This window comes from Dendrobates tinctorius, unplaced genomic scaffold, assembly GCF_039654945.1.
Source record: "Dendrobates tinctorius isolate UK_male_01 unplaced genomic scaffold, ASM3965494v1 ptg000143l, whole genome shotgun sequence".
Taxonomy (NCBI): domain Eukaryota; kingdom Metazoa; phylum Chordata; class Amphibia; order Anura; family Dendrobatidae; genus Dendrobates; species Dendrobates tinctorius.
The window spans coordinates 47,808,093-48,042,797 of NW_027361810.1; the positions used below are offsets into that span (position 1 = coordinate 47,808,093).

Sequence of the window (234,705 nt, forward strand, 5' to 3'; positions counted from 1 at the left end):
TGGGAGCCTAGGAGACAGGCAAAACACGTGTTGGGGTGAGGGACACAGCCAGCACTTCTATCTCCTCTGGCCTTCATGTTTGTAACTTTATTGAAGCAACATTTGACTTTTTTATTTACTGAATACACATTATACCTAAGAGGCATTGATATGTTAGAAATGGCGGAACGCACTAAATAAAAATAATAATAAAGTGTGTTTGCTGCTCAGGGTCCACCGTGCAGAAGGTGATATAACCGCTGCTAAGCGGTGGCAGGAACAATATGGCTAGACCTACCGTGTGCGGATCGTTGCAACTGCGGACACAAAGGGGCTGCTACTGCAGCGCGGCGTGGACACTGCCACTAAGCGACAAGGCTAAGGCGCAAGCGCAATGTCGAATGCTAGCAGCTGTGGATGTTGCAGCAGAGGAGCGCTGGCGCTGATTATAAGGCAGTCCCTAACCACATACGTAATATCAAAGGGAAGGGGTTTTATAATGAGTCATTCACCAGAATCATACATCCGTCCTCATACACACAGCAGCAAGTAAGTCTATACTAGCGCATGACGGAACAGCCATGCATGCCTTTTATAGCAGCCGGGAGATTCAGCAAGCTTCCAGATCTCTGAGAAGGCCCAATGAGATCTGGAGCGGGACCTGAGCACATGACTCCCGATCTCCAATGGGAGATCGTCCCATGAGCATGCTCAGTAGGAGGACAGAAGGACTTAGCCTCAGGAGAGATTTGCTGCAAGGCAATCTCCTCTGCAGTAGATAAACAGCAGGAGACTGCAGAATGTGAGGGTCTGGATCCCTGCGGAGTAAACGCAGAAATCCGACGCCTAACATTATCCCCCCTCCTAGGGCCCCCTCCTCCCTGGGCCTTCTGATCCACCAACTTGTGCCCATCAGAGATATAGGCCTCAGACTCGTCCGAAGGCAAGTCTAATGTCCCAGTAGGTGACAGGAAGACCCGGGACAAATGGAAGGCATCAGGGGCGGCAAGATTGCCAGGTTTGAGAAGGGACCCATGGGAGACAACAGGAGCAGAAGTTAAAATGGAACGCCATCGTGTGTCGGCAGGCGTCTCCACCCTTCGTTTAAGGAGGCTATTCCGAGCACAAAAGGCGCAGGCCTGAATATATTTTTTAACATCCCGAGCCCTGTGCGGCCACCAGTAAGACCCTGCCAGGAGTTTTGTAGTCTGCATATAGCCACAGTGACCACCCCTCCTGGACGCGTGTGCTCACGCGAGAACCTTCGGCCGAAGGCGGGGAGGAACAAGGGTTTTGCCCGGCGGCACAGAATTTGGCCGTTGTGGGCCACAGCGTGTTGACAAATATAACCGCAACTGGAGTCTTGTGGGGGACGCGCCTGGAGAACGGCGCGAGACACCTCCATGGGCTCTGGGGGTGGAACCTCTGGCTCGGGTAGTTCCAGAGGCTCAAAAAAATTGGGAGCCGAGGTAACCTTCCGTTTGTATTGAGCACGCTCCATACCGCGCTCCGAAAATTGGAGGTCAATGCGGGTGGAAATGGCAATCAGCTCTTCCAAACTTGCAGGAACCTCTCTGGTAGAGAGAGCATCTTTAACATGCTCCACCAAACCTCTCCAAAACACAGGGATGAGGGCTTTATCGGACCACTCCAGCTCGGAAGCCAGTGTCTGAAAACAGACGGCATACTGACTAACCGAGAGAGAACCCTGAGTCAAAGCAAGAAGCTGAAGAGAGGTGTCGTGCGTGACCCGTGGACCGAGGAAGACCTGCTTAATAGCTGTTAGAAACTGAGCAGCAGTCCGAACCTCTGGGTCACCACGCTCCCATAATGGCGTAGCCCACTCCAACGCCTTGCCCGACAAAAGGGAAACAATAAACTCCACCTTGGCCCGCTCCGTAGGGAATCGCGCAGCCAGTAGCTCCAGCTGAATAGAGCACTGGGTGATGAAACCCCTACAGGAGGCGCCATCGCCAGAAAATTTATGGGGAGGTGGGTAACTGTCGGCACGAGGGAGGACGTGGACATACAGGAAACGTCTGTGATTGCCTTTACAGCAGCTTCGGTGGATTGTGCAGCTGAGAGAGCCCTCTCAAGAGTGGCCAACCAACCCTCAAGCTGCCGAATACACTGTAACAGTTGCTGCTGTTCTGCCATCACTAGCCAGACCCTGGCGCTAGTATAATGTTAGGAACGGCGGAACGCACTAAATAAAAATAATAATAAAGTTTGTTCGCCGGTTGGGGTCCACCGTGCAGTAGATTATATAACCGCTGCTAAGTGGTGGCAGGAGCAATATGGCAGAAATGCGCACAGGAATAAACTTTACCCAGGAGCGCAGAGCAATCTCAGTTAATTCACAGCGATGCCAAATAAGTACAAACAAAAGACTGAGCCTGTTGTGGTCACAGTACTCAGTAAAAACGCACACACGGTATCAGGTCACAGGAGTAGCCCAAGACGGCGGCACTACGTCCGTCTAGACCTACCGTGTGCGGAGTGTCGCAACTGCGGACGCAAAGGGGCTGCTACTGCAGCGTGGCATGGACACTGCCGCTAAACGACAAGGCTAAGGCACAAGCGCAATGTTGGACGCTAGCAGCTGTGGATGTTGCAGCAGAGGAGCGCTGGCGCTGATTCTAACTCAGTCCCTAACCACATACGTAATATCAGAGGGAAGGGTTTTATAATGAGTCATTCACGAGAATCATACATCCGTCCTCATGCACACAGCAGCAAGTAAGTCTATACTAGCGCATGGCGGAACAGCCATGCGTGCCTTTTATAGCAGCCGGGACCTTCCGCAAGCTTCCAGATCTCTGAGATGGACCAATGAGATCTGGAGCGGGACCTGAGCACATGACTCCCGATCTCCAATGGGAGATCGTCCCATGAGCATGCTCAGTAGGTGGACAGAAGGACTTAGCCTCAGGAGAGATTTGCTACAAGGCAATCTCCTCTGCAGTAGATAAACAGCTGGAGACTGCAAAATGTGAGGGTCTGGATCCCTGTGTAGTAAACGCAGAAATCCGACGCCTAACATTGATATATAATTTAGCACTATTCACTTTGTGATTTAATTGTTTTGTTTGTTTTGTTCATGCACTGTAAGATACCGTACCATATTATATATGATTACTTAATCTGATACGCCCCGGGCGCAGCCGGCAGGAGGGCACAGTCGGGCCGCCTAATGCGGCGGTCCGCATTGTGTCCCCTGGCGGCAGCATTCTGCCGCCCCCCGGACTGGGAGTCAGCTGTTCTCTGTGTCGGCTGTCAAGCTGACAGCTAGCTCCCAGGGATCAATTGTACTGGCGTCTATACAGACGCCAGTACAGTCATGGCCAAAAGTTTTGAGAATGACACAAATATTATATTTTCACATGATCTGCTGGCCTCTGGTTTTTATGTGTGTTTGTCAGATGTTTTTATCACATACAGAAATATAATTGCAATCATATTATGAGTAACAAAAGGTTATATTGACAGTTAGAATGAGTTAATGCAGCAAGTCAATATTTGCAGTGTTGACCCTTCTTCTTCAGGACCTCTGCAATTCTCCATGGCTCTCAATCAACTTCTGGATCAAATCCTGACTGATAGCAGTCCATTCTTGCAAAATCAATGCTTTTATTTTGTCTGAATTTGAAGGTTTTTGTTTGTCCACCCGTCTCTTGATGATTGACCACAAGTTCTCAATGGGATTAAGATCTGGGGAGTTTCCAGGCCATGGTCCCAAAATCTCTATGTTTTGTTCCCTGAGCCATTTAGTTATCACCTTTGCTTTATGGCAAGGTGCTCCATCATGTTGTAAAAGGCATTGTTGATCGCCAAACTGCTCTTGGACGGTTGGGAGAAGTTGCTCTTGGAGGACATTCTGGTACCATTCTTTATTCATGGCTGTGTTTTTAGGCAAGACTGAGAGAGAGCCCATTCCCTTGGCTGAGAAGCAACCCCACACATGAATGGTTTCAGGATGCTTGACAGTTGGCATGAGACAAGACTGGTGGTAGCGCTCACCTGGTCTTCTCCGAATGAGCCGTTTTCCAGATGTCCCAAACAATCGAAAAGGGGATTCATCAGATAAAATGACTTTACCCCAGTCCTCAGCAGTCCACTCCCTGTACCTCTTGCAGAATATCAGTCTGTCCATGATGTTTTTTCTGGAGAGAAGTGGCTTCTTTGCTGCCCTCCTTGAGACCAGGCCTTGCTCCAAGAGTCTCCGCCTCACAGTGCGTGCAGATGCACTCACACCTGCCTGCTGCCATTCCTGAGCAAGCTCTGCACTGCTGGTAGCCCGATCCCGCAGCTGAAACACTTTTAAGAGACGGTCCTGGCGCTTGCTGGTCTTTCTTGGGCGCACTGGAGCCTTTTTTGGCAACAAGGGAACCTCTCTCCTTGAAGTTCTTGATGATGCGATAGATTGTTGACTGAGGTGCAATCTTTCTAGCTGCGATACTCTTCCCTGTTAGGCCATTTTTGTGCAGTGCAATGATGACTGCACGTGTTTCTTTAGAGATAACCATGGTTAACAGAAGAGAAACAATGATGCCAAGCACCAGCCTCCTTTTAAAGTGTCCAGTGGTGTCATTCTTACTTAATCATGACAGATTGATCTCCAGCCCTGTCCTCATCAACACCCACACCTGTGTTAATGGAGCAATCACTGAAACGATGTTAGCTGGTCCTTTTAAGGCAGGGCTGCAATGATGTTGAAATGTGTTTTGGGGGATAAAGTTCATTTTCTAGGCAAATATTGACTTTGCAAGTAATTGCTGTTAAGCTGATCACTCTTTATAACATTCTGGAGTATATGAAAATTGCCATTAGAAAAAATGAAGCAGTAGACTTTGTAAAAATTAATATTTGTCATTCTCAAAACTTTTGGCCATGACTGTACAATTGAAGCTCTGACCGCCGAGTCACAGAGATGCCAGCAGCGTGATCAGGTCATGTGATCACGCTGCTGACGTCACTCGCTGGCGCCCAGAAGGGGGAACACTGGTGGTAAGTGTGCTCCACTATGGAGCTGAAGAAACCACTGAAGATGGGAGATGGGGGGCTATTTAATGTGGAGGGAGGAGGGAGGGGAATAGTGTGAGGTGACAGTATATTGCAGATATTTTTATTTAGGAGCATTATAATGTCACATCTATCTTTAAGGGCATCGTGTGGAGATTTGCTGCAGAAGACCGGTGAAGATGGAAGTCTGCAGACACGAGATGTGGATGAGAAAACTCATCATGGGGTCTGGACAAGAAGAAAAAAAGGAGAACAATTCCAGAGACGGCGTCATCTATAAGGTACCTGGATGTAAATGTTATTTGTGATACAGACTTATTCTCATGTATTTATTTGTTAGGAGCATTAAAGGGGTTGTCCAGGTTTGTGCTGCGTCTGCAGTCATCCTATGTGACTGCAGACATCTTAATTCTCACAGTGCTCACTGAACGCTGTTAGGATTCTCTCGTGCCAGTAATTTACATACATGCGGTCACATGCTGACTAGACGTGTGTGGCCTCACTCCATGAAAATGAACAGAGCGAGGCCGGGCACGTCTAGTCGGAATGTGGCCAGAAGTATATAAATCACATGCTTGTGCTGACATGACCGTCCACTCTTTCCCCCGGTACGGGAGAACTCTAAAAGTGTGCAGTGCATTCGTTGCGAGAATTCAGAAGCCTGCAATGTTCTGCAGGATTCAGCTCTGCAGGTTCCAGTAGTCAGCACATGAAAACTTCACTCATGCGATTTTCATACTTATGGTCCTGTGACAACGAGCTTCTCTTCCTGCTTCTCTCAGTTTTCCACTCAGCATTGAGAGCATTAGGAAGAGCAGCTCATTGGAACATGACGAAATGGGCAAATCTCATGTGTGCTTGGGGGGGGAGAACCAAATTCTTGCTCCGGGTGCTAGAAAGCCTAGATACACCTCTGTAGTGATATATAACCCTTTAGGTCTTGGTGTGTTCTCATTGTAGATATCGCACAGTGTTTGCTGATTCTTGAATAATTGTGGGAATACCACATACACTATTGATTCAATGGTAACTATACAAGTATTCTTATATTGACAGCACTAATGTCATGATCCAGGCCGGGTTTTGAGTTCTGACTGCCATTTTCCCGGGCTGATCATGTCAAGGGTTAACTTTGTCTGGCCTCATTTTGGATTCAGGTTTGCTATTTCATCCTGCTGCGTCCTGCAGGCCATGTCAGTTATAGTTCTGAGTAACTGACTCTGTTAGACCCTGATTTGTCCAGCTGTTATTCCTGACTCGACCCATGTCTGTGTTATTCCCTTCTCCCTGTTCCGACTCTGTGTGTCCCCTTTGTGTTTGGACTTCTTGGTACTTGAACTCGGCTTTGGACTCTGACCTGCTTTTGTCTCTTGTCTTTGGCATATCCGCTCCTGACCATTACTGATCCCCCTGGCTTGTCTCTGACCCTGAGATTGCTTATTCCTTTGGTACTGCGCTACAGTCTAGGGTTCGACCCGGCTTGTTTGACTTCTCTGCTGCTATCTGGTAGTAGCTTCGCTGCTGCACGGCAGGGCTGCTTCATTTGTGTGCATGACTTCTCTCCACTCTATCGCCACCTAGTAGAGCTAGCTTCTATCTGCATTGCAGCAGCGTGATAACTAAGCACTTTTTTGAACTTGCTGACAGTAAATTCTCCCACATTTACCCATCTATCAGAAAAGCATTGACATAATGAATATTTAATCGTATAATAAAAATAATATGGATTTGTGTATTAGATCTAACCATATGAATAATTAATCTATGTATGATTTGAATCTGTAATTCATATATACTGCTGTGTCCTTTTTTGACATGAGGCAGAAAGTTTATTTATTTTTATCATTTACAATAATTAATACATAATTGGTTGTAATATAATTCTTGTTTGTGATTCTTGACTATGGGTCCTAATCCAGAGTCTGTATTTCTTTATAGTATAAGAACACTGCCATCACTTAATAATATTCTATATATTAGCACATTTATTCTATTCTAGGTTGAAATTTTGATTTGTTGCACATGATCCTAATGGCAATTCAAAAGTACTGGCATTAGAACGGTTCTGTATCATTATTATTACAGTACTGTATATCAGTTTATTTTTACTACTAGATAGCAGTCACGCATGCAATTTAAGAACATAATTTCCCTGATGTGTTTCGCCTTCTGGCGTCTTCAGGAGACTGTGGCTATAAAGAGCAGAGAGCAAATGGAAGGGATTTTTCAAGCCTCTGTTTGTGACCTCACTGATAAGTTTGGCCAATAAATAATGGCATTACTATAGTCACCAATCAACTATAGCCTAATCTAAAATTATCATGGCCATTATCTAAGCCAATCATTGTTTTGTGTTCATAATTGTCCACCGCCATGAATCTTAAATGTCAGACGTGTTTCTGCATGTCATGACACGCTGTCTATTTCCTTGCACATGTCAAAAGATTTAGAAACAGGAGAAATCATGAGCGCTGTCACGCATGTCATAGGCAAATGATAATGATTATATATATATCTCTGAGTGTATAGCCCAGCCCCATCCACATAGCCACACTCACTCTAATATCCCACATCATTCTGTCAGAGCCACCGGACTACTACCCCTAATATCCCACATCATCCCGTCGGCCAGAGCCACCGGACTACTACCCCTAATATCCCACATCATCCCGTCGGCCAGACTGGGAGTCGGCTGTTCTCTATGTCTGCTGTCAAGCAGACAGCCGGCTCCCAGGGATCAATTGTTCTGGCTTCTATACAGACGCCAGTACAATTGAAGCTCTGACCGCCGGATCAGAGAGATGCCAGCAGCGTGATCAGGTCATGTGATTACACTGCTGACGTCACTCACTGGCGCCCAAAAGGGGGAACACTGGTGGTAAGTGTGCTCCACTGTGGAGCTGAAGAAACCACCGAAGATGGGAGATGGGGGGTTATTTAATGTGTGGGAGATTTGGAGTGTGGATGGGGGGTTATTTAATGTGTGTGGATGGATTTGGAGTTGGGATGGGGGAGACTTTATGTGTGAGGGGATTTGGAGTTAGGATGAGGGATACTTTATGTGTGTGAGGGATTTGGAGTGGGGATAGGGGATACTTTATGTGTGGGGGGATTTGGAGTAGCCACCGGACTACTACCCTTAATATCCGACATTATCCCGTCAGAAAGAGCCACCGGACTACTACTCTTAATATCTCACATCATCCCATCAGAGCCACCAAACTACTACCCCTAATATCCCACATCATCCCGTCAGAGCCAACATTGTCAGGTTGGCGCTGTTACACCGATTAAAATGATACTTGGGTTGGAGAAATCTGTCTTGTGTTTCTTTTTTTAAACTGTGTTTGAATTTTTAAGTTAATGAGGATGCTTCATGCCAGGCAAAGAGAAGTTCCTGTTTCTGGGCTCCCCCTGCAATCTGTGTCAGAGGGTGGTCTGTGTCGGCACGGTAGTAAATGGTGTTATTTCCAACTTTACAGAACAACAATAACACCATAGAAATGATAAGAATAATAGGCCTCAGATACCAAAACTGTCCAACAGGAAAACTGTTGCTCATAGCAACCAATCACAGCTCAGCTTTCATCTTTTAAACAGCTATGGTGAAATGAAAGATGCTTAGTGATTGGTTGCTATGGGCAACACAGGCTGTGTAACCTGTTGTGGTCAAGAAGATGTGCCTATGAAATATACAGCTCTGACAAAAATTAAGAGACCACTGCAAAATGTTCAGTTTGATTTTTCTCTCTATAGGTATATTTTTTAGTAAAATGTAAATTGCTCTTTTATTGTATAAACTATTGACAACATGTCTCCGTATTTCCAAGCACTAAATTTTCAGAAAATGAGAAATGGTCAAAATAACGAAAAAAAAATGCAGTGCATGCAGACCTCAATTAATGCTAAGACAACAAGTTCATAATCATTTAGAAACAACATTACTAATGTTTTAACTCAGGAAGAGTTCAGAAATCAATATTTTGTGGAATAACCATGATTTTTAATCACAGCTTTCATGCGTCTTGGCATGCTTTCCACCAGTCTGTCACACTGCTTTTGGGTGACCTTATGCCACTCCTGGTACAAAAAGTTAAGCAGTTCTTCTTTGCTTGATGGCTTGTGACTATCCATCATCCTCTTAATTACATTCCAGAGGTTTTCAATGGGGTTCAGGTCTGGAGATTGGGCTGGCCATGACAGGGATTTGATGTGGTGGTCCTTCATCCACATATTGATTGACCTAGCTGTGTGGCCTGGCGCATTGTCCTGCTGGAAAAACCAGTCCTCAGAGTTGGGGAACATTGCCTGAGCAGAAGGAATCAGCTGTTTTTCCAGTATAACCTTGTATGTGGCTTGATTCATACGTCCTTCGCAAAGATTAACCTGCCCAATTCCAGCCTTGCTGAAGCATCCCCAGTAATATTCGAATCATTTTTCTAATATATTTAAATTACAAAATTCCTTATCATTCACCCTCTACTCTAACTTATTTTCGGCTTTTTTTATTTTTAATTAAACATATTAGAAACCTGATTGGATAATTAAGCTTAAATATAAAGACACTTATGCTAATTTAGCAAGCCGTGAGTCCATGGTGCATATTTTCTATGCACCATAAAGACACTTAATATGAAAATCATCTTTTTTTATGGTCCAACCCTTTAACTATCCCTGACAACTCTTCAGCTACTAGTAAATACGATTTGCCTGGGATGGTGGATACTATGTGGTTTGTTCCTGCTTTTTTATGTAATTTCAGTCTTTGCTCCTATAAAATAATAAAAGGGGTAGTTTGGTAAATAAATATATTGTATCAAGTGTCCTGTACTAACCACTTCTCATGTGGGGGTGGGCACTCCTGCACAAAGGGCCAAAGGAGAATCACTTGTTTCTGTCATGATCCAGTGTTGGATCTGGCGGTATTAAAAGCACAAAGTGAACTTTTTTTACTTTGGTTAAGTTCATAGGTGTTTTGGCTGTCCCCGGTGGTGGTTAGTGGTATTGCACCTTGGGTTAGGTTGCACTTAATTATGGTTCAGGTGTGGGGCTCTATAAATGGGTCTCAGGGTGTTCACTCACTGCTGGTGATATTTCTTGCTGAGTTGTTGGAGAGCCTGGTGGAATGATGGAGCTGGATAGGAGTCCTGCGCAGTCAGCCAGAGAGAACGAGTGCCAGCTAATGGTGTCTGCAGGAAGGACTGGCATGGCCTGGTGGAGTCGCAGTTTATGGTGTCGGCGGGAAGTGCGGGCATGGCTTAGAGGAGTGGCGACTTGGAAGAGAGTTGCACTCAGCATGTTCGACTTGGTTGCTGAGAACTGGACTCGAGCATGCTTGGATTCTTGGCAGAGGCTGGACTCATCTTGGGACTCTGTGTACTGGACTGCTGCAAGTGGTGATGGACTCTGCTCCCAGGCTGCACGATGGTGACGGATCCAGTTATGGTGATGGATCAGGGTGGAGGAGAAGATGCACACAGGTGGTGGGCTCTGTTGCTAGGAGCGTACGCAACAGAGCAAAGCTAAGCAGTGTTTCCAGAAATGTATATGTTAACGTGTAATTCCTAAATTCGCCAGGTGGTGGCGGCGTATCCACCTGCATGTGCTATTATTTAAATTCGCCCCACTGGAGGCGGTGTATCCAGGGTCACGTGTGTTGTGGGTTCGCCTTGCGGTATCATCTGCGTCCTGACACATGTGACCGTGACATTATCACCAGCCCTTACTTTTTTTTCTGGTGAGCTTTGGCCATGTGGAGACCTGTGGTAATTGCTGCCGGGCCTCACTGAGGTGCAGTGGGGAGCGGCAAGGTGTGTTTAAGCCACTGCAGCAGCAGTTATCAGGGTCTGGGGCCTCTGCTCAGATAACCAGAGAAACAAACATGGCGGCTGCAGTCTGGCAAAAGCCCCTAGAGTCGCTGCTGGGGAGCGGGACTTGCTCTTACAGGGGATGCACCTAGGCAGGTGGGAGGAATGGTGCCCCACGGAGCTGCCTGGTATTCCCCGAGGTGAAGGGGTACGTCCCTGTAGTGAGCAGATTGGTGAATAGTCCGCGGGGCTCATGCCAAATCTTCGATGCCGCCCCTCCTGGTCGTGTGGAGGCGACCAGCGAGTATATATATTTTCCTCCATATTCCTGCGGCTATGGTACTAAAACCCCCTAGAGTCGCTGCTGGGGAGCAGGACTGGTTCATGCAGGCGGGCGCACCCAGGCAGGTGGGAGGAATGGTGCCCCACGGAGCTGCCTGGTATTCCCCGAGGTGAAGGGGTACGCCCCTGTGGTGAGCTGACGGGTGTGATAGTCCGCGGGGTTTTACGCCAAATCTTCATACCATCGAAGAAGCCGCCCTCCTGGTCGTGTGGAGACGACCAGCGAGAGTATATTTCCTCCATTTCCCGGTCCCCTTCTCCTCCTGGTGTGTGCAGCTGGTGTGCTGCGGGGGAGTAGGGACAAATCTCTACCCTCGCCATTAACCAACCCTAGGAGGCGCAGTCCTCATGGTGAAAGGGTTGGAGGGTGGTGTCCCTTGGTGAATAGCGGGGGTGTGAGTGTGGTGACACAGCTGAACCCCTCTGTTGTCAAGTCCAGAGTGAGTTCACCAAAAAATGACAAATGTATGTGTGCAATAAACGTTCAGGTCCGGACCTGTGTGTGAACGAGCATGTATGGGTGTCACCAAAAAACATCTTGTGGAAATGTGTTGTGGAGTCTGATCAGCTCTGAGCAAACATACACATACATTAACTCGTTCCCCAGGTCGGTGCTCTGGAGATGAGTGGTGCCTCCAAAAGGAACTTTATTGCCAATATCAGCGGTGTTTGTCATAAACCTGAAGTGTCAGGTAGTGGTGGGGTGAACTCAGGGTCTGGGCGTCCCCGCTGTAGGTGTTTCCCTAATGAGGGGTGGTCTTGAGGGTCCAGAGGCCCCTCATTAAGGAGGGGGTACTGTCATGATCCAGTGTTGGATCTGGCGGTATTAAAAGCACAAAGTGAACTTTTTTTACTTTGGTTAAGTTCATAGGTGTTTTGGCAGTCCCCGGTGGTGGTTAGTGGTATTGCACCTTGGGTTAGGTTGCACTTAATTATGGTTCAGGTGTGGGGCTCTATAAATGGGTCTCAGGGTGTTCACTCACTGCTGGTGATATTTCTTGCTGAGTTGTTGGAGAGCCTGGTGGAATGATGGAGCTGGATAGGAGTCCTGCGCAGTCAGCCAGAGAGAACGAGTGCCAGCTAATGGTGTCTGCAGGAAGGACTGGCATGGCCTGGTGGAGTCGCAGTTTATGGTGTCGGCGGGAAGTGCGGGCATGGCTTAGAGGAGTGGCGACTTGGAAGAGAGTTGCACTCAGCATGTTCGACTTGGTTGCTGAGAACTGGACTCGAGCATGCTTGGATTCTTGGCAGAGGCTGGACTCATCTTGGGACTCTGTGTACTGGACTGCTGCAAGTGGTGATGGACTCTGCTCCCAGGCTGCACGATGGTGACGGATCCAGTTATGGTGATGGATCAGGGTGGAGGAGAAGATGCACACAGGTGGTGGGCTCTGTTGCTAGGAGCGTACGCAACAGAGTAAAGCTAAGCAGTGTTTCCAGAAATGTATATGTTAACGTGTAATTCCTAAATTCGCCAGGTGGTGGCGGCGTATCCACCTGCACGTGCTATTATTTAAATTCGCCCCACTTGAGGCGGTGTATCCAGGGTCACGTGTGTTGTGGGTTCGCCTTGCGGTATCATCTGCGTCCTGACACACGTGACCGTGACAATTTCTCTTGGGCTAGTGTGGGACTGCACTGTGATAATAAAGGCATCACGCATACGTGAAAAAGCTGTCTACTCCGAGCCAGATTTCAGATCCCTCCAGGGTTACTCTTATTTAAAAGGGTTTTCCCACAAACCAAGTTCATTTTAACCCCTTCACTACCAAGGGTGGTTTGCACGTTAACTCCCGGGCCAATTTTTACAATTCTGACCACTGTCCCTTTATGAGGTAATAACTCCGAAACGCTTCCATGGATCTCGGTGATTCTGACATAGTTTTCTCGTGACATATTGTACTTCATGTCAGTGGTAAAATTTCATTCAAATAACTTCTGTTTATTGGTGAAAAAAACAGAAATTTAGCGAACATTTTGAAAATTTCGCAATTTTCCCTTCACCCATGACAGCACCACATGAGAGAGGGATCCGCCCCGCCAGGACAGGAACCTACTGAAACATAAGGGGCGGCACCTCTCCCCCGCTTCAGTTGGGTTCCTGTCCTGGAAAGGAATCCCTCTGACAGCGGCGGTGCCTGTCAGGATGAAGACCCAGGGCCGTCCCGGCGGGTAAAAATTGCAGGGCGAGCTTACCTGCGACGCCGGCCGTCGGCAGCTGGTAGCGCAGTCCCCGGGGCTTTGCCTGTTTCGAGCCCCGGGTTCGTGCGGGCACGTCCCGATGTCCTCCCTTCGGAGGTCCTCCCGTGCCGCCCTCCCCCTGCGCGCGCGCCCGTCCTTCGCCTGCATCCAGGGGAAGCCGGGGGCGGAGACCGGCGTCTGACGTCAGCGGCGCAGAGGATTCTGGGAGCGCGACCGCTGACGTCATCAGGACGCGACGGTCATGGCGCCAGGCACGACGCCGGCCAGGAGAAGCGGCTGGCGGTCGCGGGGGGGAGGGGTAATGAGGGCTCACTGATAAAAGAAGGAGCAGAAGCGGCTGCAGGGGTGACAATGGCGTCTCAGGAGGATCGCTCACCGTCCCCATTGTCCCTGCCCCCATCGCAAGCTTCTGGTCGCAAGAGCCGCTCGAGCGGCAAAAGCAGCAGCCGTCCAAGTCACCGATCGAGGGATTCCTCGAGGTCAAAAGAGCGCAGGGCGCACGCTCCTTCGCAGCCCCGGAGCCCGGTATCAGCCTTTCCTGGGTGGTGAGTGATCTCCGGGAAAGTCAGACAATATTATAATAGGCCTTCCTATGTCTTTTTTTTTTTTAGGGAGACAAAAAAGCCATAACTAAAAAGAAAAATAGAGAATGTGCCTTATGCCACAGCCCTTTAGCGAAAGACTACCCAAAGGACTTATGTGTCAGCTGTATCCAGCGGACTATGGCTGAAGAGGTGCCGAGCCTGGCAACAAACCTCAGATCGATAATAAAATCTGAGGTACAGGGCTCACTTAAAAAGCTATTAAAAAAGAAGAGTAAGAGTAGGAAAGCCTCCCCGAGTTCCTCGTCAGGCTCCTCCTCTTCGGAGTATCAGGTTGAGCACGGGTCATCTTCATCCTCAGACAGTGATACGGGGGGCAGGCCTTGCTTTCCCGTAGAAGATACGGACGCTCTCCTTAAAGCCATCAGGTCCACTATGGGCCTGCAGGAAGAGAAGGTAGAGAGATCACTGGAGGATGTAATGTTTGGCGGCCTGCAAGAAAGGAAAAAGCGTACCTTTCTGGTAAATGACAAGGTTCAGGCCCTAATCGAGAGAGAGTGGAAGAAACCGGAGAAGTCTGGTAGCCTTCCCTCCTCTTCAAAGCGAAGATACCCCTTTGAGGCTAAGGACACGGACGTCTGGGACAAGGTCCCAAAGATTGACGCAGCAGTGTCTAGGTCTTCCAAGAAGTCGGCCCTGCCCCTGGAGGATTCAGGGGTTTTGAGAGATCCCTTGGATAAAAAAGCGGACTCATACCTAAGGCACACTTGGGAGGCAGGGGGTCTGAAACCAGCAATAGCCGGCACCTGCACAGCCCGGTCGTTAATGGTCTGGTTGCAACAACTTGAAGAAAAATTAGTCTCCAAAGTACCAAGAGAGAAGATATTAGGAGAAATGTACCTGCTACACGGAGCTGCCGCCTTCTTGGCTGACACCTCCGCCGACTCGATGAGGTTAACGGCAAGAGCAGCGGGGCTATCGAACGCCGCAAGACGGGCGTTATGGCTCAAAGGCTGCCCTGGGGACATTCAATCTAAGGCGAAGTTATGCTCGTTACCATGTGATGGGCAGTTCCTGTTTGGAAAAAACCTGGATGACATCCTGGAAAAAGCCGGTGATAAAAAGAAGGGCTTCCCCAGATTCATGGGTGATCAGAGGAGACCGCCCTTTCGGAGGGGAAGGTTCAATCGAGGCCGTCCCCCGGGAGAGCGGAAAAGGTGGGACGACAAGAGGAAAAAAGAACCAGGGTTCATGTTTGGGGGAACTACCTCAACCGCCAAAAAATCCCCGCAATGACACCAGCCCTCCTGTGGGGGGAAGATTGAGGCTCTTTTCCCAAGAATGGGAGAAAATATTGGCCAACAATTGGATTCTGAACATTATAAAGAAAGGCCTAAAAATCCCCTTCTTCCAGCATCCAAGAGCTTCATTTGTGGTGACCCCCGTCAGAAAAGAACCAGGAGAGCAATCAGCCATAGAAACAGAAATCTTAGGACTGTTGGAGAAACAAGTTCTGATAGAGGTCCCAAGAGAGAAGGGGGTTCTATTCTCCCCTCTTCCTAATAAAAAAAACCCGACCTTTCCTTCAGAACGATAATAAATCTCAGGCGCCTCAATCAATGGATTATGAACCAAACATTCAAAATGGAATCAGTGACTTCGGCCATAAAGCTGTTACACCACAACTGCTTCATGCCTATTACCATATCCCGATGCACCAAGAATACCAGAAATACCTGAGAGTAGCCCTATACATCCAGGGCGACCTCAGGCATTTTCAATTTACAGCTCTTCCGTTTGGCATCTCCATAGCGCCAAGGATCTTTACAAAAGTAATAGCGGAAATGACAGCTTTCCTTCGAATCCACAATGTGATTATGGTGCCTTACTTGGACGATTTTTTGGTCATTGGCAATTCAGAACATCACTGCGCACATCAGGTAGAGAAAATAACAGAGACCCTGCAAAAACTGGGTTGGATGATAAACTTAAAAAAATCAAAACTTCAACCCCTAAAGAAACAAACATTTCTAGGTTTCGTTTTGGACTCCGACCGTCAAGTTTGTCTCTTGCCAGAGAAAAAACTAGAGAGGGTGAGAGAAATGACCCTTACGGCAATACAGCATCCTCACATGACCCTAAGAAGGGCAATGTCCCTGTTGGGCACGCTGACAGCCTGTATCCCAGCGGTCAACTGGGCACAGTTTCATACCCGACAACTACAGGCGGAAATCTTGTCAGCCCAGAGACGATTGAAAGGGCGTTTAGAAGGGAAGCTGGAACTTTCCGAAAGGGTGAAAAACTCTCTCACTTGGTGGCTAGACGACACAAATTTAGCAGGGGGAACTTTGCAGCACAGGCCCGTGTCCGATGTAATATTGACGGACGCAAGCTCCTCGGGATGGGGGGCACACCTGAGAGAACATATGGCCCAAGGGTCCTGGGGTCACATAGAGCAGAAGGCTTCCTCCAACTTAAGAGAGTTAAGAGCAATAAACAGAGCCCTGGAGGCATTCATCCCCATGTTACAGGGTCAAAACGTCCGAATTATGTCAGACAACAGGGTGGCAGTGGCGTATGTCAACCACCAGGGAGGGACAAGGTCAAACTCCCTAATGGACGAAGCCAAAATAATCTTCCTCAAAGCAGAACAACATCTAACCTCCCTAACAGCCCTACACATCAAAGGGACAGAAAATGTTCAAGCCGACTTTCTAAGCCGCAACAAATTAAAACAGGGAGAGTGGGCCTTAAATCATGTAATATTCCAGAGGATAGTACAGTTATGGGGGCAGCCAGTGATCGACCTCTTTGCCACCAAAAACAACCGGCAAGTAAGGAGGTTCTGCTCATTAAACCCAGGGAAAATCCCGTGGGCAGTAGACGCTCTACAAATCCCGTGGCGGTTCAAACTGAGCTATGCCTTTCCCCCAGTAGCATTAATCCCGGCAGTAGTAAAAAAGATAAGAGACGAGCAAGCCAGAGGAATCCTCATAGCCCCGTTCTGGCCAAAAAGACCGTGGTTTTCACTACTTCAAATGATGTCCCTCTCGGACCCGTGGGTACTGCCAGAAATTCCAGATTTATTAGCTCAGGGGCCGATATTCCACAAACAAGTCAATGGGCTCCATCTGATGGCGTGGAATTTGAGAGGGCACTTTTGAGAGATAAAGGGTTTTCCCCGGGGTTGGTGACTACTCTAATGAAAAGTAGAAAACCAATAACAACCAACATATATGGCAGGACGTGGAAGAAATTCCTTCAATTCCTGGGAAAACCGTTAGGTCAAGAACCCCCAATCGAGTCCATCTTGGAGTTCTTGCAGGCAGGCCTACAGCTAGGCCTAGCGGTTAATACCCTAAATGTACAGGTTTCAGCGCTGGGTGCATTATATAATTGCAATATAGCGGCAAACAGATGGGTAGCCAGGTTCATAAAATCTTGCCACAGATCTAGGCCAGTTTCCTTACCGAAAATAGCCCCATGGGATCTAAATCTGGTACTGGAATCCCTTACGAAGGAGCCGTTTGAACCCATACAGCAGATTTCAACTAAAAATCTCACCCTAAAAACCATTATTTTGGTAGCTCTAACGTCGGCACGTAGAGTTAGCGACTTACAGGCCCTTTCAGTCAACCCACCGTATACCCAGATATACCAGGATAGGGTGGTTATGAGAACAGACCCGGCTTACTTGCCGAAAGTAGTAACTAACTTTCACCGAAACCAAGAAATTGTCCTCCCTTCCTTTTGCGAGAATCCGAAAAACCCAGGGGAGGAGAAATTTCATAGCCTAGACGTCAAAAGAACCCTAGTGGAGTATATGTCTATAACCAGCCAGTGGAGGAGGTCCCAGTCCCTATTTGTAGCCTTCCAGGGTGCTAGGAAAGGTTATGGAGTGTCAAAGGGGACTATTGCCCGATGGATTAGGGAGGCCATTAGTGTAGCCTATTCAGCTAGTGGCGCCCCGGTTCCTGACGGCATCAAGGCTCATTCCACCAGAGCCGTGGCGACCTCCTGGGCTGAGAAAGCAGAGGTATCAATAGAGCAAATATGTAAGGCCGCTACCTGGGCCTCACCCTCAACTTTCTTTAGACACTATAGACTAAATCTATCCTCCTCTGCTGACTTGACCTTTGGTAGAAGGGTGCTGCAAGCGGTGGTCCTTCCCTAAGGTGTCGAAGTCTCCAGAATCTCTCATGTGGTGCTGTCATGGGTGAAGGGAAAACCACCATGGTTACTTACCGGTAGCCGGTTTTTCCGGAACCCATGACAGCACCCGTATATTTCCCCCCCTTTTTCACCGTTTGTGTGTGCACAATAGTTGGGTTTATTTGTGTGATGTGGTGTTGGATAAATATGTAACTAACCAGGAAGTCCTCTCAAGTGCTCTGTAATCCAACTGAAGCGGGGGAGAGGTGCCGCCCCTTATGTTTCAGTAGGTTCCTGTCCTGGCGGGGCGGATCCCTCTCTCATGTGGTGCTGTCATGGGTTCCGGAAAAACCGGCTACCGGTAAGTAACCATGGTGGTTTTCCAACTTTGAATTTTTATGCTCTTAAATCACAGAGATACGGCACACAAAAAAACTTAATAAGTAACATTTCCCACATGTTTACTTTACATCAGCACAATTTTGGAACCAAAATTTTTTTTGGTAGGAAGTTATAAGTGTTAAAAGTTGACCAGCAATTTCTCATTTTTGCAACACCATTTTATTTTTACGGACCACATCACATTTGAAGCCACTTTGAGGGGTCTATATGATAGAAAATACCCAAAAGTGACATCATTCTAAAAACTGCACCCCTTAAGGTGCTCAAAACCACATTCAAGAAGTTTATTAACCCTTCAGGTGCTTCACAGGAATTTTTTGAATATTTAAAAAAAAAAATGAACATTTAACTTTTTTTCACAAAAAAATTACTTCAGGTCCAATTTTTTTTATTTTACCAAGGGTAACAGGAGAAATTGTACTGCAAAAGTTATTGTGCAATTTGTCCTGAGTACGCTGATACCTGATGTGTGGGGGGGAACCACTGTTTCGGTGCATGGCAGAGCTCAGAAGGGAAGGAGCGCCATTTGACTTTTTCAATGCAAAATTGGCTTGAATTCAGATCGGACGCCATGTCACGTTTGGAGAGCCCCTGATGTACATAAACAGTGGAAACCCCCCACAAATGACACCATTTTGGAAACTAGACCCCCTAAGGAACTTATCTAGATGTGTGGTGATGACCACTTTGAACCCCCAAGGGCTTCACAGAAGTTTATAATGCCCGGGCGTGAAAATAAAAAAATCGTATTTTTTCCACAAACATGATCATTTAGTCCCCAATTTTTTTATTTTCCAAAGGGTACCAGGAGAAATTGGACCCCAAAAGTTGTTGTCCAATTTGTCCTGAGTACACTGATACCTCAATATGTGGGAGAAAACTACTGTATGGGCACACGTCGGGGCTCGGAAGGGAAGGAGTGATGTTTTGGAATGCAGACTTTGATGGAATGGTCTGCGGGAGTCATGTTGCCTTTGGAGAGCCCCTGATGTACCTAAACAGTGGAAACCCCCCACAAATGACCCCATTTTGGAAACTAGACCCCCACGAAACTTATTTAGATGTGTGGTGAGCACTTTGAACCCCCAAGTGCTTCACAGAAGTTTATAACGCCCGGGCGTGAAAATAAAAAAAAATCATTTTTTTCCGCTAAAATGATATTTTTGCCCCCAAGTTTTTATTTTCCTAAGGGCAACAGGAGAAATTGGACCCCAAAAGTTGTTTTGCAATTTGACCTGAGTAGGCTGATACCCTATATGTGGGGGTAAAACACTGTTTGGGCGCATGGCAGAGCTTGGAAGGGAAGGAGCACCATTTGACTTTTTCAACGCAGAATTGGCTGGAATTGAGATCAGATGCCATGTTGCGTTTGGAGAGCACCTGATGTGCCCAAACAGTGGAAACCCCCCAATTCTAACTCCAACTCCATTGTATTTTTCCCTAACTAAGGGGGTGATAACGGGGGGTTTGATTTACTATTTATGGCGGTTTTTATTTTTGGCAGCTGTCGCACGCTAAAAGACGCTTTTTATTGTAAAAATAGTTTTTGCATCACCACATATTAAGAGCTATAATTTTTCTATATTTTGACCCACCAAGTCATGTGAGGTCTTATTTTTTGCGGGATGAGTTGACGCTTTTATTGGTATCATTTTCGGGCATGTGACATTTTTTGATCGCTTTTTATTCCGATTTTTGGGACGCAGAATGAACAAAAACCAGCGTTTCATGAATTTCTTTTGGGGGGTGCGTTTACACCGTTCTGCGTGTGGTAAAATTGATAAAGCGGTTTTATTCTTTGGGTCAGTACGGTTACAGCGATACCTCACTTATGTCGTTTTTTTGTGTTTTAGCGCTTTTATGCAATGAAAACAATTTTATATAAAAAATAATTATTTTTGCATCGCTTTATTCTGCGAGCTATAACTTTTTTATTTTTTCGCTGATGATGCTGTGTGGCAGCTCGTTTTTTGCGGGACAAGATGACGTTTTCAGTGGTACCATGGATATTTATATGCGTCTTTTTGATCGCGCGTTGTTGCACTTTTTGTTTGGCAGTATGATAAAAAATCATTTTTTGCTTCGTTTTTTATTTTTATTTTTTAAGGGGTTTGCTAAAGGGGTTAATTAATGGGACAGTTTTATAGGGCGGGTCGTTACGGACGCGGCAATACCAAATATGTGTACTTTTATTGTTTGGTTTTTTTTATTTCCAGAAAATGAATTTATTAGGGAATTTTTTTTTTTATTATTTAATTTATTTAGCGATTTTTTTAAAATTATTTTTACACTTTTTTTTTTTTTTTTTTAACTTTATTAGGTTGTCCCAGGGGGGGACATCACTGTCACAGGCATAGACGCAGATCTGTCACAGGCATAGACGATCTGTCACAGGCATAGACGCAGACTTCCTCATGCCTGCACTTTGCAGGCACTGAGGAAGTCAGCTCCCTACAGGCCCCCGAAGGTCCCCGTCGCCATCTTGGATCCGGGGACCTGTAGGGAAAGAGACCCCCGCAGCAGCGCTGCACATTGCGCTGCTGTGGGGGGCACAGGGAAGCTCAGGGGAGCCCCCTCCCTGCCAATGCTTCCCTTTAACCCCCGGTACACCTCGATCGTGTTTGATCGTGGTGTGCAAGGAGTTAATGTGTCGGGGGGCGGTCCGTGGCTGCCCCTGACACATTGTGCCGGATGTCAGATGTGATAATCAGCTGACACCCGGCCGCGATCAGCGGCGCTCACCACGTGAGCGCCGCTGATCGCACTAGACGTACTATTCCATCCTTGGGACTTAGGTCCCAGGTCACATGGACGGAATAGTACGTCCATTGTAGGAAAGGGGTTAATCAATAGATCTTGGAATAATAATAAGTTCCACATTTGGATGTGTTAAAATAAAATGTTCCTGTGCTGAGATAATCTTATCAATGTGCCCCTGCTGTGTACTGTGTAATGGCTGTGTGTGACTATACAGGGACATGGTCTGATCATACCAAATCTACTGGGCAGGGGAGGAAGGAAAAGAGAGTATACAGACATTACAGCTTGCTGCCCTGTCTGTATACTCTCTTTTAGTTCCTCCCCTGCCCAGGAGCTGTGGTATGATCAGACCATGTTCCTGTACTGTCAGACACAGCCATTACACAGTACATAGCAGGGGCACATTTATAAGATTATCTCAGCACAGGAACATTTTTTTTAATCATATCCAGTTATGGAAATTATTTGTATTCCAATTTCTATTGTTTAAATAAGTATGGTAATTTGTTTGTGGGAAAACCCCTTTAAGTCAATTATTTTTATCTTGTGGAATTCATTAATGTTCTTAATCCCAAATTCGTCAAAATGGCACATACTGTATGGTTCATGAATTTTTCACAGTCAAGCATTTTATTTATTTTTGTCTTCTAAATGGGTCATCAACTATTCAGAAAACACCTTCTCAATTGCTCTGTTCCCCCTTATAAAATAACCAATTTACATGCATCTCTGGAGCCGTTGCAGCAGTATCAGTGCTGGCAATCCCAGGGCTCGTATGAATTATGTCATGCAAGCACTGCAGCCAATAAGCTTTTTTTCACTGTCACTTCCTGCAGACAAAACTGACACCCAGAAGAAGTGAGAGTTTCTGCTGCCTCCAAATGTCACTTACGTCCCAATGGAGTGTGAAGCAGCCGCAATTTTCTTTTTTTTTTTCAACATTTTAGCTCAAAAAATCATATGCTTTGCTTTAATTTGCAGGCATACATCAAATCACTTCAGGGGAGGACTGGAGTGCATTTGCACAAAAATATAGCAAATTGATGAATCAGCTGAAAACCCCAAATCCCACCCACAATAATTAACAAAAAAAAAAGGCGAACACATAAAATAGACTTTGAAAAAGGTGCAAATGAAAAACAGGCTAAAACCACCAAAAATTAGACAAAAAAGCTGCAAATAGACCAAGGTTACTTACCGGTAGTCGGTTTTTCCGGAGCCCATGATGGCACACATGAGAGAGGGGATCCGCCCAGCCAGGACAGGAACCCTACTGAAGATAAAAGGGGCGGTACCTCTCCCTGCTTCAGTTGGTTTACAGAGCATGAGAGGCCCCCCCGGGTTAGTACACATGGTAAAACTATCACCACATTATATCTAACTAAAAAACACCCAAACTATAGTGCACACCAAAGGAGTAAAAAAAGGGGGGGAATATACAGGTGCCGTCATGGGCTCCGGGAAAACCGGCTACCGGTAAGTAACCTTGGTGTTTTCCCGTCTCCCATGATGGCACACATGATGAATCCAAAGGGAGTTCGTAGCTATATTCCGCGCTGCCGCTTTAGACAAATTCCAGGAGAATGCTGTATGATTGCAGTGGTTTTATTCTACGCGTTTCAGGGGTCTCATGCCCCCTTCATCAGGAAATACCACAAATACATACAGGTATCACAGACATAAATAGGTTTGAAAGGATGCTGGATTTCAAAAAAATGAGTGCCAGCAAGTCAGATGGTGCAGTGTCAAAGTTCAATGACATCACATGATTAACAGTTAACCTAAGATATATTACAAAAGAATACGTATTTTAAAAGATTTTTTGATTAAATTTTCGTTTACAAAACAGATAATAAAGTCAAATTTACAATTTAAACAAAAAAAAAAAAAAGGGGAAGGGGGGAGTTTATTCCTGTTTAGAGGTGGATACCTTACAAGTGGACTATCGTATGGAAACAGCAAACCGCTTTTTTTTCATTGAAAGCATTGCAATATTTATACAAAAAGGGGAAAAAAGTAAAAACATAATTTTAATTCTTTACCAATAAAAAATATATAATTTTAGTTAAATTCTAAAAAATTAAATATAAAATTATTTTTTAGTATAGAGGAAATGGGTTAAAAAATAATAAAGGATGCTAAAAGCAGCAACACACGAGAAGCTGCACAGCAGTCAGCGCTGCTCAGAATGAGAACACAAACAGCATGGATTCATTACTTCACCGATACAAAGATCATGGGCAAATTTTAGATTTAACATGAAGCACATAAAAAAAGGGGGTTAATATCAGATGCAGCAACACACAGGACGCTGTGCAGGAGCCAACTACTGCTCAAAGAAAAAACGCAGGATAAAGAGGCAGAGTGAATGGGTGGCTTCATTAATAGATAAGATCGCAGGCAGTTTTTGTGTTCAACAGTGACACATAAGTCTTTTCACTGTGAAGGAGTGGCAGTAACATTCTTGCACTGTTCACTAATCTCTATGACTAGGCAATATATGCATGGGAGCTGAGTTAAAGGAGAAATAAGATACTATTATCAGCCGGGGTCATTCTTTCATGTCAGACTAGTAGAATTAGTAGCGCTTACCCGGGCTTAATTAAAGAAGAAAAAAAAAAAAAAAAAAAACTCTTCAAAAAATTCTTCAAAAAATGCAACTAACAGAGATAATGTTTAAGACAGAGGTATGAAAGTGATTGCTCCCAAGGGCAAAAGGAGCTAAACCTGATAGGAGGCTATACAGGATTTTCATATATATAACACTCTTTTAGAGCTAACGCACAAGCAATGTTTAAGCAAATACATAAATAATTTTTTTTTTTTTTTTCATTAGACCAAGGAGGCACAGTATTGTAAAATTAATTATAAATATAAATATAAACTCCCCCCTTCCCCTTTTTTTTTTGTTTAAATCGTAAATTTGACTTTATTATCTGTTTTGTAAACGAAAATTTAATCAAAAAATCTTTTAAAATACGTATTCTTTTGTAATATATCTTAGGTTAACTGTTAATCATGTGATGTCATTGAACTTTGACACTGCACCATCTGACTTGTTGGCACTCATTTTTTTGAAATCCAGCATCCTTTCAAACCTATTTATGTCTGTGATACCTGTATGTATTTGTGGTATTTCCTGATGAAGGGGGCATGAGACCCCTGAAACGCGTAGAATAAAACCACTGCAATCATACAGCATTCTCCTGGAATTTGTCTAAAGCGGCAGCGCGGAATATAGCTACGAACTCCCTTTGGATTCATCATTTCTTTGGTCACTGAAGACCTGTGGATCTGCAGCAGCCGCTACCTACACGCTCTTATCTCATCCTAACCAGGTGAGCATATTTCATGATATACTGTCTTTTGTAACGTGGATAAGACCCTATTGCGCTTTTTTGTCTCCCCCTTTTTTTGCAATAATGATGGCACACATGAGAGACTTTTGTAGAATAAGACACCTTAGGGAGGGCCCACCGCTTGCAGCACCCTTCTACCAAAGGTTAGGTCAGTAGAGGAAGACAGATCAAGTCGGTAGTGCTTAAAAAAGGTGGAAGGTGAGGACCAAGTAGCGGCTTTACAAATTTGTTCAATCGATAGCTCAGCCTTCTCTGCCCAGGAACGAAGAAAAGACATTACTTCGGCCATCACTTTGGCTAGTCTACAGCCCCCAGAGTGTTCACCAAACGGAAGGGCTGCGTATTGGTAGTGTTTCACTGGACATAGAGCGCTACTCTCAAGTATTTTTGATACTCCCAATGAATTGGGATGTGATAGTAGGCATCTTTTAAGTCTATCACTGCCATGAGGCAGTGCCGGAATAGGATTTTTGTGGCCGTATTGATTGACTCCATTTTGAAGGAGCAATTGTCTACCCACTGACTGATTCTCCTCAGGTTGACTATGGTTCTCCAAGAGCCATCTGGTTTTTGTATTAAGAAGAGGGGGGAGTAGAATCCCCTTCTTCTTGCACTGGGACTTCCTGTAGGACTTGTTTTTGCACTAGACCCAAGACTTCTGTCTCCAGGGCCAGCTGTTGCTCTTGGGCTCTCCTTCGGTGTGTCATTATAAAGGTATGCCTGGGCTGACGGATGAATTTTATTTTTAACCCGTCCTTGATTATGTTTAGGACCCATGTACTCGGGGAGATATTTGCCCAGGTGGAAAGGAAGAGAGAAAGCCTTCCCCCTACCTCCGGGCTAATGTCATTGGGGAGATTTTTTGGAGGAAGTGGAAGGCCTTTTAACCCCTTCATGACCAAGCCTATTTTGACCTTAATGACCAGGCCATTTTTTGCAATTCTGACCAGTGTCCCTTTATGAGGTAATAACTCAGGAACGCTTCAACGGATCCTAACAATTCTGTGAATGTTTCTTCATGACATATTGGGCTTCATGTTAATGTTAAATTTAGGTTGATAATTTTTGCGTTTATTTGTGAAAAAAAATGGAAATTTGGCGAAAATTTAGAAAATTTCGCAATTTTCAAATTTTGAATTTTTATTCTGTTAAACCAGAGAGGTATGTGACACAAAATAGTTACTAAATAACATTTCCCACATGTCTACTTTACATCAGCACAATTTTGGAAACAACATTTTTTTTTTGTTAGGGAGTTATAAGGGTTAAAAGTTGACCAGCGATTTCTCATTTTTACAACAAAATTTACAAAACCGTTTTTTTTTAGGGACCACCTCACATTTGAAGTCACTTTGAGGGGTCTATATGGCAGAAAATATCCAAAAGTGACACCATTCTAAAAACTGCACCCCTCAAGCTACTCAAAACTACATTAAAGAAGATTATTAACCCTTCAGGTGCTTCACAGGAACTAAAGCAACATGGAAGGAAAAAAATGGACATTTTAATTTTTCCAACAAAAATTTTCTTTTAGCATCAATTTTTTCATTTTTACATGGGTAACAGGATAAAGTGGATCATAACATTTGTTGGGCAATTTCTCCTGAGTACATCGATACCTCATATATGGTCATAAACCACTGTTTGGGCGCACGGCAGGGCTCAGAAGGGAAGGAGCGCCATTTGACTTTTTGAATGGAAAATATGCTGGAATATTTAGTGTTTGCCATATCGCGTTTGGAGAGCCCCTGTGCGTCTAAACATTGGAGACCCCCACAAGTGACCCCATTTTGGAAACTAGACCCTCCACGGAACTTATCTAGATGCATAATGAGCAATTTGAACCCCCAGGTGCTTCACAAATTGATCCGTAAAAAAAAAAGTACTTTTTTTTCACAAAAATTTTCTTTTAACCTCAGGTTTTTCATTTTCACATGGGCAACAGGATAAAATGGATCCTAAAATTTGTTGGGCAATTTCTCCTGAGTGCACCGATGCCTCATATGTGGTCATAAACTACTGTTTGGACGCACGGCAGTGCTCAGAAGGGAAGGAGCGCCATTTGACTTTTTGAATGTAAAATATGCTGGAATATTTAGCGGTTGCCATGTCACGTTTGGAGAGCCCCTGTGTGCCTAAACATTGGAGCTCCCCTACAAATGACCCCATTTTGGAAACTAGACCCTCCAAGGAACTTATCTAGATGCATAATGAGCAATTTGAACCCCCAGGTGCTTCAGAAATTGATCCGTAAAAAAAAGTACTTTTTTTCACAAAAATGTTCTTTTAGCCTCAGTTTTTTCATTTTCACATGGGCAACAGGATAAAATGGATCATAAAATTTGTTGGTCAATTTCTCCTGGGTACACTGATACCTCATATGTGGGAGGGAACCACTGTTTGGGCGCACGGCAGGGACCAGAAGGGAAGGAGCGCCATTTGACTTTTTGAATGGAAAATTAGCTTCAATCGTTAGCGGACACCATGTCGTGTTTGGAGAGCCTCTGTGTGCCTAAACATTGGAGCTCCCCCACAAGTGACCCCATTTTGGAAACTAGAGCCCCTAAGGAGCTTATCTAGATGTGTGATGAGCACTCTGAACCCCCAAGTGCTTCACAGAAGTTTATAACGCAGAACCGTGAAAATAAAAAATATTTTTTTCCCCTCAAAAAATGATTTTTAGCCCACTATTTTTTATTTTCACAAGGGTAATAAGATAAATTGGACCCCAAAAACTGTTGTCCAGTTTGTCTGGAGTACGCTGGTACCCCATATGTGGGGGGGACCACTGTTTGGGCACACGTTGGGGCTCGGAAGGGAAGTAGTGACGTTTTGAAGTGTCGACTTGATGGAATGGTCTGCGAGCGTCATGTTACGTTTGCAGAGCCCCTGATGTACCGAAACAGTGGAAACACCCCACAAATGACCCCATTTTGGAAACTAGACCCCCTAAGGAGCTTATCTAGATGTGTGGTGAGCACTCTGAATCCCCAAGTGCTTCACAGAAGTTTATAACGCAGAACCGTGAAAATAAAAAATATATTCTTTTCCTCAAAAAAATATTTTTAGCCCACTATTTTTTATTTTCACAAGGGTAATAAGATAAATTGGACCCCAAAAGTTGTTGTCCAGTTAGTCCTGAGTACGCTGGTACCCCATAAGTGGGGGGGACCACTGTTTGGGCACACGTTGGGGCTCGGAAGGGAAGTAGTGACGTTTTGAAATGTCGACTTGATGGAATGGTCTGCAGGCGTCATGTTACGTTTGCAGAGCTCCTGATGTACCGAAACAGTGGAAACCCCCCACAAATGACCCCATTGGAAACTAGACCCCCTAAGGAGCTTATCTAGATGTGTGGTGAGCACGTTGAACCCCAAGTGCTTCACAGAAGTGTATAACGCTGAACCGTAAAAATAAAAAAAAATTTTTTTTCCCTCAAAAAATGATTTTTAGCCCACTATTTTTTATTTTTACAAGGGTAATAAGATAAATTGGACCCCAAAAGTTGTTGTCCAGTTTGTCCTGAGTACGCTGGTACCCCATAAGTGGGGGGGACCACTGTTTGGGCACACGTTGGGGATCGGAAGGGAAGTAGTGACGTTTTGAAATGTCGACTTGATGGAATGGTCTGCGGGTGTCGTTATTTTACCAAGGGTAACAGGAGAAATTGTACTGCAAAAGTTATTGTGCAATTTGTCCTGAGTATACTGATACCTGATGTGTGGGGGGGGAACCACTGTTTCGGTGCATGGCAGAGCTCAGAAGGGAAGGAGCGCCATTTGACTTTTTCAATGCAAAATTGGCTTGAATTCAGATCGGACGCCATGTCACGTTTGGAGAGCCCCTGATGTACCTAAACAGTGGAATCCCCCCACAAGTGACCCCATTTTGGAAACTAGACCACCCAAGGAACTAATCTAGATGCGTGGTGAGCATGTTAAACCCCCAAGCGCTTCACAGAAGTTTATAATGCAGAGCCGTGAAAATAAAAAATTATTTTTTCTCCACAAAAATTATTTTTTTAGCCCCCAATTTTTAATTTTCCCAAGGGTAACAGGAGAAATTAGACCCCCCATAGTTCTTGTGCAATTTTTCCTGAGTACACTGATACCCCATATGTGGGGGTAAACCACTGTTTGGGCACACGTCGGGGCTCGGAGTGAAGGCAGCACTGTTCAACTTTTTGAACGCAAAATTGGCTGGCGCCATGTCATGTTTGGAGACCCCCTGATGTGCCTAAACAGTGGAAACCCCTCAATTCTATCTCCAACCCTAACCCCAACACACCCCTAACCCTAATACCAACTCTAACCCTAATCACAAACCTAACCCTAATCCCAACCCACCCCTAACCCTATTTCTAACCCTAACCCTATTTCTAACCCTAATTGAAAAATAAAAATATTTTATTATTTGTCCCTATGGGGGGTGATAAGGGGGGCGGTGATTTACTTTTTTTTTATTTTGATCACTGTGAGAGTTTATCACAGTGATCAAAATAAAAAAAATGAATCTGCCGCCGGGAAATGCCGGCGGGTGCACTGCGCATGCGCCCGCCATTTTCCAAGATGGCGGCGCCCATGAACCGGGACGGCTGGACGGCGGGACACTGGGACGGCCAGGGGGGTTAGTGAGTATCGTGGGGGGGATTGGAAGGTGGGGGGAGCGGAGGGGAGGGGGGTAGATTGTGACAGCGGCGGCCGATCGGCGCAGTCAGTCGGCAGGGGGGGTTAACTTAGTGTCTCCAGCCATGTCCGATGCTACTTAAGCATCGGCCATGGCTGGATTGTAATATTTCATCAATTTTCATTGATGAAATATTACTATCGCTCTGATTGGCTGTTTCACTTTTACCTGCCAATCAGAGCGATCGTAGCCACGTGGGGGCGAAGCCACGCCCCCTGTGGTGAAGAACAAAGCCCCCTGTATCTGTGGGTTGGGTGACCTTTCAGTGACCCCGGTCACCTGACCCGCAGGGGGGGCTTTAAAGTCATGACGCCACATAGGCGTCACTGGTCAGATTGGCACCAGTTTTCATGACGCCTATGTGGCGTCAATGGTCGGGAAGGGGTTAAACATATAGCCCGATCCTCTCCTTTCTTTAAAGTCCCAGTTTTTTCTATCTCCCGGGGGACGACCCCTGTTAAATCTCCTCCTCCGATAGGGCTGCTTTTTAGGCTCTCCCGGAAATCGGGGAAAGCCTTTCTTCCTATCCCCTGCATGTTCCAGAATTTCTTCTAGTTTTTTTCCGAAGAGGAATTGGCCTTCACATGGAATGGAACATAACCTATGTTTTGATGGCAAATCTCCTGGACACCCTTTAAGCCACAGGGCTCGTCTTGCCGCATTCGACAGGTTTGCTGCTCTAGCTGTCAATCTTGCGGAATCTGCAGAGGAATCCACTAGGAAAGCCGCTGCTCCGTGTACCAGTGTCAGATTAGACAGAATTTCATCCCTAGGAACTCTATCCTTGATCTGGTCCTCTATTTGTTGTAGCCAGACCATGAGGGCACGAACGGTACAAGTACCAGCTATCGCTGGTTTTAATCCACCTGCCGAACCTTCCCAGATATGCTTAAGGAAACCGTCTGCTTTTTTATCAAGCGGGTCTTTCAGCACGCCAGAGTTCTCTAATGGTAGAGATACCTTTTTTGAGGATTTGGCTACGGCACCATAAATTTTTGGGAATTTTTCCCAGGTTTCTGAATGCTTTTGCTCAAATGGGTACCTCCTTTTTGATGTAGAAGGTAAGCCCCCTGACTTCTCAGGTTTTTTCCATTCCCTGTCAATTAGGGCCCTTATTTACAGGGAAGGTACGTTTTTTCCTTTCCTCCAGTCCTCCAAACATCACATCCTCCAATGATTTAGGAGTCTTTTCCTCCTTAAGGCCCATTGTAGACCTGACCGCTTTGACCAGTTTTTCCACGTCCTCTGTTGGGAAACACGGACGGCCGCCTATATCGCTGTCCAAGGAGGATTCTTTTTTTTTTTTCTCAATTATTTTTATTAAGGTTGAACAAGAAAACAAGTCAAAACAATGACAGAGGATTCTGAGGACTGAGTAGAGGAAGAGGAGGTGGAGGGGGACAAGGATCTTTCCCGCCCCTTCTGTCCTGGCGAGGCCTCTGAATCAGAATCCCTTCTACGGCTTCTTTTATCTTTCTTTTTAAGGGTTGCCTTTAGGGAACCTTTTACCTCCTCTTGTATTATGGCCTTAAGGCTAGTCACCAAATCAGGGGTTTCCTCCTGTATAGTTTTATTTATACCGTCAGCGCAGAGGTCTTTCTGCCACTGATCTGCCAGCGGGTGTTTGCATAGGGCGCATTCTCTATTCTTTGTTTTGCTGCTAGCCTTCCTCGACCCCTAGTGATCAAACAGAGAAAATGGAACCCCGTTATCATAAGGGTGACATTCACGTAGATCACTCACCACCACAGTCAATCAGGGGTACCGATCTCGGAGGCTCCTCAGATACACTCGTGACGTTTCTTCTGGACGTCTCAGAGTCATGCCGGTCGCGTCTATGACTGCCGCTCCCACCACTTGAGTGGCTGCTCCTGGTGTGCTGGCGGCCCGACCTGGCATCTGGCAAGAGCTCTTCCTGCTGCTGCTGTCGCTGCTGCTGCCGCTCCTCTTGCCCCACTTCCATTGTAAAGCTTTGGGCATGAGTGCGTCTTCTGTGGTCATCCCCCTTATATAAGGGGGATCCACTGCACTCTCCGCCTCCTCCGGTTCCTGTCCTGGCTGGGCGGATCCCCTCTCTCAGGTGTGCCGTCATGGTAGACAGGAAAACATTAATTAATTTGATCTTATGGCTCTGATTCATCATTTGCAGGTTTTTTTTTTGTCATTTTCTTTTTTTGTCATGTGGTATTAGTAGCGGTTTCAGACACCAAATTAATCAAAAAGGCACACTAGATTCACGATTTTGGCGCAGAGTCGTAAAAGGTCTTTTTTTTTCCCTGTCCTGATTTTTTCTTTTTTTTTTCCCAAAAGTCGAAAAAATTGTATATTTGAAAATACACCTGGGAGGACTGGAGGAAAAATTGCACAAGTTTTTTTGACTTTTTAAAAAGTCACAATTGATGAATCAGCTGAAAACATCTGAAATTGCCAAACTTCACCCAGAAAGCAGGAAAAACAAACAAGCGAGTACATATGAAATAGACTTCAAAAAACGTGCAAATAGAATAATGAATTATTTGTAAACAAAAAAGAGGCGGATAACAAGACAAAAAAACAGGCTTAAAGGCAATTTACATTGATTACATGTAATTTTAGCTATTTAGGGCGCTTTATTCTCCTTCACTGTGTATTTTGTACACACAAAAAATAGAATAAAAAATGCATAATACTTTATTAAAACAAATAATAATAATCTCCAGACTACGGGTAATATGCATCAAGAATATGACATTTTTACACAATAAGAAACAATTGTGTCGACTGGAGTTTAATCACAACTGTAATAAAATGCAAACTACTCAATGAAACGAGAACGGGCAATTATTATTTGCTTTGAGGGTATCAAAAGAGGAATAAAACATTTTTCTAATCAGATTTTATTTTTTGTTTCGTGAAAAATCACAAATAAATCTCTAATAATTGATACGGGCAGCGACCTTAATATTTACAGAGAGTTTCCTTGTACATCGCTTATCGTGATGATGATTATACGTCTTCATCCAGGTCCAGAGCTTCATGGCTTCATAAGATCAACTTATAGCAACCTAGCCCTGCATATGTAGCTCAATGAGCCGTCCAGCAAAAATAGCCCCTGTCCCAATTATACAGACTAACATGAAGACTGCTAGAAGAATGTGATCAATCACCATTGCAGAGAATATCCATTCTTCTGAAGCCTGTAGGTACAATAAAAAATTATTGTAGACTTTGGTCAGTGCAGTAGCCCAGCTACCAGGGAAGGAAGCCAACATGGGACCACATGGATCCCCTAGGTGAGCATACATCCACATTACACCGATACAGTTAAATCCTATGGTATTGCATGGAGGCCACTTTAGGGACTCTTGACATTGGGGGATACTCTGGCTATTATTATTTATCTAGGAGACACTCTGATTACAGTTATAACCTTTTCCAAAGTGATAGATCTCAATTACTTTGTTTCTCATTTGTTCCAGAATTTCTTAGGATAGCGGCATGATGTCTAGCTTTTAAGGATCTTTTGGTCTACTTCACTTTGTCAGGCAGATCCTATTTAAGTGATTACTTGATTGAGATCAGGTGTGGCAGAAATCAGGCCTGGGTGTGGCTAAGGAATCTGAACTCAGCTTCACAAAGACGTGATAAACCACATGTAATTTAAGTTTTAAGGAGGGGGCAGGGCCCACATTAGGGGCAGGAAGACCAGGCAACTGCATAGGGGCTCCGCTCCTCCAGGGGCCTCGAGCCAGTGGCGTGCTGATAATAGCGGTACACCATGCAGCCACTATAGGGCCCATAAGAGTGGCCCGACGCCGCTACCCCTCCCCGCAACGCACATTCAACTTATCGGTATCATAGATAGATGCCAATACAGTTTAAAGCAGTGATGGAGGAGAGAGCATCAGATGATGCTCCCTCTCCCATCACTCCCCCTCTGCCTCTAACTCAGCAGTGTGTGCCAGCAGTGGAGCTGATGAGACTCGCTGCAGAAGTCAAAGCAGTGGCGAATGTGGAGGGGCGGTAAGTATTGTGTGTGTGTGGGGATGCTGCACTATACTGTGTGTGGGGGGCTGTATTATATTGTGTGTGTGGAGATGCATTATACTGTGTGTGGAGGGGGACTGCATTATACTGTGTGGGGGGCTGCATTATATCATTATATAATGTTTGTGTATCTGTGGGGGCTGAATAATACTGTGTGGGTGGGGGGCTGCATTGTACTCTGAGGGGGCTGCATTATACTGTGTATGTGGGGGGCTGCATTATACTATAAGGGGGCTGCATTATGCTCTATGAAGGACCATGGTCAATGCATTCTACTATATGTACTATATGGAACCTGCATTACAATGTGTTGAGGACTGTCTGTCCCCATCATTCTTCCTCAGCCAGAGTAAAGAGGTCGGGAAACAAGCGTTGAACGACTTCAATATTGTCCATCACTTTCGTTTAACGCCCTGAACCCAGTGCATGTAAATACAACATAAATGTTTCTGTATGATGGTGCAATATGTGAGCATTTGTTGCCCCACTTTAAACTTTTTTGCAGGGCCCCACTTTGTCTAAAACCGGCACTGGATGGGGGGAATCACTTTTTCACACGGGGCCCGGTAGGTTTGGATTTCTTTTTCGCTTAATAATAAATACCTTCATTTAAAAAGTGCATTTCGTGTTTACTTGTGTTATCTTTGTCTGATATTTAAATTTGTTTGGTGATCTGAAACATTTAAGTGTGACAAACATTCCAAAGAATAGGAAATCTGGAAGGGGGCAACACTTTTGCACACAACTGTAGATACCCCTTAGTGAATAATAATGCTCAAATTGCATAGGAATATGAACACTAGAGGGAGCTCACTACATACTTGAGCTCAGTAATACAGCAGTATGCAGACATGGTAACAATTAAGTCTTTATACAGAGGATTTATTGGTTTTCATCATAAAAAGAAGCCCCAAATGCAATGAAGATATATTGAAAAAAAATTAATAATTAGCACATGAATACAAATGATTTTTTTGTTTAAATGGATATATCATGGATTTGAGCTTTTACCTTATTGGATTCTTGGTCTGAATTAATAGATTCTGCAATATATTTAACCCCTTCTATGGCGTTCTTCACATCAGGGTTCTTTAAGATTGGAGACTTGTAGGTGTCAGCGACAGGACCCAACTTTCCTGAGATATCCGAAATATCAATGTCTTCAGTGAAAATCTTATTTCCTTTTTTGCCTTGTGAAGGTCGTTTCATTGTTGAAAAGAACATCATGTTGGGAATAGTTTCAATGAAAACCTGATGAAGAGAACATATGACAGTGTGTCATGAATGTGTGCGCGTGGGTGTCCTTTAATTAACGGAGTGTACATTCAGGACTAGAAGGAACTTACAATATAAAAAGATAATGTCGATGCTGACACATTAATTCCAGAAAAAAATATGACCGGTTAAAATGATATTAACCATTAATCATACGTACCTGTGACATGTTGTTTTTGGATGGCTTTTAAGGAGGTTTAGGTGACCATTAAAAATTATGAGGATTTAGGCTGGGATCATTCATGCTGGACATGGGAGCTTAACAATGAAAAGCAGTTGGTCGGCACAAAATGACTGTTGAAACTTGATGCAACCTTATCGTAGCTGAACGGTTCAGTGCACCATCCCATACCTTTAATACTGTAGTAGTGCTTATACTATTCCTTAGGATTCATATGTGCTGTAGGACCAGAAATATTAATTCCCCCTTACCTAAAATCATTTATATGACAGAACTGGGAGCCTTTTAAAAGATAAGACAGTCACTCCCTTTACGATTCCCAAGTCCTGCTCCAGAAGCTGAGGTATTGCCTTTTAAATTTGTCTGGAAGTGCATTGGGGCGTGATGTTCCACTTACAGCTCCTCAGCTTCATGCTGCCTTTTCTGCTAATAATTTTGGCATGAAGCTGTATTACTTAGTAACACCCCTCCTTAGCTGATTGATAAGTTACTTTCCCTAGTACACAGCTACTAAACTATCAATCAGACAGGGGAGAGAGCTGCAATGTAGAGGTAATGGGCATGTTATATTATGTACTCGCTGTGTAGTGGTGATGGTAGTGGGCATTGTGTAGCAGTATTATTTTGGCCTTTTATAATAGTAATTTTGATAATATTGGTCTTTGCATAATGTATTTTAGGTTAGCAACAGTGGTATGCTGTAATTATATATGTACATATATTCTTTTGAATCTCGGGGGGATGCGTATGATGAGGCATGCACTTAGGGTCGTAAAAGATCAGGCGCCTAAGCCCCAATCAATTCCCCTGTGATATAGAAGAATCATGCATGCTTGACTTTCACTCCATTCAGATGTGGATCTGCGGAGCCATGATTTCAGGATAATTATAAGTCCAAGCGTTTGCACACTGATCAAAACATAAGGTATCTCCGACTCATGGACTGGGGATAGCTTACAAATCTAGTAGAACCCCTTTAAAGGTGATTTTCTGTTCGGTAATAATTATGATGTTTTGCAACTCACCTTCCTCATCCACTCAGGCATAATATGAGTACTTGGGGTTCGGAAATGTAAATTGATTACAATCACTGTGATGACAATGGAAGCGATGACAAACAGCATGGTGAATAACATGTATTTTCCGATCAGTGGCACGGCGCTAGAAGTTGACGGGATCAATTCAACAATAACCAGAAGAAACACGGTGAGTGACAGCAGGACAGAGACACTCAGCGTTATCTTCTCACCTGTCAATGAAGAACAGAGTTAAGAAGTAACTTATAAAAATTGGATATGGAGTAATTCTAGAATTAAAGGTGGATTTCATACAGAAGACATCTTTCGTACTACATATGTCATAATTAGAGATGAGCACATTCATTCACAGGACCATCAGTATTCGTTGGCCACTGGACACGAGCCCAGTGAGTCATCTTCTACTTGCCGGCATCCTTGGCCTCTCTTTTGCTTGTGACTTGTTATCATGCCATCATTTTGGTGTGACGGGCACACTAAGGTCTAGGATACCACCAGGAAGAAAGCAGTTCGCAGAGGTCTTTTCTGGTGGCCATGGACAACTGATGTGGTTGCTGGACCAAGGTCCTGGAAAACCATTTGCTCATCTCTAGTCATAACATCTGACAGATTGTGATGACACCTCTGAGACCCACACATATTAGGAGAATGGGGGATCCTATCAAGAGTCTTGCCTAGTGACATCAAGTCATTATCTACTACGTACATGAGCCCGTCGGCAAATAAAACACTAAACCGGTCAGAAAGGAGAAGAGCAGGCATGGAATGATGACATTGACGATGAAGTAAAGTGGAAGGCGCTGCAAAAGGAAATGATAAGTGATGTCCAGATATGGTTTATCAGGGCAACAATCGTACAACACGAAATGCTTCCAGCACTGGTAATCCTTCATGAACCATTCTCCGCTCTCCATGAAGCTGCTCAAATCAGGACGGTTGCTCTCCTAAAAGAGGCAATGGTAGATACGATGCATTCAATAAATTTCAAAAACATTATTTAAAATTAACAACTTTACATGAATAAGAAGCTCACTGTTGCATGGCCATATATATATATTATACATACTATATCAAGCCTCTTCTGCAATTAACATGAGCACAAAAACTATGCACCAGAGCTTCATGGCATGGGTGCCCATGGCTGAGCAGCTGCGTGCAAGCCTTTCATCACCAAGCACATTGACTAGACTCAGACAGAGTAGGTAAAAGCACTCTGTCACTGAACTCTGGAGCAGTGGTAACATGTCCTGTCTGGCATCTGTTGGACAAGTCTAGGTTTGGGGAACGTCAAGAGAAAGTTACCCACCTGACTGCATTGTGCCAACTGTAAAGTTTGGTGGAGGAGGAATAATACTATGGGCTTGTTTTTCGGAAGGCAATCTCGGACACTTAGTTCCAGTGAAATGAAATCTTAATGATTCAGTATACAAGACATTTTGGACTTTTGTAGCTTTCAACTTTACAAACATTTTGGAGAAGACCTTTTCAGTTTCCTTTGAACATTTTGGAGAAGACCTTTTCAGTTTCCTTTGACTGTGCCAAGTGCACAAAGGTAGGTCCAAAGTCATGGTTGGGGGTCTTGCATGGGGTTGAGGTCAGGACTCTGTATGGCCGGTCAAGCTCTTTCACACCAAAGCAACATATGATGCACTAGAATGGAGGTTAACATCCATGTCTGATCTCACAAATGCTCTTTTGAATAAATATGCTAAAATTCCCACAAACACCTCCAAAAACTTATATAAAAAGCCTTCCCAGAATTGTGGAAGCACTTATAGCAGCAAAGTGGGAACCTATTCCATATTATAGATGTACAATGGGAGATCACAAAAGCTCCTGTAGGTGTATATACTGTATGTATTTCTGTACACAATGATGTACTGATTACGATTGCAGAGGTCGCAAAAGAGGAGGAAGGGGGTCGCAACGCCAGAGTATAATTCAGCTGGTTGTTCGTGCGAGAATGCACATTCAATTGAAGTGTATTGAGGTTCCGTGGCCTGACGGGCCAATCGGAGGCCAGCATCTAACGTCAGCAAGTCAAACACAGGCTGCACATGTCAGTGACATCATGCACTGCCTGTCGTTTGCACACAGAAGTCAGCTGCCTGCTTCACAAGAGGACACTGCATGGCCGGTGAGTGGAGGATAGATTATTTATTTATATGTTAAAGAACAGCGGCAGACATATACCAGGATCGGTGACATATATACCACAATGGGAGACATATATACCACGATGGGAGACATTCGTACAAGGATTGGGGGTATATATACCAGGATAGGCCCAGATGTGGGACATACAGTGGGGAAAATAAGCATTTGATTCACTGCCGATCTTCCAAGTTTTCCCACCTACAAAGAATGGAGAGGTATGTAATTTCTATAGTAGTTACACTTCACCTGTGAGAGACAGAATCTAAAAATAAAATAAAAAAACCAAAACAGAAAATCACATTGTATGAATTTTAAATAATTAAATAGCATTTTTTTTGCCTGAAAAAAGTATTTGATCACTGACCAACGAGCAAGAATTCTAGCTCTCACAGACCTGTTAGTTTTTCTTTAAGAAGCCCTTCTACGCTGCACTCATTACCTGTATTACTACACCTGTTTGAACTCATTACCTGTATAAAAGACACCTGTCCACACACTCAATCAATCACACTCTAAGTTCTTCACCATGACTAAGACCAAAGAGCTGTCTAAGGACACCAGGGACAAAATTGTAGACCTGCACAAGGCTGAGATGGGCTACAGGACAATAGGCAAGCAGCTTGGTGAGAAGGCAACAACTGTTTGCACAATTATTAGAAAATGGAAGACACGCAAGATGACTATCAATCTTCCTCTGTATCGAGTTCCATGCAAGATTCCGCCTCGTGGGGTAAGAATGATTCTGAGAATGGTCCGGAATAAGCCCAGAACTACAGGGAAAGACCGGGTCAATGACCTAAAGAGAGCTGGGACCACAGTCTCATACATTACTTTAACACACTACACCGTCCATTTGAAGTTTGCCAATGACCATCTGGATAATTCAGAAGAGGCATGGGAGAAGGTCATGTGGTCAGATGAGACCAAAGTAGAACTTTTTGGTATCAACTCCACTCGTCATGCTTGGAAGAAGAAGAAAGATGAGTACATCGTCCCAACCGTGAAGCCTGGGTGGGGGAAACATCATACTTTGGGGTGCTTTTCTGCAAAGGGCACAGGGCGACTGCACCATATTGAAGGGAGGATGGATGGAGTCATATATCACAAGATTTTGGTTAACAACCTCCTTCCCTCAGTAAGAGCATTGAAGATGGGTCGTGGCTGGGTCTTCCAGCATGACAATGACCTGAAACTCACAGCCGGAACAACTAAGGAATGGCTCTGTAAGAAGCATTTCAAGGTTCTGAAGTGGCCTAGCCAGTCTCCAGACCTGAACCCAATAAAAAATCTTTGGAGGGAACTGAATCTCAATGTTGCCCAGCGACAGCCCTGAAACCTGAAAGATCTGGAGAAGATCTGTATGGAGGAGTGGGCCAAAATCCCTGCTGCAGTGTGTGTAAACCTGGTCAAGAACTACAGGAAACGTCTGACCTCTGTAATTGCAAACAAAGGTTTCTCTATCAAATATTAAGTTCTGTTTTTCTATTGTATCAAATACTTGTTTCATGCAATAAAATGCAAATTACTTATGTAAAATTCATACAATGTGATTTTCTGGTTCTTATTTTTGGATTCTGCCTCTCACAGTTGACGTGTACCCCCCTCTATGATGTAACCGGGTAAAGGCCCTGTCACACTAAGCGATGCACCAGCGATCCCGACAACGATATGACCCGGTCAGGATCGCTGGTGCATCGCTAAGTGGTCGCTAGTGAGCTGCCAAACAGGCAGATCTCACCAGCGACATAACAGCGGTCGTTACTTACCTGTCAGACAAGGCGATCCTGACGTCCTCCCGCCCGCGTCCACGCGTCGCTCGTCGGCGCCAGCAGGAAGCGATCGACGAGAAACGGCCCAGGACGTTCTCGCGCGATCAGCGATAGCCAGCGGGGGAGCCGGTTGGAGGTAAGTATCACACATAGCAATATCGCTGCTGCGTCACAAAATCAGTGATGCTTTAGCGATATTGCTAGCGATATCGCTTAGTGTGACGGGGCCTTTACTCTCGTTCTCCAGGATCCAACAGGTCTTATACAACCTTAGGCTATGTGCACACGCTGCGGATTGACCTGCAAATTTTTCCGCACGGATTTGCAGGTAAATCCGCAGGTAAAATGACCTGCGTTTTACCTGCGGATTTGCCTGCGGTTTTCCCCTGCGTTTTGACACCTGTACAATGGAACAGGTGGCAAAACGCTGCGGAATCCACAGAAAGATTTGACATGCTGCGGATTTAAAACCACGGAACAATCTGCAACATTTGTACAATGTTTTTTGTTTTGCATTGGTTACAGTGGTACTGTACAACGCAGCAGAAACTGCTGTGGATCCGCAGGGCCAAAACCGCTGCAGATCCGCAGCAGAATCCGCAATGTGTCCACACACTCTCGCTGTGGATTCTGCTGTTGCGGATCCGCAGCGGATTTGGCCCTGCAGTTTCTGCTGCGGTTTACAGTACCATTATTCCCTATGGGAAATGGAGACCGCAGTGCAGATGCTGCTGAATTTTCCACGCGGATTTTGCTGCGGTTTCTAAACTGCAGAAAGAATTGCATGTCAATGCAATTGTGGAGATGATAAACCACAGGGCAAAACCACAGGCTAATCCGCAGATAAACCGCAGGTCTTTTGACCTGCGGATTTACCTGCGGATTTTGCAAAATCCGCGCGGATCAATCCGCAGCAGATTCCACAGCGTGTGCACACACCGTAACTCTCTCTTCTCCTGCCTTTAACCCTCTGATTATTTCCCAGAGGGTCATTTATCTTTTTTGACCATCTTTCAGGATTACTGAACTGCTTTTATGGGGGTTATAAGCTTTATTTACTTAATCATTATTAGTATTTTGCTACATTTTGTGAGTCTGCAGGCGTCATCCTGTTGAATTATTTTTGTCTTTGGTAACCACGATTGTATTTTGTCATCACATTTGCTGCTATCTGTTAATTTGTCTCTATTGTACCTACGATCAAAATTACAGACCTCTCCATTCTTTGTAGATGGGAAATCTTGCAAAATTGGCAGTGTATCAAATACTTATTTTCCCCACTGTATATGCCAGGATGGGATCAGATAAGGGATGTACATACCAGTATGGGCCCCTATAGGAGACATATATACCAGGTTTATTCACAGATGGGGGACATACAGTGCCTTGCGAAAGTATTCGGCCCCCTGGAGCTTTTCAACCTTTTCCCACATATCATGCTTCAAACATAAAGATAACAAATGTAAATTTTTGGTGAAGAATCAACAAGTGGGACACAATTGTGAAGTTGAACAAAATTTATTGGTTATTTAAAATTTTTGTGGAAATTCAAAAACTGAAAAGTGGGGCGTGCAATATTATTCGGCCCCTTTACTTCCAGTGCAGCAAACTCACTCCAGAAGTTGATTGTGGATCTCTAAATGATCCAATGTTGTCCTAAATGACTAATGATGATAAATATAATCCACCTGTGTGTAATCAAGTCTCCGTATAAATCCACCTGCTCTGTGATAGTCTCAGGGTTCTGGTTGAAGCACAGAGAGCATCATAAAGACCAAGGAACACAACAGGCAGGTCCGTGATACTGTGGTGGTGAAGTTTAAAGCCGGATTTGGATACAACATGATTTCCAAAACTTTAAACATCCCAAGGAGCACTGTGCAAGCGATCATATTGAAATGGAAGGAGTATCATACCACTGCAAATCTACCAAGACCCCGCCGTCCCTCTAAACTTTCATCTCAAACAAGGAGAAGACTGATCAGAGATGCAGCCAAGAGGCCCATGATCACTCTGATGAACTGCAGAGAACTACAGCTGAGGTGGGACAGTCTGTCCATAGGACAACAATCAGTCGTACACTGCACAAATCTGGCCTCTATGCAATAGTGGCAAGAAGAAAGCCTTTTCTCATAGATATCCAAAAAAAGTGTTGTTTAAAGTTTGCAACAAGCCACCTGGGAGACACACCAAACATGTGGAAGAAGGTTCTCTGGTCAGATGAAACCAAAATCAAACTTTTTGGCAACAATGCAAAACTATATGTTTGGCGTAAAGGCAACACAGCTCATCACCCTGAACACACCATCCCCACTGTCAAACATGGCGGTGGCAGCATCATGGTTTGGGCCTGCTTTTCTTTAGCAGGGACATTGCAGATGGTTAAAATTGATGGGAAGATGGATGGAGCCAAATACAGGACCATTCTTGAAGAAAACCTGTTGGAGTCTGCAAAAGATCTGAGACTGGGATGGAGATTTGTCTTCAAACAAGACAATGATCCCAAACATAAAGATAAATCTACAATGGAATGGTTCACAAATAAACGTATCCAGGTGTTAGAATGGCCAAGTCAAAGTCCAGACCTGAATCCAATCGAGAATCTGTGGAAAGAGCTGAAAACTGCTGTTCACACACGATCTCCATCAAACCTCACTGAGCTCGAGCTGTTTGCCAAGGAAGAATGGGCAAGAATTTCAGTCTCTCGATGTACAAAACTGATAGAGACATACTCCAAGTGACTTGCAGCTGTACTCGCAGCAAAAGGTGGCGCAACAAAGTATTAAGTTAAAGGGGCCGAATAATATTGCCCGCCCCACTTTTCAGTTTTTGAGTTTCCACAAAAATTTAAAATAAGCAATACATTTTGTTCAACTTCACAGCTGTGTCCCACTTGTTGTTGATTCTTCACCAAAAGTTTACATTCGGTATCTTTATGTTTGAAGCATGATATGTGGGAAAAGGCTGAAAAGTTCCAGGGGGCCGAATACTTTCATAAGGCACTGAATATATTAGGAAGGAGCCCAGGAAAAGGGACATATATACCAGTATGGGGGACATATATAACACGATGGCAAATATATAAACCTGGAAGGCAGTAACATAGCCACTGGGGGTAGGAGCAGAGGGGGTGGTCGCCCAGTGCCCCGCGCTCTGAGGCGGCCCACCAGGAGTTACGCTACTGTAACTGTATTGGCGTGCACATCACGCTGATACAGATACATTCTGCGGCAGAGCAGGGAGTATCGATCTCCCTGTTCTGCCATCCGGCCGCTATGGGGCCCCTGAGCAACCGTGGGGGGCCTGGTGCCAGCAGTGGGCCCCCTGCCTGTCATCGCATGGTCAACTGTATTGGCATCTAGCTGATACAGCTGACCGCAATGATGAGAGAAGGAGCGTTAAGCTCCCTCTCCCATCATCCCCCTCTCAGCATCTGACATCACTGATGCCAACACTAACAGCAAGTGTAATGACGTCACTACCCGGCGCCCGCGGTCTGGAGATGAGCGGTAGCTCGGAGCAGCAGAGGAACGAGGAAGGGAGGTATATATATATTTTTTTTGTTTAATGGGGATACATTATAATACAGAGGCTGCCTATGGGGGTTTATTATAATATACAGTCTGCTTATCAGGAGTGCATTGTACTATACTGAGGACTATGGGGAGTGCATTATACTATATTGAGGACTATCTGATGTATTATGCTATATGGAGGCTATCTAGGAGCCTATCTAGGGGGCCATCATACAGTGTGGAGATTATAGTGACGGGGCCATCATACAGTGTTGGAGCCATTAAATAGTTTTTGGGATATTAAAGGGTCAGTATATATACAGTGAGGGGGCATTAGACTGTGTATAAGAGAGCATCATACTGTGTATAAGGGAGCTGTACGGGAGGGAGACTCGGGACATTATTAAATGTAAAGTGGGCACTTACTGTTATAGGGAAATTCAGGTTGCTGTGACTGTCAAAGAGGCACACACAGGGCATTATTACTTTTTAGGGGACAAAATGTGGGCACTGTTTTCTAAGGCACTCGCACCCAGCATCACTATTTTCTAGATGGTTGCTTAGCACTTAGAGGGCACAGAGAACCACACAGCAGGTGCAGTAATAGGGACACATACAGCAGCAGCGGATCAGCATTGGGGTATCAGCAGGATGAGGAGTTTGTGCAGGTTGGGGATAGTCCCATTGGTGACAGTGCTGAAAATGTGAGAAGTGAAATATGTCTTTGTTGTAATCTCTGCAGCCGAGTCCTGGCTGGAAGTTGTCATGTCGGTCTGGGCTAGATGGAAAAGATGTGAAAAGTGAATGACTCCATCGGAAAGAATGTCAGCGGTAAGTCACCAACTATAACTGTGAAGTAATCACTTATATGTTCTGTAGGACTGGTAATTAGCACTGACCATATGGCGGTAATATCAATGCTGGTCTTTATATAGAGATTATTTTCAGCAATAGCGTGGTCATCTGCTGAGGTTCTACTCCACTAAAATGGTGCGTCACCCAGTTGTAATCAAGGTTACTAGGTTAGGGGCCCACTCAGAAGTTTCACCTCCCCCCTGAACCACAAGCCTAGCTACACTTCTGCTGGAAGGAGCCCAGGAAGGGGGACATTAGTAGAGATGGGGAACACTACTACATAATGAGGGAGAGGGGATAACATGTATATCCTTATAGGATTTAGAGTGCTTCAAGGGTCCATACAAGTGACCAACATGAGGAGAGGGTGGGAGCTCAGGTCTAAATTTTTTCACCGGGACCCATTGAACTCTACTTACGCCACTAATATACAGCTAGAATAAAGCACGTGGACTGCAAAGTCTTCCCCGCTTTAGCATTACAAACTGATGAACTTTTACTCCTTACCGGGTTTATAACAACCACTGACCCATCATAAGTCCAAGTCCCCAGCTTCATGCTGCAGTTCTGCTGATCAAAGGGAAAATATGTGACTATCATTTCACAGTAACTCTTGAAGATGGCTGGTGGATTCCATACTATTTTTCCATTGTAATCCACAAGGGCCTTTGTTTCTTGAACAATTGCAAAGTCACCGTTTGCACTGTAAAAGAGATAACACCATGTCAGGGCCGGAGACAAAGACAGGCAAGAACACGTTATGGGCCTTTTACAGTTAAATAGCTCATCATAATGTTCCTCTTTATGTGTCTGTGATAGAAGCTACTTGCTGTTTTGGAGGTGGTAATGGCCCCCTTACTTCTTAGGTGCACAGATTGCCCTCATGGCATGTACGCCCCTGCACCACATTCTTATACTTGCTCTATCAGAGCATTTGGACGTCATATGAATTCCTTGATCAGGGTCTCTTTCCATAAACCAGAGCAGAGAACACTGACAAGCAGATCTAGAAGACTCGAGCCATGGGCCATTGATGATCATTCCCGTTATTGACTGCCATATAATAATGTATTCTCCTACATTAGTATCTGCAGGGACAATGCATGGCCATATGAACGCCCCCCATGACTGGGTTGCAGGCTCGCTCCACTCTACTTTTATTTCTTTATATATATATATATACTGAACATGCAAAAGATACAAGAAAAACGTACTTGTTGTACAGGACTAAATCAGGCCGCCAAATACCTCCAGAGGGAATGCGGATTTTCTCTATTCCTCCATAACTCGATGGGTCCCATTTTAAATTAACGTCTGTCCATTGCTAAGAGAAACAAAGAGTAGGATTATGCGGACCACGAAAACATGTAAAATCATAAAACCAATTTACAGGCAGGTTTATTTATGTTTCACAAATATATATATTTTGTCTTGGCACCAGAATTACCACCCATTTGTGTTTCTAATAAGTTGGATGTTGAATATTAAGTTTGACTTATTTGCTCTGAGTCTGAGATCACAATAATTTTCTACCATCTTGCTTCTGTAGATTGTCTGTAAAAAAATTTTTATCTAGTTGAGTGAGCTGCAAAAAAAGATAATAATCTGGCAAAGTTCCTACTCCTGCTGACTTTCTTTTCTCCCATGTCTTTTCTCAGTGTTAGAGATCACAGAAGGGAGGATTTTGTACACACATTGTACAGTAGCGAGAGGTTGAAGTAGCTTACATTTTCTGGAAAGTAGAGAAAACGGGCTGTGGAAAAAGAGGAAAACATATAGAGAAGAGACAAAAACAGTATTTATACCTGTGCTGATATATGAAAGCGAGTGAAAATAACAGCACTCTGAATATAAACAAAGCTCGTATCCAGCCTGCATTACTGAGAGGGACAATCCCTCTAGAAAAAGATTTGAAACATGGATCAAGCTGCAAAATGCACATCAGGGCATCTGAAAATGATTGAAGCCACTAATATATGTAAAAAAAATTCCATGTGAAAGGTGTCCATAGTCTTTAAAATTATTTAGTTTCTGCTAAATACAAGTTGCAAAGTAGTTGGTTTCTTTCTTTCGGAGAAAAATGTTAATTTGTATATATTTTTTTTTTTTTTATAAATCTTGCTCAAAATTTAATGTGTCAGCAAGATTTGTGTGCGCAGCTCTTTCAAAGACAAGACCAGCAATACCAATACATGGACAGTCTGTTTCTACATTACAGAAAAATCAGAACTTCAATTGATATGCAAATTAAGCTGAAGAGCTATTGCAGATCTGAAGCCTCTGTCACTGCAGCTCTATTCCCCACCCAGCACTACCTAATTCTGCTTGACGGACATCCTTTATACTATATAACTTCAGGCAAAGGAGTCGTCAGTTATGCAGGAGGTGGCAGGGTTGAGTGGGGAATAGAGCTGGAGTGACAGAGGCTTCAGATCTGCAATAGCTCTTTAGCCTAATTTTGCATACTGATTTCTCAGTAATGGAGGAACAGACTGGTCATGTAAAGTTATTACTGGACTTGAAAACAGCCATCTTGTACTAGGAGACGTAAGGCCTATTATTTTATGCAAAATTTTAAATATTTTCGAATGTAAAAGATATTAAAAAAGTTAAACCTGTTTGAGGCGAACATTTGTGGTCACAATTTGATTGACTTCATCCTTGAAATAAGAAAAAAAGAAAATTAAACATAAAACGAACATAAAACATTGATTCCATTCATTCCTTTATATGCAGTAATAGCTTGGAGGTTTACCACAATAATATCCTCTGGGGACGGGGGCAAAACTGAAGGTGGGGCAGATTGCTTTCTCACCCTGGCGCCCAAGAAGGCCCATCTGTCATGTAAGCAACAGCTGGAGTATAGTTTTTGTATACAGCACAAAAGCTTAGAGGAGTTGTCCACCTTCAGGAAAAATTTTCTTTTCTTACTTATATTCATGTATTTTGTGCTAAAAATCATTTTTTGCTGTTGATTTTCATTTGTTTGCCTTCTATAGCCTCTTTATGTCGCTGATTATTGATGGCTGCAGAATGCGTTAACTGAGAATCCGTCTGTCACAGCTATGACATTGTGATGTGGAGTTTGTAAGGGTGAGTTTCCACGTGGCGTATTAGATACGGATTACCTGCGGGTTGAACGCTGTGTCCAGATGTTACAGCATATTGGAGGGGATTTTATTAAATCCCATCTCCACTATCCGCCCTAATATGCGGGTGACACACCCGCGGAACCGGACATGCGGCGCATCTTTTCAGAACGCCGCATGTCTGTCTAAATAGCCTACTCTATGTATATGATGCGGCGATTCCGGATGTGTTCAATGAGCACATCCGGAATCACCGCGCGTACAGAAGGGGGCGGGGCTTTGGGCAGAGTGGGGTTCCCGCTCCGTCCAAAGCGCAAGGAATGCGCATAGTGGAAACTCACCCTGACTCTTTTCCGTCTTTTTTTTACTGAGCTTCTTTTAGCTGATTTATGACCACAGACCACATCACATTAGACTATTCAGGAAAAAGAAGCCTGTGAATTCTAATTAATGCAACATTTTTAATTAAACCCAAATGAGTTTTAACTCCCAATACATGCATGTAAGTAAAAAAAAAAAACGTCCTCAGAGACAGCCAACTTATATTCTTCTGTGTCATTTGCCACTGACTTATCGTTTTTACCCAATGTATTTTTAAAGAAATATTCATACCACATCAATCAGCTGAATGAGTTGGAGACCGACAGTCACCACAACGGCATCCTTAAACTTCTTAACAGGACGGACAACGCTGTTGTAGTCTTGAAATAAGTCCTTAATGAGGCGAGATTCATCTTCTGAAGAGAGAACGGTTCCAGCTACACAGAAGTAAAGTTATAGCAATTTTAAAGGACGATATTTTTTTTTTTTTACTACGTGCCTAAGAACTACCTGGCAGGTAGTTAGTTCCCTAACTACCTTCCTGTTGTGCCCGGCACCGATCTCTGTCGGCACAGAGAGGTCACAGACGGTTCCTGTCGGACACTCGGAAGCTTCCACTGACATCACGTCAACAGAACAGCGGCTTCTCTTCCACTCTGCTCTGTTGGTGGGGCAGGACTTCCGATGCTGTGAATCAGCATAATGTCAGCAGGCATGTGCTGTCAACAGAGGAGCCTGGAAGAAGATCTGCTCTGTTGACGTGGGGCAGCTGAATCACTGGGCCGGCCCCTGGTAGAACAGGTAGGTAGATGCCCCTGTAACTACCTGCCTGTACAATAAAAAAAATAGTCATGGCCTTTAATTTTATATTTACACCTTTTGTAGTAGAGCGATCGTATCTTTCAGCCAGAAGTTTCATGCAATTAAAAGCAAAAAAAATCAGTCCAAAACTCCAATATAATGTGCAAAAAAAAACAGAAGCTAAAAACGGAAAACAATTAAGATCAGAAATGTTAATTTTCAACAGGGAGAGTGGGAAAAGCCATTCTAGATCGAACTGGCGACAGCTTATCTTCCTCAAAAACAAAAGGACTGGAAATTAAGATTCCAAGTGACTGCTCCTTCTCTGCTCTGACGTCATCTGTCGGGAGGAGAGTGGTGAGGACCCCATATACATGGCATGGTCGGCCTGTCCTGCCAAAATTAGCAGGTTTGACAGACGTTAATCTTTTTTTGTATGGGGACTTTAAAGCAACGTAGGATTGAATCTGTAGCAGAACAGTTACCAGCGATGCCGGACAAACCCCACTAACTACAAAATGAGGTTTATCAGATTCTGCATTTATTGGAAACATCTGCAACCAAGGCCAATTATAGAGCACCCAATGCAAATGTGAAGGTGGGATTAGCTGCGCTATGGAGGAGATGCTGATCATCAGAGATCGTCTATACAAAGAGCAACTATGGAGCCATCTGCAGATTAACTTTTCTTAGGAAAGGAGATTGTTCCCCCTTTTTATTCTATACGGGAAAACACGAGATTCTTCTCAGGGTAGGTTTCCATGCTGCGTAATAGCAGCGCTTTGAACCCAGCAGAAAGCCCGCTCCACCCAAAGCACTGCCCCCTTTTTTATGCATGGCGATACCGCATGTGCTCATTGAACACAAGTGGAAATCACCGCATCCTATCCATAGACTGGGTTATTTATCTTGCATCTCCAGAAGATAAATAGACATGCTGCGGTCTATAAAGATGCTCCACATGTCTGGTTTTGTGGGTGTGTCACCCAGGTCTTTGTACGCATAGTGGAGACGGGATTTCATGAAATCCCCTCCACTATGCTGTAACATTTGGACGCTGCGGATTAAACGCTGCAGCTGTATGCAGCGTGCAATCCGTAGCAAATCCTGATGTATTACGCCACGTGGAAACATAACCTTAATGTGACCCGTTGAAGCGCTTGAACAGCGCGAAACGGCCGTTGTCAGCCTTTTCTGCACTCTGTATGTTACTCCCCCGGCTTGACATGTATTTTATGTGTCAATAAACCTGTGAGATATTTCTTCATCCCGAAGAGTGCGACCTTTTCTTCTGTGTGGATAACCTTAATGTGACCAAACTTGTAACATTGCACAAGTTGGAGATCGGCACTCTGACTGTCACATTACTGAAGGTTTCCCAATCATATAGCAGAAAGAGCCAAAGACTCAAGTTTCAAAGTGAGGACGGATAACTAAACTATCCCGAGCACTCACCTGCAGCTGCCAGTCAAGTGGTTTTTTGTACGCTCCACACAACACAATCCTGGCATCCAGATAGATTTGTAAAAAGTGACAAAAAGTCACCATTGTGTATCAGCCAACACATCCCTTTCCACTAACCTCTTCATGGCGATTTTCCATTTTTCCGCTTTCGTTTTTTTCCCTCATCTTCCAGGAGCCATAACTTTTTTTAATTTTTCTGTCAATACAGCTGTATAAGGGCTTGTTTTTTATGCAGGATGAGTTGCACTTTTGAATAACACCACATAGGGTACTGGAAAATGGGAAAATAAATCCAAGTGCGTTGAAATTGCAAAAAGAAGAGCGCAATTCCACAATTTTTTAAAGTTTTTTATTTACCATGTTCATTATATGGTAAAACTGACCTGGAAATACGATTTCCCAGGTCAGTATGACTACGCAAGATATTAAACATGTATAGTTTTTTTTTTTATTTCAGTGATGAAAAAAAATTGGGGTTTTGTCGCCAGTTATGGAGTCCAGTGATGTTTTACATTTTTCAGGATATGGGGTTGTGTGAGGGCTCATTTTTTGCGCCCTGATCTGACGTTTTTACTGATACCATTTTGAGGTAGATATGATGTTTCGACCACCTCTTATTGCATTATATTGCAATGCTGCAGGGGCCAAAAAAAATGTAAATTTTTGTCGTTTTTTTTTTTCTCAAAACAATATAAACACTGACCCCTGTAGATAGCAGAAATGAGAATAACGACCATAACCCACTCCGATGAATGAAAATAGTGGAAGCACAAGTAGGAGAGAGAACTGGAAAAACATACAACGCTAATTGTCACCAGTTTCAGATCTTTGACCTGATGATTCTGGTGTATTTACTTTAAAAAAAAAAAAGTCAAAATGGCAGTATCATTCATTTTAAATGTTTTTCATATAAAGCTGCTTTGTTTTTGATACGTCCTGATATTTGACTTTAACAAATAGCAATTCTATAGGGAAAATCCACACATAAATCTCAGCGTACCCGCAAGAGAAATTCACATGTTGTGGATCTGAAACGCACACCGCAGGTCAGTTCACGCTGCGTAAAAAAAATAAAAAAAACAGTGGGAGTGAGATTCTGAAAATCACATCCACTTTGCTGGAACTGTAAGATGCTGTGTTTTTGACACAGCAAAAATACCCAGCACCAAAAAGTCAACCTCAATGATCATTTTGTAAGTCGTGCTGTAGCTAGTCTAATAAAATACTTGTTTTCATAACCGGATTATACCGTCATCGCGCTTCTTACATCGTATACTCATTTTACGGTGAGGAGCAATGAGCCGAGCAAACACACTAAATACAATTTATCAAGATCTAGTAATAATTGATCAGGCTGATTGAAACAAGTATAAAGCATGTTGGTTTTTTCCACCATATCTGACTCTCTGATCTGCAGGGACATTACATATAATAAATTGGCCACATTCATTAAAACCTCAAATTATAGTGTAACTGGTAAACTCTCAGCGGAATGCTTTGACTCCAAATAAAAAATAAATAAATAAAACTTGAAAAATGTTACATAAATGCTCCGAATAATGAAACGTTTCAGTCGAATGATTTATAACCAACAACGCAATGATTATCCTTTATGTGCAGATAATCGTTAGCAATAATTATTACTTCTATAATTAACTTCAAGAATGAAGTAGTGTGAATTATGTGAAAAAACTGCAAAAAAAAAAAAGAAGAGCTTTAAAGAAATAACAATAATTGAGGTCTATATGTCAATATTTAAAGAAAGGACAGCAAAGAAAACAGAGAGGACATGCGACAGATACTTGGAAGCCTTGGCTATAGCGTTAATTGTATATAAGAGACATAATATTACTGTATCATAATGAAATGTGGAGATTTTGCAGTACCTGTAACGAGGAGAATAAATTGTATGATGGTGAAATCCATTTCCTTCCACTTCTTCCAGCCTCACTCCTCTCTGGTTACATGCCTGGAACTCTCATTCGGAGAGGCGGACTCTGCGCCTTCTCGTCCAACGATCAGGAATGATGTTACTCGGACTATTGTTACTTTACACCTGTTCAGAGACAGCTGAGGATTTCGGAAGCACTCCGCAGTATGTGACACGAGAGCCACTTTATGATTTAGGATGGAAATATTGCTAAACCACTTCATGCAAGTCATTAATTATCTGAAGTCTATTTTCATGTCTCTGACATTTTGGCAGAGTAGACCAGAGATGTAGACACATACAGTATATGTTCCTGCATATGCTAATGATATGATAATGTGTGCAAATTGTAAAGTGCTGCTGAATATGTTGGAGCTATATATATATATATGTAAAAAAAAATTTTATTATTATATTATTATGATACGCTAACTTCTGAGTTCAGTGGACTGAGGATGGGGAGGAGTAGGCACTGCTGAAAACTAGTTCCATTTGCTCAACACCACCGCACTTCTAATCACATTAAGTCCTGTTGCCCCCTTTTCAGATTCATGGCTTATATCTCACTTCCTTGCATGCTCATGTCATAGCTCCCATGAAAATATAATTACTGTGGAGGGCCACCCAATAATATAGCAACAAGATTACCCTGGATTGGGTTCCCTCCCAGTCATATGGTCTTAAGGTACTGTCACACTTAGCGATGCACCAGCGATCCCGACCAGCGATATGACGCGGTCAGGATCGCTGGTACATTGCTAAGTGGTCGCTAGTGAGCTGCCACACAGGCAGATCTCACCAGTGATATCGCTGGGGACGGGGATCGCTACTTACCTGTCACACCAGGCGATCCTGCGTCCTCCCGCCCGGCTCCACGCTTGTCTCTCCACAGGAAGCGCCGCAGGAACCTGACAACGAGAAACGGTCCAGCCTGTTCTCGCACGATCAGCGATAACCAGCGGGGGAGCGGGTCGGAGGTAAGTATCAGACACAGCGATGTCGCTAGCAGTATCGCTATAACGTCACAAGTTATAGCGATATAGTGTGACAGGCCCTTTATTGTGGAGCACATGTCCATCGTTGACGCAATCATTTGCTATATATAAATGTGAGTGATAAAGGGTTTTAGATAAAGGAGTTGTCTGGGACTTTCACATCAATGGCCTATCATTAGGAAAGGTAATCATTAATTGATCAGTGGGTGGTGCAATACCCAGTACCCCCACTGACCAGCTGTTCTGGATACCAGCTGCCGCCAGAAATGGTCAGTTGCAGATGCAATAGGCTGTATTCATGTACTGATACTGGTTCTGATGCTGCCTTCATGTGCAGATGATGGATCTCGCGCTGCATTCATGTACTGATGATTGTTCTGGTAATATATTCCTGAACAGATAATATTTCTGGTACTGTATTCATCTACCGATGGTGGTTCTGGCGTTGTATTCATGTGCTGATGCTGGAAATTTATTCATGCACTGATGGCTATTCTGGTATATTCACGTACTGATAGCGGTTCTGGTTCTGTATTCCTGTACTGGATGTGATTCTGGTGAGGTATAAATTTACTGATAATGGTTCTGAAGCAGTATTCATATGCTTATGTTGGCTTGTGTTGTATTCAAGTACTAATGGTGGTTTTAGTGTTTTTCTGTACTGATGATGGTTCTGGTGTTGTATTCATGAACGGATGCTGGTTCTAGTACTGTACTCATGTACTGTTTGAGGTTCTGTTGCTATATACATGTACTGATCTTGGTTCTGGTGCTGTACTTATGATGGCTCTGGTGCTGTAATTAGGTACTGATGATTTTGGTGCTGTATTCTTGTACTATTTGTGGTTCTGATCCAGTACAGTTATAGCAATCCACAACTTGTCATTTGATAGTTTACATGACTCTTTAAAAAGTTGTGTCCTGTCTAAGTGGAGGTCTAAATCCTAAAACCCCCATTGATCACTCAAATACATCTTCTTGAGAGGTGCGCAAAGCTTCTAGCCGTGTACAGAGATCGAAATATGGATGCAGCAACAAGCATAGCCTTTCTTTACTATCCATACCCTATTCACAGCCATATGACGACACTCGGAGCCCACAACCACCCCCTCAAAAGCCCCCACAAAATAAAATTGCATAACTTTTGGGACTCACTTTCGCATTATTGTCACACGGATTACCTTGCAGGTTCTCTAACTGTGGGGGTTTGTATTGAACAGCAAAATTAATACTTAGTTACTTTGAATGTTTTATCCTTGTCCCAGGATCATGTATGGCTAGAGATTCAGTCAATTCTGCTTATACTGAAGGTGGGACTTATATGGTATACAGTCTATCTAGAGTCTAACGCATGGGTATAATAAGACACATGAGACATAAGCTTCTTAAGCATTTCTTGTATTACTTCATACAAGTAGTGCAGTAGCAGGATAGTTGCAGAGTTAGGCAAACAACCAACGATATTCAGAGTCCATTACTTTCCTGTCAGAAGTAGCTGGCAAGCAGAAGGGTTCTGTGTCCACAAATGGTTCCAAGCAGAGGAGATCCAGGCTTCACAGACCAAGTCACAAACTGGGAATAGAGCTGATTCAGGAGCACAGGTGAATCAGCTGGAGCTGATTAAAAGGACAATTGGCAGGAAACAGGGCAGGGACATCATAGCTGAGTACTCCATGTTATTTGAGGGCAAAGTCACTGCACATGCCAGGAAACAAGATGGCCAACGACAAGCTGAGGACTCCATATTGGTTGAGGGCAAAAGTCAATGCACAGTCCAGGAAACAAGATGGCCGACACACTAAATGCGAAGATAACGGATCTAGCATAAAAGTCCGAAAACATTACATTACTCCCCCCTTAAGGACAGCCTCCGGATGGCCCCAGTCCAGGCTTTCCCGGGTACCTCTGATGGAACTGGCGGAGTAAACGAGGCGCATGGAGATTGGAGGCTGGTTCCCACGAGTTGTCCTCAGAAGAATAGCCTTGCCACTGTACCAGGTATTGCACCCCGTTTCTACGCAACCTGGAGTCCAGGATCCTTTCCACGACAAACTCCTCCTGGCCATCGATGAGGACCGGAGCAGGAGGGGAAGAAGAACGACCAGGGAAAGAATTGGGAGTTGCAGCCTTCAGTAGAGAAACATGAAACACAGGGTGAATCCTCATAGATCTCGGCAGTTGAAGGCGACAGGCAACGTTACTGACAAGCTTAGTAATCTTATAAGGCCCGATGTACTTATGACCCAATTTGGATGATGGTACTCTCATCTTAAGGTTCTTAGTTGACAGCCAAACCAAATCTCCTACCTTGAAGGTTGGTGCAGGTTTACGAAACCTATCTGCCGATTTTTTATACCTGTCCTGAGCGGATTCCAGATTCCTCTTAAGTAGATTAAGGTTCTGTTGTAGAGATGTGATTCTGTCGGCTACAGCTGGGAGAGGTGTGTCTATGGGAAATCGAGGAAGGATGTTAGGATGATAACCCAAATTGGCATAAAAGGGTGACAACTTAGTGGAAGCGCTCTGCGAATTGTTGTAAGAGAATTCAGCCAGTGGGAGCAAATCCACCCAGTCATCTTGTAGGTGGCAGATAAAACAGCGGAGATACTGTTCTAGGGTCTGGTTAGTCCGCTCAGTCTGTCCATTTGTCTGCGGATGAAAGGCAGAAGATAGATTAACTTTGATGTTTAACGCAGCACAGAAGTGCTGCCAAAACTTTGAAGTGAATTGCACCCCTCGATCAGATACAACCTCATCCGGTACGCCATGCAGACGAAACACATTTTGGATGATCAAGTCCGATGTGTGTTTCGCAGTGGGTAAACCCACACACGGAATAAAATGGGCTGCCTTTGTTAACCGATCCACCACCACTAGAACTGTGTTCTTCCCTTGAGAGGTTGGCAGCTCCACAATGAAGTCCATTGATATGGATCCCCATGGACGGGTGGGAATGGGTAGGGGTTGTAAAAGACCTGTAGGCGACGAACGTGGAGTCTTGCATCTAGCACAGACTTCACAAGAAGTGACATAATCCAGAACGTCTCTTCTGTACGTGGGCCACCAAAAGAAGCGAGACAGGAATTCTTGAGTCTTCAGAACTCCTCTATGCCCCGCTATTTTAGAATCGTGGACGAGTTGCAGTACTTTCCCTCTGGCCGCTTCAGGAATATACAGGCGTTGCCCCTGAATCCACACACCATTCTTATATACAAGACTTACTTCACAAGATGGTTGTGCCAACCAGGGATCCGTATGGTATGCTTCCTTGATATCGTTAAGCAAGTCTTGATTATGGATCACCCCCAGGAACCTGGAATCAGAGATAACAGTCTTATGAAACGTGAGTGGGATAGTTTCATCTGAGTAGAGTCTAGACAACGCATCGGCCTTTCCATTACGCGATCCTGGTCTATAAGAGATAACAAAACTGAATTGGTTTAAAAAAAGACTCCAACGAGCCTGGCGAGGAGTCAAACACTTAGCCGATCTGATAAACTCGAGATTGCGGTGGTCAGTCAAGACGATTATCTGCTGTGCAGCTCCCTGAAGGTGGTGTCTCCATTCTTTGAAGGCTGCGATGATGGCCAACAATTCTCTATTACCCACGTCATAGTTTCGTTCTGCAGGAGACAACCGCTGAGAAAAGAAAGCACAGGGATGTAAGACTTCTTTCTCGCCTGTCCTCTGGGAGAGGATAGCTCCAATGGCATTGTCTGAGGCATCCACCTCTATTATGAAGGCACGTTCAGGGTTAGGATGCACCAGAATAGGTGCCGTGGTGAATTTCTGTTTCAGGCGGGAAAATGCTTCTTGAGCCTGGGGGGTCCAGGTAAAAGCAGAGTTCTTGCGGGTAAGCTGTGTGATGGGAGACACTACCTCAGAAAAGTTCCTGATAAAACGCCTATAAAAATTAGCAAACCCTATAAAGCGCTGGACCTCCTTTACATTCTTGGGGACCGGCCAGTCTTTAATGGCTTGGATCTTACTCTCATCCATACTAATTCCTCGTGACGTCATTACATACCCCAGAAATTGGATCTCCGTCCGATGGAATTCGCACTTTTCTAGTTTGATATACAGATGGTTTTGTCGAAGGCGTTCTAAGACCATCTTCACATGTTTGTGATGTTCCTCTGTGGAGTTAGAAAAAATCAAGATATCATCCAAATAAATTACAATGAATGTATCCAGGAGATCTCTAAAAATGTCATTCACCAAATGTTGGAAAGTTGCTGGGGCATTACATAAACCGAATGGCATTACCAGGTATTCAAAGTGTCCGTAGCGTGACCTGAAAGCAGTCTTCCATTCATCCCCAGGTCTAATGCGGACCAAGTTATAGGCCCCACGGAGATCCAACTTAGTAAAGAGCTTTGCATGCCGTACTCTCTCCAATAATTCCGGAATCAAAGGTAGTGGGTAACGGTTTCTGATCGTGATCTTATTGAGCTCCCGATAATCTATGCAGGGCCTAAGAGATCCGTCTTTCTTCTTCACAAAGAAGATTGGTGCACCAGCGGGAGATGAAGAATGGCGTATGAAGCCCTTGGCTAGCTGTTCATCTATATAGTCCTTTAGCGCCTTTAGCTCTGGCCCTGCCAAAGGGTAAATCTTGCCAAACGGTATCCCTGCACCTGGTAATAGGTCTATTGGACAGTCATATGGACGGTGAGGGGGTAGTAGGTCTGCGTTCCTTTTGTCGCACACATCAGCATACTCACGGTATATTGCTGGTAGCTCTGAGACTGATGGTGGTCCCTTAGGGATGGAGCAGACTGAAGCTTCTGGACTTATCTGTGTCTTTGGAAAGTGCAGTTCTTTAGTCTCCCAATTAATCGTAGGATTCTGAGCCTGCAGCCAAGGCAGTCCTAGAATAATAGGGAAATGAGGAGAAGAGATGAGCATAAAGGACAGACTCTCTTGATGGTCATTACCCATGAGGACCTTCAGGGGTTCCGTCTCCTGGTCCACTGGTCCCGAGTTTAACAGTGAGCCATCCACGGTCTCCATCTGTACAGGAGTAGCCTTCTTTACTGAATGTACGTTATGTCTCTGGGCAAAGGAGATGTCCATAAAATTGCCGCTTGCCCCTGAATCAATCATAGCGGAGGTAGATACCCAAACGGAGTGAACCCTGAGTTTGAGGGGAATGAAGCAATGAGAATTGTTGTTCTTGCAGCTCAGCTGGGAAACCGCTGAGAGGACCGGAAAAACTGCTGCAGTAACACCTGCATCGGGCTCAGAGATAACAGAGTTCAAGTCCGAGTAATCAATGTCTGTATCTTCTACTCCCTCTGGGGTCTGTAGTGCGGACCTGACAGAACCCCTCTCACAGCACTCGCAGTGTATGATGGCTGCAGTTGTCTTACGAGAACGACTGGGGCAGTTGATGATGAAATGTCCTGACTTACCGCAATAGAAACACAGATTTTCCTTTAGTCGCTGTTCCTTACGTGCATCACTGACCCGTCTCTGTAAAGAGTCCACCTGCATAGGCTCGGGTTTTGGTTCTCGTATAATCCTGCTCAAGGACTCCTTGGCTGGAGAGGGAGAGAATAAATGATTAGAGTGCCTTAGCTCCGACCACCTCTCCTGTCTGCGTTCAGTAAGCCGAGCATCGATCCGAATACAGTAGTTGATAAAATCTCCTAATGCTGTAGGTGGGTCGACACGAGCAAGTTCGTCCTTAATTACAGAGGATAATCCTCTCCGAAAAACCGATCTTTTAGCGGAGCTATCCCAAGTGGTGTCGAGGGCCCATCTCCGGAAATCCAGAGCATATTCTGCTACTGAGCGCTTACCTTGGCTTAAAGTCAACATAGCTGATTCCGCTGTAGCACCGCGGTTCGGATCATCGAATGCCTTCCCCATAGCTGAAATGAAAGCATCAAGGTTATTTAGACAGTCGTCGTCAGTCTCAATTAGAGGGTTTGCCCATGCGAGAGCTTTGTTGGAGAGCAGCATAATTATTGTTAATACTTTAGATCGCTCAGTAAGGAACTGAGGCGCATGAGCCGCAAAGAACAGTTTGCATTGATTAATGAATCCTCTGAATCTTTCCAGTTCACCGCCAAAGCGGAATGGTGGTAGCTTGGGGATTCCCATTGCCGGGGTGGAAGTTTGGGTTTGGGCTTGTCGCTCCAGAACCTCAATCCGGGTTCGTAAGTCCTGAGTGGTCTGTCCGAACACCTGTAGATTATGATCACTCCGATCCCGCAGACTTGCAAAGCTGTCCTTTACTGCCTGTAGATCGGCAAGGATGGAATTGGTTACTTCGCACAGATGTTTAATAGAGTCCTCCATATTCCCCGAAGATGTATGGCAGAGAGGCTGGAAAGAAAGAAAAGGAGCACAATAGTGTTTACCTGTGGTAACACTCCTGACTTAAAAGAAGGGAATGTGCTCACCTGGAAAGGTTGTGAGAAGCCACAACCACTATCACATATATCGATATCTTGGATCCACAGCCTGCAGCGGCTCCCCAACGGCAAAGATCCAAAAAAAAAAAAAAAAAAAATCTCTATACAGGTTGCAGCGGTGTCTCAGACCCAGCAGACTCTATCATGGCTCCTGAATCTGTCATATGGTATACAGTCTATCTAGAGTCTAACGCATGGGTATAATAAGACACATGAGACATAAGCTTCTTAAGCATTTCTTGTATTACTTCATACAAGTAGTGCAGTAGCAGGATAGTTGCAGAGTTAGGCAAACAACCAACGATATTCAGAGTCCATTACTTTCCTGTCAGAAGTAGCTGGCAAGCAGAAGGGTTCTGTGTCCACAAATGGTTCCAAGCAGAGGAGATCCAGGCTTCACAGACCAAGTCACAAACTGGGAATAGAGCTGATTCAGGAGCACAGGTGAATCAGCTGGAGCTGATTAAAAGGACAATTGGCAGGAAACAGGGCAGGGACATCATAGCTGAGTACTCCATGTTATTTGAGGGCAAAGTCACTGCACATGCCAGGAAACAAGATGGCCAACGACAAGCTGAGGACTCCATATTGGTTGAGGGCAAAAGTCAATGCACAGTCCAGGAAACAAGATGGCCGACACACTAAATGCGAAGATAACGGATCTAGCATAAAAGTCCGAAAACATTACACTGATAAAACGAGACATAACAGCACCTGCTTTTCACTAGATCAGGAATGGGGAACCTTATTTCTGCCATGTGCTATTTGGATATTTATACCATCCTTCGAGGGCCATACAAAACCATCAACTTGAAATTTATGCTTGGCCAAACATTTAATTACTCACATATAATATGATGGCTGGAACTGCTTCTCTTTGGTCCGATGATTTTAGGTAGTATTGATGATGTTGCTACTCACAACTGCTTTTTCCCGATTTGCTTAAGCGTGGAGCGCAGTCAACTCTTTGCAATTATTTTTTTAAAGAACTCACAGCAGTAAGTTCTGAACACAGATATATATTTCACTGCAGGTTTTCTCACAGTGGGAAAATCATCACTGTTCATGTAACATTTATAGAACTCAAGCAGTGGGGGGTGTGCAGCATATACATCACATAGGAGATACAGAGTACTGCTCTATGTACATCACAAAGGAGACACAGACAACTGTATATACATTACACAGGAGATGCTGAGGCTACAGCAGATACATCACATAGGGGAGGCTGGGGCTGCAGCATATACAATTGTAAGATAACCTAAATCTAAATTTACCGTATTTCAGCTTATGCCAAATGCAGTCGTTCCTCCCCACTGCTTAAAGACCAAACCATGTAACAAACAGCATAAAATACATCCAGTCTGTTCCAACAAATTCCTTTATAGCTATATGTCAGTCTTTTTACCTGCTGCAGGTGCAGACCATGGAACATCAGACAGTGTCGCTGCCTCTAAATGCCTGCTTTTGTTTGGAGCATGTGGACTGTTTGCACCGGAGTCTGTATCTTTTATTCACTACGGTGATTATGATGATCATTGATTCTATCAATCGATTTTAATATGAATGTAAAGACTGGAATATAACTGTAAAGGAATTTGTTGGAACAGACTGGATGTATTTTATGCTGCAGCATATAGATCACACATGACACACTGGGACTGGCGCAAATACATTACACATGAGCTGTTGGGACTGAAGCATATACATCAAATAGGATATGCAGGGGCCAGGGCATATGCATCAGAGGAGACACTGAGGGCATATACATCACAGTAGACACCCGGGCACATACAAAACAGGAAACACCAGGGCTTACACATCACAGGAGATATAGGGGCACATACATCACAGGAGACACCGGGGCACATACAAAGCAGGAAACACCAGGGCATACACATCACAGGAGACGAGGGGGCATATACATCACAGGAGGGGCTGGGACTGATGTTGTCTCCGGTGGGACTGGAGTGCAGAACATGCTGTCCATGCCCATAAAGGAAGTCCTGACGTTGGTAAATGTCAGGAAGTTCATTGCATGCGCAGTAGTGTTCAGTAGTGAATGCTGCATGCATGTGCATGCACTGTCAGGAGCAATTAAAGGGCCGTCGGCCCAAGCACTGACTGCGGTTCCCGGGAATCTGCCCTTGGGCTGAACAAAAGGACATTTACTGCCTGCAGGCCTGTGGTTTCATACTTCTGCACTGGATAAAAGCCATTAAGGAATACAAATTACATTACATTTTTGAATTATGAGACCTCTCCGTTTGCTGGCAGTGAATGGAACAATGCTTGCTCACATTTAGAGGATGAAAATAGAAACTGTCAGTTGAAAAATCCTTATTTAAGACAATGCTTACTTTACTAGATGTAACATGCTGAGTGGTGAAGGTAGAGTGGAAGTGGAAAACTCACATTTTTACTGTGGTCATAATCAATGAGCATGTCATCTCTAATAGCTGCCCAGTCAGCACCTGATAGTATGGCCAATCTCAACATTCAGCTGAAGGAAGGAGATCTGCTCAATCACTGTCTTCACTTGGAACCATTACAATATGGATTATGTCCGCTCACCACAGGAACCAGATTGACCCCAAGTAAATATTAATGCAAGAATGGCAGCGCATCTTCTTGCGTTACGGGGGTTGGGTTATGGATAATGGGAAAAGACAATCGCATGTGGATGATCTTACTTTAAATACAACATGTAAGATGTACAATATATTTCATAATAAATTCTCTCTCCATCTATCTGGGAACCGACAGACAGACGAGGGCCCAAGTACAAGAACATCAGATGGGATCTTTGCAGTCCGTTAATGCGTCACTTTCTGTGTCTCTATTAGATTCTGCTTTGCTAGGTGCTAGTGATATATCTGCTGTTCTGTCAACCTTATGTCTATCTTCTAAAAACCCATATATTTATTTTATATTTATCATTCTTGTTTTCTTTACATGTTACACAGTGAACCAACTTTTTTGGAATTCGGTTGTATCTATCTATATCCATCTGTCGATGTTTATCCAGCGCTCAGAACTTGCTATCCTAAGTGATATGTAACAAGTCCACGCCTGCCCCCTACTGTTAGTTTTGTGTTACACATCGTAACCACGAGAGTAAGTCGCCTGGACTCTTCTCATGGGTTAGCCCAAAGCTCGTATAGGGCAAACAATCGTATCCCAGCTGTTATTTCTATACCGTTGGTTACAATATATATTGAGTGTGCACATTTCATGAAAATGGACAATAGTCTGATCGCACCTTAAATATTGGACACAATTAGTAAATCTGTCCCATTGTGGGGTAAGATAAAGTAATAAAAGACTCAGTGATAGAAGTGCTACCGCGCCTCAATTTGGGGAAAAAATTACTGTGAAAATCCCATTTTACACTCTAAAAAGAAAAAATAACAATAAGCAACAAATAAAGATTTTCCTGCAAAAATTATGTTAGTCTGCAGGTAAATATCATTTGAAACATATGTCTCCACCTAATTGGAAATTTAGCTGCAGGGAGAATATGAAGTTACATTCTCCCTGCAGCTGACCGCTTCCAGTCATCAGAACGGTGCTGGGGCTGTGTACAATCGGCACACAATGCACAGTGAACACGCTGCAATCATGACCAGCACAGCTTGAATAACATCCTGCTCAGCAGTGTGTGTGCGCAGAGCAGGATGTCACTCCAGAAACGGGTGGAAGGATTGCTGCGCGCTGTGTACAGGGCACTGACTACTCACAGCCTCCAGTGCTGCCCTAATCACTGGAAGCAAGTGGCTGCAGGGAGAACATCACTTCATTTTCTCCCTGCAGCTGCACATGTCCGAAATCGTATTTACCTGTAGATTAACACTATGGCCACAGGTAAATACCAACATATGACATTATATAATATAGAAGAACAGTGCACAGATTCAAATGTTCATGCAGAGTTCATACTGTCCCCGTTCTCCTATAGAAAAAAATTAGATCCCACTGCCAAAAATGTGGAACTAAACTAAACAAAAACCCCTAAAAATTACTAAACTAAAAATAACTAATGTATTAATAGAGAATGCATTTCACATCTCTTACCAGTCCGGTACCATTGTTACTGTAAAATCCAATATGTTCTATGCCCCCCTAGAGTAATAACCACTTTTTATCGATCTCCCATGTCCGTACATTCACAGGTTTATTCATCAGTTCAGGAAACACTTTGTACATTGTTCTAGTTCGTACATTTATAAATACACATCACCTTCATGAATTCCAGCAGGAACATGTTGATACTTTGGTGATTAGAGCTGATCTTACAACGCTTATATAACAAAATGTACCGCCATCTGCTTCCTTTACTTCTGGGCAATACAGTAAACAGGATGGCGATTTACAACATTGGTGCACGGGGTGATCTTGTAAGGATTTACATAATGTTATCTAGGATAGCACTGTGGCTGGCATGGAAGGCATAGTGGCAGTTATGGGGGTATCGTGGCTGCCATGGGAGCTTTACAAGTGTCATGGGAAAATTATGGTTCTCATGGAGGACTAGCTGGCATCACCGACAATTTCTGGGGGAAGTCTTGGCTTCATGGGAATTATGTGGTGTGAAGAGGAGGAGCCTGAACAAAAAACTCTGCCGAGGTGTCAGGACTGGAAAAATAAGCCAATGTGCTACTGTTTTTGTTTGGTTGTGATGAACGAGCATGCTCGCGTGCTAACCGAGTGTCTTCGGCATGCTTGAAAAATATGTTCCGAGTCCCCGCGGCTGCATGTTTCACGGCTGTTCAACAGCCACAACACATGCAGGGATTGCCTGTGTGTTAGGTAACCCCTGCATGTGTTGCGGCTGACAAATAGCCGGGAGACATGCCACCGCGGGGACTCAAATATATTATTTGAGCACGCTGAAGGCACTCTGTTAACACCCAAGCATGCTCAGATAACACCTTATCCCAGCACGTTTGCTCATCACTAGATGAGCGACTTTGCCTTTTTTAGGGTCGAGTCTCAAAAGTCGAGTCGAACGAAATCGGCCAACTATCGTGAAAAGTCGAAGGTCCGACTGAAACACGAAACCCAATGCAAGTCAATGGGGAAGCAAAGTCGGCAGGGAGTGGAGGACCATACACTACGTGCAGAATTATTAGGCAAGTTGTATTTGAGAGGATTCTTTTTATTATTGAACAACAACTATGTTCTCAATCAACCCAAAAGACTCAAATATCAAAGCTTAATATTTTTGGAAGTTGGAGTGTTTTTTTTTTTAGATTTGGCTATCTTAGGAGGATATCTGTTTTTTCAGGTAACTATTACTGTGCAGAATTATTAGGCAACTTAATTAAAACCAAATATATACCCATCTTATTTACTTATTTTCACCAGGTAAACCAATATAACACAAAATTTAGAAATAAACATTTCTGACATTCAAAAAAAAAAAAAAAAAAACAGTGACCAATATAGCCACCTTTCTTTACGATGGCACTCAAAAGCCTTCCATCCATAGATTCTGTCAGTTGCTTGATCTGTTTACGATCAACATTGCTTGCAGCAGTCACCACAGCCTCCCAGACACTGTTCCGAGAGGTGTACTGTTTTCCCACCCTGTAGATCTCACATTTTATGAGGGACCACAGGCTTTCTATGGGGTTCAGATCAGGTGAACAAGGGGGCCATGTCATTATTTTTTCTTCTTTTAGACCTTTACTGGCCAGCCACGCTGTGGAGTATTTGGATGCATGTGATGGAGCATTGTCCTGCATGAAAATCATATTTTCTTGAACGATACCGACTTCTTCCTGTACCACTGCTTGAAGAAGGTGTCTTCCAGAAACTACCAGTAGGTCTGGGAGTTGAGCTTCACTCCATCCTCAACCCGAACAGGTCCCACAAGTTCATCTTTGATGATACCAGCCCATACCAGTACCCCACCTCCACCTTGCTGGCGTCTGAGTCGGAGTGGAGCTCTCTGTCCTTTACTGATCCAGCCTCGGGCCCATCCATCTGGCCCATCAAGAGTCGCTCTCATTTCATCAGTCCATAAAACCTTAGAAAAATCAGTCTTAAGATATTTCTTGGCCCAATCTTGACGTTTTACCTTATGTTTCTTGCTCAAAGGTGGTCATTTTTCAGCCTTCTTTACCTTGGCCATGTCCCTGAGTATGGCACACCTTGTGCTTTTTGATACTCCAGTAACGTTGCAGCTCTGAAATATGGCAAAACTGGTGGCAAATGGCATCTTGGCAGTTTCACGCTTGATTTTCCTCAATTCATGGGCAGTTATTTTGCGCCTTTTTTTTATCAACACGCTTCTTGTGACCCTGTTGGCTATTTGCCGTGAAACGTGTGATTGTTCGGTGATCACGCTTCAAAAGTTTGGCAATTTCAAGACTGCTGCATCCCTCTGCAAGACATCTCATAATTTTTGACTTTTCAGAGTCCGTCAAATCTTTCTTCTGACCCATTTTGCCAAAGGAAAGGAAGTTGCCTAATAATTAAGCACTCCTTATATAGGGTGTTGATGTCATTAGACCACACTCTCCTAATTACAGAGATGCAAACCACCTGATTTACATAATTGGCAGTTGGATCAAGCCTATACAGATTGCAATAGGACAACATGTATAAAAAGGATGATGTGATCAAAATGCTAATTTGCCTAATAATTCTGCACACAGTGTAAACACACCTACATGACGGACCGCGCGAAAACTCTCTCTCTCATGTCATCTCGTTGCCCACAGTGTACGTCCTTGCTCAGTGGCTGAAAAAAGTCACGCGCAAGCATTCTGGGAAATCCGACTTTGGCGCTCGGGACGGCGACCGCATGGCCGACCTCACGCTATGGTCGGGTTTCGCTCGGCGAAACCCGACTTTACAGTAAGTCAGCGTCTTTTGAATTTGACCGACCCGTTTCGCTCAATTCTACTCATCACTACTGCTTGAGTCTTAAGAGATCAGGGGCACAAGCACTGATACCTTCCCTACAAAAAAAATATACCCAATATAAATAAAATGTTACCACCTTAACCCCTTCATGACCCAGCCTATTTTGACCTTAATGACCTGGCCATTTTTTGCAATTCTGACCAATGTCCCTTTATGAGGTAATAAATCAGGAACGCTTCAACGCATCCTAGCGATTCCGAGATTGTTTTTTCGTGACATATTGGGCTTCATGATAGTGGTAAATTTAGGTCGATAATTTTTGCGTTTATTTGTGAAAAAAATGGAAATTTGGCAAAAATTTTGAAACTTTTGCAATTTTCAAATTTTGAATTTTTATTCTGTTAAACCAGAGAGTTATGTGACACAAAATAGTTAATAAATAACATTTCCCACATGTCTACTTTACATCAGCACAATTTTGGAAACAACATTTTTTTTCGTTAGGAAGTTATAAGGGTTAAAAGTTGACCAGCAATTTCTCATTTTTACAACAAAATTTACAAAACCTTTTTTTTAGGGACCACCTCACATTTGAAGTCACTTTGAGGGGTCTAAATGGCAGAAAATACCCAAAAGTGTCACCATTCTAAAAACTGCACCCCTCAAGCTACTCAAAACTACATTCAAGAAGATTATTAACCCTTCAGGTGCTTCACAGGAACTAAAGCAACATGGAATGAAAAAATGGACATTTTAATTTTTCCAACCAAAATTTTATTTTAGCATCAGTTTTTTCATTTTCACATGGGTAACAGGATAAAATGTATCCTAAAACTTGTTGGGCAATTTCTCCTGAGTACACCGATACCTCATATGTGGTCATAAACCACTGTTTGGGCGCACGGCAGGGCTCAGAAGGCAAGGAGCGCCATTTTACTTTTTGAATGTAAAATATGCTTGAATGTTTAGCGGTTGCCATGTCTTGTTTTAAGAGTACCTGTGTGCCTAAACATTGGAGCTCCCCCACAAGTGAGCCCATTTTGGAAACTAGACCCTCCAAGGAACTTATCTAGATGCATAGTATGCACTTTGAACCCCCAGGTGCTTCACAAATTGATCTGTAAAAAAAAAAGTACTTTTTTTTTTTCACAAAAATTTTAATTGGCTTCAGTTTTTTCATTTTCACATGGGCAACAGGATAACATGGATCCTAAAATGTGTTGGGCAATTTCTCCTGAGTACATCAATATCTCATATGTGGTCATAAACCACTGTTTGGGCGCACCGCAAGGCCTGGAAGGGAAGGAGCGCCATGTGACTTTTTGATTGGAAAATTAGCTCCAATCGTTAGCGGACACCATGTCGCATTTGGAGAGCCCCTGTGTGCCTAAACATTGGAGCTCCCCCACAAGTGACCCCATTTTGGAAACTAGACCCCCTAAGGAACTTATCTAGATGCATAGTGAGCACTTTGAACCCCCAGGTGCTACACAGAAGTTTATAACGCAGAGCCGTTAAAATCAAAATATTTTTTTCCCTCAAAAAATAAATTTTTAGCCTGCTATTTTTTATTTTCACAAAGGTAACAGGATAAATTGGACCCCAAAAGTTGTTGTCCAGCTTGTCCTGAGTACGCTGGTACCACATATGTGGGGGGGACCACTGTTTGGGCACACGTTGGGGCTCAGAAGGGAAGTAGTGACGTTTTGAAATGCCGACTTGATGGAATGGTCTGTGGGCGTCATGTTATGTTTGCAGAGCCCCTGATGTACCTAAACAGTGGAAACCCCCAACAAATGACCCCATTTTGGAAACTAGATCACCCAAGAAACTAATATAGATGTGTGGTGAGCACTTTGAACCCCCAAGTGCTTCACAGAAGTTTATAACGCAGAGCCGTGAAAATAAAAAAATATTTTTTTTTTCCTCAAAAAATTATTTTTAGTCCACTATTTTTTATTTTCACAAGGGTAACAGGATAAATAGGACCCCAAAAGTTGTTGTCCAGTGTGTCCTGAGTACGCTGGTACCCCATAAGTGGGGGGGACCACTGTTTGGGCACACGCTGGGGCTCGGAAGGGAAGTAGTGACGCTTTGAAATGAAGACTTGATGGAATGGTCTGTGGGCGTCATGCTACATTTGCAGAGCCCCTGATGTACCTAAACAGTGGAAACTCCCCACAAGTGACCCCATTTTGGAAACTATATCACCTAAGGAACTAATCTAGATGTGAGGTCAGCACTTCGAACCCCCAAGAGCTTCACAGAAGTTTATAACGCAGAGCTGTGAAAATAAAAAAATATTTTTTTTTCCTCAAAAAGTGATTTTTAGCCCACTATTTTTTATTTTCACAAGGGTAACAAGATAAATCGGACCCCAAAAGTTGTTGTCCAGTTTGTCCTGAGTACGCTGGTACCACATATATGGGGGGGGGACCACTGTTTGGGCACACGTTGGGGCTCGGAAGGGAAGTAGTGACGCTTTGAAATGCCGACTTGATGGAATGGTCTGTGGGCGTCATGTTACGTTTGCAGAGCCCCTGATGTACCTAAACAGTGGAAACCCCCCACAAGTGACCCCATTTTGGAAACTAGACCCCCCAAGGAACTTATCTAGATGTGTGGTGAGCACGTTGAACCCCCAAGTGCTTCACAGAAGTTTATAACGCAGAGCTGTGAAAATAAAAAAATATTTTTTTTTCCTCAAAAAGTGATTTTTAGCCCACTATTTTTTATTTTCACAAGGGTAGCAGGATAAATTGGACCCCAAAAGTTGTTGTCCAGTGTGTCCTGAGTACGCTGGTACCCCATATATGGGGGGGACCACTGTTCGGGGACACGTTGGGGCTCGGAAAGGAAGTAGTGACGTTTTGAAATGCCGACTTGATGGAATGGTCTGTGGGAGTCATGTTACGTTTGCAGAGCCCCTGATGTACCTAAACAGTGGAAACCCCCCACAAGTGACCCCATTTTGGAAACTAGACCCCCCAAGGAACTTATCTAGATGTGTGGTGAGCACGTTGAACCCCCAAGTGCTTCACAGAAGTTTATAACGCAGAACCGTGAAAATAAAAAATCTTTTTTTTCCACAAAAATAATTATTCTAGCCCCCATTTTTTTATTTTCCCAAGGGTAACAGGAGAAATTAGACCCCCAAAGTTGTTGTGCAATTTTTCCTGAGTTCCCTGATACCCCATAAGTGGGGGTACACCACTGTTTGGGCACAGGTCGGGGCTCGAAATGGAGGGAGCACCGTTTGACTTTTTGAACGCAAAATTGGCTGGAATAAATGGTGGCTCCATGTCGCGTTTGGAGAGCCCCTGATGTGCCTAAACAGTGGAAACCCCTCAATTCTATCTCCAACCCTAACCCCAACACACCCCTAACCCTAATCCCAACCCTAATCATAACCCTAACCACAACCCTAATCCCAACACACCCCTAACGAAATCCCAACTCTAACCCTAACCACAAGCCTAACCGTAATCCCAACCCCAACCCAACCCTAATCCCAATTCCAACCCTAACCCTAAGTTCAACCCTAACCCTAAATTCAACCCTAACCCTAAGTTCAACCCTAACCCTTAGTCCAACCCTAACCCTTAGTCCAACCCTAACCCCTAGTCCAACCCTAACCCCTAGTCCAACCCTAACCCTTAGTCCAACCCTAACCCTAGCCCTAACCCTAGCCCTAACCCTAGCCCTGGACCTAACCCTAATGGAAAAAAAAAAATATATATTTTATTATTTGTCCCTACCTATGGGGGTGATAAGGGGGGCGGTGATTTACTTTTTATTTATTTTGATCACTATGAAAGTTTATCATAGTGATCAAAATAAATGAATGAATCTGCAGCGTTGCAAGATGGCGGCGCCCATGACGCTGGACGGCAGGACACCGGGACGGATAGCGGGAGGTCGGAGGCACAAAGGAGGGCGAGAGTGGGTGATCGGAGGGGCGATCGGAGGGCTGGGGGGGCAGAGGGAAGGCGGAGGGGCAGATCATGATGGCGGCTGCCGATCGGTGCCGTCAGACGGTGGCGGCAGCCGATCGGTGCCGTCAGTCGGTGTGGGGGGGGTCGGGTCTCGGTGTCCAGCCATGTCCGATGCTATTTCAGCATCGGCCATGGCTGGATTGTAATATTTCACCAATTTTCATTGGTGAAATATTACAATCGCTCTGATTGGCAGTTTCACTTTTAACAGCCAATCAGAGCGATCGTAGGCACGTGGGGGCTAAGCCACACCCCCAGGTGTTAACTCTGAAGGGTCCTTTGTGTGCGGGTCGGGTGACCTTTCAGTGACCCCGGTCACCCGACCCGCAGGGGGGCTATTTATAGCATGACGCCTACGTAGGCGTCATAGGTCGTTTGGGCACTGCTTTTCATGTCGCCTACGTAGGCGTCATAGGTCGTGAAGGGGTTAAGGAAGAACTCTAAATAAAAATTTGACTAAAGCTACAAAAAACGACACACATTGTGCCAGATTCATCGGCAATGTTCACACCGGTCTTGATGAAGGGAAATACTGGAGTCAGACGCTCCCGATTCTTGAAGAGGCAACACTTCTTCATTAGTCTGGAGCATCTGATGAGTCGCATGGACCACGGAAGAAATATCACTCTAGCACGGTACTGGAGTGAGATTTCTGGCATAGGGAACGTCACAGCTCATTAGATCAACTGTGGCTTCCCGCTCCCATTTTTCAGAGCTGAGAGAAACGAGTGTGAAAGCTCAAATATTTGCAAAATTTTGGTGCAACTCTGCAATGAGCCTAAATTTTGTGACTTTCTAAAGCTAAAATGCTAGAATTCTGCTTTGAAAGCTTTGATGAATCAGGCCCATAATCTCTAGTGCACATTTACAAAAGGTGAGCGAGTACCAGTTTTGTTAGGATTTCTTCTAAAAAAATTAATAAACAATACCGTCAAACAGTTACTGAACAATCATCAATATTAGGAATACTACCTCCAAATCATGACCACATAATACCACTACAATGGCTAAATAACATTAATAAACTTTTACTGAATTAAACCCACTAAATTAAGGTCCAATATTGCCATACAGTGACCACATAGTTCTACATAAGAGCTCCACAGTTAATACAGTACTGTAAAGTCAGTGTCTTAAAGGGGTTGTCCACCACTAGGACAACCCCTTCTTGCTCTGAATGTTTGCGCCGTTAAAATAAAAACACCTATACTCACCTACTGTGCCAGCGTCGTTCCAGTGGTGTCGCCACTCGCTTTCCCGGGGTTCTCGTGAGGTTGTCAAGTCTCGCGAGACCGGCGCCCAATCAGCGCTGGCGTCACTGTCCCCTCCTTCAGACATATAGGTAATCGTGAAGAAGTCAGAGCTGCCACTGGCCGTTCACTTAATCCGTGTTTTCTTATCTAATATATAAAGCTCAAAGTGTGTGTATGTGTGTGTGTGTGTGTGTGTGTATTTATGTATGTATGTATGTATGTATGTATATGTGTGTGTGTGTATGTATGTCCGGGATTGGCATCCGCACCGTCGCAGCTACAGCCACAAAATTTGGCACAGTCACACGTCTGGACTCCGAGAGCGTCCTAGGCTATGTTGTGAGGCGAAATTTAAACCCCGCGCGTTCCAATTCACCAAACAATTTTGCCCCTGTCTACATAATGGGGAAAAAGAGTGTGCGCATCAAGCCCCGCCCCTCATTATGTCATAATGCCCCTATCTACATAATGGGGAAAGTGTGTGCATATCAAGCCCCGCCCCTCATTATGATGTCACAATGGTTGCCATGGCGACGCTGATGTCATCAAGCCACGCCGCTCATTATGATGTCATAATGGTTGTCTATGGGATGGAGGTTGTGTGATGGGTATATGGGCACTGGACTGTGGGATGGAGGATATGTATGACGGGTATATGGGCACAGGCCTATGGGATGGCGGATATGTATGATGGGTATATGGGCACGGGACTATGGGATGGAGGATGTGTGATGGGTATATGGGCACGGGACTATGGGATGGAGGATATGTATGATAGGTATATGGGCATGGGACTATGAGATGGAGGATGTGTGATGGGTATATGGGCACTGGACTATGGGATGGAGGATATGTATGACGGGTATATGGGCACGGGACTATGGGATGGAGGATGTGTGATGGGTATATGGGCACTGGACTATGGGATGGAGGATATGTATGACGGGTATATTGGCACGGGTCTATGGGATGGCGGATATGTATGATGGGTATATGGGCACGGGACTATGGGATGGAGGATATGTATGATGGGTATATGGGCATGGGACTATGAGATAGAATCATAGAATCGTAGAGTTGGAAGGGACCTCCTGGGCCATCTGGTCCAACCCCCTGCTCAAAGCAGGATTCTCTAAATCATCCCAGTCAGATGTCTGTCCAGCCTCTGTTTGAAGACTTCCATTGAAGGAGAACTCACCACTTCTCGTGGCAGCCTGTTCCACTCATTGATCACTCTAACTGTCAAAAAGTTTTTTCTAATATCTAATCTGTGTCTCCTCCCATTCAGTTTCATCCCATTGCTTCTAGTCGTTCCTTGTGCAAATGAGAATAAAGTTGATCCTTCTACAATGTGACAGATGTGTGATGGGTATATGGGCACTCGACTATGGGATGGCGAATATGTATGATGGGTATATGGGCATGGGACTATGGGATGGAGAAATATGATGTCATTGGAAAAAGAAATATGATGTCATTGGAATCACTGAAACTTGGTGGGACAATACACATGATTGGAATACAAGACTAGAAGGATACAACTTATTTGCAAGAAACAGACTTGATAAACGAGGAGGGGGTGTCGCATTGTATGTTAGAAACGCGCATATCTGCACAGAGATTGAAGCTTCAGAGACTGGGAGTTCTGTGGAAACTGTTTGGGTAAGAATACAAGGACAGAACAATGGAAAGGACACCATTGTAGGCATTTACTACAGGCCGCCTGTGCAAGCTGAAGATATGGATGAACTCTTTATGCATCAAATGGCCAAGTTCTCCAAAAAATATGACATAGTTGTCATGGGAGATTTCAACTATCCAGACATTTGTTGGGAATCTCTCTCAGGCAAAACTAACAGGTCAAGGAAATTCTTATCCTCTCTTGCTGACAACTTTATCTTCCAAAAGGTAAGGGAGACAACAAGGGGAACTGCTACCTTGGATCTAATCCTTATAAACAGGGAGGAAATGGTTGAGGTGGTAAAAGTGGCTGGGACCCTAGGAGGTAGCGACCATGCTATTTTAGAGTTTTGGATAACTAGAGGCGGAAGACCTGTGAAGACTCAGACGTCAAGGTTAGATTTCAGAAAGGCAGATTTTAAGGGATTCAGAAAGAGAATTGGAGGGATCCAATGGCTGGATATCCTTAAAGACAAAAATGTCCAGGAAGGATGGGAAATCTTGAAAAATGAAATTCTCAAAGCACAGTTGTTAACAATTCCGAAAAGAGGGAAGAATAGGAAGCATTTAAGGAAACCAGGATGGATGAACACAGAACTTAAGCACATGCTAAAAAGGAAGAAAAAAATGTTTATGAAATGGAAAGAGGGAGGCATATCTAAAGAAGAATATAATGCTGTCTGCAGAACCTGCAGGGCACAAATCAGATTATCTAAAGCTGAAAATGAATTGAGGCTTGCAAGAGATGTCAAAAGCAATAATAAAGGATTTTGGGGATATGTCAAAAATAAAAGAAAAGTCAAAGATGCTATAGGATTTTTAGAGGATGAAAATGATGAAATGGTAAGACAGGATGTTGAGAAGGCTGAACTTTTAAATTCCTATTTTGCATCTGTTTTCTCTCAGAAAGGAAATGTAACATCAACTGTTATTCACTGTCCTATTAAGGGAATAGAAGAATCCAGGATATCTATAAACAGAAAGATAGTGAGGAAACACTTAGCTAACCTAAATGAATTCAAGTCTCCAGGTCCAGATGAATTACACCCCAGAGTACTGAAGGAGATAGCAGAATAAATTTTTGAACCCCTCTCCATAATCTTTGAAAATTCTTGGAGAACAGGAGAAGTGCCAGAAGACTGGAGAAGAGCAAATGTTGTTCCTATCTTCAAAAAGGGGAAGAAGGTGGACCCAGGCAACTATAGGCCGGTGAGTCTGACTTCTATACCAGGAAAGATCTTTGAACAAATTATTAAACAACATGTATGTCAATACCTGGATAAGAATGAAGTGATTAAACAGAGTCAGCATGGGTTTGTAACTAATAAGTCATGTCAGACTAACTTAATTTCCTTCTATGACGGTATCACTGATTGGGTGGATCAAGGAAATGCTGTAGATATAGTATATCTTGACTTCAGCAAAGCATTTGACAAAGTCTCTCATATAATCCTTATTGAAAAAATGACTAAGTATGGAATTGACAAGGCAACTGTCAGGTGGATTCATAACTGGCTTAGTGATCGGACCCAAAGAGTGGTCGTAAATGGCTGCACATCCAGTTGGAAGAATGTCTCAAGTGGGGTACCACAGGGCTCTGTCCTGGGCCCTGTATTGTTCAACATCTTTATCAATGATTTAGATGAAGGAATTGAGGGTAAACTGATTAAATTTGCTGATGACACAAAGCTAGGAGGGATAGCTAATACTAGAGAAGAGAGAGAGGATTCAAAAAGATTTAAATAAACTGGAGAAGTAGGCAGCAACTAACAGAATGGTTTTTAACAGGGAGAAATGCAAAGTACTACATCTGGGCAATAAAAATGAAAAAAGCATATATAGAATGGGAGGAATAGGGCTAAGTGACAGCACATGTGAAAAAGACTTGGGTATACTAATAGATCACAGACTGCATATGAGTCAACAGTGTGATGCAGCAGCAAAAAAGGCAAATGCAATTCTAGGATGTATTAACAGAAGCATAAAGTCTAGATCACGTGAAGTCATTATTTCCCTCTACTCCTCTTTGGTCAGACCTCATCTGGAATATTGTGTCCAGTTTTGGGCACCACATTTTAAAAAAGACATCAACAAACTGGAGCAAGTTCAGAAAAGAGCGACCAGAATGGTGACCGGTCTGCAAACCCTGTCTTATGAGGAAAGGTTGCAGGATTTGGGATTGTTTAGTTTGCAAAAGAGAAGACTGAGAGGAGACTTAATAGCTGTCTACAAATATCTAAAGGGCTGTCACATTGTAGAAGGATCAACTTTATTCTCATTTGCACAAGGAAAGACTAGAAGCAATGGGATGAAACTGAATGGGAGGAGACACAGATTAGATATTAGAAAAAACTTTTTGACAGTTAGAGTGATCAATGAGTGGAACAGGCTGCCACAAGAAGTGGTGAGTTCTCCTTCAATGGAAGTCTTCAAACAGAGGCTGGACAGACATCTGACTGGGATGATTTAGCGAATCCTGCTTTGAGCAGGGGGTTGGACCAGATGGCCCAGGAGGTCCCTTCCAACTCTACGATTCTATGTGTGATGGGTATATGGGCACTCGACTATGGGATGGAGGATATGTATGATGGGTATATGGGCACGGGACTATGGGATGGAGGATATGTATGATGGGTATATGCGCACGGGCCTATGGGATGGTGGATATGTATGATGGGTATATGGGCACGGGACTATGGAATGGAGGATAATTATAATTTGTTATAACTAACCACAGTTAGTTACTATGCTCGGGCAGCGCCGGGCTTTTCAGCTAGTTACTTATTCATCCGAAGGCGCATAATGCGCAATGTTGAACGACTGCCAACATTCTCGCCGATGGGAGGTTGTTTATCGGCCTGTTTATACAGTCAGACCCGGCTTCAGATGCGCACTGAACGATCAGAAGTAGATCGGTTAACACAGATAGGCTGCCATTGTTCCATTTACCCACAAGCACAAAACAAAATCATTTCACCCAGCGAACGAGCGGTTTATTTGTCGAATGGTCGGCAGCCCATTTATACTCCATAATTATAGTGAAACTAGGAACGCTCATTCACAATAAATGGACCTTTATAGGTGACTACCTGGAGTCATTCTCTTTCATATCTATCCCAGTTATATTTAGATAAACCTCATGAAATCCATGCGCCATTTTCATGAATCGGGCACAAAAAACAAAAAAAAACAAAAGTCAGCAAATAACACAAGATAAAAAAAGAAAAATGAATAAGTGCCCATGGCGCACAGTGTACACACTTATCCTACACAGCGCTGGGCCTAGATACACACATCTGCACTTTGTGATACCTGAATAAATCCTCTAATCCAAGCACCAAGCTGCCATCTGTCAGCTTTGTCCTTTGAGGGGAAAATTATTCATTTGCACATTCATTTCATTGCACAATTTAGCTTTAAACATTACATTTCGGTGAACGTTACAATATGTAATAGATGGTATTAGATAAACCATGTACAAACTGCTCTTAGAGCGTGTGGAACAGTCTGTGAGAACAACAGTTGATGCCCAAAAAAAAAAACCAGTAACTTTTTTTTTTTTTTTTTACCCCTTTAAGGTATGATTTCTGAAAAATAGCATGGACCACACCTCCAAAAATCATACATTGATCTAATGCTGCTAGGCAAAAATATATATAACTGAACATGAGGTCACTAGTTTAACATTCTTATCAGGCTGTATGAAGCCCACCGCCATGGCGAACCTCTCAGTGGGTCCCTATTGCCCTAATGGAGCGGAGTCGTGAGCTGACCAGCGCCGCAGCTACAATGCACCGGCAGGGCGGACGGCCTGGTGCCTCACAGCGCCCAGGCTGCAAAACTGAGTCCCCATGACTCCAGACCGCACCGCCCCACCAGCACAAAACCACAGAAACAATGGCTTCCACACCGCACCCACACCAAATGAAAGGAGCATTGAAACTCACCTTTCTCACGCTGTCCAGTGAGAGCAGAAATGGGCTAGACCCCTTTCTTTGCAGTCTCCTGCTAATTTGAATCTAAGAACCTCAAGTTCAGTTCTATATATTTTTTGCCTAGCGGCATTATATCAACATATGATTTTTGGAGGTGCTGTCCCTTCTCTTCTCCAGCATATTCAATGATCTGTCCTTTTTTCTTTTCAGATGTGCACTCCCTCCCATTTGGCACAGGTGATTTTTATTTACTTTTTTTTATTTTACTTTGAAAGAAAGTGTTAGAAAAAATGCCATATCCTGATTATTTTATTTTTCTTAAACGTCAGATTCATAGAGAAAATGCACCATGGTGAGGAAGTTGAGCAAAGTGGACGAATCATACGGAAATGGGCTGCGCCGTTGGTATAAGAATCTATTGTCCTGGTAGAACTGAAGGTTTATATTAACACCACGCGTTTTGATGCCGGAACAGCTTCTTTTTCAAGTGAAAAACCAACAATGTTCCATGTTAAGGAAGTTGTTGCACACTACACAGAGGCAAGATAATGGTGCAGAACTCACACCGGATGTTAGAATTACTAGATTCCCATACTGATCTGTAGTGATTAGTGATGGGCGGACATGCTCAGATAAGGTGCTATCCGAGCATGCTGGTGGGTTAACCGAGTGTCTTCAGCGTGCTCGAAACAGGGATTTTTGTGATAAACTCACCATAAAATCCTTTTCTCCGAGACGCTCATAGGGGGACACCGATACTGTGGGTGTATGCTTCTGCCGCTTGGAGGCTGACATAAGTGAAAAAAAGAGGCTAGCTCCTCCTTCGCCGTATACACCCTCACCCCTATTGCGGGCGGAACTCAGTTTATCACAAAAATCCCTGTTTCTCCTTCGCCTCATTGGGGGACACAGATACTGTGGGACGTCCTAAAGCAGTCCTTGGGTGGGAGATTGACTCACGATCCAAGCTACATGCATCTCTTGTTTAAAGGTGCGCCACCGCTGTTTGGAGAATCCTTCTACCCAGGCTCGCATCCGCCGAGGCCGGAGTATGGATATTATAATGTTTGACAAATGTGTGCAGGCTGGACCAGGTTGCTGCCTTGCAAACCTGTTCAGTCGAAGCCTGGTGCCGAAGCGCCCAAGAGGCGCCCACTGCCCGAGTAGAGTGCGCTCTGATCCCTGCTGGAATCGGTGTGCCTCTAATGCTGTAGGACTCCTGAATAGTCAAACGAATCCATCTGGATATGGTCAATTTCGAGGCAGCGAGTCCCTTCCTGCGCCCTTCGGGGAGCACGAACAGCGTATCCGACTGACGAAAGGGTGCCGTCCTCGACACGTACTTCTGGAGGGCTCTTACCAGGTCTAACCTGTGAAGAGCCTTTTCCACACGGTGCACCGATGCTGGACAAAATGAAGGCAAGACAACATCCTCATTAATGTGAAATGAGGACACGACTTTTGGCAGAAAAGGAGGGGCTAGTCTGAGCACCACCTTATCCTTATGGAAAGTGAGGAACGGAGCTCGGCAGGATAGGGCCACCAGCTCTGAAACCCGCCTGATAGAAGTGATGGCCACTAGGAACACCACTTTCCAGGAAACGTACCTCAAAGAGACATCCTGAAGTGGTTCAAATGGAGCTTCCTGCAGAACACTTAGGACCAGGTTAAGGTCCCAGGCGTCCATAGGCGCCCTATAGGGAGGTACCAAGTGGGAGACTCCCTGGATGAAAATCTTAACCTACAAATTGGTAGCAATTCTGCGCTGGAACAGGACGGATAAGGCCGATACTTGTCTCCTGAGGGAACTTGGGGCCAAAGCCCGAGTCTAGGCCCGACTGGAGAAAGGCCAAGATGTTGGGAATCGAGAATCACAGTGGAGAAACACTCCGGCCTTGACACCAATGAACACCTTCCAGGTGTGGTGGTAAATTCGTGCTGAAGCAGGCTTCCGGGCGCTAACCATTGTAGCGACCACCTTGCTCCCAAACCCTGCCTGGGTTAGAATCCAAGATTCAACGGCCATGCCGTCAAACACAGGGTACCCTGAGTTCGGGTGGCAAATCGGCCCTTGAGAAAGTAGATCTGGGCGCTCTGGCAGTCGCCAAGGAACGTCGGCGAGCAGCTGCATTAGATCTGTGCACCACGCTCGACGGGGCCAGTCCTGGGTCAGCAGAATTGCCGGAACCCCTTCCGTCTTGATCTTTTTGATGACTCTCGGGAGTAGTGGCAGTGGGGGAAATAGATATGGGAGGCGGAACTGGTTCCATGGCAGAACCAACGCATACACAGCGATTGCTTGCGGGTCCCTGGCCTGAGCGACATATGTGGGCACCATGGCGTTCACTCTGGACGCCATCAGGTCCACATCCGGAGTTCCCCACCGTTGACAAAACTGCTGGAAGACCTCGGGATGTAGTGACCACTCTCCGGACACAAGTCCCTGCCGCCTGAGAAAGTCTGCTGCCCAGTTTTCCATGCCCGGGATGTGGACTGCCGAAATCACTGAGTGGTTTGCTTTGGCCCACTGAAGAACGTGCCCCACCTCGCGCATGGTTGCTCTGCTGTGGGTGCCCCCTTGGTGATTTATGTAAGCCACCGCCGTGGCATTGTCTGATTGGATCCGGACGGGGCGGCCTGCTAAGAAGTGATGAAACTGCTGCAGAGCCAGCCGAATTGCTCGTATCTCCAATAAGTTGATCGGGAGGCGTGGCTCCTGTGGCGATCACCGTCCCTGGGTCGTGTGGTGGCGAAACAACGCTCCCCAGCCGAGGAGACTGGCGTCGGTTGTTATCACCAACCAATGGCCTGGGGGGGAAGGGTTTCCCCTGGGTCAGAGAGGAACTGGTTATCCACCATCCGAGCGACTGCCTGACTTGAGAGGACAGTCGGCACCACCGATCGAGCGTGAAAGGATTCTTGTCCCAGGCTGACAAGAGAGCGTGCTTCAGTGGCGAAAATGGAACTGGGCGAACGGTATTGCTTCCATTATTCTTCCTAGAATCCTCATCCAGAAACGAATAGTATGAGGGACTGGTTGACGAAGAGTCCGAACTCATTGCCGGAGTGCTAGGGCTTTTTCCTGAGGGAGAATCACCAACCCTTGGCAAGTGTCGAAGACCATTCCTAAGAAGGAAATCCTCTGAGCTGGCACAAGGGATGACTTCTTCGCATTGACCAACCACCCTAAGCGGGCAAGAGTATCTAGCGTGATGTTGACATTTCCCTCGCATGCCCGTCTTGAAGGGCCCTTGACCAAAAGGTCGTCCAAGTAAGGCAAGACGACTATGCCTCGAGAATGCAATATGGCCATGACAACTGCCATAACCTTTGTGAACACTCTGGGAGCCGTGGCTAACCCGAAAGGTAGCGCCACGAACTGAAAATGTCAACCGTTGATGGCGAAACACAGAAACCTTTGATGAGGAGGAAAGATGGGAATATGCAGATATGCGTTCTGGATATCGCCCGAGGCCAAGTATTCTCCCTGCTCCATGGCCGATATGACTGAATGGAGAGACTCCATCTGGAAATGTCTGACCCCGATGAATTTGTTCAGAAGTTTGAGGTCCAAAACAGGTCTAACAGACCCGTCCTTTTTGGGAACCACAAACAGGTTGGAATAGAAGCCCTAAGCCCTTTCGTGCTCTGGCACGGGAACAATGACCCCGTTGCGCTGGAGCGATTCGATGGCTCCCAACAGAGCTCTTGCCTGGGTATCCACCCTGGGAAGACGAGAAAGAAAAAAACATTTTGGAGGGTTTCTGACAAACTCTATTTTGTAACCCAAGGCCACCAACTCCTTTACCCATGCGTCGTCTGCAACACTGAACCAGACGTGGCGAAACCAGAGTAGTCAGCCGCCCACCTTGCTGGTGTCGTCTGGTAAACGCCTCAAGTCATTTGGCTGACGATCTTTGGGATCTGGATCCCCTCGATCTGGGCTGTTGAGTACGCATTCTCCCCAATAGGTTGGTTCTATATGAGACCTGCCGCTCCCTATCCTGGTTGGGGCGGCCTGAAGCAGTGGAATTGGCCGCTGTGGTCCACCCGGGGTTGCGAAAGGCCCGAAAACGTGCCTGAAAAGGGTGGCGAAATGGTGGTTTGACCTTTTGCTGAGGGAGAAAACCGCTCTTTCCTCCTGTGGAGTCGGAGATAAGTTGATCTAACCAAATAGACGGCCACACTGATAGGGCAGGGAAGTCAAGGACTTCTTGGAAGTAGACTCAACCCGCCATGTCCTTAACCATAGAGCTCTTCTGATAGAAATTGCATTAGCGGCAAGTGCCGAGCAATTGGCCGCATGCATTGATTACGTAGTCTCCGGCCATCGCGATGTGACTCGCGATCTCCGATATCTCTGCAGGTAGCTCTTGCTCATGCACGACCTTGTTTAATGATTCTGACCATGAGATCATGGCCTTGGCTACCCAAGTTGCTACGAACGAGGGAGAGAGCGCTGATCCTGACGCCTCATATACTGAGCGAGCTAAGCTCTCTATGAGGCGATCCGTGGGATCCTTAATAGAGGAACCACTAGGTACGGATAACAGAGTTTTAGTGGCTAGGCGTGACACCGGTGGATCCACCATCGGAGATTCCGTCCATTTTTTACGGAGGTCCGGGGCAAATGGATACCTTGCTTCGAGTGCCTTTTGACCCGAGAAACGCCTGTCTGGTCGTTCCCTGTTTCGCTGCACTATGTCCTCAAACTCAGGGCGAGAGGAAAAAATTTTTTGCGGTCGCTTCACTCACTTAAACGCCACCTTATGCCCTGTAGCCGCTGCGGGATCATCCTCAATCCCCAAGGTCTGATTGACAGCTTCTATGAGGCTGTCCACTGTCTCACGTCACCCTGGAGCATCCAGGTCAAGGGGCTCGTCTGAGTGGAAATCTGAGGTCTGCTCGCTATCAACCACTGGCGACGGGGAGCGAGAAGCAGAACTTACGGATGCCAAAGCACCGGATGGACTGGGCGACACCGCGTGGATTCTCTTCCCCCGGTTCTGCCTGGAATGAGAGCGGCCCCTGCAGGCCGAAGGCTCTAGTGAGGTGGAGGTTCCCTTTAAGGCCGGTGAGCGACTGTCCCTGCCCCTATCTGGGGCCTGAAGGCAGAGGCGTATCCAGGGGGGGGGCAGCCGGGGCAGTTGCCCCGGGCGCAGCCAGCAGGGGGGCGCAGTCGGGCCGCCTAATGCAGCGGTCCACAGTGTCTCCCCCCGGCGGCTGCGTTCTACCGCCCCCTGTCCTGTGTGTCGGCTGTTCTCTGTGTCAGCTGTCAAGCTGACAGCCGACGCAGAGGAGGCCGCGCCGGCTCCCAGGCAGCAATTGTACTTGGAGTCTATACAGACGCCAGTACAATTGAAGCTCTGACCGCCGGGTCAGAGTGACGTCAGCAGCGTGATCAGGTCATGTGATCACCCTGCTGACGTTACTCCCCGGCGCCCAGAGCGAACGCTGGTGGTAAGTGTGCTCCTCTGTGGAGCTGAAGAACCACCGAAGATGGGGGGTTAATGAGTGGAGATGGGGGTTAATGAGTGGAGATGGGGGCTTAATGTGGGGATGGGGGTTAATGAGTGGGGGGGTTAATGAGTAGAGGGTTAATGAGTGGAGATGGGGTTAATGTGGGGAAGGGGGTTAATGAGTGGAGAAGTGGGTTAATGTGGAGATGGGGGTTAATGAGTGGAGATGGGGGTTAATGTGGGGATGGGGTTAATGAGTGGAGATAGGGGTTAATGTGCGGGAGTTAATGTGGGGATGGGGGTTAATGAGTGGAGGGGTTAATGAGTGGAGATGGGGGTTAATGTGTGGGGGGCTTAATGAGTGGAGATGGGGGTTAATGAGTGGAGATGGGGGTTAATGAGTGGAGATGGGGTTAATGTGGGGATGGGGGTTAATGAGTGGAGATGGGGGTTAATGAGTGGAGATGGGGGTTAATGTGTAGGGGGTTAATGAGTGGAGATGGGGGTTAATGTGTGGGGGGATTTGGGAGTAGGGACGGGGGGTTATTTATTGTGTGTGAGGGATTTGGAGTGGGGATGAGGGATTTAATATGTGTGGGGGGATTTGGAGTGGGGATGGGGGGTACTTAATGTGTGTGGGGGATTGGGGATGGGGGGATTTGGAGTGGGGATGGGGGATTTAATGTGTGTGGGGAGATTTGAGGACACAAAATGAAGAGTATGTATGAGGGCATGTATGAGGAAAGTTTGCGAGATGGATGCAGACAGTAAGGGGTGTGAACGGGTAAATGTATGTGGACACAGTATGAGTAGCGATGGTAAAAATGTATGAGGACACAGTATGGGGAGTGAGGGTGATGGGATGTGTGCAGACACAGTATGGGGAGTCAGGGGTATGTGTGAGCAGACAGTATAGAGAGTGTGGGGGTAAATATATGAGACAGTATGGTGAACAGGTGGGATGTTAGAGGAGACAGTATGAGGAGGGAGGGGAATAGTGTGAGGTGACAGTATATTGCAGATATTTTTATTTAGGAGCATTATAATGACACTTCTATCTTTAAGGGGATCGTGTGGAGATTTAATGCAGAAGACCGGAGAAGATGGAAGTCTGCAGAGACGAGATGTGGATGAGAAAACTCATCATGGGGTCGGGACAAGAAGAAAAGAAGGAGAACGACTCCAGAGACAACATCATCTATAAGGTACCTGGATGTAAATGTTATTTGTGACACTGACTTATTCTCTTGTTTTTATTTATGTTAGGAACATTAAAGGGGTTGTCCAGGTTTGCGCTGAGTCTGCTGTCATTCTAAGTGACTGCAGACTTCTGAATTCTCACAGTGCTCACTGAACGCTGTTATGATTCTCTTGTGCCGGTAATATACATACATACGGTCACATGCTGTCTAGACGTGTGTGGCCACACTCAATGAAAATGAACAGAGCGAGGCCGGGCACGTCTAGTCAGAATGTGGCAAGAAGTATACAAATCACATACCTGTGCTGACATGACTGTACATCGGCAAGAGAGAATCCTAAAAGTATGCAGTGCATTCGTTGTGAGAATTCAGAAGCCTGCAATGTCAGGATTCAGCTCTGCAGGTTCCAGTAGTCATCACATGGACACTTCACTCATATGCAATTTTCATAGTTATGGTCTTGTGACAACGAGCATCTTATCTTGCTTTCAGTTTTTTACTGAACATTGAGAGCATTAGGGAGAGCAGCCCGTGGGTACATGGCTATGTGTGCAAGTCGCATATGTACTTGGGCGGGGGGGGGTGCCGAAACAAATTCTTGCCACGGGTGCCAGAAAGCCTAGATATGCCTCTGTCTGAAGGGACTCGATTGGATTGCCCTCGTAAGCGACGCCATAGACTGTGGCAGTGATAGGGCCCACTCCGGGGGGTTCGGGACCTCGGTCGCAGTCGCAGGGGTGGGCTCCTGTGCGCGTTCGGACTCGCAGGCTTTGCATAATCGGTTGCTCTGTGCCCGCGGAAACGCAGCCCGACAAGAGATGCATGCCGCATAAAAAAAGTGTGCGTCTTTGCTTTTTCGGACATGCTGTATCTGTCCGCAGCTGGGGAGGGGGGAGGAGGTAGCACCTCGTCTTCCCTGTAGCATGGCCTCTCGGGCAGCACTTACCCTAGTCCTGTGCCTCCACGTTCCTGGACGCCTCCACACCAAAATCGCGTGCCACCAGCTGTGGGGCGGACAGCCAGCATATAAACCGCTCCAGGGGCGATACTTCCAGCTCTGCGGCCTAGCCGTGCTCCGAACCCAGGGACTAAATTTATCCACCGCCGCCCAGGCTTGGGGGGCGGGTGGCCGGAAGTGACGTGTGGCCTGGAGGCGGAACTTCCGGCCGCGGCCTAGCTCTGGCTAAAGTCGCGGCCTCAATTTATCCCCTGCCCGCGACGGGGGGGGGAGAGACGGGGCTGGTGCGGACCTTCCATGGCGCCCCAAAAACTGGCGCTACTTACTGGCGCGGGCTGCTCCGCACCGCGCTCTCCATCTGCAGCCACGCTCAGCCAAGAATGGCCGGCGGCATCCGACGGCTAAGGGCTCCAGCCCCGGATCTTCGCCGCAAGAGCCCTCTCCTCACTGACGATCCTCTTCAGCTTCCCAGCTCAAGTATGTGAGGGGGCCTTGAAAAATAGGACGGTGCAGGCACCCTAGCTCCATCTAACCCCTTCAGGGGGTGAGGAGAGGGACCATCTGCCGCCTTGCAGCACCGCAGTCTAAGCATTGGTGGAGCAGTGGGGGCCGCACGGACTAGTCTTGTGCCTCTGTACAGCCCATGGTTTCAATACCTAGGGGTGGTCAGGGCTAAGTCCAGCATCGTGTTCCACGTCGCGGGAGAGGATACGTGGAGGGACACTCGCACGTGCTCACCCGTTGTTGGTTTGGGGAAATCGGACCCTTTCAATAGGATCCGTTGCCCCTGTCTAATCTTCATGGAAAAAGTCAGGAGCAAAAAAACAGACGTGTTCCTCCATGGACACTAAGCAAAAAACTGATTTCCGCCCGCAATAGGGGCGAGGGTGTATACGGCGGAGGAGCTAGCCTTTTTTTTTTTCACTTAGTGTCAGCCTCCAAGCGGCAGAAGCATACACCCACAGTATCTGTGTCCCCCAATGAGGCGAAGGAGAAAAATATATTCGAGTCCCTGCGGCTGCAAGTCTCGCGGCTGTTCAACAGCTGCAACACATGCAGGTATTGCCTAACAGCCACAATACATGCATGCGCGGGGACTCAACCATTTTTTTCGAGCACGATGAAGACACTCGGTTAACCTATAAGCATGCTCGGATAACACCTTATCATCAATAGTAGTGATACAACACTAGGCAAGTCTACGCTCCGCAAAAGGCACTATCGACGATGAGGTGAGACGGATCAATACACAACAAGGTAACGTGTTTCACATCGGGAATCTCAGTATTTTATATTGATCCATGAAGGACATTGACTTATTACAGAAGCAGAATATTTGTCACAGAGTTCACTTCGGGCGTTATGGGATCCTATCATTTCTGTGTATGCCGCAGGTTAAATCCTTGGATTATTCTGTGCTCTTTATCCTCTTCCATGAATCCATGATTACATAATGTCTCTTGAATAGACACAGACATGGGTTTTCTAAAATCTAGGTTTAATAAATTAATAGGTGCATGCCAGATGAAAAATACATTAAAAAAAAAAAAAAAATTAACCATTGCAGCCCGCACTGCAGTCACCACACAAACAGGTCAGTAAACATTGTAAAAACATTATCTCTCGATTCAGGGAAAGAAAAAAAAAATAAAATGAACCTGCCATAATATGCACACAAAAAAAAAACAAATAGAAAAGATGAAAAGAAGAGAAAGCTGTGCGATCCAAAATTATTAAGGTGACCGCTTCACAAACTCATTATCCTAATAGGATTATGCTGAACATAAAAGAAGAGAATCACAATAATGTCACACCAGGGGACAAACATGCTGATTTACAGGCACGACCCGTTTAGATAGAAGATATCTCTTTAAGGAGAGCTCCGACAAAAACGGAGACATACATGCAGCCATTTACAATCTCGGTTACACTGTAAACCACGGAGCGGTAATGGCGAAGGGGAGACATTACCGCTTTCACAATAGCATTGATTGCCACAGCTAAAACAATATAGAAACGGCGTCATTTCTGTCCTGTGTGTACAAAGCGCTAGTGAAGTGTACCCTAAGCCTTGATAAAGCGGAGGCAAAAAGCGTCTGATGCCTCAGTGATGTGACTAGCTCGGACAGGCCGCATGCTTATGAATTCTGGCTTGGCCCACGACAAGTTCGTCTCCGGTTCCTCATGCTTGTGTGATATTTAGCGAACCGGGACGAGAAGATCTACTAACTACAGTCTACAAGATGGCCGCCTCTACAAAGTGCGTCATGCCTCGTTGAAGTCGTTAATTCCTAGTGAACTGACAAGATGGTTTCCTCGCTATTAAGAGTCCAAAATATGGTTGGCGCGCTACACACAGGTGACAAGCACACTTTAACGGTACGCTGTAGGGATCCGCCTTTCCTTCATCTTACGAGATTACTGTTCACATTTTTTGTTTTATTTTTCCTGTTCAAAATAAAATGTCCTCGTTCTTGATGAGCATTTCCACCACTAGTCTCTGATAACGGATGTCATTTAGTGCCGCCATGGCATCCAGCTCTGGCGCTCGCATGAGAGTCGGTCCGAACACTATGCCAAGGTTCTCTGCGTTCATTAAGTTGTCCTTCTCGTTGAGAGTTACCCTGCAGGGGACACAAAATTACATCTCATTATGCCGGTTGTGCATCTAAATTAGGGGTTATCTGTAGGGCACTGCAGGAAAACCAGAGCATGCAAATAAATCCACTTCTGCCCCAAAAGCATAGCGGACCTTTCAGTTCTAGTTTATCACAGGCGGTGACATTACTCAACGGGAAAGATCTATTAGAGGTTGCTAAGACACGGTCTCATTGTTGCCATCCTGATGCCCGAGGGACGCAAGAAAGCAATAGAGTGCGGCTGTCTAACGAGTTAGTCGTAATAAAGCCTGTCAGACTGCAGTGTAAGAAAGACAGCATTACTCACATTATACATGGATACATTCATAGAAAACGAAAGGCCAAACTGCGCACATCTGCATTAAGTCCTATTGTAGTGGGACCACCCAGACATTGAGCAATCCCATGCCCGACAATGGTGGTGGTGGTGTTGGTGGGGGGGATTGTGGATCATTTTAGGGATGTCCATTGTTTCGAATAGGAAGCCTTGGGTCCAGTCCAGTCCTCTGACAGCTGAACCAAAGCAGTCCTTACTTCTATGGTCGGCATCCTCGGTCTAGGCAGTGCAAATCTTTTTGTTCATCTTAATCAACCATGTAATGCCTGGATGGAAGCAGTCTTACAAATTGGCTCAGCATTTTGAGTCATAGATTGGGGTCCCAAGCATGATTCTGGTAAGGCCTATAGATGGAGATTTTAGGGATGAGATAACCCCTATACAATCCTTATCCTGCAGATTAGTCCAGTGTATGGCTATTGTGACAGTCTTTACCGAGCTGTTGGGATCGTTTAGATACAAATGTCCATCAGATTCTGGGAGGTGAGGTTTTACACTATGGATCATTTGTTAGGGCCCCGTCACACATAGTGACACACCAGCGATCCCGACAACGATATGACCTTGTCAGGATCGCTGGTGTGTTGCTACATGATCGCTGGTGAGCTGCCAAACAGACAGCTTCACCAGCGATCAGCACCAGCGACACGTGGGTAACAAGTGACGCACGTCGCTTAGTTACCCACTGTGTACCTTAGTTACCAGCGCGCTGGTGCAGAGAGCTGGTAGCCAAGGAACACATCGGGTTTCAAAGCGGCGCGCGGCACTTAGAAACCCGATATGTACCTTGGTTACCAGCTCCCTGCACCAGCATGCTGGTAACTAAGGTACACATCGGGTTTCTAAGCGCTGCGCGCCGCTTAGAACCCGATGTTTACCTTAGTTACCAGCGGCAGCTCACTGGTCTCCCGCCTGTCACACGCAGCGATGCGTGCTGGCCAGCGGGAGACCAGCGATCAAAAAAATGTCCTGGACATTCCAGGCCAATCAGCGATACCCGGCAGGGGGGCTGGTCGCTGGTAAGTGTCACACACAGTGATCTCGCTGGTGAGAACGCTGTTGCATCACAAAACTTGTGACTCAGCAGTGATCTCGCTAGCGAGATCGCTAAGTGTGACGGGGGCTTTAGTGTTTTTAAAAAGTCATTCTATGTAAAAGAGACCTAAAAGGAGATTTCCATGAGCACCTAAAATTAAGCAAAAAGGGAGTAATATGTACAAAATAACAAAACAACTACTACTTACCCGATAAACTCCCCGCTGTTCTGTTGGTCCCTGCTGGTATATATTTCCTGGCATGTGACTCCTACAGAACTCCATGGTAGACAGCAGAAGACTGCTAACACAGTCTGATTGGCTGCAGAGGTCATGTAGGTTGACAGTGTATCACTGCTGCAGTTAAAGGAAACCTGCCATGACCCCAATGCTTTTAATCTACAGATATAGGGTCAATCTGAAGGGTCCATAACTTCCTGGCTGACACACAAAGCCCGGCTACCGGTAAGAAATTGACTGGTAGTCGGGGACTGCTGGGAAGAATAAAGTTAGAGGTGTGTTTGACGCAACTTCAATCACCGCTTAGTAAATAGCGGGCGGCAGCAGTAAGGACACCGTGACAATGACTGATAGCAGTCGCTGTACTGAGACACTGCTGAGCTGGCTGTCAGTCAATGTGCCAGGGGGAGCTTATAGCCACGACTCACAATACTGAGGGGTGACTGAAGCTCCGCTGGCACGTCTACTCGACTTAAAGCCGGAGGCTGCTGTGAGGAATAAAGTTGTTGTGTTGGCATGGCTTCAATCACCGCTTAGTATATAGCAGGTGGCAATGGTAAGTACACCCTGACAATGACTGATAGCAGTTGCTGTACTGACACAATGCTGAGCTGGCTGTCAGTTAATGTGTCGGGGGGGGGGGGGGCTTACAGCCACGACTCACAGTATACTGAGTGGTGACGGAATCTGCACTACACGACTGAAAACCGTAGTCCGCTGGGAGGAATAAAGTTCATTTCTTCCCAGTAGCTCCATTTTCAATATGGCAGCTTTTTCAACCTGGCAGATTAACCTCATATTTGCAAGTTAATAGCATTTGAGAATATAACAAAATTAAGACCTTTAGTGACACTGGAGCGCCAGGGAATTTATTGATGCTTTTTGCTATTTTAAGCCATTTTTCTACCTTTAGAACTATGGGCATAAAACTAAATCACCTCCATAACCATGATCACAACAAATCTACTAGGTCCGCTGCCTATCGGCAACATCTAACTTTCAGTCAGGGGTCCCTTCCACAATAGGAGATTGCAAAGATTTTCTTCCTTACATTATACGAGATAGGATATATTCTAGAATCCAGTTAGCTGAATTGTCCAGATAGTAGAATATCTGCATATTACAATTCACATGCTACTGACAAAAGGACCAAACACAATGCTTATTTTTCTTGTGATCTCATTGAGGCCAATTGGGAGTTGTGCAATCTTATGTGAGAGCATGTATTCACAGCCAGTATTTGAATGTTAAGTACATTTATTTCTTCTCCCATTTATCCCAACCGTGTATGTGTCCTTTTTTCTCTTACAAGTGCAACTGGTATGGATTCCTGCTCCTCACTATTCTCTATTTACTCTGGTCTGTAAATTATTAAAAAATTATATTTGCAACTAGCTGAAGAGCCCGGCGCTGCCCGGGCATAGTAACTAACCGTGGTTAGTTATAGCAAATTATTAATTATCCTCCATCCCATAGTCCCGTGCCCATATACCCATCATACATATCCACGATCCCATAGGCCCGTGCCCATATACCCGTCATACATATCCTCCATCCCATAGTCCCGTGCCCATATACCCATCACACATCCTCCATCCCATAGTCCCATGCCCATATACCTATCACACATCCTCCATCCCATAGTCCCAGGCCCACATACCCATCATACATATTCGCCATCCCATAGTCGAGAGCCCATACACCCATCACACATCCTCCATCCCATAGTCCCATGCCCATATACCCATCATACATATCCTCCATCCTATAGTCCCGTGCCCATATACTCATCACACATCCTCCATCCCATAGTCAACCATTATGACATCATAGTGAGCGGCGGGGCTTGCAACCTATGATGACATCAGCGTCGCCATGGCAACCATTATGACATAATGAGGGGCGGGGCTTGATACACACTTTTTCCCCATTATGTAGATAGGGGCAAAATTGTTTGGTGAATTGGAACGCGCGGGGTTAAAATTTCGCCTCACAACATAGCCTAGGACACTTTCGGGGTCCAGACGGGTGACTGTGCCAAATTTTGTGGTTGTAGCTGCGATGGTGCGGATGCCAATCCCGGACATACACACACACACATACATACACACACTTGAGCTTTATATATTAGACTAGCTGAAGAGCCCGGCGCTGCCCGGGCATAGTAACTAACTGTGGTTAGTTATAACAAATTATAATTATCCTCCATCCCATAGTCCCGTGCCCATATACCCATCATACATATCCTTCATCCCATAGTCCCGTGCCCATATACCCATCATACATATCCTTCATCCCATAGTCGAGTGCCCATATACCCATCACACATCCTCCATCCCATAGTCCCGTGCCCATATACCCATCACACATATATATTTATATATTAGATTTCAACATGTCTTTTTGGGATTTTTTGATCGTTGTTTTTTTTCTCCTGATATACTGACAAAAGGAGCAGAATAAGGATACATATTCCAGCACATCCAATGCCTGCCCTTTACTACAGGAGCTTTTTTCCACACTACACAACACATTTACCATTTTAAACTTTGCAATTTTTGAACAAGGAGATAAAATATTCACATTAAACGTGTTCTTATAGTAAACCGTGGCCGCTAAATGTTTGTTTTGGCACCTATTATTCCATCGGCTAATTCTGTTATCTTGTCAGCAGCACATACTCTATAATAGGACTGCGTGCAACGATAAAGGGAAGGGATTACAGGAAATGTATCATGTAGCTCAGCGTGACCAATTAGCGGATAATGCTGGGAGAGCCCTGGGAACCTGGCAAACTGAAAAACGGTTTCACAGCCAGTGGGCATGGAATAATTTTCCCTGCTCCTGAGGAAGGACTAAGAAGAGCTTTAAAGCTAAAATAATGCGCCGTTCCAAAAGCGCTCCGGCATTTGATGTGCTCAGACGTATTTACCTTTTCAGATGGGCCATGAGATATCGCAGTGTTTCACAGTGTGCAGGAGGTAGCAGCTTCAAAGCTTCATGAAGAGCTTCTAACTGTGCGTCCGGGTCCACAGCCTCTGAAGAAGAAGAGAAACGCTGAGGTTAATCTACAGATTAAGCCAGGCAAAGAAGAAATTAATCTGATTACTGCAAAGCGTGTCAACCGTGTATAGGCAGATTCAACTGGAAATGAGAAATACAATGGACAGATATATTTTGCAAAAATCATGTAGAAAGCCGCCTCCATTCATACAGGCACATTATCACAGCTACCGGGTGACCATATGCGTCTTTGTTAATTTTATCTTTAATTTTAGTTTTCAAATTTCCACTTGGCAGGACTTCATCTTGTAATGTCTATATTTTAGAGCTCTGCTTACATAATGTCTGGAGCTTCATTGCTGTGCTGGATGCATCGCACAATAGACTCCTCCAGAACCCAATGGACCCCGTTATGGTTCCCATCAGCTTTCGACAAGATGCCTCTCAGTGGATATGCTACAAACTGTACATTGCTATTCCCCCCCCCCATCAGAAGCAAATTAATCTATAATGGAAACACGGAGGCAGATGTGATGCGTGTATGAAAACATTAACAACCCCAAAGGAAAACACCCTTGCCATGTTATACCTATGACCAGCTATGACCATTTATGTTACTCCAGAGGGCTTCTTATTAAAGCACCACTCCAGGATTTTTTTTATTGCAGCGCTGGAGTGGTGCTACTAATCCAAGTTCCTTGCCTTTAGTCTTATACTTACCAGCCTCCATCTTCATCTTCTATCACCGCCGCTCCGGGTGGTCTGCAGCAGTTTGTGACCTGCCGGATCGCTCCAGTGTTTGCCTGGCCATCTGGAAGTCACTACTCCATGTAAGTCTATGAGAGCCAGACAGAGGCCAGAACACAGCTCTCATAGAATTAAATTGAGAACTTGTGACCGTTACCTTTGACTTCTGGTCAGTCAGGAGTTGCAGTGACAAGATGGAGGAGCAGGACCGGAGTGGCACTGAGAAGAGCAGACGGCAGCTGGCAAGTATAATACTATGTTAAGCGGACTTAGATTAGTGACACCACTACAGCGCTGAAGTAAAAAATAAAACATAAGAAAGCTGAAGAGGTGCTTAAAGGCCAAATTATTAAAAAAGCGGTCTACCATCCCTCATCTCTGCAATCCCCCTACCTGCACTTGTGGTTCAGGCTCCTTTTTCATCTGCTATCAATCCTATGGTGGATTAGTACCTGTCTACCTGACCTGGTAACACTGTGATTATCCTCTCCTACTGTATTCTCATAAATAAACTAATAGATTATAACTTTACAGTCAAGGAAGCTGAATTCTGATCATTTTTATTATAACTGTGTGACACGCACTGTGCAGTCATCATCTTTATCTGTGATAGGAGCTTTATCCACCCCTCTGTGGAGAACTCCAGTGCTACAGTCTATGTATAGAGTTTCATCATACATTATGTTCTGATGAAATGGTGACCCCTTCAGAGTCATGTAATCGCTAAGGGGTCACCATCAGATCACATGACCTAGTGGAAGATAAGTATACTATGAATTTTCAGATAGAAAGGAGCAACTAAATAAGGTAATACCTAGCTGAATTACATATATTAGGGATCAATGAACAGGAAAAATAGAAGAAAAAACTAATTACTGGAGTGCTACTTTAAATGTTGGTTTTAGTAACCCCCTCTGCCCCATTCCATATTTTGGTTACAGATTAAAAGATTAAGAACTAGTGATGAGCGAGTATACTCGTTGCTCGGGTGGTCTCCGAGTATTTTGGTGTGCTCGGAGAATTAGATTTTGTCGTCTCAGCTGCATGATTTGCGACTGCTAGACAGCTTGAATACATGTGTGGAATGCCTGTTTGTTAGGGAATTCCCACATGTATTCAGTCTGTCTACAAGTCGCAAATCATGCAGCTGAGACGACGAAAACGAAATCTCCGAGCACTCCAAAATACTCGGGAGATCCCCGAGCATGCTCGGGAAAACCTCAGCAACGATGCTACTCGCCCATCACTATTAAGAACCTGATGGTTCAGAGACCATAAAGTTATCATTGGAATTTGTGTACCTACTTGCAGACTCGAGGAACTTGGGGTAAGCGTCATATGTTATCAGTGGGATTGGCAATTCCCTGAAGTATAATTTCAGTGCACCAGTTATAATGTTTATGTCTTCATAGACATTTGCAGTTATATCAGCCTTCTCACCATCTACAAAAAACCAAAAAGGATGAACTTAATATTATGTGTTAATTATTAAAGTAAAGCTAAGGCTAGGTTCACATTTGCAGTGTAGGCTCTTACTCAGAGTCTACTTCATATTTGATAAAAATTAATAATAATCAAGCAGCATGTAGCTCCGTTCTCCCCATCAAAATTATGGACATCGGGTCAAAGCCTGACGGACCCCAATATAGGTCAATGGGGTCTGTCCATTGCTGATGGTTAAAAATAAAATGATGAAAATGTGAACAGATCCTTAATCCTACGACTCTTGTGGTCAATTTTTACATTCACTAGAAACACAGGATTTGTAAAAATAAAAATAAAATAGAGATTTCAGTGCCGTACCTCTGTCAAAGGCCATCTTGGCATCTTCAATGAGATCAGTAAAACCTGATATTCTGTACAATCCTTCTGAATTCAACCCTGTTAAAACAAGTCCATAGTAATGTGAAAAATGTGGAAAAATAAAAAAAAAGTAATTTCGTTAACATTTGTAACTGACTTTAGAGAGCGATAGCATTTAAATGTGAATATTTGCCAAATACGATAACATCTAAAAAAGTCAATAAAGAGGTTCAATGATGGTTTGAAGTCCAGCACATGGTGGTTTCTGACGCGCGTCGAGGTGATCCATCTCTTAATCGTTCGATTAAGAGTCGGATCAACTCGAAGTGCATCGGTAAAAACTCTTCAGTACATTATATATTTTATTATACTTACAATAAAGATTATTGGACTTTAAACCACCAATGGACTTCAAACCATCACTGGACTTTACCACGTTTGTCTGGAGCCTCACCAGCTTTGTCTGTGCACCGGCACTTAGCATCTGCAGGCTGGACCTATGCATGAACATCAAGTAGCTGTATCAAAAAATACTATTTATCTAGCAATTAAAAAGGGATATATGAGGAAAAACATGGCTTCTCTCTTCAAGGAAGTCCCACTTGAGACGATGGCATCAGGTAGAGCGCGAAGCCTTACCTCTAGACTCTATTTCTCGTATACACATGTCCACCACCATCGGCCTCTTGGTGTTGTGAGCTTTCACTAAAGTGGTGAGGTCACAGCTATAAACTTTCTTGACGTGTTTCAAGTCCGGCTTACAGTCGTTGGGAACCATCTTAGAACATTGCTTGTGAACGTTCAATCCACAATCTGGAAAACAAAATACGAGGATATTGCAAAAAAAAGGGAGTCAAAACCTTCTATCTACTCACTATCAATATTTAGAAGGAGTATTTCCATTTTGTAAAGTGATGCCCAACTTGGTACAATGTGTCAGTTTATCAGACGAGAATATCCCTTTAAAAGGCATTATATGTTCCTTCCCTGCTCGATCGCCATGCATCATCCTATAGAGATGACTAAATGGTGGTTTCGATAAAATCTTTGCATATGTTTAGATAAACAATATATAATAAAAGGTTTACATTAAATGGAAAACACTGGAGCTGGTAATACAATCTTCTAATGTCGCGTCATCTTGACATCCACCGAACTGGCAGGACACAGTGAAATGTCACAGAGCGTCAGTCACAGGGCTGGATATTGAAGGGTGGCCGCAGACAATTATGAGCACTTAACATTTCGTGCAAGGCAAAAACTAAATATGGTCCCTACTAACACGTGACATTTTCCATGACACGATGTAAGGAGGCTTCAGATCGCGTAAAGGTGTCAGAACAAGGAGTTTGGGGATTCACTTTGTGCAAAGAAGCAATAAAATCCCAGCTAAGGCACAGAAAAAAACCCAAAATAACGATGGGGAAAAAAAATGCTATGGCATTAAATAAAATGTTATATGGCGCTTCACCTGCAAGCAGATTCAATCATATGCTTACCCGCTGGCTGCCCAATATACATGATGTGTGTAGATGAGGAATAACCTCATTTCTGGCCACTCCATATGACTTGTCTTCCATTTTGAACCAGTTTCTCCCTATGCAGGCTAAAATTGTCAGTTCTCTCTGAGCTGGTGGGTGGATACTAGCTGCTACGATGTTTCATATACACAGCACACACAGATTCCTGCTCTCCTGTCTCTACAGCACACAGGCAGAATCAGCTTAAAAGACATTCTACAGCAGAACTGAGCAGTGTAGTTGTGAATCCAGCACTTAAAGTAAAATACATTTTCTTGAAACTGCAGCTCTGCATGGTCTCTCACTGCGTTCAATGCTCCTCACTTCTTAATAAAATATAATAGGTGTAACCGGACACATCATTGTGGGGGCAGTCTGTCTTGCTTTGACCAAGAGTGGATGGAATATTCAGGAGGCAGTGGAAGAAGTGGCTAATAAGTGAAGAAAGAAGCCCATTTCTCTGATAATAAACAATAAGTTTCTTATAAACACAACACCTTTACTACTGATCTTTGCTGAAATGACAGAATAATGTGCATGGCTACTCCAATCCCTGCCACCAATGCGCTTCAGCATAAGGTAATGGTTGTTTTATGAAGATGGGTCAGTAATAAACCAATTGCCAAAGGTCCCACTTTGAATAATCCATTGACCAGATGGTCCTGCCATGGGGGAGACATGGTGCTTTTGGATAGAAATTACTCAGATGAACTGCCCCATCTTAATGTGAAAATGCGTTACGTCCACGGGGCCACACTGCACAAGTAGTCAGAGTATGGGACTTCTAGCTCTGTCCATGTCCCTCACTTACAGAAACACTATGTAGGCTTGAAATGAGTTTATGGCGATGGCTGACCTAGAAACGCCATGAATTAAATGAAATTTCTGAGCACATTTATATTACGCACACACGAGTAAACTGTAGAATTAATACGCTTCCACATGGGCTGACATCGGAGCTGAACCGTAGGCTGCAGATGGCTCTACAGAGGTCTATGAATAGAATTCAGCTCGCGTCCTATCCCTGCTTGAACTGGGAACTAACCATCCCGGAGGCTTCAAGTACTGGGAAGGAGCCAGCTTTCATGGCACGTTTCATTAGGCTCAGGTTAGCACGTGAGATGTTCATACTGGCCGGGGACCTTAAAGGGGTTAATCAGAATTAACAGAAGTGATCTCTTAAAGGGAATCTGTCAACTATTTTTTTTGCCTATCAGCTGCCGGCACCGCCATCAGGGGCTTATCTACAGCATCACAGAATGTTGTAGATAAGCCCCCGATGTAACCTGAAAGAGACGAAAAAGGAGTTATATTATACTCACCCAGGGGCGGTCCGGGTCCGCTTCTGGTCCGGAGGGAGTCGCGGTCCGGTCCGGCGCCTCCCATCTTGTAGCGATGACGTCTTCTTTCCTGAACGACGCGCTCCGGCGCAGGCGCACTGCTCTGTTGAGGGCAGAGCAGAGTACTGCAGAGCACAGGCGCCGGGAGAGGTCCAGCGGAGAATCGTCAGGTCAAGTCCCTCTGAAGACGCCACTCTTGTTCGTGGGTTATGGCTAGTATATATAGTATAAAAACTCAATTCAAGTAAATAGGACTGTGCTAAGTTGCAACACCTTGCACAACCTATGAACAAGAGTGGCGCCGTTTCTGGAAGAAGAGACCCACTTTAATTACCTTACCTAACCAAATAAGTCCATTCAAAATTTTTTATACACAGCCCTATTCACCATCCTGATCCCCTCCGTCATTCATCCATGGAGTTGGTGGGCTCACAAAGTTTGAACCCGCAAGATCTTAACGTGATGTATGTCCTATTGACTTCATGATATGTGAAAACCTCTCAAAAGCTGTTTGAACACAATGAACCCATTTATGGATGTTGCCCTACTCCTACCTTCAAGCCTAAAACCCCTATAAATGCCACTTCGAAAAAAAGAGTTCTTTCAGGCAAAGCAGCTTTGGGACAACGCTGGTGGACATTTTCTAGAAGCGTCATCGCCGGAGGGCGTCATTCACTCTGTACTGTTATGTATAGAGAGTGGGCGACTTCCACCAAAAGAGAAGAATGAGCACATCACTTCATTTAACCGCATCAGTGTTTCCTTAGAAATTTTTTATATATTTTGTTTTAGAGTTATTCCGCCTGAAATCCACCAGATAAAGCACTCCACAAAATATATATAATGCGCTGTAAAATTAAACTGAGTTGCTGTGTACGTTTCAAAATATGCACAGCAACTTGTTTTTAACATTGCTGTGTGTTATGTACATTTTATGGGGCGCTTTTTCTGGTGGATTTCGGGCGGTATCTGTTGAAAAAAAAAAAGAAAAATACTGTATACATAGCTTTAATTAGCTGTGCATGCTACGCTGCACACCAATTTCAATTAGCGATGGTGCTCGGGTGCTAACTGAATGTCTTCAGCGTGCTCGAAAAATATGTTCCGAGTCCCCGCAGCTGTATGTCTCGCAGCTGTTTGACAGCCACAACACATGCAGGGACTGGCTAACAAAGAACCAATCCATGAATGTGTTGCAGCTGTCAAACAGACATGCGGCTGCGGGGACAAGAGCTTATTATTCGAGCACGCTGAAGACACTCTTAGCACCCGAGTATGATGCTAAGATAACACCATATCCCAGCACGTTCGCTCATCACTACTTTCTATACACATATACATCTTGCTCGTAACTTGGCCTCAATCTGTTCATTTTCAAACTCAGAACCCGAGAAATAGATTGAGGATAAAAAAGTGGATGTACCGTACGTTTGTACATAAACACAGATGGTTCACGGAAATGAAACAGTCATCGCCATCAACACATGATCGACAACACTTGGCGACACCACACATGAACAGGATATGTTCTTTTCACAGTAACATTGGAGCTCATCATCTATATCCAGTTCATTAGTCGGGACTGCACCCTACACAGATTAGACGTAGCAGAGCAGAATTTACCTTTTTTACTCTTTATTATCACGGTGATGTAAAAAGCATTGATACATGTTGCTACCTCTGATCTGTGCACTACTGTATTACATATGCGTTATTTATGTGCTGTTATTACAGCTCTGATCAGTAAACTAAGTGATAGTCACCTACCGGCGCCCACCCGAATTTTACACAGGAAATGCCACCGATCCATTAATGCTGGGAGCGCTGTGGCCATTGATTGGCTGCAGCAGTCAGGTGACATGAGCAGCACGACCCCCCCTCAAAAATAATCTGATTAATCACTAAAGTCATCTGACCGCTGCAACTCTTTGTGACTGCAGACTTGCTTGTGAATCTGGTGCCGGGAACAGACAGTCATGTGACAGCAAGTATGTAATTTGTTTACTTCTGGCCACATTCCAACTAGACGTATCCAGCCTCAACCAATACACTTGCATTGAGCGAGGCCAGATACAGTTTAGTTGGCATGTGACATGTATGCAAATCACATACTTGCGGTATATACGCCCGACACTCCCAGCGTCTGTGACTCCTGACAGTGCGCAATGAGGTTTCACAAGTCTGCAGGTCACTCCAAGGCTAGATAACCCCCTTTAACTTATCTGGAATCGCATAAAGTTACACAATTGGTCATAACAGCAATTCAATACAATCTCAAAAACATAATCCCTAAATATATTGATTTTACATTAGACCCTTAGGCATACATACAGTGAAACAAAAAATGCACTTCACATTTTTTGCGTTTTTAAAACCTGGGAGCCTATGGTTGCTGGACTTGATGGACGGCATCTGTCCAAAATATACGGTTTTCTGATATTTGTTTAAAATCTTGAGTAAATGACTCCTAGATGCAAATAATACCAAAGAGATAATCTCTCCTTACAATCTATACTATGGACTAGGTATCTCCCTAAATGTCATACATTTACTTTACTGTACCATGCCAGTATTTTACTGCCAAAATACACAAAGACATACCTGCACATTTTACTCCCTGAGCAATCAGCCCCCACATGAAGTTGGCACAGTATTCACACCAATGAGGACCCCTGAACGTGTGTACCTGTAAAAAACAAAAATACAATTACTATACAGAAAAGCGTCTAATCCTACACATAGCCTCCACTTTATGCCAAATATGACAGGGAGTGTCAACCTAAAATCGCTTTCAAAAGTTGTGAACTGAACCCAAAAGGGAGTTATTAAAACAGAATTAATCATACAATGATCACTTGGGGCATCATCAGAAACGTCAGTCGCAGTCTGGGTCGGAGTTGAGAGTAAGGCTGGCTGCAATGTAATATAAAATCATGCGATCTTTGCTTACAAGATGAATGACATTGCCCATTATAAAGGCTGCAGTGTGTATCTCCCCCACTAGTGTACAGATATGTGGGTGAACAATGAATCACACATGACTTAAATGCACAATGACATACGAGTATATACGTAAGATGGCATGATGGAAATCCAGCCACTACTCCGGCTAATACAGCCCAGCAGATGTGATTATACAGTATATTTTCATTGCTGTCAGCCTCGTGCATCGACAAGCAGCATATTTTCAATCACCTTACTGCCAAAGGCAAAGCAAGTGCATTTATATTCATTGCCTGACTAAAGCCTCTGGCTGTCAAAACTGCAAAAAGTGACATTCGAGCACTGATCTGCACTCACCAGCATAGGAGAGGCTGGAGAAAAATAGAAAAAGTGTCATTCAGGTCGGGGATGCTGACAAGGTAAAAGCAAGATGACACCATGATAAGGACAGTACAACAACCATTAGAAAGGACAAAACCTTGCATGATAAAAAGTTACCAGCAGCTATATAGAGGACCATACCTCTATATAGCACTAGACTGCATTCACGTGTTGCGGTTTTTTTTTATGCTGCTGCGGTAGAAGTGTAGTGGTTTTTTTGTGGAGCTTTCGGAAAAAGTTGCAATTTTTTTTTTCAAGCAGCCACAATATGTAAATGCTGCATTAAAGTGTTTTCTGGCTTTGCAATGCTGATTACCTATCCTTGGGATAGGTCATCAATCAGATCCAATGGGGGTCTGGCGCTCGTCATCCCCACTGACCATCTGTGCTTCTTTAGAGCTCCTGGCGGTGGCTGGATGTACGCTGTCAGCAGAGCCGTGCTGTTTGGCTCCATGTGTTGTGCTATGGCTATTCTCAGATGCTGAGCCTCAGCTCCAATTCTTGTAAAAGGTGCACAGATTTGATGCAGAATTTCCATACTGAATTCAATTGGGGAAGAAGAAATCAATAATCAAGACTTCACAGCCCCGCAACTGAACCTGCAGGTGTTGATACTCAAAGTGAATCTGTCAGCAGGTTTTTTTGCTACGTAATCTGAGAACAGAATGATGTACGGGTTAAAACACTGAACACAATGATGTGTGACTCAGCAGGCTGTGTGATGTTGTTTACTAACAGTGAAAGTTTTTATCACTAGGACATTATTGCCTGGACTACCTGTCTTGTGTCAAGTTCTATGACCGCTCCCCTCCTGTGATCAGCAGCTCACTGTCAATAGACAATGTACACAGAGAGCCTGGCGTGGGCGGGGTTAGCTTTCTCAGCTCTGCTGCAAGCTACATCTAAATACTTTGTAAACAAGTAGATCAGAGCAATAATAATTACATAAAATGTAATACGGAGCCAGATGGCCACCTCAAAACTATCATAGGGTGACAGGACACTCCCATAAACATGCGTGAAAACTGAAAAGGATGGAGTCAGAAAAGTCTGTCTATAATGAATACAAAGAGGTCTTTATTGCTAAATGAAACAACATTTAGTAAAATATTTTTCATCAATATAAATAGTAGTACAAAGCGACGGGTAGATTTATAAAGCACTCAGGAATGGCGAGTCTGGAAGTCAACATAAAACATTAGATTGAAAGGATCGGGAGAATCATGTTCAAAATGTGAACTATTTATGTTAAACCAGTTTACTAGCTTGCAGTTTTGTGAAATATATATTTTTTTTAATTTCTTGAACAAATGTGTAAATGCACCTTTGAAAGGCCAAACGTGTAGTGGGTAGCTCAGGACTGATCCTTACCCATGTGGATCCCAGTGTGACTCCAGACTCACAGCCCCTACGCGCGTTTTGCGTGGGCTTCCTCCTAAAAACTTTGATCGTGTCACAAATGCTGCACCCTGTAAACTAAGCGACACATCGTTGGAATCAGGGCCTCTTTTCCTACATTACACTGTTCTCAGATGAGGTGGCAAATACCTGGTGACAGGTTCCCTTTAAGATTAAATGTAGACTTGGAAATCCCTTTGCAACACTTCTCTGGTCCCAGCTGGTTTTGTATCCTGGCCTCCTGAGAGGATACCACTACTGCAGTGACATGGCCATCGCAAGTGGCCAGGCAAGTGCAGCCACTGAGAAAATAAGTGTTCATATTGTCTTCTGTTAGGTTGGTAAAGATATTCACTAATGTTAGTCAGACTCTTGATTACAAAAGTTGCCCAGTAATGTAGTGGTGGACGATTCACCCCATAGCTACGCAGACTGGCCATTCATACATCGGGGAATCATGGACGACAACCCCCGCTGAAGCTGTCATATGAAGTTCATTTTGCTTTCAAACGATTGTTCACAATTATTACCAGGCCGGCAATCATCCGACATTTGAGTAAAATGAGCGTTTGTCGGGTGTGACGATTCTTAAGCAGGCTTAGAAAGAAAAAATAAAAAGAACTGTTCTCGGCAGCAAATGATCCTGTGTAAACAGGCGAGACTAACGTTATGACCACATGGGACTAATTGCTCTGAATATTTTCTGCAGTGTCACAATCGGCAACGAATAGTTGTCTTTTGCTGCATATTTCATATAGATCTGCCGCAGTGAAAAAGTTCATTAACTAACACGCTTTGGATTAAAAATCTGCTCTGTGAGTCAATTTATGCTGCAGGTTTCTTATACATCACGTGGATGATTATGGTAAATGTCACACACTTTGCCAGTACTTTAAAACGCTGCGGATTTAAAAAAAAAAAAAAAAAAATTCTGTGTATAAAGGAACCCTAAGGCTGTGTTCACACTTTGCATTTTTGCTGCATTTTTTAATGCAAATTTTAAGCTGCGTCTTACAGTACAAGTTAAAGCTATGTGATTTCAGAAATCTCATGCACACACATTTGTTTTAGATGACTTTATTTGAAAACTGCTGCGCATTTGGTGCACAAAACCTAAGGAAGCAGCATCATGATTTTTTTTTTTGGGGGGGTGGGCACTACACTTTATCATCATGCACAAGAGGCAAGAAAAAAGAAAGGAAAACACACAGCAAAAATGTAGCAAAACCTGCTTTTTTTAAAGGAAATCTGTCACCTCAATTTGGCGCTGTATGTAAATGAGTTTGGTCTGGTCCGATGGGCGGTGTTTTGGCTCCTTCCACCTCTCCTTGGCCGCTGTCAGCAATATTTCAAGTAGTTTCCATAGTTGTTGCGGTGAACTATGTCCCGGAAGTATTTCGCTGCCATTTCTGTGTTCCGGGACATAGTTCACCAGCGCATGCGCACTAACCCTTTTTCGGCTTTGCCCACAGTTGGGCAAAGCATACTGCGCACGCGCGATTGGAGACTGCAATATGGACGACAACTACGGAAATTACTTGAAATATTGCGTACAGCGGCCAAGGAGCCAAAACACCGCCCATCGGACCGGACCCAAGTCATTAACATACAACACCAAACTGAAGTGACAGATTCCCTTTAAGCAGCTTCTTTACTGCCAAGGGAGTAGGTTTTACCTGCAGGAAAAAAAAAAACGCAGCAAAAACGCAACGTGTGAACATAGCCTAAGTCTTTGTGCACAGGACTGTCCATATAGTCTGCTGCTGTGGAGCAGCAGAGACTACACTGTGTCACATAGGGCACCATACTGTATAGAAATCTCGCAACAAAAATGCCTTTATGGAAGAATATCGGCCAAGTGGCATCTGATGGCATGACGTTTTTCCATATAAAGCTGGGAGCATACAGAGGAGCAGTGCAGGCCACAAAACTTCTATGGTCTATGATATTTTGGCATGTAAGGAGTAATAAAGCAAAAATTGGACTTTTATACTGGGTTGAAGAGGAGATCTCAAGTCACTAGGACATAAAGTTGAACTGCTGCTGGTCTCCACAGATGCTGAATGGCACAGACTCCCCCATAAAAAATATTCCCATCTGCACAGGGCCCGATGTGGGCATTGTTATCATTTCCCCTTCTGTACTTTCCAAGTTGCAGTCCATATTGTCCGTCATTTCAATGCACTGATTTCCTTGGGCACCCAATGCAAAGAAGTGGCCATCTGGACAAGCTTTACCCACATCCTAAACCAGAGATCAGCCGGGGAAGAAGGGGGGCGATTAGAACCAAAAACCAACCAGCACCAAAAGTAGAAGATCGAAAAATGTGCAGAACCCTATATAATGATTGTTATTGTCCAACGGATCATAAAAATGGATTATAATAGATGAACCATCAAGTATCAGGCTCCAGAGGGAATCCAATGCTCCGCACAAAGGCAGCTGTGTCCGCATTGTTTTTTTTTTTTTTTTTTTAATTAAGAGGAGATGTTTAGGCCCATCTACTGTACGATGGACAAAGAAGCCCCCCAGTCTGTCGCTGGCATGTACGCAGGGACAGATTTGCATATTTATTCATAGGCAGTACAGGCTGAGATTATGTCAGGGCAAATTAAAATGTGAGAACGTCATTGTAAAAACGGGCAGAAAATGTCATTTACATGACATTAACGACAGTATGTGCCAGTGTCAATTCATTCAATAGACACTTGTAGGCGAGTGAGGACACTTCATTAATCCAGGAGAAAAGCCAGACAAGAGCTCCCGACCATCTGGCTGATCTGCGTGGAGGAGCATATGTTTCTTCTAATGACGGATTCTGGGCTTGTAAGTGGGAAAAAATGGCCAAAAAATATCATTAACTCCGAAAAAAAAAAAAATGATTATGTCCTGGGATAACTGGCAATTACAGTAGGAGCCATTATTGACTGGACCTTATAAAGGTTCACCTATACATCAATGCATTTATATAGTGCGTCTACAGAAAGACACCATCATATCCCCCCGTCACTTAGGCCTGGTCATAACATGGCCGATGATGACCATAAAGTCAACGACAACGTACATGTTCGTTCATATTAAAGAGCCAAATGTCACCTATAAAGGATCAGGCATTCAAGTAGTCGCTGTGGCTAGAACGATCCCATTGGCATCTTTTTGGGTAGTTTTTGGCTCCGGTATATGGAAAGTTTTATGAAATTAGTTCTCAAAAGTAGTTTAAGTTTTGCTAAGGGGGCGCCATCTTCATTTACACGTATAGAGTTGAACTAATCTTCTAACTTTTGCGCCGCACTACCATAACTCTTAGGCCTTGTTCACATGCTGAGTTTTTGCCATACAAAAAAATAAATAAAAAAAAATGCAGCGTTTTACAGTACCAGTGAGTGAGATTCTTGAAATGCATTTTTTTCCCTTGCAAATTTTAACCCATTCAAAGGCGAAAAAGAAAAAAAAAAAGCAAGAATAAAGGTTGCCAAAAAGCAAGAATAAAGGTTGCCAAAAAGCATTTTTCCTGCAACACATCTGTCCCAAATAATGTGTGTGCACAAAGCCCTACGACAATACAGTAGGTTCAACTGCAGAAGAACAGAGAATATCATTACTATCATTGTGCAAACGCCATTTGGCAACTGGACATTCTGAAATATAAAAGGTCATGGGCCACGGAGGAGGTCCCCTTTAAAAGGCACTTGCAAATCCAAGTTTCCAAGTGATACAGATTAGATCAGGTCCGGCGTTACCTTTTTCAGGGGCTGCATCCTATCAAGCACAAGAGAGGTGATTTACATGGCGTTTGCGTATATATAAGTGTACCGTCGACATTTTTACCCCGTGGTACGAGTCTTCCAATGTAAAAGATGAGGATTAAAAAAAAGTTAAATAAAAAAAAAAAAAAAGAACTGCTCAAAAAAAGTTAATATATAGGATAAAAGGACAGGTTAATCTTCAACAATCAATGATGATAATAATAATAATAATAATAATAATAAAAAAAACACCAATGAAAAGATAAGGCCAACAGGTAGAAAGGTCTTACCTTAAAATTGTGGACCTTCTCATACTTGGGAACCTGCTCGTTTTCCTTTAGCGTCGCTCTTCTTACCAGGGATGTCAGCTGTGAATAAGCAAACAGTTTCAGAGGTTGCCACAAAGTAGCTGAAGACTTCCTAGAGTTCAGCTTCACGCCCAGCGCCGCTGCCAACAGATCCGGCTGCTGGCTGTCGTGTTTTCTGGGATTCCAGCTAGATTTGACATATTTTAGGTGGGATTGTGACTCTTTAGATGGCATTTTGATATAACGTAGGATTTAAAAAAAAATAAATAAATAAACAGAAACAAACACTTTTTGTGTGTATTAGTAAAATAAATAGAAAAATGCTATAAAAAAACCCAAATACCATCAAAATGCCCCAAAATAAATAATAGAAAAATAAGGCCGGAGCGTCTAAGAACACATCTCATACGTGGGCTTTGTCAGACGGTCAGGGCAGATGGGTACTTCTCTGGGGTTTTAGCTTGTGATCCAGAGACAGGAGCTTATTAGGAAGCCAGGACAGTAGGAACTGTGCGCTTAAGAGATGCCAAAATCGCTTTGCTTCCATTTACGGACCAGATGCAAAAAAAAAAAAAAAAAAAATGTAAAAACCACAATGTCCATATGGTATGAAAAGCCCAGGCGGTGAATTAGAAGTGCAGCTCAGGAGGATGCTCTGGGAGTCTGGAGATATCGGCTTAGTGAATGAGGGAAGGAGGAGGGAGAATGGGCTTAGTAGTCACGCCGCTTCACACAGACCACAATAAGAGGATCTCTACCCAATGAGACCGAGCAGCAGTCCTTATGTATTCATCTACTCAGGATCCCACCCCCGTTTTCCCCCTACGCAAGACTTTTTTTGATTACTTAACCAGAAGAGAGCCGAAGCACTGGGAAAAATGGGAGAAAAATATGGATTGCAGGAAACGTCTGCCAATGAAGAGGTTAAGATGGAGAACAAGTAGCAGGGATGGTAGTGAGCAATGGGTGAGTAATAGGTTCCTGCATTGTATGTTCTGCTGCTCTCAATCAATGCTATGCACAATCATGGAAATTCCCTTAAAAAAAGGACTTATTCTGGTAAAGAAAACACAGAGAGATAACCTATGGCTCCGACCTCTGACAACACATGCAATAAGTTACTATTTAAAGCGTAACCGGTCTGCGCTCAAGATTATCTGAGACAACAGAAGTGAAAAAATAAATAAAAAATATACGGTATTCGCTCTGTGCACTTTGTCTAAAATGGGGAAAGATGATTCTGCAGGGTTCAAAGTTTCATTAAAGAGATGGGGTCCCGGGTTCAAATCCCACCAAGGACAACATCTGCAAGGAGTTTGTATGTTCTCCCCGTGTTTGCGTGGGTTTCCTCCAGGTTCTCCTGTTTGCTCCCACATTCCAAAGACATACTGATAGGGAATCTAGATTGTGAGCCCTAATGGGGACAGTGATGATAATGTCTGTAAAGCGCTGTGGAATTAATCATGTAATATAAATATAACACTAAACTTTTCTCCTAAAATGTTCCTAGAACATGAATCTATAGTTAGGCTGAACAAAAACGTCTATTACAGGACATTTTTTTTTTTAAATCATACGACAACACGAATAGGTCTCTTTCCTTAGCGCATGTTCTCAAGACAGATTTTTCAGGCTGAAAAATTGTGAAACTGATTAAAAAAAGGCCAAACGCCAGATTTCTGCCCAGATCAGTCTGCACCAGAGACTAATCCATGTGTGACAACATGTCAGCTCTTGAACCAGAACTCAGGACAGGGAAACCCCTCTTCTTTCGTGAAGATTTTAAACACTCAGTGCAGAAAAAACTAGTGATGATGTACGCGACAAAGTCAGCTTGAAAGTTTGGCAGTGCCAACAGGATCTTAGAAAACCAAGGCCGCGTAAGAACAGTAGGTACACTCTTAGGCCGGGGTCACACTTGTGAGTGCAATGCGAGAAACTTGCGCATCAATACCCGGCACTCGGGACCAGACTGTGCGGCTGCATAGAAATACATGCAGTCCCGAGTGCTGACGGCAGTGCCGGGGACTGATGCGCGAGTTTCTAGCATCACACTTGCAAGTGTGACCCCGGCCTTACACTTTACACTCCAGTTCCGGTCTTAGTTTTGCTCGCCACAGCGGCGACATCGCAACTACAGTCCACATCGAGCCAACAGCCAATCGATCACTTAGCTCAGCAGCTGGTTGCTATCTACATCAGCACAGGTGCTGAGTTCAGTGATCGGCTGCAGCGGTGAAGCCTTAGGGTCCTTCCAATTACATGATGACATCACAGGAATTACATGTGACAAGAGGCGGGGGGTGAGTGTCCATTTGTCTATTCCTTTTCAGTGAATGAGCTGAGCCCAATAGAACTGGGCTCCGGCCCTAAGAAAAAAAGGATTTAAAACATAACTTTAAATCTGAAATTATAAACAGTGTCAAGAGTTGAAAAAAAGGTTTAAAAAGAGAAATGGGTCCTGTAAGGTAATCCTTGTATGTGTTGAGACTGTCGAACAGCCACGAGACATGCAGCCGCAGGGACTCGACCATATTTTTCGAGCACGCCGAAGACACTCGGTTAACACTCGAGCATGCCTAGATAACACCTTATTGAGCACGTTCGCTCAACACTATTAGGCATACTATGCATTATTAACATGGGATCAAAAACATCTAAAGCTGCACTATGATTGGCTGTTGTCAGCAGGGCTGTAGAGTCGGAGCCCATTTTGGTGAAGTCGGAGTAATGGAAATTGAGGAGTTGGAGTCAGATGTTTGGCTGACCAACTCCACAGCCCTGGTTGTGAGCAACATGTCCAATATCCGGTCAATTGTAATAAACGAGCTCCTGAATATACAAACGAAATCCTAGCAAAACAATGTGGCATTGTTAAGATTTCTGCAAAAATAAATAAATACATAAATAAAAGCCACAATATGATCATGTGTGAATACTGCTTTACTGTTTTCGGAAAACGGACATATTTGTGAGCTTTAAATTAAATGCAATAATTCACGCAATACAAAGGCTACTATTCCAAAGTATAAGACTATATTAAAAAAGATATTAAACATATAAACCCCCACAAAAACACATTAATCTATGGCAAACAAAGAGCTCTCTCCATAATAGAAGAAAAGCAGACAATATGGTTAATAAAAGTCTACAGAGCTCCGGGGGAGGCGATTTTCACTTTATAGAGGAGAAAATGGAAATGAGTGCGATTATTACTCCACGAAAATCTATAATAAGTCTCATGGGAGCAGTAATTAGGGAAGTGAAACATGAAGAGGTGTAGGCACCACTGCCATACAAGGATCCTCTACATGCAGCAATAATTACATGCACATGGGAAAGTCGTATATTATGTACTGATGGCCACCTATCTGTAGCCTGTGATTTATGGGAGAATTAACAACCTCAGGCCACGTTCAGTACTCGGTCAGTATTTTACATCAGTGTTTCTCAGAAGTGGTGACGGGTTTCTATTATACTTCTCCTCTGATTGTTCCGCTCCCGATTTTGGCTTACAAATATGGATGTAAAATACTGACCGAATACTGAAGGTGTGAACGTGGCCTTACAAAAGAAAAAATACAACCAGAGATGCCGGTAACGTCTATTCTGTATCATGCACACATTACAGTGGTGAATGGAGGCTGCACACATTCATAGCCGTCCTCCAATATGGAATGATGCTTTTCCCTCCAGAAGCATTCATTCTATGAATCCAATGACGCAAGACAATTATTTTTTCGCCAGGACTCCTTTTAATATCAGATTTATACAGAATAGAGTCTGTAATGTGGTGTATTGATGGAGCCATAATACGTCAGGATACCTAAAGGTAAGTTCACTGATGTAAATCTGCACTGATAAAATAGGTTACACTACTTAATTTACTGAGTTGGGAATAACCCTTTATTATTTATCCACAGGATAAGGAAAGGATCCCAAGCATGGGGTTCTGAAATGCTCCTTTCATGGCGACAGGACTGCCGGACATAGTAGGGAACGCACACGCTCAGTCGCTTTCATGAGTCCCAGGGAGAAAAAAAAATAATGAAATATTCAGAGCAAAATTCACAGGATTTGTGTAAGTTTCATAACACATCAATCTGCAATAGGAATGATACATAAGATGGGGAAAGTGGCTACTAAGAGAGAGCCGGAAAGCGTGGCGGCTAGGAGAGAGCCGGAAAGCGTGGCGGCTAGGAGAGAGCCGGAAAGCGTGGCGGCTAGGAGAGAGCCGGAAAGCGTGGCGGCTAGGAGAGAGCCGGAAAGCGTGGCGGCTAGGAGAGAGCAGGAAAGCGTGGCGGCTAGGAGAGAGCCGGAAAGCGTGGCGGCTAGGAGAGAGCCGGAAAGCATGGCGGCTAGGAGAGAGCCGGAAAGCGTGGCGGCTAGGAGAGAGCCGGAAAGCGTGGCGGCTAGGAGAGAGCCGGAAAGCGTGGCGGCTAGGAGAGAGCCGGAAAGCGTGGCGGCTAGGAGAGAGCAGGAAAGCGTGGCAGCTAGGAGAGACGGAAGGTTTGACTAGAAGAAAGCCAGAAAGTGTGGCGGCTAGGAGAGAGCCGGAAAGCGTGGCGGCTAGGAGAGAGCTGGAAAGCGTGGCGGCTAGGAGAGAGCCGGAAAGCGTGGCGGCTAGGAGAGAGCCGGAAAGCGTGGCGGCTAGGAGAGAGCCGGAAAGCGTGGCGGCTAGGAGAGAGCCGGAAAGCGTGGCGGCTAGGAGAGAGCCGGAAAGCGTGGCGGCTAGGAGAGAGCCGGAAAGCGTGGCGGCTAGGAGAGAGCCGGAAAGCGTGGCGGATAGGAGTGAGCAGGAAAGCGTGGCAGCTAGGAGAGAGCAGGAAAGTGTGGCAGCCAGGAGAGAGCAGGAAACGGTGGCAGCTAGGAGAGAGCAGGAAACTGTGGCGGCTAGGAGAGAGCAGGAAAGCGTGGCAGCTAGGAGAGAGCAGGAAGGTTTGACTAGAAGAGAGCCAGAAAGTGTGGCGGCTAGGAGAGAGCAGGAAAGTGTGGCAGCTAGGAGAGAGCAGGAAAGTGTGGCAGCCAGGAGAGAGCAGTAAACGGTGGCGGCTAGGAGAGAGCAGGAAACTGTGGCGGCTAGGAGAGAGCAGGAAAGCGTGGCAGCTAGGAGAGCTGGAAGGTTTGACTAGAAGAGAGCCAGAAAGTGTGGCGGCTAGGAGAGAGCAGGAAAGTGTGGCGGCTAGGAGAGAGCAGGAAAGCGTGGCGGCTAGGAGAGAGCTGGAAAGCGTGGCAGCTAGGAGAGACGGAAGGTTTGACTAGAAGAGAGCCAGAAAGTGTAGCGGCTAGGAGAGAGCAGGAAAGTGTGGCGGCTAGGAGAGAGCAGGAAAGCGTGGCGGCTAGGAGAGAGCAGGAAAGTGTGGCAGCTAGGAGAGAGCAGGAAAGCGTGGCGGCTAGGAGAGAGCAGGAAAGCGTGGCGGCTAGGAGAGAGCAGGAAAGCGTGGCGGCTAGGAGAGAGCAGGAAAGCGTGGCGGCTAGGAGAGAGCAGGAAAGCGTGGCGGCTAGGAGAGAGCAGGAAAGTGTGGCGGCTAGGAGAGAGCAGGAAAGTGTGGCGGCTAGGAGAGAGCAAGAAAGTGTGGCGGCTAGGAGAGCCGTAAGGTGTGGCGGCTAGGAGAGCCGTAAGGTGTGGCTAGAAGAGAGCCAGAAAGTGTGGCGGCTAGGAGAGAGCTAGAAAGTGTGGTGGCTAGGAGGGAGCCGGAAAGTGTGGTGGCTAGGAGGGAGCAGGAAAGCGTAGCGGATAATAGAGAGCAGGAAAGTGTGATGGCTAGGAGAGCAGGAAAGAATGGCGGCTAGGAGAGAGCAGGAAATTGTGACGGCAAGGAGAGCCGTAAGGTGTGGCTAGAAGAGAGCCAGAAAGTGTGGTGGCTAGGAGAGAGCAGGAAAGTGTGGCGGCTAGGAGAGACCAGGAAAGCGTGGCAGTTGGAGAGAGCAGGAAAGCGTGGCGGCTAGGAGAGAGCAGGAAAGTGTGGTGGCTAGGAGAGCCGGAAGGTATGACTAGAAGAGAGCCAGAAAGTGTGGCGGCTAGGAGAGAGCCGGAAGGTGTGGCTAGAAGAGAGCCAGAAAGTGTGGCGGCTAAGAGAGAGTCGGAAACCATAGACTATTTTAGGAACTACCTCGGCTGTACTTTTACATATCACAGTGCTGATTTGGGGCATGGCACTTTTTTCTAAAGGTCCTATAGAGTCTCATCACTATCTGTTATAAATAATAATCTATTGTAAATCTATAACAATGCTGTGAATTATTTTCATCATTCGCACTGGTGGCAGCAGTTACAACGGAGCATTACATTTCCTTTTTACATCTTATAGTTCCTCCCCATGGCTATCAAAGGTCTATGCTGGCCAAAACATCACATCTTTATATGTGGATTAGCTATATAAATAGAACTCTGCGCTTCCAAATTTATGATGTTGATTTTTTTTGGGGAAAAATCTACTACAGAAAAATAAGGTAAAACTAATATTTTTGCCTTTTTCCCCCCAGCATTTATAAATGCATTCTTCCAAATAGTTGACCGATGCTGCCAATCAATTAAGTGGTAAAAATAAAAAACTCAATTATTAAAAACCCTTGTCAATTTGTTTTCAGGAAATGGCACAGCTCAAAACAAGGGCGTCCCAGCAGCAGCGATTCCAGACGTCCCCTGCATCGCTGGCCAGATTAGGTGGCTGCAGACGAGTAGCAGTTAAAAGGATAAGATCTCTTGGCGTGCTCCTGACAGAAACAAGGTCTGTTCTTGATTCTGTGGACACGATTAGTCATACTTCCTAACCTGCTCTATATCCATGGTACTAATCTTTGGGAAACAAACTGAGCGAACACAGACTTGTCCAAAATAACAACGTTCCTTCTTCCTATCAGAGTTCCTTTAAGATTTCATCGTCTTAATGTCTGGTGCAAGGTCTTCAAAACATGTTACAAATCATTCTCCAGGCCTAGACATGTATGAAACAATGAGAACGCGAGATTTCATGTCCTGCAGAGGAAGTCTGATCTCAAACTACTATATATACACTTGATAATTTACTGGACATTCAAGGGTGTCCCAAATGGCATTTTCCACCACAGCATTTTAGAAAGCTAAGACACCCTAATACAGGAGAAACCCTAGATCTTTCCAACCCAAATACTTATCTACAAAAATAAATGGACCCAACAGTCACAAAACTGTATGTGCTCCAAGATAAAAATCTGTCGAAATGGCTATAATCATGTATACTGCAGCTAGAAACTAACTAGAACTACCTTCTATCTTGGTGCAGCATCCCCAATAGGCAGCCAGTCGCCAAGGACATGATCAACTTTAAAGTGATTATCAAAAGAAAATATGAAAATTGCCTCTTCAGAAAGAAAGAGGAGTTTTACTCTACAGCGCCACCTATTGGTAGTAGCGATCCTAGAAATAAATTTATTATACCTAAAATTTTCTGAACTTCACTGTTGTCCTGATTTCAGACTCCATCGCAAAGTCCCCAAAATGTAGCTTCCCATAACTTCCTAACAAATCCAGGGAGTCTTAAGGGAGCTGGCTGTGTAGTTCAGATCATCAACTAAGCCTGTTGTCTTCTCCATCACGGATGATGCAAAAATAAGCAAAGTAGGCTGGCAGACTTGTGAATCCTCACGGTGTGCTGTGAAGATTCTGATTCCAGTAGCAGGTGGTCATGTGACCAACAAGTATATGATTTGCATACTTTCAGCCACAGTCCGACTAGACGTACTTGTACTCACTCAATTTTAGCATTGAGCGAGGCAGCACACGTCTAGTCGGCACATGACCGCATGTATGCAAACCTTGACAGTATACACTGTGAGGATTCACAAGTCTGCAGTCACAATACATTTGGGTGTCCCCCTCGGAGTAGTAGTCTGACAAAACCAAAGAGCAAACTTTCAAAAACAAACATGCGTCCCATGAAATTTTACCCAGCGTATTCAAGATGGCAAAGTCAGATCATACGAACCACTGGCGACAAGGACTGATGTGAATGATGACAATCTTGCTAATATAGCGATGCTAAAAAAGGTTGAGACAACAATAAAAAAGCCCACCATTTAGAAGTAATCAACTTATTTTTCATGTGTTTATGAATTATAATTTTGATGTTAATTATTAAAAAATAAAAGTCAGTTTGGTAGTCATCTGGTAATGCCCAACACCACAAATGAATGTCAAAAGTAATGCGTTAAGCTGGCGAAAATGATAATTTTCCTTCTGCAATCAATCATGTAAAAACATTGCGGACAAAGATATTTCATTATCTTATCATAAAGGAAGACATCTGACATGAAGCGATGACCTTGGGAAGGGAGGGGTTACCAAGACTTTCTATTTCTGAGGCTTTTTTAGCCAATTTTTTTTTCTAAAGTGACTGATAATGATAAACAATGGGTAGCAGGAATCTGCTCCGAGATAGAAAATATTCCCTTTTCTCTGTGCTACACATCCATACAGATTTTCCTGCATATTCTCATTAAATTTTATGATAGGTTTCAAATGTAAGGGTATGTTCACACAGGGAGAGTATGCCATAGATTATGAAAGTGGAATTTACTGAAAATAAGCAGCAAAATTAGTATTTTTCACTTGTGGCTCTTGTGGTGGCTTTGCCATGAATTTCACACAATGCATTACAAATTTGAAAATCTGTGGGGAAAATACTCACTGGCACGGTAAGGATTAAAGACCCGCACCATAAGTCGATATCAGAGAAAATAATTTTTTGCATCGTGCCCTCTGACAAAGGTCTAAGGGGCTACGCTTTTCCTTGTGGAGAATGATATGCCTAACATAGACCCCAGTCAGAAGCCTCTCATACAGCCAATCAGATCTCATGCTTTGCACTGAGGAAGGGCAATACCCCGCAACATGCGTCTTCAAATTGAGATTCTGGTTTGGCTTTTATCCCATGTCATGTGGCATAGCTCGCTAAAGGGTCGAGATTGACTTTTAGGAGTTACTTGCAATAGGAGGCTCTAGAGTTCAAGTTCTATTACTCTCTAAAGAGGCAATTTCCAAGAGGAACATTGCAAGGCCTATAGGTCTCCTTACACTGGCATGTCACACTCCACAAGAAGAAATGTAACCAATAAGAATGCTTTTAACTTTCTTATTTTTCAAAAGTTTTAGGCAGGTCTGTGGAAAAAAAATGCCGCAAAGTAGTGTATATTTCAAAATTCTAATGGTTTTCCTTGAAAACAAACAATTTAACCCCAGCTCTGCCAATAAACATGAAACCTTTGTTAGGCACCACATGACTCATGAAAGATTGCAATGAATAATGTTCTTTTTTTTATTTGACTTTTTTCTTTTTTAAATGCATCGAATTCTGTCTGGGATGATTTAGTGAATCCTGCATTGAGCATGGGGTTGGACCACATGACTCAGGGGGTCCCTTCCAACTCTCACATTCTAGGATTCTATTAATTCAGCTGGACAGTTGATGGAAAATAAATATAAATCTATTGTTGACAACTGCAGCCATCATTTTTTTTTTGTTTTACTCATTTATCATCAATTGGTAAATTAAAAAAAAAACAAAACAAAAAGCTGAAATTCTAAACTAAGAAAAAGCGTAAAAACAATAAAACAATTCATGACAAAATAGATGTACCGTATGTTTAAGTCAAAAAGTCTTACGGACGCAGAACAATACTGCAGAAATCAAGTCCTTTACAGTTACCCGTGAAATACATCATTCCTTTTCCAGGCTGATCTGCACCATGCCGTAATTGACTTCAATTACCAGACCCATAAAAAAACAAAAGAATTTTCTATAGGAGAGACACAGGCACGATATTTATTGCCGTTAGTCAACTGGGTTTAACAACATTTCACAATGGGTTTTCACATGAGCGATTACATCAATAACTGGCTACGTTACTGCTGACATCTATTCTTCTATGATACAGTAACATAGATTTCTCAAGACTTGGGTGATAATGCTTGAATTAGCCATATATACCATAATAACATTCATATATACAGCTCAAGTTTGCAATTTCTCTTTTGGGAGCATCAGAATAACGCAGCAGGTCCTGAAGTTCTACGGCACACCACAGAAATCACATACGGTAAATAGCCGGAATAGCTTCCGCTCAATGATAAACTTGTCCTATTTCGATATTGCTCTCAGGAAGGCCATCTACGGCCACATATTGATCTCACATGAGAGAAGACAATGAAGATCAGAGCCGAGGTCAGCAAACTGCAGAGCAGACAAGCATGTTTAACCCCTAAATGCCCTGTTTCAATGTCCCAGTGATCCCACCAACGATCCGACGTGGATGGGATCGCTGGGACATAGTTAGGTGAGCTGTCACATAGGCAGACTCACCAGCGATCAGGACCAGCGAGCACGCTTAGTTACCCGCTGTTTACCCTGGATACCCGATCATGACCAGCGAGCACGCTGGTATCCAGGGTAAACAGCGGGTAACTAAGCGCGGCTCTTAGTTACCCGCTGTTTACCCTGGATACCAGCTCCCAGCGTCTGCTGTATGGCGCTGGGAGCTCGCTGATCGTTGGTCTCTCGCTGTCACACGCAGCGATGTGTGCTGCCCAACGGGAGACCAACGATACATTTATGGCCCAGACCATTAAGCAACGATTAACGATCAGCCAACTAATCGTTGATCGTTGCTATATGTCACACACAACGATGTCGTTTCGACATCGCTGCAACGTTACCAAACTGGTGACGTTGCAACGATATCGTTCACAATATCGTTGCGTTAACAGGGCCTTTAGTCACCAGGCCAAGATTTTTCAAAACTGACACGTGTCCCTTTATGTGGCAATAACTCTGGAATGTATGTGCAGTTGAATAAAATGACACCTCGATACCTGTGATCTGATGTCTTATTCCAGAGAAATCCACACTATTCTTAATATTTAAATTAGCTGTTAAGATCTATGTGCCGGATATAGATCTCCATGAGGATCCGCCTCCAGAGCTTATTATAAATAAAAGGGGGCATTACCAGTGTGAGACATGTAATGACTGACAGACTGCTCTCCTGATCTAAATGTCTCACACTGTTAATGACACCTTTTATTTAAAATAAGCTTCCATTTAATAGATGTGATGTTCACGCTGAATGCCAAATAATATGGCGTAACATCTTCAGTTGCGGCCTTCACCTTACACCTTTAAGTGTCTAATAAATACATTGAAAGAAGTGGAATGTATATTTTATGTTTATAACCCTGGTAATGATATATGAGTTTTTCCAAGTCTGACAACTTCTGTGTGAATGCTTCTTATTTCTTACTTTTCTTATTAGGCTGGCCAAGGTTGCCATCAGGGCATTACTGCTATTAATGTTATATGAGGCCCAGTGACCAGAAGCAAAGAGGAGGGGCCCAGACTGGGTGAGACATGCTACGCAGCCTACACTGAAGCAGCACAACCGTGCCACTGTATAAACGGCCTGGCATACTGTGTTGCACGCTGGGGCCCGGGCTAATTACTTTAGTTTGCTTTATTAAGCCCCAGTCACTCACAGCTGCAGCGACTTAAAATGAATGGGCGCAGTAGAGGGGGCTGGACACATATGACATCAGTAACGTCAGACGCTGCTGCCCAGCCTCTGTTCATAAGCTGCCAGCGCACGCCTGGCCCTTGCGGCACATTGTGAGCACGCCCTCTCGCTCATCCGTTATCCTTCTTGTGCCCACCTCCCTATTCGTGGAGGCAGTCTGTCTCCTGCCTGACTCCAAACTACCAAGCACAATCATACTGACTACTGCCTGCAATAAGTTACAGTTGCCTGACAAAGGGGATATTCTAGCAACCTAACACTTATCCCCTATACACAACACATGGGATCATTATTAGGGCCAGTTAACATGGCGGCTCTTCAAGCAGAAAGTTGACTCCCATGCCGATATGCTACTGAATATTCAGGGTGCCCACTTCCTTCATGCCTCCCATTCATCTCAAGGTGGCCTTAAAATGTTGATAGCATGATGACAGCCCTGAAGTTGGCCACCTAATGCACTTTTCCTCCTCTTTCTGTGTTGCTGGCTAGGAATAATGCACCACATATGTATGCTAATTTAGATACAGGCCAGCATGGTGGCTCAGTGGTTAGCAGCACTGTAGCTCTGCAGTGCTGGGGCCTAGGATTACAATCCCACAAAGGACAATGTCTGCAAGGAGTTATGGGTTTTCTCCATATACTTATTTTTCTTCCCACACTCCAAAGACATACAGAGAGGGAAGCTAGATTGTGAGCCCCAATGGGGTGATGATAATGTCTGTAAAGCGCTGTGGAATTAATGATGCTATAAATGAGCAAAATAAATAATATTAATACACAATGTATCCTCAATGTGTAACTCTGCCTCTCGCAGTGCCGTTTTCTTTAGGGCTGTCTATAGGCACATTCCTATAATCCTGCCATGTCTTTGAGTAATTAATATGATGGAGTTCCCCTTTATTCTCTAGAGATCTCAGAGATGAAACAATGTCTGTGGATGAGGCACAATCTTCTCCAGCGCTGTCCCATTCATTCTGGGTATCATCAGTATAACACACCACACAGCGTCACATCTCTCGCTTCTCTGTTAAGGTCACTGACCTATACCAGACAAATAACCAGCAACTTGGAAAGAAATTAATACATTTTTATGTGCTGTATAAAACGGAATAAACCAGAGTAAAATATTCTGTTCTAAATATATTGGAAGGTTGTAATGAAAAACACAGGCTTTCCCATCAGCGCGGCCATTCATCTGTCTGATGGACCCTTCCTGTTCAGCAGGGAGCCACAAGTCATTTCCCAGCAAGTTTCCTGCCTTAGAATAGCCATTTTCTCGCCTTAGTCATTGAAAGCAGGCTGCGGTGCGTCGCAGAGGAAAACTTAATTTCATCTTACTATATCATCTATTTTTATTTTTTCAAATCCATCAAGACAACCACAAAGCGTGAATACACTTAGCTGATGCAACAATTTAGTAAATAATTGAATCTACAGCGCAATACCAAACAAATTAAAAATAAGTGAAATACATGAAAAAAAAACAAAGGGGAGAGGGGTTGCTGTAGGACTTGCCAGGTAGTGGATCATTATTAAAAGAGTCATATGTAGTATATTATATGGGAGAAAGATTAAAAATATATATAAAAAATACTGATAAAAAAATGTATTTTAAATTACTTTCAGGCAGTCCAATGTGAAATGTTTAGTCTGACTTGGTTCCAACTAACAAAACTGTTCCATTACAGCTTTCTGACAGCTAAAATAGAATTAGACTGTAAAGGGTACAAAAACCCCCCAAAACAACAGTATATTCATGGATCTCTCAAATCCATCAGTGTCCTATACATATCCATAAAGCCAAGTGTGAACAGTGTATAAATCTTCAAATATTGTGAATTTGGTTCTTCGCCAGTAGCAGCTGAAGAGTTAGTAGAGCCGGCTGCTCACCATATCTCCACCCATGGGTGTGGTTCACTTTGTAAAATGACGCTGGTTTGTCCCACACTTGTCTGTGTGTATGGAGGTGTGCAGACCTCTTCGATTGAGTGCCTTTGCTAAATGACTAAAAAGCTGGACTGTATGCCAGGTGGGCTAATCAGAACTATTGTATGGACTTTTTACTTTATGTTTCACTTTGTGACAGACATAGGCTGTATTTAAGTTTTCCTGTGATGTGGTTTATAGGAAGTGAAATAAACCAAATCGGACTTTTAAATAGCAACGGTTCCTGTGATACCTACCTTCAGATCGCTCCCAAGTGAGTAGCGTTGATAAAGCTCTCTTATGATTAGGTGGATGGAAGAAGAAATTTGGTTGTGGCAGAAAGGGGTTAATTTGTCATGAAATAATGACAAGGGTCTGTCATCAGAAGGGGTTTGACAGCAGATTACCTTCTCAGCATGCATGTTTATTAAATGGGGGTACAGAAATAGGGGGATCGTATGGTAGTTGTTGGCCTGACGAAGAAGGTAGCTTCACTTTGAAACATGTTGCCAAATAAAAGTGTGATTGATACTACCCATCCTGCTTAATTCCTTTTTCTCCTGTGTTGCGCCCAAACAGTCTTAGTTTTTTTCTATTCCCGACTTTTTTCAATATGGAGTGGAGAACCACGACCAGTTCCCGAAGTGGGGCTGCCGCGATGTTCAATGAAACCGGCTTAATTGTGGAATTTTGCCTATCGATGCACTATCTGGCCAAGTGAGCAAAAAACTCACTCAATTTTTTTTTCATATAAATAATATCTAGGACCCGCCTTAGAGGAGCGCCGCTTTTTTTTTTTTTTTACAGATCATGGTGTGTGTATTGATGCAACTGCATGGAAAAGAGGGAAAAAAACCCCTAAAGAACAACGAATGCCCCCCCCCCAACCCCCTGCAGCATCTAGTTCTCCATTTCGTGTACACAAGCCTTTTTGTAAAGGTTCAGATATCCCTGTAGTAGCAAAAAAAAAATCTCTTTAGTATAAACAGTAAAAGATGACTGGGTGGGGGGGGGATGCAGCTGCAATATCTCCAAGCGGATGAGTGTCTGAATTCTGCAAGAAGAAGATGCAAAAGGGTGGTCAGTGGGGGATAAGGCATGTTTCTTGCTTGGAGCACACAGGACATTAGGAGAAGCCCACCCACTCAGGAAAGGAAGAGAGACTATATGTACATTTACCAAAATCCATTACATCTAATGTAAACCAGTCTAAGTGCGGATGTGACAGCAATTACCGGTAGGTAATAAGAATAAAGGTAGCCGCAAGACTTCATAAAGAAGTGGACAAGTATCTTCCCATAAAAATATTTGCTCAGATTTCAGAAATCAAGACTATAAAAGGGAACAAACTAGGATGGCTGAAATGGCGGGATCAATGATATTGATCATCAGAACAATCCAGCACTGATCACTTGGCTGGGATCTTCGATAGCAGCAATGCACATGGATGGAGCACCAAGCCATTTCTGCAAATCAGGCACCAGATATTCAATAACTATTTACAGCCAGTGTCCACTGCACGTGGGAGAAAACAGCTTGTGCATCCAATATTGTGTTACAAATTGGGAATATGATTAAAATTGGATTGTCATAAAATAACAGAATGCCCACTTGTGAATCAATACAATTCTGACCACGTCAAAGGGCAAAATGATCCATAATGCAATCCAAAGTAATTGGTAAGTACCTGGATAAGAATGAAGTGATTAAACAGAGTCAGCATGGGTTTGTAACTAATAAGTCATGTCAGAATAACTTAATTTCCTTCTATGACAGAATCACTGATTGGGTGGATCAGGGAAATGCTGTAGATATAGTATATCTTGACTTCAGCAAAGCATTTGACAAAGTATCTCACACCATCCTTATTGAAAAAATTGCTAAGTATGGAATGGACAAGGCAACCGTTAGGTGGATTCATAACTGGCTTAGTGATCGGACCCAAAGAGTGGTCGTAAATGGCTGCACATCCAGTTGGAAGAATGTCTCAAGTGGGGTACCACGGGGCTCTGTCCTGGGCCCTGTATTGTTCAACATCTTTATCAACGATTTAGATGAAGGAATTGAGGGTAAACTGATTAAATTTGCTGATGACACAAAGCTAGGAGGGATAGCTAATACTAGAGAAGAGAGAGAGAAGATTCAAAAAGATATAAATAAACTGGAGCAGTGGGCAGCAACTAACAAAGGTTTTTAACAGGGAAAAATGCAAAATACTACATCTGGGCAATAAAAATGAAAAAAGCATATACAGAATGGGAGGAATAGGGCTAAGCAACAGCTCATGTGAAAAAGACGAGGGTATACTAATAGATCACAGACTGAATATGAGTCAACAGTGTGATGCAGCAGCAAAAAAGGCAAATGCAATTCTAGGATGTATTAACAGAAGCATACAGTCTAGATCACGTGAAGTCATTATTTCCCTCTACTCCTCTTTGGTCAGACCTCATATGGAATACTGTGTCCAGTTTTGGGCGCCACATTTTAAAAAAGACATCAACAAACTAGAGCAAGTTCAGAAAAGAGCGACCAGAATGATGACCGGTCTGCAAACCCTGTCTTATGAGGAAAGGTTGCAGGACTTGGGAATGTTTAGCTTGCAAAAGATAAGACTGAGAGGAGACTTAATAGCTGTCTACAAATATCTCAAGGGCTGTCACATTGTAGAAGGATCATCTCTATTCTCATTTGCACAAGGAAAGAATAGAAGCAATGGGATGAAACTGAATGGGAGGAGACACAGATTAGATATTAGAAAAAACTTTTTGACAGAGTGATCAATGAGTGGAACAGACTGCCACGAGAGGTAGTGAGTTCTCCTTCAATAGAAGTCTTCAAACAGAGGCTGGGCAGACATCTGACTGGGATGATTTAGCGAATCCTGCTTTGAGCAGGGGGTTGGACCAGATGGCCCGGGAGGTCCCTTCCAAGTCTACGATTCTATGATTCTACTTTGTAACAAAGCTATAGAGCTTTCCAAGCTGGAATGAGCAGAAATCACATTATAGGAGATTAAATAGCGATGAGGAATCATTAGAAGAAATGCGTAAATGGTAACAAGGCCATGTTGTGTCTACGCAATTTGTGATGGAGAACCTTGGGCAAAGAATTAAGAACATATTACTTTACTGCGTAGCCCTTAACCCCTTTCCTACAATGGACGTAATATTCCGTCCATGTGACCCTGGACCTAATTCCAACGGACGGAATATTACGTCATAGCGATCAGCGGCGCCCACGTGGCCGGGTGTCAGCTGATTATCACAGCTGACACCCGGCACAATGTGTCAGGGACGGTCACGGACCGCCCCCGACACGTTAACTCCTTGCACACCGCGATCAAACACGATCACGGTGTACCAGGGGTTAAAAGGGAAGCATCGGCAGGGAGGGGGCTCCCTCCGTGCTTCCCTTTGCCCCCCACAGCAGTGCAATGTGCAGTGCTGCTGCGGGGGGCTCCATCCCTGCAGGTCTCCGGATCCAAGATGGCGACGGGGACCTTCGGAGGCCTGCAGGGAGCTAGCTTCCTCAGTGCCTGCAAAGCGCAGGCACGAGGAAGCCTTGTGCAGTGCCTGTGACAGATCGCTGATCTGTCACAGTGATCTGTGATGTGACAGATCAGCGATCTGTCACATGACAGTTATGTCCCCCCTGGGACAATGTAATAAAGTTTAAAAAAAAAAAAAAGTGTAAAAATATTTTTTTTAAAAAATCGCTAAATAAATTAAAAACAAAACAAAAATATTCCCAAATAATTTTTTTTTTTAATTTCCAAAAAATGAAACAATAAAAGTACACATATTTGGTATCGCCGCGTCCGTAACGACCCGCCCTATAAAACTGTCCCATTAGTTAGCCCCTTTAGCGAACCCCTTAAAAAATAAAAAACAAAGCAAAAAATAATGATTTATTACCATACCGCCGAACAAAAAGTGCAATAACGCGCGATCAAAAAGAAGCATATAAATAGCCATGGTACCGCTAAAAACGTCATCTTGTCCCGCAAAAAACGAGCCACCATACAGCATCATCAGCAAAAAAATAAAAAAGTTATAGCTCACAGAATAAAGCGATGCAAAAATAATTATTTTTTATATAAAATTGTTTTCATTGCATAAAAGCGCCAAAACATAAAAAAAGACAAATGCGGTATCGCTGTAACCGTACTGACCCGAAGAATAAAAGCGCGTTATCAATTTTACCGCAGGCGGAACAATGTAAACGCATCCCCCAAAAGAAATTCATGAAACGCTGGTTTTTGTTCATTCTGCGTCCCAAAAATCGGAATAAAAAGCGATCAAAAGATGTCACGTGCCCGAACATGATACCAATAAAAACGTCAACTCATCCCGCAAAAAATAAGACCTCACATGACTCGGTGGGTCAAAATATGAAAAAATTATAGCTCTCAATATGTGGTGATGCAAAAACTATTTTTACAATAAAAAGCGTCTTTTAGCGTGTGACAGCTGCCGAACATAAAAATCGCCATAAATAGTAAATCAAACCCCCCCGTAATAGTAAATCAAACCCCCCCGTTATCACCCCCTTAGTTAGGGAAAATAATAAAATTAAAAGAAAATGTATTTATTTCCATTTTCCCGTTAGGGCTAGGGCTGAGATTAGGGCTAGAGTTAGGGCTGAGATTAGGGTTAGGGGTGTGTTAGGGTTCGGGTTGGAGTTAGAATTGGGGGTTTCCACTGTTTGGGCACATCAGGGGCTCTCCAAATGCAACATGGCGTCTGATCTCAATTCCAGCCAATTCTGCGTTGAAAAAGTCAAATTGTGCTACTTCCCTTCCAAGCTCTGCCATGCGCCCAAACAGTGGTTTACCCCCACATATGGGGTATCAGCCTACTCAGGACAAATTGCAAAACAACTTTTGGTGTCCAATTTCTCCTGTTACCCTTAGGAAAATAAAAAATTAAGGGCAAAAATATCATTTTTGTGGAAAAAAAATGATTTTTTTATTTTCACGCCTGGGCGTTATAAACTTCTGTGAAGCACTTGGGGGTTCAAAGTGCTCACCACACATCTAGACAAGTTCCGCAGGGGGGGGGGGGGGTCTAGTTTCCAAAATGGGGTCACTTGTGGGGAGTTTTCACTGTTTAGGTACATTAGGGGCTCTCCAAAGGCAACATGACACCCGCAGACCATTCCATCAAAGTCTGCATTCCAAAACGTCACTACTTCCCTTCCGAGCCCCGACGTGTGCCCATACAGTAGTTTTCTCCCACATATGGGGTATCAGCGTACTCAGGACAAATTGGACAACAACTTTTGGGGTCCAATTTCTCCTGTTACCCTTGGGAAAATAAAAAAAATGGGGACTAAAACATGTTTGTTGAAAAAATACGATTTTTTTTATTTTCACACCCGGTCGTTATAAACTTCTGTGAAGCACTGGGGTGTTCAAAGTGCTCACCACACATCTAGATAAGTTCCTTGGGGGGGGGTCTAGTTTCCAAAATGGTGTCATTTTTGGGGGGGTTTTCACTGTTTTGGTACATCAGGGGCTTTCCAAACACGACATGGTGTCCGATCTCAATTCCAGCCAAAAACGTCAAATGGCGCTGCTTCCCTTCCGAGCTCTGCCATGCGCCCAAATAGTGGTTTACCCCCACATGTGGGGTATCAGCGTACTCAGGACAAATTGCACAATAACTTTTAGGGTCCTGTTACCCTTGGAAAAATAAGAATTGAGGGTGAAAAGATCATTTTTGTGGAAAAAATATGATTTTTTAATTGTACCGCTGTACGTTATAAACTTTTGTGAAGCCCTTGTGGGCTCAAAGTTCTCACCACACATCTAGATAAGTTCCATGGGGGGGGTCTAGTTTCCAAAATGGGGTCACTTGTGGGGGTTTCCACTATTGAGGTACATCAGGGGCTCTCCAAACGTGACATGGCATCCGATCTGAATTCCAGCCAATTTTGCATTGAAAAAGTCAAACGGCGCTCCGTCCCTTCTGAGCTCTGCCATGCGCCGAAACAGTGGTTCCCCCCACATATCAGGTAACAGCGTACTCAGGACACACTGCACAATAACTTTTGCAGTCCAATTTCTCCTGTTACCCTTGGTAAAATAAAAAAAATTGAACCTGAAGTATTTTTTGTGTGAAAAAAAGCTAAATGTTCATTTTTTTTTTTTTTAAATATTCAAAAAAATTCCTGTGACGCACCTGAAGGGTTAATAAACTTCTTGAATGTGGTTTTGAGCACCTTAAGGGGTGCAGTTTTTAGGGTGGTTTCACATTAGCGCTTTTTAAGCGCACGCACGGCCGGGGGTAGCTCCGCCCCCGAGCCGGCTCTCTGCCCGGCGTGCCCGCCCCTTGCTTGTAGCGCCGCCTGCGATCGGCGCACCCTATCTTTAGCATAGGGTGCGCAGATCGTGCGCAGGCCGTGCGCTAGTTGCGCTTTGACCTGCGCTGCGCACTTTTGACGGTGCGCCGTGCGCTCCAAAATCAAACTTTTCGGATTCTGGCGCGCACGGCGCACCGTCAAAAGTGCGCAGCGCAGGTCAAAGCGCAACTAGCGCACGGCCTGCGCACGATCTGCGCACCCTATGCTAAAGATAGGGTGCGCCGATCGCAGGCGGCGCTGTGCGCTAGGAGGCGGCGCTACAAGCAAGGGGCGGGCACGCCGGGCAGAGAGCCGGCTCGGGGGCGGAGCTACCCCCGGCCGTGCGTGCGCTTAAAAAGCGCTAATGTGAAACCACCCTTAGAATGGTGTCACTTTTGGGTATTTTCTATCATATAGACCCCTCAAAGTGGCTTCAAATGTGATATGGTCCGTAAAAATAAAATGGTGTTGCAAAAATGAGAAATCGCTGGTCAACTTTTAACCCTTATAACTTCCTAACAAAAAAAAAATTTTGGTTCCAAAATGTTGCTGATGTAAACATGTGGGAAATGTTACTTATTAAGTTTTTTGTGTGCCGTATATCTCTGTGATTTAAGGGCATAAAAATTCAAAGTTGGAAAATTGAGAATTTTTAAAAATTTTCGCCAAATTTCCGTTTTTTTCACAAATAAACGCAAGTTATTTGAATGAAACTTTACCACTAACATGAAGTACAATGTGTCACGAGAAAACAATGTCAGAATCACCGGGATCCATGGAAGAGTTTCAGAGTTATTACCTCATAAAGAGACAGTGGTCAGAATTGTAAAAATTGGCCCAGGAGTTAACGTGTAAAGCACCCTTGGTAGTGAAGGGGTTAAAAGCCAGCTGGAAACAGTCAACGTCGTATCTAATCGGTATCATCTGATGACCTCAAATAGACTTGTTTGGATAAGAGGGGGCATTTAGATGGGTGGTCAAACAATGATCCCCATCAGTGTCCATAAGAGAATACATGGATGGGCTTGGTCTGCCAAACTGGGAGCCACTGATACTAAACCGCTCTCTGCTCACAGAGGAGGGGAATCCTTGCCTTTGACGACCATATGCACTAATCACTTGGGGTAGACTGGTAGTAAGTATAGTTTACATAGTGTAGATTTTTAGCAGCTGGTTAGATGACCCCAAAATATTTTTTTCCCCTTGTGAACTAAAATATAATTTACAGTAAATTTGGAAGTGAGGAGACCTTATATTTCAGTGCCTTTGTTATAGACTTGTTCTCATTAGTCCGAAGCCCATTTAACAGTAACCGTTATCAGCGATCAATGATTCCACTTCCCGCCGTCAGTTGCCCCATACTTGTGTTTATTTAGTTTCACTTAGATCCATGTTTCCACATACGTCGACTTGCTAAATTCTGATTCACAGAGGTTGTATCCTGTTTAGACTGCGATGGACTCTAGTTATTTATATAGCGCAGCGTTTTACAGAAATCGTTTCTACTCATTACATATTGAACATGCAGACATCAGAGGACTGCAAGGTGCTGTAGGGAACACGACCAACTCTTACGTGCTTAGTCGGAGACTTCTAAGAAGTCTTATAATACTCTGTATGTAGCGATTACATGTTGTGAACCAGAAAGAAGAGCCACAGGGGCATTAATGAATTTGATGTTAAGAAAGGCTTCTCAATGTTAACCTTAGTGCAGGTTGGTAGAGTATGCTTAGTTTTCAATAGCTGATAGGAAACAGGAAAGTACAAGGTAAGAACAAGAAGTCAAAAAATAATCAGACAAGAAGGAGTTATTGGCGTCTGGGAAAACGTGGGTAGATCGTAAATGTCACAGACACTTCTCTGTAGAGCAAAAGTGATGGCAGAAAGCAAGGCCAGAAAGGACAAAGTAAACCATAGCGTAACTCCAGGAAATGAACACCAAGGTGGATAAAGACCACGTTGTCTATGTAGGTTACAACAGCCGAGGAAGACAGCTGGTTATAACATCTGTGCTTAACTAGTATTTTGTAAACAAATAACTATCAATATTTGCTATATTAGAATGATCAAAATGGAAAACCTTCATCCCAAACATGGACATCAAATGTTCAAAAAAAGGTTTACTATAAAGTGTCTCGATGCATTAGTACGGGCTAAAGAGGTTGTAGAAGACCACTTCTGCCCCCACCTATATTGTACAGTATATGGACTCTAGTTTAGACCCTCCTTACTGAGACAACGCCACTTTAAATATGGGCTTCTATATCAAGTACAGCACTCTGGAGTTCAGGGTGGGGAAAATCACGCAGTGCTTGAAAAGGACACTCAAGACGTTCTAGCCTTCTTCACTCACTATAGCTACTATAATAACCCTTAGGCATCTTGTAGACGCGAGAGAGAGAATAATTTTTTTTTTTTACGATCCCGGAACGGCATTCATTACTGGGTTAAAAATGATCCCGGAGCAAAGCTTCCGGGCATGTGCACATGAAAATAGCGGACAGTCAAGAAGAAAAAAATGTTGCAGTGTCTGTCTCTTCCGCCCGGGAGCCAGAAAAATTTTGACGGATCCGTCAAAAAACGGGGGTGACAGACGACCGTCAGTCAAGATCCGCCAATAATGTAAGTCTATGGGGGAAAAAAACGGATCCGCCCCTTTTTTGGCGGATCCGTTTTTTTCAAAAATTGGCGGATTATGACTGATGTGAAAAAACTGAAGTGTGAAAGAGGCCTTAAACAAATTTAGCAAATTAATGTAATGCCGATAGAGCCACACTAATCTTAGCCATATTGCCTGGTCCAGTCATGTAACCTGGCCATACATGTTCAGTGACATCGGATGACGGAAAAAACTTTTCGGGAAAATTCTTTCAACAAAAAAAAAAAAAAAAAAAGACCACAGACGAATGATTCTTCTCGGAAAGACAGATCTATAGTCTGAAGACAAAAATAAAATAAATCTTCTGATCGGTAGGCTAAAAAGATCATTTGTTTTTTTACCCAATGAAAAATCATTTGGGCTAATTTTCCTCAACTCTAATGTGTATATGGGTCTTAAAGGGGGTCTGTTAACCCAAACTGAAACGTATATAATAAGCACATAGCCTTGTAGGGGACATAGCCCCCCCCACCAAAAAAAAAAAAAAAAAATTGTTGTGCTCTCTAAACTTCAGTTCCAGCAGAAGGGATGCAATCATACATGCTAATTAGGGTGCTCAGTGCCCTTTGGTGTGACCAACAGACTAAGTGCTCTGTCCCACCCACTCGTTTTGCATGCCCCGCCTCCTTCACAGGTGACTGACAGCCGTGGATTGCCTAGAGCAAGGGGACTGTCAGCAGAGAAAGCTCAGGCAAGCCAGCGCTGACCATTCAAAATAATAAATTATTACATTCCATGGAAAATAAAGTCTTCGAGAGGGATCTACATTCTGTAACTCTTCTCACATGGTCGAACAGTCATACAGAAGGCATTTCCGCACAAGGGTCTGTACTCCACCGTCCTTATTTCTTGGAATCAGAAATGTATGACTATGTCACATCAATTTATTACAAACAAGGAACCATTTTCAGGTTTCTGATCTCGATAAAGAGCCACAAACCTAGAAATGTGTTTCCGAAGAAACTCAGCGGACAAGGGAGCGTTTTCATGTGTCTTATATAATCAGTTGTAGGAATGTACAGTGCCTACAAGTAGTATTCAACCCCCTGCAGATTTAGCAGGTTTACACATTCGGAATTAACTTGGCATTGTGAAATTTGGACTGTAGATCAGCCTGGAAGTGTGAAATGCACTGCAGCAAAAAAGAATGTTATTTCTTTGTTTAATTTTTTTTTAAATTGTGAATAGTTTATTCAGAGGGTCATTTATTATTCAACCCCTCAAACCACCAGAATTCTGTTTGGTTCCCCTAAAGTATTAAGAAGTATTTCAGGCACAAAAAAAAATGAGCTTCACATGTTTGGATTAATTATCTCTTTTTCCAGCCTTTTCTGACTATTTAAGACCCTCCCCAAACTTGTGAACAGCACTCATACATGGTCAACATGGGAAAGACAAAGGAGCATTCCAAGGCCATCAGAGACAAGATCGTGGAGGGTCACAAGGCTGGCAAGGGGTACAAAACCCTTTCCAAGGAGTTGGGCCTACCTGTCTCCACTGTTGGGAGCATCATCCGGAAGTGGAAGGCTTATGGAACTACTGTTAGCCTTCCACGGCCTGGACAGCCTTTAAAAGTTTCCTCCCGTGCCGAGGCCAGGCTTGTCTGAAGAGTCAAGGCTAACCCAAGGACAACAAGGAAGGAGCTCCGGGAAGATCTCATGGCAGTGGGGACATTGGTTTCAGTCAATACCATAAGTAACGTACTCCACCGCAATGGTCTCCGTTCCAGACGAGCCCGTAAGGTACCTTTACTTTCAAAGCGCCATGTCAAGGCTCGTCTACAGTTTGCTCATGATCACTTGGAGGACTCTGAGACAGACTGGTTCAAGGTTCTCTGGTCTGATGAGACCAAGATCGAGATCTTTGGTGCCAACCACACACGTGACGTTTGGAGACTGGATGGCACTGCATACGACCCCAAGAATACCATCCCTACAGTCAAGCATGGTGGTGGCAGCATCATGCTGTGGGGCTGTTTCTCAGCCAAGGGGCCTGGCCATCTGGTCCGCATCCATGGGAAGATGGATAGCACGGCCTACCTGGAGATTTTGGCCAAGAACCTCCGCTCCTCCATCAAGGATCTTAAGATGGGTCGTCATTTCATCTTTCAACAAAACAACGACCCAAAGCACACAGCCAAGAAAACCAAGGCATGGTTCAAGAGGCAAAAAATCAAGGTGTTGGAGTGGCCTAGTCAGTCTCCTGACCTTAACCCAAACGAAAACTTGTGGAAGGAGCTCAAGATTAACCCCTTCACCCCCAAGGGTGGTTTGCACGTTCATGACCGGGCCAATTTTTACAATTCTGACCACTGTACCTTTATGAGGTCATAACTCTGGAACGCTTCCATTGATCCCAGTGATTCTGACATTGTTTTCTCGTGACATATTGTACTTCATGTTAGTGGTAAAATTTCATTCAAATAACTTGCGTTTATTTGTGAAAAAAATGGAAATTTGGCAAAAATTTTGAAAATTTCGCAATTTTCCAACTTTGAATTTTTATGCCCTTAAATCACAGAGATACGGCACACAAAAAACTTGATAAGTAACATTTCCCACATGTTTACTTTACATCAGCACAATTTTGGAACCAAAATTTTTTTTTGTTAGGAAGCTATAAGGGTTAAAAGTTGACCAGCGATTTCTCATTTTTACAACACCATTTTATTTTTAGGACCACATCACATTTGAAGCCACTTTGAGGGGTCTATATGATAGAAAATACCCAAAAGTGACACCATTCTAAAAACTGAACCCCTTAAGGTGCTCAAAACCACATTCAAGAAGTTTATTAACCCATTAGGTGCGTCACAGGAATTTTTTTGAATATTTAAAAAGAAATGAACATCTAACTTTTTTTTCACAAAAAAAATACTTCAGGTTCAATTTTTTTTATTTTACCAAGGGTAACAGGAGAAATTAGACTGCAAAAGTTATTGTGCAATTTGTCCTGAGTACGCTGATACCGGATTTGTGGGGGGGAACGACTGTTTCGGCGCATGGCAGAGCTCAGAATGGAAGGAGCGCCGTTTGACTTTTTCAATGCAAAATTGGCTGGAATTCAGATCGGACGCCATGTCACGTTTGGAGAGTCCCTGATGTACCTAAACAGTGGAAACCCCCTACAAGTGACCCCATTTTGGAAACTAGACCCCCCAAGGAACTTATCTAGATATGTGGTGAGAACTTTGAACCCACAAGGGCTTTACAGAAGTTTATAACGTACAGCGGTACAATTAAAAAATCATATTTTTTCCACAAAAATGATCTTTTCACCCCAATTTTTATTTTCCCAAGGGTAACAGGACCCTAAAAGTTATTGTGCAATTTGTCCTGAGTACGCTGATACCCCACATGTGGGGGTAAACCACTATTTGGGCGCATGGCAGAGCTCGGAAGGGAAGCAATGCCATTTGACGTTTTTGGCTGGAATTGAGATCGGACACCATGTCGCGTTTGGAAAACCCCTGATGTACCAAAACAGTGGAAACCCCCCACAAATGACACCATTTTGGAAACTAGACCCCCTAAGGAACTTATCTAGATGTGTGGTGAGAACTTTGAACCCCCATGGGCTTCACAGAAGTTTATAACATAAAGCCATACAATTAAAAAATCATATTTTTTCCACAAAAATGATCTTTTCACCCTCAATTCTTATTTTTCCAAGGGTAACAGGACCATAAAAGTTATTGTGCAATTTGTTCTGAGTACGCTGATACCCCACATGTGGGGGTAAACCACTATTTGGGCGCATGGCAGAGCTCGGAAGGGAAGCAATGCCATTTGACGTTTTTGGCTGGAATTGAGATCGGACACCATGTCGCGTTTGGAAAACCCCTGATGTACCAAAACAGTGGAAACCCCCCACAAATGACACTATTTTGGAAACTAGACCCCCTAAGGAACTTATCTAGATGTGTGGTGAGAACTTTGAACCCCCATGGGCTTCACAGAAGTTTATAACATACAGCCATACAATTAAAAAATCATATTTTTTCCACAAAAATGATCTTTTCACCCTCAATTCTTATTTTTCCAAGGGTAACAGGACCCTAAAAGTTATTGTGCAATTTGTCCTGAGTACGCTGATACCCCACATGTGGGGGTAAACCACTATTTGGGCGCATGGCAGAGCTCGGAAGGGAAGCAGCGCCATTTGACGTTTTTGGCTGGAATTGAGATCGGACACCATGTCGCATTTGGAAAACCCCTGATGTACCAAAACAGTGGAAATCCCCCACAAATGACACCATTTTGGAAACTAGACCCCCTAAGGAACTTATCTAGATGTGTGGTGAGAACTTTGAACCCCCATGGGCTTCACAGAAGTTTATAACATAAAGCCATACAATTAAAAAATCATATTTTTTCCACAAAAATGATCTTTTCACCCTCAATTCTTATTTTTCCAAGGGTAACAGGACCGTAAAAGTTATTGTGCAATTTGTCCTGAGTACGCTGATACCCCACATGTGGGGGTAAACCACTATTTGGGCGCATGGCAGAGCTCGGAAGGGAAGCAGCGCCATTTGACGTTTTTGGCTGGAATTGAGATCGGACACCATGTCGCATTTGGAAAACTCCTGATGTACCAAAACAGTGGAAACCCCCCACAAATGACACCATTTTGGAAACTAGACCCCCTAAGGAACTTATCTAGATGTGTGGTGAGCACTTTGACCCCCCCAGTGCTTCACAGAAGTTTATAATGCCCGGGCGTGAAAATAAATAATTCGTATTTTTTCCACAAACATGATCTTTTAGTCACCATTTTTTTATTTTCCCAAGGGTACCAGGAGAAATTGGACCCCAAAAGTTGTTGTCCAATTTGTTCTGAGTATGCTGATACCCCATATGTGGGAGAAAACTACTGTATGGGCACACGTCGGGGCTCGGAAGGGAAGTAATGACGTTTTGGAATGCAGACTTTGATGGAATGGTCTGCGGGTGTCATGTTGCCTTTGGAGAGCCCCTAATGTACCTAAACAGTGGAAAACCCCCACAAATGACACCATTTTGTAAACTAGACCCCCCAAGGAACTTATCTAGATGTGTGGTGAGCACTTTGACCCCCCCCCCCCAGTGCTTCACAGAAGTTTATAACGCTCGGGCGTGAAAATAAAAAATTCGTATTTTTTCCACAAACATTATCTTTTAGTCACCATTTTTTTATTTTCCCAAGGGTACCAGGAGAAATTGGACCCCAAAAGTTGTTGTCCAATTTGTCCTGAGTATGCTGATACCCCATATGTGGGTGAAAACTACTGTATGGGCACATGTCGGGGCTCGGAAGGGAAGTAGTGACGTTTTGGTATGCAGACTTTGATGGAATGGTCTGCAGGTGTCATGTTGCCTTTGGAGAGCCCCTAATGTACCTAAACAGTGGAAACCCCCCACAAATGACCCCATTTTGAAAACTAGACCCACTAAGGAACTTATCTAGATGTGAGGTGAGCACTTTGAACCCCCAAGGGTTTCACAGAAGTTTATAATGCCCGGGCATGAAAATAAAAAAATCGTATTTTTTCCAGAAACATGATCAATTAGTCCGCAATTTTTTCATTTTCCCAAGGGTAACAGGAGAAATTGGACCCCAAAAGTTGTTGTCCAATTTGGCCTGAGTACGCTGATACCTCATATGTGGGAGAAAACTAATGTATGGGCACACGTCGGGGCTCGGAAGGGAAGCAGTGACGTTTTGGAATGCAGACTTTGATGGAATGGTCTGCGGGTGCCATGTGCGTTTGGAGAGCCCCTGATGTACCTAAACTATTGAAACTCCCCACAAGTGACCCCATTTTGGACACTAGACCCCCCACGGAACTTATCTAGATGTGTGGTGAGCACTTTGAACCCCCAAGTGCTTCACAGAAGTTCATAACACTCGGACGTGAAAATAAAAAAATCATTTTTTTCCACAAAAATGATATTTTTGCCCCCAATTTTTTATTTTCCTAAGGGTAACAGGAGAAATTGGACCCCAAAAATTGTTTTGCAATTTGTCCTGAGTAGGCTGATACCCTACATGTGGGGGTAAAACACTGTTTGGGCGCATGGCAGAGCTTGGAAGGGAAGGAGCACCATTTGACTTTTTCAACTCAGAATTGGCTGGAATTGAGATCAGACGCCATGTTGCATTTGGAGAGCCCCTGATGTGCCCAAACAGTGGAAACCCCCAATTATAACTCCAACCCTAACCCCAACACACCCCTAACCCTAATCTGAGCCCTAGCCCTAGCCCTAACCCTAGCCCTAACCCTAGCCCTAGCCCTAACCCTAAGGCTGTGTGCACACGCTGCGGATTTTGCTGCGGTTCCGCAGCGGTTTTGGCTGCTGCGGACCCCAGTACCATGATTCCCTATGGGAATCAAAAACCGCAGTGCAGACGGTGCGGAATTTTCCGCGCGGATTATCTGCGGTTTTCAATCCGCAGAAAGAATTGACATGTCAATTCTTTCTGCGGATTCTCCTGCGGTTTGCCATCTCCTCTATTGAGGAGATGAAAAACCGCAGGACAAAACCGCAGAGCAATCTGCAGGTAAAACCGCAGGTCTTTTGACCTGCGGTTTCACCTGCGGATTTTACAAAATCTGCGCGGATGAATCCGCACCTAATCCGCAGCGTGTGCACACAGCCTTACCCTAACGGGAAAATGGAGATAAATACTTTTTTTTAGTTTTATTATTTTTCCCTAACTAAGGGGGTGATAACGGGGGGTTTGATTTACTATTTATGGCGGTTTTTATGTTTGGCGGCTGTCACACGCTAAAAGACGCTTTTTATTGTAAAAATAGTTTTTGCATCACCACATTTTGAGAGCTATAATTTTTCCGTATTTTGACCCACTGAGTCATGTGAGGTCTTATTTTTTGCGGGACGAGTTGACGTTTTTATTGGTACCATTTTCGGGCACGTGACATTTTTTGATCGCTTTTTATTCCTATTTTTGGGACGCAGAATGAACAAAAACCAGCGTTTCATGAATTTCTTTTGGGGGGGGGCGTTTACACCGTTCCGCGTGCGGTAAAATTGATAAAGCGGTTTTATTCTTCGGGTCAGTACGGTTACAGCGATACCTCATTTAGGTCGTTTTTTTATGTTTTTGTCGGTTTTATGCAATGAAAACTATTTTATATAAAAAATAATTATTTTTGCATCGCTTTATTCTGTGAGCTATAACTTTTTTATTTTTTCGCTGATGATGCTGTGTGGCAGCTCGTTTTTTGCGGGACAAGATGACGTTTTCAGCGGTACCATGGATATTTATATGCGTCTTTTTGATCGCGCGTTATTACACTTTTTGTTTGGCGGTATGACAATAAATCATTATTTTTTGCTTCGTTTTTTATTTTTATTTTTTAAGGGGTTCGCTAAAAGGGTTAACTAATGGGACAGTTTTATAGGGCGGGTCATTACGGACGCGGCGATACCTAATATGTGTACTTTTATTGTTTTATTTTTTTTATTATTTTCAAAAAATGAATTTATTGGGGAATATTTTTTTTTTTTTTTACTAATTTATTTGGCGATTTTTTTTAATTTATTTTTACATTTTTTTTATTTTTTTTTTTACTTTATTACATAGTCCCAGGTGGGACATCACTGTCCTGTGACAGATCGCTGATCTGTCACATCACAGATCACTGTGACAGATCAGCAATCTGTCACAGGCATTGAAGCAGACTTCCTCTTGCCTGAGCTTTGCAGGCACTGAGGAAGCCAGCTTCCTCAGGTCCCCGAAGGCCCCCGTCGCCATCTTGGATTCGGGGGCCTGGAGGATAGGAGCCCCCCGCAGCAGCGCTGCACATTGCGCTGCCGTGGGGGGCTCAGGGAAGCACGGAGGGAGCCCCCTCCCTGCCGATGCTTCCCTTTAACTCCCGGTACACCGCGATCATGTTTGATCGCGGTGTGCAAGGGGTTAACGTGTCGGGGGCGGTCCGTGACCGCCCCTGACACATAGTGCCGGGTGTCAGCTGTGATAATCAGCTGACACCCGGCCGCGATCAGCGGCGCTCACCACGTGGGCGCCGCTGATCGCGGTAGACGTACTATCCCGTCCACGGTCATACGGGCCCGGGTACCGTGGACGGGATAGTACGTCGGATGTCAGGAAGGGGTTAAAGTCCACATGAGACACCCAAAGAACCTAGATAACTTGGAGAAGATCTGCATGGAGAAGTGGGCCAAGATAACTCCAGAGACCTGTGCCGGCCTGATCAGGTCTTATAAAAGACGATTATTAGCTGTAATTGCAAACAAGGGTTATTCCACAAAATATTAAACCTAGGGGTTGAATAATAATTGACCCACACTTGTATGTTTAAAATTTATTAAAATTTAACTGAGCAACATAACTTTTTGGTTTGTAAGATTTATGCATCTGTTAATAAATCCTGCTCTTGTGTGAAGTTTGAAGGCTCTAACTTATTTGCATCTTATCAAACCTGCTAAATCTGCAGGGGGTTGAATACTAGTTGTAGGCACTGTAAATTCCTAATGGGATAATGTTAGTAAATAGGACGCGGGATGTTATACGCCGTGCGCAGTGTGACTGCATTTCAGGGGCGGCCGTGCTACATACTGCAATGTGCAGAATAAACAGACCCGCGGGATGAGACCGTGTTTACATTCCATTTATGAGCAACCATTTAATCGCTGGCGATACTCGACATGTTTTTTGTTTTGCAGTTTAGTTTATAACACTACAATAGTCTTTATAGAGTTGTGATAGAAAGCAGTAGCGGGCACCACGGTCATAGTTTCCACAAAGAGTGCCACATGCAAGTGTCATCTTTAGCAAAGAGGATCTATCATGACCCCCCCTCCCCCCCCCAAAAAAAAGAGAGTAAAACTGACTTCTTTAATCAAGTGCGCTTCTCCGATTGCAGATCATAACGAAGATAACATGGGGATGAACCAGAGCGGCTCTAACACCGTTCAGTCAGTACGGACAGCGGCAGAGAGACTCAAGCCACGATGACTGGATAAGTGTCAGGACCAGTCATGTCCTTGCCCTTTAAACACTAAACAGTGGAGACATTCCACAGTCCAGTTGTCAATTAACTGGCAAATTTGAGGTCAACTGCAAGCAGGACTGTGGAGTCGGAGCCCATTTTGTTGGAGGTCGGAGTCGGAATCATGGAAATTGAGGGGTCGGAGTCAGAGGTTTAGGTTACCCACTCCACAGCCCTGGTATGAGGGAGTCGGAGAGTCTGAGTAAGGCCTGTTTCACACTTCCGTTTTTGTGTCTGCCAAACGGATCCGTTTCCGTTTTTTTGACGGAAACGGATGCAAACGGATCCGTTTTTTAAAAAACGAATCCGTTTTTTGACGGATCCACGGTAACCGCTATGGGAAAAAAACGGATCCTGCAAAAAAATGGCGGATCCGTTTTTTTACGGAAACCAACGGATTTTGACGGATTTGAAAAAACCGAAGTGTGAAACAGGCCTTATGGAAACTGAGGAGTTGCAGTCGGAGGTTTGGCTTACCGACGCCACAGCCCTGACTGCAAGGAAGAAAAATGTAATAAAACTGCAATCAGAGAACCAATAGAAAGGAACTACAGGGCGTCACGTGGTGAGGAATTCTCAAGACATTTGTGCCTCTTGTCCGCAACTTGTTGTTGAGTATATGCAAATTGTCTCTTCAGAGAGGACTTTAACCCTACTGCCACCTGTTATAAGTAGCAGTCCTAAAAGTCAATATCGGCCCTTTAACGAGCCCTTGTCACATGACTAAGGGTAAAATATAATTATTTAATTTCCCAGAGGAGCATTGCACGGCCTATAAGCCTCGCTACACTGGCATGTCAGCCTCCACGAGGAGAGCTCAGTCAGAGGCCTCTCATACACAAATCAAATCTCTTGACGAGGCGCAACATCCCGTCTGTAAATTGAGATCCTGGCTTGGCTTTTATCCTAAATCATATGGCAAGACTCATTAAAGGGTCGATGCTGACTTTTAGGCTTGCTACTTCCAATAGGTGGTGCTGGAGTTCCTGTCCACTTACTCTCTGAAGAGACAATTTGCATACATACCATGTCGCACTGGCCTAAAGGAAACATGGCTCTACAAGATGGGGATGCATGTAGTTATTGCATGGGACGGATATCAGTGGTCAATCTCTAAGGCTATGTTCACATATTGCGCTTTTTTATGCAAATTTTAACCTGCGTTTTATACAGTACCAAAAAAAGCTACGAGATTTCAGAAATCTCAAGCACATATAGTTTTTTTTCCTCGACTGAACTGGAAAACTGCTGCGTTTTTGCCATCTGCAGCATGTCACTTCTTTCAGCGTTTTTTTCACCCATAGAAAGCAACGAGTAGGTGCAAAAATGCAGGCATCAGGTTTTGCTGCAAACCTAAGGAAGTTGCATCATTTTTTTTTTGGGGGGGGGGGGCACTAAACCTTGTCAGCAGGCACAAGAGAAAACAAACACGCAGCAAAATCCGGTTTTTACTGCCAAGAGAGCAGATTTTGCCTGCAGAAAAAAAAAGCAGCAAAAATGCAACGTGCGAACACAGCCTAACGATGCAATCACTGCAACTCTAGAAATTATATTTCAACATGTCTATGATCTGTATCGTATGCAGAATCACAAAATCGAGGGAATTTTAAACTGCTGGATATTTACGGACTACAGTCAGAGACCCAATCTGCTTGCCACTTGCACTGCCCGGATAACTGGTCCACGTTAATGGACCTTGGATGTACAATTTAATGTCTTCTGCTCCCTTAGGAAGGTGAATGTAGAATTCAGAGAACGTAGCTTTGAAGGCAAAGAACTTATTTACATCACAAGAAGTTTTGATCAAAATCAAAAATACAGAAAAAAAAAATATTACAAAAAAAAAAAAGTTTACAATGTAACATTTTTGAGCTGCTAAGTTCTGACAGTCGAGAGCTAGTCAGGTGAAAAGATTTCACGCTTTATATCCTTAACGAACAGAATAATTTACAAGATGGTAAACTTTTCAGTTTCTGCTAAAAATATCTAGACAGTGAAGACTGCAAAAACCAGAGATGTCAACTCTTCCCCAAAATATTTAGTGAAGGCTCCGAGCCTTTGAAGTGCTGCGTGACTTGAGCAAAGCTTCAGAATACAAATGGGTTGAACTTCGGAATTTAGCACAGCTCAAAACATGAAAACTTAGGGTTACCTGGGGTACATCCTTCATGATGGTAAGGGAAATACGCCCTAGAGGGTCCTGACCCTGGAAACCTACGCATCCGCCAAAAAAATACAGAGAAAAACTAAGTTACCGTAACTCTGCAGTCGAAGGGACTGCTCTGCTTAAAGAGGTCCTTTCACCATTTTTCACGTGCTAAATTGGCCATATGATGATTAAGTGGCTGAAGATCTGAATGAAACATTTTATTTCTCATCTTAGTTGCCCCTAAAGAAGCTTACGGACAGCTTTGTATGTGTGATATGGTAGAACTCGTGTCTAACTAGGTCACACAGATCTCACTGAGGGCACCTACTGTGGTTACAAGCGTCAGGAGAAGACCTGACCTGGGTGTCAATACCCCTGTTTTAGGTGAAAGCCATGCAAAAACTGGTCTTCAGTTAACACAAAGCCTCAAAATTATCAGCGGTCCAATATCCATCTCCCCAAGTCATACTCATTGGGGTCTGAGGAGCAACTATACAGTAGCTCCTCAGACCCCAATGAGTATGACTTGGGGATGTGGATATTGGACCGCTGATAATTTTGAGGCTTTGTGTTAACTGAAGAACAGAAGATGCAGAATATAACATAACAGTATAACTACAAGATTTTCTTTAAAGTCAGAATTTTCTAAAGTATTATTTTAGCACCATTTAAAAAAATATCCAAATAGTTGAGTAGACTGAAAATACCTTCTCCCCTCTTATGTGTGAGACCTCTAAACAAGACACATTGGACTGAAATTCAAGATATAATAAACCTGTCAAGTCCATCCATGTGTACAGAACTCGTATGCTAGGATAAAATATGTGTCGAGAGCACTTACAAGAACCTTACTAGTATTTAAAGGGAACCTGTCAAATTGAGAAATGCCATATACCTGTAGATATAGGGGTAATTTGTGGGTAAATAGGGTATAAATTCTGTGTAGTGTAGTTAATAGTGCAGCGGCTGCAGGGAGAAAATGACACATTTTTTCCTCTACAGGCACTCGGTGCAGGGAGCGTACAAGCAATCACCGCTCACTGTACAGTAAGTTTGCGGCAATAACTCCTCATTTATGTCCAGAGTGGGTTGTCAATGTACCAGGCAGTGGTTACAAACGTGCTCACTTTGCAGTGCACCGACACGATGACTGGAAGTGAGCGGCTGCAGGGAGAATATAACTTCATTTTCTACCTGCAGCCACTGCCGGCTACACAGGAATTAAACACTACTTGCCTGCAAATCAGCACTGTAGGTGCAGGACAAGTGTTTCTCAACGTGACAGGGTCCTTTTAAAGGACAGGGTTATATCACAGTGTAACTGTTTCAATGACAAATGTTGTATTTGAACAAAAATGGATAAAAAAAAAACCATACTAAAAGTATAAAACAATTGCTTTAATCTGGCATGCATGGATCCAGATTTGTGCAGAATTATCACACACTCCAGAACATAAGATAGTTATAACAAAAAAAAATTAAATCACTTGCAAAAAGGAAGAAAACGATTAGGAGAATCAGAAAAAAAATGTGCTACAATATCTGTGTTTTGTGATTTTTTTTTTTTTTTTTTTTTTTTTTTAAACAGAATAGTGTAATCACGATCAAGCGTTCAGTTTTGGGCCTTGTAAAATCCTGACAATTTGGGACAGGGTAGTGAGAAATGAATGGGTTTCAGTACATCGCAAAAATTGGGAAAAAGGGGGAAGCTATGTATTGACTTGAGCGCTGCTACAATGTTTACATGGATCCTCCGCTAATATGTAATGACCGCAATCACAATACTCCAAAAGTAGAAGCGACATCAGATCATAAAGGTCAGTGGTTGAGCAACTCGGCAGTTTGGAGCTCACTCCAACACCATGTCAAAAAATAGCAGCGTGAACTTAATAACCCAGGACAACGCTTCACAGAGTTACTCCATTCTATTCCAAAAAAAAAAGTTAAAAAAAAAGTGTAAGAGAGCAATGTAAATCTTACCCGTTTCCCCTCCACAGTATCTTCTCCTGAAGACTCCTTCTCGCCCTGCTCTTCTTTCACAGCCGGCATTTGTTTCTTATGTGCTGGCTCTCTGTTCAAAGTTGTGTAGCCTATATGTTCGTAAATTGGGTTTATGGTCATCTTGGCGATGTACTCGGCTGCCTTGGTCTCAATGTACAGGGTGATCAGGCCGTCGGTCACGAGGTCGTGGATAGATTCAAATCTCTTCTCTCCGACAAAGTGCTTCCCGTCATGGTAGAGTCTGAAGTTTCTAGTCTGGTTTCCGAATCTGCCTCAATAAAGAAAGGAATGCAAAGATTTTATTTAGAAAATAAATGACTTTTTGCCATTTGTAGTTCGGGAAAAAGGCCAGAAGACCCTTTTTCTTCGGTTCTGTAGAGTAATTTGTACAAGTCAGTTCATTACATTGGTGGAAGCAAGAAAAAAAAACCTATCCGTCCATCAGAGATCTTTTTTTTTTTTTTTTTTACTGGCAGAACTGTGGCTTCTTTTTTCTACCCGTCTGAGTTGAAGATGCTGCATGTTCTTACAAGAAACCCTACCATTGAGTTTAATACAGTGAACTGTTGCAGACCAAGAGCTTCAATGGCCTCGTCATTTACTAGGAAAAGCCTATTCAGAATTCAGCTTGGCTCCCGTGCCAACAATTACACTCAAAAGCATCTGCTGCCAGAATCTCAGCAAAATGGGACAGGACGGCACAAGGGTAAGTATTCTTTATTCTTGGAGAGAGGCCAAGAGCTAACTCTTTGGTGTCTGATAAAAGAAGCTCTGTGGTGAGCCTGCTAAAAACCACGCTGTTTTATAGGAAACCGTTCATGTCTTGGCTGAATGACATAAGTGGTGTGACACGATGGGGCTCAGAGTCTTCAAAATTTGCTGCTCTAAAGAGCTACAAGAGTTCAACACAGAGTAAACAGCTCAAAGGGCTACTGAGCATCAGAAATAACCATGGACGCAGTTCATAAGAAGTCTGAGAACATGTGCTCCTCACTGTACACTCAACCATTAAAGAAGCCACGTGGTAAGTGCCACAAGGCAAGCGACAAAATTAAACCAATCAAAATATTTTTATGCAGTTCATCATAATAATGTGGATTCTTTCAAAATGAACAATTTGGAAACTATAACATACTAGAAATAGGTCCGATGCATCGGAAGTGCAGTGAAATTAATCCGCTATTCCCCACGCAGGCGCAGTAACAGCTGCGTTGTTACCGCGCATGCTCGGTGTGAGGTAGCGCTGTCATTTAGTTAGGGGATTCTCGCTAGGCAGCGAACAAATCACATTTGGCACAGGTTTCCCAACAAAACATAGCAGTTCATGCGGTTTACTATGCAGCATAAACCATCACAGCAACAGACAATTAATTTCACCAGCATAGCGTCCATTATAGAGTTTCCCTCTGTTAGCAATGTCCAGCATACACAGGCTCTTCATGACTGCTGCTCCACGCTGCAGACATCCACTCTCTCCTCTGGGACTCTCAGACGCTGGCAGCCATTACACCCAGCCACACACAGGCTGTTAGCCAGGGGACAACTCTCCTCACGGGACCTTCCGCTCTGGACCAACCAGGTCCCAGTCTTCTCCCCTTGTGACTCACCCCGGCCACATTATATCGTTCATAGCCACGCCCACTGGGTCACATGACTGACCTCATCACAGGTCCTTCAGGCATTTTCACACTCTTTACAACTGTGCTTTAAACACACCCCCTGGGTGGGTTTGTAGGTAACCAGGCCCCCCCAACTCTCTAGTTACCTGGAGACTTCTCCCTCATATATTAACGCAGCACCTCAGCAATATCACACATACATAAGTCTCCATCTCAAAGCCACCCACTTTGAGATACATAACGGGCACTAATACTCTGCCATTCATCCCTTCTCCTGGGACCTCCACACAGCGCCCCCTAGCGGACACAGTGGTTACTACACCACAGCGGGTAGAATGCGCAGTTGCTGCTGTTACTGCACATGTGCGGGAACAGCCGTGACGTGAATGTCACTTGCGCAGGCGCAAGTGACATACACGTCACCGCTATTCCCGCGCATGCATAGTAACGACGCGGCTGTTACTGCGCCTGTGTGGGAATAGCGGAGACATGTATGTCACTTGCGCAGGCGCAAATGACACTGCAGTGGTGCCTTATGGGATTCGGGGACAGCGGCAGGAAGTCCCAACTGGCGATTATATATGTAGATGGATCACACTGTCATAACTTGATCAATTGGAGAACTATAATAAAAATAGTAAAATAAATAAATAAAATAGGCATCAAGATATTGGAAGCTTTAAAATAGGGCAGGACATCCTGTGAGCGGAGACGAGAAAGATCGATGAGGAATGTAATCTTCCATTTGTGATTGTAGAATAAAATTTAAAAGGAGGTAAGGGAACCTGTAAGATGTTCTCCACTCGTTGCAGTGAGCTGGGCCCTGCGAGTGGAGTCCGGGTAAAAGAAGAAGAGTCCTGATTCCTCCGACTTTTTACAGCCCAGTTTAGCTTCACTGACCGATCTCTTACTATATGCAAACTGACCAGTCAATCAAGTAGATCTAGGCAGGGAGAAGCCAGCAGATGCCGTCTAGTAGACTACGGTCCCGTTTTCTGACGCATTTATAGTCCATAGGGTTTTAGAGTAAAGCGTAGCTTTCTGAAATGTGAGTGGGGACTATAACCGCTCCCTGCACCGCCCTAATGACTGGAAGCGAGCAGCTGCAGAGAGGATCTAACTTCATTTTCTCCCTGCAGCCACTGCCGACTACACAGGATTTATACATTAGATTTCACAAAGCCCATAGCTGTGGCAACATAATATTCCTGACACGATCAACTTCAACTCTAATGACAACTATATTCCGACATTTAATTTCATATTCTGGTTGATGATTTAGTTATGGCCTAACCGTGCCAATAAAGAATACTGTCTAAATAAAACCTCTATATGCTTCGAGTATAAGCAAGGTGGTTTTGTCAGGACTCAAGTCACCTGATTTTATACAGTCAACTTGCATTTTCACCAGGTTTAATCTTAAATGGGATTTCTTATTTCAAAGTGAAGAGAGACACAGCACTTTCTAAAAAGAAATCCCAAGAATCATCCAAGGCCCCTTTACAATTTTTTCTTTTACAGCAAATGCTGAATCCCCTTTCATTGTTAGTATTGTTAGAAGTCTGATCCTTGATGTTTGGGGACATGAAAAAAAGACATTTTAAAAAGTTCTTCAAAACATGCACAAACTGTATAAAAATGTGTTAGGTCTTATAAACCCAGATAGGTATATGCAGAAAGTGACATTATGGAACACGACACTAGATATAGGCACAGCCCTCGCTCTGGTCACAATACCATTCTGCACACGCAAACCCATAAGCTAGCAATCAATAATTAATTACAAGAATTTTACTACAAAATTACAGTGGAACAAAAAGTACAAACAAGTTCATAAGATTTTAGCATAATGGAGTCACTGAACTCAGCCAGTCAAGAATATTCTCCTACCTGCACTGTCCATGGGAAGCAAACCTCCGGAAGGCGCGCACAAGGGAATTATTTTAGGGATGGTTGAACAAATTCTAATGAGATATCCAAGATAAAAGGGTTAACAATTCTACAATAACTAGTATTCTTTGCAGCCTTTGATATGAAAAGCAAGAGAACAATCAGTGTATGATTGCGGAGATGAGGAAAAGATATGTACTAAGGAGGATAATTGAGCACAGCTCAGGATCTTACAAGACTCTAAACTTTATATAATATTAAATAAAAAAAATACTTGGCATCCAAAAGATTATATCTTGGTGTTAAAAGGTGCCCAACTTTAATTTTAGGGTTGCAGAATTAATAACAAATATTAGAAAGTGTTTACATTGTGGACCTGCCCATGTTTACATTCTGGATTCCTGCCACTGCCAGTAGGGGGAGCTAGCTGCACAGTTAGACATTTCAACTTAGCGTAATTAGTAGTGATGAGCGGGTCTACTTGTTACTCGGGGGTTTTACAGAGCATGCTCGGGTGTCCGAGTATTTTGGGCGTGCTCGGAGATTTAGTTTGGGTTGCCGCAGCTGCATGATTTGCGGCTGCTAGACAGCCTGAATACATGTGGGGTTTCCGAACACACAGGCAATCCCCACATGTATTCAGGCTGTCTAGCAGCTGCAAATCATGCAACTGCAGCAACACAAACTAACTCTCCAAGCATGCCAAAATATTCTGTGCTGTGTTGTGCATAAATATGTGACTCTTCAGATTTTGTATTAGTCAATGCCTGATGAAGAGACCTGAGTAGTCTCGAAGGCTCGCGATTTGTTACCATCTTTTCAGTTAGCCATTAAAAGGTATCAACCACTGAGGACTGTCAACTCTAAATATTCTTCAGAGAATACCCAAGCATGCTCGGAAAACTCGAGTAATGAGCATACCGCTCATCACTAGTAATTTGCATTTTAACGCATATGCAAATAATGCTTCAAGTGCTCTGGGCCCGTGATAGAGCACTATTCCTGCCCAATGCCACCTCCGTGTTGTCAGTCAAGCAGAAGTAGCCGGTGTCTGCGAAGGGAATAGAGCTGTAGTGACAGAGGCTTCAGATCTACGAATAGTTCTTCAGCCTGATTTTGCAGATTAATTAAATGCCGATTTCTCAGTAAATGAGGAATGGCCTGGTCATGGAAAGATATTGCTGGGCTTGTTTTCGAAAGAGCTACATGTGCATTTATAAAGATTTTGAGGTGTGATCCTGTTAACAGATTCCACATAAGTCCTGGATACCTCCTTTAAAGAAGTTGCCCATTACTTTTCAATTAATTACCTATCCAAAGGATAGGCTATCAATGACTGATTGTTCGGGGCCAACAACCAACATCCCTACTGATCACCCGTTATCAACATTGGCTGCCGGCCGGAAGTACTCACTTGCAGAACTGTCTGTCTTCTGATAGTGGTAAGGACCACCATGCAGTAGACCTTTAGCTTGGTGGCAATGCAGAGTTCCCTTAGTTAACAGATGTTCTTACGCAGCCTCCTGTAAGCGGTGCTAGCTTTGGCAATTCTGTTGTTGACCTCAGCGTCTATGGTCTCTGTGTGGGAGAGTGTGCTGCCCAGGTAGGTGAAGTTGCATTTAATATACGGTAGTCTTGCTTTTAATACATTTAGGAGGCCGTAATGGCACAGCATATATAAAAAAACGTAGAGTAGGACTGCCCCATCTGAGAATGCCGTGACGTGGCGGTGTGGCTCAAAGAATTGATCGTTTGCCAAATGTCTCAGTTTAAAGTACAGTTAGAAACCAATATGTGAATATGCACTTTATGTACTGCGTACTGACCATAGGCAGCGCTGGCTTCTTGGCTTCTTATTTGATATTGGCTTGTGGCTGACCCCCACTTTTTGCAGTGCGCGCTTGGTTATGCACGCCATTTTATCTGTCTTTATCGTGATTGATCTAGGCTGTTGTACGCACTTACAGCAGCCCTCCCCTCCCCCATAGGCTCTACTTGATTATGCATCTGTGTCCTGGCCTGTTTCACCCTTCATCCATGGTTGCTGGTTTGGCAGTGTGGAGGTCAGATCTGAAATGTCAGGATGGTTCCAGACCTGGTCGGCCTTTATCTGTGCACGCCCTTCTGGTGCCAGGGGAGTGTTTTAGAAATGCTTCAGGTACGTTTGCTTCCAATATAGTCTTGCTTTTAATACATTTAGGAGGCCGTAATGGCACAGTGTATATAAAAAACGTAGAGTAGGACTGCCCCATCTGAGAATGCCGTGACGTGGCGGGGTGGCTCAAAGAATTGATCAATTGTTTGCTAAATGCCTCAGTTTAAAGTACAGTTAGAAACCAATATGTGCATATGTACTTTATGTATTGTATTCTGACAATAGGCAGCACTGGCTTCTTGGCTTTTTTAGGTGAAGAACTGCTTTGAGGTTGTGCTCCTTCACCGTCATGCGTGGTTTCTAGTATGGTTTTCCTGGAGCAGGTTGGCACATAACTTAAGTCTTTCTGGTATTGATAATGAGACCAAAGTTGTTGCAAGCTTAAAGGGAATCTGTCACCCCTTTTTTGAGATATCATATAATGATATCATTCAACTGTGTGTCACATAAGGATTCTCTTAGTACTTTTGCTTCCCCCTGACAATGCACCTTTCATGCATAAATACCTTTTTTATATCGGTTCAGATGTATGTAAACTGCCACGGTCCGGTCCGATGGGCGGGGCTTATTAACCTGCTCCCCCCCCTCCCTGTCTTGCTCTTCGCATTTCTTCTTGTGTAGAGAAAGACAGGGGGGGGGGGAGCAGGTGAATAAGCCCCGCCCATCGGATCGGACCAGACCGCGGCAGTTTACATACATCTGAACCGATATAAAAAAGGTATTTATGCATGAAAGGTGCGGGGTCAGGGGGAAGCAAAAGTACTAAGAGAATCCTTATGTGACACACAATTTAATGATATCATTATATGACATCTCAAAAAAGGGGTGACAGATTCCCTTTAAAACAAACAGTCCATTCCAAGCTGCATCTGCTGCTCTGTGCAGGCGTTGAGTGCGCGGAAAACAGTCTCATGCATCTTTGCAATGGCCTACAGGCGTCTGGGGTTGAATAGCTTGTAGTTAGTCCTGTATCTGACCTGGATTCCATCTTCGCAGTTGTTAAAGGCATCTCTCAACATGGCAGAAAATAGCACATTGAATAGGAGTACATAGCCTTGTTTTACACCATTTGTAACTGGGAAGGCCTCCAATTTGTCTTAACTATTCAGGACCCTAGCCATCATACTAACATGGAGCTGCCGGAAGATTATGATGAACTTGCTAGAACCACCAAACTTTGCCATGATTTTCCACAGGCCTGTTGACTGTGTAGAAAGCCTTGGTCAAGTAGACAAAGGTGACTGCTTTGCTTTTGGCACTTTTCCTGGAGTTGACGTGTCACAAAGACCATATCTGATGTTCTACATTCAGCACTGAGCCGCATTGGCTTTCGGGTAGTAAACCTTGCTCAATGTGCTGGAGGAGGCGGCTGAGCAAACGGCGAGCCAGAATCTTGAATCTTCCCAGCAGTGGACAGTGGTTCTCAAGACAAAAATTTTATGTAGGCGCTACATAAAATTTTTGGTTGCAAAGCCACAATATGTCAATTTTTGCTCAAGTATACAAAAGTTGTTCAAGTGCAAAATTTTGTTCTTCTGAAGCAAAGACTTCAGCTGGATTGACCAACCACTGAATTACAATGCCAGAACTTATTTTTCCCAGGGAGACATGCTGCTGGTAGAGGTGTCTGGCCGCAGCCGACTTCACTCCGACACATGCATGTTTGGCTCAAATGAGCATGCATATGTATCATAAGGTGCATGGCCGCATCTCAGCAGTGCAGGGCGTTCTTGACCTTCCAATGCTATATCTGGATTGCCTCAAATAAAGATGTCACTATGGACAAGCATATTTTGCAGATAACATATTTTTTTTTTAAAAAAGCATAGAATTTCAAACAATTATTTCAAATAAGACGCATAAGGGAATGGAAACCATGGTAACGTCACACCATAACAATCACTGAAGGATGAAAAGAACAGAAGGATCTGAAACACTAACACCTACTGTTGAGAAGGCTAATTGTTTTCTCCATCTTCCCACATACCACAAGAACGTTGAAGAAAAGCTTTTTGAATTCTGCAAGTTTTGTAGATGTTCCTGCCAAATCATCCTTAAACCTCTCCTTATTGATAAAGGGCCAGACACGCAACTCATACAGGGTTTCTCCGAAGAAAAGCCAGGGTCTGATATAATATTTTGCGCCGAAAGAAGGGTTAGGGCTTATTTTCAGAGGATGTCTTATTTTTTTTCCATAAACAACAAACCCCATTTATAGTTCAACAAAAATCAAAATTTATTGAAATATTATCATGTCGGCCGCTGATTGGCTGACACGCTGTGATGTGATTAAGCAGGGGCTGACCAGTAGTGGACAACCCCTATAATAAGATGCAGTATGATATCACAGGTCTGTATTTGGGTCTACAGATACATATGTATCACACACATTTTTTTTTTACACTTGCATCAATGTATTAAACATTGTCAAAAAGTCACATATCATACCTCTTCATCTTACTGCCCATATAATAATTATTACTTTTATATAGTGAAACTGGATGGCTTTCCATGTACAGCTCCACTTGCTCAGAGGTAGATCATAATATAACTTTCAGGTTTGGGTCAAGTAAGGGTAAAGCGTAGTGATGAGCGAGTATACTCGTTGCTCGAATGTCCTCCGAGTACTTTGGTGTGCTCGGGGATTTAGTTTTCGTCGTCTCAGCTGCATGATTTGCGACTTGTAGACAGGCTGAATACATGTGGAGATTCCCTAACAAACAGGCATTCCACATATATATTCAGGCTGTCTAGCAGCCACAAATCATGCAACTGAGACGACGAAAACTAAATCTCCTAGCACGCCAAAATACTCGGAGGACACCCAAGCATGCTCGGAAAAAAACGAGCAACGAGTATACTCGCTCATCACTAGTAAAGTGATAAGTTTCCAGCTTTAAAGTGTAACAAAGGTTTTAATATTTATAAAAAAAAAATAAATAAAAAAAATAATAATAGACATGAAACTAAACAACTCCGTAATATATCTTATCAGGTAAATCTGCTTCTTCAACCAGAACTGATCAGTCATTCTCAAAATTCTAAAATTAATGGGTAAAATCTGTATTGAGTGAAGACAGACTTTCCCATTACTGAGATAGCAGAAGACTGATAAGACTGTATGTATAGGGAGGTGGAGGAGAAGGGAACAGCTCTGCGTTTAGCTCCTTCCCCTTCATAGGACTTCATAAGCACCAACTGCCACCTCCTATCTCAGTAATGTGAAAAACTGTACTCAACGAGCACAGATTTTTCCCGAGAATAGAAAATTCTGAGAATAAATGATCAGTTCAGTTCAAAAGAAAGACCCAGATTTCTCTGATAAGACACATTCCAAACTTTCTTATTTTCATCTGTACTATTGATTTACAAAATACAAATTACAACGAAGGTTACACTTTAAGCAAGACGTAGCTAACTGAAATTACGCTTAAAGAGACTCTGTCACTAAGTCAGAAGCAGACAGTTTTTGCTCTTATTTTATTCGCGCTGCTCCCCAGGGTATTCGTTTATTTTATTTTTTTATGAGATTTTTTTTTGCATTTTGAGTCCGAGTGCCTACCGTGCTTTTCAAGGACCACACTCGTACCTGTGATAGTCTATAGGGCTATAAACGCCGGAAAATAATGGACACATGCCACATATTGATCCAAGCGTCGAATCAAAATCGGCAAGGTAAGTCTATGGGTCCGTTGGGGTAAAAAAAAAACAAAAAACGGACTGTACTTAGATAACATCCGAGTGCTATTCAATTATGATGGACTGTCACATAGGAGATGGAGAAACTTTTTTCTTTCAAGTATGAGAAAAACAGATGACACTGACCGATTTCTTTGATCAGACTTTGATCAGAGTGTCGTCCATTTTTCTCGCACGTGGAAAATAATGGCATGTGAATGAGGCCTGTATCAATGCGGCATAACTAACTGAATGGTTTCGCTATACTGACTGGATAGGGTGTGATTTTAGGCTGGGGATACACTGCTAATAAACTGTGCATGCGTCTTCACAACTATCAGGTCCATGTAATAATGCAGAGCATATTCAATACTTGCTTTGTACCTATGCTGCAGGAAGTACATGACCCTGCAAATCACGATCACTTACAGCTGGGTAAAGCAGGCAAACGGATGCAGTAACACAGAGGCACAGAGCAAGGGTTAACAAGGGTGTGGTTCAATTAACACAATACAGGTTCTCCTCGCAGGGAGCCAGCAAGGGGTTAAACAGCTTATACAGTGTACGGGTTATTTTTAACTCATCAGTCTTTTTTATCAGGTTCAACTTATCGCGACTTCACTGTCCTTTACACGCTTGCAGTCCAACTGGTGATGGGATGCCGGCGGAGGCCAGTGCTGTGTCTTCAGGCTTCCCCGCCCAACACACGGTCACGCTTCTGGCGGCAACGGGTGGTTCCGCGGATTTGCCCTCTGAGCCCCTAGTCCATTGAAATGCAGAGCCGAAGAGGGCAGCTCTGCACAAGTCTCTACTCGACGTGTGCTTTCCTGTGCACCCGCCAATACCTGGATGCCTGCACTGCAATGCTTCACTTGACGCCCGAGTCTCGGTATGCCCACTGATATCTGGTTAGCCACACCGCGACGCTTACCAAGGTGAACCGTCTCTCTGCACCCTCACTGGTACCTGGGAGTCCCCCTGTGCCCGTCCTGGGTCTCTGCTTTGCAGTCTGTCTCTCTTCGAGGCACGCAGCAGGTCCCTGCTCTCTCTTCCCTGCTGCGGGAACCCTCTGCCTTTTTCCCACGCTCAACTCTCCCTCTTCCCCTGGCTTACCACACCCCCTCTGTGCAGGTCATGGGTCCTCTCCGTCCTTAATTTCCTTCCCCCCTGCAACAAGAGACGCAGCCCCAGCAGTTATGGACCCGATGTTCTGTCAGCACCCACGGCCCGGTCTTCCTCCTTACACCCCCGTTCTCCTTTAACTTGCCATTCCATGGGCGAGAGCTCTTTCACCAGGCGTTCAAATTGCTCAACTTCTGGGATGGTACGTTGTCAATTGAATTGATCATGCTCATAACGGGTGTGAGGCACTCCAGCTGTCGTTCACTCAGATCGTCGTAATACGGGTTGACCAATGGGAGGTGGGGAGCTACTTTGGCCCAGTGGATGGCGGTGTTCGCGTATAGTTACTCAGTCGCTCTCATCCGTCTCGCTACAGCTGTACAGATCTGGGACATCGGCACGGTGGCTCTAGATATAACTGCATTATTGGCAGCACTTCAGTCACTGTGCTGTCACTGCTGATGACTTGTTAGCAATGCCTAACATTTCACGAGTTTCAGAATTTTTCTGCACAATTATCTGCAGCGAGCAGCTCGTACAAAGCAGCGTGGGCAGAATAATACCTGTATCACCTGACACATCTTATTATAGTTTATTCCACTGTCCTACCAGGACAGGAAGATTGGACTAAAGAGTCACCAAGCTTTAGTTATGTAGGAAGGAAAACGTGAATAAATCTGTCCCATGTCCGTCTGTATATACGTGTAGGGTGGGGTGGGGGGGATATCGCACTTCTGATCCAGCCGGCCTATGAATCTCATGCCCTCTAACAATTCATAGCTCACATGGACACGTGTAGAGATCTTCACATGATGAACAGTGACTACTAGCTTACAAGTTATAGTGACAGAAGGCCCTCACTGAATTTGCATACTCGTTACTCATTAATGGCCACAGACATATTGAATCTATAGTCTGGCAAGAGAAGAGCAGGAGAGAGACTGAGCCATACAGAGAAAACGACAAATGGGGCTCAAGATCAGGAGATTCTCTACTGGGGAATGTCCATGAGATGGGGGAAGGAAGGATTCTCTACTAGTGATGAGCGAACGTGCTTGGATAACGTGTCACCTAGTATCTTGGGCGTGCTCGGATAATATTTTTGAGTCCCTACAGCAGCAAGTTTTGCAGCAGTAGACAGCTGCAACACATGCAGGGATTGCCTGTTCGTTAGGTAATGCCCTGGGGATGTGTTGCGGCTGTCTACTGCCACAAAACATGCTGCTGTAGGAACTCAAAAATATTATCCGAGCATGTGTAAGATATTCGGTTACACGTTATCCCAGCACATTCGCCCATCACTATTCACTACTCATGAACACTGAAGATCCTAGGCACACAAATAAACCGACAATATGAGTAATTTAAATAAAAAAAAAAGTGTGTGAGCGCAATTTTATTTTGAAAAGGGACATTTTGAAGATTCAAAAATGAGAAGTATATAGAAATGCAATTTATGAGTAGTGTAAGCTATCTGACCCTATGCCCTACCTGCTGATATAGGAACACGACTCCGACCTACAATATTTGAATCTGAAAGTGTTTCCTGACAGTAAATATATCCACTAAAAGGAATGTAGAACCCCGATCACATTCCCCCTAAATACAGACACCCAAATCAGACAACTCCCCCTAAATACAGACACGCAAATCAGATGACTCCCCCTAAATACAGACACCCAAATCAGACAACTCCCCCTAAATACAGACACGCAAATCAGACGACTCCCCCTAAATACAGACACGCAAATCAGATGACTCCCCCTAAATACAGACACGCAAATCAGATGACTCCCCCTAAATACAGACACCCAAATCAGATGACTCCCCCTAAATACAGACACCCAAATCAGATGACTCCCCCTAAATACAGACACGCAAATCACATGACTCCCCCTAAATACAGCCACCCAAATAAGATGACTCCCACTAAATATATACCCTCAAATCAGACTCTTCTCCCAAATACAGACCCCCTAATCATACTCATGCAAATGTCTGTGTAAAATAGTATGAGCGCGAACTGCAATGGACAGACTGGCCAGTGGCTAGAAGAGCGCTGCTCCAGAGTAGTAGGGCTATGAAAGCGGTTTCCCACAGGCCTAGAGATTGACACCTTTGGGTACGGAGAAATATTCATAAGCCAAGCCACCACTGGCAATATCAGATTTCAATTCATACTACTAGCCGCCATAACATGATACCTCAGCCACATCAGAAATCATATTTCTTACCTTAAAGCTAAGGTGTACGTTCCAGGTTGCCGCTGACTTTCACGGATTAGGTAACTGCCTTCTGCAACACTCAGTAGTTGGTCTGTTTCTTCCCTTGAAATCATACCAAAAAATCTAAAAAAAACAAAAACAAATACCGTAAGCAGTTTGCAGTCAGACGACACTTTTATATGCTGTATAAAGACTCTTGTCCAACTTTGCGGACATTTAATGCATGAGTTTGAGGCTAAAAATCATTTTTTGCAAATGTACTTAATTAAAAATTTTGCAAAAGTGGCTTTTACAGGCTCTTTGCTTCGCTGCATATTCAACTTTGATGTGGTCTCTGGTCATAAATCAGCTGAGAGGAGCTCAGGAAAAGAGGAGCTACAACCTGTCTTTGAATCTGAATGATTTCACTGACAGATTCTCAGTTCATTCATTCTGCAGTCAGCAATAAACAGTGCAACCAGGAGGGTACAGAAGGCAAATCTTTTGGGAAGGCCTGTTTTTTGGCAATCCCTGCATGTGTTGCGGCTGTTGAACAGCCACAAGAAATGCAGCAACAGCGACTCAAACATTGCATTCAAGCACGCCGAAGATGCTCTATTAGCACTCAAGCATGCTCAGATAACACCTTATCCCAGCACGCTCGCGCATCACTATTTATTATACCATCTTTTCCTATTGGATAATTGTATTCCCAATACTGAACCAGAGGTTGTGTATACTGTTTAGGAAGCACTCACATTGCTTCCTTCTCGGGACCATGATTCATGGGTTTACTGGATATAGTTGGAGGGCAGGAGCTACTGGTTCCTAATTCAATCAGCTCTGTAAATCCGCGTGTGTTCACTGAACCGTGCGGATTTACCGCATTCAATACATTTGTATTGATGTAATTTCTCTTGCAGAGGCGCTAGTCTCTGCAAGAAAAATAGACCTGCTGCGGTCTGGAAAGACGCGCCACATGTCAGTCTCCGCGGGTGATCCGCGGGCACCCTGTGGACATACAGCGGGCATGGGATTTCTAGAAATCCCAACCACTATGCTGTAACAGCTGGTCGCTGTGGGCTTAATGCTACATAAAAAAGCTGCGTCAAACCAGCAGCAGTTCCTGACCATGGGCATGTACCCTCAAAGGGTTTCGAAATGTGGACAACCCCTGCCTAAATGCCTAATTCGGGCAGAGGAACATCAGAGTGGGTCTCCCAGACAGAATCCTGCTCTATGAACCTAATTGAAAGCCGCTTTGGCCATGACAAGTCGTGCATGTCTTAGAAGGACGACTACCTGAATGACCACCATGTAACGCTATAAAAGTCTGACTGGTCAGGTCTTCCTCGGCTGCGGCACGTCCACTATGAGTCAAGGCGGGGGATCTCTATTAACCTCCTCACCTAAATGATTCTGTCCTGCTTCCAGGATCTTTTTATAGAGTGTTACTAATTTTAATCTCCCTAGGTACATATTCATTATGGCTGGGCTCTCGCTCGCTCTCTGCTGTACAACAGCACAGAAGATTATGGCTATATATAGATAATAATTATAAACTAGATTCTACGAGCTGATCTAGTTTACCAGCAGGGAGAGATCAGGCTTGGCCAAATGTATGTCAAAGGCTCTGTTACAAGTCTAAAGACCCCGTCACACACTGCGATCTCGCCAGCGAGATCGCAGTGTGTGACGGGGATCAGCGTCCGGCCCCCCTGCCGGGTATCGCTGATCCTGCTCGATAGTCCTGGGCCATTTTTTGATCGCTCGTAGAGTTGAGCGAAACGGGTCGGTCAAATTCATAAGTCGCTGACTTTCGCTAAAGTCGGGTTTCATGAAACGAAAACTCGACCATAGCGTGAGGTCGGCGACCAGAGTGCCAAAGTCGCGTTTCAAATGATGCTTCCAGCGCCCTTTTTCAGCCAATGATGGAGGACGCGCACTGTGGGCAACGCGATGACATGGGTAGCGGTCACCACCATCTTTGAGAAGGGCATGCAAGTGATTGGCTGGCTTTGTGTGGCGTCAAAGGGGCTATAAAAGGGCGTGCACGCCGACCGCCATCTTACTTCTGCCGATCTTAGCATAGGGAGAGGTTGCTGCTGCTGATTCTGAATAAGGGAGAGCGTTAGGCAGTGAAGAACAAAAAAACTGCTTCTGCTGGTAGCGATTTTCAGGGCTGTGGAGTCGGAGTCGGTATAAAATGGACCGACTCCGAAAATATATAATAAATTGAGTACAGTAGTTCAATGCAGAATGTGCTGAATATTTTTTTCAGAGGAATTTGGGAAAGTTATGAAATGCCCTATAAATGGCTGTTCTATTCCTGATCTAAGGCTACATTCACACACAGCATTTTTGCTGCGTTTTTTGTGGATACGTTTTTCAGCTACAAAAGCCGATCAGATTTTTAAAAAACCGCATCACCTGAAAGGTTTTTGAGCTCATAGATAATGTTTTCAATATCAAAAGCAGATTAGAAATCTGCTCTATCTATCCATTTATCCATATCTGTCTCTATATCTTATCTGTACCAAAAAGAATGAAAGCCGGGTAGCACACAGACTGACACTTCCTGCCAGGCAAAGGAGGAGGAAAGAGCGTCTCAAACATCATTAACAAGATATTTTGTAAGTGACAAAGTTACTGTAACAATGACAGCAGATATGTGCATCGGTCAACAATACAGCGCATGCATAACGCCTTTTTGTATGACCAAACAACTCAATCTTTGTTTCATCAGTCCACAGGACCTTCTTCCAAAATGTAACTGGCTTGTCCAAATGTGCTTTTGCAGACCTCAGGCGACTCTGTTTGTGGCGTGCTTGCAGAAACGGCTTCTTTCACATCACTCTCCCATACAGCTTCTCCTTGTGCAAAGTGCGCTGTATTGTTGACCGATGCACAGTGACACCATCTGCAGCAAGATGATGCTGCAGGTCTTTGGAGGTGGTCTGTGAATTGTCCTTGACTGTTCTCACCATTCTTCTTCTCTGCCTTTCTGATATTTTTCTTGGCCTGCCACTTCTGGGCTTAACAAGAACTGTACATGTGTTCTTCCATTTCCTTACTATGTTCCTCACAGTGGAAACTGACAGGTTAAATCTCTGAGACAACTTTTTGTATCCTTCCCCTGAAAAGCTATGTTGAATAATCTTTGTTTTCAGATCATTTGAGAGTTGTTTTGAGGAGCCCATGATGCCACTCTTCATAGGAGAATCAAATAGGAGAACTACTTGCAAGTGGCCACCTTAAATACCTTTTCTCATGATTTGATACACCTGGCTATGAAGTTCAAAGCTCAATGAGGTTACAAAACCAATTTAGTGCTTCAGGAAGTCAGTAAAAAGTAGATAGGAGTGTTCAAATCAAGAAAATGATAAGGGTGCCCATACTTTTGCACCGGTCAAATTTTGTTTAAATGCAGATTGCACATTTTCTGTTAGTACAATAAACCTCATTTGAATCCAGAAATATAACTGAGTCCATCAGTTATTAGATATATGAAACTGAAATACCTGTTGCAAAAAACAAAATTGTTATAAAGAAAAAAGGTTAACATTAATAGGGGTGCCCGAACTTTTACATATGACTGTATATATATATATATATATATATATATATATATATATATATATATATATATATATATATATATATATATATATATATATAGATATGTGTAATCGATATTACATAGTGTATTACATGTTTACAATTTATTAGTTTTTTGTGTTCTAAAGTTGTATTCCAATAAATATTATGTTCTATCTAAATATCTTGATTATTGTATCATAAAAATGATTTAATGTCTGATGTTCACATTGTACTAGAATAAATTTTTCACTTAAACATAAGCAATATATGTGGGAGTCTGAGTCGGTGTAAGGGAAATTGAGGAGTCGGAGTCGCAGGTTTGGCTTACCGACTCCACGGCCCTGTGTACAACACAACAGTTTGTGTGCAGTGACAGGGGAGGCGCTATTTTTGTGCATCAGCTCTGCTGGTTATTAGGCTGCCTTATAAGACTCCCTGATAGCTGCATTGCTGTTTGCACACTGCTGTGCAAACTGCTTTTTTAAAAGCAAAAATACTTTTCTTCCTCTTTTCTGCAGTTACCAAGCGTTCATTTTTCCACACTTTTGTGTGCAGCAGTCCTGCTTATTAGGCTGCCTGCTGCCATACTTGGACTGAGAGCATCATTGTCAGCCTCCTAAAATCTCTAGGGAGATTCAAATTCTCCCAAATACTATATACACACACCTTGTACTTTGACATACACCAGCCAATTTCAGCCTGTTAAATTGACGTGTAATCTATAGTGGGCCTGAGATAATTGTTCAGCCTCCTAAAATCTCTAGGGAGATTCAAATTCTCCCCAATACTATATACAGCTTGTACCTTGTTTTACAGTACCATATAGCTGGTGGTATTTTGGGTACATTTTCCCAAAAATAAGGAAGTATGGTGGAAGAGGCCGTGAACATGGGCGGGGGTTGCCAGCTGGTACTGATGGTGGTGCTTCTGCTGGTAGTGGCAAAAGCACAATAGCACCTAAGGCAGGAGGTGTTGAGCCTGCGTCATCGTCTGGCTCCACAAGGCCTTGAAGGCTCCCTTTTCTGGGAGTAGGTAAACTGCTTTTAAAGCCGGAGCTTCAGGAACAAGTTTTGGCTTACATTGCTGACACAGCCTCCAGCTCTATCGCCTCCTCTTCTGAAGTTTCAAAAAATAAAAGCACTGAGTCGTCAGTGGAGGCTCCTGGTCAGGAACAACACCTTTCCTTGTGTCCTTCACCCCTACTAAAAGTGAAGGATGCGGCAGGCCACACTACAGATTACTCCATGGAGCTCTTTTCACATACTATGCCTGGGTTATCAAGTCAAATTGTGAATTCCCCAGTCCAAGATGAATCTGACATGGAGTGCACTGATGCACAGCCATTGCTAGATTTTTCTGCTGGTACATTCAACTCAGAGCACTACATTGTCCTCGCAGTGTACTTAGCCAGAATCTGACACTGATGAAACTCAGGTGCCCCTTCCCGCATACTATACCACCTTACACGGTGACACAGAGAAAGGTGCACATGAAATTGAAGAGGAGGTGATGGATGACCCAGTTGTTGACCAAGATTGGCATCCATTGGGGGAAGAGGGTGCCGCTGCCAATAGCTCAGAAGAGGAGGATCTGCAGCAGGCATCGACATCGCAACAGCTGTCATCTGGCAAGCCCGTAGCAGTCCAAAAACGGGTTCGAAAAACCAAAAGAGTTGCACGACAGCTTGGCCAGACGGTCAAATTAGCACAGAGTGCAAGGCCTCAAACTGTCTTCCCTAGTAGGAAGAGTGCAGTGTGGCACTTTTTTGAACAAAATCCTAATGATCAGGCAAAGGTTATCTGTAAGAAGTGCGCAAAGACCTTTAGCCGAGGGAAAAATCTGAGAAATTTGAATACCAGTTGCATGCTTAGACATTCAACCACCATGCACTTGCAAGCGTGGACGAACTACCAAACCTCACGTACCACATGTGCACCTGCTCCGAATGAAGGTAGTCAGCAACGCTACATCACTTCCCCCACTGTAAGCCCACCAGTTAGCACACCACCAGCAGCAAATGTTGAGGTGTCGTCGCAAGGCCAAAACAGTCAGGGAATCACAATGTTATTGCTACGAAAGACTGAATCTAGACCATCAGCAAGACCACCAACACCATCACCAACCCTCTTTCAGTCCGCCATGTCCACCGCAAGTTCCACCATATGCAGCTCTCAAGTCCAGCTCACCCTACCAGAGACTCTGAGTAGAACAAGAAAGTACTCATCCTCTCATCCGCGTACAGTGTGTTTGAACGCCCACATTGCCAAACTAATCTCGTTAGAGATGATGCCCTACCGGTTGGTTGAAAGAGAAGCTTTGCGCGAGCTCATGGCCTATGCAGTACCACGCTATGAGCTACCCAGTCGGCACTTCTTTTCTCGAAAAGCCATCCCAGCCCTCCACCTGCATGTGAAAGAACGCATTGTCCATGCACTCAAGCAATCAGTGAGTGGAAAGGTGCACCTCACAACAGATGCATGGTCTAGTAGGCATGGCCAGGGCCGTTACGTGTCCATCACTGCGGTTAATGTGGTGGATGCAGGGTCCACAGGGGTCAGCGGCAGTGGGACAGTGCTGCCTAGCCCACGGTATAGGAAACTGTTAGGAACGGCGGAACGCACTAAATAAAAATAATAAAGTACGTTCGCCGCTCGGGGTCCACCGTGCAGTAGGTGTAACAACCGCTGCTGAGTGATGACAGAGGAGCAATATGGCGGTATGATGCACACGGGTTCAACATCACCCGGAGTGTGCAGCGCGGACTCTGTTCACACACAGAAGTGCCGCAACAAAAACATACAAAACACTGGTACTTCCAGAGGCTCAAAAAAATTGGGAGCCGGAGTAACCTTCCGTTTGGCTTGAGCACGCTCCATACCGTGCTCCGAAAAACGGAGGTCAATGCGGGTGGAAAAGGCAATCAGCTCTTCCAAACTGGCAGGAACCTCTCTAGTGGAGAGAGCATCTTTAACGTGCTCCGCCAAACCTCTCCAAAACACAGGGATGAGAGCTTTATCGGACCACTCCAACTCGGAAGCCAGTGTAAAAAAACGGACAGCATACTGACTAACCGAGAGAGCACCCTGAGTCAAAGCAAGAAGCTGAAGAGAGGTATCGTGCGTGACCAGTGGACCGAGGAAGACCTGCTTAGTAGCTGTTAGAAAGTGAGCAGCGGTCCGGACCTCTGGGTCACCACGCTCCCATAGTGGCGTAGCCCACTCCAACGCTTTGCCCGACAGCAGGGAAACAATAAACCCCACCTTGGCCCGTTCCGTAGGGAATCGCGAAGCCAGTAACTTCAGCTGAATGGAGCACTGACTGATGAAACCCCTACAGGAGGCGCCATCGCCAGAAAATTTATCGGGCAACTGGAGGCGGGTAACTGTCGGCGCGGGGGAGGACGTGGACATACGGGAAACCGCGTCTGTGATTGCCTTTACAGCAGCTTCGGTGGATTGTGCAGCTGAGAGAGCCCTCTCAAGAGTGGCCAACCGGCCCTCAAGCTGCCGAATACACTGTAACAGTTGCTGCTGTTCTGCCAGACCCTGGCGCTAGTATAATGTTAGGAACGGCGGAACACACTAAATAAAAATAAATAATAAAGTGCGTTCGCCGCTCGGGGTCCACCGTGCAGTAGGTCTAACAACCGCTGCTGAGTGATGACAGAGGAGCAATATGGCGGTATGATGCACACGGGTTCAACTTCACCCGGAGTGTGCAGCGCGGACTCTGCTCACACACAGAGGTGCCGGAACAAAAACATACAAAACACTGAACCTATTAGTGACACAGGCTTCAGGTAGCATACAAAACGCTGAACCTGTTAGAGACACAGGCTTCAGGTTAATGCACACACGGTATCTGGTCACAGGAGCAGGACCCAAGACAGGGGAGCTGCATCCCTCTAGACCTACCGTGTGTGCGACGTCGCTGCTGCGAACGCCAAGAAGGGCTGCAACTGCAGCGTGGCGTTGGACACTGCCGCTCAACGACAAAGCCAGATAGCAAGCGCGATGTCGGCCACTAGCGTAGCGGTGGGGTGAGCACAGTGGCTTAAGGCTTGCCACTGACTGGCGCTGACTACTAAACTAATTCCCTATCACCATGCGTAATATCAGAGGGAAGGGGTTTCAAATGAGTCAGTCACCAGAGTCATACATCCGTCACCATTCACACATAGCAAGTATAGTCTATACTAGCGCATGACGGGACAGCCATGCGCGCCTTTTATAGAAGCCGGGACCTTCTGCACGCTTCCAGATCTCTTAGATGGACCAATGAGAACTGGAGCGGGACCTGAGTACATGACTCCCGATCTCCAATGGGAGATTGTCCCATGAGCATGCCCAGTAAGAGGACAGAAGGACTTAGCCTCAGGAGAGATTTGCTGCAAGGCAATCTCCTCTGCAGTGGAAAAATAGGAGGAGAGTGCAGAATGTGAGGATCTGGATCCCTGCTGAGTAAACGCAGAAATCCGACTCCTAACAGGAAACAGTTGGCTGTAGGCGTTCGACCCTCCTCCAGAAGCGAAAGCTCGTCCACAGAGCGCAGTCGCACGAGCACTCCATCCGCAGCTGCCAGTGTTGCACACGAGGTGTCCTACTATCGAACAGCTAATGGTAAGCGTCAGCAGGCTGTGTTGAAGATGATGTGTTTGGGCGACAACAGACACACCGCGGAGGTACTGGCCGACTACTTGCAGCGACAAACTGAGTCATGGCTGGGCAGTCTACATCTTGAGGCAGGCAAGGTAGTTAGTGATATGGCAGGAATTTTGTGGCAGCCATAGCCCTTTCAAAACTCCGACACATACCTTGCCTGGCTCACACCTTGAACCTGGTGGTGCAGTGCTTCCTCAATAATTATCCGGAGTTAACAGCCCTGCTCCATAAGGTGCGAAGACTGTGCTCGCACATCCACCAGTCGCCCGTACACTCCAGTCGTATGCAGAAGCTGCAGAGATTGCTCCACCTTCCCAAGCACCGCCTAATTATAGATGTTGCAACAAGGTGGAACTCCACCCTGCACATCGTTGAGAGGCTGTGCGAACAGAGGCAGGCTGTAATGCATTTGTGGGAGGATACACGGACAGGCAGTTTGAGGGCAGACATGGAGTTGTCTGGTGTGCAGTGGTCGAAGCTGAAAGACCTCTGTAAAGTCCTTCAGTGTTTTGAGAAATGCACACGGCTGGTAAGCGCAGACGACGCCATCATAAGCATCCCACTTATACGTCTGCTCATGCAAACTTTGACGCACATTAAGGAGCAGGTGTCTGCAGCCGAGGAGGAAGAGGAAGAGGAGGAGGAGGGAAGCCTTGATGACAGTCAGCCATTGTCTGCTCAGGGAACTCTCCTGGACGAGGTGGTGGAAGAAGAGGAAGGAGGAGAAGGATGATGGGGATGATTATTTAGGGGAGAAGGATGCTTCTCAGGGGGCAAGAGAAAATGTTGGCGTGGCAAGGTCAGGTACAGGGTTTGTGCGTGACTGGAGGGATGTGGTTTTGCCAGACAGTGCTCCTCCACCCAGCACTTGCAGTGCATTATTTACACCTGGAACATTGGCCCACATGTGTGATTATGCCTTGCAGATCCTAAAAAGGGACCCCCACATTGCCAAAATGATGAATGATGACGGCTACTGGTTGGCCAGCATCCTGGATCCACGCTATAAAGGCAAATTCCAAAACATCATGCCACAGGAGAACCTAGAGCTAATATTGGCTAACAAAAAACAACTCTGGTAAACCGTTTGCTTGAGGCATTCCCAGCACACAGCAGCGGTGATGGTTCTCACACGAGCCGTAGGGGGCAACATGGAAGAGGTGTTCGTGGTGCACACATCCGAAGTGGCGTTGGAGACAGGGGTTTCATGACCATGTTGTGGACTGATTTTTCAAGTACCGCTCACACGACTGGTAATACTGCATCGACTGAAAGTGACAGGAGACAGCAGTTGTCAACTATGGTTACAAACTACTTCTCCTCCCATATCGATGTTCTCCCTTACAGGTCATTCCCCTTTGACTATTGGGCCTGTAAACTGGACACCTGGCCTGAATTGGCACAATATGCCTTACAGGAGCTCGCTTGCCCTGCTGCTAGTGTGCTATCCGAAATTCTTCAGTGCTGCTGGATCAATCCTGACAGAAAAAAGGACCCGTCTGTCGACTCAAAATGTTGATGATCTAATCTTCATTAAAATGAACCATGCATGGGTTTCAAAGGATTTTGTCCCACCTTCCCCTGCTGACACATAGGTTGCCAGAAAAATGGCTCGCTTTTGTCCTCTTCTTCCTCGGACTTCTCCAATTCCTCCATTTGCAGCTGCTGAATGTCCAACATCAACATATGCCATTTTTTCAACCTCCCTAACTGGGCTGCCCCCCCCGGGCTGGGGCCACCACCTGGCGCACGCACCCGTGCGAGTGCCGTTGCCCTGGACAGGTGGGTGGGCCCACTCTTGGGCGACGGCACTGGCACAGGGTCCCTCATAGTACAATCAAGTGTCTCTGATGGTGGGGGTGCACACCCGCCGTCAGACACACCGGCGTACTATGAGGGGCCCTGTGCCAGTACCGCCGCCCACGAGTGGGCCCCCCACGCTTGCTCAGGGCCCCAGTACTTGCAATACTTACCTCTCCCTGCTCCACCGCTGTGTAGTCTGGGCTGTTAAATCCTTCACTGGGACTGCCACTACATATTTGGTGAACTGATAGATGATGGTTAAGACGTAGCTATGCCCTGTCCTGCTGGGCTCTATCTTCAGATGATCAATGGCTTCCATTTGTTATGGACGTGGACTCACAATGAGATGCAGTGGTGGTTTATCATCAGCTTTCACAGTTTTCCTAATCACAGACGTGTGACATTCCTGCCCACATTTTTAAATGTGTCCTCTCATGCCAATTCAATAGAATCGCCTACGGCCTGTGGCTTCTGTCTTTTGCACTCCAAACTTACCTGACAGATCATGATAGGCAGTGAGGACCATGTCTACATCTCTCCCTGTGATCACAATTTGATGGAGATGAGTAACGGTGATGGGATCCACGGTACTGCGATACAGCAACCCTTTCTTCAAAAAGAACTGTTTTCGCTGTCTCTACAGATAAAGTAATTGAGGGTCAGCATCGCCTCTGAGAATTCTCCCGGGAGTTTTTTTCCATGATTAGTAATTCCAAAATTTCTGCAATCACGACTTTCCGTCTGTACTTGTATCCATCTCGTTACCTCTTGCGGAGAGTCTGGACCGTCTTACTGACACTGAAATATATATCAAGATTTAAAAATACCCCAACAGTGTATACTGGTGTACGCTTCGAATACATTACCCTTTTTCTACTTTTTAGATTCTTGTCTAATGCATACTGGGCCTGAGACCATCCGAGTCTGCCTCCTGATATATACACATAGATTTTTAATGTGTAAACTATGCTATATATCTGTTATCCGGTGATACTGTACCCTTTTCTCAACTTTCTACAATCTTGTCGAATCCATACTGGGCCTGAGACCGTCTGAGTCTGCCTCCTGATTAGAGATGAGCGGTGTTCAAGTTGAACTGTTCGCCAAGTTCAAATTCGAGCTGTTTTGGGTGTTGTTTGAGCCGTTCGTCGAACTCGAACACTTTGCTTAAAATGCGGCTGTTCGAGAACGGATCGATCACCAAAAGCGTAACTTTATTTTCACATTAATAATGGTTTTCAATGTTAATAGACAGTTTCATGGCATAGTAGCGGTGTCTGGTAGCCAGCGGTGTAGTACACCTGTCAAGGAGCTACACCGTGTGTTTCTAATAATTTTTTACCGCATCTTGTCCAGAAAATCCTTTTGGGCCTTGTAGCACTGTCTGCTACTCAGCAGAGGAGCCCACCTGTGAACCTAGCTATGCCGCCTGTTTATGAAAAAAACATTTTTTGACTGCATTTAGCCCAGTTAATACTTTGGGCTTAGTAACTGTGTCTGCTACTCAGCAGAGGAGCCCACCCGTGAACCAAGCTGTGCCGCCTGTTTATGTAATAACCATTTTTTAACTTCATTTAGCCCAGTCAATACTTTGGGCCTAGTACCTGCGTCTACTGCTCAGCAGAGGAGCCCACCCGTGAACCTAGCTATGCCGCCTGTTTATGTAAGCACTGTCTGCTACTCAGCAGAGTTGCCCACCCGTGAACCTAGCTATGCCGCCTGTTTATGTAAGCACTGTGTGCTACTCAACAGAGGAGCCCAGCTGTTAAGCAAGCTACAGCACCTGCGGTTTGGACACTTAATTTTTGCACATTCTTTCTGGAATGCTGGTTAGGCCTAATTCCGGTTGACCTGCACTTAATGGGAAATCCTCGTTCGCGGGGAAGAATTGGAATCCCAGATCCCCATCACTAACGGGGTTCAGCGGGTTATCCGCACCTGTAAGCGACACACGCTGGTCCTTTCAGTGTAGCGCGCGTGCAGCCCCGGACATGTAAGGGCATGACAGATCTGTTATTGCTCGATCTCGCGTGCCAGAGCCTCGTGTGTCCCTCTGGACGCGGACCAAGGGGGCATGCCGGAGTCTCGTTCGTTAACGGAATTAAGCTGACAAACCGCTAGCACAACTAAAAACGGCCATGCACCACCACCCGCAGAATCGAGAAAGCTTGCAATCTGTCCAACCTTTCCGTGGCTCGCATGGTTGAGGTTGCCCGTGTGGAGTCCAATTAAGCCGCAGGCTCCACTCCTTGTGGTGGTGCCCTTCTGGACATTCCTTAAAGGTTCAGTTTTGCAACCAGACTGCCCACGTAAACCAAACACTTTGCCTTCATGGACGCTGGAGGGTCGTGGGAATAACGCCGCCCGATCGGCAGTCGGCATAATTTATGGTGGGAAGTCCGACGTTATATGATCGTCTTCGCTTTTAGAATTTTTTTTGTATTTTAGATTTTTATTCCAGCCTTTCTTGACTTTATAAGGGCATGACATGCCTATATCTGTGTCTCCTCCTCCTCCACCTCTTTTCTATATGTAGTTGCCCTTTTCCATATGTTATTTGTGTCTTCTGAGCATTTTGTCTGCTTTGGGACACCTTTTAAGGTGTTTTGAATGTGTTTGACTGCCATTATTTTCAATGGGGTTCGACAGTGTTTGTCGAACATTTGACGGACTTGCCTCCTGTTCGACGAACCGAACTCGAACACTAGCGGGGTGGCTCAACACTACTCCTGATATATAGACGTACATTTTTAATGTTTAAATTATGCTATATATACCTGGTCTCTGGTGATACTGTACCCTTTCTGCCAGAAAGTCCTCCTCCACCCACCACTCTAAGTGTATCATTGACACCTGGAACATTGGCCCACATGTGTGATTATTTCTTGCGGATCTTCTTTTTATATTGTGGTGTGATCCATCCTGAGCGTGTGAGTCTGTGGGTTACTCCTGCAATTTATATGTAGATTTAAAAATTACCCCAACACTGTATACAGCTCTACGCTTGTGATACATTACCCATTTACTGGTTTTTATATTCTGGTCTAATCCAAACTGACCAAGTGAGAGTCTGTTTCTGACTCTGGAAATAAATACTGAGAATGACAATGACCCCTACACTGTATTCAGCTGTATGCTTCAGATCCATTACCGTTTTACGGCTTTTTATATTATGTTGTAATCCATACTGAGCCTGAGAGCGTCTGTGTCTGCCTCCTGAAATATATACGGAAATTTAGAATGTTTAAACTATACTACATATACCTGCTATCTGATGATACTGTACCCTTTTTCTACTTTTTATATTCTTGTCTAATCCATACTGAGCCTGTGAGCGTCTGTGTGACTCATGAAATATATACAGAGATTTACAATTATCCTTTGACTGTATACAGCTGTACGCTTCTGATACAGTACCATATATCTGATGTTATTTTGGGTACATTTTCTCCAAAATTTGGAAGTATGGTGGAAGAGGCCGTGGACGTGGGCGTGGGGGGGCCAGCTGGTACTGGTGCATCTGCTGGTAGTGGCAAAAGCACAATATCAGCTAAGGCAGGAGGTGTTGAGCCTGCGTCATGGTCTGGCTCCGGAAGGATACCTTTTCTGGGAGTAGGTTAACCGCTTTTAAAGCCGGAGCATCAGGAACTGGTTTTGGCTTACATTGCCGAAACAGACTCCAGCTAATATGCCCTCCTCTTCTGAAGTTTCAAAAAGTGCAAACATTGTGTCGTCAAGTGCTGGCTCCTGGTCAGGAAGAACCCCTTTCCTTGTGTCCTTCACCCCCACCAAAAGTAAATGATGCAGCAGGCCACACTTCACATTAGTCCATGTAGCTCTTTCTAACATACCATGCCTCAGATGGATGTGTCACGGTGGTGGTGACCCGGTCCGTGGCCCTGGGCATCCATGCAAAGGGGTGAATAACGTTTATAGGTGAATGATACGTGATGCCACCTGTGGTTTCTGATCAGATTGACCAGCGCTGCAGTGTCGCTTCTCTGGGACAGATGTTGTGGTGCAGCTAAGATGTAGAAGCCCTGCACAGGTAGGGCCGTAGTTGCACGGCAGATGAAAGAGTTGGTAGATGGTGTGCAGTGCAGGATGTAGCAGAGTCGTGCGCCAGGCGCAGGAGAAAGATGACAGACAAAGTCGTGCAGTTCCTTTACCTGTACTTGGTAGGTGCAGTCCAGGACCCAGAGTACAGATGGAGGAGTTGGTCAGCCTGGAAGCAAATTAGGAATTCTCTCTCTTCAGATAGGTAGTGTGGCCTCCGTTCTAGCGCTTATCTGAGGTACTCGCAGTTCACTGAAGTTCCCCCTGTTGACTCTCTTTTGGAACTTTCTCATATGGCAGGCAGCCGCAGCCTTTTCCTTCTGGCTCACACACGTCGCTGCTTGGGCCTCAGAGCCTTAGTTGGGAACAGAGCATTTACAGCTGCTACTTCCTCCGGTTTCTGCTGCAGGACCGTCAGTGTCCCTACAAACTCGGAGACCGGAATCCGGACCATGTGCTTCAGCTAGGAGTGAGCCTTAACTCTGCTCATCCTCCAGCTGCCCTTCTCACGTCCACACACTTCCCCTTCCCTTCACAGACTGCCCTAACTCCTCAGCAGTCAGGTTCAGAGCTCTCCCTGCTGGCCTGGAGTGGGAACTGTGCTGTGTGTTGGTTTAACTGCTAGAGAGATCCTTCTTTGCTCCCAAGCATGACATCACACTCCCTAGGAGGAAGGTAATGCCACTGTGGCGACCGTACTCCTGGGGGCGCCACAAGTGCACTGATGCCCAGCCACTGCTAGATGATTCTGCTGGTACATTGACCCAGACCACTACATTCCCCTCGCACTCTACACAGCCAGAATCTGACCCTGATGAAACTCAGGTTCCACTTCCCGCATACTATACCACCTTACATGGTGACAAAGAGGAAGGTGCAGATGAAAGTGCAGGTTCCTTGAGCAGGTGGGGGGGGGCATACTCATGGGCGACGGCACTGCCACAGGGCCCCTCATAGTACGCAAAAGTGTCTCTGCCATCAGACACACCGCCGTACTATTAGGGGCCCTGTGCCAGTGCCGTCGCCAACGAGTGGGCCCCCCCCCTGCTTGCTCAGGATCACAGCACTTGCAAAGCTGAAATACTTACCTCTTCCTGCTCCACCGCCGTGACGTCTTCCGCGTTTCCTGACAGTGACATTCTGGACAGAGAGCGCGATGACATCACGTCTGTACGCCCTCTGCCTAAACAGTCCAAGTGCAGAGAGATGGAAGATGGGGATGACGAGTAGTCCAGAGTACGGGGATTCCCTAGTGAGACTTATTTGTTTTAAAGGTTGGGAGCAATTTTTGGGGAGCACTATACTCTGGAGAATGATATATGGAGCCCACCATACACTGGAGCATTCCAAAGGTGGACATCAGACACTGGAGCATTTACAGGGCCCATTGCAGTATACATTGGATCATTGGAAATGGGGCCCATTATATATGGAGCATTATTTGGGCCCATAAGACACTGGAGCTTCATCCATGGGGACCAACATATACTGTAGCATTATGTGGAGCTCATCATATACTGTATCGAACATTATATGGGACCAATGATTCTGTATGGAGAAATATACGGGCCTCATTACTCTGTATGGCGCACTATGCGGTGGCCATAATACTGTATGGAGTAATATACTGTCCGTTTTTGGAGTTATTGGAGAATTTAAAATGGATATCAGTCATGTGATGTAAGAAGTGAAGTATTTTTCATTGTACTATACCGCTATTTCTCTGCCGTATCAGAGGATCATGAATTGTAGCATGTGTTAAAGGAGCCCAGTGACACTCGTTGGCCCTGGGCCCACGAAAATCTGGAGCCAGCCCTACCCCCCCCCCCCACAACTTTAGCCAAATAACCCCCAGTTTTCATTGCCTAACTATTATTATAAAGTAAATTAAGGTTGACAAGCTTAAGTAATAAGAATTGATGTTTTTGGCATTAAAATGGGCACTGTAGGTGTTTCCTGTCCTCCACTCACTGCCGACTTTTGACTTGCATAGGGTTTCGTGTTTCAGTCGGCCTTCGACTTTTCACGATAATCGGCCGATTGCGTTCGAACCGACTTTTGCGAAAGTCCGGGTTTCATGAAACCCGACTCGACCCGAGAAAAGGCAAAGTCGCTCATCTCTAATCGCTGGTTTCCCTCTGGCCAGCACGCATCGCTGCGTGTGGCAGCGAGAGACCAGTGATCAGCGACGCTGGCTTCTAATGTAAACATCGGGTATCCAGGAGCCGTGGCTCTTAGATACCCGCTGTTTACCTTGGAAGCCGGCGTACACGCTGGTGTCAAAGTAAACAGTGGGTATCCAGGAGACGAGCGGCTCCTGGATTCCCGATGTTTACATTAGAAACCAGCTTGCTTGCTGGTCCTGATCGCTGGAGGAGCTATGTGACAGCTCATCAGCGATCAGCCTGACGATGTCCCAGCGATCCCATCCATGTCGGATCGTTGGTGGGATCGCTGGGACATCGTTATGTGTAACGGGGCCTTTAGTTACAGCTTCCACTGATTTTTGAAAGAAATAATAGGGAAGCAGCCAACAGTGTTATTCTTCCATTAAAATGAAAGACATTTCACCACCATTAAAAGCGGCCCATCAGGCTCCTCTGCGTGATAGATCCTCCATTGTCCCGTTTTTCCACAAACAGTGGACACCACCACACAGATGCTAAACCCTCATATTATATTTACAAATCCGTTTTTCGCATCCATGCGCTAACCCACTGAGTTTAATGGACCTAGTCACACATTCTTTTTTCCAACAGATCTGTGTCTCCGTTCCAGTAAACTTGGCGCATGTCCTAATTTCACCATTTTTTGAGGATCAGGCACGGCCATTCAAGCCTAATAAGGATCCGATGAAAACAAAGACATTAGCTTTACATATATTTTTTTTTACGGATCCATTGCAAAGTGTCAATGGAACGAATTTGGCCAGTTTACCTCCAGTTTTTAAAAACGGATGAGAAAAAGAAAAAGATGGGAGAATAATGGTCTTATTATCATGGAAGTAAAAGTGAAAACGGACGTGTGCCTGTGGCCTTATATGTGAGGACAGTGATCTCGGAGCAGAACTCATAATGAAACCCAAACATGGAATCAGCTAAGGTGTCTTATAATTACGGTATGTTCTCCGTTTTGGCTTCTGTGCCAGATACAAGAGCTGGATTATCACAATTTCCAAACTACTAGATTGCAAAATAAAGTAATTATACTTCAATAACTTGTATTACTGTATATGAAATTAAAGAAATAGCATTTTAGCAAAAGATGGAAGACAAAGACATACTCACTCTCTGCCATAATACTTTGGTCTGTTTTCCACCTGCAAAATAAACACATCCATAAATAATTATGGTCCATTGATTGTGATATTGTGGTCATGGTAAACAGGCCTTAAGTGAGCTGCATCCAAAACACCGCTATTCCAGATTGTGGGCATGTACCCTTAGATGTCCCAGCAGATGAAGTCCTGCCTAGCCAGGATTTATTCTCTGCATAATAGGAAAGGCTTTGTGGATATCCCAACAACATTCCATAATGACAAATTCTCGGATCTCGCTGCTTTCTTTACCTGACAGTGGTCAGACACGGTCTCACTAGATGGCACAAAATTCAAATCCAAGCAGAAGAAAGAAAAAAGTCGCACCGACCGCCCCTTTAAAAATGCTGGACTTTATTGGAAAATCTAAAACATCAGGTTGTAGGGGGTGAACGGAATGCACTAAGGACGTCTGTTTCTCACCAACAAGCAGTACAACGTGTCCTTGCGTCACTACTATAATTTCCAGGGAGCACGCCTGCTGTCTTGGGGTTATATTTGACGCAAATCTTTCCTTCACTCTCTTCATCCAATCACTTACTTGCTCATGTCACCCATAAAACCTCTTGCTCTAGCTCATAATCACGATAGTGCCAACTACAAAAACTCACTACTAATTAGTCTTCCTATTGTTAAACTATCCATCTCCAACCTCTCCTGAATGCAGCAGCCAAGCTCATATTCCTGACCAGCCATTACACCGGTGCCTCCACCCTGTGCCAGTCATTGCACTGGTGGCTTATCTTACAGAACGCAACAAAAACTTATCACATTCGCTCACAAAGCTCTCCACAGTGCAGCACCATCTTACATCTCCTCTCTCATTTTTGTCCATTACCCTACCAGTGTTCTCAGTTCTGCTAAAGAACTGAAACGAAAATCCTCCACAATCCAAAACTTCTCACTCCCAACTCAAAAGACTTTTCTCGTGTTGCACCAGTTCTCTGGAATGCACTTCCCTTCCCAATGATCTTGTTCATCCCAAGTATCCACAGTTTTAGGTATGCCTTAAAAACCCATCTCTTTATGCAGACCTGACAAATCACCTCAATAATCTAATCATTCTCACATATTCCTCAAAACCTATTCCCTTATATCATCAGTTTCCTCCACGTTCCATGCACTCCGCAGTACTTTGGTAACCAGTCAACATCTGTATATTAATTTACTGAAATAAAAAAAAATGGCTGGACCATACGGTACAAGCACACAACACATTTTATCAGACATCAACTGGTATATTCAGTTTGCTATGTAAAATAAGCTGAGTCAAGAATTACCCAAAAGGGTTTGTTCACCAAACACTTTACTATATGCCCTAATAGGGGGAATCATGTGTTGGCCGCATCCTGTCTATGAGGAACGGTAGAACAACTGAGGGGCCAGAGAAGAGCCACACTTCATCAACATCAGCTCCAGGAGATATGTATGCAAGCTTAGCTTAAAAAAGGGGTCTTTACGAGACAGCCTCTATGACAGGTATGACCTCCAATGTAATGAAATATACGGTACATTTTTTTTAACAATATAAGAAAAAATAAATATATTTTGTATCTGTGGCATGAAATATACACTGAAAGAAATCTGAAATAAGTTAAGAAATCTTGAGACATCCACAAGGTTTTATTATTTGGCTTGCATTCATGTTTCTATTATTATTTCTTATCTATTTTTTCCCCCTTATCAATTAAGAAGTTTACCATAACGATATACGCAGATGATACTTTCTTTTCCCACAATGAATCCAAACTCATGCTGCTCTCTAGAGCTTTGTGCATGTTAATATGTCTTTATACTTGTATATCTCCAAGGAAACATAAAGATGAAACAATGAGTTACACGCAGAAAAAAAAAGCTGAAATGTTCAAATCAATGGCAGCGGAGGTGGTTGTGCCGTCAACTGGTCTGGTGGAGACCATCAAAGGAGCACTGCTGGGCTGAGGGCGTGGGGGGATATTACAGTGGGGTCTACTAAGAGCAGAGCAAAGAGTGACTGTGCTTCAAATGCACAGGCGAAAGCGTCACAGAGGTCTGTGGATGACATAGGAAGCGTCACCCACATCAATAAAAACCAGGAGGATGCAAGGATTGAGGAGGCATCAAGAAAAAAAGAAAATGACGCCCACTACACCTGTTTGAACTTGTTACCCGTATAAAAGACACCTGTCCCCACACTCAATCAATCACACTCCAACCTCTACACCGTGGCCAAGACCAAAGAGCTGTCTAAGGACACCTGGAACAAAATTGTAGACCTGAACAAGGCTGAGATGGGCTACAGGACAATAGGCAAGCAGCTTGGTGAGAAAGCAACAACTGTTGGCACAATTATTAGAAAATGGAAGAAATACAAGATGACCGTCAAACTTCATCAATCTGGGGCTCCATGCAAGATCTCGCCTCATGGGGTAAGGATGATTCTGAGAAAGATCAGGAATCGGACCAGAACAACACAGGAGATGGTACCAGTCTCAAACATTACAGTTAGTAACACACTACGACGTCATGGATTAAAATCCTGCAGAGCACGCAAGGTCCCCCTGCTCACGCCAGCACATGTCCAGGCCAGTTTGAAGATCGTCAATGACCATTTGGATGATCCAGAGAAGGCATGGGAGAAGGTCATGTGGTCAGATCAGACAAAATAGAACTTTTAGGTATCAACTCCACTTGCCGTGTTTTTAGAGGAAGAAGGAGGATGAGGACAACCCAAACAATACCGTCCCAATCGTGAAGCATGGTGGGGGAAACATCATGCTTTGGGGGTTGCTTTTCTGAAAAGTGGACAGGACCGCACCGTATTAAAGGGGGATGGATGGGGTCATGTATCGTAAGATTTTAGCCAACAACCTCCTTCCCTCAGTAAAAGCATTGAAGATGGGTTGTGACTGGGTCTTCCAGCATGACAATGACCAGAAACACACAGTCAAGGCAATTAAGGAGTGGCACCATAAGAAGCATTTCAATGTCCTGAAATGTCGTACGCACCCCAAAATAAACCTGAGTAGGAAAGAGCAGCAATGTACAGGATCAAAAGATGGAGAAAAAAGACGAAAGGGCAAAGGTTTACATTATTATAGTCTGTATATATGTTTTTCACGCTGATTGACAACATTGTTCTATTTACATGGTCTTTAAAATGGTGGGGTTTTCCAGGTCTATTGTAGGCTATTGTGTATATTTTTATGTCACATGTGACTTTTAAGGGTTTTTACTTGTATGTCTGTTTGTGTTTATAAAAGCATGATCTTTAATATTTATGCATTATTATTTTTTTGGCGATCCCTGGGTACATTTCATGTGCCGTGCTTCTGTCTGTTTACATAATTTCAACAAGCGATCAGATGATCACAGGTATTAAGAGTCCTAAAAAAGAATGAAAAAAACTTGGGATTTTATTTAAAGTGCTAGATGTATCCCTTCCCTTCTCTTCATGGTCTGCTTCCCTTTGGATTTTGGGATCCAGTGCACTCGATGATAGGTGAGCTGATCATCTTTCTTTTAACGTATTCAAATCACCCTTTCAAACAATAATATTTGGTATTGACATGACCGTGACAGTCCATGTATTAAAATATAAAATAAACCTATATAGTAAATGAACAAAAAAAAAAAAAAAAAAAAAGATCAAAAAGGTCACATGTACCCTGAAATGGTACAAAGAAAAACATCAGCTTGCCATGATGAATACAAGCCCTCACTTTGGACAGAAAAAAAATGTTTTTCAAACACACACATATATGTGTGTGTGTGTGTGTGTGTGTTTGAAAAACATTTCACACACATATACATACACACACACACTAGCTTGGCCGGTGTGAAATTTTTGCACATTGGTCGTCGAGGGCGCAGGCAATTTCAGAAAAAGTAGGCTGGTATGAAAATGAATGTTTAAACTGTATTTAGTGATAAAATCGTGGATGTGTGGTTTGTTTGGCTGTTTTCTTGCTGAAGGGAGCAAGTTTACATTTCAAATGGTGTATCGTGTGTGTGCGTGGGGCGAACTAATCAGCGAAAAAGCAGTGTATGTTTACAAATGTGTTGGTAGTGCGCTTTGGGGTATTGTGGTGCCTCCTGCAGGTCATTTTTCCTTACTGCAGGTTTATGAAAATTAAGATTAAGGCTATGGGCCCACGTAGCGTTTTAAAACGCACACTAAAAACCGGACTCCTTCCCAGAAATTGCGCGTTTTTTTCAGCGCGATTTCACCACGATTTTACCGCGATTCTGTTCGCGATTTTGCCGCGATTTTCTCAAGCACTTTCTAAGCGATTTGAAGCATTGCTTGGAAAGTGATTGACAGGTTGGTCACACTCATCAAACATAGTGTTTGACAAGTGTGACCAGCTTTTCACTATTGAGGTCGCCTATGCGGCATCCAAATTAAAAATAAAATGTTAAAAATGATAAAAAAAATCGGGGTATATTTACCTTCCGACGTCCCGCGCTGCCATCCCGGGCCACAGCGTTCCCAGTAATGCCTTGCGAGACCTGTGATGACGTTGGTCTCGCGTTACTATAGCGATCTCGCGAGACCGCTAGAGTCACGCGAGACTACGTCATCACAGGACCTTGCCGCAAGGCATTACTGGGAACGCTTAGGCCGGGAAAGCAGCGCGGGACGTCAGAAGGTAAATATACCCCGATTTTTTATTTTTTGTTCTTTTTTTTACAGGGGTATGGTACCCAGGGCCTGGAGGACAGTCTCCTCTCCTCCACACCGTGGATACCAACCGCACATGAGACGCTTAACTTCCCGCATGGTGGGCATAGCCACATGCGGGAAGTAAGCGATTCTCATGCATTCCTATGGGTGCGGAATCGCGGCAATTCTTTGCGATTCCGCACAAAAGAATGAGCATGCTGCGATTGTTTCCGCCGCGGAAAAAAGCGCAACATTAGCACAGCATGTGCGGAATGCCATAGGAAGCGTTTTGTACACGATTTTTAAACGTTTTCGCGCAGAAAATCGCGGCAAAAACGCTTAAAAATCGCATCGTGGGCACATAGCCTTAAACTGTATTTAGTGATAAAATCGTGAATGTGTGGTTTGTTTGGCTCTTTTCTTGCTGAAGGGAGCAAGTTTACCTTTAAAATGGTGTGTATCATTTGTGTGTGTGGCGAAGTAATGAGCGAAATAGCAGCGCATGTTTACAAATGTGTTTACATATGTGACTCACCTGCAGTGAAGTGTGCAATCCTCCACTGTGCCTGAAACATGGATTTTTGTGAGAACTCACCGTAAAATCCTTTTCTCCGAGACGCTCATTGGGGGACACAGATACTGTGGGTGTATGCTTCTGCCGCTAGGAGGCTGACACTAAGTGAAAAAAAGAGGTTAGCTCCTCCTCCGTCGTATACACCCTCGCCCCTATTGCGGGCGGAACTCAGTTTGGTGCCAAAGCAGTAGGAGGACAACAAAATCAGCCTTAATACAGGTACAACATGTCCATAAAAGGACCACCCTTATATCACATAAATAAATGCGTATTAACTAAACAAAAACAGAGCCAACTGGCTAATAGGGTGGGTGCTGTGTCCCCCAATGAGCGTCTCGGAGAAAAGGATTTTACGGTGAGTTCTCACAAAAATCCATGTTTCTCCTTCGTTTCATTGGGGGACACAGATACTGTGGGATGTCCTAAAGCAGTCCATGGGTGGGAGATTAACTCACCGATCCAAGCTACATGCACCTCTTGTTTAAAAGGTGCGCCACCGCTGCTTGGTGAATCCTTCTACCCAGGCTCGCATCCGCCGAGGCCTGAGCATGGATATTATAATGTTTGGCAAATGTGTGCAGGTTGGACCAGATTGCTGCCTTGCAAACCTATTCCGTCGAAGCCTGGTGCTGAAGCGACCAAGAGGCGCCAACTGCCCGGGTAGAGTGCGCTCTGATCCCTGCTGGAATCGGCGTGCCTCTAATGCGGTAGGACTCCTGAATAGTCAAACGAATCCATCTGGCTATGGTCGATTTTGAGGCAGCGAGTCCCTTCCTGTGCCCTTCGGGGAGCACGAACAGCATGTCCGTCTGACGAAAGGGTGCCGTCCACGACACGTACCTCTGGAGAGCTCTTACCAGGTCTAACGTGTGAAGAGCCTTTTACACACGGTGCACCGGTGCTGGACAAAATGAAGGCAAAACAACATCTTCATTAATGTGAAAAGAGGACACGACTTTCGGCAGAAAAGGAGGGGTTGGCCTGAGCACCACCCTATCCTTATGGAAATTGAGGAACGGAGCTCGACAGGATAGGGCCGCCAGCTCTGAAGCCCACCTAATGGAAGTGATGGCCACTAGGAACACCACTTTCCAGGAAAGGTCCCTCAAAGAGATATCCTGAAGCGGTTCAAATGGAGCTTCCTGCAGAACACTTAGGACCATGTTAAGGTCCCAGGCATCCATAGGCACCTTATAGGGAGGTACCAAATGAAAAAGTCTTCACCTGCAAATTGGTAGCAATTCTGCGCTGGAACCGGACGCATAAGGCCGATATCTGTCTCCTAAGGGAACTTGGGGCAAAGCCCGAGTCTAATGCTCTATTGACTGAGCTATCCGGGCTCTCTAAGCCCGACTGGAGAAAAGCCAAGATGCTGGGGATAGAGAATCTCAGCGGAGAAACACTGCGGCCTCGATACCAAACAAAGAACACCTTCCAGGTGTGGTGGTAAATTCGTGCTGTAACAGGCTTCCGGGCGCTAATCATTGTAGCGGCCACCTCATTCCCGAACCCTGCCTGGGTTAGAATCCAAGATTCAACGGCCATGCCGTCAAACACAGGGTCCTTGGTTTCGGGTGGCAAATCGGCCCTTGAGACAGTAGATCTGGGCGCTCTGGCAGGCACCATGGAACGTCGGCAAGCAGCTGCATTAGATCTGCGTCCCACGCTCGACGGGGCCAGTCTGGGGCCAGCAGAATCGCCGGCACCCCTTCCGTCTTGATCTTTTTGATGACTCTCGGAAGTAGTGGCAGTGGGGGAAATAGATATGGGAGGCGAAACTGGTTCCATGGCAGAACCAACACGTCCACCGCAAATGCCTGCGGGTCCCTGGCCTGAGCGACATATGCGGGCACCTTGGCATTCACTCTGGAAGCCATCAGGTCCACATCTGGAGCTCCCCAGAGTTGACAAATCCGCTGAAAAACTTCGGGATGTAGAGACCACTCTCCGGATGCAAGACCCTGCCGACTGAGAAAGTCTGCCGCCCAATCTTCAACGCCCCGGAATGTGGACAGCTGAAATCACCGAGTGGCTTGCTTCGGCCCACTGAAGAACGTGCCCCGCCTCGCGCATGGTTGCTCTGCTGCGGGTGCCCCCTTGATGATTTACGTAAGCCACCACCGTGGCGTTGTCCGATTGAATCCGGACGGGGCGGCCTACTAGAAAGTGATGAGACTTCTGCAGAGCCAGCCGAATAGCTCGTATCTCCAATAAGTTGATCGGGAGGCATGCCTCCTGTGGCGACCACAGTTCCTGGGCAGTGTGGTGGCGAACCACCGCTCCCCCACCAAGGAGACTGGCGTCGGTTGTCATTACCAGCCAATGATCTGGGGGAAAAGGTTTCCCCTGGGCCAGAGAGGAACTGGATATCCACCATCCGAGCGACTGCCTGACTTGAAAGGACCGTCGGCACCGCCTATCGAGCGTGAAAGGATTCTTGTCCCAGGCTGACAAGAGGGCGTGCCACAGGGGGCGAAGGTGGAACTGGGCGACAGGTATCGCTTCCATTGCTGCCACCATTTTCCCTAGAATCCTCATCCCGGATTGGATGGTATGAGGGACTGGTTGGCGAAGTGTCCGGACTCCCTGCCGGAGAGCTAGCGCCTTTTCCTGAGGGAGAATTACCAACCCTCGGCAAGTGTCAAAGATCATTCCTAGGAAGGAGATCCTCTGAGCTGGCAAAAGGGATGACTTCTTTGCATTGCCAACCATCCTAAGCGGGCAAGAGTATCTAGCGTGATGTTGAGCTTTTCCTCGCATGCCCGTATTGACGGGCCCTTAACCAAGAGGTCGTCCAGATAAGGCAAGACGACTATGCCTCGAGAATGCAGTGTGGCCATGACAACTGCCATAACCCTTGTGAACACTCTGGGAACCGTGGCTAGCCCGAAGGGTAGCGCTACGATATGTTCATCGCCGATGGTGAAGCGTAAGAACCTCTGATGAGGAGGAAAAATGGGAATATGCAGATATGCGTCCTGGATGCCTATTGAGGCCAAGTACTCTCACTGCTCCATGGCCGATATGACTGAACGGAGAGACTCCATCCGGAAATGTCTGATCCTGATGAATTTGTTCAGAAGCTTCAGGTCCAAAACAGGCCTGACAAACCCGTCCTTTTTGGGAACCGCAAAAAGGTTGGAATAGAACCCCTGAGCTCTTTCGTGTTCCGGCACTGGAACAATGACTCCGTTGCCTGGGTGGGTATCCACCCTGGGAAGCCGGGAAAGAAAAAACCGTCTTGGAGGACATCTGACAAATTCTATTTTGTAACCTGAGGCTACCAATTCCTTTTCCCATGCGTCGTGAGCGACATTGATCCAGACGTGGTGAAACCAGAGTAGGCTGCCGCCCACCTTGCCGGTGTCGGCTGGTAAAGGCCTCGATTCATTTGGCCGACAATCTTTGGGATCTGGATCCCCTCGATCTGGGTTGCTGAGTATGCATTCTCCCCAATGGGTTGGCTCTATATGAGACCTGCCGCTCCCTATCCTGGTTGGGGCAGCCTGAGGCGGCGGAATTGGCCGCTGTAGTCCACCCGGGGTTGCAGAAGGCCCGAAATGTGCCTGAAAACGGGTGACGAAACAGCGTTTTGACCTTTTGTTGAGGGAGAAACCCACTCTTTCCTCCTGTGGAGTCAGAGATAAGTTGATCCAACTTCTCTCCAAATAGATGGCGGCACTGATAAGGCAGGGAAGTCAAGGACTTCATAGAAGTAGAATCGACTCGCCATGTCCTTAATCACAGGGCTTTTCTGATAGAAATTGCATTAGGGGCAGCAAGTGCCGAGCAATTGTCTGCATCCAAAGACGCACTGATTACATAGTCTCCGGCCATCACCATCTGACCTGCGACCTCCGAAATCTCTGGAGGTAGATCCTGCTCCTGCGCGACCTTGTTTAATGTTTCTGACCATGATATCATAGCCTTGGCTACCCAAGTTGCTGTGAATGAGGGAGCGAGCGCTGACCCTGACGCCACATATACTGAGCGAGCTAAGCTCTCTATAAGGCAATCCAAGGGATGCTTAATTGAGGAAACACTAGGGACGGATAGCAGGGTCTTAGTGGCTAGGCGCGAAACCGGAGGATCCACCATCGGGGATTCCATCCATTTTTTACGGAGGTTCGGAGCAAACGGATACCTTGTTTCGAGTGACGCTGGAGTATCCAGGTCAAGGGGCTCGTCTGAGTCGCAATCTGAGGTCTGCTCGCTATCAACCACTGGTGACAGGGAGCGAGAAGCAGAACCCTACGGATGCCAAGGCACCGGATGGACTGGGCGACACCGTGTGGATTCGTTTCCCTCTGGTCTGCCTGGAGTGAGAGCGGCCCCTGCAGGCCGGAGGCTCTTGTGAGGTGGAGGTCCCCTCTAAAGCCGGCGAGCCACTGTCCCTGCCCCCACCTGAGGCCTGAAGGGATTCAATTGCATGAGCTGAGAGTGATAGGGCCCACTCTGGGGGGTTTGGCACATTGGTCGCGGTCGCACGGACACTGAGGCTCTGTTAGGCGTCGGGTTCCGGGCGATGTAAAGCGGGAATCCCGAGCCTTGTCCTCTGCGGTCTGCCCACACCAGCATTGTGGGTTCGGTTGCAGGGGAAGGCTCCTGAGCGCGTTCGGAGTCACAGGTTTCACATACATTTTTTACTCTGTGCTCATGGAAAACTGGCCCCACAGGAAATGCATGCGGCATACAGGAACGTGTGTGATTTCCCTTTTCCAGTCATATTGCTGCCAGGCTTAATAACCCCCTCTGTTTTCTATAAGAGGGTTGAGGGAAGGGAGGAGGAGGAAACAAAACCCCCTTTTATCGCACGTAGCGCGGCTCCAGGGTAGGGGGTCGCACTTACCCTGACCTCTGCGCTGCGCTCTCCTGCGCTCCTTTCCCCTGAGTAGGCCGATACGTCCTCTCCCGGTCTACCCTGTAATGAGATCGGGGGCTCAATTTGTTCGCGTCCGCCCTAGCCACGGGGGGGCGCCGGAAATGACATCACGCCGGGGGCGGGACTTCCACCCGCGGCCTAGTCACGGCTGAAGCCGCAGGCTAAATTTTGCCCGCCCGCACGCTGGCGGCCCCGCAACCATGGCGATCCCGCTGGCCCTTCTCTGAGCCGCTCCATGGACCGACATCCGCACTGGCGGGTAGGAGGGAGGAAAGGAAATGCTGTGGACCAGGTGAGCACAACCTTGCGCCTGGAGCTTTCTCAATGGAGCTCCCGGAACGCTGCCGCAGGGCCCTCCCCAGTCCTGCATACCTGCGATAATCTCCGCTACAGATCCAGCGCACCAGGTAGAGGGGATGGGGTAATTTTCTGGACGGTGCAGGCACCCTAGCTCCGCCCCCCCTGCAGGGGCGAGGAGAGGGACTGTCCGCCGCCGTCTAGCGTTGGTGGAGCAGTGGGGGCCGCACAGACTAGTCTTGTGTCTCTGTGCAAGCCCATGGTTTCAATACCTAGGGGTGGACAGGGCTAAGTCCAGCATTATGTCCCACGTCGCGGGAGAGGATACGTGAAGGGATACTCGTCCGTGCTCGCCCGTTGATGGTTTGGGGAAATCGGATCCTTTCAATAGGATGTGTTGCCCCTGTCTCATCTTCATGGGAAGAAAAAAAAAAAATAGTTTGGAGACATCCAGACGTGTGTGCCTCCAAAGGACACTAAGCAAAAAACAGTTCCGCCAGCAATAGGGTCGAGGGTGTATACGACCGAGGAGGAGCTAACCTCTTTTTTTCACTTAGTGTCAGCCTCCTAGTGGCAGAAGCATACACCCACAGTATCTGTGTCCCCCAATGAGACGAAGGAGAAATAGGCTGGGCAAGCACGTGAGCAAGCTGGAAAGACCCCAAGGCAAATGTTTGGATTTGTTTGTGATGTCTATAAGCAGCTTTGTGGTAGTATGCTTTGGGGTACTGTGGTGCCACCTGCAGGTCATTTTTCCTTACTGCAGGTTTATGAAATTTAATGTTTAAACTGTACTTTGCAAATATATACTGTATATCTCACATGTTAGCTACCATTGTAACTTATTCTGATCTGGAAATTCCTACTGCCAGGTCATTTTTAATACACGATGAAGATGGCCTCTCAAAAGAGGGGGAGGATAAAAAAAAATTAAAAAAAATCACCCGGTTCAAAAGGGGGTTATGGAAAAAATTCCATAATATTTATTGGGAACATGAATCAAAGAAAATAATTTAAACTTATAGTTGAGCTTCCAAAACAAATGGACGTCCATGTAAAGGCCAAGAACTTTCAATCTGTAGAGTAATATCCTATTCCAGCTGCGGTTTGTATACAGGACTTTGAAGATTTCGATTTTTAGTGTTTACATCTGTGGGCGTTCAGCAATTCAGTATACAAATGGTGAATGTAGGAAAACAGCTGCATTTATATTATCAATAAAGTTAAATATAACTATGAAGTACACATACATTTGTTCAAGTAAATCTATAGCAAATGGCAGCAGAAAGGGCATGTATAGAGCAGGAACATCAATCATGATGTCTACTGGCGGTAATACTAAGAAGCCCTGAAAGGAGTTGTCCAGTAATTATATACTGATGACCTGCTCTTGGCATAAGTCATCGACAGTAGAATACAATTCCTAGAAAACCCCATTTTAAGCTTAGATAAAGTTAGGCCTAGAAATTTTTGGACAGTGACACAAGTTTTGATATTTTAGACGTTCTGACGTGAGTGAGTTGAACGAAGTTCATTGGCTGTGAGCTCGCAGGACCTGACAGCACCGCAAGTGTGTTAACTTTCTCACGTTCACAGTGACGTCAGTGAGGTGAAAGGAGTTCACCGCGAGGCACTGAGCTCAGTAAGCACGCACAGCTCAGTGTCTCTGCTGGATGGCAGGTTGTGTGGTCGCTTCATGCAACAATGCAGCCTGCCATCTAGATATAGCAGAGCTAGACATGTCACGGGACAAGTGGATTATCTTCTCGGCGGCCATGGTGTGTGTGTTTTTTTTTTTAAACAATATCACTATAGGTATAGCAATGGGGGCGTCTTATAGATGCCTCTCCATTACTAATCTCTGGCCTTGATGTCACCTGACAATACAAAGGTGACATCAACTCCCCCACATATTACTCCACTTGTCACAGCACCAGGGCAAGTGGGAAGAGCGAGGCTAAGTGTCAGATTTGGCGCATCTAACAGACGCCATTTCTGGGGCAGCTGAGAGCTGATGTTTTTTTTAGTCTGAGAGTGGGCCTATATGCATGGCCCTTTCCTAGGTGGTTAATATCAGCCCACAGCTGTCTGCCCAGCCTTTGCTGGTTATTAATTATAAGGGGGCCCAACATCATATTTTTGGGGGTCCCCCATTTTAATAGCTAGTAAAAGGCTAACAGGTATACAGATGTGAGCTGATATTAATAGCCTGGGAAGTTCCAAGGGTATTACCCCCTTCCCAGGCTATAAACATTTTCCCACAGCTGGTTAATAAAACGTTGGGGATCCCACGCCATTTTTTTCAGAAAATAATTTAGTAATTATAAAAATACATGTACAGTAAGCTACATAAGCACTTTACTAATTATACAGGTTGCTGACATCTTTATATCTATTCTATGTGTATATATGTGTATTCTACCTATTCATGCTGTGATTTTACTGTACGTGGCAAATGAATTGCCGGCTTTTCAAAGGACATGTGTTGCGAGTTCATTTTCCCCTTCACCATTGAGGTCTGATGAACTCCCTCTTCTGGTGAAGGAAGGTAGTGAGGCTGATTACAAAGCACCTGAGCAGAATGATGATGACTGGGTGACTGGGATTGCTGACTGGATATAAGGCAGCCGACGCCCTTCTGCCTTGCGGGTGATTACTCTGAGGGATTCTTGGAGACCAGTCTGATTCCTGCTCCTCAAAAGCTAAGTTTTCTGCTCTACTTTTTGCATTTGTGTTTTGGTTTTGTTTTGCCTTGTTTTTCTGGATTTCTGGCTTTCCCTGCTGAGTGAGCTGAATTCCTTTTTGCTCTGTCTTCAGATAATACCTGAGTACTGATATAGTCTTTTTGAAGCCTAGCGTCTTCAGGGCTTTTTTCCCTATCAGTCTGTTGGCTCTTGTTTTGATAGGGTTTTGGCGGATGGCAGACAGCAGCTTTTCTATTCTGTCCTATTTAGTTAGCTTGGGCCCCATCATTTGCTCAGCCTATCTTTCTATCTGTGTGAGTGTTTTTTCATCTTGCTTCACCGTCATTATATGTTGGGGGCTGCCTATTGCTTTGGGGTCTGCTCTGGGGCAGTTTAGATTTCCCTTTCTGTCTTTAGGCTATGTAGTTCTCCGGCTGTGATCGAGGGGTCTAGGGCACCGTAGGAACCCCCCACGGCTACTGCTAGTTGTTGTTGTTAGGTTCAGGGGTCTGCAATCTGATAGCTGCCAACTTCTCTGGTTTTCTGGACTTAGCTAGTATTTCTGTTTTTGCCTCCTACGACGGTCACTCATTCATAACAGATATGGGTGTGTAAAAATCAGACAGCACTCGCATGGCCTGAGTGCCATGTGATTTTTTTCTCTCGCACTCATTGAGTTGCATTGGCGAGTCTTGTCTGAGATACGAGGACAATCGCGGCATGCTGCGATTTTTTTCTCAGTCCGTTTTCAGCTGAGGAAAAAAAAAAATTTGCAGATGAGCTGTGACTCATAGATTAACATTGGTCAGAGAGCAATCTGATTTTTTTTATCGGATTGCACTCGTCCGTTTTCCTCGCAAATGAGTATGAGCCCTAAAGTGTAGATTTTCTGCTTTTATTTGAGGGTACTCACATCCTAATTGGAATAAGTGTTTAGAAATTACAGCTCAGTAATATTTTGCTGCCTCTTTTTATAGGGACCAAAAGTAATTGGACAATTATCTCAGCAGCTCTTTAATGGGCAGCATGGGCTATTCCCTTGTTAATCCATCATCAGTTAAGCAGGTAAAAGGTCTGCAGTTGATTCCAGGTGTGGCATTTGAATTTGGAAACATGCGGTCAAAAGAGCTCTCAATGGAAGAGAAATAGACCATCATTATGCTAAAAAAAAAATCAACAATTTGGCACTCAAAAAGGCCTGGACGTTCACGGAAGACAACAGTGGTGGATGATCACAGAATCCTTTCCATGGTGAATAAAAAGCCCTTCACACATCCAGCAAAGTGAAGAACGCTCTCCAGGAAGTTGGTGTTTCGGTATCGAAGTCTACCATAAAGAGAAGACTTCATGAGGGTAAATATAGTGCGTTCCACACAAGGTACAATCCATTAATCAATAATTAATAGAAAGGTCAGATTAGACTTCAACAAAAAAACATCAAAAGAAGCCAGGCCAGTCGTGGAAAAGCAAATTAAGATCAACCTGTTCCAGAATGATGGTAAGAAGAAAGTATGGAGAAGGCTTGGAATGGCTCATGAGCCAAAACACAGCACATCCTATGTAATACATGGTGGAGGCAGTGTGATGACGCAGGCATGCATGGCTTTTGATGGCGCTGGTCACTACTGTTTATTGATGATGTGACTGAAGACAGAAGCAGTCGGATGAATTCTGTGTGTACAGGGCTATAATTTCTGCTCAGATTCAACCAAATGCAGCAAGGTTGATTGGACGGCGCGTCACAGTATGGACAATGACCCCAAACATACTGCGCAACCAACCTAAAATATTTTTTAAGGCAAAAAAGAAGACTCAGTAATTGTCCCAATACTTCTGAACCTAACTGCATCTATCATGCTATCAGAGAGGATGTGGTTTATAACAGGATGCATTTAAGTGGTTGTATTTTTGGCCTCATATCTTTTCCAAGATATTTTTGGACATGACGAGGCTGGGAACGCCTGTACCTAGTGCTACCTCTGCACGGAGCAGGCTGAAGAGACCAGTCTGATGACAATTAATAGGAAGCTTCATTAGCACACATCCACGATTAAAGACAGACTGTAAATCCCTGCGGGGTGTTCTTTATCACAGATATGTCGTAATAATGAGCACTTATAATTGTAAATTGAGATTCCTGCCCCTTGATATACAGTACAGCTTTCTTCCTATGACCTTAACCCTTAAAAAAAAATCATTTGGGTAGGAGCGCTAATTCTCAGTTCACATGGCAGATAATGGTCTAGATACACTTTAAAACTGCCCTATTGCCATCTTTCACAATACAAACTACATACATTTTAAAAATAGCCCTTAGGCCTGACGAGGCTGGTGTACTTTTTATTTATTTTTTAATCCATGCCTGATTGACAGCTCGTCAGGGACCCCAATTGTTACCCACCTAGTCAGACTGACAGCTTCTCAATGTCCCTCCTCTCTGCTGAGATCTCACGCTGCTCTGTACAAGCTGCAGTTGTCAGTAAGGCTGGGCGCGTAGGCTGAATACACTTGGAGTCTTGAGCTTGCTACACTCAAAGTGCTCCCACTATTTAAAGTTATCACCTAGCTAAGGGATAGGTGATAACTGGGGATCAGTGGTGTTTTTACCACTAAGACCCCTACTGAATAGGGGTTTCTGAAATGAGCCGTTGGAAGTGGGGGATCAAAATAATGCTAGGGTTTTTATACTCTGAACTCACTGCAAATGGAACATGGTAGAAATGTGAACATTTACAAGTTTTATTATCGGACACCAATGCTTACACCCCCATATAGATAGATAATACGCACCAGAAAGGCCAAAGTAAGAGAAGAACAAAAATGTTCTGCACCATCAACCATAGAATACAATGGGGTGAGAGGAGAAGCGACGGAAAAAAATGTGCATAATGTAATAAAGTTATAGCCATAGCCACACTGCATAGACTATACTTATACAATGATGGTCTCATCGCCCCCGCACTCTGTAGTCGCTTAGCAACAAACCTGACAGATAAATCAGGTAAAAAAAAAAAAATTACGTCTCACAATATTACAAGATGGAAGGCATCACGTCTCCAAAAGTGAGCATGCAATACATAATATATGTGCGCTCTTCTCAGATTTCCATTGGAATATTCCATTTTTAGCACATGCAGGGAATTGCCTCTATTGGGGAAGGTGTTTATACTCATTCAAGGCTTTTATAAAGGAAACAATATGTGTATTGCAATGAAAATATGTACGCTGGTAGCAAACATGTCAGTATGTGAGAATCACCTCCTAAACACTGCAGCAGTAAAAATCTTACATGTTGTAATTCTTTTTACCACCACTAGGGGGAGCTTACTGCTAATGAATTGTTATAGAGTTCAATGAGGGCTGTAAGGCCGTGCTCCCACAATGAGGTTTTGGTGAGTTTTTGATAATGAAGATTTTCAGCACCCATTAAGCAGAATAGGTTGCCTGCATTTTTTTTTTTTTTTTTTTTTTAAATATGTAGAGTAAAGAAAAAAAACTCAACAAAAAGTCAATGAGATTATAGCCTAAAATTCCCTGTGCATACTCCCCCTAGTGGCAGCTAGCAAGAAGACAGTTAAAAAAAAAAAAAAAGATTGGGTGCTCTAAGTCTGGCCTCATTCAGACATTAATTTCTCTCATACGAATGGTATCTGTGTTTTTCACGGATAATACTAGTACCGATGATAGTCTATGGGGCTGTTCACATGAACGATTTTTTTCCTTGGACTGAGGGATCTGCAAAAAATCAGATACTTGTTTGATATCGAGCATTGGATCAAAGTCGCCAATGCAAGTTTATAAGCAAGTAAAGGAAAAAAAAAATGGGGCTGAAGTTTTGGAGCCCTGACAATTCTGAGAATAGATGGGTTACAGGCCTGAATTAGTGGTTGGAGCCCCCCGCCCTGTACAGTGGCCCCTCTTGACCACCCGGCTTGGCAGGGAACAGCAATATAATACAACCTCCTTTATGCATTGGGGGCCAAGGTGAGTAATGCAGGGAAAAACAGTAAAGGAGGCACAGAGCCACACCAGCACTGTAAAGAACGACGAGAGTCCCAGAGGTCGGACCCCACTGATCACAAAATATTAAAATTATTTTATCACAGGGGAAGAAAATGGGGTCTGGTGCCACATACTGGAAGTAGAATCATAGAAGTCAATGTTGGCCCTTCTGTAACTGGCAGTAGACCCTCAGGGAGGAGGCTATTTGCATATCTGTTTCCCAGGGAGCATTGCTTGGCCAACAAATCTCCCGATGTCACCTAAGGCCATCTCTATAAGGAGCAACTTTACCCCTTAGGCCAGGTCACACGACCGTAGAATAAGGACGAGTGCTATGGGAGAAAACATTGCATGCCACTCGGACCAGTGTTAATGTATGGGGCAGCTCACATCACCGTATTTTCTCTCGGGTGTATTCTACGTGTGTGTAAAATCGCAGAATGCTGCAATTTTATGCATATATGGGCCGAGTCTAGCCCAATGCAAGCCTGAGAATTTTTCACGGTGATCTGCTGTGAAAACACCGAGATTGAACTGCGGTGACCTCATCACTGGCATTTTTCCACAGTCCAGAGGTCACCACAGATCAGTCGGGCAGGGAAAGCAGCCTCAGTGATGACAGTGAAGCTGCGCTTGCAGCATCCCATTCACCAGTGGTTCTCAGCATGGACAGTTGCATTTTGGCACCGTCCAGGTTGAAAACTAATTATCCCAGACGCCAGGATTACGTCGTGGGACAGAACGACCGACAGGTATGGTATATTGGTTGTTTTTTTATTTTATTTTTATTACAAGAGATCGAGGGCTTCAGTGGAATGAGGCAAGGTCGTAAGTATGGTTTAGTTGAGATTATTAAAGGAGTTTGTATCTTTCCTTCAATTAAAGGACTTTTTTTATGGGTGTCTGTGTTTTCTTACAATTTGACTATGGGGTTAGTAATAGGGGTGTCCTATTGATGCCCCTCCATTACTAACCTCGGGGATTGATGCCACCAGACAACACAAAGGTGACATCAAACCCCCCCCAACTATTACCCCACTTGCCACCGCTACAGGGCAAGTGGGAAGAGCGAGGCTAAGTGCAAGAATTAGCACATCTTAGAGATTCGCTTTTTCTGGGGCGGCTGAGAGCTGATGTTTTTAGCCTGGGGGGGGGGGACCCAGTATCCATGGCTCCTTCCTAGGCTATTAATATCAGCCCGCAACTGTCTGCATAGCCTTTGCTGGTTATTAATTATAGGGGGACCCCACGTCATTTTTTAGGGGGCCCCCCATTTTAATAGCCCGTAAAGGCTAAGTATACAGTTGTGAGCTGATATTTATAGCCTGGGAAGCTCCATGGGTATTACCCCCTTCCCAGGCTATAAACATCTAACCCCAGCTTTCCCTCTGCTGGTTACGAAAATTGCGCGGGAGTCCACGCCATTTTTTTCGGAAAAATAATCTTTTATTAATTAAATACATGTCCAGTAACTTGGACACACACTGTACTAATTGCATTATTTATCACAGACATATCTACCTATTCTATTTGTATTTACTGAATGTAATCCATCTATTCTATCCTGTCGGCTCCTGCAGTGATTTTACACACACGGCAGATGAATTACCCGCTTTTCTTCTATCTATGCAATATATATATATATATATATATTTATTATACACACACACACAGTACAGACTAAAACTTTGGACACACCTCATTCAAAGAGTTTTCTTTATTTTCATGACTATGAAAATTGTAGATTCACTCTGAAGGCATCAAAATTATGAATTAACACATGTGTAATTACAGTATATAATTAACAAAAAAGTGTGAAACAACTGAAAATATGTCTTATATTCTATGTTCTTCAAAGTAGCTACCTTTTGCTTTGATTACTGCTTTGCACACTCTTGGCATTCTCTTGATGAGCTTCAAGAGGTAGTCACCGGAAATGGTTTTCACTTCACAGGTGTGCCCTGTCAGGTTTAGTAAGTGGGATTTCTTGCCTTATAAATGGGGTTGGGACCATCAGTTGTGTTGTGCAGAAGTCTGGTGGATATACAGCTGGTAGTCCTACTGAATAGACTGTTAGAATTTGTATTATGGCAAGAAAAAAGCAGCTAAGTAAAGAAAAACGAGGGGCCATCATTACTTTAAGAAATGAAGGTCAGTCAGTCCGAAAAATTGGGAAAACGTTGAAAGTGTGCCCAAGTGCAGTGGCAAAAACCATCAAGCGCTACAAAGAAACTGGCTCACATGAGGACCGCCCCAGGAAAGGAAGACCACGAGTCACCTCTGCTGCGGAGGATAAGTTCATCCGAGTCACCAGCCTCAGAAATCGCAGGTTAACAGCAGCTCAGATTAAAGACCAGGTGAATGCCACACAAAGTTCTAGCAGCAGACACATCTCTACAACAACTGTTAAGAGGAGACTTTGTGCAGGAGGTCTTCATGGTAAAATAGCTGCTAGGAAACCACTGCTAAGGACAGGCAACAAGCAGAAGAGACTTGTTTGGGCTAAAGAACACAAGGAATGGACATTAGACCAGTGGAAATCTATGCTTTGGTCTGATGAGTCCAAATTTGAGATCTTTGGTTCCAACCACCGTGTCTTTGTGCGACGCAGAAAAGGTGAGCGGATGGACTCTACATGCCTGGTTCCCACTGTGAAGCATGGAGGAGGAGGTGTGATGGTGTGGGGGTGCTTTGCTGGTGACACTGTTGGGGATTTATTCAAAATTTGAAGGCATACTGAACCAGCATGGCTACCACAGCATCTTGCAGCGGCATGCTATTCCATCCGGTTTGCGTTTAGTTGGACCATCATTTATTTTTCAACAGGACAATAACCCCAAACACACCTCCAGGCTGTGTAAGGGTTATTTGACCAAGAAGGAGAGTGATGGAGTGCTACGCCAGATGACATAGCCTCCACAGTCACCAGACCTGAACCCAATCGAGATGGTTTGGGGTGAGCTGGACCGCAGAGTGAAGGCAAAAGGGCCAACAAGTGCTAAGCATCTCTGGGAACTCTTTCAAGACTGTTGGAAGACCATTTCCGGTGACTACCTCTTGAAGCTCATCAAGAGAATGCCAAGAGTGTGCAAAGCAGTAATCAAAGCAAAAGGTGGCTACTTTGAAGAACCTAGAATATAAGACATATTTTCAGTTGGTTCACACTTTTTTGTTAATTATATAATTCCACATGTTAATTCATAATTTTGATGCCTTCAGAGTGAATCTACAATTTTCATAGTCATGAAAATAAACTTTTGGTCTGTAATTAATATATATATACACACACACATACACACGCATACATACAGGGGTTGTACAAAATATTGGAAACACCTGGAAACATCAACAAAAGTTAGTTTAATATGGTGTAGGTCCACCTTTTGCGGCGATTACAGCCTCAATTCTCCGAGGTATGGATTCATACAAGGTGTGAATTGTTTCAAAAGGAATTGTAGCCCATTCTTCAGTTAAAACACCCTCCAGTTCTTTGAGCGACGATGGTGGCGGAAATCGACGTCTAACTTGAATCTCTAAAATCGACCATAAATGCTCAATAATGTTGAGGTCTGGGTATTGTGGGGGCCAGATGAGATGCTCAACTTCATTAGAATGTTCCTCGTGCCATGCTTTAACGATTCTAGCTATATGAATTGGTGCATTATCATCCTGAAAGATGGCGTTCCCCTCCGGGAAAAGTGCTTGAACCATAGGATGCACTTGGTCGCCCAAAATGCCTAAATAATCTCGGCTGTTAATTCTTCCATGAAGGGATATCATTGGCCCGGCGGAGCTCCACGAAATAGCACCCCAGATCATCACAGAACCTCCGCCATGTTTTACGGTTGGGAGAAGGCAGTCTGGATGGAATGCTTCTCTCGGCTGTCTCCAAACGTTCACTCGGCCGGAGGTCAGAAATAGGGTAAACGATGATTCGTCTGAGAATATCACATGTTTCCACTGCTCGAGGGACCTATTCTGGAGGTTTCTACACCACTCTAAACGCTTGGAAACATTTGTCATTGAGAGCAGCGGTTTTCTAATAGCAGCTCTTCCGTGGAATTCAGATTTGTGCAGCTCCCGATGAACAGTTTTCGTGGAAACTGGGTTCTGTAGGTGTTCATTGAGCTCAGCGGTGATTTTAGGAACAGTGGGTCTTGCAATCCTCTCTCACAATTCGTTTTAGAGTCCGACGATCTCTCTCAGTCAACTTCGACTTTCGGCTGGACCTGTGCTTTGCTGCGGACGTTTTTCCTTCTCTTTCAAACGCAGTCATTACTTTGGAGACAGTACCTCTTGACACGCCAAGCATTCGGGCACTTTCTGTTACACCAGCGCCTGCCATACGAGCACCAACAATTTGGCCTCTTTGAAAATCCGAGAGGTCTGACATTGGTATCAGGTTCTCATCAATGTTCTTACAATTCTGCAAAACAAACAGTTAATTTACATACACATATCACATAACACAAATAATCAACTACAAAACATTACCATATGTCACGGTTTGCATGTTTATAACATGTTCAAAGATTATGATGCCAAAACGTTAGGTGTTTCCATTAATTTGTCCAACCCCTGTAAAATATATATATATATATATATATATATATATATATATATATATATATATATATATATATATATATATATACACACACACATATATATCTCATGTTAAAAATCCCATTGCCGTCGGATAGCAATTGCACTGCATTCGGATGTAAATCGGAGGCTAGGTGTGAGAAGTCAGATTGTACTTGCGTGACACTCACATTACACTCCTGCGATGCTTGCAGGAAGACTCGGACCAATTTTTCATACGGTAAGTGTGACGCCGGCCATAGATGTTTTATAGGATGGACATATAACGTTTATTGTAGGTCCAACATATCAGGAGTTTCCCCCACATATGAGTAATGATCACCCTCCTTATAGTGCTGTGATTGCAGACTAAATGAAGGAATATATGGCTCATCCAAGGACATTCTGAAAAATGTCTGCAGGAGAAGATCTTCTAAGACAATATCCTGATTATTGGACTAATACTAATAGGAAAAGCACAATTTATTTAGCTTTGTAATGTCACTTCTGTTTTACCACAATAGTCTTTTGAAGTACGAGCCTTATATTACAGCCTCATTTATACTGGTTAGAGCCTTTTTAATATAGTAGGGGTTATTTGTTAAAAAGAAAAAGTGCATAGAGGTAAAACTATACCAAGAAATCACAGGTTCTCTCTCTGAAACCTACTGATTGATACTGGAAAAACCACAACATTGTTCCAATATTATTTACCGTATATACTCGAGTATAAGCCAACCCGAGTATAAGCCGACCCCCCTAATTTTGCCACAAAAAACTGGGAAAACTTATTGACTCGAGTATAACCCTAGGGTGGGAAATGAAGCAGCTACTGGTAAATTTCAAAAATAAAAAAAAGATACCAATAAAAGTAAAATTAATTGAGACATCAGAAGGTTAAATGTTTTTGAATATCCATATTGAATCAGGAGCCCAATATAATGCTCCATACAGTTCATGATGGGCCCCATAAGATGCTCCATACAGGATTGAAAAGCGAACAAACATTACAATATGGGCAAATCAAAGGGTCAATAATGTCGCTATTGGTGCGGGTGGAGGAAGAGACAAGAAGCAATAGAATGGATAGATTCCTATTCCAATCAATAGATAAACCAACGATTACATCACTTTACAAAGAGTACAGGGAGGTGTTTATTCAGAAAGAACCTAATCTAATTTTTGGTGGATGGGTAAGGCAATTGGGAATTGCAGATGAGGACATAGGAGAGAAAATACTTGATGGGTGGAAGACCTTGAGGAAGAGTGTATTGAGCGAGGTGTGGAGAGATTCACACTTCCGCATTATGCACAGAGCAATCATAGCTTTTAATATACCGATCTCGGCTGCTATGAGGGATAGGAAAATACACTGCCCGAAATGTAAGCGGAGAGACACAGATTTATTTCACGGGTTATGGGAGTGCGCATCAGTAAGGAAAGTCTGGGACAGCGTGAGAAGGATGATGAACAACTTATGGAAAAGGGATCTACCCCTGAATCCCATGTTATATCTATTCCACTATGTAGGAGAGAGAGAGGAGAGTCGTTTAGAGGGAGAAAAGGGCAGTACCGATTTTGTTCCATTCCATATGCGTCATGGTCAAAAGAAATATCTTGAGGTATTGGTTGAATGACTCGATTCCGGGGGTGGGCGCGATTGTAACTCAACTCAAGTCAATGATTAACTTAGACTGGATGGAGGCAGAACGAAATAAAGAGAAGGGAATAAAGCCGTTTATAGAAAAATGGAAAGCATTCTTGTTGGGCTATCACACAGACCAGGAAATAGTGAACTACATGAAGCCATTTACATACACTGAGTGGTATCTCTTGGAGGATATAAACGGCTCACTTGGGAAACTGAAGGTGCCGGTGGTCAGCCAACAGATAGTTACACATAACGCAGTGGATGAAGAAATGTAGCGGCAGGGATGGTGTACTCGAAATATAAACTCTGCATACTTGTGACAAAGCAGAAAAATTAATAGCTTGGGGGGGGGGGGGGGGGGGAGTTTTTTTTTTTATGCATTTTGATGTATGGATATGTTTTATGTATACAAATCTATTCAGATAAGGGGCCAGGACTTGAAAGGCTGTACAGTATCAACATTTTCGTGTATCGACCCCAAAAAAGTATGTAACTGCGATATTGTTTGGATTTTATCTTTGAAAATAATAAAAACTATTGGAAAAAAAAAAGATGCTCCATACAAAAAATATGCCCCATATCATGCTGCACAAAGGTTACTAATGGCCCCATAAGATGCCCCATGTACTATATAATTGTCTAATTCTGTCTGTCTGTCTGTAATGGAAATCCCACCTCGCTGATTGGTCGCGGCCTAACTGTCGTGACCAATCAGCGACAGTTGCTTAGTTGTCGTGGCAACACGGCTGCATTGCTTATTGCACAGGCACATTACAGCCGTTAAAGGCATCACTACTGTGTCGCTCATTACACAGGCACAGTCTTGTACATATTCTGGAGTACAATACATTAGGTAATTAGGTAACAGTAGAACAGTGACTGCAGCTCTGGGTGTAACTTGCGTACAATACATTAGGTGACAGCAGAAAAGTGACTGCAGCTCTGGGTGTAACTGGAGTACAATACATTAGGTAAGAGCAGAACGGTGACTGCAGCTTTGGGTGTAACTGGACTACAATACATTAGGTAAAAGCAGAACAGAGACTGCAGCTCTGGGAGTAACTGGAGTACAATACATTAGATAACAGCAGAACAGTGACTGCAGCTCTGGGTGTAACTGGACTACAATACATTAGGTAAAAGCAGAACAGTGACTGCAGCTCTGGCTGTAACTGGAGTACAATACATAAGGTAACAGCAGAACAGTGACAGCAGCTCCGGGTGTAACAGGAGTATAATACACTAGATGGTGGCCCGATTCTATTGCATCGGGTATTCTAGAGTCTCTGTTAAAATAAAAAATAGTTATATAGTCACCTTCCGACGACCCCCGGACTCTGTCCCTCCTCTCACCACGCTTCCGGAATCTTCCGGTCACAGTAATGCTTAGCGAGAAGGGCTGGAGATGACGTCACTCTTGCGAGAGCACGACATCATCAGCGGTGTTTTGCGCTAAGCATTACTGGGACCGGAAGATGCCGGGAGCGTGGTGAGAGGAGAGAAAGAGTCCGGGGGCCGTCGGAAGGTGAGTATATCACTATTTTTTATTTTAACAGACTCTAGAATACCCGATGCGATAGAATCGGGCCACCATCTAGTAGAATAATATGCCCCATATGCTGCTCCATAAAGGTTAGGGCCCCATAAAATGCTCCATAGATTATGCCCCCATAAGATGCTCCAGCCCCCATATGCTGCCCCCATAAGATGTTCCATAGATTATGCCCCCATATGCTGCCCCATAAGATGCTCCATAGATTATGCCCCATATGCTGCCCCATAAGATGCTCCATAGATTATGCCCCTATATGCTGCCCCCATAAGATGCTCCATAGATTATGCCCCTATATGCTGTCCCCATAAGATGCTCCATAGATTATGCCCCTATATGCTGTCCCCATAAGATGCTCCATAGATTTTGCCCCCATGTGCTGCTGCATTTAAAAATAAAAAAAATGACACACTCACCTCTCCGTCGCTGGGGCCAGGTGCCGGTGTCACTGCTGGCACCTCAGATATTCACCTGTCCCCCGGTCCATCGCTGCTTGCTGCTGTCTGGCACGTTATCTGTCAGTGACATTCAGACTGCAAGGGGTGCAGCGTGCACTAACCACGTCACCGTGCCCTCTGCTGTCTGAACGTCACTGACAGATGACGTGCCAGACAGCAGCAAGCAGCGATGGACCCCGGAGAGGTGAGTATCGCTATACTTACCCGTCCTGGCACGGTCTCTGCAGCCCCCAGCTTCTCCGCGATCTCCCTTCCTGACTTTAGAGGTCATGTGGTACCGCTCATTACACTCATGAATATGCGCATATTCATGAGTTTAATGAGCGGTACCATGTGACCGCTGAAAGAAAGAAGGGAGATCGCGGAGAAGCTGGGGGCTGCAGAGACCGTGCCAGGACGGGCAAGCATGACCTGACACCGCCGCCCCCCTCCCCCTCCGACCCCCTGGTGTATATGACTCGAATATAAGCCGAGAGGGGGACTTTCAGCCTAAAAAAATGGGCTGAAAATCTCGGCTTATATTCAAGTATATACGGTATTTGGTCTATGCAGCCACCTACTGGTAGTTATTGTGAATGAATAAAAAAAGAGCAGCTGAAACATAGAACTTTCTGTTTTATTCACAAGCTGTCATCATATATGAACAGTAATCTCCTGCTCACTACAGTCCCCTTTGCAGTACCAGAACGGGAATTAAACTAAAAGGAATTCAACACTTTCAACTATTAAAAGTATCCAGTAAGGTATCATTAATGAGGGTTTTTTTCTAACAGGTGGTAGGAAAAAAAAAAAAACACACGACGCAACTTGGCTGAACTTCCCATTTTCAGCAGAATCAAACTGGTTTTTCACATCTGTGTTTTTGACTATAATAGGTGCATTGGATGGCAGCTGATCTCCTGTCCTAAACTGGGCAACCCAAGGCCACAATCACACATTGTATAGGAACAAAAAAAAAATGAAAAATTACAATTTGGACATAATTTCACACAAATCCCCAAAAATGGGTAGGAAAAATTGTTGGCACCTTTCCAAAATTGCAGATAAACAACTTTGTTTCAAGCATGTGATGCTCGTTCAAACTCACCTGTGGCAAGTAGCAGGTGTGGGCAATATGAAAATCACATCAGAAACCAGATAAAAAGGGGAGACACTGACTCAATGTTTGCATTGTGTGGAGGAGAGTAGAAGAGAACTGTCTGAGGACTTAAGAACCAAAACTGTTGAAAAGTATCAACACCCTCAAGGTTACAAGTCCATCTCCAGAGATCTTGATGTTCCTATGGCCACAGTGCGCAACAGAATCAAGAAGTTTACAACCTATAGCATTGTACCTCATCTCTCTGGACGTTAGAGAAAAATTGGTGAAAGTTTGCAACTCAGGATAGTCCGGATGGTGGATAGACAGCCCCAATCAAGTTCCAAAGAAATTCAAGCTGTCCTGCAGGCTCAGGCTGCATCACTGTCAGCGTGAGCTATCCGTCGAAATTTGAATTAAATGAAATACTATGGCAGGAGATCCAGGAGGACCTCCCTGCCGAGATCTATAAGTCAGGGGGCATTTGGGATGCAGTGACCATAATATGGCAAGTTTCAATGTACTTTTCAATCTAACATTCAAAAGGGGAAATGCAAAAATCTGGAATTATAGGAAAGCTCATTTCAACAAATTAAGGGAAGAGCTTCTCCGCAACACAGAAATTGACATGCTTCGGCTCGTAAATCTGTGCCACGAGTGAGTTTACGCCGCGTCAGGTAGAAGCACAGTGGGCATGGGATTTCTATAAATCCCATCGAATGTGTTTGTACTGTACAACGCAGCGTTTTGCCCACAGCGCAAGTGTGCTGCGTCCAAAACGCTGCTATTCCTGATCGTGAGCACATATTCTTAGACTCTCTTGTAACAGCGGTGGTGCCACACGACTGGAGGATGGCTGACGTAGTACCGATATTTAAGAACTGCAAGAAGGTAGCTCCAGGCAACAATCGTCCAGTAAGCCTGACATCAGTAGTGTGCAAAGTTTTTAGGGTGCATCATAAGAGATGACCTGCAGAAAAATACTGCAGAGAATATTATAATAAATGACATATGATGAGAGGTTAGAAAAGTTGGGCTTGTTTAGTTTTGAAAAAAGACGTCTCATATTAAGTCTTATTTACATGTGTAAATATATGTGTGGTCAGTACAATGGACTTGCACATGACTTATTCCTTCCAAAGACCATACTAAGGACAACTCATTATGGGTGGCAGAAAGGTGATTCCGGCAGCTAAATAGGAAAGGGTTCTTTCCAGTTAGAGCAGTAAGACTGTGGAATACTCAACCACAAGTAGTAATGGCAGACACTATAACAGCTTTTAAAAAAGGTCTGGATGATTTCCTCAGTACACAATATTGTGTGTTATTAAATCAGTGACAAAATGTTCAATTTATGGAACAAGGTTGAACTTGATGGACCTAGGTCTTTTTTCAACCTATGTAACTATGACACAGAGACAATAAAAAAGCTAGACTGCAGTTTGCCAAAATGTACATGAGTAAGCCAAAATCCTTCTGGGAAAGCGTCATGTGGAGAGATGAGACCAAGATAATTCTTCTTGGTGAAGCACATCATTCTGATGAAAAATGGAATCAGGACTACAAAGAAAAGAACACAGTACCCACAGTCAAATATGGTGGAGGGTCACAGATGTTTTGCTAACTCTGGCACTTGGTGCCTTGACTGTGTGCAAGGCATCATGAAATCTGAAGGTTATCAAAGTATTTTGAATCGCAATGTAGTGTCCAGTGTCAGAAAGCTGGGTTTGTGTCCTAGGTCATGGTTCTGCTAGCAGGACAATGACCCCAAACATACTTCAAGAAGCCCCCAGAAATGGATGGAAACAAAGCGAAGGAGAGTTCGGAAGTGGCCAGAAATTAGTGCGGATCTAAATCTCATTAAGATAGTGGAGAGATCTTAAAATTTCTGATGGGTTAAGGCGTCTTTCAAATATGAGAGACCTGTAGCAGTTTGCAAAATAAGAATGGTCCAAAATTAAAGTTGGGAGGTGCAAGAAGCTTGGTGTAATTCCAAATATTAAGTTGAGGGTGCAAACAATTTTGTCCAACCTATTTTGGGGGGGTTTTGTGGGAAATTATGTCCAATTTGCCTTTTTGTCTCTTTTTTGTGTTGTTCCAATACACACAAAGGAAAATAAACATGTGTATAACAAAACGTGTAATTGCAATAATTTTCTGGCAGAAATAATGCTTTTTCTTGAACAATTTCAAGGATACAATCACTTTTGGACATGACTATGTGATTCTTCACCATCTTTCTGACAAAGAAGTCTGTGAAAAATTGTACCGCAGTGGGATGTCCTCCAAGTGTGAGACAATTTTTTTTTTTTTTTTACGAACCCATTTACTTGCAGTCCCAATTTTGATCTGACTTGCATCAAAATTGGACATGTCTCCACGATTTTAAGCTTGGCCTGCGAAAATTTGTGGACATGTGAATGGCCCCCCCATAGGCCATCACAGGTATGAGTGCTATCTGAGAAAAAAAACACGTATACCACTTGTACATGAAAATCGGACGTCTGAATGAGGCCTCATAGGCATATGATGAGGCTGTCAAGTTTGGGTCAAGAGATGGTGCATTGTGATCCGTTGTCGTAACGCAAGACATGCATGTGTGAAGCCGGCCTAAGATGTTAGGGTAAAGAAGGAATGGGCGTTTTGCATGTTAACATTCTTAAACCTTTGTCCCGCAGGGAGATAAGTCCTTTTTATTGAAAACACATGCACGTTCGGTCAAACTGGGTGTGCATATGTATGAGTGGGTCACGAGGAATTACTGGAAAAGCACTTTGCAGCAGAGTAAACTAAATAGAAGCATTTTATTCTGAACCTACTGCTTACAATAAGAAGACGCCCTGGGCACTCACCTCCCGTGTGCAGGTGATCCTTCTGGGGTGAGGAGCTTCCTGCTGCAGCTGATACACTAAGAAGAATAACACAGTAATTACACTTTTTATACTGAAACAACATAACCTGATTACTCCGGCAGACTGCTCCCCATCTGCGAGGTTTAAGAGTTTGCACTGATAGGAGCCACTTTTTCTTTTCAAGACCACGCGAAGCATGGATAGAACATGCATGTGAATGGGGTCATAGACAAGTTCACTTAGCCACTGTGTCACCTCCGTAGTATACGTTTAAGAACGCCGTACTGACCGATCTGTTATAGAATTAATAAATCATTTCCCAAATAAATAATCCTGTAAGATCCTGATCCCTCCCAGTATTGTGTCATTCTTATGTTATTCCTCCTGGACAAGTATGAATGTAGCTGGGTACTGAACACATTCAGCAGTGAATGACCGCGGTCAGTATGTATGGAGACATCCCTGGGAACCATAAATCACACACCGGCTACTGCATTATTAACATGTATCTTTTACTCTGGAATGCTGCAGTGTTTAAAAACAAACAACAAAAAAAGAATCATCGATCTCTTCAACTCCTGACCCAGCTGCTCCCTCCTGCCATTGACTTTTGCAGTGAATCATGACTCATACAGAGAAAATTGACCTCCTGTCTCTACATAGAGCTTAGAAGGATTCAGCTATTCAGTTTTTAATCATGTCATAGCCCGAATGGAAAAGAGAAGAATTAGCTGGGTAGAAAGGCAAAATGAGCAATTTTAAAGCACACAGTGCTGTATAATATGATGACTGCAGTTTATTGAGAAGATAAGAACTTCGATGGGAGGAGGACGAGTGGCTCTTTAAGTCTCTTTTTTTAGTCTGGTAGTATTCTTTGAGCTTTTTTGCGACAAATTCTTGAAAAGGGTGAATGAGGGTCACGAGTGGAGCAAAATTAAAAGGACCCTTTATTTTTGTCTTTAACCTTTCTAGCAACTTTTAAGCGATATAAGTTGCACATTCTACTAAACTGTTGGAAAATTTGCAGGGGGTGGGGAATTCAGACATACACAGAAATCACTCAAGAAGTTGATGGGTGGAGGGAATATTGGAGTGCATTTGCACCCAAAATTAGAGGGTTTTTTTTATATTGCAATTAATGAGTCAGCTGCAAACGTTTAGAAAAAGAAATATAGACAAAAAAAAACTGCAGCCAATTTAAAGAAATTGGTGCAAATTAAAAACAGACTAAAAACCATCAAAAAAGTTAACGAAAAAAAATGCAAATAAAAAAAAATTAAATTGGCCCTAAAAGTTTTTAATGCCAGAAATTCTGCTAGTTAGCTTTTAAAAACGTTCGAACAGCCATGAGACATGCAGGCTCGAACATATTTTTCGAGCACGTCGAATACACTCTGCTAGCACCCGAGCATGCTCAAAAAACACCTTATTGGAAAAGGTTCGCTCAATACTAATATTTAGTGTTAAAGCTCCAGAAAAAAAAGCTAATCAACTTTCCACCTTCTTCTAAGTGTTTTGAGCAAGGAAGGGTGTTGTCCCCTATATTTCTGCCCGACTTATTCCATGAAACCCTTTGGCGGCGTTCATCCCTGCGATAATACGGAGACATCATGGTCATCACATCTGTGTTTTTCTTGCCGCTTATAATAGCAGCTTCCATTCAATTAGTTCCTTCCTGTTTCATACAAATTTCCTGGTTATAGATTACAAAAATTTTGTTTCACAATTCCTGTTAAAAATGCATAAGGCATCCATGGAAAGTAAAAAGCAAGAGACAGTCAACACATGCCATGACGATCTTAGTTCTAAACTACCGGGCTGAATAATCTAATATATAAAGCTCAAGTGTGTGTATGTATGTATGTATGTGTGTGTGTGTGTGTATGTATGTCCGGGATTGGCATCCGCACCGTCGCAGATACAGCCACAAAATTTGGCACAGTCACACGTCTGGACCCCGAGAGTGTCCTAGGCTATGTTGTGAGGCGAAATTTTAACCCCAAACAAAAAGCACAGAATGACAAATGTGCAAAAATACCTTGCAATAAGACATATAACAGTAATCAGCAAGTGCTGATAAAAGGTAATAACAAACACAGGGTATTTAGTCGATACGTTTTTTTGCAAAAAAATGTATGCCAAGCTGCTTCATCAACGTCAAGGTAACCCGTATTGAAGCAGTCCCTATCTAATGTATTTAAAACCTGAACATATGAACAGTGTCTAAATGAGCAGGATTAAGACAGGCGCTTATGCATGATTTGAGAGACCCCACCCCTCTCTTGTGTGACATGCACATAAGGAGCTGTCTTGCACCAGGTGCCCATACCAGAAAGCGCCTGTCTTAATCCTGCTCATTTAGACACTGTTCATATGTTCAGGTTTTAAATACATTAGATAGGGACTGCTTCAATACGGGTTACCTTGACGTTGGTGAAGCAGCTTGGCATACATTTTTTTGCAAAAAAACGTATCGACTAAATACCCTGTGTTTGTTATTACCTTTTATCAGCACTTGCTGATTACTGTTATATGTCTTATTGCAAGGTATTTTTGCACATTTGTCATTCTGTGCTTTTTGTTTGTGTTTCAGTCAGGGTGGTGTGAACATGGTCCGACAGACTTGTTCACATTGTGCATGTCACATGTGTGTTTTTAATGAAATTTTAACCCCGCGCGTTCCAATTCACCAAACAATTTTGCCCCATCTACATAATGGGGAAAAAGTGTGTGTGTATCAAGCCCCACCCCTCATTATGATGTCATAATGGTTGCCATGGCGACGCTGATGTCATCATAGGTTGCAAGCCCCGCCGCTCATTATGATGTCATAATGGTTGACTATGGGATGGAGGATGTGTGATGGGTATATGGGCACTGGACTATGGGATGGAGGATATGTATGACGGGTATATGGGCACGGGACTATGGGATGGCGGATATGTATGATGGGTATATGGGTACGGGACTATGGGATGGAGGATATGCTTGATGGGTATATGGGCATGGGACTATGAGATGAAGGATGTGTGATGGGTATATGGGCACTCAACTATGGGATGGCGAATATGTATGATGGGTATATGGGCATGGGACTATGGGATGGAGGATGTGTGATGGGTATATGGGCATGGGACTATGGGATGGAGGATGTGTGATGGGTATATGGGCACTCGACTATGGGACCGTGGATATGTATGATGGGTTTATGGGCACGGGACTATGGGATGGAGGATAATTATAATTTGCTATAACTAACCACAGTTAGTTACTATGCCCGGGCAGCGCCGGGCTCTTCAGCTAGTTTCTTAATATATTGTGACGGAGGTGGAAGCTCCACTTTTTTGTTCCTATGGATCCTCTCTGCAGATAAATGGATGTATAAAATTATTGATTAACTTCAAGTAACTGTTTATGGGTTTAGCCGCTCAGCCCTGTTCTGCAAAAGCCAGCTTCTCCACCATGACAGAAGATCAGCTCTCCACCCTTCTGTCAAGATCACACCTCACCACTTGTGCCCTCGACCCACTCCCGTCTCACCTCATCCCTAACTTAGCCACAGTCTTCATCCCATCTCTAACACACCTCTTCAACCTTTCACTTACAAATGGTGTCTTTCCCTCATCCTTCAAACATGCACACCCATCACACCCATCCACAAAAAGCCCTCCCTTGACCCATCCTCTGTGTCTAACTATCGCCCGATATCTCTTCTCCCTTACGCCTCAAAACTACTGGAACAGCATGTATATCTTGAACTGTCCTCCCACCTCTCCTCCTGTTCCCTCTTTGACCGGTTACAATCTGGCTTCCGACCGCATCACTCAACTGAACCTGCCCTAACTAAGGTCACTAACGACTTACTAACCGCCAAGAGCAAGCGACACTACTCCGTCCTCCTTCTCCTGGACCTGTCTTCTGCCTTCGACACCGTAGACCATTCCCTCCTGCTACAGACTCTCTCATCTCTTGGCATCACAGACTTGTCCCTATCCTGGATCTCATCATACCTAACAGACCGAACATTTAGTGTCTCCCTCTAACACACCACCTCCTCAACTCGCCCCCTGTCTGTCGGTGTTCCTCAAGGTTCAGTCCTAGGACCCCTACTATTCTCCATCTACACCTTCGGCTTGGGACAGCTCATAGAATCCCACGGTTTGCAGTATCACCTCTACGCCGATGACACGAAGATCTACCTATCTGGACCCAACCTCGCCTCCTTACTGACTGAAATCCCACAATGTCTGTCTGCTATCTCAGCCTTCTTCTCTGCTCGCTTTCTCAAACTGAACATGGACAAAACAGAGTTAATCATCTTTCCCCCATCTCACTCCACCCCTCCACCAGACCTATCCATCAATGTCAATGGCTGCTCTCTATCCCCAGTCCCGCACGCTCGGTGCCTCGGGGTGATCCTCGACTCTACGCTCTCTTTCAAGCCACATATCCAAGCCCTCGCCTCCTCAAACTCAAAAATATTTCCCGAATCCACTCACTCCTCAACCACGAAACCACAAAAACACTAGTGCATGCTCTTATCTCCCGCCTCGACTACTTCAACCTCCTACTCTCTGGCCTCCCCTCTAGCACTCTGACACCACTCCAGTCCATCCTACACTCTGCTGCCCGACTAATCCACCTGTCTCCCCGCTATTCCCCAGCCTCCCCCCTATGCCAGGCCCTTCACTGGCTTCCTATTGCACAGAGGCTCCAATTCAAAACCTTAACCCTGACATACAAAGCCATCCACAACTTGTCTCCTCCATACATCTGTGACATTGTTTCCAGGTACCTACCTGCACGCAACCTTCGATCATCTCAAGATCTCCTTCTCTACTCTCCCCTTATCTCTTCCTCCTACAACCGCATACAAGACTTCTCCCGTGCTTCCCCCATACTCTGGAACTCTCTGTCGCAACACATCAGACTCTCACCATCAACGGAAACCTTCAAGAAGAACCTGAAGACCCACCTGTTCCGACAAGCCTACAGCCTGCAATGATCCTCGGTCTACTGAACCACCGCACGACCTGCTCTACCCTCTCCTACTGTATCCTCACCCATCCCTACAGACTGTGAGCCCTCGCGGGCAGGGTCCCCTCTCCTTATGTACTTGTGTGTCCCTTGTCTTACACGTTTATTATACTTGCCTATATTTCCCCTTTTCACATGTAAAGCGCCATGGAATAAATGGCGCTATATAAATGCATAATAATAATAATAATAATAATAATAATAGGAAGGAAACCAATAGCAATTCTCCCACTTTCTTCTGCGCAGTATAAATAAATTTTTCCTTTATTCTGTGGGTTATTACAATTACAGTAATAGCAAATTTATGTTTTTTTTTATATTTGACTACTTTTGAACATACAGTATATGCAAATGGGAAAATATAATTTGTTTATATATCGCCATATATTCTTTTGTCAGGACTGTGGGGGTTGGGTGGGGGAACAATCAGAATTTTCCTGACTGCCATTGTGGGACATGCAAGATATAAAACAGAGCAATTCTGAAAAGTTCTTTTTTTTGTTATAGTTTCATTAGTTTTGCACAGAAAAGTACATTTTTAAAAAATAATTTATATTTTTGATCACCGTATTCATAGTGGTAATGCAAAATATGCCTTGTTTTTTTAATATATTTGTTTTGCCTATAAGAAATCTATATATATATAAAACTGAATCTATGTATGTGTGTAACAACAACCAATCACGAAGCATCTTTCATTTCACCAGAGCTGTTCAAAAGAAGCTAAGCTGTGATTGGTTGCTATGAGCAACAGTTTTCCTTGCAACCAATCACTAAGCATCTCTAATTTCACCAGAGCTGGTTAAAAGAATCTGAGCTGTGATTGGTTGCTACGAGCAAGTTTTCCCACTTGACAACACCTCAGCAGACACTGACATGGTGGGAGAAATCTAGCATTCCTGGGAACATAAGCTCCAGCCATTGTCTGCCCCCCAGAAAGGAGCAGAGAGCACATGACAGAAATGAATCCCCCCTCCCGTGCCCATATACACATCCTCCATCCTATAAGCACATCTTCCCTCTTAAAGGGATCATTGGTATGGAAGTCAGAGCAAATCCATCCAGCGCTTTGGTTTTGACCCCAGGCCTCTCTTAAAGGGATCCCCGGTATGGAAGTTAGGACCGTTCCACTCAGCGCTCTGGTTCTGACCCCAGGCTGAGGGGATGATGTGGGATATTAGGGGTAGTAGTCCGGTGGCTCTGGCTGACATGATGATGTGGGATATTAGGGGGAGTAGTTGGGTGGCTCTGGCTGACGGGATGATGTGGGATATTAGGGTTAGTAGTCCGGTGGCTCTGGCTGATGAGATGATGTGGGATATTAGTGGTAGTAGTCCGTGGCTCTGGCTGATGGGATGATGTGGGATATTAGGGGTAGTAGTCCGGTGGCTCTGGCTGATGGGATATTAGGGGTTGTAGCCCGGCGGCTGTGACGGGATGATGTGGGATATTAGTGGTAGTTGTCCGGTGGCTCTGGCTGACGGGATGATGTGGGATATTAGGGGTAGTAGTCCGGTAGCTCTGGCTGACGGGATGATGTGGGATATTATAGTGAATGTGGCTATGCGGAGTGGGCGGGGCTCTAGACAGCTATATATATAGAATCATCATAATTTGTTATAACTAACCGTAGTTAGTTACTATGCCCGGGCAGCACCGAGCTCTTCAGCTAGTATTTAATAAAACTGCAATTTGTGCGCTTTATTATTTTAATTTTTTTGTACAGTCACAGCTTTTACTTTCAATATTTATTGGTCCCAAAAGGGGACTTCACCGTGAGATCCTTCCATCACTAACATAAAACACCCATTTACACGTCAATGTTAAATTAACAGGCGGTCTATTACACCTTGCCTTGTGAACCTCTAGTGTAACCGCCTCCAATAGATGGCACAAGTGAAATATTAGCTTTCTCCCAAATGGATGAAAAAGCTTTGCATATTTCTTCTTAGAAAGTGGAATCCGCCTTTAATTGTATCCACACCTTATTAATTTTCTCATTATTGCTGCTTGTACAGAGATCTACGACGCACTGATCAGCCGTCACTTAGGCAGCATGCTCTTTCCAATGTGTGGCAATATGTTATTTCCTGGTGCAGCATATCGGATGGGAATAGTTGACCATATTGTAGTATACTTACAGTATGATTTCCACACAGGAGGCCTGTACTCATCATTATCTGAAAGAAGAAAGGAAAAAAGTCAATTACAGGCTACAATAGTAAGCACATATACAATATAAAATATATCTGAACATGTATTACAAGAGGCCTACGCTATAAAGCTGGAGCAAGAGATGGCATATCTCTAGCGTATGTCGCAACTTGCTGATCTTGGGTCTCATATATATATATATATATATATATATATATATATATATATATATATATATATATATATCTCTATATATCTTATATCTCTATATATAAATGAATGTGTGTGTGTGTGTGTGTGTGTGTGTATCACCAACCAATCACAAAGCATCTTTCATTTCACCAGAGCTGTTCAAAAGAAGCTGAGCGGTGATTGGTTGCTATGAGCAACAGTTTTCCTTGCAAACAATCACTAAGCATCTCTCATTTCACCAGAGTTGGTTAATTGAAGCTGAGCTGTGAATTGCTGCTATGACCAACAGTTTTCCCACTTGACAACACCTAATCAGACACTGACATGGTGGGACAAATCTAGCATCCCTGGGAACATAAGCTCCCAGCCATTGTCTGCCCCCCTGAAAGGAGCAGAGAGCACATGACAGAAATGAATCCCCCCTCCCATGCCCATATACCCATCACACATCCTCCATCCAATAGGCACATCTTCCCTCTTAAAGGGATCATTGGTATGGAAGTCAGAGCAAATCCATCCAGCGCTTTGGTTTTGACCCCAGGCCTCTCTTAAAGGGATCCCCGGTATGGAAGTTAGGACAGTTCCACGCAGCTCTGTGGTTCTGAACCCAGGGTCTCTTAAAGCGATCATTGGTATGGATTTTAGGGCAAATCCACTCTGCTCTTTCGTACTGACCCCAGGGGCTTCTTAAAGGGATCATTGGTATGGAAGTCAGGGCAAATCCACTCAGCACTCTGGTTCTGATGCCAGGCCTCTCTTAAAGGGATCACCGGTATGGAAGTTAGGACCGTTCCACTCAGCGCTCTGGTTCTGACTCCAGGCTGACGGGATGATGTGGGATATTAGTGGTAGTTGTCCGGTGGCTCTGGCTGATGGGATGATGTGGGATATTAGGAGTAGTAGTCCAGTGGCTCTGGCTGACGGTATGATGTGGGATATTATGGGTAGTAGTCCGGTAGCTCTGGCTGACGGGGTGACGTGGGATATTAGAGGTAGTAGTCTGGTGGCTCTGGCTGATGTGGGATATTAGGAGTAGTAGTCCAGTGGCTCTGGCTGACGGTATGATGTGGGATATTATGGGTAGTAGTCCGGTAGCTCTGGCTGACGGGGTGACGTGGGATATTAGAGGTAGTAGTCTGGTGGCTCTGGCTGATGTGGGATATTAGGAGTAGTAGTCCAGTGGCTCTGGCTGACGGTATGATGTGGGATATTATGGGTAGTAGTCCGGTAGCTCTGGCTGACGTGGGATATTAGAGGTAGTAGTCTGGTGGCTCTGGCTAATGGGATGATGTGGGATATTAGGGGCAGTAGTCCAGTGGCTCTGGCTGACGGAATGATGTGGGATATTAGGGGCAGTAGTCCAGTGGCTCTGGCTGACGGAATGATGTGGGATATTAGGGGCAGTAGTCCGGTGACTCTAACGGGATGATGTGAGATATTAGTAGTCCGGTGGCTCAGGCTGACAGGACGATGTGGAATATTAGGGGTAGTAGTCCGGTAGCTCTGGCTGACGGGATGATGTGGGATATTGTAGTGAATGTGGCTATGCGGAATGGGTGGGGCTATACACTCAGCTTTATATATATATATAATCATTATAATTTGTTATAACTAACCGTAGTTAATTACTATGCCCGGGCAGCGCCGGGCTTTTCAGCTAGTATATATATCGGCTGGGACATGAGGCTAGGATTACAACTTTTTTTTTATTCTTTACAAATCTTGTTTTATTGAATACAAAGTAATATATTGATGATTGAACCAAACTAAACTTTTACAAACATGTGTGAGAGGGGCTGTAAAGTCAATTAAAAAAATATCCTCCACCCATCAAAATTTTTATCCTCTTAATATACCGCAGTCACCATATTATATAGCACTGTGTACTTACAATTGCACATTTTGCTTTTCTACCCAGCTAATTCTTCTCTATTCCATTAAGTCTATGATATAACATGATTAAAAACTGACTAGCTGAATCTTTCCAAGCTTTGTGTAGAAACAGGAGGTCAATTTTCTCTGCATGAGTCATCACTGCAAACGTCCCTGGCAGGGAGAGGAGGGAGCAGCTGGGTCAGGAGGTGAAGACAGTGATGACTCATGCAAGGAAGAGAGACTTACGAATTCTACATAAAGCAGAGAAATGAGAAGAATTATCTGGGTAGAAAGGCAAAATGAGCAATTGTAAGTTCACAGTGCTATATAATGTGATGACTAAAAAAAAAAAAACACAAAAATTGAGCTTGGTTTGAGTTGATACACATGCAGCATATAAATGCATGTTGACATTGGCCATAAAACATAAAACCTGCAAATAATATGAAGACTGCAATACATTAAGAGAATAAAACCTAGAAAAATTATCATCTATGAGACAAACCTCAAAATTAATCAGTGGGATTATACACTCACTGGCCACTTTATTAGGTACACCTGTCCAACTGTGTGTTAAGACTTAATTTCTAATCAGCCAATCACATGGAGGCAACTCAGTGCATTTAGGCATGTAGACATGGTCAAGACAATCTCCTGCAGTTCAAACCGAGCATCAGTATGGTGAAGAAAGGTGATTTGAGTGCCTTTGAACGTGGCATGATTGTTGGTGCCAGAAGGGCTGGTCTGAGTATTTCAGAAACTGCTGATCTACTGGGATTTTCACGCACAACCATCTCTAGGGTTTACAGAGAATGGTCCGAAAAAGAAAAAAAATCCAGTGAGCGGCAGTTCTGTGGCCGGAAATGCCTTGTTGATGCCAGAGGTCAGAGGAGAATGGGCAGACTGGTTCGAGCTGATAGAAAGGCAACAGTGACTCAAATTGCCACCCGTTACAACCAAGGTAGGCAGAAGAGCATCTCTGAACGCACAGTGCGTCGAACTTTGAGGCAGATGGGCTACAGCAGCAGAAGACCACACTGGGTACCACTCCTCTCAGCTAAGAACAGGAAACTGAGGCTACAATTTGCACAAGCTCATCGAAATTGGACAGTAGAAGATTGGAAAAACGTTGCCTGGTCTGATGAGTCTCGATTTCTGCTGCGACATTCGGATGGTAGGGTCAGAATTTGGCGTAAACAACATGAAAGCATGGATCCATCCTGCCTTGTATCAACGGTTCAGGCTGGTGGTGGTGGTGTCATGGTGTGGGGAATTTTTTTTTTTGGCACTCTTTGGGCCCCTTGGTACCAATTGAGCATCGTTGCAACGCCACAGCCTACCTGAGTATTGTTGCTGACCATGTCCATCCCTTTATGACCACAATGTACCCAACATCTGATGGCTACTTTCAGCAGGATAATGCGCCATGTCATAAAGCTCGAATCATCTCAGATTGGTTTCTTGAACATGACAATGAGTTCACTGTACTCAAATGGCCTCCTCAGTCACCAGATCTCAATCCAATAGAGCATCTTTGGGATGTGGTGGAACGGGAGATTCGCATCAGGGATGTGCAGCCGACAAATCTGCGCCAACTGTGTGATGCCATCATGTCAATATGGTCCAAAATCTCTGAGGAATGCTTCCAGCACCTTGTTGAATCTCTGCCACGAAGAATTGAGGCAGTTCTGAAGGCAAAAGGGGGTCCAACCCGTTACTAGCATGGTGTACCTAATAAAGTGGCCAGTGAGTGTATATTCAATAATAACACCAGAAGCACAAAAAGAATAACCCCTAAAATTTAGCTTTTAATTCAATGACTAAAAACATTAGTGAAAATGACTAAAAGAAGGAGTAGTAGAGGACAAAAAATGAAGGGAGAAAAAATTGTTTTTAGTTCTCTTCAGTATTCAAATATTGGGCCAATGGCTAAGTTACCCTAGTCAGCCCTAATTTCACCCTTCCTAGCCGCGGAGGTTGGCACCCTAGTTGTAGACGATATGGCGCCCCCGCTCAACGTCGGTATCCCTAATAACCCCTACGTCTCCCTGCATATACAAAAAGGGACACAAAAAAGAAACACACACACACTTATAGTACCGAAAGAATAAAGAGACAAAAATGGTCTCATAGATAATACTAAATTGCTATGAACTTATCTCGTAGTATTTCTAATAGTATAAGAACCCCAAAAAGACTTATCTCGGAGTCAAAAGAATATAATGGGGTTAATATCCGGCAGCTTAGAGAAGGACTTATCTCGTAGTCACAAAAATGCTAATAAGCTGCAAATGGCAGACCCAATTACCAGATAGCAAAATTAAAAAACGGCTACAAGAAAAAGCACATCACATTGAATAAATATTGCACACTAGAGGCAGTGAAAAAAAGCCTATATAGCACTTGCGGCAGCCATTACCTTGCAAGTGAGGGCAGAATCACCCTAATACAGTAAAAAATAATAAGGCTACCATATTCATCTCTGATTATACAGCGTGGTACACCAATATTCAAGTAGCAATGCATACAAAGTCACATAGCATAATTGCTCAGTAGATTAAATCTAAATAGATAGTGCCACCGCAGGATCTGCCAAAAATAATGTACAACATTATACTTATCAGCCACTTGATGCATATGGAAACCCGACGCGTTTCCCCCTCTTAATCCGCTGAGGGTTCATCAGGGGTCAAAAAGTGGGGTCTCATTACCCCTGGCCGAGAGAACAATACAGTGTGCGGCTTTACTCCAAGCGCGTTCGCCGCCATTGTTTAAAGATGCCGCGCCGATATAGAACGCCCACTTCCGGTTACCAAAATCCAAAATGGAGGTCTAAACCGGAAGGGATCATATTGAGGACGGACATGCGGTGCAGCAGTTACCTTAGACGCCGCGCACCTTACTAGACAGCACGGATAGAAACAGGGATTCACACAAAGGTGCCTGAAACAAAATAGGGCAATACATCCCTCTCAACAGAAACACCATATCTCGCAAACAATATGCGGCCGATCAATTCAACAGCCTCACTATTCAGAACGCCCAAAACTTCAAGAAAATAGATAACAATAGTCCTCAAAGGCATGGAGTAGAATAATTGTATCCCTACATAGAATAAATGAAAAATAATAAAAAATTCCAATAGTAATAATATACCGACCAAATTATCAAAAACCCTATAAAGAGCTGGCTGGGAAAATGTGAAACACACTGATTATAGATAATGAACAGCTAAATTTCAGTAGTTATCTATAATCAGTGTGTTTCACATTTTCCCAGCCAGCTCTTTATAGGGTTTTTGATAATTTGGTCGGTATATTATTACTATTGGAATTTTTTATTATTTTTCATTTATTCTATGTAGGGATACAATTATTCTACTCCATGCCTTTTGAGGACTATTGTTATCTACTTTCTTGAAGTTTTGGGCGTTCTGAATAGTGAGGCTGTTGAATTGATCGGCCGCATATTGTTTGCGAGATATGGTGTTTCTGTTGAGAGGGATGTATTGCCCTATTTTGTTTCAGGCACCTTTGTGTGAATCCCTGTTTCTATCCGTGCTGTCTAGTAAGGTGCGCGGCGTCTATGGTAACTGCTGCACCGCATGTCCGTCCTCAATATGATCCCTTCTGGTTTAGACCTCCATTTTGGATTTTGGTAACCGGAAGTGGGCGTTCTATATCGGCGCGGCATCTTTAAACAATGGCGGCGAACGCGCTTGGAGTAAAGCCGCACACTGTATTGCTCTCTCGGCCAGGGGTAATGAGACCCCACTTTTTGACCCCTGATGAACCCTCAGCGGATTAAGAGGGGGAAACGCGTCGGGTTTCCATATGCATCAAGTGGCTGATAAGTATAATGTTGTACATTATTTTTGGCAGATCCTGCGGTGGCACTATCTATTTAGATTTAATCTACTGAGCAATTATGCTATGTGACTTTGTATGCATTGCTACTTGAATATTGGTGTACCACGCTGTATAATCAGAGATGAATATGGTAGCCTTATTATTTTTTACTGTATTAGGGTGATTCTGCCCTCACTTGCAAGGTAATGGCTGCCGCAAGTGCTATATAGGCTTTTTTTCACTGCCTCTAGTGTGCAATATTTATTCAATGTGATGTGCTTTTTCTTGTAGCCGTTTTTTAATTTTGCTATCTGGTAATTGGGTCTGCCATTTGCAGCTTATTAGCATTTTTGTGACTACGAGATAAGTCCTTCTCTAAGCTGCCGGATATTAACCCCATTATATTCTTTTGACTCCGAGATAAGTCTTTTTGGGGTTCTTATACTATTAGAAATACTACGAGATAAGTTCATAGCAATTTAGTATTATCTATGAGACCATTTTTGTCTCTTTATTCTTTCGGTACTATAAGTGTGTGTGTGTTTCTTTTTTGTGTCCCTTTTTGTATATGCAGGGAGACGTAGGGGTTATTAGGGATACCGACGTTGAGCGGGGGCGCCATATCGTCTACAACTAGGGTGCCACCCTCCGCGGCTAGGAAGGGTGAAATTAGGGCCGACTAGGGTAACTTAGCCATTGGCCCAATATTTGAATACTGAAGAGAACTAAAAACAATTTTTTCTCCCTTCATTTTTTGTCCTCTACTACTCCTTCTTTTAGTCATTTTCACTAATGTTTTTAGTCATTGAATTAAAAGCTAAATTTTAGGGGTTATTCTTTTTGTGCTTCTGGTGTTATTATCTATGAGACAACAGGGATTCAAACAACATCCTGCAGCTTTTGGCCGCCATCCTCCAAGTGAAATACAGATCACAAAGTCTTCTCTTTATGGCAGTGACCTCATAAACTTGGGCTTTAATTAAGTCTGGTCACAATGGCAGAGGAGATGATCGAAACATGAAACGGGATTAACATCACCAACAAACCTTACACCATGTAATACGTTCTGCGAGAAACACACCAATGATCTGACACAGGGTAAACGGTACAAAGACCTTAGGAAAGCTACATAATGGTCGATTAGCCCACACGGCAGGACTATTCAATAGCTGTGACCTTGTACAACCCTCCCATATAGAGATCAACATTTTAATGACTGGTGAATTAGGGGGCACTATCGCAGCCACTAAATCTGACCCCCAAAGTGCACGTTATGTAGCATGCAGCTCCTGGTTGATTGTCACCTTAAACATATTATTACATGGCTGCTGTGGTTGGAACACTGTGTTTAATGTCATATACCATTATTATCAAAAATTGCCCTCTTAACCAGGGAAATTGACAGCATTTTCTCTCAGTTTTTCAGAGGGAACATGTCATCGGGGCAACCCATTTTTCTTTGAGTAAGGTCGTCCTATTGTCAGTCAGTGGACAGGACGACTTCATTGCAAAAAGTGGTTGTCACTAACGACTGGCTTAAATGTTGCAGCCAGCCATATAGTCATGGCTGAAACTGTCACCACCCTTGAAATTGATTCAAAAAATGAATATTTTTTTCCAAAAAAATTATGCAATTACTCATGTTTTGTTATACACATGTTAAAAACATAGGGAGAAAAAAGGCAAATTGGACATAATTTAACACTAAACCCCAAAAATGGATTGGACAAAATTGTTGGCACCCTCAACCTAATATTTGGATGCACACCCTTTAGAGTAAATAACTGCAGTCAATCGCTTCCTATAACCATCAACGAGCTTCTAAGGCTATGTGCACATGCTGCGGTTTCACCTGCAGGTAAAGTGACCTGCGGTTTTGCTGCGGTTTGGCCTGCGATTTCACACCTCTACTATGTTAAAGGTGTGAAATCGCAGCAAAATCCGCAGAAACAATTGACATGCTGCGGAAAAAAAAAAACTCGCAGAAAAACCCGCAGCGTGAGCACTGCGGTTTTGAAAACCCATAGGGTTACATGGTACTGTACCATGTCTGCGGAACTGCTGCAGTTCCGCAGGGCCAAAACCGCAGCGGAACCGCAGCAAAAATCGCAGTGTGTGCACATAGCCTTACACCTCTCCGCTGGAGTTTTGGACCAATCTTATTTTGCAAACTGCTCCAGGTCTCTCATATTTGATGGCGTCTTCTCCCAACAGCAATTTTAAGATCTCTCCACAGGTGTTAATGGGATGTAGATCCAAATTAATTGCTTCCACTTCAGAACTCTCCAGTGCTTTGTTATTGTCCTGCTTGAAGACCCATGTCCTAGGACATAAAACCAGCTTTCTGACACTGGGCACTATATTGCGACTCAAAATCCTTTGGTAATCTTCAGATTTCATGATGCCTTGCACACAGTCAAGGCACACAGTGCCAGAGGCAGCAAAGCAACTCCAAAACATCTTTGAACCTCCACCATGTTTGACTGTAGGTACTGTGTTCTTTTCTTTATAGGCCTTATTCAATTTTCAATAAACGGTAGAATGATGAGCTTTTCCAAAAACTCTACTTTGGTCTTATCAGTCTACAAGACGCTTTCCCGGAAGGATTTTGACTTACCCATGTACATTTTGGCAAACTGCAGTCTAGCTTTTCCATGACCTCATAGGTCTCCTGTCATAGCATTTAATTTCGTTCAAATGTTGATGGATCATTTGCGCTGACACTGATGCGTCCTGAGCCTGTAGAACAGCTTGAATTTCCTTAGAACTTAACTGATGCTTTATCCACCATTAGGACTAACCTGAATTGCAACCTTTCATCGATTTTTCTTTGCCGTCAACGTCCAGGGAGATTAGCTACAGTGCTATGGGTTGTAAACGTCTTGATTATGTTGCGCACCATTGACAAAGAAAAGGAACATCAAGATCTCTGGAAATGAACTTCCAATATTGATACCGTATGATTGTTGATATTTTCCAACAATTTTGATTCTCAAGTCCTCAGACAGTTCTCTTCTCCTCTTTCTGTTCTCCATGCTTAGTGTGACACACAGACACATAATGCAAAGGCTGAGTAAACTTCCCCCCTTTTTATCTGGTTTCAGGTGTGATTTTCATATTGCCCACACCTGTTACTTTACACAGGTAAGTTTGAATGAGCAGCACATACTTGAAACAAAGTTTTATTACCCATAATTTTGGAAAGAAAGCAACAATTTTGTCCTGCCCATTTTTGGGGATTCATGTGACATTATGTCCAATTTGCATTTTTCTGTTTTCTTTGTGTTGCTCAAATACAAAAAAAGGAAATAAACACGTGTATAGCAAAACATATCTAATTGCAATAATATTCTGGGAAAAATACTTTATTTTCTCGAACAATTTCAAGGGTGACAACACTTTTGGCCATGACTGTATTTTCCCCAAGGCAGCCACTTAAGTGACGCAGATAATTGGGTGAAGTCTTTGGCTCATATAGTGACACCTACTTCTACAACGTCAAAGTTTTAATAAGGCGCCTTTCTGAGTGGCACAACCCAAAAGGTCCTTCTGACTTCCCTCATCCTTTTTGTCTCTATAGTTTGTCATTTTTTTCCATAAAATTCCAGGATTAATAACAAAGAATTGTCACAAAGCAAAACCGCACAAGGCCATATACACATAAAACTACAGTCGACCGAACCTGCTGATATTGGTGGGATCAGCTGACAGTCTCATGTGCATGGGGCCTCCCGGCTCTCCAATAATATGATGATGTCAGGGAAGTGAAGGGTCTGGTCATTGTATTTCCAATTATTTATTTTGTCCTGTGGGAGATAAGCTGCTGCCAGAGGACTGACAGCTGCTCTCTCGTACCGAATGTAGGAGTGCCTGGCCTACCTGTGCGCTCTTATGTATGGGGGGTGTCAGTAGATATAGCAGTGATGGTCATCTAATGTGCAAGGGGGGCTTAAGGCAAAGTCCTCCACTATATAGTAAATGTAATCATTTACTAAGTCACACGGTTCAGGAGAGTTGCACAGGCAGAAGCTGAGCATGGTGGAGCAAACAAGCCACGTACAAAAGATTTAAAATTGGCTGACCGGCCTTTTTCGGCAGACCTAATGTGTATGGGGGTCTCCAAATTCTTCCTGGGTTGTTGCTGGAGAGGAAGGTTAAGCATTCTAATCCCCTATAAGCTATTACCCAAGGGGTCTGTCAGTGACTTAGGGCTCTATACACAAAAGGTAGCTGCCGGCAGCGATATCTCCCGACTTCTCAATACACAGGCGAGCTCGCTATACCGAGACCTTCTCTGTAGTGTTGAGCGATACCTTCCGATATCGGGAAATATCGGATTGGATCGGACCGATACCCCAAAAATATCGGGTATCGCCGATTCCGATACCGAAAACCCATGCAAGTCAATGGGGCACAAATATCGGAATGAAAATAAACCCTTTCTTTACTTGCACATCCAGTTTGGGAGGGGGCAAGAGTGTGGGCGGTGCGTGGGCGGACACTGTGCGTGTCTGTGTGTGCGGGCGGGGTCTGTACGGGCCTGCCGGGGGTCTGTGCGGGCATCGTCCGATGGGACTACAAGTCCCATCGGGCTATGCCTGCTACAATGACAGTGATTGACACATTAGCCAATGATGGGACAGTAGTAGTCCCATCATCCGGCTAATGTGTTGAATGTAAAAAAAACAAAACAAAAAAAACATACATACTACATTCATACAACATACATACATACTACATAAATACTACATATACTAAATTCATACAACATACATACTACATATATACTACATTCATACATATATACTACATACAGTCATATGTTAAAGTTTGGGCACCCCTATTAATGTTAACCTTTTTTCTTTATAACAATTTTGGTTTTTGCAACAGCCTTTTCAGTTTCATATATCTAATAACTGATGGACTCGGTTATATTTCTGGATTCAAATGAAGTTTATTGTACTAACAGAAAATATGCAATCTGCATTTAAACAAAATTTGACCGGTGCAAAAGTATGGTCACCCTTATCATTTTCTTGATTTGAACACTCCTAACTACTTTTTACTGACTTCCTGAAGCACTAAATTGGTTTTGTAACCTCACTGAGCTTTAAACTTCATAGCCAGGTCTATCAAATCATGAGAAAAGGTATTTAAGGTGGCCACTTGCAAGTAGTTCCCCTATTTGATTCTCCTATGAAGAGTGGCATCATGGGCTCCTCAAAACAACTCTCAAATGATCTGAAAACAAAGATTATTCAACATAGCTTATCAGGGGAAGGATACAAAAAGTTGTCTCAGAGATTTGACCTGTTAGTTTCCACTGTGAGGAACATAGTAAGGAAATGGAAGAACACAGGTACAGTTCTTGTTAAGCCCAGAAGTGGCAGGCCAAGAAAAATATCAGAAAGGCAGAGAAGAAGAATGGTGAGAACAGTCAAGGACAATCCACAGACCACCTCCAAAGACCTGCAGCATCATCTTGCTGCAGATGGTGTCACTGTGCATTGGTCAACAATACAGCGCACTTTGCACAAGGAGAAGCTGTATGGGAGAGTGATGTGAAAGAAGCCATTTCTGCAAGCATGTCACAAACTGAGGTATGCAAAAGCACATTTGGACAAGCCAGTTACATTTTGGAAGAAGGTCCTGTGGACTGATGAAACAAAGATTGAGTTGTTTGGTAATACAAAAAGGTGTTATGCATGGAGGCTAAAAAACACAGCATTCCAAGAAAAACACTTGCTACCCACAGTAAAATTTGGTGGAGGTTCCATCATGCTTTGGGGCTGTGTGGCCAATGCCGGCACCGGGAATCTTGTTAAAGTTGAGGGTCGCATGGATTCAACTCAGTATCAGCAGATTCTTGACAATAATGTGCAAGAATCAGTGACGAAGTTGAAGTTACGCAGGTGATGGATATTTCAGCAAGACAATGATCCAAAACACCGCTCCAAATCTACTCAGGCATTTATGCAGAGGAACAATTACAATGTTCTGGAATGGCCATCCCAGTCCCCAGACCTGAATATCATTGAACATCTGTGGGATGATTTGAAGCAGGCTGTCCATGCTCGGCGACCATCAAACTTAACTGAACTGGAATTGTTTTGTAAACAGGAATGGTCACAAATACCTTCATCCAGGATCCAGGCACTCATTAATAGCTACAGGAAGCGACTAGAGGCTGTTATTTTTGCAAAAGGAGGATCTACAAAATATTAATGTCACTTTTATGTTGAGGTGCCCATACTTTTGCATCGGTCAAATTTTGTTTAAATGCAGATTGCACATTTTCTGTTAGTACAATAAACCTCATTTGAATCCAGAAATATAACTGAGTCCATCAGTTATTAGATATATGAAACTGAAATAGCTGTTGCAAAAACCAAAATTGTTTTAAAGAAAAAAGGTTAACATTAATAGGGGTGCCCAAACTTTAACATATGACTGTACATACTACATACATACTACATATACATACTACATTCATACAACATACATACATAGTACATACTACATACAACATACATAAAACATGCTAGACATACAACATACATACTAAATACAATACATTCATATAGACATACAGTACATATAACAGAGTACATACTCACCATCACTTATCACTTTGATCCCCGAAGCCAGTGTCATCTGTAAAAAATATTAAAATAACAAACAACCAATATACTCCCTGATCCGCAGAAATCCACGAGTGTCCCACGACGATCTCCCGTGGAGAACAGCAGCATCAGCTGATGCAACCGCTCTCTAGGGGCACCAGGAATACAATGACGGGAGGTAGGTATCCTTCCACACTGTATTCCTCCGCCACTGTAAAAAAATAGTCCCTAGTTTCACTTTTGGCATTGCTGTGTGAGAAAGTTCCCACGCAGCTTTTGCCATAAAGTGAGACCAGTGAACTATAGTAACCTCTCAGTGATGCACTGCAGGAGATCGTCGTGGGACTCTCGTGGATTTCTGCTGATCAGGGAGTATATTGGTTGTTTGTTATTTTAATATTTTTTACAGTGAGATGACACTGGCTTCGGGGATCAAAGTGACAAGTGATGGTGAGTATGTACTCTGTTATATGTACTGTATGTCTATATGTATGTATGTATTGTATGAATGTATTGTATGTAGAAACAACATGGGAAGGGAAGCAAAAGACCAGAAAAAGCCATACACCTGACAAATGCTACTGAGAACTCTGCTATTAGAAGTGGAAAGGAAGAACAAAGACGAAAGAATCTAATTAAAAAAAATATTGGAGAAAGAGAAACCAATCACAAACTAAAATGTTTCTATACTAATGCACAAAGCATGGGCAACAAACAAGGAGAATTGGAACTACTAACACAGGAAAAGAAATATGATGTCATTGGAATCACTGAAACTTGGTGGGACAATACACATGATTGGAATACAAGACTAGAAGGATACAACTTATTTGCAAGAAACAGACTTGATAAACGAGGAGGGGGTGTCGCATTGTATGTTAGAAATGCGTATATCTGCACAGAGATTGAAGCTTCAGAGACTGGGAGTTCTGTGGAAACTGTTTGGGTAAGAATACAAGGACAGAACAATGGAAAGGACACCATTGTAGGCATTTACTACAGGCCGCCTGTGCAAGCTGAAGATATGGATGAACTCTTTATGCATCAAATGGCCAAGTTCTCCAAAAAATATGACATAGTTGTCATGGGAGATTTCAACTATCCAGACATTTGTTGGGAATCTCTCTCAGGCAAAACTAACAGGTCAAGGAAATTCTTATCCTCTCTTGCTGACAACTTTATCTTCCAAAAGGTAAAGGAGAAAACAAGGGGAACTGCTACCTTGGATCTAATCCTTATAAACAGGGAGGAAATGGTTGAGGAGGTAAAAGTGGCTGGGACCCTAGGAGGTAGCGACCATGCTATTTTAGAATTTTGGATAACTAGAGGCGGAAGACCTGTGAAGACTCAGACTTCAAGGTTAGATTTCAGAAAGGCAGATTTTAAGGGATTCAGAAAGAGAATTGGAGGGATCCAATGGCTGGATATCCTTAAAGACAAAAATGTCCAGGAAGGATGGGAAATCTTGAAAAATGAAATTCTCAAGCACAGTTGTTAACAATTCCGAAAAGAGGGAAGAATAGGAAGCATTTAAGGAAACCAGGATGGATGAACACAGAACTTAAGCACATGCTAAAAAGGAAGCAAAAAATGTTTATAAAATGGAAAGAAGGAGGCATATCTAAAGAAGAATATAATGCTGTCTGCAGAACCTGCAAGGCACAAATCAGATTATCTAAAGCTGAAAATGAATTGAGGCTTGCAAGAGATGTCAAAAGCAATAATAAAGGATTTTGGGGATATGTCAAAAGTAAAAGAAAAGTCAAAGATGCTATAGGATTTTTACAGGATGAAAATGATGAAATGGTAAGACAGGATGTTGAGAAGGCTGAACTTTTAAATTCCTATTTTGCATCTGTTTTCTCTCAGAAAGGAAATGTAACATCAACTGTTATTCACTGTCCTATTAAGGGAATAGAAGAATCCAGGATATCTATAAACAGAAAGATAGTGAGGAAACACTTAGCTAACCTAAATGTATTCAAGTCTCCAGGTCCAGATGAATTACACCCCAGAGTACTGAAGGAGATAGCAGAAGAAATTTTTGAACCCCTCTCCATAATCTTTGAAAATTCTTGGAGAACAGGAGAAGTGCCAGAAGACTGGAGAAGAGCAAATGTTGTTCCTATCTTCAAAAAGGGGAAGAAGGTGGACCCAGGCAACTATAGGCCGGTGAGTCTGACTTCTATACCAGGAAAGATCTTTGAACAAATTATTAAACAACATGTATGTCAATACCTGGATAAGAATGAAGTGATTAAACAGAGTCAGCATGGGTTTGTAACTAATAAGTCATGTCAGACTAATTTAATTTCCTTCTATGATGGTATTACTGATTGGGTGGATCAAGGAAATGCTGTAGATATAGTATATCTTGACTTCAGCAAAGCATTTGACAAAGTCTCTCATACAATCCTTATTGAAAAAATGACTAAGTATGGAATGGACAAGGCAACTGTTAGGTGGATTCATAACTGGCTTAGTGATCGGACCCAAAGAGTGGTCGTAAATGGCTGCACATCCAGTTGGAAGAATGTCTCAAGTGGGGTACCACAGGGCTCTGTCCTGGGCCCTGCATTGTTCAACATCTTTATCAACGATTTAGATGAAGGAATTGAGGGTAAACTGATTAAATTTGCTGATGACACAAAGCTAGGAGGGATAGCTAATACTAGAGAAGAGAGAGAGAGGATTCAAAAAGATTTAAATAAACTGGAGAAGTGGGCAGCAACTAACAGAATGGTTTTTAACAGGGAGAAATGCAAAGTACTACATCTGGGCAATAAAAATGAAAAAAGCATATATAGAATGGGAGGAATAGGGCTAAGTGACAGCACATGTGAAAAAGACTTGGGTATACTAATAGATCACAGACTGAACATGAGTCAACAGTGTGATGCAGCAGCAAAAAAGGCAAATGCAATTCTAGGATGTATTAACAGAAGCATACAGTCTAGATCACGTGAAGTAATTATTTCCCTCTACTCCTCTTTGGTCAGACCTCATCTGGAATATTGTGTCCAATTTTGGGCACCACATTTTAAAAAAGACATCAACAAACTGGAGCAAGTTCAGAAAAGAGCGACCAGAATGGTGACCGGTCTGCAAACCCTGTCTTATGAGGAAAGGTTGCAGGATTTGGGAATGTTTAGTTTGCAAAAGAGAAGACTGAGAGGAGACTTAATAGCTGTCTACAAATATCTAAAGGGCTGTCACATTGTAGAAGGATCAACTTTATTCTCATTTGCACAAGGAAAGACTAGAAGCAATGGGATGAAGCTGAATGGGAGGAGACACAGATTAGATATTAGAAAAAACTTTTTGACAGTTAGAGTGATCAATGAGTGGAACAGGCTGCCACGAGAAGTGGTGAGTTCTCCTTCAATGGAAGTCTTCAAACAGAGGCTGGACAGACATCTAACTGGGATGATTTAGCGAATCCTGCTTTGAGCAGGGGGTTGGACCAGATGGCCCAGGAGGTCCCTTCCAACTCTACGATTCTATGATTCTATGTAGTATGTATGTAGTATGTATGTAGCATGTTGTATGTATGTAGTATGTATGAATGTAGTATATATGTAGTATGTATGTAGTATGTATGTAGTATATATGTAGTATGTATGTATGTTGTATGAATGTAGTATATATGTAGTATGTATGTATTATGTATGTATGTTGTATGAATGTAGTATGTATGTTGTATGAATGTAGTATATATGTAGTATGTATGTATTATGTAGTACAGTATGTATGCTGTATGAATGTAATATATATGTAGTATGTATGTAGTATATATGTAGTATGTATGTTTTTTTTTTTTTTACATTCAACACATTAGCCGGATGATGGGACTACTACTGTCCCATCATTGTCTAATGTGTCAATCACTGTCATTGTAGCAGGCATAGCCCGATGCCTGCACACACACACACAACCCCCGGCAGGCCCGCACAGACCCCCGGCAGGCCCGCACAGACCGCGCATCATGATGACATCATTTCAGCAGCCAATCACAGCCATGCCATTGGTTAACATGGCTAACACAACTGGCTCATTGCATTATGAGAACTTCCGATTCCGGTATTCGATATTGTAAAAATATCGATACTCGGAATCGGAACTCCGATACAGTGAATATCGGCCGATACCCGATATTTGCAGTATCGGAATGCTCAACACTACTTCTCTGTTCTCTACGAGAGAGCCGCCGCCAGGCTCCTCTACCGGTGACTTCGCGCCAAGAACAAAACTGTCCAAAATCAGACATGCTACATTCTCATCTCAGGATCTTGGGAAACCTCATGTCAGGATCCTGTCAGCGTCGGCAACTGCCACGGCTGAGCAGGGTGACTTACCCACACTGCGGGAGAGCACGGGGCCCTATACGGTAGTGAAGGTTTAAGCAGACAGGACCTGAGGCACAGAAAATAGTAAGGAGTACCAGGACCTACGATCATTTGACTGCAGGGGGCAGGGCTTAGCGTCCTACTACTGCAGATGATGTAATATACCTACTGCAGGAATACTGTAGTAGATAGAGGAGAGGAAAACGCAGGTCAGACAAGCAGAGGTCATACACGAGAGGGCGGTGCGGTACAAAAGGGATGAGCAGAGAATAGTCAAGTCACAAGCAGAGAGTCATACACGAGAGGGCGGTGCGGTACAAGAGAGACAGGCAGAACTCGTAACAGGGACAGAACCGGATCAAAACCAAACAAGCAACAAGTTATCAGGCATAAGGCACACGTACACAAGAGGTCAACTAACTCAGCCGAGGGCAGGAGTATAACTGACACCGGACCTAGGTCCAGTGAGCATTAAATAGCCACCCTCTACCAGAGAGAGGCAGAAACAATTAACCCCCTGTCTAACCAGGACGGGCCAAAGTGAAACCCCGTCCTGGATCATGACACCTCATACACGTCAAGACTGTAGACCAAGCCGTGGTGGGTTTGGACAATTTTAGTCTAATGTGAATGGGGACCTTTAACCCTCTTTCCCTGATGTGGGTTCAGCCACCAGCTATCTAATGTGTACATGCACAGTAAGGCCGGGGTCACACTGCATTCAGGCAGTTCGTTAGACGGACTGCGTTACACCATGGCATAACGCGGTGTAACGCAGTCCGTTAATGCCGCCATTGTTGGGCGCATCGCGACACATGCCGTAAAGCGGCACGCGTTCGCGATGTGCCGTCATTCAGTGATGGAGCCTCGGACGCGGTCTGCAGCGTCTGAGGATCCATCACCACTAGCACAGATGAATCATCTGCGCTAGCAGGTATAGCATAACACAATCGCGTTATGCTATACACTTAACGCAGCCCGTCAACTCGTTGAACGGGCTGGGTTAACATAATGTGAACCTGGCCTAAGGTCTGAATTTATGGCATATTCTTTAGTAGCTTATTTTGCTTCTTTCACTCCAAACCATTAACCTCCTTTAGAAGCTTCTTTCATCTGCTGCTCAGCAAGTTCCCTACACAACAAGCAGTCAGAGTGCGACATTCCCTGCGAACTGGACTAACTCCAAACAGGGAAAGTTTTATACACAGATTGTCTGAAAATGGTGTACTGATCCGTGCTGAGCAGCAGGTGAAAGCAGCACTGAAACAACACACTGTTTAGGAGAGAAAACAAACCAAAAAGGGAATATATTTAAAAAAAATTCGAATTTTGCGGTTCCTGGAAAAAAAAAAACGAGTTTTACTTTTGGTTTAGATACGGCCCCTGGGTGGAAAAAAAAAAAAGTTAGAAATAGCACGTACTATGGCTGTGTCGCTGCGGCCCCCCAGATTGGCTAAAGTGGGCACACTGTAACCATTGCAGAAAAGAAGGAGAGAATGGAGGGGACATGGCCAACGTGAAAGGTGACTGCTGGCCATTGCTAGGTTTGGGGTTTTTCCTTTTTTACCACATTGGGCGTCACGTGTAAACGTATAGAAAGGAGTTAAAGAAATGTTATATATTTGCAGAATTTCCAGACTTAAGCTTTCCCTTCTTATAAAGGGAGGAATACTGATAATATAGGAATACCGGGAATAGCTGTTTATGCCATTTCCTAATATACAAAATAATCAGGGCCAATCTAACAAAGAAAAAACTCACAGATCCCTGCAGAGCGGAAACTGGAGGAAACAATCTGATTTACCACTAGATTATATAACCTCCCACCTTCTGCTCGGGTTTGTTAGATTCAGCTTGGATCAGCACTTCCTTTCCTGTCAATTCAATACGACCCGAAAACTTTCACTCACCCTTCCCTTGTTGTGTGACTTGAGAACAGAAAAGGAAACACTAAGGAAGCGGCTGCAAACCAAGCGGCTTACTGCCAGAGGAGAAAAATAAGATGAAGATGGATTTCAGAAACTGTCAGAAAGAAATATCCAATTAATTAGATAAATGTTAAAAAAAAAAAAAAAAAAAGTCCTTGATAAAAATAAGGACATTGTTCGAAGTGTAGAGCTGCTGACGGACAGTTGTAAAAGCCGGTGTGTAATCAGTGCAATGCATTTTTTACACAGAAGGGTAAAGAAAAAAGGTCCAAAATCTATCTCTATCTTTAAAAGGGTTAACAGGAGAGCCCCAAAACCTGAAAGATCTGGAGGAGATCTGTATGGAGGAGGGGGCCAAAATCCCTGCTGCAGTGTGTGCAAACTTGGTCAAGAACTGCAGGAAACATCTGACCTCTGTAATTACAAACAAAAGTTTCTGTATTAAATATTATGTTCTGTTTTTCTTTTATATCAAATACTTATGTCATGCAATAAAATGCAAATTAATTAAGTAATAATCATGCAATGTGATTTTCTGTTGTTTTCTTTTTTTTTTAGATTTGGTCTCTCACAGTTGAAGTGTACCTACAATAAAAATTACCGACCTCGCCATTCTTTGTAGGTGGGAAAACTTGCAAATTCGACATTGTATCAAATACTTATTTTCTCCACTGTTTAATCCAATGTCTTTTCCAGAGAAATCCATGGTTTTTCTTGATATGTAAATGGCTTATTTTAAATTGAGAGTTACAAGTGTGAGACATGTAAATCAGGAGATCGGACTGTTAGTCATTACTTGTCTCACACTGGTAACACCAGCCCCGTTCATCTAAAATAATCTCTGGAGACAGATTCTCGGAGAGATCTATGTCCGGCCCATAGATCTTAACAGCTCATTTACATGTTAATAAAAATGTGGATTTCTCTGGAATATAACATCAGATCTCAGATATCAAGCTATCATTATATTCAACGTTCTATGACCTACATGCCCTTATAAAAGCCTTCGGAGGGTTATTTTTATTATTATTATAGCGCCATTTAGTCCATGGCACTTTACATGTGAAAAGGGGTATACATAATAACACAAACGAGTATCATGATCATGAACCAAATAAGTCATTGACTGCTGGTACAGGAGGAGAGAGGACCCAGCCCGCGAGGGATCACAGTCTACAGGATGATACTACTTACAGATTCCCGTTAACAGATGAATATTGGGAATGTGTAGGTACATGCTACTTGAAATACAGGCAGAATGAATCAGACACTAGCTGTTATTGCAGACGCCTATGTTGTAAATTGTAATGCTAAGGCTTTTCCATGAATACAATTTGCAAAGCTCGACAGGCTCTGCTGCGGGACTAGCCTGGTGCGGGACTAGCCTGGTGCAGTTCTTAGATGGCTTCTCCACGCTTCCCTTTGTTTGACAGGTCTCTGCCACGTATGCACATAGGAGAGACCTGTTAACTAACTGGAATAGGGCAAAGCCAGACAATCTGGACTAATCAGGTCTTTTCCTATAGTCACCAGCTGGGTTTTAAACCTATGTTTCTCTGAAAAGCTGCATTATTTCAGAGTAAAACATATATGACTGTAATCGTGCAGCCAGATTTGTGCTGCCCATAGTTCAGGCAACATCAATCTAATGACAGGTTCTCTTTAACAAGTGCTCCTTGATTAGGAGAGGAGTCAACATTGCTAGATTATTCAGTTAGAAATAACCTACCTAATACAGGTTAACAAAAGGAAACTTTACCCCAGAAACCACGTGCAGGCAAGCCTTATGGCATCTGGACTGAGATCAGACCTCGCTGTGGTGCATATGGCACAAGCTGGTGACATCTGTGCGGTGCACATGGAAGTCGTGGCACCATATGGATAACTCATGTACCAGAAAGGACACGTTTGGCTGAAAAATCACTTACATTAAGTGCAAGGCACTACCCGTGCATTATCTACTGACCTGTGAAACATGAAATTTACTGGATCATAAAACAGCAATACTAGCAAAGTCAGGTGTTATTTACAGGCTTGGGAGAATAAATATACACACACACATAAACATATATATATATTATATAGGGGCTACGGGGAGTCAGATCCTACTGAGATTATCTCGGGTAATGTGTATGGGGCCTTGTGACTGTCCCTTGACATCAGGTGGGTATGTTGAATTTTGTTTTAGGAGCTAGCGTTCTTCTCTTTGAAGAGACAATTTACATATTTAGTTTCCCAGAGGAGCATGCATGGCTTATAGGTCTCCTCACTCTGACATGCCAGGCCTGGCTTGTCACTCTCCACAAGGAGAAACGTTACCCCTTAGGGTATGTGCACATGTTGCAGAAAATTTCTGCACAAAAACCTGAATCCCTTCCCAGAAACCGCACCTATTTTTCCGCTGCGGTTTTTGCGCGGTGTTGATGCGGTTTTTACCGCAGCGGTTTCTAAAAGCATGGGAGAAGCCTAAACCGCGGAAAAAAACGCAAAATTAATGTGCATGCTGCGGTTTTTTACTGCGATGCGGTTTTTTCGCGGTAAAAAACGCATCAATGTGCACAGAAAGTGCAAAATGCATAGAAATGAATGGGAAGCTTATTTTTAGTGGTTTTATAGTGAAAACCGCGGTAAAAACCGCTAAAAAAAACGCTGTGTGTGAACACAGCCTTAGGGTATGTGCACACATTGCACAAAATCCACATCTCTTGGCACAAAACAAAGGGAAAACCGCTTGCGGATTTAATGCCGATTGTAATGCGTTTGTTAGGTGGTATCGGATGAGAGAGAACGAGAGAGAGAACGAGAGAACGAGAGAGAGAACGAGAGAGAGAACGAGAGAACGAGAGAGAGAACGAGAGAACGAGAGAGAGAACGAGAGAACGAGAGAGAGAACGAGAGAGAGAACGAGAGAGAGAACGAGAGAACGAGAGAGAGAACGAGAGAACGAGAGAGAGAACGAGAGAACGAGAGAGAGAACGAGAGAACGAGAGAGAGAACGAGAGAACGAGAGAGAGAACGAGAGAACGAGAGAGAGAACGAGAGAGAGAACGAGAGAGAGAACGAGAGAGAGAACGAGAGAGAGAACGAGAGAGAGAACGAGAGAGAGAACGAGAGAGAGAACGAGAGAGAGAACGAGAGAGAGAACGAGAGAGAGAACGAGAGAGAGAACGAGAGAGAGAACGAGAGAGAGAACGAGAGAGAGAACGAGAACGAGAGAGAGAACGAGAGAACGAGAGAGAGAACGAGAGAACGAGAGAGAGAACGAGAGAACGAGAGAGAGAACGAGAGAGAGAGAACGAGAGAGAGAGAACGAGAGAGAGAGAGAGAACGAGAGAGAGAGAGAGAACGAGAGAGAGAGAGAGAACGAGAGAGAGAGAGAGAACGAGAGAGAGAGAGAACGAGAGAGAGAGAACGAGAGAGAGAGAACGAGAGAGAGAGAACGAGAGAGAGAGAACGAGAGAGAGAGAACGAGAGAGAGAGAACGAGAGAGAGAGAACGAGAGAGAGAGAACGAGAGAGAGAGAACGAGAGAGAGAGAGAGAACGAGAGAGAGAGAGAGAGAACGAGAGAGAGAGAGAGAACGAGAGAGAGAGAGAACGAGAGAGAGAGAGAACGAGAGAGAGAGAGAGAGAACGAGAGAGAGAGAGAGAGAACGAGAGAGAGAGAGAGAGAACGAGAGAGAGAGAGAGAGAACGAGAGAGAGAGAACGAGAGAGAGAGAGAACGAGAGAGAGAGAGAGAGAACGAGAGAGAGAGAGAGAACGAGAGAGAGAGAACGAGAGAGAGAACGAGAGAGAGAACGAGAGAGAGAACGAGAGAGAGAACGAGAGAACGAGAGAGAGAACGAGAGAGAGAGAACGAGAGAGAGAGAACGAGAGAGAGAGAACGAGAGAGAGAGAACGAGAGAGAGAACGAGAGAGAGAGAGAGAACGAGAGAGAGAGAGAGAACGAGAGAGAGAGAGAGAACGAGAGAGAGAGAACGAGAGAGAGAGAACGAGAGAGAGAGAGAGAACGAGAGAGAGAGAACGAGAGAGAGAGAGAGAACGAGAGAGAGAGAGAGAGAGAACGAGAGAGAGAGAGAGAGAGAACGAGAGAGAGAGAGAGAGAGAACGAGAGAGAGAGAACGAGAGAGAGAGAACGAGAGAGAGAGAACGAGAGAGAGAGAACGAGAGAGAGAGAACGAGAGAGAGAGAACGAGAGAGAGAGAACGAGAGAGAGAGAACGAGAGAGAGAGAACGAGAGAGAGAGAGAGAGAGAACGAGAGAGAGAACGAGAGAGAGAACGAGAGAGAGAACGAGAGAACGAGAGAGAGAACGAGAGAACGAGAGAGAGAACGAGAGAACGAGAGAGAGAACGAGAGAACGAGAGAGAGAACGAGAGAACGAGAACGAGAGAGAGAGAACGAGAGAGAGAGAACGAGAGAGAGAGAACGAGAGAGAGAGAACGAGAGAGAGAGAACGAGAGAGAGAGAACGAGAGAGAGAGAACGAGAGAGAGAGAACGAGAGAGAGAGAACGAGAGAGAGAGAACGAGAGAGAGAGAGAGAACGAGAGAGAGAGAGAGAACGAGAGAGAGAACGAGAGAGAGAGAGAGAACGAGAGAGAGAGAGAGAACGAGAGAGAGAGAGAGAACGAGAGAGAGAGAGAGAGAACGAGAGAGAGAGAGAGAACGAGAGAGAGAGAACGAGAGACAGAGAGAGAACGAGAGACAGAGAGAGAACGAGAGACAGAGAGAGAACGAGAGACAGAGAGAGAACGAGAGACAGAGAGAGAACGAGAGAGAGAGAACGAGAGAGAACGAGAGAGAGAACGAGAGAGAGAACGAGAGAGAGAGAGAGAGAACGAGAGAGAGAGAGAACGAGAGAGAGAGAGAGAACGAGAGAGAGAGAGAGAACGAGAGAGAGAGAGAGAACGAGAGAGAGAGAACGAGAGAACGAGAGAGAGAACGAGAGAGAGAACGAGAGAACGAGAGAGAGAACGAGAGAGAGAACGAGAGAACGAGAACGAGAGAGAGAGAACGAGAACGAGAGAGAGAGAACGAGAACGAGAGAGAACGAGAGAGAACGAGAGAGAGAGAACGAGAGAGAACGAGAGAGAGAGAGAACGAGAGAGAGAGAGAGAGAGAGAACGAGAGAGAGAGAGAGAACGAGAGAGAGAGAGAGAGAACGAGAGAGAGAGAGAGAGAGAACGAGAGAGAGAGAGAGAGAACGAGAGAGAGAGAGAGAGAACGAGAGAGAGAGAGAACGAGAGAGAGAGAGAGAACGAGAGAGAGAGAGAACGAGAGAGAGAGAGAACGAGAGAGAGAGAGAACGAGAACGAGAGAGAGAGAGAACGAGAACGAGAGAGAACGAGAGAGAGAGAGAGAACGAGAACGAGAGAGAGAACGAGAACGAGAACGAGAGAGAGAGAGAACGAGAACGAGAGAGAGAGAGAACGAGAACGAGAGAACGAGAACGAGAGAGAGAACGAGAGAGAGAGAACGAGAGAGAGAGAGAACGAGAGAGAGAGAACGAGAGAGAGAGAACGAGAGAGAGAGAACGAGAGAGAGAGAACGAGAGAGAGAGAACGAGAGAGAGAGAGAGAACGAGAACGAGAGAGAGAACGAGAACGAGAGAGAGAACGAGAGAGAGAGAGAGAACGAGAACGAGAGAGAGAACGAGAACGAGAGAGAGAGAGAACGAGAACGAGAACGAGAGAGAGAACGAGAACGAGAACGAGAGAACGAGAACGAGAGAGAGAGAGAACGAGAGAGAGAACGAGAGAGAGAGAGAACGAGAGAGAGAGACGAGAGAGAGAGAACGAGAGAGAGAGAACGAGGAAGAGAGAGAGAGAGAACGAGAGAGAGAACGAGAAGAGAACGAGAGAGAGAGAGAACGAGAGAGAGAAGAGAGAGAGAGAACGAGAAGAGAGAGAGAACGAGAGAGAGAGAACGAGAGAGAGAGAACGAGAGAACGAGAGACGAGAGAGAGAGAGAACGAGAGAGAGACGAGAGACGAGACGAGAGAGAGAACGAGAGAGAGAGAGAACGAGAGAGAGAACGAGAACGAGAGAGAGAGAGAGAACGAGAGAGAACGAGAACGAGAGAGAGAACGAGAACGAGAGAGAGAACGAGAACGAGAGAGAGACGAGAACGAGAGAGAGACGAGAACGAGAGAGAGACGAGAACGAGAGAGAACGAGAACGAGAGAGAGAACGAGAACGAGAGACGAGAACGAGAACGAGAGAGAGAGAGAGACGAGAGAGAGAGAACGAGAGAGAGAGAGAACGAGAGAGAGAGAGAGAACGAGAGAGAGAACGAGAGAGAGAGAACGAGAGAGAGAGAGAACGAGAGAGAGAACGAGAGAGAGAGAGAGAGAGAACGAGAGAGAGAGAGAACGAGAGAGAGAGAACGAGAGAGAGAGAGAACGAGAGAGAGAGAGAACGAGAGAGAGAGAGAACGAGAGAAGAGACGAGACGAGACGAGAGAGAGAGAACGAGAGAGAGAACGAGAACGAGAGAGAACGAGAGAGACGAGAGAGACGAGAACGAGAGAGAGACGAGAACGAGAGAGAGAACGAGACGAGAGAGAACGAGAACGAGAGAGAGAACGAGAGAGAGAGACGAGAGAGAGAACGAGAGAGAGAGAACGAGAGAGAGAGAACGAGAGAGAGAGACGAGAGAGAGAGAACGAGAACGAGAGAGAGACGAGAGAGAGAGAACGAGAGAGAGAACGAGAGAGAGAGAACGAGAGAGAGAGAACGAGAGAGAGAACGAGAGAGAGAGAGAGAACGAGAGAACGAGAGAGAGAGAGAACGAGAGAGAGAGAGACGAGAGAGAGAGAACGAGAGAGAGAACGAGAGAGAGAACGAGAGAGAGAGAACGAGAGAGAGAGAACGAGAGAGAGAAACGAGAGAGAGAACGAGAGACGAGAGAGACGAGAGAGAGAACGAGAGAGAAGAGAGAGACGAGAGAGAGAGAGAACGAGAGAGAGAACGAGAACGAGAGACGAGAACGAGAACGAGAGAGAGACGAGAACGAGAGAGAGACGAGACGAGAGAGAGAGAGAGAGAGACGAGAGAGAGAGAACGAGAGAGAGAGAGAACGAGAGAGAGAGAACGAGAGACGAGAGAGAGAACGAGAGAGAGAGAGAACGAGAGAGAGAGAGAACGAGAGAGAGAGAGAACGAGAGAGAGAGAGAGACGAGAGAGAGAACGAGAGCGAGAGAGAGAGAGAGAGAACGAGAGAGAGAGAGAGAGAACGAGAGAGAGAGAGAGAGAGAGAACGAGAGAGAGACGAGAGAGAGAACGAGAGAGAGAGAGAAACGAGAGAGAGAGAACGAGAGACGAGAGAGAGAGAGAGAGAACGAGAGAGAGAGAACGAGAAGAGAGAGAGAGAACGAGAGAGAGAGAGAACGAGAGAGAGAGAGAACGAGAGAGAGAGAACGAGAAGAGACGAGAGAGAGAGAGAGAGAGAACGAGAGAGAGAAGAGAACGAGAGAGAGAGAGAGAGAGAAGAGAGAACGAGAGAGAGAGACGAGAACGAGAGAGACGAGACGACGAGAGAGAGAGAGAGAGAGAACGAGAGAGAGAGAGAACGAGAAGAGAACGAGAGAGAGAGAACGAGAGAGAAGAGAACGAGAGAGAGAGAGAGAGACGAGAGAGAGAGAGAGAGAACGAGAGAGAGAGAACGAGACGAGACGAGAGAACGAGAGAGAGAGAGACGAGAACGAGAGAGAGAGAGAGAACGAGAGAGAGAGAGAGAGAGAGACGAGAGAGACGAGACGTGAGAGAGAGAGAGACGAGAGAGAGAGAGAACGAGAGAGAGAGAACGAGAG

The 234,705-nt window shown here is 44.2% G+C and overlaps 2 protein-coding genes across 2 annotated transcripts; both read right to left on the reverse strand.

The window, feature by feature from the left end:
- Positions 1-32,113: 32,113 nt before the first annotated feature.
- On the reverse strand, positions 32,114-51,753 carry LOC141049446 (acetylcholine receptor subunit alpha-1-A-like). The gene is made up of 9 exons (XM_073545932.1): positions 51,630-51,753; positions 47,770-47,915; positions 46,684-46,728; positions 45,283-45,392; positions 44,576-44,771; positions 36,479-36,716; positions 35,761-35,984; positions 34,291-34,530; positions 32,114-32,429 (listed from the first exon to the last, which is right to left on the reverse strand). Exons 1-9 carry the CDS (start codon positions 51,667-51,669, stop codon positions 32,298-32,300), a joined length of 1,371 nt encoding a protein of 456 aa, XP_073402033.1. The 5' UTR covers positions 51,670-51,753; the 3' UTR covers positions 32,114-32,297.
- Positions 51,754-85,708: 33,955 nt separating this feature from the next.
- CHN1 (chimerin 1) lies at positions 85,709-208,106 on the reverse strand. Its single transcript, XM_073545933.1, has 12 exons — positions 208,072-208,106; positions 200,894-200,949; positions 171,606-171,637; positions 154,229-154,342; positions 141,510-141,798; positions 105,867-105,944; positions 99,710-99,794; positions 94,888-95,061; positions 94,249-94,326; positions 93,751-93,888; positions 91,628-91,733; positions 85,709-87,069 (listed from the first exon to the last, which is right to left on the reverse strand). The coding sequence occupies exons 4-12, from the start codon at positions 154,330-154,332 to the stop codon at positions 86,898-86,900; spliced, it is 1,224 nt and encodes a 407-aa protein (XP_073402034.1). The 5' UTR covers positions 154,333-154,342; positions 171,606-171,637; positions 200,894-200,949; positions 208,072-208,106; the 3' UTR covers positions 85,709-86,897.
- Between the last annotated feature and the right edge of the window lie 26,599 nt (positions 208,107-234,705).

What these genes read in the sequence shown, in the direction of transcription:
- CHN1 (XM_073545933.1), bottom strand. Translation starts at nt 154,332, where the DNA reads ATGATTTCAAGGGAAGAAACAGACCAACTACTGAGTGTTGCAGAAGGC. An exon ending in ACGTACACCTTAGCTTTAAG is followed by an intron (nt 141,799 to 154,228) that starts GTAAGAAATATG and finishes TTATTGAGGCAG; the next exon opens with ATTCGGAAACCAGACTAGAA. An exon ending in AGAAGGTCCACAATTTTAAG is followed by an intron (nt 99,795 to 105,866) that starts GTAAGACCTTTC and finishes TGTTTTTTACAG; the next exon opens with GTACACACGTTCAGGGGTCC.
- LOC141049446 (XM_073545932.1), bottom strand. Translation starts at nt 51,669, where the DNA reads ATGGATTTCACCATCATACAATTTATTCTCCTCGTTACAG. An exon ending in GATTTAGTCCTGTACAACAA is followed by an intron (nt 44,772 to 45,282) that starts GTACGTTTTTCT and finishes TCTCTTTTACAG; the next exon opens with TGCAAACGGTGACTTTGCAA. An exon ending in CAGACCAAGAATCCAATAAG is followed by an intron (nt 32,430 to 34,290) that starts GTAAAAGCTCAA and finishes TTGTACCTACAG; the next exon opens with GCTTCAGAAGAATGGATATT.